Source organism: Hypanus sabinus, chromosome 2 (genome assembly GCF_030144855.1).
Source record: "Hypanus sabinus isolate sHypSab1 chromosome 2, sHypSab1.hap1, whole genome shotgun sequence".
Classification (NCBI taxonomy): domain Eukaryota; kingdom Metazoa; phylum Chordata; class Chondrichthyes; order Myliobatiformes; family Dasyatidae; genus Hypanus; species Hypanus sabinus.
The window spans coordinates 22,589,201-22,877,558 of NC_082707.1; the positions used below are offsets into that span (position 1 = coordinate 22,589,201).

The 288,358-nt window shown below is 44.1% G+C and overlaps 2 protein-coding genes, 1 long non-coding RNA gene, 1 other non-coding gene and 1 pseudogene across 5 annotated transcripts; 4 read left to right on the forward strand and 1 right to left on the reverse strand.

Moving 5' to 3' along the window:
- The first annotated feature begins 34,630 nt into the window (after positions 1-34,630).
- LOC132404428 (uncharacterized) lies at positions 34,631-51,836 on the forward strand. Its single transcript, XR_009515534.1, has 4 exons — positions 34,631-34,727; positions 36,230-36,799; positions 50,123-50,679; positions 51,581-51,836. It is a non-coding gene; the product is annotated as an uncharacterized LOC132404428 (long non-coding RNA).
- A 7,410-nt stretch (positions 51,837-59,246) lies between these two features.
- wwtr1 (WW domain containing transcription regulator 1) lies at positions 59,247-218,149 on the forward strand. Of its 2 annotated transcripts, XM_059993216.1 has the most exons (7): positions 59,247-60,013; positions 172,086-172,193; positions 174,852-174,976; positions 201,690-201,886; positions 211,856-212,001; positions 212,193-212,290; positions 214,504-218,149. In XM_059993216.1, exons 1-7 carry the CDS (start codon positions 59,604-59,606, stop codon positions 214,707-214,709), a joined length of 1,290 nt encoding a protein of 429 aa, XP_059849199.1. In that variant the 5' UTR covers positions 59,247-59,603; the 3' UTR covers positions 214,710-218,149. The 2 variants fall into 2 exon arrangements, with proteins under 2 accessions (XP_059849199.1, XP_059849210.1); XM_059993227.1 differs by lacking the exon at positions 172,086-172,193 and having other exon boundaries at positions 59,256-60,013.
- On the forward strand, positions 143,628-143,700 carry trnak-uuu (transfer RNA lysine (anticodon UUU)). The gene has a single exon. It is a non-coding gene; the product is annotated as a tRNA-Lys (tRNA).
- A 39,074-nt stretch (positions 218,150-257,223) lies between the features above and the next one.
- LOC132404436 (transmembrane 4 L6 family member 4-like) lies at positions 257,224-276,380 on the reverse strand. The gene is made up of 5 exons (XM_059988568.1): positions 276,005-276,380; positions 273,899-273,988; positions 266,191-266,333; positions 262,670-262,863; positions 257,224-258,158 (listed from the first exon to the last, which is right to left on the reverse strand). The coding sequence occupies exons 1-5, from the start codon at positions 276,179-276,181 to the stop codon at positions 258,154-258,156; spliced, it is 609 nt and encodes a 202-aa protein (XP_059844551.1). The 5' UTR covers positions 276,182-276,380; the 3' UTR covers positions 257,224-258,153.
- Positions 268,804-268,982, forward strand: LOC132390664 (U2 spliceosomal RNA; annotated as a pseudogene).
- Positions 276,381-288,358: the final 11,978 nt, after the last annotated feature.

Here is a 288,358-nt window from a genome sequence, read left to right on the forward strand (position 1 = left end):
TTCAAAGTACATTTATTATCAAAGTATGTATACCATAGGCAACCTTGTGATTCATAGCCACAGGAATAGCGAAATACAGTAGAATCCATGAAAGAGCGTACAGAACAAAGATAGAATTCCTGAGAGAGAGTCTACAGGCTGTGGAATCAGTTCAGTGCCGAGGCGAGCGAAACCATCGACGTGGGCCAGCGGGGCCACAACTGCTCCTGAATTGGGACCCAAGACTCCTGTACCTCCCGCCTGATGGCAGCGGGTCAAATGCAGGCAGAGGGGATGAGCTCTGGTGGGGGATCTTGGCTGGCACAGAGTAGCAGGTCTGAACGCTGGTTCGTTTTTACTCTCAGGCTCAATGATCCAATCTGGCTTGAAGTCCATCCCGGTGCACTCTCTTCCAGCGATCGTCCACCTTCGTTCACTTCAGGGTGCCGTACCTGCATTCCTGAGAGTCAATTTCACCGGAGAAGGTCATACAATTGCTGATTCATTTAGACAGTTCAAAAGTATGTTTCTTAAAGGGAAATGTAATGTGGATTGCAGTTCAAAGAAGTATATCTAGTACTTTTGTGAGCTGCCCGCTAGACGTCACTGTATATTGCCAGCAACATCTTGGAAACCTTCTCATCTTTGGTTGGGGGGAGAAGAAATAGGCAATGGTTTTGGTCAAAGTTGCAGGTTTTGCTTCCCCCCCCCACCACCTCACCACGGACAATGCTCAACCCACTGAATTCCTCCTGCAGATTGTTTATTGTTCTGTATTCCGGCATCTGCAGTCTCCTGTATCTGCAGCCTTTTAACAAAATCTTCACAGGATAACATGTCAGTCTGAGTAGATGGAAGCGATGATTAAGCTTGACCTGTTGAGTGAGGACTAACAGAGGGGTTAATGTCATTGGCCCGGAGCCTTTCGCAGTAGTCGGGTTCTAGTGCAAGGTACCTTATGCTATTTAGACAATTTAAACACTGGCCTGTCAGAGGCGAGAGCCGATTTCACTCACTGTCCCAAATCTTCACTCCTCTCTCCAGGGTGCTGGAGCCTTTCACTGTTCCATTGTTGGGTGAATTTACACTAAGAATTCAAGGTATTGGTTGGGATGAGAGCCGACTTTGCTCGATCTCCATGGTGTTGAGGCTAAGAAGACTGCCCCAGCTGCTCTGCTCCATGCCCGCTAATATGATGAACTCAGACATCCCACCCTGCAAAATCTCATTTCAGGGAGGTAGCACCACCACCCCTGACCCCCACAACTCCATATCCCCCCCCCCCCCCCCGGTCAACCTCCAAGGGTGTATGTATACAGGACATTTGATTATGAAAGAACACAACAATTTATTTGATTATGAAAGAACACACACACACACACACACACACACACACACACACACACACACACACACACACACACACACACACACCTATTTGTTTCTCTATTTCTTTTTCAAACTTTCCTTGTACTGTGATGTGGCTTGCTTGGCAGATTTGAGAATTTTACTGCAAGTCTCAACCTCATCGTAGTCTGTGTCAATGAATTTGTTAATTTTGCAAGACATCAGATTCACAAGTGTTTTGTGAGACAGCTGACTTCTGAATTCTGCCTTAATGTGACGCACCATGCTGAATGCCCTTTCTACATCACAATTAGTATTTGGCAGCACCAAAAGCAGCTTCATCAACTGGCAGAGTCTGCGGTGAAGAATGTTTTATATTTTCTTTATTTGGAACACTCTGCCATGGTGCAGCAGGACACTAAAACTGAACTGATGGACAATGAAAGAGAGAGAGAGGTTGACTGTAAAGTCCACCCACAGAGAAAACTGACAGGTCCACTTAGCGCAGAGAGAGCGACCAATCAGGATGCTCTCTCTCGCTACGTTTGTCACTCTCTCTCTCTCTCACTCTCTCTCTCTCTCTCTCTCTCTCTCTCTGTCTTCCCCCCCCCCCACCCCTGCTCACTCGCTCTCAAAAAAATCGATTTCTGGGATATTGTATATAATTTGCGGGCGTCAGGGAGCCGCTATCAATAGAGGGAGACTCCCAGATCTTCCAGGAGAGGTGGGATGTCTGTGAACTGATTATCGAGGCTTTGGGTCTACTCCACGCTGCTCTAGATATTGGATCTGAGGACTCAATTTTGGTTTGAAATGCTGTTGTTCACTTCAATTGTTTGCATGATTTATTATTTTTTTCTTTCTCTAGTGCATCTAGTGTTAGACTTTTGTTTTTATTTTGTTTATTTTTTTAAATTGGGTTCTTTCAGGCTTTTTGCTTTATGGCTACTCGTGAGCAAGGAAATCTGAAGGTTAGATAATTTATACATTCTTTGATAATAAATGTCCTTGAATTTTGAATCTTGAATCGTTGGACTCTGGTATCTCCTGCCTGATGGCAGCAATGAGAGGCAAACTTGGCCTGGATAATGAATGAGAGTCCTCAATGATGGATGATGCCTTTCTGAGGCGTTGCTTGTAGTAAATATCCTCAGTGGTGGAGAGAGAAGGCCTCTGATGGAACCATCGCTCTCTGTAGCCTCTTGCATTCTTGTGCTTTGGATTTTCTATACCAGGCCGTGATGCAACCAGTATTCATTGTTTATCTCAAGGCACTTGTCAGAACCTCCTTAAATTTCAAAGACAGTAGACATAAGAATCTAAGAACAGAAGAAACAGGAGCAGCAGTGGGTCGTCTGCTCTGCCAAGCCTGCTCTGCTGCTCAATCATATCACCACTGACTTGCTCGTGGACTCCTTCACCTACCTGCCTTTCCCCCAGAATACTACTATACATGAAATTATATATGTCTTAAAATATATTTATTGAGGTAGCCTCTATGCTTCCCTGAGCAGAGGTATCACAGATTCCCCTCTCCTTGGGAAAAATAATTTCTCTTTCTTTCCTTTGTAAATCTACTTCCCCAAAACTTGAGGCCAAGTCCGCTAGTTCCAGTTTTACTCACCAGAGGAAACAACTGCCTCCATCTTATCTATCCATTCCATATTTTATACATTCCTATAAGATCCCTCTGTCATTCTTCTGAATTCCAGTGAGTATAGTGTCAGGCAACTCAATCTTTCCTCATAGGCTAACCTTCTCATCTCCAGAATCAATCTGGTGACCCTCCTTTGCACAGCCTCCAATATCTTTCCTCGAGTAAGGAGATCACTGCACACAGAACTTACCACTACGCTGTACAGCTGCAGCATGATCTCCCTGCTCTTAAATTCAATCCTTCTAGCAATGAAGGCCAACATCCTATTAGCCTTCTTGACAGCCTGCAGCACCTGCAAACAACCCTTTTGTGATTCATGTAGAAGCCCTCCCAAGTCCCTCCGCACAACAGTGTGCTGCAAACTATTACCATTTAAGTAACAATCTGATCTTTTATTTTTCCTTCCAAAGCGGATGACCTTTCATTTACCAATTTTGTACTCTATCTGCCGGACCCTTGCCCACTCACTTAATCTATCAATATCTCTCTGCAGACTTTCGGCATGCTTTGCACGATTTGCTTTTCCGCTCATTTTAGTCCCATCAGAAACTTAGGTACACTGCAGCAACTTGGCACAAAGGTAGTAAATTTGCATTGTATAAATAAGTACAGCTTCTGTGGAAACAAGATGTCAAAAATTACAATGCAAATCATTGGTATAGCAGCCATTCACAATACTTTCTTTATGGCACATGGGGTCATCTGACATAGTGGATTCTGGCTAATTGAGCCCTCAATTAATCACAGCAGCCACTTATTTGGGACAAGTCTTAAAGAACTAAAAGCTAATCAAGAAAATAGCTGGGACTCCCTTCATTTATTTGGGACACTATGCTACTTAATTGGGGCAGGAGACTGTTGCCAAATATTTTCTGACCAGCGTCAGTCGCATGCATGGTGTGTGGCCGTCCATTATCTACACTAGTTGTCTCTGTTGATTCTGTTCATTGAGTACACTGGATGAATTAGGAACTAATAACAGTTTTGTAGCACTGTCATACTATAGGAAGTGTTTTAATTTAAATATATAGAAACATAGAAAACCTACAGCATAGTACAGGCCCTTCAGCCCACAAAGCTGTGCCGAACATGTCCTTACCTTTGAAATTATCTCGGGTTACCCATAGCCCTCTGTTTTACTTTTTTATAAAAAAAATTTTTCATTGAATTTTCAAATGGTTACAGAAGGAAAAAAAAATTATCAACCCTTCCCCCTTCCCTTTAACCCCTCCCCCCTAACATATCCCTGTAGAAAGAGAAAAAAAAGAGAAAAAAGAAAGAAAGAAAGAAGCTGGATATGGGAAGATTCCCACATGCTCCACGGAGTTCATAATAGCTTTAATATATATATTTATTTCATTCCCTAAATAACCAATAATTTTATCTTCGGAGCACCTATATATTTAATCCTATCTTTTGTAAATAAGGGCGCCAAATTTTCAGAAATATTTTGTATTACTCTCTTAAATTATAAGTAATTTTTTCAAATCGAATGCAGCTAAAAGCTATATCTATTTTCATTTTCTTAATGTATGTTAAAATTCTTTTTCTTTTCACCCGTCCATTAAGCCCATTAACATTAAAACTTAAAAAATTCAGTTAGTCATTATTTTTAACAAGGTTACTCCAGTCTATAGTAATACCTAACTTTTCAACTTTCGTAGTACCTTGGGAAATCTTTTTAAAATTCTCCGTGTTGCAAGGTGTCTCCCCTCCCCAATTGTCCAGGCAAAGAAAGAAAGATTAAAGAAAAATAGATTATTGTGGCGACCCATTTCCTGGCACATCTGAACCGACTCACAATTAGATAGCCTACGGGGGTTTGCGAACACAGAGCTTTGGAGCCTCTGCGCCACAGGGGGCAGGTTGAGGGAGGCTTAAAGGTGAGGCTGAGGATTTCGAATAAAGTTTTTTTCCTTCGACTGCAGTTACCGACTCCGTGTTTCAATTTTAGCGCTGCGTGTAGCACACCGCTACAATTGGTGACCCCGACGGTCCAAACGATTTTTGGACCAGAAATGACCGACGCTGCCTCTGTTCATGCGGTTTCGTTGAAACTGCCGGGTTTCTGGATACAGCGACCGAACCTATGGTTCCAGCAAGCCGAAGCCCAATTCCACGTTCGCCAGATCACCTCAGAAGACACCCGCTACTACTACGTGGTCAGCTCACTCGACCAGGACACAGCGGCCCAGGTCGCGGAGTTCGTACAGTCGCCCCTGTCAGACGGCAAGTACATGGAATTCAAAGCCCTGCTCCTCAGGACTTTCGGACTCCCACGGCGCAAGCGGGCTGCCCGTTTACTGCACCTGGATGGTTTGGGCGACAGACCTCCATCGGCTTTAATGAATGAGATGTTGTCTCTAGCCGACGGACACACACCCTGCCTCATGTTTGAGCAGGCATTCCTGGAGCAGCTGCCCGAGGACACACGCCTGCTGCTGTCTGACGCGGATTTCAGTGACCCCCGGAAGGTGGCAGCCCGGGCGGACTTGCTGTGGAACGCCAAAAAGGTGAGCGGGGCGTCCATCGCACAGATCTCCCAGCCACGCTCCCAGCAGCAAACCAGTCCAGGCCCGGCCGCAGAGCCCGCCAACCCCCGGCCCAATGAACACTGGTGCTTCTACCACCAGCGGTGGGGCGCAGAAGCCCGCTGTTGTCGCCCGCCCTGCAAGTTCCCGGGAAACGCCAGGGCCAGCCGCCGCTGATGGCTACGGCGGCTGGCCATCGGGATAGCCTCCTGTATGTGTGGGATAGAAGGTCGGGACGCCGGTTTTTGGTTGATACTGGTGCCGAGATCAGCGTTTTACCTCCGATGAGTTACGACACCCGCAGCAGGGCACCGGGTCCCCCCCTGAGGGCCATGAACACAGTAAGGACCTATGGCACCCGTCAGGTGCAGCTACAGTTCGGCTCCAGCCAGTTCACGTGGGACTTTACACTGGCCGCCGTAGCCCAACCACTTCTGGGTGCGGATTTTTTGCGGGCTCACAGCCTACTGGTCGACCTGCCCAGGAAGAGACTGGTACACGCCGAGACCTTTCAGACGTTCTCCCTGGGTGCAGCCCAGTTGCCAGCCCCTCACCTCGGCTCCATCACGCTGTCCGACAACGACTTCACCAGGGTCCTGGCGGATTTCCCATCGGTTCACATCGCAGTTCACAGCGGCCATGGCCCGACACGACGTACAGCACCACATCCTGACCCAGGGACAACCCCTCCACACCCACGCTCGGCGGCTTCCCCCGGACAAGCTCCGACTGGCGAAGGAGGAGTTCCAGAGGATGGAGGAATTGGGGATCATCCGGCAGTCCGACAGCCCATGGGCCTCCCCCCTGCACATGGTGCCCAAAGCGACGGGAGGCTGGAGACCGTGCGGCCACTACCGCAGGCTGAACGAGGCTACCACACTGGACCGCTACCCGGTGCCGCACATTCAGGACTTTGCAGCAAACCTGCACGGATCTTCTCCAAGGTAGATCTCGTCCGAGGGTACCATCAAATCCCGATACATCCTGACGACGTCCCCAAAATGGCTCTCATCACCCCATTTGGCCTTTTCGAGTTCCTCCGCATGCCGTTCGGCCTGAAGAATGCTGCACAGATGTTTCAGCGGTTAATGGACACGGTGGGACGGGACCTGGACTTCGCGTTCATCTATTTGGACGACATCCTCATAGTCAGCAGCAGTCGTCAGGAGCTTCTGTCCCACCTCCGTCAACTCTGTGCCCGACTGAGTGAGTACGGTCTTACAATCAACCCTGCCAAATGCCAGTTCGGACTCGATACCATTGACTTCCTGGGCCACAGGATTACTAAAGATGGGGCAACCCCTCTGCCCGCTAAGGTAGATGCGGTCCGCCACTTCCCCCGACCCGCCACGATCAAAGGCCTTCAGGAATTCGTAAGTATGGTCAATTTCTACCACCGCTTCCTCCCTTCAGCTGCCCGGATCATGCGCCCCCTGTTCGCCCTGATGTCGGGTCCGAGCAAGGACATTACCTGGGACGAGGAGTCCGCCGCCACTTTCGTTCAAACGAAGGAAGCTTTGGCGAACGCCGCAATGTTAGTACATCCCAGAATGGACGCCCCTACCGCCCTCACAGTGGACGCATCTAACATGGCAGTCGGTGGGGTGCTGGAGCAACTCATCGCAGGTCGCTGGCAACCCCTAGCGTTTTTCAGCAAACACCTGCGGCCACCCGAGCTCAAGTACAGTGCTTTCGACCGGGAACTGTTGGCGCTCTACCTGGCAATCCGGCATTTCAGGTATTTCCTAGAAGGTCGGCTCTTCACCACGTTCACGGACCACAAACCACTTACCTTTGTGTTTACCAAAGCGTCCGACCCCTGGTCGTCCCGCCAGCAACGCCACCTGTCCTACATCTCTGAATACACGACGGATGTCCGGCACGTCTCGGGTAAGGACAATGTCATGGCGGATACACTCTCTCGCCCTACCGTTCATGCCCTTTCCCAAGGGATAGACTTTGAGGCACTGGCAGAGGCACAGCAGGCGGATGAGGAGATTCCGAGTTACAGAACCGCAGTCTCCGGTTTGCAGCTCCAGGACCTCCCCGTAGGCCCGGGTGAGAGGACCCTACTCTGTGACGTCGTCACCGGCCAGCCCCGTCCCGTCATCCCGACAGCCTGGCGACGCTGTGTTTTCGACTCCATTCATAACTTGGCGCATCCCTCCATCCGGACAACTGTCCGGATGGTTTCCAGCAGATTCGTTTGGCACGGACTCCGCAAACAGGTCAGTGAATGGGCCAAAATGTGCATGCACTGCCAGATGGCCAAAGTGCAGCGGCACACCAAGGCCCCACCGCAGCAGTTCCATCCCGCCCACCGGCGTTTCGACCACATTCATGTGGATATCGTGGGCCCCCTGCCAGTGTCGCGCGGAACGCGGCACCTCCTGACTATCGTGGACCGGTTCACAAGATGGCCAGAGGCGGTCCCGCTCACCGACACCACCTCCGAATCTTGCGCCCGAGCCCTGATCACCACCTGGATATCTCACTTTGGTGTACCGGCCCACATTACCTCCGACAGAGGCGCCCAGTTCACCTCCAGCCTGTGGTCAGCTATGGCCAGCCTTTTGGGGACTCAGCTGCACCACACAACTGCCTACCACCCACAGTCGAATGGGCTAGTGGAGCGTTTCCACCGTCACCTGAAGTCGGCCCTCATGGCCCGCCTGTGAGGAGCCAACTGGGCGGACGAGCTTCCCTGGGTCCTACTCGGCATCCGCACAGCGCCCAAGGACAATCTGCACGCCTCGTCGGCCGAGTTGGTATACGGCGCGCCCCTGGTCGTCCCCGGGGAGTTCCTACCAGCCCCACGGGGGCAAGAGGAAGATCCCGCAGCAGTCCTGGGCAGACTATGCGAGAAGCTCGGTAACCTGGCCCCCGTACCCACTTCACAGCACGGGCGGAACCCGACCTGCGTACCCAAAGACCTGCAGAACTGTAAGTTTGTGTTTGTACGAAGGGGCGGGCATTGGCCACCGCTGCAGCGGCCATACGAGGGGCCGTTTATGGTGCTCCGGAACAACGGGTCCACGTTCGTGCTGGACGTTGGGGGGAAAGAGGAGGTTTTCACGGTGGACCGCCTCAAACCGGCCCATGTGGACCTGGCACAACCGGCCAAGTTTCCGGCACCGCGGCGCAGAGGCCGGCCTCCCAAGCAGGTTCTGGCCCAGACTGTGGACATTGGGGAGTGTATCGCCGGTTCTGGGGGGGGGGGGGGTTATGTGGCGACCCATTTCCTGGCAGATCTGAACCGGCTCACAATTAGATAGCCTACGGGGGTTTGCGAGCACAGAGCTTTGGAGCCTCTGCGCCACGGGGGGCATGTTGAGGGAGGCTTAAAAGTGAGGCTGAGGATTTCGAATAAAGTTTTTTTCCTTCGACTGCAGTTACTGACTCTGTGTCATAATATTAGCGCTGCGTGTAGCACACCGCTACATTATAAAGAAAAAAAATTAAAAAATAACAAAATACCCCCCTACTAATGTTGTGAATAAAGAAAAAACACAACATTACCCCCCTCTGTTGTACGGGTCATGGCAATCGCCATGATTACACACGTGAATCCCGTAGCAATCAATCTGAAGTTCCCCCAGCTCTCCCGTAACATAAAAAAGTATATATGAGAAGAAAAAATAATATCGCTACCCTTGATTAATATTTCTCAAATTTTTACCTTTCTCCCCCTGTATCATATAATTAAGAATATATTTAAATATTCTTCTGTCCCTAAACATCCATCAGCTCCATTCACTGTCCCTGTCTTCATCTTTAATCTGTTTCACTTTTAAATCTTTGGCTGTGGTTAGCTAACATTTGGGAGTTCTTGTGCAAATTCTTCCGCATCCCGATAATCAGTAAAAGATCTTCTTTTCCTGTCATCCAAAAAAATTATCAGGGTTGCCGGGTGGCACAATATGAATTTATAACCTCTTTTCCCATAAAACTTTTTTCACTGGGTTAAATTCCTTCTTTCTCTTCAAAAGGTTATAACTTATATCAGGGTAGAAAAGAACTGTTTTCCCTTCTATCATCAATGGCCCGTTTCTCTTTCTGGCACGTTGGGCAGCCGCCTTCAGGATCTTTTCTTTATCTTGATATTTTAAGCATTTTATCAAGATTGATCATGGGTTTTGATCAACTTAAGGTCTTGATCTTAAGGCTCTGTGAGCCCTTTCAATTTCAATTAACTGAGTTCCTTCTTCCATTTCCAAAATTTCCGGAATCCATTTTTGAAAAAAATTTATTGGATCCTCTCCCTCTATACCTTCTTTAAGTCCAACAATCTTAATATTATTTCGTCTGTTAAAATTTTCAAGTACATCCACTTTTTCCAACAACCGTTTTCTTTCTGATGTTCAGGCAGAAATAGTATCTTCCATTTTATTCACTCTGTCAATGGTGTCTCCCATTGTTTCTTCCAAGTTTTTAATTTTCTTGTCCATTTTGTCCTGTCTTTTCATCATTTTATCAAACATAATCTTCATATTTTAATATCTTTTTTATTAGTTTTAATGCTTTTAATTCATGCATTATTTGCACCAAAGATTTCTTTATGTCTCCAATATCACCTCCACCTTCTTTCTATTGCTCTTCTTTGTTTGTCTCTTCATCTTCGTCTGATTTATCCAGAAAATCTGATTCCACCTCATATTCACTTTCACTTTCAGTTCCTGTCATAGCTGGGATTTGTAGTTTGGGTTGCTCGTGTTTGCGCATACCCCTTCCTTCATGCCCCTTGGGTTGCTCTTTTGTTTGGAGATGGTTGATGTTGCCGCAGTTTCCTGTTCTGTATCGCCGGAGGTAAAATGCACTTGAGCCCGAGGGTCTTTTATGGCAGCCGGCCTTGATGCTTTTCCAACTTGTGTTGTCTTCAAAGTAGTAGTTTTCTTCTGCTTCTGTTTAGGAGACATGTCTTAAGACAATCTTGAGTAGTTTATAAGTAATTTTTAAAAAGTATTTACTAACTTTTCTTCACTTAAACATTATTTTACTGTTTTTTTACGGGAGAGCTGGATTTCCATGTCTCGATCCTACGTCATCACATGACGTCCCCCCGCCCTCTGTTTTTCTGAGCTCCATGTACCTATCCTGGAGTCTCTTAAAAGACCCTATTGTATCCACCTCCACCACTGTCGCCACACACTCATCACTCTCTGCATAAAAAACTTATCCCTGACGTCTCCTCTGTTCCTACAAGGGATGATTGATAAGTTTGTGACCTACGGTAGAAGCAGTCAATCTTTGAAAAACTGGCACATTTATTTTTCAACACCGTCCCCTCCTACATTTACACACTTAGTCCAGCAGTCGTGGAGCATACGGATCTTGGACCTCCAGGAAGTGTCCACAGCAGGGGTGATTGATAAGTTCATGGCCTAAGGTAGAAGGAGATGAGTTATACAGCTCTCGTTACATGCACACGCAGGTCAACTCTTTGAGTGATTATGCAGAAAGTTTGAAGTTAATAACTTCTGTGGTATTTCTGTTTCAGATAATTGAAAATTGCAAGTGAGCACTGTCTGAGAAACAGGACAACATCGGCCTTCGTGCAGTCATCCGCTATCTCGGTCTCAAGAGCTTATCACCCAAGGAGGTCCATGAGGACACGGTGACAACACTGGGGTGGGGGGGGGGTGAAAAATAAATGCGCTAGGTTTTCTAAAATGGACTCCTTCTACCTTAGGCCAGGAACTTATCAATCACCCCTCGTATTTCCAAGCACCTTAAAACTGTGCCCTCTTATGCTAGCCATTTCAGCCCTGGGAAAAGGCCGCTGACTAACCACATGATCAAATCCTCTCATCATCTTATACACCTCTCATCCTCTGTTCCTCCAAGGAGAAAAGGCCAAGTTCACTAATATGTTTCTCGGTTTGTCTTTTTATTCTTCTTTAGCTATTTGCATGAAACTTCGGCTAATTGGGGCAGCCACTTTTCCTGGGGCAAACGTACTGGTCCCGATGTGTCCCAATGAACCAGAATCCCCTGTATGTGTGTATGCATAATGCTCCCTCTATTTCCTGGCATCTTCTAGCCCAGGGGTCGGCAACCTGCGGCTCCAGAGCCGCATGCGTCTCTTTCATCTCTGTGCTGCGGCTTCCCGTGGTTTGTTAGTTTTTGAAATGTAATTCGAAATTTGAAGATTATGGTGATCTTGTACAATCTAAAAACGTTGTGGAGACCCCATTTCCTGGCACATCCGAACCAGCTCACAATTAGCCACCATTCCGGCTAAGGGAGATAGCGTACGGGGGTTTGTGAGTACGTGTCTTTTGGAGCATCCACGCCCACGGGGACGGGTTGAGGGAGGCTTTAAAGCAAGGCTGTTTAGTTCGAATAAAGTTACCTTGACTGCAGTGTCTTTATTTTAGCGCTGCGTTTAGCACACCGCTACGTGTTTTTTATCGCTATTAATATACATCACCACTGCCAATGCCTGACACCCGCCAGTGCGCGCTTTCTTTAAATTCTTCGATCCAAGGTAGGCTAACTATGGAGTAACCTTCAACCCAACGTCTTTTTTTCGGAGTTCAAAATGTTTTTGTTGCATGCAGAAATGTAATTTCGTTTTCTCTGCAGGAGTTCATCAATTTCATAAATGCAACACATTTAGTTTGTTTATACATAGCATAAAGGCAAAAAAAACCATTGTATGCAGTGTTATTTCATTTTAAATGTCAAACAGGTTTTGTGGCTCCCAGTGTTTTCTGTGGGAAATGGGTCCATATGGCTCTTTCAGTGGTAAACGTTGCCGACCCCTGTTCTAGCCCATGCTTGCTCATCTTTGGAGCTACATAGTCAAAGGCCTGTCTGTGTGAGTGAGTGGATGGGGGAATGGGGCTTTTGCTTTGCCATTGAAGTTGCTGCTTGTGCTGCTCCACCTAAGGTGGCGGACATATGCTACGAACGGTGACATCCCCGGCTGAGTTGGTTGCTAACGGCAATGACGTATTTCTCCGTAGGTGGGACAAATAAACCTGAACATGTGGCTGAGACTGAGCGCTTGCAACGCTGCTGAGAACGTGAAGCGGGACGAATATGTAGCCGAACTCCGGTGGCGTGCTAGCGGTAGCCGACGCAATCGCAGCGCCTCACCGCCGGAGCTGTGCTACCTGAATTGCTGGCGAAATAGTATCCAGTTCCTTCGCTTTCCCAGTGCTTGTAAATTAAGCTTTCCGCTCAAATAAATTCAAGTCATCGCAAGCCCGAGCATCCGTGAGGAAACGTGATTTGTGTCTTTGTTTCCAGCTGGCAGTCAATCACTCAGGTACTCTACCCTTCAGGTGATAATCCATATTGCAAGTGTTTGAAAAATGTCAGATTTAAAATTGATTGCAATTCTTTTGCTTACTTAGTCCTTTGAGTTTTATTTTAATCTCTCACTTTTTTGTTTCCCACTCATTCTTTATCTTGTGGTATTGGATCAGTTATTGAGTTACACCCACCCTAATTACAACTACATTTCCAGTTTGTTAACTTACAATCCTGGAAACTGGTGGTTTAGAGAAATAAATGATTGCTTTCTCCAACTGCAGAAAACGTTGCCTCCCGGCCTTTTTTTTTTACCAGCTTGAGCTTCAGTCTTCAAAGTTCAAAGTAAATTTATTATCAAAGTACGTATATGTCATCGTAAATTAGCTGAGATTCATTTTCTTGTGGGCATTTATGGTAAATATAAAGAAACAGAATAGAATCAATGAAAAACAAGACAGAGAAACACTCAACATGCAAGAGACACCAAGCCATGCAAATGCAAAAAGTAAAAACAAACAAAATAATAATGCACACATAAATAAGTAACCGATAAGGAGAACACGCGTTGAGGAATCCCTGAAAGTGGGTCTATAGGTTGTGGGGTCAGTTCAATGATGGGGTGAGTGAAGTTGAGTGAAGTTATCCCCTCTAGCTCAAGAGCCAGATATTTGAGGGATATTTGTTCCTGACCCAGGTGGAGCAAGTCCTGAGGCTGCTGTACCTCATTCCTTATGGTGGCAGTGAGAAGAGAGCATGGCCTTGATGATAGATGCTGCTTTCCTTGTAGATGTGTTCAGTGGTGGGGAGGGCTTTACCCGTGATGGACTGGGCTGTCTCCACTACTTTCTGTAGGCTTTTCTGTTCTGGGGCATTGGTGTTTCCATACCAAGCATGGTGCCACTAGTCAGTATACTCTCCATTGTGCATCGATAGAGGTTGATCAGAGTCTTTGATGACATACCACATTTTTGCAAACTGCTAAGAAAGTAGAGGCGCTGCAATACTTTCTTTGCAATGGAACTTACGGGCTGGACCCACGACAGGCCTCCTGAAATGGTAACACTGAGGAATTTAAAGTTGCTGACTCTCTCCACCTCTTCCTCCGATGAGGACAGGCTCATGGACCTCTGGTTTCCACCTCCTGAACTCTATAATCATCTTCTTGCTCTTGCTGACATTGAGTGAGGAGTTGTTGATGTGGCATCACTCGGCCAGATTTTTAACCGCCCTCCTATATGCTGGTTCATCATGACCTTTGATTTTGCCAGTGTCAGTTGTATCATCAGCAAACTTAAATATGGCTTTGGAGCTGTGCTTAGCCTCACAGTCATTAAGTATAAAGAGAGTAAAACAGGGGGGTAAGCAAAAAATAAGCCACGTCAAAAAATGCTGAAAAATTTTATGTGCCAGATAGGGTAAGAGGTCTTAATGATGAGGTCAGACAACACAGAAACAGGCCTTTCAGCCCATCAAGTCCCTGCTGACTGTCAAGCAAGCACTTACATTAATCTCATTTAATTCTTCCCACATTCTAATTAACTGCCCACTCTGGTGCACACTAGGGGAATTTGACAACGGGCAATTAAACCACCAACCAGCATGGAATCATAGAGTAACATAGCACAGTAATGTAGCGGCTATCACAATGCTATACGTTGTCGGTGATCAGGGTTCAACTCCCGCTGCTGTCTGTAAGGCGTTTGTACATTCTCCACGTGACCGCATGGGTTTCTGCCTGGCGCTCTGGTTTCCTCCCACAGTCCAGACACACGCTGGTTAATAACGGTTGGGAGGTGGTGGGCACGCTATGTTGACGCCAGAGACATGGTGACACTTGTGGGCTGCCCCCAGCACATCCTCAAACTATGTCGGTCGTTGATGCAAAATGACACATTTCACCGTATGTGTCAACGTTTCGAGCAGAATCAGGTTTACTATCACAGAATATCGTGGAATTTGTTAACTTTATGGCAGCAGTACAATGAATTACATGATAAATAAATATAAAGAAACAAAGCTGAGTTATGTCTACTAAATAATTATTTCTACTAAACAATTAAGTTAAAATAGGGTAGATGTTCGAGTAGATTCTCTGAATGGAGATTCTCTGTATGTGAGTTTGTTTAATGTGGAGAGGCTGATGCATGGGCAGCCAGCACATGGTCCTTGACTGACGGGGGTCAGGGTCCATTGGCATGGAATGCAAGATGACCCTTTGCTGCCGCACCCTTCCTCTGCCTTCACTCTTGTTGTGATGCGTCATCATCTTCTGGCAGCTCCGCCGTTGAGTTCTTGGTTGGATTGCTCTTTGTCTGGAACCTCTCCCTTCACCTTACCACCATGGGTGACAGATGGCCAAGCTTCAGACAGTATTGCTCTTGGCATCTCAGGAGGTCACAAACCTCTCCACCACAAGGTGACGACCCTCAGAGAAGATATGGTGATGATTCAAACTTCTTCAGGAGTCAACGAATGTGATATAAAAATGACATTCGATTTTGACATGCATACACTCATAAACACAACTGCACATACAACCACATCCACACAGACACACATGTACACACAAATGCACACACAGAGAAAAATATACGCACATGCTGAAAAATGTAAATGTGCACGCACACGTTAATACAGACACGTTAACATACATATGGTGAGTACATATGCACGTGCACATGCAAACATGTTCACATAAACACACACACACACACACACACACACACACACACACACACACACACACACACACACACACACACACGCGCGCGCGCGCGCACACACACACTATGATTCTTCTCCTGGAGGCTGATCTGGTCACTTGTGGGCCTTGAGATGGCTGAAGAGGCCGATCTGTGATGCACAAGTCCTGTTGCAGTGTTGGCAGGTGTGGGTCATTGATGGGATGGTGGATGTAGCTGGCTGGTCCTTTCCCAGTCTTTCCTTATGTTAAAGCCACTTAGTCTCAGCGGCACAGTGGAGGTATTCTTTGAGCTGTGCAGTCCCCTCCTAGACAGCCCTTCTCCAGCTTTTCCTATCTGGTGCTAATTTATTCCATCCATTCATGTTGATGTGGCACTTCCTCAGGTGGGTCTTGATATTGTCCATAAACTGCTTTATCTGCCCTCCAGGAGTGCACTTTGCATTCTTGAGTTGGCCGAACCATGAGTTGTTTAGGGAGACAGGAGTCAGGCATATGGCTGATATAGCTAATCCATCTCAATTGGTGTCGAGTCACCATTGGAGTTAATGTTAGCTTCCTGCAGGATGCTGGAGTTAGTATGCCTGTTCTTCCAGTTAACTCTCAGAATTTTTCAGGGGCATCTTTTCTGGGGATTTTATGTGCCTGCTGTACGTTGCCCTTGACTCCACTCCATATAGCAAGGAAGGAAGGACTACATCAACCAGAAGCTTAGTGTTGGTACCCTGATCTTCAAAAACCCTCTTTCTCAGCCTGGCAAAAGCTCCACTCGCACAGCCTATACTGAGATTTATTTCAAGATCAATGTTGGCTCTTGAAGGAAGAAGGCTGCCAAGTTATGGGAAATAATCAGTGTTTTCCCAAGGGATGTTGACAACTGGGATGGGTGGAGGTTTAGGAGCATGATCAGGAGCAGGTCAATGCAGGACTTGGGTTTTTCTGACGTTTAGATCAAGTCCCAGGAGCCTGTATGCTTGTACACACACACACACACACACACACACACACACACACACACACACACACACGCGCGCGCGCACACCCACACACACACACACACACACACACACACACGCGCACACCCACACACACACACACACACACACGCGCGCGTGCACACCCACACACACACACACACATACACACACACACACACACACACACACACACACACACGCGCACACCCACACACACACACACACACACACACACACGCGCGCGTGCACACCCACACACACACACACACACACACACACACACACACACACACACACACATATATAATATATATATTATGAGTGTTGCTATACACACACATGCACACATGCACGCACTCACAAGCAGACACACACACACACACACTCATACAGCGGCACACGTTATGCACAGCCACACACAAACACAGAAGATGGCTCATTCTCACTGGACAAACATAAACAAGTTACAACAATGTTTCTCTGGCTCAGCGATCGCATCATTAAACAAGTCATTAGGCAGGAGACAGCCATTTTAAAATCGCTTTGTCTGTTTGACATCAAAATGTCATTATGATTGTGAGACGCCAACAAAAGAAAGATCCACCCACAAGAAAGTGCAATAAAAGTCAACACCATGGTCCTAATTTATGAGCCAGTTTGGCAAGTCAAAGCTTTAACTCGCTAATGTGAGCTGTCTCCTCTTTCTAGACACTCTTTAATTGCTCTAGCTGCCTCCCTGTACTTTACTTGGTTGTCAGCATTTGGTGCCAGAACACTGCTAGTCTAAATACTCCAGGAACTCTTTCCAACCCACAGGTGGTTTCGCAGTTACAAAGAAAGTGGGTAGTAATTAAAATTATGGCGTGACTACCCTGTCCTTTCGGCAGACTGCAGGGATTTAGTTAGAAACTGAGCTTAATTACTCCTATGAGTGATGCGACCTCAGCTTAGCTTGAAGTTCCAACCTCTTTAAAATCAGTTGGTGTACATGAATTAAAATTAAATTATGATCACTCAGCCGCCTTTGGGAGTTATATCAAAAAGACCATAAGACTATGAGTCATAGAGCAGAATTAGGCCATTCAGCCCATTGAGTCTATTTCACCATTCCATCAAGCCTGATTTAATATCCCTCTCAACCCCATTCTCCTGTCTTCTCCCCATAACCTTTGATATCTTGACTAATTAAGAACCTATCAAAATCCGCTTTAAACATACCCAATGATTTGGCCTCCACAGCCATCTGTTGTAATGAATTCCAAAGATTCACACTCTCTGGCTAAAGAAATTCCTCCTCATCTCCGTTCTTAAAGGGGATCCTTCTATTCTGAGGTTGTACCCTTTGGTTCTAGACTTCCCAACTTAGGAAATGTCCTTTCCACATCCACTCTATTGAGGCCTTTCGATATTTGATAGGTATAAATGAAATACTCTCTCATTCTTCTAAACTCCAGGGTGTATAGGCCAGAGCTATCAAATGTTCCTCATACATTAACACTGTCATTCAATTCAGATAATAAACTTGTCAAATGAAAATCAGATGAATCTCTCTTGAGTTCTTTACACTCAGTTGCCTAGCAAGTCTGTAATATCTTCCAATTCTGACAACTTTCCAGATTTATTATGCTGCCCTCTCTCTATAGAGGCTACCTGGGCTGATGAGGATTTTGAGCATTTTCTGTTTTTATTTCTGATTGCCTGCATCTGAAGCATTTGGGATTTTTACTAGAGGATCAATAATGTACTGCAGCTGCTGAAGTTCTGAACCAGAAACAGAAAGCCCTGGAAACACATGGCACATCAGGTTTGGGGTCTAAGGAGATAAACGAGACCCTCTTATGGCTAATGAAAGGTCCTTGACTCAGTTTCCATCTGTGCAGACATCATCCGAGCTCCTCAGTGTCTCCAACATCTTCTCTTTTTTACTTCGAACTTCACAGTCTGCAACATTTTAGTATGGCTCTTGACCAGTTTTGAATCTGAGTGTAATGAAGAGTAGGTTTGGAGCTCTGATTTGTTATCCTGCACAGATGCTGCTGAAGGTTGTCAATGATTTCCTGAAGTTCCTTTCCTTGGTGAAAACTGACCCAGAGTAGGAGCTGAAGCTTGACGATTTGGCAATTGACTTCCACCACCTCGACAGCAGAGTGTACAGGTTAACCAGGCGAGGCTGAGGATCCGTCCCTGAGTTACATGGGACAAGACTCGGAGGCCACTTTATTAATCAGAATGAGGTTTCATATCAATGTCATATGAAATTTTTTGTTTTGTGGCAACAGTATATTGCAGTACACAATAGTAAAAACTACAAATTACAATAAGAAATATATATAAAATTAAATTAAATGTGGTGCAAAAAGAGAGCAGAAAAAAGAAAAAAAAACACTTTCAGCTCCACATAGATGGCCACACGGATCTTCAAAAGGACCACCTATATCCCTTACTATCTTTTGGTTATTAATGTATCTGTAGAAACCCTTCCTTCACCTTGTCTGCTACAGCAACCTCATATCCTCTTTTAACCCTCCTGATTTCCTCCTTCTGTGTTGTCTTGCATTTCTTATACTCCTCAAGAACCTCATTTGATCCTAACCGCCCATAGTCCCCGATGCGTGCCTCCTTCTTCTTTTTAACAGGGCCTCAATATCCTTCAATGACCAAGGTTTCCTAAATCTTTTGCCTTGTCTTTTATTCTTACAGAAACACACAAACTCTGTACTCTCAAGTTTTTACTTTTAAAGGCCTCCACTTGCCAAGCACTACTTTGCCAGAAAGCGGTCTGACCCAATCCACACCTGCCATATCCCTTCTGGTGCTGACAAAATTGCCCTTTCTCCAATTTAGAACCTTAATCCCAGGACCAGCCCTAAACTCAACCACATTTAACTATTTATTTGATTTTCAGCTTTGATTGTAAGCTTCACATCTACCTTCGCCAAAGCCACTCCACTTGATGTCAAGCCTCTATGGTTCCCACCCACACATCCTCAACAACACTAATTTAAATCCCTACTCACCCCTCAAGAAACAAACTTTCTGCAAGGATATGGGTCCCCCCTCCAGATCAAATGCAGACTGTCCTATCTGAACAGATCTCACCTGTCCTGGAAGAGAGCCCAATGATTAAAAAATCCGAAGCCCTCGTGGCAGCTTTTTCATCTAGAGAGCTGCCAGAGGAAGTGGTTGAGGCTAGTGCATTAAAAACATTTAAAACTCACTTGGACATGTACATGGATAGGAAAGGTTTAGAGCAGGAGTTCCCAGCCTTTTATATGCCATGGGCCAACACCATTACACAAGGGGTCCGTGGACACCAGATTGGGAACTCCTGCTTTAGAGAGCTATGAGTTAAAAGTGGGCAAATGGGACTGCCTTAGATGGGCATCGTAGTCAGCATGGTCCAGTTGTTTCTTTGCTGCTTCAGTGTATGACTCTAATATTCTTCGATACTTCCTACAACATCCATATTCGTTGAAAAACTAATTAACGATTCATCGCTATTTTAATGTAGAAAGTGCACCAAGTAATTTTCACACTGTAATACAACAAGACAATAATCAATGAGAAATAAATATTAGCCAGGACATCACAGAGAGCTCCATACACTTCCTTAAACTAGTTCGATTGGATCTACTATGACCAATAGTCCAACCACATAGACACCGATTTGTTTGCCACAGCAGTCTCAAGAACTTTGCAATGTCTGTATCAACACTTACCAATTCTTACTGACGGATATTCTATCTGGAAGCATCACCGCTTGGTATGGCAACTGCTCTGCCTGCGACTGCAAGAAACTGCAGCGAGTTAGGGCAATGCAGCACATCACAGAAACTAGCCCCCCCTCTGTGGACTCTGTTTACACCTCTCACTGCCTCAGTAAAGCAACCTGTATAATCAAAGACCCCACCAACTCCTCACATTTGCTCTTCTCCTCTTTCCCATCAGACAGTAGATGCGAAAACTTCATAGCATTTACCGACAGGCTCAAGGGTAGTTTGTAATGCACTGTTAGAAGACTATTGAAAAGTTCAAAATTGGAATCAGGTTTAATATCACCGGCATATGTTGTGAAACTTGTTGTTATGTGGCAGCAGTCTGTTGTAATACATAATAATGAAAACTGTGAATTACAGCAAGAAGATATACATATATTTTAATAAGTAATGCAAAAAAAGTAGTGAGGTAGTGTTCATGGGTTCAATACCCATTCGGAAATCTGATGGCAGAGAGGAAGAAGTTGTTTCTGAAACATTGAGTGTGTGCCTTCAGCCTCGTGTACCTCCTCCCTGATGGTAGCAACGAGAAGAGGGCATGTCCTGGGTGATGAGGGTTTGTAATGATGGATGCCAACTTTTTGAGGGATCGCTCCTTGAAGATGTCCAGAATGCTGGTCAAGTTAGTGTCTTTCAGTGTGACAAGAGGACGTGACCTTATTATCCACTTTGGTATAATCTTGCCCCTAATAGTCTACCTGCTCTTCATCTTACTCTGATCTCTGTTTTTGTTTTACCTTGTTCTACCTCAATGCACTGTATAATGATTTGATCTATATGAACAGGCAGGACATGTTTTTCACTGCAGCTTGGTACATGTGACATTAATAAGCTGATTACAATTCCAGGTCCAATTTCTATTCCTGAAATTGGGTATCAATCGTATGCAAAATGTCCAATTCCCAACAATAATGCACTTTGTCTTCGCTGAAGTGTCAGAAGAAAGCATATGCTCAAGTCTTTGGAGTGGGTCCAAGCTCAGACAGCCACCATTGAGCCAAGGCATTACAGCATAGTGCTGGAGAGTTCTCATTCTTCTGGTCTTGACAAGGGATATAAAGGAAAAGACTTGCTTGCTTCACTATAATGTCAGATGTAAATCTTTATTAAAGAGCTGTGTCGGCTGGTGAAACATTTCCATGGAACTTTGCTTGGTCTGAAACAGAAATGTGCATTGGCCTGTTAGGTGACAGGACAATGATATGTTAAAATTACTTCACTCTCTTTTAATCAACAGTGCAGCACCATGGTTACAGTATCCTTGTAAAACAAAAGGTAATAATGGGGAAGTCCTGTTAACATCACTGTCGTAAGGATTTTATTTGAAAACTGAAAAGCAGTCGAAGTATTATGGGCCTTAGTACAATACCCCGTGCACTAACACCATGCTGTTCTTCCTGTATTTACAAATGACCAGCTTCGTTACTATGGAAACCAACTGGAAGATAAAGGGATCGATTTCCATGCAGGTTCAATGTTACCTATCCTCTTGCCTCTTCACTGTTGGATAATTAACATTCAGTGGCCATGTTATTAGATCCTTCTCATATCAAATAAAGCGGTCACTGAGCGTGTCTTTGTGGTCTTCTGCTGTTGTAGCCCATCCACTTCAAGGTTTGATGTGTTGTACAATCAGAGATGCTCTTCTGAACACCACTGTAGTCACGCGTGGTTATTTGAATTATTGTTGCCTACCTGTCAGTTTGAACCAGTCTGGCCATTCTCCTCTGACCTCTCTCATTAACAAGACGTTTTCACCCACAGAACCATAACCCACTGGATGTTTTGGTTTCTCGCACCATTCTCTGTAAACTCTAGTTTGTTGTGCATGAAAATCCCAGCAGATCAGTAGCTTCTGAGATAATCAAACCACCCTGTCTGGCACCAACAATCAGTCTAAGTCATTTAGATCACATTTCTTCCCCATTCTGATGTTTGGTCTGAACTTTTTGTCCATGTCTGCATGCTTTCATGCATTGAGTTGCTGCCACATGATTGGCTGATTAGATATTTGCATTAACGAGCAGGTGTACAGGTGTAAAGAACTTCCAGTTTAAGATGGTGCTACTGAAGGTGTGAGACAGCTTACTGGTGGTTCGAAAGCAAAGGAATTTGATTGAAAAGTTTATTAATAACACATTTTTTGAAGTAAATTGTGGTAAACTATCACTGCAAACAATGAAGAGGTGAGTGAGGGCAAAGCAGACTTGAGAGATGTGCCCTGCTGGTGTATGGCAAAATCTGTGCACTTGGAGTTGGAGTGAAAAATTCGGAGGAGAGAAGATGGGACAGAGGAGTTCTGATGCCCATCCAACTAACTTGAGTATGAGAGTGGATTGCTCTAATTGCCGAGTTTAATTGAAGATATCGAGAACGACTTATTTGGCAGTGAAATCTAGGTCTGAAGTGAATCGCTGAGTGGCGTGTTCTAGGCCCAGAGGGATTCACCACAGTGAGGCCCGGGTTCTAATGTAAGTTACAATCCACTGTTTGGATAATCTAAATGCTGGCTGTTATAGCTTTGAAATGCAGGCTGTCGAGAGCTGGGTGAGGTAGGCTCACTCTGGGCGCCAAGTCGATTTGGAGAGGTCAAGAATGGCTTCTCCAACAGTGAACTCTAGGTCTGAAGTGAGTCGCTGGGCAGCACATTTTAGGCCCAGAGTGATGTGACAATGTGGGGCCTGGGTCCTAGTTCGAGGTTCAGACAATTGAAAAGCTGGCCCAGATAGTCTGGGGTCTCCTCTCTCAGTGACGCTGTGAGACTGCGCCCCGGCTGCAGTGCTTCGTGTCTGTGAACATTGTGGCGATTTGCCCTGCTAATATGAGGAACTGAATACCAAGGCTTTGGGCCTTCTCCGGGCTGCTCCGGGGATTTGGATCTAAGGGCTCAATTTGGTTCGGAATGCTGTTGGTGCTCATTTCTGCTGTTTGCACGATTTGTTTTGGGTTTTTTTCTCTTTCTCTGTGGGCACTGGGGGGGGGGCGGGTGGTTGGTCTTATTATTTTTTAACTGGGTTCTTTCAGGTTTCTTGCTTTGTGACTTCCTTTGAGCAAACAAATCTCAAGGTTGTGTACGTTATACATTCTTTGATAATAAATGTACTTTCAGTCATTCGAATCTTTGAAGTGGCTACTGAGTGTAGTCCAGTGGTCTTCAAACTGGACATTTAGACATACTTATCAATTCCATGTACATTGACACACATACACTGAACAACCTACACAATTTGACAATGTACCAGGAGAGCCCACAAGTATCTCTATGCATTCCAGCATCAACTTCACATGTCCACCATGTTCAGCAGAACGACAGGCGGCTAACATACAACATGCAAAAACAGCAAAACAAACCCTTGCCCCAATGCCCCCCACCCCATCCACACACACAGTCTTGCATTCAACCCCAGGATAGACCAGCCCTGGCCCTTCCACCTCCAGATCATGGACCTGGATTCACAGACATCAACCTCATGACTCATTGACCTAGTCCTAGGATTTACCTCTGAACTCTCTGACCTCAGGGCTTCGACCTCCAGTCTTCAATGCATACCTGGGTTTACCAGCCTTGAGGCTTTGACCACCAGGACTTGCTGATCACAGTCCTCCAACCTCAGGCCCTGCTGACTGACCTCAGGCCTCCAATCCAGGGACTTGCTGACTTTGGACTTCTAGTCCCAGAACCTGCCAACCTTGGGAAATACCAGCCCTCATCTCAGGTCTCCATCCTTGGGCCTTGGACCTTCATCCTTGGGGATCATTGACCCTCATGCTCAGTGCCCACAGACCTCAGGCCTCCACCTTTGAACCACCAGCCTCTGAACTTGGAGCGCTACAACCTTTACATTTACTGCCCTTGATCTCTCACGCCTTTCATTCCCGACTTCCCAAAAACTATCCCTACAAACCTGAAAAACTAAGCCTGAGCCAATAACACTATGGACATAGCTGCTCGGTAATATCTAAAAAAAAAATTGGGGTAAATTGGTAAAGTTGGTAAATTGTATGTATGACAATAAACTTGACTTTGAGGTAGTTAACTGAATTAACTCCCAGTATTAGAATGGCATGAATATTAAATCTTCCAATTTCAGGTATTTGAGAATACTTTGTATTATTTCCAATATAAATCAATATATGATTTTAAAGGAGACACATAAGTTGAAATTCCTCTTTTAATCAGGCATCAGGCACCACACCTTACAATGAGCACTGTGTTTGATAATTAACACATAAAATGCTGGAAAAGCTCAGCAGGTCAGGCAGGATCTATGAAGGGAAAAGAACCATTAACATTTTGAGCTGAGATCCTTCAGCAGGACTGGAAAGGAAGGGGGGAGAAGCCAGAATAAAGTGGTGGCGGAGGGGAAGGAGTTCAAGTTGGAAGGTGATAGGTGAAGCCAAGGAGAAGGTAAGTGGATGGGGAGGGGGAATGAAGTGAGAAGCTGGGAGGTGATACCTGGGAGGAAAAGGTGAAGGGCTGGAGAAGAAGGAATCTAATAGAGAAGAGAGTAGACCTTGGGAGAAAGGGAAGGAGGAGGAGAACCAAAGAGAGATGATGGGCAGATGAGGAGAAGAGAAGAAGTAAGAAAGGAGCCAGGATGGGGATTGGAGAAAGGGAAGGGAGAGAAATTATCAAAAGCTGGAGAAATCAATGTTCCTGCTGCCAGGATGGAGGCTCCCCAGAGAGAATGTGAAGTGTTTCTCTGCCAGCCAAAGAGCAAGGCAGTAGAGGAGACCATGGCCCGACACGTCAGAAGCCAAAAATAAGAAGATGGGGGGAATGGGCGGAATAGGAGCTGATGAATCCAAAACATAAGAGATTCTGCAGAATTTGGAGATCTTGAGCAACATAGATAAGATGCTGGAGGAATTTAGCAGGTCAAGCATCATTTAGGGAATAAACAGCTGATGTTTCAAGCCGAGACCCTTCATCAGAACTAGGAAAGGAAGGGGGCAGAGACAAGAATAAGTCAATGGAGGGAGGGGGAGGAGGATAAGCTGGTGAGTCCAGCAAAGGGGAAAGTGGGCAGGATGAAGGAAGAAGCTGGGAGATGTTAGGTGGAAGAAGTAAAGGACTGAAGAAGAAAGAATCTGATAGGACCATAGGAGGAAGGGAAGGAAGCAGGGCAAAAGAGGAAGTTGACCAGTAGGTGAGGAGAAGGGGTGAATGGGCAAACCAGAATGGAGATTGGGAAAAGAGAGAAGGAGGGAGAAATCAATGTTCATGCCATCAGGTTGGTAACTACCCAGAATGAATACTTTCAAATCTCTTACTATCTTTTCTTTCAGTTGAACATGTCATTTCACATTTCCTCCTCCCCCTTCTACTTACAGATCTCTTACTATCTTTTCTTTCAGTTAGTCCTGACGAAGGGTCTTGGCCCAAAACGTTGACAGTGCTTCTTCCTATAGATGCTGCCTAGCCTGCTGTATTCCACCAGCATTCTGTGTGTGATGCATGAATAACAGGTGTTTCTCCTCTAACCTGAGTTTGGTCTAGGTTGAAGAAATCATGGTTGACAAGAGATAAGGAACATTTAGTCAAAAGGAAGACAATCAGAACATAAGACCATAAGACCATAAGACATAGGAGCAGAATTAGATCATTAACCAATAGAGTCTGCACCAGTATTTCATCATGGCTGATCCATTTTATTTTTGATCTCATTCTCCTGTCTTCTCTCTGTAACCTTTCCCACCCTGACTAATCATAAACCTACCCACCTCTGCCTTAAATACACTCAATGACTTGGCCTCTGCGGCCACCAGTGGCGACAAATTCCACAGCTTCACCCTCTCCAACCGTAGGAAACATTCTCCAACATCCACCCTATGCAGACCTTTCAACATTTGATGGCATTCAATGAGAACTCTCTTCATTCGTCTGAATTTCAGCTGGTAAAGCTCAGAGCCATCAATCGCTCCTCATGCCTGGAAGCATTCCCTCCTCTGACCCTCCTCCAATGTCAGTGAATTCTTTCTTAAACAAGGGACCCAAAACTGTTCGCAATACTCCAAGTGACACCTCACTCACCATTACATCCAGGCAGTTATGTTTTTGTCCTGTTGAAATGGATGCTAACATTGTATTTGCCTTCCTCACCACAGACTCAGCCCGTAAATTTACCTTTAGGAAATCCTGCACAACAACTCCCAAGTCCCCTCGGACATTTAAATTTTTTCCCTATCTCCCAAAGTGCATGACCATACACTTCCTGTTCCATTTGCCACTTCTTTGCCCAGTTCCTAATCTGTACAGGTCTTCCTGCAGCCTCCTTGCTTCCTCAACACTACTTGCCCCTCCACCTATCTTCTGCAAATTTAGCCACAAAGCCATCAATACTGTCACCCATATCATTGATATACAATGTAAAAAGAAGCAGTCCCAACACCTGCGGAGTACCGCTGGTTACTGGCAACCAATCAAAAAAGGCTTCCTTTATTTCTACTCTGCCTCTTTCCAATCAGCCAATGCTCTATCCATGCTAGTATCTTTATGTAATACCATATGGTTTTAACTTGTTAAGCAGACTCATGTGTGGCACCTTGTGAGAGGCCTTCTGAAAATCCAAGTACACAACATTCACTGTTTCTCCTTTGTCTATCTTGCTTGTTGTTTCTTCAAAAAAAACCCAAATAGTCAAGCAAGTTTTTCTCTTAAGGAAACAATGCTGACTTAGGCCTATTTTAACAAATGCCTCTAAATACCCTGAAATCACTTCTTGAATAATCGACTCTGATCTTCCTAACCACTGAGGTCGGGGTAATTGGCCTATAATTCCCTACCTCCACCTTTTTGAAGAGTGGAGTGAAACTTGCAATTTTCCAATCCTCTGGAACTATTCCAGAATCTAATGATTCTTGAAAAATCATTACTAAATCTCTACAATCTTATCAACTACCTCTTTCAGAACCCTGGGGTGTAGTTCATCTAGTCCAGGTGACTTACCTACCTTCAAACTTCTCAGTTTCCCAAGTACCTTCTCCCTAGCAACAGCAACTGCATCCACTTCTGCCCCTGGTACTCTCAAACTTCCGGTATTCTTCTATTTTCTTCCACAGTGAAGACTGATGCAAAATACTTATTCAATTCATCCACCATTTCCTTATCCCCTATTACTATCTCTCCAGTGTCATTTCCTTGTGATCTAATATCTACTCTTGCCTCTCTTTTACTCTATATATCTGAAAAAAAACTTTTGGTATTATTGGCTAGTTTACCTAAGTTTCATCTTCCCCCTTATGGCTTTTGTTTATTAAAAGTTTTCCATACCTCTCCCTTCCCACTAATTTTTGCTCTATAATATGCCCTCACTTTTGCTTTTATGTTGGCTTTGAATTAAGTAGAACAGAAGATTGTTCAAGGTTTAGGAAGTGAAGATTAGACAGATCTCTAAAGGGTTCTAAGGTAGCTAGGAAGAAGTTACAGAATGACCTCAGGGCTGCTAGAAGGGGGCATGAGAATGCTTCGGTGAGTAGGATTCAGGAAAACCCCAAGGCATTCTATATGTACGTAAAGAACAGGAGGATGGCCAGAGTGAGGACTGGACTTACCAGGGTTAGTAGAGGAAACATGACTGGAGTTGAATGAGATAAGGGAGATCCTTAATGAATAAGTTGTTTCAGTATTCGTCAGTGAGAGGGATTTATAGACCAGTGAGTCTTACTTCAGTGGTGGGCAAATTATTGGAGAGATTCCTTGAGGCAGGACTTATGAGTGTTTGGAGAAGCGTCTTCTGACTGGGGGTAGTCAACGTGGCTTAGAGAGAGGAAGGTCACGCCTTACGAGCCTGATAGATTTCCTTGAGGATGTGACACAGCACATTGATGTGGTGTATGTAGATTTTAGTGAAGCATTTGATTTGGTCGGCTCATTTGGAAAGTCACGAAGCATGGGAAATCAGAAGGTATGCTCGGAAACCTGACTGTGAGGGTGCAGAATTGGCTAGTCCATAGAAAACAGAGGGTGGTAGTTGATGTAGAGTATTCTGCCTGGAATTTAGAGATCACTGGTGTTCCACAAGGACCCGCTCTGAGACCCACCGCTCTTTGTGATTTTAATAAATGTCTTGGATGAGGAAATAGGAGGGCAGGTTAGTAAGTTTGCAGGCAACATGAAGGTTGGTGGTAGTGTGAAGGGTTGTTGTACGTAGCAATGCGTCAGAATCAGGTTTTATATCACTGACATATGTTGCAACATATGTTATTTTGTGGCAGCAGACAGGAGGCACCTAATAAAGTGGCAACTGAATGCATACTGTATGTGGAGGATGTCTATTGTGCCCACATTTATTGTTAAAGTTAATGGGGCTCTCCTTAAAGCATTCTGAGGTTCTAATAACTAGAAGTAACTAATCAGCATGTGAATATGATAGCCAACATGTAGTTCAGTCTGTGAACAGAGTCTATGACTAACACTGTAATCATGGAAAAAACACTTATCCCTATATTCTTAAAAATCTGCATAATATTATTGTATAGTATGTCTATCAATCTGGAGAAGTTTAAATAGGTTTTTAATTTGCTGCTGTAGTGTTTTGTTATATGTTGTGTCTTGGAGTGATAAGGCAAGAGTTTTTGACTTCAGTACAGTTATTAATTCAAAGCAATCAACAAGCCCACTGAATGGTTTGGCCTTCGCGTCAGCAGCACTGGGGAGAACAACCGACCTTAGTGACGTGGTTGTGCCTTTACCCTGGGAGTTGCAAACATTTGGCTTTTGAATGCAAACCGAACTGCAATGTCAACCGATTAACACTGATAACCTGAGAGGGTGGCAGGAGGGAGGTGGGAGGAGGGTTTGGGAAAAGGGAAACAACAAACGGCGACTCCAATCTGAACAAATTAACCCTGTTCCAGTGCTCAGCACAAATGTTAAAGTTGTCCATGAGATGGACAGCAAGCTAAAAACTTTACGTGTGAGTAAATTTTAGTGTAAAGATATAAATGTTGTGATTTGAAAGAGGAGAGGATATTTTTGGGGCCTACGTCTAGATAGCACAACAGTGGGAGAGCAAAGGGAGTTCATAAATGGAACGGAGAGCACTTGCGCATGGCTCACGTTGGGGGAGGTTACAAACTGTGACTTCAACAGTAGGTGGGAAATTTAAACTGAGGTATGAGTAGACTGAGGTAAGGTGGATCATTATACGCACTCAGCGGCCACTTAATTAGGTATACAGTATGTGTACAACTGCTCATTAATGCAAATATCCAATAGCCAATCATGTGGCAGCAACTCAATGCAGACATAGACAAGAGGTTCAGTTGTTCTTCAGAACAAACTTCAGAATGGGGAAAAAATGTGATCTAAGTGACTTTGATTGTGGCATGATTGATGACAGGGTGGTTTGAGTATCTCAGAAACTGCTGATCTTCTGGATTTTCAAGCACAACAGTCTCTGGAGTTTACAGAGAATGGTGTGAAAAAAAACATCCAGTGAGTGGCAGCTCTTAGGGTGAAAATGTTTTGTTAATGAGAGAGGTCAGAGGAGAATGGTCAGACTGGTTCAAGCTGACTGGAAGCCAACAGTAACTCAACTAAAAACACTTTACAACAGTGGTGTGCAAAAGAGCATCAGTGAATAGACGACATACTGAACTTTGAAGTGGATGGGTTACAGCGGCAGAAGACCATGAACGTACACTCAGTGGCCACTTTATTAAGTGCAGGAGATACCCAATTCAGGAGGTCACTGATTCTACTGTGTACTGTTTCTGAGTGAATTGGGGAATGTGCATTATGATTCAGGAATCTCAGATTTATAGAGTGTGGAAGATTAGTTAGCCAGGAGTACCCAGGCTTTTATTATTTAGGGGTAGTTACTTACTTAAGCCTATCACCCCTACTGGGGCATAGTCCTCTATCCTGGACCAGTCTTTCAAGTTGTCCCCAGGTGTAGCCCATCTTCTAAGATCCTTCCTCTCCCAGGGATTAGGTTTTGAAGTTTCTGTTGGTGTTTTTGTAGCCCAGGGCTTTAACAGGATGGGGTTGCTAGCCCCTTGCTCAACCCTTACTCCTTTCACAGCTGGGCTTGGGACCATTCATGGCCGAGTTCATTTAGGGGTAAATTATACATTATCTCATGTCATCCCAAAGAGTTGTACAGAACTAGTTAAGTACACTTTAAGTGTAGTTATTTCTATGTTGGAACTGCAGCCTCTAGTTTCTGCACAGCAAGATCTCAGGAGCAACAATCTGCTTTGGAGACATTGGTCAGAGTTGGCCTTGATGACAAAAAATGGCATCAAAACAGCAAAGTGGAGTTACTGGACACCTTAAATGCCACAGCAGTTGTTCTCTCTCCTAGTTTATCTCTGTAACCTCCTCTATTTCCATCCTACTCATCTCCAATCCTGACATCTCCCATACCCCTATTTCCATCTGCTCCACCATGGGTAGTTGCAATTTCAACCCTCTAAACTTAAACTTGGAAATCTGCTCCCTAGATCACTCCTCCTCCCTATTACCCCTACCCCCCTACTAGCTAACTTTTACAACCAAGCTTCAGGTAGCTAGTCCTTACGGCTCCTTAAACAGCCAATGTTAGAGTCCGTTTGTAATTCTCCTGAGGTGTTTAACTAAAGGTTGATTTGCAGCTTGAGTCTGTGGTGAGGAAGGCAAATGCAATGTCAGCATTCATTTCAAAAGCAAAGATGTAAAGCTGAAGTTTATAAAGCACTGGTGAGACATCACTTGGAGCACTGTGAGCAGTTTTGGGCCCCTTATCTAAGAAAGGATATGCTGACATTGGACAGGGTCCAGAGGAGGTTCATGAGAATTATTCCAGGAATGGAAGGCTTATCATCTGAGGAGCATTTGGGCTCTGGGCCCTTACTCACTGGAATTTAGAAGAATGGGTGTTGGGGGAGAATCTCATTGAAACCTATTGAATGTTGAAAGGTTTAGACAGAGTGGACATGGAGAGGATGTTTCCTATGGTGGGGGGAGCCTAGGACCAAAGAGCACTGCCTCAGAATAGAGGGATGTCCATTTAGAATGGAGTTGACGAATTTCTTTAGCTAGGGATTGGTGAATCTGTGGAATTCATTGCCACAGAAGGCCAGATCATTGGGTATATTTAAATCAGAGTTGATAGGTTATTGATTAGTCAGGGTGTGAGAGGTTGTGGGGAAAACGCAGGAGAATGGGTTGGAGAGGAAAATGGATCAGCCATGAAGAAATGGCAGAGCAGACTTGATGGGCCAAATGGCCTAATTATGCTCCTATGTCTTATGTTTCTAAGGAAAGTCCATCTCCCACCCCCCCCCCCCCCACCCATCCTCACCATATTCTACAGGGGTTGTATTGAGATCATCCTGAGCAGCTGCATCACTGCCTGGTTCGGAAATTGCACCATCTCGGATCGCAAGACCCTGCAGCGGATAGTGAGGTCAGCTGAGAACATCACCGGGATCTCTCTTCCCACTATTACAGACATTTACACCACACGCTGCATCTGCAAAGCAAACAGCATTATGAAGGACCCCACGCACCCCTCATACAAACTCTTCTCCCTCCTGCCATCTGGGAAAAGGCCCCAAAGTATTTGGGCTCTCATGACCAGACTATGTAACAGTTTCTTCCCCAAAGCTATCAGACTCCTTGATACCCAGAGCCTGGATTGACACCAACTCACTGCCCTCTATTTTGCCTGTTGTCTTGTTTATTATTTATTGTAATGCCTGCACTGTTTTGTGCACTTTATGCAGTCCTGGGTAGGTCTCTAGTCTAGTGTAGTTTTTTGTGTTGTTTTACATAGTTCAGTGTAGTTTTTTAATTGTTTCATATAGTACCATGGTCCTGAAAAATGTTGTCTCGTTTTTACTGTATACTGTACCAGCAGTTATGGGTGAAATGACAATAAAAAGTGACTTGACTTGACTTGACCTGACTATATCAAAGCCACTAAATAAATGAATGTATATTTTATTATTTTTGAAAAGCTTTTGACCAGAATTCTTGCAAGCCTTGCCTAATAGCAAGAGGCCATCCAACCTAATGGTATATGCCAGGATGTGTCATTCCCAGAAACTTCTAGGAGCACTGTTTATCCCATTTTATTACATACTTTTGTATTTCTTTTCTTTTGATCACTTTTCATTTACAAGGATTGAAGCTGTTCCCCTTAGTAACCAATCTGTGTGATAATTTACATCTACTTGAGAGAGCAAAAGGGATGTAATAAACTGATTCCACAGAGAGACTCTTCCTCAGTACTTGATTATAGAATCGGTCTGTATTGTGCTTTAGTTTCTGGATTTGGACTTTTACTACAGCCATTGACTAAGCTGCACACCAGTTTGACTTGGGAGTACATCGATAGACTTTCATTGACACTAACTATAACCTCATTTGCTCCTGTTCTCTGTCCTATCACAGACATTCCCTTTATTCTATCCACCTTTCCCCTTCTCTCAGTGTTTCATTTCTAACTTTTCCTGTAAATGATGAATGATCCTCGACCTCAGTTGTTAATTCTGTTTCTCTCTCCAGAGGACCAGAATAAAAAAAGCGAGGATGTAATGCTACGCACACAAACTGCTGGAGGAATCAGCAGGCCACTTTCATGAAAAAGAGTACAGCTGACTTAAGCTAAGGCTTTATGAGACATTGGTCAGACTGCTATTACAGTATTGTGATCAATTTTGGGTCCCTTACGTTGCAAGGATGTCCTGGCATTGGAGAGGATCCAGAGGAAATTCACTAGAATGATGCCTGGAATTAAAGGGTTAATGTATGAGGAGCGTTTGATGGCTTTGGGCCTGTACTCACTGCCGCTTTGAAGAATGAGAAAGGACCTCATCGAAACCTAGTGAATATTGAAAGGCCTAGATAGAGAGGACATGGAAAGAGGGTGCAGACTCAAAATAGAAGATGTCCTTTTAGAACAGAGATGAGGAGGGGTTTCTTTAGCCACAGGGTGGTGAATCTGTGGAATTCATTGCCACAGATGGCTGAGGAGGCTAGTCATTAGGCATATTTAAAGCAGAGGTTGATAGATTAGTGATTAGAAAGGGCAAGAAAGGTTATGGGAAGAAGGCAGCAGAATGGAGTTGAGAGAGATTACAGGCTCGATGGGACAAATGGCCTAATTTTGCTGTTGTTTCTTATGGTCCAGAGCTGCTGGCTGACCCTCTGAGCATTTCTAGCACTTTTGGGATAATTGTAATGAAGAAGTCTGGCTAAGCTGGGATTAGAACAGCTCTCACTTAGCAGAGAAGATAATAACTGAGGGGTATAAATTTCAATTTATTAAAATTCAGGAAAATGCTTCTCAATCAATGAAAAGTTCCGAAGCTCTCCCATCTTCCGAGTAAAAAAAGGCAGAAAATAAACAAAATGTAATTACTTGGAGTCCAAAATGGGATTATGTCAAATAACTACTCTATTTTGCACAGCATCAACAAGATTGGCTGAATGGCCTTCTATTGTCATAAGTTTCTATGATACCTAAAACTGGAAACTTCTGGTATTGAATTACTTTCATCTGTATTTAGTGTTGTGCTTCCAACAAGACCTGGGGGGGGGGGGGGTGGGCAAGGTAGCATAGTTCTTAGGATAACTCTTTACAGCCCATGTGATCAGATGATTGGGATGTCCTTAAGTAGCTTATATGTACTTCCGAGACCGTGTGGGTTTCCTCCAGGTGCTCCACTTTCCTCCCACGTTCCAAAGACATACGGGTTAGGGGTTGTAACTTGTGTATGTGCTACGTTGCTGCTGGAAGCAAGGCGACCCTTGTGGGCTGCCCCCAGCACATCCTCAGACTGTTGGTCATCGATGCCAAATGATACATTTCGCTCTATGCTTTAAAGTAACCAATAGAGCTAATCTTTAAACTTATTTAAAGACCAAGCTCCAATCTAGTCACGATCGCTCACCATGACAAGCAGAAGAATTAAGTGAATAATTAATCAGAGCAGATAGTTTCCTTTAAGGAGACAGGAATCATGTGGGCAGATTATGGAGAATGAGTTAGTGGTCCAGGTGTGGAATACATTTTACACAATACGTGCCAAATTTACACATGTCCCTGGAGCCTTATTCAATCCATGTGGAATCAAACTGTTATTCTTAAATCAGTGAGATTTGTTTGCTGCCGGCACTATTTATAAGAACTGAGATCCAATAGCTACTGGGTATACAACTAATGTCTGATTTTTACTATATTGCTGTCTGGGATTTTTTTTTTTGCACATCCTTGCATTTCTTCACCACTCGTTACCTAATCATTTATTAAGAAACATTTCTTAACAAATAATTAGTTTGACACTATGAGCTCATGAAAGTAAATTGACATTACCGGTTGAATCAACAGAATTTTAAAAATTTGGGACAATTATTTACATCAACTATGCGAAGTTACTCAGTTTTCTGGAATTTATGTGCTTTTATCTGTACTTACTGCTGTACTTTAGACAAGTCTGAATTCCAAGAGATTTTTTTTTCATCTAAAAAAATTTGAATCCAGCCCAGAATATCTTCAGAAGATTCAGGTAGTGTCCTTGTATTTGTTTTGCTTTATTCATTTGTGGAATTTAAGTAAAACGAACAAGGCTGGCATTGATTGCCTACCCTTATCTAAGCAGCTTTGTGGCCATTTTGAGGGCAAAGTGAGAGCCAACTATTTTGCTGTGGCATAACAGCAAGCCAGATGAACTGTTTAACAGTATCCAGTGATTCCTGACAACAGCAAAGCACATGAACTTTACATGGTATCCTATGTTGGTTGTTGTGTTTAAAAATTCCAGGCTTTTACTTACAGCCAGGATAAGTTCTGACTTCTACTTTGGATAGTTCTATTTTGCTTCTGATTTCATTCTGAAGCCCATTCCGTATTTTGCAATTTATCATTGAAGATTTAAATTAAAAAAAAATCCTTCCTGCTGCATAATATTTCCAAGGACGCAGATATATAAATCTGTGGGTGGGGGTGGGGAGGGACAGTAGCCAATTGAACAATTATAATTACAATCGCATAGATTGTGTTAGAAATCTGATTCATGCTCAACAGGGGTTGGTTGATATAAACCCCATTATCAAATGGATTATTTAGCCAGTTAAAACCCAAGGCCATTTAGCAACCTTGGAGACCCTCCAAAACATTGATTATTTTTGTATATTTTTATATGATGTTGTTAGCTGAGTGTGCTTTGAAAAAAACACACTTTATTTTCCTTAAATAATCTTAAAGAGGACTAATCATTTGATCCCAGAAAGCATCAGAGCCAAACCCAACATGTACTGTATAAAATGAGATTATGAGATGTTGAATGGAAACTTTGTCTGCTCAAGGACACAATGATGAATTCTAATGTAACCCTTTTTAACCCACTCCTCTTAATTCCACATTTCTTTTCAATTTCATCCTCTGTCCGGTCACTGTTGCTCTTTCTACCTTTCTTCTGGTATCTCCCTTTATTGTCTCTTTATCCCTCTATTTCCCTATCTTTCTCTCTCATTGCTCTCTCCCCCCTTTATCTGTCATTTTCCCCTTTCTTTTTTGGACCCCTTTTCATTCATTTGATCTCCTTCTCTCTCTTCATTGTCAATAAGGCTTGAAGGCCCAAGTGGCATCAGTTGGTGATGACAATGATTCCATATTCGGTTGCATCTTCTTTGCTGACAAAGTCAGAACTTTTGCCCTTCTCTGGTACAATACAGTGATTTGCAAGCCCGCTGCAGAGGCCATTAAGAGTTGACATGAATGAGAATGAGAATCAGAGTCAGGTTTATTATCACTGACAGCTGTTGTTGTTTAGTGGCAGCATTTAAAAATTTATTTTATTCAGAGATACAATGCAGTATAGGCCTCTCTGGCCCAATGCACTGCACCACCCAGCAACCCACCTATTTAACAAAGACCAGTTAACCCAATATCTGGTATGTCTTTGAACTGTGGGAGGAAACTAAAGACAAGGGGTGCCTACTGTTCCATGCTTAGACTGCACTTCAGGAAATCTGATCACTTGGATGTCCTTCTCCTACTTGCATACAGGCAGAGGGTAAAGAACAAAGCTTCAGAGATAAGAGGTGGTCCTGGGAGGCAGTGGAGCAGCTACAGGTTTGCTTCAAGTCAATGAACTGGGCTGTGTTGAATAACTTGTCTGTGGACCTGAGTGGTTGTTATGGACTTCATAAAAACGATAGTAGACGAGCGTGCCCCCACAAAATCATTCAGCGTCTTCTCCAACCTGAAGCCTTGGATGGGTCAAGAGATCCACAATCTGCTGAGGGCCAGATCAGCACCATTCAAATCCGGCAACCAAGGAAATTCAAAGAGGTCCAGGTACGATCTTCTGAAAGCCACCCCACAGGGAAGGTGGCAGTTCTGGACTAAATCTAATGCTCAATAGTTGTGGCAGGGCTCGAAGGCAATCACTTCTAACAAAGCGAAATCAAGCAACACACTGTAAGTGACAACAGGGCTTCATTTCCAAATGAGCTCAACACCTTCTATGCTCACTCTGACTGTCAAAACGTGGAGGAACCATTATGAACTTCCATAACCCCTGATGATCCCATCATCTCAGTCTCTGAGGCTAATGAGACCGCATCCTTCAGGAAGGTGAGTGCAAGGAAATCGTTTGGTCCAGGTGGGTACCTTGCCAAGTACTAAAGACCTGTGCTGATCAACTGGCTGGAGTGTAAGGGTTAGTGAGATGTGGTCATTCCAGAAGCATGGTGCCACTTGCCCAGCAAAATCTTTGTTGATTTGATATGATGCAAATGGTGCACATTCACTGTTTTCATGTGACCAACAATTCTAATCTTCTGAAACTAGAGCTCTCCATCCCAGGCACCCTGAAAAGGGTTAGTCTAGATGCAGGGTCTGAACCTGAAATATCTACTGTCCTTTTGCCTCTACAGATGCTGCCTGGACACATTGAGATCCTCTGGCAACTTGCTATAGACTTGATGTCCTAGTGAATGCCCTCAGCATCCTCTCCAATGCTATCTCATCTTTCCTATGGCTTCGTACATTCTACAGGATTTGAAATCAGTCAATGCCTGCTATTCTGACTGCCACGCCACTGCTGAGGCAGAGTTGAAAGTATAAGGTGGAGTTAGGGTATTCCTAGTTGAGAAATCCAGAAGAAGAACATTTCTTCTTCTTTGGAAACCTGCTGTTCAGCATGGAATAGATGAGCTGAAAGACCAACTTCTGTGCTGAGGTTTTCCATATCTCTAGGGTTCTGGTTTTAACATTTTGAGGTGACTGATGAGGTCCGTGCGGGATTCTTCCAGAGGTGGCTAGTTTGCGAGGTTGTTCCCTCCTTCTGCCCTCCTATGTGGGCTTCTCTGTGCATCCAATGCACTTGCATGTGGTTCTTAATGTAGTCCTGAAAGCTGAGTGTGCGTGGGACAGAGATTCCCAGGAATCAGATCTGGAATCAGGTTAGTTTATTGTTATGTACACCGGGGTGCAATGAGCTTCCTTCCTCCTGTGAAGCTCACAGAGTGAAGAGTCTCCATAGGATTAATAGACGCTGCAATAAATGAAAAACAAAAGAATTGTGCAAAGTTGTGGACGTGTGATGAAGGACATCCGGGGATATCGGGCTGGTAGGCAGTGTGGAAGAGGGCTGGTGGCCCACCATGTCAGTCAGCTCCCCCAAGTAGGTGGGTCTCGAGACTGCAAGTCTGGGACGTGAGAGCCGGTGATTCCCTCGGCACACGAGTCATCCAGTCCAGAGCTCGAGGCCCAGGGTCCTGTCGTTGGCTGTCGATACTGAAGATCAAAGCCCGAAGTTTGACCTGATGGCTGGAGCCCTAGATCTATGAGTCTGAAGTCCACTGGGGAGGTCACAAACCTATCCTGGAGTTGCTGGACTGTCTACGTGGGTGTGTTGGGAGGGAGGCTGTTGCTTTGTTGCTGTGTTGTTCTGCTGAGTACTGTGGGCATGCTACGTTGGTGCTGGAATGTGTGGCAACATGTGTGGAACGTGTGCCCCCAGCACACCTTTAGGGGGTGCTGGTTGTTAACGTGAACGATGCATTTCAGCGCACGTGGGATAAATCAATGAATCTGAAGTAGTGCAAAAACAAATGCTGAAGTGACTTTAACAGGAAATCTGACAGAGATAGAATTCGGAGTTTGGGAATGTGGCTGCACCACTGGGAAGGGGATGTGAAAGACGTGGAAACTCAGACTTCTGAAAACAGTGGGGAAGAAACTGTACTTGATTCCAGTTGTCCAGGAGCTACTGTAGTTTCTTCCAGAAGGTAGAAGTGAGAAAGGGGGAATGAGTAGGGTAGCAGGCATACTTGATGATGTAGTGAGAAGATGGTGGAGATGTTGGATTTCTTCGGGGGGAGCTTCACGCACATCCTTGAACACTTACCTTGTGCCCACCTGCTGATCTCCTCTGCACAGAGATCAGGATAAAAGGAGAGGGAAATTCATGTTCAGGCGCAAATGAGAGGGTGTGGTGAACTATGTGCCTGTCGGGACACGCCCCTGCTGACTGCTCCTGTGGCTCCTCCCACAGGCCCCTGTATAAAGGAGACCTGCGGCCTGACGCTCGGCCTCAGTCTCCAAGACCTTGTATGATAGACACTCACTCCTGGTTCCTTCTTCCAGTCAATAAAAGCCGATATCTCGCCTACGTCTCAGTGTGAGTTATTGATGGTGCATCAGAGGGTAAATTAGGAAGCAATGATTATGGGGTCATAGATGAGTACAGCACAGAAACAGACTCTTTGCCCCACCTAGTCATGCTGAACTATTACTCTGCCTAGTCCCGTCGACTGGCACCTGGACCATAGCTCTTCATTCCCTTCCCAAATATGCACCTATCCAAATTTCTCTTACATGTTGAGATCAAGTCCACATCCGCCATTTCCACTGGCAGCTTGTTCCACACTCTCAGGTGTTTCCCCTCAGGTTCCTCTTGAATATTTATCCTTTCACCCTTAGATCATGACCCTGGGTCTAGTCTCACCCAACCTCAATGGAAAAAGCCTGCATGCATTTATCTTATTTCTGCCCTCATTACTTGTATACCTCGATCAAATCTCCCGTCATGATCTCGGGAATTAAGTCCCTGCCCATTCATCCTTTCACTACAACTCAGTCCCTGTAACATAGAACTTGTTACAAAATGTGATGATTTTAGGAGGACAGAAATTCTGAGACAGGCATGGGATTAGGCAGCTTTAGTGTTGTTTGGAAATAGGAAAGAGTGGTTGCAAAAGCGTTGTTTCAAAATATGAAGGAGGAAATGCAAAACGCTATTTACTGTTGTTGCTGTAACTTGATTGCAAATGGATTGGGATGACGTTCATTTGAAAAGCAACATACTGATAACTGGTCATATATCAGAAATTTAACTTGCTTCTCTCTCCACAGATGCTGCCTGACCTGCTAAGCGTTTCTGGCATTTTTGCTTTACTTTGGTAATGCTGATTCCTCTGATCAATCATGTTGGTTAGCTGACCATCACCCACCCCCCACCCACACTTTCTATCTCCTCATTCACTGCCCTGCAAACACTTTAAACAACTTTTTCGAATAGTTACAGACACGAAGTACTGGATGAACTCAGCAGCTTAGGCGGCATCTATAGACACTTTGGGCCAAGACCCTTCCTCTGCACTGAGAAGGAAGGGGGGAAGATGCCAAAATAAAAGGGTGGGGGAAGGGAAGGGAGACTAGCCAGAAGGTGAAAGGTGAAGCCAGGTGGGTGGGAAAGGTTAAAGGCTGGAGAAGGAGGAATCCAATAAGACAAGAGAGTGGACCATAGGAGAAAAGGAAAGAGGAAGGGATCCAGGGGGAAGTGATAGGCAGGCAAGAGACAGCAGAGTTATAATACTGTTTACATTGTAATATCAGCTGAAACTTACGTGTTTTTGCACATTGTATTCTATATCCATACTTTTAACTGCTAATTTATATTTTTATAATTGTTGAATGTTGTTATTTATTGCAGGTCATGCAAACATCCCACAGCAAATTCCTAATACATGTGAATGTATTTGGTGAATAAAACTGATCCCTGATCCTTGATCCTTGTGCATCTACCCTTCTAATAATCAGTTTGGTGCTGGTGAACCTCAGCAAGTTCTGGCTGGTGGCCGATGAGTCAAGTCAAGTTTATTGTCATTTTGACCATAAACTGCTGGTACAGTACACAGTAAAAACAAAACAACGTTCCTCCAGGACCCTGGTGCTACATGAAACAACACAAAACTACACTAGACTATTTCAGACAGGACAGGGCTACACTAGACTATGTAAAACAACATAAAAACTGCACTAGACTACAGACCTGCACAGGACTACATAAAGTGCACAAAACAGTGCAGGGCAGTACAATAATTAATAAACAAGACAGTAGGCACAGTAGAGGACAAATTACAATATAATAATAAATGATGTAGGCGTCAGTCTAGACCAGGCATGGGCAAACTACGGCCTGGGGGCCATATGCGGCCCGTTAAGCTTTTTAATCCGGCCCGCAGAACTTGATGAAATTATATTAGTAAACCTTGTTAACGTTTTTTCCCCGCAATTCTGGCGTTTTCCCAATAGATGATGCACTCTATATACATTGACCTTTGTTGAGGTGTAGCGTATTACTCCACATTTGCGCTTTACTCTTTGTTCGGCTCGACCTATTTGTGTGAACAGGCGTTCAGCATCATGAACATCAACAAAGCCAGCCAAAGATCCAAGTTAACTGACCAACACCTCAGATCCATTCTGAGAATCGCCACAACAAAACTAAATCCAGACTTTGATGCGCTGGCTAAAAAGGGAGACCAACAACACTGTTCCCACTGAAATTAAAAATAAGTTTCTTCGTTGTGTTATGTAAAAAATGCATTTGAAAATATTTTTTTCAATAAGCCTTACATGTTACATGTCATTTCTGTTAAGTGATGGACATGAGTAGTGCGCAGGTGCACGTATGTTCTCAAAATAAAAAATGCGCTCCAGATCAAATAACGCGTTCCGCATACTGGCGCGCTGTCACTGTTCTGTCCTTGTGCTGGTCGTTGTTGAGTTCTGGCACAGGGGACAATTGAATAAGAAGGAGCAGGACAAGTAGACCTGCATCTCCTACCGTTTTTGAAATAAAGACAGTCAGGAGGAGAGTGATGATGATAATATCTTGAAGGATAACAGAATTTTCAGTGCTTTAAAATAATAACTGTTACTATTAAAAAAAGCTGTATTTTATTCATTTAATTTTCAGAGTTTTAAAAGTCATTTCAATAAATAGCTAAATACCATGGGACTTCAAAGACAGATATTTTGTTGTAATGCATTTGTTCATTTTCAATTGAAATTAAAGCACATGTTTTCTACATATCCCATGATATTTTATTTTCTCTTATGAGGTGTATTACCAAAACACTCCATCCATCTGCTCCTGGTCCAGCCCCCCTGTCAAATTTTAGAACCCTTTGTGGCCCACAAGTCAAAAAGTTTGCCCACCCCTGGTCTAGACTCTGGGTATTCAGGGGTCTGATGGCTTAGGGGAAGAAACTGTTACACAGTCTGGTCGTGAGAGCCCGAATGCTTCGGTACCTTTTGCCAGATGGCAGGAGGGAGAAGAGTTTTTGCGAGTCCTTCACAATGCTGTTAGCATTGCTGAAAGAAGGAAAACAACTAAATACTTTGTAAGTCACACTTTTCCTGGTAAATGATCATTGTAAGCCATAGTCTGTAATTTCCCTTTGGACTTGGAGGCAATTCGATGTAGCAGAATTGAGGCGAGGCGAGGTCACTGCCGAGAGTGAGGAAGAGCTGAAGTTCCATTGACTTAAGCGCTGTGCCGAATTGGAAAAGCCGGGTGCTGGCTGGATCGAGGCGGTGAGGGCCAAGTCCCAAAGCCAGACTGTACCAAAGCAAGTGCACCCAATGTTTGGATGACGATTCAGGCACCATGTCATATAGAAAAGGTCAGGATGTCTGGAACTGAGGTGAGGGATGGGCCTCTTCAGCTCGCTGTTTGGCTCTGTGATGAACTAAGGGTCCGGGGATAGACTCTTTATCGGCCAGTTTAGAATGCTATTTGCTTGTACTCGTTGTTTACATGATTTGTTTTTTTTTGCACATTGGGTGTTTAATGGTCTTTTATTTAATGGGTTCTTCTGGGTTTCTTTGTTCCGTGGCTGCCAGTTAGGAGATGAATCCCAGAAGTTGTATAATGTATACACACTTTGATGATAAGTGTAACAAAACACATTGGTGAAGGTAGAGTAATGGATTTCAGTAAGGCATTTGATAAGGTTCCCCATGCAAGGCTCATTCAGAAAGTAATGAGGCATGGGATCCAAAGAGACCTTCCTTTGTGGATTCAGAATTGGCTTGCCCACAGAAGGAAAAGGGTGGTTGTAGATGGTTTGTATTCTGCATGGAGGTCGGTGACCAGTGGAGTTCCGCAGGGATCTGTTCTGGGTCCCCTCCTCTTCGTGATTTTTTTATAAATGACCTGGATGAGGAAGTAGAAGGGTGGGTTCGTAAGTTTGCTGATGACACAAAAGTTGGGGTGTTCTGGACAGTCTGCAGGGTGGTCAGAGGTTACAGCGTGACATCGATAGGATGCAGAATTGGGTTGAGAAGTGGCAGATGGAGTTCAACCCCCAGATAAGTGTGAAGTGGTTCATTTCGGTAGATCAAATTTGCAGACAGAATATAATATTAAAGGTAAGATTCTTGGCAGCGTAGAGGATCAGAGGGATCTTGGGGTTCGTGTCCATAGGACACTCAAAGCTGCTGCGCAGGTTGACAGTGTTGTTAAGAAGGCTTATGGTGCATTGGCATTCATCAATGATGGGATTGAGTTCAAGAGCTGGGAGCTAATGATAAGACTATATAAGAACTTAGTTAGACCCCACTTGGAGTACTGAGTTCAGTTCTGGTGACCTTACTGGAAGGATGTGGATACTATCGAGAGAGTGCAGAGGAGATTTACAAGGATGTTGCCTGGATTGGAGAGTGTGCCTTATGAGAATAAGTTGAGTGAATTCGGCCTTTTCTCTTTGGAGTGACGGAGGACGAGAGGTGACCTGATAGAGGTGTATAAGATGATGAGAGGCACTGATCGTGTGGATAGTCAGAGGCTTTTTCCTGGGGCTCAAATGGCCAACACAAGGGGGTATAGTTTTAAGGTGCTTAGACATAGGTACAAGGGGGATGTCAGAGTTAAGGTTTTCACACACAGAGTGGTAGGTGCGTGAAGTGGACTGCCAGTGATGGTGGTAAAGTCAGATACAGTAGAGTCTTTTAAGAGATTCTTAGATACGTGGAGCTTAGGAAAATAGAAGGCTATGCAATAGGGAAATTCTATGCAGTTCTAGAGTAGGTTACATGGTCAGCACAACATTGTGGGCCAAAGGGCCTGTAATGTGCTGTAGATTTCAATAATTCTATGATTCTATGTACTTTGAACTTTGATAAAATGTGGCAAGTTATGGACTAGGTAACATTCTATGAAGTTTGGCATCCATAATCCCAAAACAGCTGGGTTTAATTTCTACCAGAAATACCAGATTCTCATCTTTGAACACAGCAAGCATCTGATTCAACATATTCATTAGTCTGAGCTTTACCCAGTTAGCCATGGGGTAGGGTTTTGTCGGCAGGGCTAGAATCTATTGTCTGTCCCAGCTGGTGACTGGACTAAGTGGGATGCTATTTCAGAGGCTGTTAATAATCAACTACATTGGTAGGTTTGAAGTTACACGGTGGTCATACTACAAATTTCCTTCCCTCAAGCACATCCATGAAACATACAGGTTTTTATAACTGCCTAATAGTCTAGATTACAGCTGCAAACTTTTTAGTTACAAATTTATTGAAATTAAATTCTCCAGCTTCGAAGTCACATCCCGAGATCAATAACGCAGAGCTCTGGACAGTAGCCCAGAAGTCACATCTCCAGATCAATAACGCACATAACACGTTCACACGTAACCTCTCCAATATGTAACTTGCTGAGGAGCCAAGCTCAACAATAAGTAAACTTCAAATTATCCTGAGCTTTGCTACTCACCTTAAGAACTTAGAACGGTACAGCACAGTATGGGACTTTTGCCCCATGACTTTGTGACCATGTACATAAATCCACTCTACATTCCTCCACTCACTTTAAAAGGATGACCTCTGCTACTGGCCACATGCTACTTTTCTCAGCCCTGAGAAAAGGCTGCTGGCTGTTCACTGTCTATACCTCATACACTCAGTGCAGCTACCTTCTGTACCTAATGGAGTGGCCACTGAGTGTGGTAGCACATGGTTATTTGAGCCACTGTCATCTTCCTGTGAGCTTGAACCAGTCTGGCCATTTTCCTCTGACTTCTGTCATTAACAAAGCCCACAGAAGCACTGTCATTGGATCACAAACACGAGAATACTTACAGATGCTGGAATCCAAAGCAACACACACAAAATGCTGGAGGAACTCGACAGGTCTGGCAGCGTCAATGGAAAAGAGGAAACAGTTGATATTTCGGACTGAGCCCCTGATTTTTTAAAAAAATTTTCGTACTATTCTCGTAAACTCTGTGAAAATCCCAGGAAATCTGAGATACTCAAATCACCCATTGGGCACCAACAATCATTCCACGGTCAAAGTCACTTAGATCACATTTCTTCCCCATTCTGGTGTTTGGTCTGAACAACAACCAAACCTCTTGACCATGCCTGCATGCTTTTATGCATCGAGTTGCTGCCACATGATCGACTGAATAGATACTTGTGATATTTGCATTATGGAGCAGGTGTACAGATATACCTAATAAAGTAGCACTGAATGTCTATCAAGTCACCATATTACCCTCCTTCACTCCAAACATAAAAATCCTGGGTCGCTCGACCTTTCTGAATTAGCTCTCACTCACCAATCACTCTTCATCTATGGCTTCCCTCCCCTACTTGCTATGTTCACTCACATTTTCCTGTGGATTTGGAAAAACATGCACCATTGTTCCTTAATCTCACACCCCCATTAAACAGTTCTGTCACCTTGCCCCTAGATTCTGGAATTTTAACCCTAAACTCCACCATTTTGCTGCATCTATTTTCAAAAGAGCACGTGAAACTCATCCTTTAAACTCCTCTACCCACCTTCTAAATTTTGTTTGGCCTTCATCCTTTGTGCATTAAAGAAGCCGTAAATTACTGGTAGCAAACTTATCAAGAGTTGTGGTGAGGTAATCTTACAGCTCTATAAAACTCTGGTTAGACTACACTCAGTGTTGAGTTCTGGTTGCCTCAGTATAGGAAGAATGTGGAAGCTTTAGAAAGTGTGTCAAAGATGCTGCTTGGATTGGAGAGCATCTCTTCTTAAGAGGATAGGTTGAGTGAGCTGGGACTTTCTCTTTCGAATGAAGGAGGATACAAAGAGACTTTATAGAGGAGTATAAAATGATAAGAAGCATAGATGAATGAATGAATGAATGAAATTTTATTTTGGTCAGTACAGACCAAACAAAAAGCATCATTTTCAATGATGATTTCATAAGACAGAATTAAATAATTAAAATCTTTAAAACAGACCGAAAGGGTGTAGGCTGAAGCTACCCCTTATTACGCCTATCCCTCTTACTTATACAAAAACATATTTGGCATCAATCATCACATAAGATACAAAAAAAGTCATAATCTTTTAACACAAAATCCAATTCCAAGTATCATTTATTTACATTACTCCCATTCATTTAAAATCATGTATTTTAGATCCGTTCATTAAATTATTTTTAAATAATTTTTTAAACTTGTTAAATGTGGTGCATGTTTTTAAATTCTCACTACAACTGTTCCATAGATTCACCCCTCTGACTGAAATACAATGATTTTTTTACATTTGTTCTCATCCTTTGTTTTTGAAATACACATGTTCCTCTCAAATCATGTTGACTTTCTCTCATTTTAAACAATCTTTGGATATTTTGTGGTAACTGTCCATATTTTACTTTATACATAACTTGTACTATTTTAAAATCTATGAAACCTCTGAATTTTAAAGTGTTTAGTTGAATAAATAGTGGATTGGTTGGCTCACAATAACTTGTCTTATTTATAATTCGTATGGTTTTCTTTTGGAGTAGAAAAATTGAGTTTGTATTTGTTTTGTATGATTTCCCCGTACCTCAACACAGTAAGTCACGTATGGAACTATAAGTGAACAGCATCATGTATACACAGATTCCTAATTTAAGAAATCTTGCGCTTTGGACAGTATTGCAATAGATTCTGACAATTTTGCTTTGACATAATTTATATGTGGTTTCCAGCTTAATTTATTATCTATTACCACTCCTAAAAGTTTTGTTTCAAATACCTTATCAATTTCAATGTCATTTATTCTAAGTTTACTGTATGAGTTTGGTAAACAGTTTTCAAATATTATGAATTTAGTTTTACTTAGATTCAGTGATAATTTGTTAGTATCAAATCATCTCATTATAATTTTTAGTTCTTTCTCCACTGTATCCAAAAGTTGTTTCAGATGTTCCCCACTACAAAATATAGTTCTATCATCAGCAAACAATATACATTTTAATGTTTGAGGAACCATACATATATCGTTTATATACAAAATGAACAGCAATGGACCAAGCACTGAACTGTGTGGAACCCCACAAGTTACCCTCAAAAGTTTTGAATTTAAGTTGTTTATATGTACTGATACCTGTCTTCCAAATAACCAGTCATATGCCAGCCATCTAATACCATATCTTTCTAATTTTGTTAATAACAATTTACAGTGGTGTCAAATGATTTTTTTAGATCTAGGAATATTCCCACTGTGTATTCATTTCTTTCTATAGTGTTTGATATTTCTTCTACAAAATCTATTAACGCTATTGCAGTGGTTCTGTTTTTTTCTGAAACAATATTGCTGTTCACAGAGTATATTATGTTTTGTTATAAAATCATTTAACCTTCTCACAAGTATTTTTTCCAATATTTTGTAAAACTGTTGATAAACTTGACAGTCACTTCCTTTTACCCAGAGCAGCAATGGTTAGTATCAGGGTCTCCAACTGGTGCTAGGATTGCTCAGCATATTATTGGGACTCAACTGCTGGAACTGGAGACGATCTACATCTCTCGATGCCTACGGTGTGCTTGTGACATCATTAAAGACCCATCCCATCCTGGACACTGTCTGTTCAATCTCCTGTCATCTGGTAGGAGATACAAAAACAGCCAAGACAGTAAGACTGAAAAACAGATTCTTCCTAAAGGCTGTTGTACACCCTGGCTTGCCAATGGCCTTTGAGTATTATGGACTATCAAAGTCACTTGTTGCAAGTAAATCTGGGAATTTTTAAAAAAAATTAAGCCGTACCGCATGCATTGTAAATATCTGTTTTGCACGGACTGGAACAGCACTGCAAGCTCATTGTCTTGAGCAAGGTGGTTGGAGGAAAGTTCAGGGGAGATTTGTATTTATTTACTTAGGCGATTAGGCTCTTCTGACCAAATGAGTCACGTTGCCCAGCAACTACCTATTTAACCCTAGCCTAATCACGGGACAATTTACAATGACCAATTAACCTGCCAACCAGTACGTGTTTGGACTGTGGGAGGAAACCGGAGCACCCAGGGAAAACCCACACAGTCATGGGGAGCACATACAGACAGCACAGGAACTGAACTCCAAGCCCTGATGCCCCGGGCTGTATTGCGGCATCCCCATGCTAGAGATGTTAGAGGCAGGCTTTTACCCAGACAGTGGTAAGTGCCTGGAATGCACTTCTGGGGGTGGCAGACAATACTGATACTTTAGGATCATTTAAGAGACTTAAATATGCACATGGATGATGGAAGAACGGAGGGCTATGTGCAGTGCAGGAGGAGTGTTTAGATTGACCGTGGAGTAGGTTTATATAGGTCAGTACAACATTTTGGGCCAAAGGGCCTGTGCCGTGCTGAACTGTTCTATGTTTACGCTCTCTGTTCCAAATGTTCGGATTAGGACAGGTTTTCTGGAGATAAAACTTTTAATTTAATCTTCCACTCAATATTGTTACCTACATCACATCAGTGAGTACACTTCAAAAACCATTTCATTAGAACTTCGGTCATGCAGAGGTTGTGAAAGTTATTATATAAATGCAATCTTTTTTTTCTTTACTTTTGACAGCCAATGTTGAATAACATAATAAGGCTTGTGTTGTCTCCAACCATACTGCATTCTCTGGTTGAAACGGAATAGCAGTCTTATGTGTTTTAAAGTACAGTGCTTAGTGTTCATATAATTACATACCTTTTCGTAAGAGAACCTTTTACCCTTGACTGGAGCTTTCTGCTTTTGGAGTTAAGGGGCTGTTTCCTCTTGCTGAGTGAAAATTGATTTTGCATTACAGTGACTGTGAGAACATTACAATAGTATTAATCAATTGTCTTTAAAATGCTTTGTAATCTCCAATAGCTGTGAAAAGTGCCGTCTAAACCATTTATTTTTCTCCTGTGCTTGTGAGAGTCTAGGTTTACTCCTTTCCATAGATTCTGCCAGACTTGCTGACTTCCTCTAGCATTTTGTGCGTGTTGCTCTAGGATTGGAAGCTCATGGTCTTATGATAAGGGATCAGACATTTAACAGCATTGGTACAGTGACGATGGAGCTGTTAGATTACTAGGAAAAGCAACTGAGAGGTGTGGGCTAACAAGTTCAAGTTCCCCACCATGGAAACTTCGGAATTTAAATTTAGTAAATAACCTGGTTATGTAAACATATGCAATAATTTATTAAGATGATCATACAATTACCAGATTCCCTATAATCACTAACATATGTCATGAAATTTGTTGTTTCGCAGGGGTATCACAGTTCCGGGCGTAGATTTAATTACTATAAGTTACAATATAAATAAATAAATAAACAAACTGTGTGAACGAGGAATAGTGAGACAGTGTTCATGGACCGTACAGAAAGCTGATGGCAGAGGGGAAGATCATGTTCCTAAAACAAAGAGTGTGTGTCTTCAGGCTCCTGTACTTACTCCCTGATGGTAGTAATGAGAAGAGTACATGTCCCAGATGAAGAGGGTCCTTAGTGATGGATGTTGCCTTCTTGTGGAGACATTACAGTAAAGTCTATTTGTTCCCGGGTGGATGTAAAGATCTTGTTGCGCTATTCTCTAGAAGTTTTGGGTTTATGAAGCAGTATAGATTCCTCATATCAGCCATGCAGATGGTGGAAAGGCTTTAGGGTGTCAGGAGGTGAAACCCTCACTGTTGGATATTGAGTCTCTCCCTCTTCTAGCTATTGTGTTTACATGGCTGGTCCAGCAAGGTTTCAGGTCCCATCATACGTAGCTGATGGCAGGGGACCTGTTGACAGTAATGACATTGAACTTCAAGGAGTCTCGGTTATACTTTCTATTGTTGCGGATGGTCATTGTGTAGCGTTTTAACTGTTTCTTCCTGCTTACCGGTCCACGACTAACGCTGTCTAAATCTTGCTACATGCAGACATGCACTGCGACTGAAGCTGAACATTGCCCAGTGGTCTGCAACTGTTCCCATACGATGGAAGGAAAGTCACTGATGAAACAGCTGAAGATGGCTGGCTTCAGGACCCTGTGCTGAGGAATCGCTATGATCGATCCCCAATAATCACAGTCATCTCCTTACGTTTGAAGTATCGTGTGAATAATTTCCCTTTGATGTTCATTTAGAATCCTCACCACCCAGGACATTACTACCATCAGGGAGGAGGTACAGGAGCCTGAGGGCACACGCTCAATGTTTTAGGAACAGCTTCTTCCTCTCCACCATCAGATTTCTGAACAGTCCAGGAACACCACCTTGCTATTCCATATTTTTCTATTGTAAATGATAGCTTTTTAAGCCTCAAAATAACACATTTCCTGACATCTGTCAGGGTAATGAACGGGATTCTGATCCAGAGTTCATTCTCTCCAGGGCTCCTACGTGTCAAACTCAGTCGAATGCTTCCTTGATGTCAGGGAGAGGCTCTTCCACCTCTTTCAGCCCTATTTGGATCTGCCTTCTGTAAGATCGATCACCTTGTTGTGGTGGAGAGGCTTGTGAGTTCCTGAGATCCCGAGAGAGATGCCGTTCAGAGTTTAGCCATGTGGCGCTCAGCTCCTGCAAGGTCCCCCATGGCAGTAAGGTCAGCGGGGCGGCTCCAGACAGACAGCGATCAAACCAACGCCTCAGTGGTGTACCTAGCGGATGATGACGATGGGTCCCCAGTCAACTTGCGCTCCATACCATCAGATGCTGACCGCGATCCGTCGAGATGTGCTGTCGGCCCGTGCATCTGCCTCCCCGCGGTAAACAGACATTCTCCATTGAGGGAATCCATCCCAACAACCTGGTTACGTAGATCCTGGATTGGCCTTTACAGCCGGCTGAGACGCGCCAATAGGCAAACCCTTTGGAGAACATCACGGTCGACTCGCGTGATCTGGATCACGGCTGTGAGGAGCCAAAGCAGATTCACGTCTGGGATGCAGGTTATTGATCAGTTGCCACTATTGACGACAACTTCCGTCACTGAGCTGATAATTAAGAGTAGAATTAGTCAAACTGGATTTTTCCCATATATTGTGGACATACAATACCTGGGCAATTTTCCACATGGTTGGCAGACGTTGATGTTTTAATTGGCAATTAATTATTTGTTTATTCATTGAGATACAGCACTGAACAGGCCCTTCTGGCCCTTCAAGCTGCACTGTCCAGCAACCCCTAATTTAACTCTAGCCTAACCACAGGACAATTCACAATGACCAATTAATCTACCAACCGGTGCATCTTTGGATTGTGGGAGGAAACCAGAGCACCCGGAGGAAACCCACATGGTCACAGGGAGAACGAACAATCTCCTTACAGGCAGTGGCAGAGCTAAGCCCGGGTTACCTGTACTGTAAAGCTCCCGTGATGTTATTACATGTGTGGAGGTACAGTGAAGAGGTCTTGTTCATGTGCCATGCCAACTGATCATTCCATAAATAAGTATAGGGTGGCACAGCAGCATAGTGGATAGCGTAACGCCATTTAAAGCACCGGAGACTCAGGTTCAATTCCTGCCACTGTCTGTAAGGAGTTGTACGTTTTCATTGTGATTACATGGGTTTCCTTCAGGTGCACCGGTTTCCTCCCTCATTCTAAAAATGTACATGTTAGTAGGTTAAATGGTCACAAGGGCATAAATAGATGACAGGGCCTTGTTGGACCAAGGGGCCTGTTACCAAGCTGTATCTCTAAGTTAACCAAATTTTTAAAAATAGGTACATCAAGGTCATTCAAAATGAAAAGAGAAAAAACAGAATGAAATTTATGGTATTCAGAATATAATCTGAGTCCTGATGCATGTTTCTGACACAAAACATCGACCATTCCTCTCCTTCACAGATGCTGCTCGACCCGCTGAGTTCCAGCAGCAGATCTGTCTGTTGATGCAGAATGAAGTGTTACAGTCACAAGGAAAATGCTGTCTAGGTGGGCAAGCAACGTGCAAGGCCACGACAAGGAAGAGTGAGAGATCAAGAGTTCACGTTTGACACTATTCAGAGGGCACAGCCTCGGAATACAAGGAAATCTCTTTAGAACAGAGATCAGGAGGAATTTCTTCAGCCTGAGGTTAGTGAATCTGTGGAGGACGTGATTGGGTGCATTTATGCAGAATTGATAAGTTCTTGATTAGAAACGGCATTAATTATTATGGGGAGAAGGCAGGAGAATGGAATTGAGAGGGATAATGAATCAGCCATGATGGAATGGTGGAGTAAACTAGATGGGCTGGAGTCAACTTGATGGGCCAAATGGCTTAATTCCTCTCCTATGTCTCAAGGGTCTGATAGTATGGGAAGAGCTTGGCTAATGCTGGAATACAGATCTTCAGCTAGGACATTGCCTGGCTCCATAGACTCTTTGTCTCTGGTCTGTGCTGATAGTTTTTAATATCATTGACTGTAAAGGACAGGAAACAGCACTATGTGAATATAAATCCTTTCTAGGGAAACAAATAAAACTGCAGATGCTAGAATGTGAATCAGAAGTGGAAAATGGTGGAAGAACTCAGTCAAGCAGCATCTGTAGACATGGAAATCTGTTCAGTAAATGGTTCGTGAATGGATGAGACCAGAATTCCAGGTCTGGTGTTTGGGGTCTCGTCATTGGCGAGCCTAGTGTTCGGTGATCAACGCGTCCTGAGATTGGTGGCAGGGACCGAAGGCCTGGGGCCGAATCGGAAATCTGGGAGTCAGAGCTGGATGCCAGGTCCACTGGGAAGTCAAAACCTGATATCTAAAAGTTCGATGGAGGCTGGAGGCCTGTCCAGGGGCTAAAGGAGGGAGGAATGGGGCTTGTTTTCACTGTTCTGCTCTTTCTATGTTGTTCTTGCGAACGTTGTTACGTTGGCGAAGGAATATGTGAGGGCACCTGCAGTCGGCCTCCAGCACACACTCAAACATTTCACTTTATGTTTTGATGTACATGTGATAGTGGCGGTAGCATAGCAGTTAGCGCAACGCTATTAGTGTTTGGAACATTCCGGAATTCGGAGTTCAATCCCGGCACCATATGGAGGAGTTTATATGTATCTTCCCGTGATCAATTGGGTTTCCTCTGGGTGCTCCAGTTTTCTTCCACAGTCCAATTATCCTGTGATTAGGCTGGGGTTAAATAGGTGTGTTGCTGGGTGGTACAGCTCGTTGGGCTGCAAGGACCTGTCCCCTGCTGTATCTCTAAATAAATACATAAATAAATAACCTTATGTTTAGGGTTTAGGGTCTAGGGACAAGGATTCTTCCTCAGAACTATGAGATGTATGAGTGAAGAATTTGCACGCTCGAAGCAGAGCTTGGAGCAGTGTGAGATGTAAGAGACTACTAACCTGCTGGGTTCCTCCAGCATTTTGTGTGTGTTTAAATGGAGATGGAGGCGGAGACAGAGCAGGTGAGAGGAGCATTAGTACCGGCCATTAGTGAAGCCTTTTAAAGAATGAGGGTGTGAAAGCAATATAACCTGATAATGGGAAGTGATAAGAGTGCAGTTAATCTGAAACACAAGAGATTCTGCAGACACTCGAAATCTTCAGCAACACACACAAAATAATATTCAAAGTTCAAAGTAAATTTATTCACAAAAGTAGATATGTGTCACCATATACAATCTTGAGATTCATTTCCTTGTGGGCATACTCGATAAATCCAATAATGATAATAGAATCAATGAAAGATCACATTATGTTTTGTATCTCTAAAATGTTAAACTAATTGGAAGAAAAACAGGAGACCGAAATACAAGTCTAACTTAGTTTTTACTTTAAGCGAGGTGTATACCTATGATGTTGCAGTGTAATAACATATGCTATTTATGTAAGCTTACATATAACCCACAATGCATTATGTAAACAACAAAGAACACTTAATCAAACAATATATTTATAATATTACTGAAATATTAAATACATGGCTCTCCTCCCTACTTAGCTATAAACTCCAGCTCAATGTAGAATGCATCTCAACCTATATACACACTGAGACATGCTTGTGTTCACACTTTGATCTCTTCAGAACAAGTTTGCAGGACTAAAAGCTGAGACAAATTGAAGGCTCCTCAAACAAGGAGGAGGTTTGAGGTTTCACTCCTGGACAAGCAGTCCTGACAAGGGACTTCAGAAGTGATCAAAAGTAGGTACACACACACACACACACACACACACGCGCGCACGCACACCCACACACACACACACACACACACACACACACACTTTCCTGACAGTCCACAATGCTTGGAAGAGAACCTTTTGGCTGTGAAATAATCACAAGTTCTGAGGCCTTTACTGTGGTGGTTGTAGGAGTTGTCTCAGGAAGTTGTTCTGACAGCTCTCTGGACACATTTCTTCTCTAACAACTGACCCTGGTCTCCCCAACTGATCGATGTGTCATCTCCAATTGATATCAGATGCAGTCTCCACTGTGTAGGAGAGTGGTCCAGTTCTGTCCCTAATCTTTCTGAGTAACCACTTTTGATCACCTCTGTAGTTCCTTGTCAGGACTGCTCGTCCAGGAGTGAAACATTGGATCTCCTTGATTGAGGAGCCTTCAAATTTGTCTCAGCTGTTTGTCCTGCAAACTCCTTCTGAGGAGATCCAAGTGTGGACGCAAAGGGATGACCCAGGAACTGATGTTGGCTGTGGAGAGTGCTATATTACAATATTCAAGGAGGGAATTAGTGAGCCTCCGTTTCAGTGTTAGTGTAGTGTGTTCTGCTGCCATTGCTCACCACAACACTCTTTAGACTCTTGACAAACCTTCCCACCAAGCCGTTTGTAACTGGGTGATACGATGCAGATGTAATATGTCTCATTCCAGCCATTTTCAGGAATGACTGAAACTGTTGCACAACAAACTGTGGTCCATTGTCACCAATTGTGTATTCTGGAACACCAATCCTTGAGAAGAAGCTTCTCACCATTTCGACAGTGTGCAAAGCTGTAGTGGAGGCCATTGGGAACACTTCTGGCCACTTTGTAGCTGCACCCACTGCTACCAAAAACTTTTGTGCCCATGAATAGTCTGGTATAATCTACATGAACGCTCTGCCAGACAACTGTGGGCCATTCCCAGGGATGAACGGGCACTGCTATTGGCATCTTCTGGGAGCTTTGGCATTCCGCAGAGTGCATGGCAAGCTGCTCGATCTGCTGATCTATCCCAGGCCGCCAGACAAAACTCGAGCCAACACTTTCATTTTAACCATGCTTAGATGACTGGCATGTACCTCCTCCAGCAACTTACTTCTCACCTTGGATGCTATAACGGCTTTCAAGTCTCACGTAAGGCAAACTCCATTAAGGGCAATTTCATCCTGGTGCCGTCAGGGGAATTCCACCCCGTCAAATTCAAGAGAGTTTCTGATCAGTCAGGAGGCTGCTCACTGACTCCTGGACCTGCTCCAAAGGAAAGGGGCAGTGAAGGACTAAATGGAAGAGATCCACACTCTGACGGGTAAGACTGGGTGTAATGAGAGATCCCTCAGCACTGCTCTCCAGTGTGGGTTAAGTGCTGGGGTTTGGCACAGGATTGCAGTGTGTGAAGAGCAGGACAGCCTGGATAACCTGCTAAATCTGGCCATTCAAATTGACAACTGGGCAACTGAGTGGCACAGTGAAAGGAAGCCCCGAGCTTCCTACTCCTTAGATAACCATCTGTCTTCACCCTCTCCGTCATTACCCAGTACACAGTCCTCTGAGGTGTGTAGCTGCATGCACCTATCTCAGGAGGAATGAGATTGACACAGGAGAACAGCTTCCTGTCTCTACCGTGGTGATCCAGGATGCTTCTGGGAATCATGTCCCAAATGCCCAGTAAAAGAGGATATTTGTCAGCAGGAAGGGGAATTCTGATGGGTCGATTCTCCTTGCAAACATCTTCTCCCAGTGGAATAATGCTCCCAGCTTCCTTGTCCTGAGGGTCGCAGACCCATGAGCTGCAGGATTTAAGGACTCTGCAGCAGCCAGTAACCTCATGGATATCTCTCTGGCTCAGAGACAGAGAGTTGCGACTCAGCATTTGAGAGAGAATGCTGATGTCAAGGCTCTTGATGGTTGGCCTCTGGGTACTGGCAACATCCATTTTTCCTCATAATTCCTCCAATTTGTGCTAGAAGGCAACCATGGGGAATAGCTCCCCTTCTAACTTGTTGATTCAGCTGAACTACTGCTGGTGCTTGGCCTTCCCTGGGACTGGCATGCCTCTCTATCTGAGCTCAAACTCTTTTCAGTGTATCCCCTCTTGTGCCGTCCGCTAGTGTGAACATATTTGGTCTTCTGACCTTCTTAGGGTCTTCAGTTAGAAGAAGGCCACCTCCCTGCCTCCACACCAGCCACACGACTGTGCTTTGACCTCTTACCTGGTACTAGTCCTCCCAGAACCAGCTCGTTTCCCTCCCTTATCTCTTAAATGGTGGCCATGGAAGAGTACACCAAGGAATCAATGGACCTAGGATTTATCCATCCATCAACCTCGCCTGCAGGGGCAGGATTCTATTTTGAGGCCAGGAAGGATTGAAAGCTCTGTCCCTACTTTGATTATCAGCCCATCAAAAACATCACGGTGAAGAACTGCTACCCTCTTCCCTGGTTGCCTCTGCATTTGAAAATCTCCAAGGAGCGAATACCTTCTCCAAGATAGATCTATGCAATACTTATAACCTGGTTCATATCCGAGAGGGGGGTGAGTGGAAGACAGTGCCCAACACCTTCACTGGCTACTATGAGTATCTCAAGATTCCATTTGGACTGGCCAATGCCCCTGCTGGTTTTCAGGCCCTGGTCAACAATGTGGTGCAGGACAAGCTGAATCAGGTTGCCTCTTTGTATTTGGATGACATCCTTATCTATTCCCACTCTCGCGAGGAACACTTCCAGCATGTCTGGAAGATGCTCAGATGGCTCCTCAAGAACAGCCTTTAAGCCAAGCGGGGAAGTGAGAGTCCCATAAAGAGCAGGTGTTGTTTTTGGGCCGGATACGATAGTCACCGCTTCCAGCATTCAAATGGACCTGTGTAAAGTTCAGACAGTCACAGAGTGGCCCAAACCATCTACGGTCGAACAGGTGTGGTACTTCCTGGGGTTTGCAAACTTTGGTCGCCACTTCATCAGAAGCTTTAGTTCCATCGCAGCCCCTATAAATGCGTATGTTAATCAAAATGGCTTCTTCGTTTTGTTAAAAGTAGGAATGCTTCTTTGTTATGATAAGTGCTTTCTCTTGCAGTTTATTTGGGTTTAGAGTTGCTGATAACGGGGATTGTATTTATTTGTTAACCAACTGGGATTAATGTTATTCTCTCTTCTGGGTCTGTAAACTATTGTTGGCGGGCTTTTGGGGAGTTGGCGCGAGGAGTGAGAAAGAAAGGACGTGATGCTGTAAGCTGGGCGACGGAACGGACCCCGAGCAGGGGCCTGAGGCCAGGATTTTCGACGAGGAGAGGAGACGAAGACAGACGTGCCAGGGCTGATTGGTTGATCACTTTGGGTGGTCCTGAGCTACGAGTCGAGGAGGTCTGAGGGGATCGAATGGTGGCTGGAAGACTTCGTTAATTGAGCTCCAACGGTTGTGCACGAAGTGGTTTGGACTTTGATAAGTTTTGGCACCTTTTCTTTATTTTCTTTTCCTTCATATATACTGCATTGTTATTAATCACTTAGTTCTAGTAAGATCTATAAAGTGTAATCATTTAATCGCATATGGTGTACTGTCTGTTATTTGGCGAGGTGGGGACATCACACAGCATCCACACCAGCTGATTACCCAGTTTGGCGGGGCCGAAGGCTGCTCCCCCTAGACGAGAATGAGCTGAGCGAGCCAGGGGTCTACAGCCAGCGAGCCACATGGTCTAACAACAGTGGTGTCTTTAGTGACTTTATAGATCACATTGGAGCTGTGCTTAGCCACACAGTTATGAGCGCAGAGAGAGTACAGCAGTGGCCAAACATGCTTCCTTGAGCTACCGCTGAGGAGGAGATATTTTAACCTGTTGTCACTGACTGTGGTTCTATCAAGGACAAGCGCTGTCCTTGAACCTCCTTGTGAAATGCAGAAAGGGGAGGAGAGGGGAAGATGTTGCATCATTTTGGACTAGTTGGTGGAATTAGAGAAGGCTACATTCTTTTGAAGAAACTTTCTTTCTGGCTCTGTCAAGTTGTCCAAAAATTATTTCACAAGGAGTATTTACTTTTTCCCTTGTTTGGGATGCAGAACAATTAGGGGTGTTGTCACTCCCTGGTTTCATCATACATGTATTTCTGAATAAGTCCTGCCACACTTCCAAGCCCACATCAATGTAACAGCAAAATGTCCTCTTAATTCCGATTATCACTGCCTGCCCTGGGGGCTCAGGGTAAGAACTCCACCTCTTGCCAAGCCCCAAACCTAACTATGAACACAAAAGTAGCGAAGGAAGGTCATAACTTTAGTCTGAAGAAAAGTCAAAGTATAAAGAATGACCTTAAACGCAAGTGATTCTGCAGATGCTGAAAATCCAGATCAACACGCTCAACCTGCCCGAGGAACTCAGCAGGTCAAACAGTCCTGTTGACGGGTCTCGACCCGAAACGCCGACTATTTATTAATTTCCATAGATGCTGCCTGACCTTCTGAGTTCCTCCAGCGTTTTAGCGTGTTTATAATATGCCTACAGTATATGTTATACAGAGGACATAAGGTTTAAAAGAACTATATTTTTAGGAAGAAATATATTTCGACTGCTTTGAAGTTTTGCAAATGTTTCACTCGAGAGTTACAGGTACAGAGTCGGGTCCACACCTGTCGGAAAGAGTTAATACTGAAGTGACGTGAATGGGGCCGCGGTGCTTTCAAAAGACTTTTCGTAGTTATACTGGCGCTCGTGAACTTTCTGCGCTGCCATCGTCAACAGAAAAATGGCAGTATAACTGGGGTCTTAACAAAGAGTGGAAAGGAAGACAAACACCGACACGAGGAGGAAAACAGCAGTGAGGAGCAAATTGAACGCCAGAACAGTCAGATAGAGTGACAGAAAAAAATAAGTGGGGGAGGGAGGCGGGGATTAAAATTCCTCCGATTCCATATATGGCAATAACAGAAAGGCAAAGTGATTTCGTGTCCGTTCGCCGTTCTTAGGGTCACACAACTCAAAAACAAAAGGGGGAGAGTCAGCGGCCGATCAGAGGATGTGGGCGAAACTTGGATTCTGCCACTGGGATCCCACATTCCTCCAGTGCGTCTTGGCACTGAGCCGGGGCAAAGTCTCTCCCTCTCTTTGTCGATTTTCTTTTCACCACAGTCTCGCAAAAACTCATTTCCACTCACCCCGAAAGTGCAGCCCCGCTCAGAACTATTTTTCTCCCCTTCTCCCCGCGCTTGGTTTGTGACCCTCCCCTCCCACCGCCGGAGGAGGAGAAAAAAAAGAGAAAATTAAAAGTTGGGAAAGAAGGGGTGGGGGTGGGGTCAAAGTTTGTTGTGAAGTTGCTTGGGTCTTAAGTTTTGTTTACACATATATCGACGTGTGCGCGCGCGAGAGCGAAGTTGACAAAGGCTTTTTTTTCCGCGGTGAGTTTCACCGTTCTGATTTGCTCCGGTCAACTCGCCCCGGTCGGGGAGCTCATGAATAATTAAAGAGGGGGAGTTCTATCCAGCTAAAGCGACGCTGATTGAGCGCTCCTTGGAAATTGAGTTTCCTAACTTTTTTACTTAGCAAGAGTTTGGAGTGGGGCGATCATGAACGTTTTGATTCCTTTACGTCCGCACTTTTGAAGACTGGATTCCCTCGGAGGGGGGCAGGGAATTCTTTTTTTTTTAAAAAACAGAAAAAGTTTTAACTATTTAAAAAAAAGTTTTCGAAACTCTACTATTTAATTTTTTTTTTGAATTCATACACAAAGTCTGCCATGGATCCAAACCCTATCCCACCGCCAGGACAGACCATCGTTCGCGTCTTGGGGGACTCGGAGACCGACCTGGAAGCTCTATTTAACGCGGTGATGAATCCGAAACCGGGAACCGTCCCGCACCAGGTGCCCATGAGAATGAGGAAGCTGCCCGAGTCGTTCTTCAAGCAGCCCGATTCGGGCTCTCACTCGCGGCAGTCCAGTACAGACTCCAGCAATAACCTGCCCCAGTTGCAAGTGCAGCATATTCGCTCGCACTCCTCTCCTGCCTCGCTGCCCGTCAGTGCGAACCCCAACCCGCAACAGTATGGACACCTCCGGCAGCAGTCCTTCGATAACATCGACGATATCCCGTTGCCCCCCGGCTGGGAGATGGCCAAGACCCCCTCTGGCCAGAGATACTTCCTAAAGTGAGTATCAAACTTTTGTTTGCAACTTTTCACCGCCCTGAACTCATCAGCCTTTCTAATAGTATTACATATACTGTATTACAATATCAACACTGGATGTCAGATTGCTAATATTGTAGTCTGTTTCGCTGGAGACATCTCCCTGACGTTTTACCCTCCACCGTCTGTCCAACTCTTAACCCCCTCCCCCAGTTTGTGTTTATTTATTCAGAGCGACCTTAGTAACACCAACAAGATCTTGACAAGAGATTGGGTGGGCAGACACAGCTTGGGGATAAAAGTGCATTTGACCCGAGCTGTTCTTGTGAAAGGGATCGAGTTTGTTAATGGCATTAGTATTTGCTTTGTCACGGTCCGTGAGGGAATAGTGTGATCTTAGGAGGAGATAACCGTGCGAAATGCACCGGCAAGTGTCGAGAGTGCCAGTCTGGGCAAATCACGGCGTATTTTTACCCGCGGTTCATTGAGGACGCTGACTCGCATTGGTAGAGTCAAGTGAAAGGGCGGGGTGACTGTGATTGACAAACAGTTCTGTACCGTGTGCGACGCCCCAAGTGTCCAGTTTGTTTAAGAGTAATTTTTTTTCTGTTCTGAATGACATTCTGTGCTTGCCAAGGCTGGCAAAGGTGAAGTGACATTATGAGGAGGCCGGTAACGCTACTGGTCTTCTGCAGTTCCGGTTGGCACGGTGCTGTCATCGCAGACCTCTCTCAGATGGTTCCCGCAGAGATTTTGTCCGCGCCAGTGTTGCTCCACCTGTAATGGCATCGCCTTTAACAGCAGGACTGATGTGTGTGAAGTGATACAACTGGTAGAACCCCTGACGGCCAACTCCAGGAACCAAGCTTCAGTCCTACCCTCCCATTACTACCCTTGAGGAGTTTGGATGCTCCCCTGTTCCCGTGACCGTGGGTTTCTCCATTCCAAAGGTGTTAGTGCTGGTGGGTTAATTGACCATTGTAAAAAGCCCCTGGAGTATAGGTGCGTGGTATGGAGTGGATACAGGTGTGGACAGAATGGAATGGTCCAATTGGTATTGATTGGGTGGGCTGAATGGCCTACCCTTGAGCCCATGACTCCAATATCTCAATCTCTGATAACCCACTTTTGTGGCAACCTTGCTGTTGCTTTAGCATTTGTTTCTTTAGGAGGCTGTGTTGCTAGCTCACACTCAGCCCAGCGCAGGTGGAAAGACTGCAGGGAGCCAGCCGGATTTGAACCTGGAACCGCTCGCCATTGCAGATGCTACTACACCACCAGCTGGCAATGATAACCCACTTATTAATGAGATTCCAGCAGTTGTTGGAACCTCTACCCAGGTATAAATCTGCACTGAATTTGAATCCAGGGTGAAGAGTGATAATGCTCTTATCCTCCTTAGCTAAGCATCCTGACTCAGTCTTCCTTTTTTTTAGGGTACTTTGTTGTTCCTGTTTTAGGGATGAGGGAGCTAGCCTTGTGATTTTCCCTTGATCACATAACCTCTCACAGCCATTCTCATTGAGTCATACAGCATGGGAACAAGCCCTTCAGCCCAACTCGCCCATGCTGACTCCATTGTCTCGCAAACTGGCCCCTTTCATTTCGCCTTGGTTCATGTGACAGAAATAAACTAATTCCAGTTCCCATCTGCCCACCTTTGGCCTATAGCCCTCTAAACCTCTCCTATCTGTGTACCTGTCCAGTTGGCTTTTAAATGTGGCTGTTATGCCCGCCAGGAAGACGGTTCTGCAGCACTTCGTGGAGAGTGAAGGGCATGATGGGGCACGGAGGAAATCATGGTCATTCACTGTAACCAAGAAAGACCTCAGTTGTGACGACTACTCATACCACTGGACCTGGACTTCCGAGGTCGAGAGAGTGGAACTGCCCCAGGGCAATGGCTTTTCCACTTCTAAAAACTCTCCCACACTGGTTTCTTGTCATCGTCGGATATGATGGAAAACCAAGAGTGTGCCCGCCTCAACCACTATTTCTGGCAGCTCATTGCAAAGACACACCACCCTTTGTGGGAAGAAGCTGCCCTGATTTACATATTGCTGGCATATTAAGTGAATTAACCATCAAGACACTTTTTGTTCCCTTTGCAATTATGCATTGACAAAATGTACAATTTTAGCTAAGTTTATTAAATGGAATTTCTAGACCTAGCAATTTTAGTTTCTCTTGGATCTTGTACCAGGGTGTAAACTATCCTGTATCTGAAACAGCAAATAACTCTTGTAGCAAACATTACTAGAACCACAAAGTGATTCTGCCCAGTGTAAGTCAGCCTGCAGCCCACACAGTGACTTCTGATATTGGTGTAGACTACTTCTTTTGGCACACATTTTGATTTTGCCATCTGAGTTGATGGCACATAATTCATTCTTTATTAAAGATATAAAGTCATGAAAATGCTTCCAGTGCTGAGACACCAGTCTTCAATCTCTTTGCCCAATTGCAAGGGATAATCTGCAGTACTGTGCAAAAGTCTTAGGCACATACTGTATGGGTGTATATAGTAGTACTGTAGTAATTTTATGTATTGCACTATACTGCTGCCACACAGAAAAAAAGCAAAATTTCATGAGTGATGATAAACCTGATTCTGATATTGGTCTCTATTGTGGACTGAGATGGAAGGGGGCAGGGAGCGGTTGGGAAGAGGGACAGGGAGAGGGGAGGGAGCAGGAAGCACCAGAGAGACATTCTGAAACGATCAATAAGCCAATTGTTTACAATCAAATAACCTTGCCTGGTATCTCAGGGCTGGGTGTTTCTGCACCCATGCCACCCCCCTGCCCCAGCACTCCTTCTCTGCCACTTGTCCCACACACCTCCTGTAGCACTCCACCCTCGCCATTCCCAACATTCTTTGCTCCTGCCAGATTTACGTCTCACTCTCTGTTCCACGTTGACAAATACTGTACTGTACTAAAGTTCTAGGCACCCCAGTTATATATATGTACTTAAGACTTTTGCACCGTACCTTTATTTTACAGAAGACCGTGTGTTACGGGCGACTTCAGAAGTTATACACTTGTGAACTGTAGTCACTGTTGTTGGAAATACAGCAACCAGTTAGGATTCAGCATGCTTCCACAGGCAGCACTGTAGCAATGACCTGAGAATCTATTTTTAGGTGTTAGTGAAAGGCTAAATATCAGCCCTGACACTACTAATACTTCATTATTAATTCAGAGCATGCCAGTGGCAATGTCTGTCCTTAATTGTTCCTGAACTGAGGAGGCAGTGAAGAATTGACCACACTGAGTGCTCACAGAACACTCAGTGGCCACTTAATTAGGTACACATGTTTGATAATGTAAATCTAATCAGCCAATCATATGGTAGGAATTGAATGATAAGTGCATGCAGACATGGCCAAGGGGCTCAGTTGTTCAGCCCAAACATCAGAATGAGGAGGAAATGTGATCGAAGTGACTTTTACCGTGGAATGATTGTTGGTGCCAGGCGGGGAGGTTTGAGTATCTCAGAAACTGCTGATCTCCTGGGATTTTCAAACACAACGGTCTTTAGAGTTTACAGAGAATGGTGCGAGAAACCAAAAAAAAAAAAAATCCAGTGAGTGTCAGTTCTGGGGCAAAAATGCCTCGTTAATGAGAAAGGTCAGAAGAGAATGGCCGGACTGGTTCAAGCTGACAGGAAGGCGACAGTAACTCAGATAGCCACGTTACAACAGTGGCGTGCAGAAAACATCTCTGATTGTACCACATGTCAAATCTTGCAGTGGATGGGTTAGAGCAGCAGAAGATCATGAGCATACAGCCAGTGCCCACTTTATTAGTTTACAAGGTACCTAATAAAGTGCCGCTGAGAGTCCAGGTGACTCTGGAAAATTCCCTTCTCTGAAGTACAAGAGCAGTCCTGATGAAGGGTCTCGGTCCGAAACGTTGACGTTTTTTCCTCTCCATTGATGCTGCCTGACCTGCAGAGTCCCTTCTCTGTGTGTTGCGGAGAGAACCTGTTGAGTTACTACAACAATCCGTTACCTTCATGGTCACAATTGCTGTTATGAGCTGTGTTTAATTGGAGAAATTTGAATTCCACAGTGAGATTTGAACTCTACAGGTCATATTTCCAGACCTTTCCATGCAAACCCCGTCAGTAAAGAACTTTGGAGACACAAGACAGCTTGAGCGAATTAGGCCTTTTCTTTTTGGAACGAGGGTGGATGAGAGAGGACTTGATATAGGTGTACAAGGTTATAAGAGGCACAGATAGAGTTGAATGCCAAAGACTTTTTACCAGGGTGGAAATTGATAATACCAGGGAGCATTATTTTAAGGTGATCGGAGGAAAGCATAGGGAGGGTGCCAGAGGGAGTTTTTATTTTACGCAGAGTGGTGGGTGCGTGGATGTCCTGCTAGGAATGGTGGTAGAGGCAGATACATTAAGGGCATTTAAGAGTCTCTTAGGTAAAGTACCTGGATGAGAGAAAAACGGAGGGCTATGTAGGACAGAAGGTTTAGATTGATCTTAGAGTGGGTTAAAAAGTTGGCACAGCATTGTAGGCCAAAGGGCTTGTAACTGTGCTGAACTTTCTATGTTGTAAGAGATGCTGGCATCTGGAGCAGCAGGGCGAGCAGCATCTGTGGGGGGAGGGAAGTCACCGTTAACATTTTGGATGGCACATTGGGACCGAGAGTGGAAGGGGGAAATAGCAGGTATAAGGAGGAAGAGTGATAGGACAGAAGTCTGAGGTGATTGACCAGCAGGTCGAGCCAGGTAGGGGAAGGTCAGAGGTGGGTGTTGTTGTACTCCTCGCAAGGGACAATGAATGCGTGAAAATCTGAGGAGTACATGACACCGTGTTGTCCTCGATGGTGAAAAGACTGTCTGACCTTTCTCATGGTGAGTTGTTTTTCCCAAATGTCCAAGTAACTGCGGGATGCAGAAGTGCTCTGAACAAGCCCTTGGGCCCCCACAGTACCACAAACTCCCTGGGAAACTGTTGTTTCGACTGGCAGTGGATGGGAACATGCAGCTGCAAGTCTGTAAGATGACAACCCTGACAGGGACGGTAGGAGTATTATATGACATCAGACTTCTAAAACCATCAGGGCTCTTTTCTTGGCAGATTTTGTGCATTTTTTTTAATTGTTGTTGAGTCACGACACTCAATCCTCCAGCATAAGACTACCAAGTTAAGACACAGTAGCTTCTTCAGAACTATTCCCATCTGCTCCATACTGTAAATATACATCAGGAAGCAAGCAAACAGTTGTTTTGCAATGCCAGAACTTTAATTACTATTCTGAACTGTTTTGCTTGTGATTCAAACCTCAAGGGTGTGGAATAATCAAAAGAAATACAATTAACAATTGCTATAAACTCACTGAAGTGGTAATTTTTTTACTTCACAAAGTGTACGATTGGTGGGTAGTTATAGGCAGACCTTGAACTAAAACTTAAAAGTGCAAGAACAAATATGAAAGGTTGTGGGTTCATTCAGTGACAACTCTTGGGAGCCACTTTTTGCTGAGACTGAACTTAGTCATTCGTTCAATCTTTTCTGTGTTCCAGATCCAGTTTTCTGAAACACTACAGTGGTAGTTTGTTACAAGGTATTATTGAAGAAAATCAGCAATCCCATTAACAGTTCAGCTGCTTGTAAATCTAGCATCTTCCTGTTTCCTCTCAATTCCACCAGAAATAACAATTTGTCTTGTTGTCAACAGCTAGCACTTATCAAAGTAGCCACTAATCCTGTTTAATTCTGTGCGAGGTAGTGGAGTTTGGAGGCGCTGTTGTAAGGTTGTTTGAGTTAGTAATCCAAAGGATCGGTTGCTAGTCTAAATCTAGATGTTTGAATCCCACCTTTGGAGCTGGGAAGTTTTAAATATAATTTGTTCAATTCCAGAATGAAAATTTGGTGCTTCCCGTAACAAACTATTTGGCCCATTAATTCTTTTTGGGGGAGGAAATCTGCTATCCCCAGTTAGCTTAACTATTTGTCAGACTCTAGAACTCCAGCAATTGGTTTAGCGCGGTGGCTCAGTATTAGAACGGCCCTGGTTTAATCCTCATCTCTGGTGCTGACTATTTGGAGTTTGCAAGTTCTCCCTGTAACCATGTGGGTCTCCTCATGGTGATCCCATTTGCTAATTTAATTGGCCATTGGCCTCTTGTGTGTAGATGTGAGTGAATTAACAGAATATTTGATGGATTAAAATGGGATTGGCGTAGGTTTGGTGTAACCTTGTGCTTGATGGTTGACATGGTTGAAGAACTGGTGTTTTCTACACTGTTTGACTAGTATGGCTAACTTTCATCTGTCCTTTGAAAAGGGCCTCCATGTCACTGTCTCAGTTCAGTACTGCAGATCTTGAATAACTGGAAAAAAAAGCTAGAAATACTCAGTGTGACAGGCAGAATCTGTGGAGACACAGAGTTGATCACCTTCAATATGGACATTTCTTCCTGCCTTCTCCTTACCCTATAATGCAGGGGTGCCCGGCTTTTTTTTATGCCATGGACCAAAACCAATAAGCAAGGAGTCTATGGACTCCAGGTTGGGAACCCCTGCTATAAAAGGTTTAAAAAGAAGCATAGATGGGAGCGCAAAAGGTGGGACTGAACAACCAAATGACCCAACTACTAACCACAGCCACCACTCACTTTTGCTCACACTGCACCAGAATACAAGACCATAAGATATAGGAGCAGAAGTAGGCCATTTGGCCCATCAAGTCTGCTCCGCCATTCAGTCGTGGGCTGATCTGATTCTTCCGGTCACCCCCACTCCCCTGCCTTCTCCCCATACCCTTTGATGCCCTGGCTAATCAAGAACCTATCTATCTCTGCCTTAAATACACCCAGTGACTTGGCCTCCACAGCTGCTCGTGGCAACAAGGTCCACAGATTTACCACCCTCTGACTAAAGTATGAGGCTCCCAGATCAGCCTCTATGGCCACTGAAGACCCGTCAATAGACAGCCCCTTATGAGAATATTAACTGTGTTTCAAGTGATCACACTGATGGGAATATAGTCAGTTGATGTCACTTTTCTTTTCACACAGTGATGCCTGGATTTAGCTCATTGCTGTTAATGACTTCATGTCCAGGGCCAGTTGATCTTCCATTCATTATAATGCAGATGACAGTACTAATGTCAAAAGCAGATCAGTGCTGTCACAACAGATGTTAGACTTTCCTGCTGGAACCTACTGGGGTGCCAGTTAGTGACATCAAATTAGGACAGGCAAATAAAAAGCACCAGCCTCTGGTCCCACACCACCAGCTTCAGGAACAGTTATAACTCTTCAACCAACAGGCTCCTGAATCAGTGTGGTTGACTCCACTCACCTCATCACAGAACGGACTCCATATAGTCTATGAACTTGTCAAGGAGTCTACATTTTACTTTCTCAGTATTATTTATTTAGTTAAATTTGCACAGTTTGTCGTCTTTTGTACAGTTTGTCTCTGTGTTTAATTTTTCATTGATTCTGTTGTATTTCCGAGTTCTACTGTGAATGCATGTAAGAAGCTGAATCTCAAGGTAGCAGTGTATATGTACATGGATAATAAATTAACTTTGAACTTTAAATGGTTCCAACGCCTTTGTATATGTACAGTGTATATGTACATGGATAATAAATTAACTTTGAACTTTAAATGGTTCCAACGCCTTTGTATATGTACAGTGTATATGTACATGGATAATAAATTAACTTTGAACTTTAAATGGTTCCAACGCCTTTGCTCAAGATCCCTATGTCCTGATCCACTAAATGTTAGGGAAAGAAGGATGCATGAGTAATTTTATATTTGACTCTGTCGAACACTGGTACTTACGAAGTGGTAATTAAGCAATATGATTCTAATGACATCCTACCCTATGAGAACAATCAGTAGAACCCTGAGATTGAAAGGCTGCATAAAATTCTTAGCTAAATGTGTTGTGTGTGTGTGTTTGTGTTTGAGATTTTTAAGAATGGTTAACATTATTTAAATGAAGTTGATAAAAAGTTCTTATTTCACCTTGATAAACATGTGTTTGCACGTATATGCATTTGCTTTCATGTATTTAGTTTCAAGTGAGTGTAAGTGTGCATCACATGAAACTTCAGAGGCTAGTCTCTGTCCTGGGCACTAGCCTCCCCTGCATCCGGGAAACCTCCAAAAGGCGATGCCTCATAAAGTCAGCATCCATTATTAAGGACTTCCATCACTCAGGACATGCCGCCTTCTCATTGCTACCATCGATGGAGGAGGTACAGGTGACTGAAGATACATACTCAACATTTCAGGAACAGCTTCTTCCCTTCCACCATCAGATTTCTGAATGGGCAATGAACCCATGAATACTGCCTCAGTATATTTTTCTCTTCTCTCTTTGCACTATTTCTTTATTACTCTTTTTATTATTAAGTATTGCAATGTACTGCTGCCGCAAAACAGCAAATTGCATGACATATGTCAGTGTATTAATCTGGTTTCTGGTTCTGCGTGTGTTGATCCCTGTGTCTATCACACACACAGCTAGGTGTGTGTTTGACAAGTGAACAAATAGTGAGGCAATAAGAACTCAAACTCTTGTAGCTCATTGTCCATGTCCTGAAATGTTTCCCCAGGTTTCTACAAGATGTTTGACTCCCTATGAAAATTGTTAATACTGTGATTGCTTTTGATTTGATGACTTATTGCAGAGTATCTAGTGCCCACATTCAAGTCATGGGATGATTCAGCAGAACTTTGCAACTTTTAACAGACTGACTTAATACTATAATTATCCACATGACATTGCCCAGACTTTTTTCTGGTATTCTCGGGAGAGAAGTCTATCATAGGCTCTTGTTCTCTGTGGATAAAGGCAGGATGTTTTTCTGAATTGTGGACAGTTTTACCTAACAAAGTGTTATTAAAATCCTCAAAGCAATGAGTGCAGAGAACTGAGGATCAGTCACAGCTTGGTGCAATCATCTACATATGCTACTCCATCTTAACCACTGTAGTTCACTACAGCTCTCTTCCTTTTTAACTCTGGTCCCTCATCTCTATCTAGATATTCTCTAAATTCCTCTGATCTTCTCCATAAGACCCACCTCTGACTCCCATTTCCAAACATGCTTTTCTCAACACTTTCTTTTTCCATCCCAATCTGTACCCATGATTGCTGCAGCTCTACTTCATCTCTCCTCTTGGGTTTCTGCCCCTTTCATGCCTGCACGGTGGGGCAGGAAAACAAGGTCACCATTGACTCCCTCTGTGACTTGTGATCTCACTGCTCTTCCTCCTCCTCCTTGACGTCTCTTTGATATGATGTGCCACATCTCCCCACCTCAGTACCAGTCGTGTTGATGCTGTTCTTACATGGATTTACACTAAACGTCACATCGTTGGCAGAGAGATCTGTAAATGGTTTTATTTCCCTCTCCGTTCTGCGAGGAGTCCCTCAAGGATCTGTCAATGACCTTGTCATCTTCCACATGCATGCTTTGCCCTGTGGTGATTTCATTCTGAGCTTTCTAATGTTCAACGATGGCATCTCTCCACCGCTCCAGCATCGGGTGTGTTTACCAGTTACAAAATGGAGTGCAGCAACTTGTTGAGACCTCTCTGAGGACAAGGGTGTGTCACTCCCTTAAGGGGACCCTCCCTTTGAGCACCATATTGACTGGGAAATATGTTGCCTATTCATTATTGTTGTTGGATCAGAATCCTTCCTCTCCTTATTTAATATCACTGCGGACATGCCTCCAATGCAAGGACAACGGTGGTGCAAGATGTAGGAAGTTTTGAACTGAACATTTAATGATATCAGCAGTTTGTTCACAAAAGAAATGGGTAACAATCTCGTTTGGACATTTCCTGTGCCTTTGCACATTTAGATGGGCTGAATGGCCTAATTCTGCTTCAGTGTCTTGTGGTCTAGAAGGCTTTGGGTAGCATTGTAGAAAGAGGAGATGATCTCTCTATGCCCCATGAACCTGCCCCTCCATTCAGAAAATGGCTGACCTGCACCTACTTGCATTTATCTATCATAATTCTGACCCAATAAATGTCTATCAGTGTTCTCTTCATGGAAAGCCCAGACATTGCCTTTAACTTCCCTCTATAGTCTTTAGTGTGATGCAATATCTATGAGTCCACTGGAAGCCTATAGGTGGCCTGTCCTGGGTTTAGAGTTCGGTCTGTGTGTACGTTGGTAGGCAGGTGGGTGGTCGGAGGAAAGGGGCTTGTTTTGCTGTTTGTTATTCTGTTGTTGTTAGTATTGCTCTGCTGAACATTGTGGGTATGCTAATTTGGCACCACAATACCTGCCAACACTTGCGGGCTACCTTCCGAAACATCCTTCGGTTGTGTTGGCTGTTAACGCAAATGGTGCATTTCACTGTATGTTTCGGTGTGCTTGTGATCAATAAATAAGTAGATAAGTTATTCCAGTCACCAACCTTACTTGCTATCGGCTAAATTAAACTGCCCACAACGTTGGGCTCTTATGCAACACCCAAGTTGAGCTTCTGACCCTGCATCCCCTCCAGCACAAAATGTACCCATGCATCTCCACAATACTGCCTTTCCATTTTTTTTGGTGGAGACACACTTCACATGAATATTGTGTATCCTGAATAAGCCAGGACAAAGGAAAGGACGAAGAGCATTGACAGGTTTGCAATGAGCGCTTTCCATTGTGTTACTGACACCGTGGGGGTTAGATGTTGGATTTTAGAATGGATTCACGTACATATTATTGCAGTCAGTGGCTAATCTGTCTGTATTTATCTCACCAGTTTAATTTGCAGAGGATTTGGAGGGCATGGGCCAGAATTATCAGGGGTATTGTTACCTATTGGGCTCTATATTGTAAATATGTTTATGTTTATAGAAAGGCTTTGGCACAACTTGCCAAGCAGGTCTGACCTAGAGCTTGTTGGAACATGCCTATAAAGGAAGCTGAGGCAGAAGACCTGGTTGTTTGAATTGACTTTCTGTTCCCAAGTTAGCTTTAAAAAGTATACGCATCTTCAGGAATTCTTAATTTTATGAGTCTATCCAATTTTCTATTTTAAAAACATTGCAAACATTGCTACTTCGCAGCTCCAAGGACCCAGGTTGGACCTGACCTCTGGTGTGGTCTGTATGGAGTTTGCATGTTCTCTCTGTGATCTCATGGGTTTCCTTTGCGTGCTCAGGCTAAATCCCAAATCCACAGCCCTCCCCCCAAAAAAAGCGTATAGATCAAGCTGCCAACAGAAGTGGTGGATACGGGTTTGATTTCAACAAGAGAAATTTGGATCAGTACATGAATGGGAGGGGTTTGGAGGGGTATAGTCCAGGTTCAGGTCGATGGGACTAGGTAGATTAATAGTTTGGCATGGACTAGATGGGCTGAAGGGCCTGTTTCATTGCTGCAGTGTTCTATGACTTTATGAAGTTGGTTATTTAATTGGCCATTGTAAATTGCCCCTAGTGTCTAGATGATCGCAACTCACTAACCATAACTGTACATCTTCGGAATGTAGGAGGAAACCCACTCTGTTGTATTTCTTTGTGAATGCCTGCAAGACAATGAATGGTGACGTACTGCTAGTTATAAAGAGCATAATAAGAACAAGGATCAGGAGTAGACAATCTGGCCCGTTGAACCTGCTCCGCCATTCAATAAGATCATGGCTGATCTGACCATGGACTCATCTCCACCTACCTGCCTTTTCCCCAGAAGGCTAAATTCCCCAACTATTCAAAAATCTAACAGTTTCATAAATATATTTAATGAGGTAACTTCTACTGCTTTACTGGGCAGAGAATCCCACAGATTCACCACTCTCTGCAAAAAGCAGTTTCTCCTCATCTCTGTCCTAAATCTGTTCCTCCAAATCTTGAGGCTGTGTCTCCTAGTTCTAGTTTCACTTATCAGTGAAAACAACTTTCCTGCCTCTATCTTAATCTATCCCTTTCAGAATTTTATGTTTCTATAAAATCCCTTCTCATTCTTCTGAATTCCAGTTAGTATAGTCCCAGGAGACTCAATCTCCCCTCACCTGGAATCAACCTGCTGAACCAATACTGCACCACTGCCATGGAAAAGCTCTTTATCATAGAGAACTATCTCTTAACCACTGGTGATATGGACTAACTGCCCAGAAGTGAGATAAACAACAGTCAGTCAAAGCTGTGGAGGCAGATGTTTGTCTGTTATTGTCACGTCTCTTTCCCTTTATACGAAGTGGTATCAGGTCTTTCTGGCTGAACCAGCCCTCACTGTCCAATTGCACCCATGTAGCCAATTGACCTACTGCCCCGTATGTCTCTGGACTGTGGGAGGAAACTGGAGCACCCAAAGGAAAGCCACGCAGTCACAGGGAGAATGTGCAAACTCCTTAAAGGCAGCGACGGGAAATGAACAAGAATCGCTGTCTCTGTGGGATTGTAGCAGTTAGCGCAGGGCTTCACAGTGCCAGCTGTAAGATCGCGGTTTGGTTCCTGCCACTGAGACCAATGAACCTACTAACCAGTATAACCATTTTCTGTAAACTTTAGAGACAGTTGTGTATGAAAATCCCCAAGAGATCAGCAGTTTCTGAGATACTCAAATTGCCCCATCTGGCATCAACAATCATTCCATGGTCAGTCACTTAGATGATATTTCTTCCCCATTCTGAAGTTTGGTCTGAACCTCTTGACCATGTCTACATGCTTTTATGCATTGAGTTACAGCTGCATAATTCTCTGATTAGATGTTTGCATTAACGAGCAGGTGTTCAGGTGTACTTAATGAATTGGCCACTGATTGTGTTTTGTATTTCTGCAGAAAAAGAACTTCCTCATATGTAAGGAGAATTACTGTGATCGCGTAAAGCTGCTGTGGTTTGCAAAATTACTGGGATGGTCAGTCATCATACATTGTGAGATTTTTACAACATTGTCAGGTTTTTGGATTGTGGACAGTACAGAAAGGTCACAGCTATTTTGGTTTAGATCGTATGTAACCAGTTCTTGTTTTAATGCACTTGAGCCTTTGTGCGATGAAGGCTGGAGTGTGCAAACATCCCCTGTAGTCCCAAGCTTGCCCATACTGTACATGAAGCAGTTAAACTTAATGTAGAGGCGACCAGTAATGCTGGTAGAACATAGAACAGTAGAGCACAGCAACAGGCCCACTGGCTCGCAATTCCAATTTAAACTAAATCTCCCTCCACATGTTCCCTATTCCTTCATTCCCTGCATTTTTTATGTGTTTGTTTACAAACCTTTGAACTGTCACTATCATATCTGCTTCTATCACTTTCCCTAATAGCCTGCTGTAGGCACCTACCACTCTTTTTCAAAAAAAAACTTGTTCCCTACATCTCCCTTAAACTCTTCCTCTTGCGTTAAATGCATGTCATCTAGTATTTGACCCTGGGAAAAAGATTCTGACTGTCCATCCTATCTTTGCCTGTCATCATCTTATAAACTTGTGTCAGGTCTCCTCTCAGCCTCTGAATAATTCAGAGAAAACAACCAAAGTTTATCTAACCTTTCTCAATAGCACATGCCCACTATTCCAGTAGGCATCCTGGTAAATCAGTTTTGTACCCTTTCTAAGGCTTCCATACCCTTCCTGTAATGGGTAGGGGTAGGGAGGTGACCAGAAATGAATACAATACTCCCCCTGTAGCTTCACTGTGAAGATTTTGGTAGTTGCAATGTGAACAATATCATGAGATATAAGAGGTAGTGTCTTCTCATTCTGCACCCCATCCTTTAGGACATAGGTGTCAAACTCAAGGCCCGCGGGCCATATCTGGCCCGGCGTACAATTATATCTGGCCCGCAAGATCATTTTAGATAGATCTATTATTTTAATTATTAATGGCCCGGCGATATGAAGCCTATGATTGTAAGTTAATACCAATCGTAAAAATAATGCTTGCTCAGCAGTCTACTTCATAAGAAATGGAATTTGTGAAGTGAAACACTTTGTAGTTATAGCAGAGACTGAGACACATGAGAACAGGCTGAAAAAACGGAGGCAATGAAAGCTGCGTTCGCACGCGCCCGACTGATCCGGCCCGCATGAAGCTGCATTTTGCCCAATCTGGCCCATGACCTAAAATGAGTTTGACACCCCTGCTTTAGGAGAAGAAACTAGACCTATTTATGCAAAATCTTCATAGGTGGCTGATGGTTTGGAAGTTATTAAAGTCAAAGTGAAATTTATTGGTTTTATCACAAGCAGCGGAGTGGTTAGTCCTGACAAAAGCTCTTGGCCTGAAGCATCCACTGTTGACTCCTTTCCATAGATGCTGCCTGGCCTTCTGACAACATTTTGTGTGTGTTGCTTGGATTTCTAGCGTCTGCAGATTTTCTCTTGTTAGTGGTTGGCGTAATGCGTTACAGTGCCACAATCAGGGTTCATTTCCTACTACTGTCCTGCAAGCATTCTCGCTGTAACTGCGTGGTTTCCTTCAGGTTCTCCAGCTTCCCCCACGTTCCAAAGACATACGTGTTCGTGTTATTAAGTCGTGGGCATGCAATTTTGGCGGCAGAAACGTGACTACACTTGTGGGCTGCCCCCAGCGCATATTTGGACTGTGATGGTTGATGATGCAAATGACACATTGTATGTTTTGAGATATATGTGTCAAATAAGCTTACTTTTACGTGTATGCCCGGGATGGCTTGGCCAGAGGCTGTGGAACAGGTTTGCTAGGACAGTTCATCACTAGTCTGGAGGAGTTCATGCTGTTCTCATGAAAGCGAAAAAGGTTGGGAAGCGATTTGATGAGAATGTCCAAGATCATGAAACAGCTAGATTTAGCAAATGAGGTGGAAAGTGTTCCTGTTGTCAGGTTAAAGACCAGAAGGTTGTGGTGATTGGGGGGGATAAACGAAAAGCAACCAGATACAAACCACTTCTCCAAGTTGACTGGTTTCCATCTGGGATGCACGGACAGAGAGGGTGGTGGAAGGAGATTCAATTGCACTTTCAGCAAGGAACCTGATAAAGTACTAAAGAAAGAAACAGAAACAGTTCTGGGCCAAGTGGAGACCAGGAATGGGACAATCTATAGTGGTCTTACAAATGGTTATGTGGACTTCTTTCTGTGCTATCATGATCTGATCATTTCAAACATTCTCCTGGCAAAGAAGATTCTCCTGAGTTCTTCAAAGGATTTATTCATGATTATTTAAATTTATGACCTCTAGGTTTGATCTTTACCCACCTAGGTCATCAGATCTGTAATTATAAAATGTCCATCAGTACCTCCATTCTCTCCTCCCACCCGTCCTCTGTTCTTGTCTGTTCTGGAAGAAAAAGCCCAACGTCAACCCTTGCCATCAACTATGTATCTAAGACATAGAAAACCTACGGCACAATACAGGCCCTTCAGCCCACAAAGCTGTGTCGAAAATGTGCTTACCTTAGAAATGATCTAAGCTTACCCATAGCCCTCAATCTTTCTAAGCTCCATGTACCTGTCCAGGAGTCTTTTAGAAGACCCTATTGTATCCGCCTCCACCACTGCCGCCGGCAGCTCATTGCATGCACTCAACACTCTCTGTGTAAAAAAAACAACTTACTCCTGACATCTCCTCTGTATCTGCTTCCATGCACCTTAAAACTATGCCCTCTCATGCTAGCCATTTCAGCTCTGGGAAAAAGCCTCTAACTATCCACACGATCAATGCCTTTCATCATCTTGTACACCTCTATCAGGTCACCTGTCATCCTCTGTCGCTTCAAGGAGAAAAGGCTGAGTTCACTCAACCTATTCTTATGAGGCATGCTCCCCAATCCAGGCAACATCCTTGTAAATCTCCTCTGCACCCTTTCTATGGTTTCCACATTCTTCCTGTAGTGAGGCGACCAGAATTGAGCACAGTACTCCAAGTGGGGTCTGACCAGGGTCCTATATAGCTGCAATATTACCTCTCAGCTCCTAAACTCAATCCCACCATTGATGGAGGTCAATACACTGTATGCCTTCTTAACCACAGGGTCAACCTGTGTAGCAGCTTTGAGTATCCTATGGACTTGGACCCCAAGATCCCTCTGATCCTCCACACTGCCAAGAGTCTTACCGTTACTACTATATTCTGTCATCATATTTGACCTACCAAAATTAACCACCTCACACTTATCTGGGTTGAACTCCATCTGCCACTTCTCAGCCCAGTCTTGCATCCTATCAATGTCCTGCTGCAACTTCTGACAGCCCTCCACACTATCCAAAACACCCCCAAACTTTGTGTCATCCCCAAACTTACTAACCCATCCCTCCACTTCCTCATCCAGGTCATTGATAAAAATCACAAAGAGTAAGGGTCCCAGAAAAGATCCCTGAGGCACACCACTGGTCACTGACCTCCATGCAGAATATGACCCGTCTACAACCACTCTTTGCTTTCTGTTGGCAAGCCAGTTCTGGATCCACAAAGGAATGTCCCCTTGGATTCCATGCCTCCTTACTTTCTCAAAAAGCCTTGCATGGGGTACCTTATCAAATGCCTTGCTGAAATCCATATACACTACATCTACTGCTCTTCCTTCATCAACGTGTGTAGTCACATCCTCAAAAAATTCAACTGACTGTTTCCTTTTCGGGATCAAGGGGTCCAAAGTCAGAATCAGCCAATGAGCCACAACGAAGGGATAGTATTGGGTTTGCTGTCTATGAATTTCTGAACACAAACAGAGATCTTTAGCCTTACCCAATATGGATAGCTATGGGTATCCTCACTAAACTGAGTTACACTGTAGCCACCTATTCTTCAAAGGCTCGATAACTTCCCTGTTGATCCTCCATGATGAGATTAGCTGCCAATACTGTTGTTTGCCAAAGGTCCCTCCTCTCCTTACCAAGGCAGAGGTACTTCCCGCTAACAAAGTAGATTAAACATGGTCCATTCATTTCTAGTAATACAATTTATATTTATATAAAATTCTTAGAAGCACATTTAACACTCAGAACATTTCTATATTATAAACGATTTCCAAATTGCAAAGAATTTCCAACACACAGGTATAATTTTGATAAACTAGAAAGACGTATCTAAAGTTTGCAGATGAATGAGTCATCCTTTGAAGAAACCAAAGACAGAGGATTAGATTTTTGTCACCTCTTCTTTTTTGTCATTCTTCTTGTCATTCCTCGACCATTCCTAACAAGTCTGATTACTTTCTAATGCTTATACTGTTTTTTGCTACTTGGTGATGTACTTGGTGATTACTTAGAAGGATGAGAGGGTTTCTGATTGAAACATATAAGATTATTAAGGGTTTGAACACGCTGGAGTCAGGAAGCATGTTCCCGCTGATGGGTGAGTCCAGAACTAGAGGCCACAGTTTAAGAATAAGGGGTAGGCCATTTAGAACAGAGATGCGGAAAAACTTTTTCACCCAGAGAGTGGTGGTTAAGTGGAATGCTCTGCCCCAGAAGGCAGTGGAGGCCAAGTCTCTGGATGCATTCAAGAGAGAGTTAGATAGAGCTCTTACAGATAGCGGGGTCAAGGGATATGGGGAGAGGGCAGGAATGGGGTACTGATTGTGTATGATCAGCCATGATCACAGTGAATGGTGGTGCTGGCTGGAAGGGCCAAATGGCCTACTCCTGCACCTACTGTCTATTGATGTCACATGCATGCGATATTTTATAGTCTCATTCCTCCAAGTGGGTGAATGCGCCGTTTAATTAAGCCGAAGCGGATCCCCTTGTTGTCGCTTGATTAAATGATGGGCCCATGATGACCCTATTGTTTGCTTGCTTATGACAAGAGGCTGTGTAAGGAATACTGGTTGGAAGTTTAACTTACTCAGAAAGAACTCTTTGACCCCAGGAATTGTCAGCTGCTGTGTTAGAAAGCTGAGCTTGGCAAAAAGGCCCCCTGGGATCCTGGACGTTGACTATCCATCACATGGCTGGTTCTATAGCAAGGAGTTGATCAACAGAGTCAATTTGAAAGTAGAGTCTGATTCAAGAGAAACAAACTTCACAATCTCCCAATAAAAGCAGGAACATTTCCTTAGAGCAATGCTACAAGTGGGAACAGGCTTCATATAAATTTAGTAATTTACTAAATAAAATTGCTATTTTAAAATAAAATTAATCATAAAATTTCATAGCATTAATATGTGTACAGTATTGGTTTGGATCAATAATTGATCCCCAGCTAACCCCATTCTGTATTTGTGATAGAATGGGTTTAGCTGGGGTTTGTGATCCAGCCTTTGTGACATAGAAATTCTCACTCAATGTCAGCATGATCAAGATTGTAGACTTCAGGAGAAGGAAACGAGAGATCATTGGAGGACCAGAGATGGAGAGGGTCAGTAACTTTAAATTCCTGGGTGTCACTATCTCAGAGGACCTGCCCTAGACCTACCATATAAGTGCAATTGCAAAGAAAGCGTGGCACCCTCACTGCTTCCTTAAGAATTTACAGAGATTCGGCACGTCATTAAAATCCTTGACAAACTTCTGTCGGTGTGTGGGAAAGGGTGCTGACTGGCTGTGTTACAGTCTGCTATGGGAACATCAATGCCTTTGAGTGGAAAATCCTACAAAAGGCAGTGGATTTGGCCCAGTGCATCACAGATAGAGTCCTCTCAACCAGTGAGCACATCTGCATGAAAAATTATAGAAAAGTAGCCTCCATCATCAAAGATCCTCCAGGCCATGCTCTTTTCTCACTGCTGCCATCAGGTAGAAAGGTACAAGTGCCTCAGGGCTCATACTATCAGGTTCAAGAACAGTTACGGTAATACCCCACAACTATCAGGCTCTTAAATAAATGGGGATAACTACACTCATTCCATTTTTGGTGTTCCACAACCAATGATCTCACTTTAAGAGCCCTTTATCTGGTTATTTCAGGCTCTCACTATTTATTTATATTTGCATTTTCAGTTTATTGTCTTCTCTGCTCCACTTGCCCTTTCATTGATCCTGTTATAGATACAGTTCTATGAATTTGCAAAGTCTGCCCACAGAAGAAGAATCTCAGGGTTGTAAGTGGTGACATGTATATACTCTGATAATAGATTTTACTTTGAAGTTTTTGAACTTTTTTTGACTAGATTACAGTACTCTCATGTTGCAGAATACCATGTACTTGTAATGATACAGCTGGATAATATTTAAATGAACCTACAAAGCACATGATTGGAGTCTCTAATTTGTGCGCCGCATGTATTACACCACAAAGGATTAATTCCAACCATCAGGAAAGCTCTGTCTCTGGACAAAGCCATATTATCTTCTTGTATGTTATGTAGTTCCTAAACCTTTGTTCTGACATGAGAACAGCTTGAGTCATGTATCGCACTGCAATCCGGTGCTAAGTGGGGCTTATAGCTGAGGTCTGCTTTGAATCATGTTGGAAAATAATGGAGCGGCTTATGGAAACACATTTCATAGAGTTTGAGCTGTTATGCTTTCTCTTGGCATATTATTTGTGGTGAGTTCTGAAGGCAATCTTGGGGGAACTTGAATCTCAAGGTCGAGAAGAAAATATTAACGTGGATTTTATGCAAGGTTTTTCTGGTATTTTCTCCTGCTGTTAAAATGATGGTGGTGGAAGAAATGTGTGATTAAGTATAAGATGTCTGAAGCTTTATAAGGCATTGGTCGGACCACACTTGGAGTATTGCGAGCAGTTTTGGGCCCCTTATCTCTGATTTTAGATCAGAGTTGACATTGGAGAGGGTCCAGGCAAGGTTCATGGGAATGATCCCAAGAATGGAAGGGTTAACATATGAGGAGTGTTTGATGGCTCTGGGCCTGTACTTGCTAGTATTTAGAAAAATATGGGAGGGTTGAAATATCATTGAAGCCTATCGAATATTGAAAGGCCTGGTTAGAGTGGATGTGGAGAGGATGTTTGCTATAGTGGGTGAGTCTTTGATTAGAGGGCACAGCCTGAGAATAGAAGGAATTCCCTGAACAGACATTAGGAGGAACTTCTTTAGCCAGAGCACGGTGAATTTGTGAGATTCATAGCCACACGAGGTGTGGAGGTCAAGGTCATTGGGCATGTTTGAAGCAGAGGATGGTAGGTTTTTGATCAGTAAGGGCATCAAAGGTTATGGGGAATGACAGGAGAATGGGGTTGAGAAGGATAATATATCAGCCATGATGGAATGGCAGAGCAGACTCGATGGGCTGAATGGACTAATATGATCCATTCAGTCTTATGGTCTATAAGTATTCCCTAAAGTCTGAGTTCACCTTAAACTGTTAATTCTAGGGATGTAGATCCAGTTTGATCATTAAGGAATGAAAGGGGTCACTGGCTTCAGGTTTTCTAGTTGGGTAGTTGGCTAGTTGGGTAGTAATCTAGCCTTTGAATTAGGAAATTCTGGGTACAAGTTCCATGTTGGAGCTCTTACATCAGGTTAACTGCACATTGATAGGGAGTACACCTATCAAGATGCTTTTCTTCCAACTGAACATTAAACAAGTTGGCCTTTCAGTGTAGGCAAGACATCCCACAACATTATTTTGAAGAAGTATGGTGGTTTTACACATAGCATCTTCATCAAAATTTAATGCTTCATCAAGTTTTCTGGAAAAATGTTGAACTGCACACAATCGTGATCTTATTCTGCAAGTCTGGTACACTGTTGTGATCTGTTTCCTCTGTTGAGAGTATGCTGCATTGATACTTTGTTGGTTGGGAAGTGACTTGACCTGATGTGGAAGGGCAAATTTCCTTTCATCTTCCAAACAAGAAATAACTGGAAGGTCACCTTGACCCAAATCATGAGCAGGATGTTCATAGGATCCTGTAGAACGCTTGTTAATGGCCGTAGCGGTTAGTTCATCACTATTATAGCTTGGGGCACTATTATAACATTTCAGAGTTCGGAGTTCAACTCCAGTGCTATCTGTACATTCTCCCTGTGAACTGTGTGGGATTCCCCCGGGTGTTCTGGTTTCCTTCCATAGTCCAATCATGTACTGGTTTGTAAGTTAATTGGTCATTAGATATGTTAAATTGGTGGGCTGCTGGATAGTGCAGCTCATCGGGCAAAAAGGGCCTGTACCATGCTGAACGTCAAAATAAAATAAATAAAAATAATTAAGGCTGACGTTGCCCTCCAGTGTCTTATTCAAAGTTCACAGTAAATTCATTGTCAAAGTGTATACTGTATTTACCATATACTACCTTGAGATCATTTTCTTGCTCAATGTTTATTTAAAGGAAAAAGGAATTACAATAGAATTTTATGAAAATCTATAAATAAATAGAGACTGGCTGCCAATCAATGTGCAAAAGAAGACAAACTGCAAATTAAAATAATCCTGTGAGCATCAGTTGTAACAAGTCCTTAATGCTGTAGGTTGTAGAATCAATTCATGAAAGTGGTGAATGAATCTATCAGCACAGTTCAGAAGCCTGATGTCACCTGAACCCTGTGGTGTGGGATCTGAGGCTTCTGTATCTCCTGCCAGAAGGTAGCAGCAAAAATATAATGGACATTCGCTGTCCGGGGCCAGTCTGTCCTTTTTGCCAAGCTCAGCTTTCTAAGCATAGCAGCTAACACTTCTACAGATCAAAGTATTGTTTTAGAGTGAGTTAAACTTCCAGCTAATATTCTTTGTTTAGCTTCTTGTCGTAAACGGGAGTTAATCTTCAGCTCTAATGTAAATGGCAAGCAATAATCAGTCTGAAGTTAAAAGCTCAGTTTTGCAAACAAACAGCACAGAGTTGCTTGTCCGCAGCATTGACGCTAACTGCTCAAGAGTTGCAGTGTAAACCAAAGGGGTTATGTTAATTAAGTGTGTGTCAAATCAGACTGGCTAAGTTATTTAGTTCTTGTAGACCAGATTGATACTATCACTTAATACATCAAATAGGTGATCTATTAATAGTTGGAATGTCAGTGTACTCAGAGATTCAGCCTCTCAGCAGTAATAGTGGGTATCTGGATATCTGTCTCCAGAATGTTTTAGACCGTGTGTATATAAAAGTATCTGAAAAAATATCATGTGTATGAAATCACCCAAATGGCAAAAAGCAGTATAAATGTAGAGAATGGTCAGGTTTATTAGGAATGGTTAAAGAGCAATAAGAAGAATGACAGAAAGACAGGGTGACTAGAATCCATTTTCTGCCTTTGTGTAAGATTCATGCATCTGCAACTTGTTGGTACAGCTTTTTAGCTTATAGGAATTGTCCCTGTGTTTTGGAAGTCATTTGTGCTTTAGAGATTGTTTGTAATTTGGAAATATTTTATAATATAGAAATCCACTGTGAGTTTTAAATGTACTTTGGTAATTTTGTCTAAGTTTGTATGTGAATTACTGAAAATATGTGCTTAACAAATTTGTTAGCGGGAAGTATCTCCTTTTTTTGTGGCGGTGTGGGATGTCCACTGCTAAATAGTAAGTATTGGCAGCTAAGCTCGCTGTGAAAGATCAACAGGGAAGTGAACTGGACTTTGAAGAGTAAACAAGAGAGATTCTGCAGATGCTGGAAATCCAGAGCAACACACACACAGTGCTGGAGAAACTCAACAGGTCAGGCAGCATCTATACAAGGGATTAAACAGTCAATGTTTCAGGTCAAGACCCTTTGTTAGGACTGGAAAGGAAGGGAGACGATGCCAGAATAAGAAGGTGGGGGAAGGGGAAAGAGTACAAGGTAGAAAGTGATAGGTGAAGCCAGGTGGGTGGGGGAGGGTGGATGAAGTAAGAAGCTGAAAGCCGATAGGTGGAAAGGGCAAAGGGCTGGAGAGGAAGGAATCTGATAGGAGAGGAGAGTGGACCATGGGAGAAAGGGAAGGAGGGGCACTAGGGTGTGGTAATAGGCAGGTGAAGAGAAGAGGTGAGAGAGCCATGGTGGGGAAATAATGAAGAGGGAAGGAGAGGGGGAAAAAGTTACCGGAGGTTTGAAAAAATTATGTTCATGCAGTTTAGGTCCTTTATGACCTTGAACACTTCTTTCAAATTTTCTCTCAACTTTATTGTATCTCTGGAAGTCTCAAGCCATGACTTATCTCCAAATGTCTCACTTAATTCAAAGCTCAAAGTTAATTCATTATAAATATACATATACACCATCATGTACAGCCCTGAGATTCGTTTCCCTGCAGGCATTCACAGTAAATCCAAGATTCTGTAATAGAATCAATGAAAGACTGCTCCCAAAATGTGAAAGACAGCAAACTGAAAATATGAAAGAGAAAAAAATAGTTGAGGAGTACACACTGTTCCTGAACCTGCTGGTGTGCATCTTAAGGCTCCTGTACCCTCTTCCTGATGGCAGCAGCGAGAAGAGAGCGTGACCTGATGTTTTCCTGCGACAGCGCTTCATATAGGTGTGATCACTGGAAGGGAGGGCTACACCCATGATGGACTGGGCGTATCCACTACTTTTTGTAGGATTTAATTAGCAATCTCCCAACATTTTTTTAATATACTGTAACGAAATTGAAGAAAGGAAGAACAAAATTAATTTAATTTTTAAAACTCATTGTTCTCCTGTCCCAAAAAGGGATTTAAATTCACTAGCTTTATAGCTGCAGGTGTGATTAACTTCATAGAGCCAATGTGTGCACATATTATTTCCTCTCCTTATACATATCTCTTCAATGATTATCGAGTGTCTCCTGCCCATGCATGCCCCCAGAGGTACAATACTATCTGCCGATGCCGGAAAATGCTCGATTCCTGAAGGCTGCTGTTGAATAGGCAAGCCGAGGTCATTGCTGATGTTATGATATTGAACGAGTGAAATTACACCACTTGAGTGATGTGGAATTTTAGAATGAAAGCGAATAGATAGAAATTTGGACTTTGGGCAAGTTGAGGCTTATGGGGAACAGGCAGGTATGTCGTGCTGATGCCTGGTTTCAATCAACCGATGTTTTTTTGAGAGGTGCTTAGGTATCAGAGGTTCTTGAATTAACAGGATGCTGTTCTTGTGTTCTGATACAGTATATAACGTGTGTCTGTATTTTTTTTGTATGTGTGTGTTTGTGAGTGTGTATACTTGTGAGAGAGGGAGAGAGGGTTGTGTGTGTGGGGTGGGGGGGGGGGGTGTGTGAGAGGAATGTAAATAGGACTTGTAGGGGCAGGCCTGAATACAAACTGGCACCAATCCAACTAATTTTAAGTGTTTGGCAGACTGTAATAAATGAAACCTGTTTGACAGAGCCCCAAACCGCCACTGTTTCACAGTCCCACCATTTCCCTCCTCTGGATTCAGTGACTTCTGTGTAACTTTTAGTTTTTCTTTTGCCTTGAACTGTTTTATCGTGCACACCTGCCAGTGATACTCCGGTCTGGAATCAGCAGGCTCACAGGATTCAACCCACTTAAGCAGCAGTAATTCCTTGTGCTCATTTATTGGGAACCTCCACTCCATCTAGAAATGAGGTGGGAACTAAACTGGCGGTTGATCATTCTGAGTCTAGATAAGTTATCTCCTGGTTTGGTTTAGAATGCCTGAAGGGGGGCCAGAGAGTATTTTCTCTCGTTTCAGTTCTCACGTTCACATGGTGATGGTACAGTAGCTGGCGCAACACAGCACCAGCAACCCAGGTTCAATTCCTGCTGCTATCTGTGCGTTCTCCCCATGTCTGTATGTGTCTTCTCCAGGTGCTCCGGTTTCCTCCCACAATCCAAACACGTTCAGGCTAGTAGGTTAATTGGTCACGTGGGCGGTGTGGGCTCGTTGGGCCAGATGGGCCTGCTGTAACTCTAAAAGGCCAGTAACATCACAAAGGATCCTGCCCACCCGGCCGATGGACTGTTTGTCCAATTCTCATCAGGGAGAAGTCTACGTAGCATTCACGCGAGGACCACCAGACTCAAAAACAGTTACCTTCCCCACGCTGTATGCTGTTCAATACACATCCACCTATTAACCCTCCTATCCATACCCCCTACCACCATAACTTCATCATTTCCTGTCAGTCACCTTATTTATGGACACTCCTGTGCCCAGTGACACTTTATGGACAATTTATGTGTATAAGCTATCTTATATATTTATATTTAGTGTGTTTTTATTATAGTGCTCTTTATCTTATTCTGTTGCTTTTTGGGCAGTATCAGACCCGGAGTAACAATTATTTTGTTCTACTTTACTGTGTACTGGAAATGACATTAAAAAATCTTGAAATCTTGAATCTTAGATTTTAAAAAAAGTAATTTTGCTTCCCAGCAGGTGTGAGTAACTGGTGAGAGCAGACTTTAATGAGGTCTCACCCACTCTGTTCCTGCCTCTCAGGTTTATACATGTTGGAAGTGTGGTACAAGCTGAGCCCACCAATGTTGGGGGATCTTTGTGACACTGCTCATTTTTATGTTAGTATTTATGATTTCAAACTTGCATGCACCAATAAAAATGTTCATAGTGAGCACATTGTGTTTGAAGTAGGCTTCGATGTGTTTGAAAATGTTAGGATTCAAGATTCAATGTTGCGTATTGTTCTACTGGTGGGATAATCTAACATCCGACACTGCAGAATCTTCCTTCTACAATATAGGCGTAACGTCTCTAGCTAGACCTAACAGGTGTGCAAGAGGGCCTGGTTAAAGAATACTTAAACAAAATATGCTGGAGGCCCTTAGCAGCTTAGGACACACTCTTGGGAAGAGAAAGAATTAAAATTTCGGCTGAACCCTTTGTGAGAATTTGAGGTATGGTTTGCTGTACACGCTGATGAAACAGAGAATGTCGAGAATACTTATGGGGATGTTGAGGGGACTTGAGGAGCTGAGTAGCTTTCATCTCAAAATAAAATTATGACTCTGACTAATTAAGTGCATTGGTTAACCCAATTGATTCAACTAATGTTGGTTTGCTGGCATATATATATTTATCTCTCTATCTATGTATCTATCTATTTACTTATTTAGGGATACAGTGTGGAACAGGCCTTTCCGGCCTAGAAAGTGGCTCTGCCCGGTGACCCATCTTATTTAACCCTAGCCTAATCACAGAAATTTACAATGACCAGTTAACCTGCTAACCCATACACTTCAGACTGTGGGAGGAAACCGGAGCACTTGGAGGAAAGTGAAATAACAAATAAATAAATAAATAAATAAATAAATAAATTCCTCTCCCGTGAAATAAATAATTACTCAACCTGCTGCTGGGAGACTCCTTGAAGAGTCAAAAATCACAGCACAAGTTGGATGAACTGCTTTGAAGAACCCTCCTCATATTCATCTGATAGATCTTTGGTTCCTGTTGTCAGTCTGGAATTCTTGAGTTATAGGGAAAGGTTGAATAGGTTAGGACTTTATTCCCAAGAGTGTAGGAGAAGAGGGGAGATTTGATAGAGGTATCTAAAATTATGAGAGGGTAAGATGCAAACAGAGTTTTTCCACTGAGATTGGATGAGGAGATTAGAACTAGAGGTCATGGGTTAAGGGTGAAAGGTGAAATGTTTAAGGGGAACCTGAGGGGAAACTTCCCTGTCACTCAGAGGGTGGTGACAGTGTGGAACGAGCTGCCAGCGGAAATGGTGGATGCAAGTTCATTTTCAACATTCAAGAGAAGTTAGGATTAGTAGACAGATAGGAGTGTTATGGAGGGCTGTGGTTCCGGTACAGGTCCATGAGATTAGGCGACATAATAGTTCATCATGGACTAGATGAACCGAAGGGCTGTTTCTGTGCTGTGACTCTAATTCCCCAAGAAAACATTGGGCAAGGTGGCTGTGTCTCAAGCAGGGTCTCCCCGTCCTGAATCGTCAGACTTTAGAGTAATGATTTCCAGTCAGGCTCACCTCTTGCTTCATTGTCTCTTGTCGTCTATCCTCCTGTTCAGTCTGACTGGGGAATACTACCATCTCCCTCCTGGTCTCTAATATTAACCCTCACCCCCTCTCGTTTGCCAGTTTCAACCCAAGGGTCTGCTCAAAAGTCAAACCAGGACTCTGGAATGAGCTGACAGTGACACAAGCCAGTAAATCAAACTCGTTTATTGTCACGCAAGCGAGATGTATACTGCCAAATGAAACAACTTCCTGCCCGATCAAAGTGCACAGCACAGTACATGTAACTCACACACAACACGTAAAGTAATAGTACTACAAATAAATTAACAAGTAATAAATATATTCCAAAAGATTGACATCTAGCATAAGGTGCATTTATGACACAAGTTAAGAAGTAAACACTATAACACTACAGGTGCTTCTTACGAAATGACACCTGGGTGTTGGCAGGGAGTTCAATAGTCTCACGGCCTGAGGAAGCTGTCTCTCATTCTAACAGTCCTTGTCCTAAAGCTGGGGTACCTCCTGCCTTATGGTGGGTGGGGGGGGCAAAGAGATTGTGTAATGGTTGGGGGATCCTTGACAATGCTAAGGGAAAATGAGATGAGCAGAACGTGTGGGTCAAGGGAAACGGGGGAAAAGGTTTAAAAACTAACTGAATATAAGGGTCGTGAGCGTGAACTAAGTCACTGGAGAGACACTGAAGCAAGTGGATATAGAAGTGTTTATTTAGCAGAAACGTGAGGCACCCTTGGAAGAAGCGGCCTTCCCGACCCAATATTACATGACATTTTTATATGTGAAAGATCAAAGGGAACAGCAGGGCAATTCTATAGTTACAATATATCCGCGATGCTTCCTTTGAATTGCATGTCATTTTTGAACACCTCCCTCTTTGCATGCGCGCTCCAGACACCAAAATGAGTGTTAATCCCCACCGGCTGCATTCATCCATATGTAGGCATCAGAGCTCTAAGTGGAGTGTTTCTTTATTTGCAATTGACCCCAGCCTGCAGATCCAAGAAGCCCGTTGTTCTGAGTTGAGTTTTAAATTCAGTCTACCATCTATATTCAAATCTGGAGAATGGCTGCTGTTGAAATCTATATATCCTAATTCCCGAATGTGCCCTTACAAGGGCCAATGTGAGAATGACATGATTCGTCATCATTCAGACATACAGCACAGAGTCAGGCCCTTTGGCTCAACTGGTCCACTCCAACCTAACTGCCCACCAAAGCTATTTGCTAGTGTTTGGCCTTAACCCCTCCAACCAAAGGACCCGTTTTAAAGCCCTGATAAAGAGTCATACTCCAAAGCATTAACTCTTTATTCCTCTCCATAGGTGCTGCCTAACTTGCTGAGTTCATCCGTGTTGTCTTTAAAAAAATTGTTATTCACCTACATAACATTCTTTGTGAAAACCAAAAATTGTCCCTTCAAGCTCCTATTAAATTTTTTCCCTCTCACTATAAACCTGTGCCCTCAAGTTTGTGATTTCCTACCCCTGGGACAAAGTCCATGTACATTCCCCCTATCTATGATCCTCATGATTTTATATATCTCTATAAGATCACCCCCCAGTCTCCCAAAAATCCATGTGAATAAAGGACTAACCTGCACAACCTCTCTATAACTCAGCCCCTTGAGTCCTGGCAATGTTGGAGATCTAACTACCTGTGGTGGAAGTAACTGATCCCAGGGTGTGACTGCTCCACAGTACATGTTCCTGTCAGAATTTACCTTTAGTCAACAACACTAGAGCCAAAGTTCAAAGTAAATTTATTATCAAAGTACATACATGTCATCATATACTACCTTGAGTTTATTTTTTTTGCGGGCATTCACAGGAAAATAAAGAAATGTAATAATAGACTTTGTGGAGAACTATACACAAAGATTTCAAACAGACAGTGTGTAAAAGAAGACAAGTTGTGCAATTAGATAATGGTGAAAACATGAATTGTAGAGTACGTAGATTGTGAAATCAGTTTGGTGAGTGAAGTTATCCACTCTGGTTCAGGAGCCTGATGGCTGAAGGGTGTTACCTTTTCTTGGGCCTGGTGGTGTGGGACCTAAGGCTCCAGTACCTGATGTCAGCAATGAGAAAAGAGCGTGGCCTGGATTGTGGGGGGTCCCTGATGACGGGCGCTCCTAGTGAATGTACTCAGTGGTGGTGGGGACGGCTTTTCCTGTGAAGGACTGGTTCATGTCCAACACTTTCTGTAGACCTTTCCTTTCCTGACCATTGGTGTTATCACATAGAATGGGGTATTATCACAGTGGTGTTCACTGTGTGTTCCCATTTTCTCCCTCTCTGTAATACAAGTAGCTTCTTGGCACTTAACAAGTAGGATGTCCTGATGTTATGAAGGGTTTTCTTTAAATGCACTTCCTTGTTAGCGATTCTGCTGGTCGTTAACAGTGAATATGTTGGGGCTAATATGAATGACATCAACATAACCTGCCCATCAAAACTGACAGGCCTCATTTAAAACATTTGTACTCTAGCCAGATGCAGTGTAAGCTCCTATGTTACATGAATGTTATTAGGGTGGTCAGGACCTGATGAAGGGTCGGGAGCAAGGTGTTGAAAGCCTGAGGTAAATAGGTACTGACCAGCTGGATGCCGAGTTGTGATTCAAACTCAGAAAGAAGGTCACTGCTGACCTATATGGTGGAAAGGCCAGTCCGCGGCTGACCTTTACGGTGGAAAGGCCAGTCCGCGGCTGACCCATACGGTGGAAAGGCCAGTCCGCGGCTGACCTATACGGTGGAAAGGCCAGTCCGCGGCTGACCTATACGGTGGAAAGGCCAGTCCGCTGCTGACCTTTACGGTGGAAAGGCCAGTCCGCGGCTGACCTATACGGTGGAAAGGCCAGTCCGCGGTTGACCTATACGGTGGAAAGGCCAGTCCGCGGCTGACCTTTACGGTGGAAAGGCCAGTCCGCTGCTGACCTATACGGTGGAAAGGCCAGTCCGCGGTTGACCTATACGGTGGAAAGGCCAGTCCGCTGCTGACCTTTACGGTGGAAAGGCCAGTCCGCTGCTGACCTTTACGGTGGAAAGGCCAGTCCGCTGCTGACCTACACGGTGGAAAGGCCAGTCCGCGGTTGACCTCCGCAGCTGACCTATACGGTGGAAAGGCCAGTCCGCGGCTGACCTATACGGTGGAAAGGCCAGTCCGCGGTTGACCTATACGGTGGAAAGGCCAGTCCGCGGCTGACCTATACGGTGGAAAGGCCAGTCCGCGGCTGACCTCCGCAGCTGACCTATACGGTGGAAAGGCCAGTCCGCGGCTGACCTATACGGTGGAAAGGCCAGTCCGCGGTTGACCTATACGGTGGAAAGGCCAGTCCGCGGCTGACCTATACGGTGGAAAGGCCAGTCCGCGGCTGACCTATACGGTGGAAAGGCCAGTCCGCGGCTGACCTATACGGTGGAAAGGCCAGTCCGCGGTTGACCTATACGGTGGAAAGGCCAGTCCGCGGCTGACCTTTACGGTGGAAAGGCCAGTCCGCGGCTGACCTTTACGGTGGAAAGGCCAGTCCGCGGCTGACCTATACGGTGGAAAGGCCAGTCCGCGGCTGACCTCCGCAGCTGACCTATACGGTGGAAAGGCCAGTCCGCGGCTGACCTATACGGTGGAAAGGCCAGTCCGCGGCTGACCTATACGGTGGAAAGGCCAGTCCGCGGCTGACCTATACGGTGGAAAGGCCAGTCCGCGGTTGACCTATACGGTGGAAAGGCCAGTCCGCGGCTGACCTATACGGTGGAAAGGCCAGTCCGCGGCTGACCTATACGGTGGAAAGGCCAGTCCGCGGTTGACCTTTACGGTGGAAAGGCCAGTCCGCTGCTGACCTATACGGTGGAAAGGCCAGTCCGCGGCTGACCTATACGGTGGAAAGGCCAGTCCGCGGCTGACCTATACGGTGGAAAGGCCAGTCCGCTGCTGACCTATACGGTGGAAAGGCCAGTCCGCTGCTGACCTATACGGTGGAAAGGCCAGTCCGCGGTTGACCTATACGGTGGAAAGGCCAGTCCGCTGCTGACCTATACGGTGGAAAGGCCAGTCCGCGGCTGACCTATACGGTGGAAAGGCCAGTCCGCAGCACACTAACATTTCCAGCTCCCCCCAGTATCAGAACCAGGTATGTTTTCAAGTTGTAAAATTTGTTATTTTGTGGCAGAAGTTCAGTGAATTAGACTGTTTGGCTAAGCAGAGCTCCAGTGCCATATTTAAGTTTGTTGACAACACCTCTGTCGGAGGCTGAATCGAAGGTGGTGATGAACCAGCATTTGGCAGGAAGATTGAAGATCTGGCTGAGCGGTGCCATAACAACAACCAATGTCAGCAAGACCAAGGAGCTGATTATTGACTTGAGGAGGAGGAACTGGAGATTCTTGAGCCAGTCCTCATCAGGGGACAGAGATGGAGAAGGTCAGCAACTTGGTGTTATCTATGGTACATGTTGTTACCTTTTCAAAAGACCTGTCCTTAGAAGTTTGTAGAAATTCGGCACAACATCTCAAACTTTGTCAAGCTTCTATAGATGTGGTGGAGAGTATATGATTGGCTATATCACAGCCTGGTATAGAAACACCATTGTCCTTGAATGAAGAATCTTACAAGATGTACTGGATATGGCCTAGTTCATCACAGGTAAAGCCCTCCCCACTATTGAGCACATCTAGAAGGAGTGGTGTCACAGGAAAGCAGCATCAATCATCAGGGACCCTTCACCACCCAGGTTATGCTCCTCTTCTCACTGTTCCATCAGGGAAAATGGTATAGGAGGTTCAGGACTCACAGTACCAGGCTCAGGAGCAGTTATTACCCCTCAGCCATCAGGCTCTTGAACCAGAGGGGATAACTTTAGTCAACTTCACTTGCCTCATCACTGAACTGACTTAGTTATTATTATTATTGTTTCTTTTCTCCCCCTTTATTTTTGTATTCGCACAGTTTGTCTTTTGCACACTGGTTGCACGGTCTTTCATTCATTATTATGGTTATTATTTTACTGAGTATGCCCACAAGAAAATGAATCTCGGAGTAGTATATAGTGACATATATGGACTTTGATAATAAATTTACTTTGAACTTTGAAATATACTGTAAGTTACAAAAAGAAATATAAAAGTCAAGAAGTAGTGAAAAAACGAGAACAAAATGGTGATTCATGGGTTCATGGCCATTCAGAATTCTGATGGCAGAGGGGAAGAAGCTGTTCCTAAAATGTTGGATGTGTTCTCTTGTACCTCCTCCCTGATTAATAAGAAGAGGGCATGTCTGGGTTTTGGGGATGCTGCCTTCTTGAGACATTGCCTTTTGAAGTTGTTCTCAATGCTGGGGAGTCTAGTGCCCATGATTGGCCCCTCCCCATCTCTCCAAATCTCATACTGATCTCCCTGACGCGTTAGGAAACTCTGTCAAATCAATCTGCTCAATTTCTGTTGTCTTTAATATCCTCCCTTGCCCTGAGATTAAACCCATGCGCTCTGCCCAACTGGATGTTGGGAGTACAGGGAAAGCGAAAGAGAGTCCGGAATTTAGATACATCTTTTGAACTTTGGAGTCAACAGGAAGGACAAAACTACAAAAATAGCAGCCCTTCTGGATCTCTGACCCTCTGAGAGATGACGGAAGTGTGTCTATATTTTGAGACAAAGGCCTCCTGGGCTCCTATTAACTTTAATCTGTTTATTTCATCAGTTGCTGTGCCCCTGAGATGGGGGAGCCTACATGGTGCCTGAGCAGGGTGTTCGATTCACATCTGGAATCCATTGGAATTTTTTTTTCAGAAGATCATTGATGTAATATTTGGCTGATATCTATGGTGACCCAGCCGTTCAAACTAAATGGGCTGCAACTATAAATTATTATTTTTTTTAAAGATGCGTGCTATTGAGATGCAAAGATGTGTTTTATGTAAGTGTTGTTTATGGGAAGTCTTAGACCGTAGGACACAGAAGCAGAAGTAGGCCATTTTGAAGTCTATTGCTAACGCACCATGAGGTAAACAAACCTTTTAGAATCATCATCAAATTGCAGAATTGTTTGCCTGCAGCCTTTTATTTGGTAGAGTTTGGGGGAGGAATCTCTATCCGATGCCAATAGCTAAGCTTATGGGTCAGAGGGAGGCATGTAAAGAGAAAAGAAATCTTGGGAGAGGGTCTTGAATAAAACAACCTGCCACCTTGATGTATTTAGACTTTTTTCCTAGTATCTACACTCAGGGGCCACTTTATTAGGTACACCTCTACACCTGCTCATTTAATGTAAATATCTAATCAGCCAGTCATGTGGCAGCAGCTCAAACCACAAAAAGCATACAGACATGGTCAAGAGGTTCAGTTGTAGTTTAGATCAAGCTTTAGAATGTGAAATAAATGTGACCTGAGTGATTTTGACTGCAGAATGATTGTTAGCATCAGACGGAGTTATCTGAGTATCTCAGAAACTGCTGATATCCTGGAATCTTCATGTACAACAGTCTCTAGAGTGCAAAAAACCAAAAACAAAAAATCTTTCAGTGAGTAGCAGTTTTATGGGTAAAAACGCCTTGTTAATGAGAGGGGTCAGAGGAGAATGGTCAGGCTGGTTCAAGCTGACAGGAAGGCGACAGTGAATAAAATAATGACAGTGGTGTGCAGAAGAGCATCTCTGAATGCACTACACGTTGAACCTTGAAGTGGATGGACTACAGCAGCAGAACACCACAAACATATCTTCAGTGGCCATTTTATTTGGTACAGGAGGTAAATAATAACATAGTCACTGAGTGCATATCTTTTACCACCTTTACACTCCCACTCTAGGACTTCCCAAGTTGAGGAAAGTGAGTGACTTTTGATGTAACTGTTAATAACAAAGTAGGAAGAACTTTGACTGATATATCGGCGGAACAGTGAATAGAGGCACTGCTTCACAAAGCCAGAGACCCTAGGTTCAATCCTGACATCGGGTGTGGTCTGTGTAGAGGCTGCACATTCTCACTGAGACTGCGTTCATTTCCTCTGGATACTCTGGTTTCGCACATCCAGAAAATATGTGGGTTGGTGGGTCAATTGGACACTGTAAGTTGTTTCTAGTATAGGTGAGGGATAGAATCTGGTGCGATGCAAAGGGAATAAAATATCAGGGGCATAAATGGCTGCTTGCCGTTTGGTAAGGATTGGAAGGGCTGAGGATCTGTTTCTTTGCTGCAGCTCCCTATGTAACCCTCTTCCAGGCTTCCTTTAACCTTGTCCGTTGTGTTCCCTGTGATTCTGATGAAGGCTGAATTAACAGGAGGAACCTTTCTCTCGGCAAACAGGATTAGAAGGAAGCTGAGGAGGATGACTTTCACCCTGTGTGGGTCTTAAACCCAGTGCCCAATAGTGGGCATTGAACCCCTCATTAAGTGTACAGTGCTTCTGGATACGTCTCTTCAGCTACAGGACTGGAGGCTTAAGCTGAGAAATGGGAGTGTGAAACTAGCTCAACTTGGGCAAAGACCATTGGCCAGATGGCCTCTCGATTCTATGATTTCTGTGATCTCAATATACTCTGTAAACGCTTCAGAACCAATAAAGCTCACTTAAACTGTTGTCAATGGCAGCAATTTGGGAAAGACAGCAACCATTTTATGTACAGCAGTCTCCCATGCCTTTGTGTAAAAGGCCAAATAATCATTTTTTAAAGTAAGTGATTATTGAGGCATGGGAACATCCCTCTCATTCTTTGAAGTCATTCCACTGAGAAGCAAATCTCATTCTAACACTTGACCCCAAAAACCTTGCACTTCCATCCATGGCGGAGTCTCCCAGTGGGAATGGAGCAGAGGGACCATAGGACATAACCTCTGACTGGCTGGTGAATGTACACCACACCAGCTGTAGTTTGGCATTGATAATCACTAAAGATCTACGTGCCACTACTCAACTCAGTTCACTTAAGTAAATTGTTTCCAACCAGGCTCTGCGTTGATATCTAATCCTTCATACTGAATGAAACAGGCCCCGAAGCTCCTAGTCTTGTTTGAACAAACTATGTGTAACTTTGGTTACTCTTTAGTGGTGACTCTGAAATACACAGCCTAAACCTAGGGACTGCGGAGTAGATTTTTCTTTTTGAGCACACTGATGAATTCTGGTTCGGTAACTCTACACGAGGTTACTCCTGTCCTAGTTTTATTTTTGCAGTAGATTCAAGGACCATTCTTTCTGTTCTTGACTTGTAACAACTTCCTGGATTAGCCTGTTGACTTCCGATATGGTCTTTGTCCCAGTGCGCTTGCTGTCAGAACGCTGGCATTAAGGAGAATTAACCATCTGTCTTTCTCATGCAGTAATTTCCTCCCAAGTTTTATTGAGAACAAGGCGGCCCAATGAGTTTCTGCTTCATGACCTAACTTTATTCCAAGTTTTTTTTGGCCTCTCAAGCCTCCATTCCCAGAAGATGTTAACTCTTCCTGGACGAGGGACAGATAAGGTGCTGGATCTTCCATGATCTCACCCAGCGACCATTTACAAGACTGTTTTGTCTGCATGGGGGATGGATTTTCAATGAAGCTAATTTTTCACGTCCTAATGTGAAGATGTACTCGGTCACAGAAATTGAGATTAGACTGGAAACCCACAGTGTAGTAAAGACAGGAAGTACTGGAAACACTCAGTATGTCAGGTAGCATCTGTGGGAAGAGAAACAGTTAATGCTTCAGTTCTTAGACACAACAGTTCTTTGTCAGACAGTGCATTAGAGCACTGGCCTTAATGGAAGGCATTAGGTTAATCCAGGAATTTGTCAGAAAGTGAGGACAGAAGAACTCATGTATGGTTATTGAATCAGTTCTGACAAAGGGCCTTGGACTTGCCACACTTCACATCCAGAAGTTCCAGGACCGGGAAGAGGAGGTCCAACAAGATGGTGCCAACGACCAACAGCGACATCCTGCAGACAGCTCAAAAAACCTCTTCTTCTTTTTAACTTGCTTCTGCTCCTGAACCGTGATTGGTTGCAGGCTGTAAGGTCCAATTTGATGATGTATTTTTGAGCCGACTGAGTGATCTGATGCTTCTGCTATCTCCTGGGGAATACAGCGAGGTTGAGAGCATGGAATGCAGCTATCGTTTCACAATGGCGAAATGGCTGGCTCTATTACTCCTCGCTGATTAAATCAACGAGGGTGAGAATAGAAGGTGAGCGGGTGTTCAATGCCTTCGGCCTGTGTTTGACTGGTCTCCCCCTCACTACTGCCAGGGGAAGGAGCAAGTGTCTTGGGTGCTATCATCTGAGCAGGTGCGGCTTGCGGCCGTGGGGCCCTTTCTCAGGGGGATTCTGCAGTTTGATGTTTAATGTCCTCAGAGCTGGACGTACTCTGTGGACTTGCTTTTGGAGGACTCATTGGTTCGTGGTCCATGTGTATCTGGTTCCTCTTTTTTGCTTTTTGCATGATTCATGATTTGCTTTGGTGTGGAACTGGCTCTGTGGCTGAGGCCTGTAGTCACTGACACAGCACTAAACTGAATGATGGTTGTTTTCAGAACTCTCTGGTTTGATGTTCAATATTCTGCTTGTTATTTGCTTATCCTTTGTAGATTGCGCAACTTGGTTTTCTTTCGAATGGTGGGTGTTTGATGATGTTTTCTTTAAATGAGTTCCATGGTGTTTCTTTGTTTCACTGCTGCTTGTGGGAGGATGAATCTCGGGGTTGTGTATTGTACACGTCATAATCGTCATCATTATGTGCCGTGCTGTATGATGTGGACGATCGTGCTCTTTTGAACGTGATTCTTCTTGGCAAATTTTCCTGCAGGAGTGGTGTTGCCATCACCTTCTCCCGGGCAGTGTCATTACGAGATTAGTGACCCCAGCCATTATCAATACTCTTATCGTATCTGCTTCCACCATTTCTCCCGGCAGGCCATGCCAGACACAAACTGTTTGGAACATAGAACAGCACAACACAGTATAGATCCCCTGGCCCATGATGTTGTGCCAATCTTTTGACCCCCTCCATCAATCTACCACATTCCTACTACATGACCGTCTATTTTTCTTTCATCCATGTTCCTGTCTAAATGTCCCTAATGTATCTGCCTCTACCACCTTCCCTGGCAGTTCATTCCATGCACTCACCATTCTCTGTAAAAAAAAACACACATTATTCCCTGATGTCCTTCCTGTACTTCCCTCCATCATGATCATCATTACGTGCTGCATCGTTTTGATGTGAGTGATCATGGTTTTATCCATGACCATGATTGTTCTTGGCAATTTTTTCTACAGAACTGGTTTGCCGTTGCCTTCTGGGCAGTGTCTTTACAAGACGAGTGACCCCAGCCATTATCAATACTCTTCAGATATTGTCTGCCTGGCGTCAGTGGTCGCATAACCAGGACTTGTGATCTGCACCGGCTGCTCCTACGACCGTCCACCACCTGCTCCCATGGCTTCACGTGACCCTGATTGGGCTAAGTGGGTGCTACACCCTGCCCATGGGTGACCTGCAGGCTAGTGGAGAGAAGGAGCACCTTACACCTCTTTATGGTAGAGACTTATCTCCATCCCACCACCCAACTCTATATGTACTTTGATACTAAATTTACTTTGAACCTTTGTTGAACACCATTTCCTTCCAAGTCTTCCATGACCAGTGGCACCCTAGAGACTGAACGCATGGTCAACATGGCTTAATTTGCCCGCACTGATGTCAGCTTGTTGCTCTGAGATACTAACTGTGTCCTCTCTCCACCCATGCTGCCTGATCTGCTGTGCATGTTCACCATTTTCTGTTTTCTTTCATATTTCACTTTCTACTGATAATCTAGCTTCTACTTTGTACCCTCGAGAAAAGGAGGTATTTGTTAATTCATTTATGACAACTAAAATACAAAGTTCAAAGTAAATTTATTATCAAGGTACGTATATACCACCCTAAGATTCATTTTCTTGCAGGCATTCACAGTGGATTCAAAGATAGACAATAGAATCAATGGGAAAACTATCCTGAAACCAAGAGTAGCAAAAATCCGATGTGCAAAAGAAGACAAACTGCCCAAATACAAACAGAAACCTACAATAAGTAAATAAATAATGTGAAGACGTGAGTTGTAGCGTCCTTAAAAGTGAGTCCGTAGGTTGTAATTGGTAATCATTTCAGTACTGTGGTGAGTGAAGATCTTCAATCCGATTGATAATTTAGATTAACGTTTGAAATTTCCTTCTCCATTAACTCAGGAAGTAGTTGCTTACTGTTTGAACCTAGATGTTAAAGGCAGCAAATTTCCCTGATAGGTCAAATTCACAGTGGGTGGAAGAAAGAAGCACTTGTTTGATTCATTTGCTGTTCCCAATTAGCGGAAGCTTTAAGACCCAGAAGGCACAGGTTCAAAACTTGGGGTGAAAGATACAAGAGGAGCTTTCTTCTCAGAGGTGAGGATACCGATCCTCCCCAATTTACAATACGGTTCCGCTCTGGAAAACTGTTAGTAACCTAGTCAGTTCATGAGTCTAGAAATGAGGCCGCAAAATCGAGTTCCCACTTGGCTGAAGATGCCTGCAGCTATGCTGCAGCCAGCAAATCCATCCTACTGTTCTCCCAAGCATTTGTTCACTGATTGTACGTAAGTTGGGCTCTTGTAAAAGCATCGACTATTTTCTAAATTGGAACTAATTGATAAATTGGACTCGGGAGTCAGTGCAGGATTCCCTAAAGATTCACTTGCACGTTGAGTCAGTGATAAAGAAGGCAAATGCAATGTTAGCACTCATTTCAAGATGATTAGAGTATAAAAGCAAAGATGTAATGCTGAGGTTTAATAAGGCATTGGTCAGACCGCACTTGAAGTATTGTGAGCAGTTTTGGGCCCCTTATCTAAGAAAGTACATGCTGGTATTGGAGATTGTTGAGAGGAGGTTCATGAGAATGATCCTGGATATGAAAGGGTTAATGTATGATGGCACTAGTCCTGTATGCACTGGAGTTTAGAAGACTGAGGAGGGATTTCACTGAAACCTATTGAACATTGATAGAGTGGATGTGGAGAAGATGCTTCCATAGTGGAGAATGTTAAGATCAGAGGGCCGAGCCTCAGAATAGAAGAATGTCCCCTTAGAACAGAGATAAGGAGGAATAAGGTGTTGGAGATGGTGAAACTGGAGTACTGTGTGCAGTTTGTGGCAGATCTACAGGAAAGATATTAATGAGCTTGAAAGAGAGCAGAGAAAATATACAAAGATGTTGTCAGAACTTGAGTAGCTGAATCATAGGAAAAGGTAGGACCTTATTCCCTGGAATGTAGGAGACTGACTGCCTGTTATGCCTTCGATGTTTTGGGCCGAGACCCTTCGTCAGGACTAACGACTAATGAGTTAGTCCTGACAAAGGATCTCGGCCCGAAACGTCGACAGTGCTTCTCCCTATAGATGCTGCCTGGCCTGCTGTGTTCCACCAGCATTTTGTGTGTGTTGTTTGAATTTCCAGCATCTGCAGATTTCCCCGTTGTTTGATCAAGGTTGTGGTCCTCTTAGAGAGTAGGAGAATGGCGGGGGGGGGGGACTCAAAATTATGAGGGGTATAGATAGGATGAATGCTTACTGACCTTTTCACCTCTGGCTGGTTGAGACTCGAATTAGAGATCATGGGTGAATGATGAAACATTTATGGGGAATCTGAGCGGGAAGCTTCTTCACCCCGAGGGTGATGTGCGTGTGGAACAAGCTACCAGTGGAAGTGGTAGATGCAGGTTCAACAGTAACAATTATGAGAAATTTGGTTAGGTACATGGATAAGAGGAGTACAGTTGGCTATGATCTGGGTGTAGGTAGATGGGATTAGGGAGGAGATGAGGCCAACACAGACTAAATGGGCTGAAGGGCCTGTTTCTGTGCATATATAAAATGCTTTATGACCCTAAATGGCAAGAGTTGGGTGTGCTGTGGTTCTGCTGGCTTGTAACTTGCTCTGGACTTGCCTGAGTGGATTGCTTTGTGTGGAAGTTGTACGGGGGAAGCTGCTGTCCCGAGTCTTCAGAAATGTACAGATAAAGCCTGCTAGTTCCTCCTCCTCCACCACAGGGGCACTGGCTACAATTTCCCAATACGACTGCAGGGCTATTTAGGGACTGGCTGAGAGACTTTAAGAATGGGGCGGTTGGGGTGGGGGGGGGGGGGGGGTTGATTATTTTTTCAGCCTTCCTGTCACTGACAGCAGAGTTATTTGAAATCTGAATCTCTAGTGCGGTTACTGCCCTGGTGGAGGGTCAAGTTTTCTCGATGCAGAATCACGGTTTTGGAGCATGCAGTTCTGAGAGACACTTACCGAGTCTGTACTAAAGCATTGCAGTTTTCTGAATTCCATATTTCCTTGTGAAGGGGAAGGACGTTCACCCATCAGGTCTATGCTGGCTCTCAGAGCAACCACACCTCACCACCCCTACACCTAGCTTTGATTCTGCACTCCTGGGCTTCATTGCGTACAACGGTTTCTTCAAAAAACCCAAAGTTGTGTTAGGCTAATTGAGCGAGGTCGAGTTTAGAGGATTGTTTGCAGTTCTGGTCACCTACCTTCAGGAAAGATATCAATAAGCTTGAAAAAGTGCAGAGAGAATTTACACGGCTGTTGCTGGGACTTGAGGATCTGAACTATAGGGAAAGTTTGAATCGGTTGGGACTGGTGGACAGAAGAGTGACCTTGTAAAGATATACAGAATTATGAGGAGATACAGACAGGGTGAATAGGTCAAAGTCAAAGTGCATTTATTATCAAAGTGTGTATACTATATATAACCTTGAGATTTGTCTCCTTACAACGGCCACAGAACAGAGAAACCTGAAGTAACCTATTTAAAAAAACCGTCACACACCCAACGTGCAGAGAAAAATACAAATCGTGCAAACAAGTAGCATTCAGAAGTGAAGCTCACAGAAGGGAGTTCACAGCCACAAAGCCAGTCATCGCTGCAGCCTATCGGAGAACCCATTAGTTGCAGGCCACAGCCTCAGTTCAGCACAGAGACGAGTACAATTCAATAGTCGAATAGTTCAATAGTTCCATTTAATATCAAAGAATGAATACAACATACATCCTGAAATTCTTGTTCTTTGCAGACATCCACAAAAACAGAAGAGTGCCCCAAAGAATGAGTGACAGTCAAAACATTAGGACCCCAAAGCCCCCTACTCCCCCCTTCCACGTACAAGGGCAGCAAAGCAACAAACCACCCCTCCCCCCAGCACCAAGCAAGCACAAGCAAAGCCCCCAAAAAAGACCATTGTCTGCAGTCCAACAAAAACTAATCAATCCCTGACAATTTGATATACCACAAGCTCTCTCACCCTCCCTAACAAAGGGACACACAGCAAGAGGGGAGTCTACCAAGACAAAAAATAAACATTCACTGATTCAAAGTGTTAAAGTCTGCTGTGTTGCTCCCCCCCACCCCTAAGTTTTCCAACTCAAGAATCGGCAACAAACTCTCCCCCACCAATGAGAGAAAGAGGGAGGGCGATAGCGATTTGCTGAGTAAAGACCTCCAATGGCCAATCCTCTGCTCCTGATATTCTGTTTTCGCCCGTGACGCTCCAGCCGGTGGCACCAGCATAGAATCAGCTCATCCCCAGGGCGGCAAAGCCTTGGACACCCGAAGGCATCGTCTCCTCGGGAGGTTGGTGAGCCTGGGAGCGGGTCCTATCACAGCAGAGAACCGAAGTTTGAGTGTAGCTCTCGGTCAGGGTCTTCGACAGAACCCCATCCACCTTGAAAAGGGAAAAGAGAGACGTTAAAGGTAGAAATTCGTGAGCAGTGACCTGAACACTGGCCTGTCCTTCTCCTCCAGCCTCAATACCCTTGATCTTTTCAATCTGACCTGGCCTGGTGATAGGGCTGTTAAACATGGAAAGGGACAATATAGGAGCAGACCCTTTGGCCCACAATGTCAGCACAATTAAACTAAAACTTTTCTGACTGTACACGATCCATATGCCTCCATCCACTACATGTTCATGTGTCCATCTAACAGCCTCTTAAACACCTCAATCGTACCTGCTTCCACCACTTCTCCTGGCAGGCCATGCCAAACACAAACCATTTAGAACTAGAACAGCACAACACAGTATAGGTCCTCCGGCCCACAATGTTGTGCCAATCTTTTGACCCCCTCCAACATCAATCTAACACATTCCTCCCATATAGACATCTATTTTTCTTTCAGTCATGTTCCTATCTAAGTCTCTTAAATGTCCCTAATGTATCTGTCTCTACCACCACCCTTAGCAGCTCATTCCATGCACCGGCCATTAAAAAAAACATATCTCTGAAGTCCTTCCTGAACTTTCCTCTGTCATGATGCGCTGTGGCGTATTGAAGTGGGTGATCATGCTCTTATCCACGACCATGATGGTTCTTAACTAATTTTACAGAACTGGTTTGCCATTGCCTTCTTCTGTGCAGTGTCTTTACAAGATGCTGTAGGTGACCCCAGCCACTACGCTCAACAACAAATAGTTTTGAAAGTGTTACTTCCTCAAAATTTATTTTTCAAGAGTCTAGACTGCTTGAAGTTGAACACAAATATAATTTCAGACGACTTGTACCATGTATGAATTTAGAGAAACAAGAAAGTAACTTTTATTGAATGTAATGTTTAATTGCATAATGGTGCTGACACTTTACAATAGTTCAACTAAGCTAAAAATGTTTTGTTGACAATTTCCATTTGTACTCAGTGTCTGAGGCTTCTGGCTTAAATGTCCAACAATAATCAGCCAGCATTGATGGATTCCAGTTGCCCTGATATTGTTTCTCCATGACTGCAATGTCCTGGGGCAAACTTTCACCATGCCCATCATTGACAGTGCCAAGATTTGCAGGGAAGAAGTCTAAATGGGAATGCAGGAAATGAGTCTGTAGGGACATGCTGCACTTTCTGGTTTCATATGTTGTCAACCAGTGCCCTGCAGTTGCCAAGAAAATTTTCAACAACATCTCTAAATGCCTTCCATGCGATTTTCTCCAGTCCCACTAGAAGTTCTTCAACTTGCCTGTCTTTGATAACCTGTTTGATTTGTGACTCAACAAAAACGCCTTCCTTTATCTTGGCATCAGTTATTCTGACATGAATTATGAATTGAAATAACAAATATAGATGAGTTCAAAAATAACGGTGTGTGATAGGGAAATTTCAAGGCGATTTTCATGATCAGTGGCCCAAAATCCACAAGATACACCCAAAAGTATTCAGGAAGAAAAATCTTTCTTGTCCAGTGTTATCAATACTCTGCAGAGATTGTCTGCCTGGCGTCAGCGATAGCATAACTAGGGCTCGTGATATGCAGCAGTTGCTCATACGACCATCTACCACCTGCTCTTGTGGCTTCAAGAGATCCTGATCGTGGGGGCAGGGTGCAAAGCTGGTGCTACACCTTGCCCAAGGGTGACCTGCAAGCCAGCTGAGGGAAAGAGCACCTTACACTTCCTTTGGTAGAGACGTATCTCCACTTCCCTCAAGTCACCTTAAAATTGTCCCCTCTTATGTTAGCCATTGCTACCCTTGGAAAAAGTCTCTTGCTGTCCACTCTATTTATGCCTCTTACCATCTTGTACATCTCTCATCCTCCTTCATTCTAAAGAGAAAAGCCCCAGCTCGCTCATCCTACCCTCATAAGACATGCTCTCTAATTCAGGCAACGTCGTGATAAATCTTTTCTGCACCCTCTCTAAATCTTCCACATCATTAGGAAGAGGGAATGGGATTGATAGGATTGTTCTGATGGCTTCGAGTATGGCATGCAGTGATGAATGGTCTTCTTTTGTGCCGTAATAAGAATAGCCCCTCCAATATATTCCCAGTGTATCTGACTAGCCTTAGAAAAGTGCTGGCAGTCCACACAGGAGGGAGTGGGGAGAACTCATTAAGAGTGTCATTGAGGGGTTTGCAGAAACTCTGGGGAGGGGTGGGATGGGTGTGCTCGAAAGGAGAAGACTGGCAGAGCTCGTCGAGAGGTTCTGTGAGATTGCAGGGGTAGACTGGCACCTCTGTGGGGAACAGTGGGAACATTTAAAATAAAAGTCCCAGCAATATAATGGTCTCAATCTGCTGAATACACCCGGTAATAAGATGCAGGCTCGATGAATTCCAGGTTTGTGGGCCAGAGGTCATGTTTGTTGGAAGGCGGATTTATTTTATGTGAATGCTTTGCTACCTACCAGAACTGCAGAGGAAAATTTCAGAGTAACAGGATGCGGTTCTAAAAATACAGAGGGATAAACCTTTTCAGCTGTGTGAGTGTGCCTGTAAGAGACTCTGTGTGTGTGTGTGTGTGTGTGTGTGTGTGTGTGTGTGTGTGTGTGTGTGTGTGTTTGTTAGGGGTGTGTGGGGTGGACTTGCGCATATGTGTGAGAGTTAATGTGCAGTGTGTGAGCAAATCTGTGTGTGAAGAGGAAATGTGGTATCTTTTGTGCAATAAAGTAACGTGTGTGTGTGTGTGTGTGTGTGTGTGTGTGTGTGTGTGTGTGTGTGTGTGTGTGTGTGTGGGAGTGTGTGTATGCGTGAGTATTTATGTGTGTGAAGTCTGTGTTGAAGTGTTCAGGTCTTTGCGTAAATGCAGGTTATATTTAAGTCCAGTGTATGTCTGTAAGGGATGTGGGAGTGTTCGGCCATTGTTTCAATTACTTTAGCTATCTTCTATAACAAGCCTCCTTATATAAAAATCTGTGTGATGATGTAAGCAGTCCCATTAACTTTTATTGCTGCAATCCCTCCAGCAATTTCTGTCCAAGTATAAACCTCTGAGTGTGCAGTGAGAAGGCCCTGCCCACGAGAGAAGTCAATAATAAGTTTCCAGTGGCCCTTTTTCATCCTTACCTCGCTACTATTGAACTGGGGGCATCGCTTACCTACTTTTGCAGGGTGGAGCAGTGGGGAGAGTGTCGGGACTTGGACTATCTGGGTCACTCCTGTTTGGAGTGGGCCCAATGGCCTTCACCTTTCTGTCAATCTGTGCCACAGGTCAGAATGTCTGTACTTCATTGTTGATTGAGGGACAGATGTTGTCTAGGGCAATGAGGTGAATTTCCCTGTCTTTTTCCTCCTGTCATCCTCAAAACATTCTAGATCCCAGACACTCCCCTCAGGGAGCCTGATGACGTACACTTAACATTTTAGGAACGGCTTCTACTCCTCCGCTGTCAGGTTTATGTACAATCCATGAACCCGTGACCATTACCTCCCTTTTTCTTCTTTTGCACTATTTATTTATCTTATTTTTAGTTGTAGCCTACAGTAAATTTTGTGACTTGGACCGTCCTGCTGCCTCAAAACCAGCAACTTTCACGACATACTCAGTGCTAAGAAACTTGATTCTGATTGTGAATGAGTGCTCAAGTATCTCCTGAAATGAATTTCCCTTAACAATGTGGCTCTCCGAGTACTTTACTCCAGAGGTATGCATAGAAGTCCCAGGTGGGACGTCTTGGAACACTATAGCACGGAGACAGGCTGTTCAGCCCATCATGTCTGTGCCTGATCCTATCAACCTGCATTCAGACCATTGCCCTACATACGGTCCCATCCATCTACTACCTATCTAAATTTCTTTTAAATGTTGAGATCGACTCACCATCCATCACTTTTGCTGGCAGTTTGTTCCACACTCCCATTAAAATCTGATTGAAGAAGTTCTTCCTCATGTTCCCCTTAAAAAATTTACCTTTCACCTATGGTCCATGACTTCAAATTCTCGTCTCACCCAGCCTCAGTTGAAGAAGCCTGCTTGCATTTACCCTGTCTATACCCCTCATAAATTTATATGTCTCCATCAAATCTCATTCTCCTACACTCCAGGGAATAAAGTCCTAAACTATTTACCACTTTCCTGTAACTGAGGTCCACAAGTTCTGGTAATATCCTTGTAAATTTTCTCTGCATTCTTTCAATCCTTTCATGTAGGTAGATGATCAGAACTGCACACAATGCTCAAAGTTAGGTCTCACCAATGTCTTGTACTACTTCAATATGGCCCCCCAACTCCTGTACTCAATACTCTGAATTATGAAGGCTAATGGGCAATAAGCTCTCTTTATGACCCTATCTATCTAGATGCCATTTTCAAGGAATTATGGATCTGTATTCCCAGATCCCTCTTCTTCTGCATTCCTCCATGCCCTACCGCTCATCGTGTAAGCCCTATCTTGGTTTGTCCACCCAAAGATCTCACACTTGCCTGCATTAAATTCCATCTGCCATTTGTCAGCCCCTTTTCCAGCTGGTCCAGATTCCGCTGCAGGTTTTTGATAGCCTTCTTCACTTTCCGCTATGTCTCCAATCTTGGTGTCATCTGCAAATTTGCTGATCCACTTTATCACATTACCTTCCAGATCATTGATATAGCTGACAAACGGCGTACCCAGCACTGACCCCTGCTGCACAGTCACGGGCCTACAGTCAGAGAGGCAACCATCTCCTACCATTCTCCATGGAACCAATATCTAATTCTGAATACCCAGCAAACGTAACCTCACAAGTAGGACTTTGTCAATGTAGAAAACATCCACTGCCTTTCTTTCATCAACTTTGATGGTAACTTCTTTGACAAAAATTTATACATTTGGTTGGTTATGATCTACCGTGCCCAAAGCCATATTGACTATCCATAATCAGTCTCTGTCCATCCAAATAATTATATATCTGGCCCATTAGAATATCTTCCAATAACCTTCCCACTATTGATGCCAGACTCACTGGCTTATAATGTCTTGTCTTATTCTTAGAACTTTTCTTAAACAACGGATCAACATTAGCTGTTTTCCAGTCCTCTGGCACCTCACCCATGACTTGAGCTAGCAATACTTGTTACTCACAAAGCCAGTGTGTTGTCCCCTGAGAATGAGGCAGAGATTACACGTCCCACATGTTGACCAGCAGCGATGAGTGTGTCTCCAGTGGTGCATATTAGGCCAGGGCTCTGACTGACGTGTCCTATTCTTTTGTACCATTCATTTTCTTTTCTCCCACCCGGTCTCAATTCCACCCCCCCCCCCCCCACCCCCCCAGCCCGAATCCTTTTCCTTCGGGAAGAGCTAATGACAAGTGCTGACTCATTTCCTGCTTCCAGTGTGACTTGGGCAGAACTGAAAACCTGTTTGTTTCACTCGGTCAAGCTCTCCCCACAATGCTTTTGTTTTAAGATATCCTTGCAGAGGTTATTATAGGACAACAGTTTCTTTGTAACAGGACATTCTGTATTCAGAAGGCTGGCGTGACTTGTATATATAAATTTTATGGAAGCAATTTAAGCTGAAGGCAATGTCATGTGGACTCTATTTCAACCTACCAACTTTCTGCAGAATTACTTTGCTTTTTCCCTTGAACTAAAAGATGGCTATATATTACAAAGAGTTTTTCTTTGGCTGAACTTGTCGGTTTTGCAGCAGCTATTCCAATGCACATGTCTTGCAGGCTTAGGAACACTATATGCTCTCCTCACACAGTCCTGCACCCAGGGTGGGGCTAGCTATCATATTTAATGATAAAGATTAGCTTGATCTGTCACATGTACAGAACATTGAAGTGTACAATGAAATGTGTCATTTGCATCAATGGCCAGCGCAGTCTAAGGAGATGCTGGGGGCTGTGTGCTTCCAGTGCCAACGTAGCATGCCCACAAATTACTAACCCTAACCTGGACATCTTTGGACTGTGGGAGGAAACCAGAGCACCCAGAGGAAACCCATGCAGCCATGCGGAGAATGTACAAACTCGTTATAGGCTGCGGTGGAAATTGAACCCTCATCTTTCAATCACTGTACTGTAAAGCATTATGCTAACCACTGTGCTACAGTAATGCCCTGATCATCCCGATACAGAGTTGCGATCTGACATGTCGACAATTCCATTCTCCCCGCAGATGGTGCTTGATTCGCTGAGTTCCTCCAGCAGGTTGTTTGTTACTCTGGGTTCTGTCACCTGCAGTCCTTTGTGTGTCTATCGTCGATCTTTCACTTGAGTAGCAAAGCTACTTTCTTTGGATTAGAGCAGTTGTTGGGAATGGCTAAGCTCTCGACAGGTCTGGAGAGGTTAAGAAAAGGAGTGGTTCTCATCAAGAGCTGGGTCACAGATTCAAGGTGATGCCAACTTTGAGACATTGGAGACGGCAGGTGCAGAATCTGAACCATCGTTTTTGCCTCTACAGACGTTGCTTGACTCACTGAGGTCCTTCAATTTGTTTCATTCCGACACAAAGCAAAATATCCTTTGCAAAGAAGTTGATAACGATATGGAATGAACTACCTGAAAAAGCAGTGTAAAAAAGACATGACTCCATCGGTTTCAAGGGGAAACTGGATTACTACAGCATCTCCCTGAGTTCCTGACCATTAGTTACTTATTTATCCTACACTGTCCAGGAGCCCACCTATTTAGCCCAAGCCCAATCACAGGACAATTACAATAACCAATGAACCTACTAAACTTTGGACTGTTGGAGGAAACAGACACTTTCACAGAGAGACAGAGAGACAAAGGCACATACAGTACAAGCGTCTTACAGATGACACTAGAAGTGAATTCCAAACTCCAGAATACCCTGAGCTGTAATAATGTTGTGCTAACCACAATGCTACTGTGGTGATCTAGTGCTCAGTTTTCCTGGGAAGCGTTTTGTGTAGTGAAACATCATGAATTGAAAATGATTTACGGGTATTTTATTCCCGTACATGGAGAGTTGTGCTGTTCAATGTGAGACTCAGCTTCATAAATGAATGGCGCAAGTCTGTAACTAGGGGAGTTAGGATGGTGGTGAATATTGGTAGCTCAGGTTGAAGCGTTTGATGTTGTAGTGTTCACAGAGCTTAGTGATTAGCTTGCAGACGTTTCATCACCAGTCGAGGTGACATCCTCAGTGTGCAGTTGTTAGTGTTTCCCTCTGGGAGTGCTCACGTTTATATAGGCCCCCGTTCACTTGTCCCTGTCCTGATTGGCTACCCCTTCAGTTGTCCTTTGAGTGCTATTGTCTTGCATTTCTTTGCTCTTAGGGGTTCAGAGATGGCGTTAATTTCGATACATTTGTTTACGGGGTTATCAGAAGAGAACGACGCTTCTAAGAATTCTGATGCCTGCTTTGTGTTTACCTGCGTTGGTACCTCTGTGGTGTCCCAGTTAAAGCGGTATCCTCCTCGGTCACCATATACCGAGATCAATGACAATGGATCACGTCTCTGCACCGTCAGTTTGTGTTCCCGTAAACGAGTTGAGAGTTTATGTCTTGTCTGGCTGCCATGGTTCTTGTTGCAGTCTCCACAGGTGACCCTGTACAACACATTGCTTTTGTCCGTTGTCTTTACTTGTACCTTGGTTCTTGAGACAAGCTTCCTTAAAGTCACCGTTGGTTTGTGAGTGATTGTGATGCCATGAGGTTCGAGCAGTCGAGCTGTCATTTCTGAGATATTCTTGGTGTAGGAAATTATTGCACTAGAAGGAGAAATAACTCTTTTTGGTGGGGTGTGGGGAAAGTGGACCAACTAATCCATTGGGACCATCTGGTTTGTTTTTACAAATGTCGCAGTAGTTCCCTGAACTGGTGTGTCAAGCCGTGAAGATTGAAACACTGCCTGACTATGACATCTTTCAAGTAAGAGAAAGAAAGATGGGTGGTGCCGTGTTGCAGCTGATGCTGTCTCATATCTCCAGGTGACCCAAGGTTCAATCCCAACCTCGGGCACTGCTTGTGTGGGGTTTCCACATTTCCCCCGGTGAGGTTCCTCCCTCATTGTTAAGATGTGTGGGCTGGGAGATTACCATAAGTTGCCCCGGTGTGTGGGTGAGTGGTAGAAGCTGGGGGAGCTGATGGGAATGTGGGGAGAGGAACAACGGGATTAGTGTAAGTTCAGTGAGGATGGTGTCTGGACGGTCTGGGTGGACTCAGTGGGTTGAGGTGTTTGTGGGTCTGTGAGGTTCAGACAGCGTCTTCATGGATAAAGAATTGGCTATGACTGCAAGGTGCGCTCCAGTTCAGACAGCCTTGAGAAGGAATCGTGTGCGTGACAAATGACAAAGGATATTTCTGTTTATACTGCAAAATGTGAGTGGCAGGATGGAGTCTGTGTTGAATAGATGATGCTGATATTGATGTTTTCTGTGGGGTGGGTAGGGGGGAGTAGGTTTTCTCCTTTTTTCAGAAAAAAAAGACAAGGGTAAATGTAAATGCTGGTTTTATTTTCCATGGTGATTTACGATTGAATCCCGAGAACATGTGGCATTTGCAATGAGACGTTCTGGGAACGCAGAGCTAGGAGTGGAAAATAACAATTAATTGAAAGCCTAATAAAAATTAATCTTGCGGAGCTGGATTCCTGGTACAAAAGTCAGGTGGATGTTTAAAAAAAACATCCCAGTTCAGAGAAGAACAGTGGAGTTCTGGCAACCATCTTTCTGCTGTCAAACACCTGTATCCAGGCTGAGTGAATGATTCAGTACTAACTGACAGGAGAAACTGGATGGGACATTAGATGGGCAGAAAAGATCCAATGACTGAACTTCAAAGAGGCCCTTGTCCTCTTTGGCTACTAGCTGTACAGAGAGGCTGGACAGTTTGGGATATTCTTTTCTGGAGTCTCAGAAGCTGAGGAGAGACCTGAACAGTTTATAAAATTATGGGAGGCATAGATAAAGTAGTAAGTCAGAATCTTTATCCCAGGGTAGAAATGTCAAATACTGGGGAATCAGAGTCAGGTTTATTATCACTGACATACAGTACAGTGCAAAAAGCTTAGGCACATATATATAGCTGGGGTGCCTAAGACTTTTGCACAGCACTACTGCCAGGGGGAAAAAAATAAATTTCATGAAATGTGAATGATGATAAACCTGATTCTGATATGGGTCTATTGTGTCTGAGAGTGGGAAGGGGGCAGGGAGAAGGGGAGTCATGGCTGGGAAAAGGAGAAGGGAGAGGGGAGGGAGCAGGGTGCACCAGAGAAACATTCTGCAATGATCAATAAACCAATTGTTTGGAATCCAATGACCTTGCCTGGTATCTCAGTGTTGTGTGTGTCTGCACCTGTCCCACCTCCCCCCTCCCCACCCTGGCACTCCTTCTCTGACACCCCTCCCACAGTGTTCCACCCTTGCCATTCCCAGCGTCCTTTGCTCCCACCAAATTTACAAACTCGTTCTCCGCTCCACACTGACAAATACATTGCTGTGCAAAAGTCTTAGGCCTAAGATTTTTGCACAATACTGTATGTCATGAAATTTATTGCAGCAATACAGTGCAATACATAAAAATACTATAAGTTACAATAAGAAATATATAAAAATATGTCATGCAAAATAGTGGGCTGTTGTCCCGAAACGTTGATGGTATTCTTTTCCGTAGATGCTGCCTGGCCTGTTGAATTCCTTCAGCATTGTGTGTGTTTAAAAATAGTGAGGTAGTGTTCACGGGTACATGGACTATTCAAAATCTGATGTCTGAGGGGAAGAGGCTGTTCCTAAAATGTTGAGTGTGTGCCTTCACACTCTTGTGCCTCCTCTCTGATGGCAGTAATGAGAAGAGGGCATGTCTGTGACAGTGGGGGTCCTTAATGATGGACGCCACGTTCTTGAGGCATTGCCTTTTGAAGGTGTTCTCGATGATGGGGAGGCTTGTGCCCGCGATGGAGCTGGTTGAGTTTACAACTTCCTGCCGATCCGGTGCAGTGGCCCCACCGTACCAGGCGGTGATGCAGCCAGTCGGAATGGTCTGTTGAAACTTGTGAGCCTTTGGTGACATATCAAGAATCCTCAGCCTCCTAATGAAGTATAGTCGCTGCTTTCCTTAGACCATAAGACATAGGAATAGAATTTGGCCACTTGGTGCATCGGATCTGAACCACTTTCCCATATTCCTCCCTTAGTAATTGCATCAATATGTCAGGCATAGCTTTCAGATGGGGGGAGGGGTTTAGAGGGGACATGTGGGGAAAGTTTATTTAGACAGGGGGAGTTGGATGCCTGGAACAGCCTATCAGAGGTAATGATGGAAATGGGTATGAATGTGGCATTCAAGAGGTTTTTAGACAGACTCATGAAAGGATGGATATGGAGGAACTACTGTAATTTGATGTCAGGCCTAGCACTGACATTGTAGGCTGAAGGGTCTACTCCCTGTGATACTATTCCATATTCTGTGTTCCTGGCCAATATTTACTCCTCTGGCTCTCACCATCCGTGGAGCTTATTGTGCACAAGTTCCTGCATGGAAAGTGATTTCAGAAGAGGAGCCTGAAACAGTGAGGTGTGCTCACAAAGGCAAGCCTTTCACTGCCGCTGCCTGTGACCTGTGCCGTTTCTCAGCTCATTGCTCCTGCCACTCACCAGTTAACTCAAGTGTCCCTAGTTGGTTTTGATGTGGCCGTTCCAGATTAATCAGGCTGGGGAGGGGGTATAGATTCAAGATAAAGAACACCATAGTTTTTAAAAAACACAATCGATACAAGTACATTAGACAGCTTATATACATTGATTGGGTGTCCATAAAGTGACACCAGGCACAGGAGTGCCTGTACATAAGGTGACTGACAGGAAATGATAAAGCAGTGCTGGTGAATGGAGGGGTGAAGAGATGGAGGGAGGTTGGCTGCAAGGTCTTCATATGAGACGGGGACAGATGGCCTGACCTGAGGAGCAGCTGGTGATTTAGTATGCCCAAGGGAGTGGTGATATCTTTGAGTGTTTCCTGGCCAAGACCTTACTGACGTAGAACGATGCATCAAGCTCTAAAATCCCTTTCCCCTCCTCCGACTGCCATTAAGACTTTGTTAATACAAGAATAAAAACAGAGAGGCTGAGTAATAGATGGAGCCAAGTGCCAATAAACATACTGAGAAGCATTACCCAGTGGTGGACGTATACACATTGTACATCCAAGATGAATAAAGACTATTTTGTAATAAGATCTTTCAACCTAAATTCCACTGATGGATTTCTGTTGTCTTAAGGGGAAACAGGATAGATACTAGAGAGATCCCAACCAGATTCTAATCAATCCATTAAAAGAAAACTCCACAAGTCATCTGAAGGCAGTCTTTGTTTTAGTTTGGCTTTAATTTTTAATTGGTTTCAACCCTTGAGAAAGCTATGCCAAGGAAATGTACTGCCTGTCCAACTGATGAGGTTAGGGTTAAGTACGCAGGTTGTTGTGTGGTGTAGCTCGTTGGGCTGGGAAGGCCTGGTCTGTTCCATATCACTAAATCAATAATCAGTGCAGGATTCAGAACCCTTGGGTCATAATGGTTTTGATGACTGGGTACAATCTGTGGACACTCATCTTGCTACTTGAACAAATGGCCACTCAACCACATGGAAAAGATTCTACCAAACTGCAGAGGCATTTTCTGTCTTGGTCTACAAATTACAGGAAGGCAAGGGAAGGAACAACCCCTTGCAGGCTGCCCCAGCACATCCTTGGACTGTGTTGATCATTGACGCAAAATGACGCAGTTCACTGTATGTTTCAATGTACGTGTGACAAATCACGATAATCCTTAATCTTTAAATCCTTTAAAAAAACATCTAACAAGTGGTTGGTTTCAGCGTAAGCTACAAGGCAAAGATCTTGCAATGTGGATTTTTATTAATAAATTTCCTGACTTTGCAAATTTGATCTGCATTGTTAGTAGAGGTAGAAATTCTTGATGGCAAGTTGAATTATTCAATGGTTTGCTATCTTAACAAGTGTACCATTCAAGTTTGATTAATGGATTGCCCCATGACTCTATTAAGTGTTCACTTTTACCAGCAGTGGTTTACTCACCAGTTATCCCTACTTGGGCATAATCCTGCAATGCAACTATTACGTTGTAGTTCTTGGACTGGGTGCATCTTGGAAACCTCCAACAGCATTAACCTACAGATCAAGTGGTTATTTTCATTTCACTTTTGCCTTTAAGGTATCTAGTTAATGCTTGTTTCAATAAAGGGCAGATACGTACAGCATTGCAGTCACACAAATACTGGTCTGAAAGGCCACAGGAAGTTACCGACACAATGAAGGGAGCCATGCACGCTGCCGGAGATGGAGCACCTTCATTGCTGCCCTAAACACCAGTGGCATAATGGACAGAAAGAAAGAAGAGAGAGTGGCTTCTCTGCTCACCTTTGAATCAGAGGCTGTGGGTTCAGATCTTGCACCAGAAGTGTCAACACAAAGACCCACATTGATCCTTCCAGTCCCAGGTTCTACTCAGTTGGATAGATTGTGAAGACAATATTACCGGATTTCGGGACTCCAAGTTCCTGAAACAGACACTTTTCCAAGTTTCATCACGAGAAAGTATTACCAGGCAGACAGAAGAAATAACTCAAGAATGTTCAATAATTCAAAGTGTTCCTGGAAGAAATGCAACATCTCCCCTGGCTCCTGGCCTATTGACTACTCAGGATGGAGGACGAGTCTGCAGGATAGTATTGAGAACCTGGAGGCCATGCTTGGGAAGCATATAAATGTCCTGTGTACGTGGGCAGCAGAAGGTGTGTGCCAGCTCATACCGTATTCACCCATCAGCCTGTTGGCCATGACCTGTCTAATTTGCTATGTCCATGGAAGTATGTACCATTCCTGTAGAGGTCTCGTAGGCCACATTAGTGGGCGTGGGAGTAAAAGTACGGTAAGTCATCCTTGATCTCATAAAACAGCCCAAGATGAATACTGAGGCCGAGTAGCAGTTGTGGTGGTGCTATCTTTTGGTTTAAACATTAAATGGAGGTGATAAAACATGGAGATATAAAGTATCACATTCTGAAGAAGAAAAAGTGATTGATGATAAAGGGCAAAGACAAAGCAGACAACCAGTGACTTTTTCCCAGGCAGAAATGGGCATAAATTTAAGGCAATTGGAGGAAAGTATAGGTGCGATGTCAAGATAGGTTTTCTTACACAGAAAGTGAAGGGTGCGTGGACTGCCAGGGTGGTGGTAGAAGCAGATTAAGGATATTTAATAGGCTCTAAGATGGGCACAAGGAGGAAAAAGAAAAGGAGGGCTATGTGGGAAGGAATGGTTGAAGTGGGTCAAAAGATTGGGTCAATGTCTTCAGCCGAAGTGCCTATACTGTGCTGTACTGTTCTATGTTTTCCTTGTGTACTGGTCAGCACTATATCAGACATCTGATTATCTTGTTCTTTTTGTGCTACTGTTTCTAAGAGCATGCTTTGCACAAATTGGTCTTTATAACAACAACATTGTAAAGTGGATTCATGAGTTGTGAAGGGCTCAAGGGTGTCTTGAATGGATGAAAGATGCGAAATAATCATGCAAAAGTTCAAAGTTCAAAACAAATTTATTATGAAAGTACATATACGCCACCATATACTACCCTGAGATTAGTATATGCGGATATGCTCAGTAATTCCAAGAAACGTAATAGAATCAGTAGACCACACCCAACAGGGTGGACAACCAGTGAGCCAAAGACAACAAACTGTGCAAGTGAAAAAGAAGGAAAAAAGAAGTAGTAGTAATAATAAAAAATAAACAGATGAGAAATAAATTTTGAGAACATGAGATGAAGAGTCTTTGAAAGGGAGTCCATTGGTTGTGGGAACAGTTCTGTGATAGGGCCAATGAAGCTGAGTGAAGTTAGCCCCTCTGGTTCAAGAGCCTGATGATTGAGAGGTTGTAACTGTTCCTGAATCTGGTGGTGTGGGCCCTGAGGATTCTGTACCTTCTTCCTGATGGCAGCAGCGAAAAGAGAGCATGGCCTAGGTGTGGGGGTCCCTGGTGGTGGGTGCTACTTTACTGTGACAGCACTCAGTATAGATGTGCTCAGTGGAGGGGAGGGCTTTACCTGTGATGGACTGGTGCCATATTTATAACTTTTGTAGGATTTTCCATTCAAGGGCAGTGGTGTTTCTGTACCAGGCTGCGCTGCAACCAGTCATTATAATCAAGTCTTTATTTTTCTTTAGTTTGGCTCAGTTTAAACTCCCCCTCCCCCATCAGGACCTGGCAAAAGGCAGACCACAGCCTTTAAACACTGCTCCGTAACATCTGGTCCCCACTAGTAACTATATTATACAATGGTCTTAAGTGCTGACTACAGCTGAATCACTTCACTTCCTGTTTAGGCTGGTTGGCTCTGCATATGTGAGTTGGAAGTGAATTTAACTTCACGCAGCACTGTCTGCCAAGAACTTTTAAATTGAATATAATTTTTGTTTTTCAATTCTGAATCTCGGCCGACCGCTTTCCTTATACCAGCAGGCATTGGACTTGCTCTTGTGATGTGCACAGACCTAATATGGTGACACACTAGCCAGGCAGCTTTCACCAGCGTTTAACACTGACACGCTCACTTTATATGTAATCTGCAGCTGTGATACTCTTTATCGGGCGATCTGGTCTCAGTGGGGGAGTGGAAAAAGAGTGGAGTGATTGTTAAAAGGAGCATGGCTATAACAGAATAGGGAGTGAATACTTTTGTTCTTTTTTCTCAAGAGAACTTCCTACCTTCTTCTAGCTGAGAACACAAGAAGCAAGCCTGCCCTGTCAATCAGTATGATCATGGCTCATCTATGCTGACCTTACCTCCTCCTCTGTGCCAGGGCCCCATAATCCTCAATTATCGATCTTTTGGAAACTTATCTACTTCCACTTTAAATACTGCTAACGAGCAGGTTCTACAATTCCCTGGACAGAGAGTTCCAGAGATTTGTCACCATCTGTAATAAGAAATTTCTCTGTCCCTCCATCTTGTAATTATGTCCCCTTGTTTGAGGTTGTCCAACCAATGAAAACTCCTTAATATCCATCCTTGGATATGTCTTAATAAGGTCATCCCTCGTTCTTCTGAACTCCAAAGAATACACATCCAAGCTCTCAAGGACAACACTCTCATTCTAGAAACTAGACTGGGGAACCTCCTATGGACAATCTTCTTTGATTTGCTTAGATCAGACCATGAATATCAGATCAAGACAGATAATATCAGTTCAGGAACTTAGTGTTCTGCTTTCTTAAGGATGGCTTGGAATGAGCAATTGATGCAAGCCAGGCCAACTTCTTGAGATTGAAGATTTAAACATTCTTCATTCCATTGACTTCAGTAGTGAAAATGCACTCAGAATATTTGTCTGATATTACTTCTCATTAAGTACTGGAAAAGGGTTTTTGGATGGAGGATGTGAGTGTTTTTCATTGTTGACACCCAACACTCACATATGGTTAGATGCAGAATGAGGTCGACTTACTCTCACCCGCAGAATAAAGACTGGCAGGATCTTGGACGTTTTTTGCAAGGTTGAACTGAAGGATCTCTCATGCTTTCAGAAGATGAACGCAGATTGATATTAATGGCAGTTGTGTTTATTTTTACATCTGGTGTTTATGGCTGGTTTTCTTACATGCCACTAATCAATACATTTGAAACAAACTCTATGACATAACTCTTCACCTTCCCCCAGCCCATTTCCCCCCAACCTATCACTTCCCAGCTCTCTACTTCATCCCTCCCCCCACTTCTTATCCCCCCTCGACCATCCCATGTTACTTCACTCCTGATGAAGGGTTTCGGCCTGAGACATTGTCACTACCTCCTCCCGTAGATGCTGTCTGGCCTGCTGAGTTCTGCCAGCATTTTGTGTTTTTATTTATTTCCAGCATCTGCAGACTCACTCGTGTTGTCTATGACTGAGAGGTAGGGAACTGTTTTTTTATCAATTCAAGCCTTCCTTTTAATTCTGTTTGCTTGAGTTTATACAGAGATTCTGCTGGAAGTGCAGAGTAACACATACCATCTATCACTCCCCCCCCCCCCACCCCAGCTTTTCACTTCATTTCCCCTCCTTATTTAGCTGGCTTCACCTATCAACATTCCCTCCTCCCACCTTCTCATTCTGGCTTTTTTCTCCTTTCTTTCCATGAAGGGGCTCTGCCTGAAACAACAACTGTTTATTCCTCTCCATAGATGCTGCCCGACCCGAGTTCCTGCAGCATTCAGTGTGCATTGCTTGTTGTTTATAACGTGTTTGAGGCCTGATGGTGTGTGGTTTTCAGCTATCTCAGAATGGGACAAACTTGAACCGGAGACACACTGGAGTTCCTTTGGAGTTGCTGGATTTCTGGCCCTGGGAGTTTCTTCACCTCATGGAATGTAGTAATCGGGCACCACTCTTTAGGAACAGGAAATAATCACTGACTTTGCCAAAGACACTTCCAGAAGTTGGTATAACACAGATGGAGGTCATATTGGTACAATACCACCAAAGAGTCTTACGAAAGATTTTGAGTGTCATCTAGAAGGACAGATACACTAACACCAGTGTACTGGAGGGGGCCAACGCGAACAGCATCTCCACCATGATAAAACAATACCAATACTGATGGGTAGGTTGTGTCATCCGTATGCCAAACTCACCACTCCTCAAACAGATCCTTCACTCCCAGTTGAAAGCAGGACAGTGAGCCCTTGGTGGTGACAGTGAGCCAAATATAACATCAAAATCAGCCTGAGGAAATCCAACATTCCATCTAAAAACTGGGAAGACGTTGCACTCAATAGAGATACCTGGAGGGAATGTGTTCAAGAGGGAGCTGCGTTACATGAGAAGAACCTCTGTTGTGCTGCAGAGAACAAGCAGCACCTAGGAAAGGAGACACTAAGCAACCAAAAGACCCAACCGCTAACTCCAGACACCACTTATCGTTGCCCCCACTGCTCCTGGACATGTGAATCCAGGATGTAGAAGGAGCATCATAGTTTGGAGCTGCTTTGCTGCTCGAGGGCCAGGACAGCTTGCAATTGTTGAGGGAACAATGAATTCAAAATCCTGTCAAGGTATTTTACAGGAGAACGTCAGGAAGCAGTCTGTCACCTGCTGCTTAATAGAAGTTGAATGACAACGATCTGAAAGACCAGAGTAAATCAAGAACAGAATGGTTTAAATAGAAGAGAACCCACTGATAGACAACCCCTTAGGGAATCATACTCAACTGATCACGTGAAACTGCATTTGGCCCATTGACAGCATGGAAGTCGTTATTAAAGTGGCACAATTTCCCATAACCCTGCAAATGTGTTGTAAGTATCTAACCAATTTCTTTAAGAAGCCTTGGTAGGCTCTGTTCATTTCACATCCATGGACTGAGTTCCAGGTTATCTCTGTTTTTTTGGAGAAAGACCCAGTTGGTAACAGTGGCAGGAGAATTCTCTAAGCCACTCTTTACCCAGCTTGCTGCCTTATAACGTCCTGCTCTCTTGTTTATCCCAATCTTTTGCTTCTACTATTTATCCTGCAGTACTGGGTTGTTACTGTGTCAAGTGTGATACAAGAAACATCTGTGTGGCAGAGTTTTACTGTTTGGACCCAATCCCAGACAATTCACAGAGATCAGTTTAAAACTAGAAGTTGAAAAAACACGAGTATTTAAAAAAAAGCCTTTGGCAGTGCAATTCAAAGCAGTCTTTTTATTAGTGTCCGATTTATATTGAATACTGATTTCTTTTAAAACGTGAAGGCAGTGGAGTGGGATGCCATTTTGCCCATGTTTGTTGGCTGTATTTACACAGCTGGGGGAAGCTTGATTTATGTCTGCTCATCTGCTGAATGCAGAGTGCGCACAAGCCCGCAGTGTACCTGGGTCTAAGGGGTGGGAGTGGGGGGTGTATGGAAGGCAAGATTGCTGATGTGGCCTTGCTGGTGAGGTATTGCTGGCTGCTTTGCACGCAGAAGGGGGCCTGACCCATGTGTCAGGATTCAGCCTGGTCTGAGCTGCTGTGCCTCTGACCATTGCATTACGTTGACATTCTGAAAGAGCTGATTGTGGACTTCCAGAAGGATAAGACGAAGGAACACATACCAATCCTCACAGAGGGATTAGAAGTGGAGAGAGTGAACAGTTTCAAGTTCCTGGGTGTCAAGATCTCTGAGGATCTAACCTGGTCCCAACATATCGATGTAGATATAAAGAAGACAAAATGGCGACTATACTTCATTAGGAGTTTGAAGGGATGTCAACTCAAACACTCAAACACCCCTCTATAGATGTACAGTGGAGAGCATTCTGACGGGCTGCATCACTGTCTGGTATGGAGGGGCTACTGCACAGGACCAAAAGAACCACAGAGGCTTGTAAATTTAGTCGGCTCCATCTTGGGTACTAGCCTACAAAGTACTGAGGATGTCTCAGAAAGGCAGCATCCATTATTATGGACCCCCAGAACCCAGGGCATGTCCTTTTCTCACTGTTACCATCGGGTTGGAGGTACAGAAGCCTGAAGGCACACACTCAGCAATTCAAGAACTACTTTGTTCACTCTGCCATCCAATTTCTAAATGGACATTGAACCCGTAAACACTACCTCCTTCCAGTCCTTCCAGATGAGGCGACACTTCACCTGTGAGTCGGCCGGTGTAGTTTACTGCATCCGGTGCTCCCAGTGTGGCCTTTTATATATTGATGAGACCCGATGTAGACTGGGAGACTGTTTTGCTGAACACCTACGCTCGGTCCTCCAGAGTAAGCAGGATCTCCCAGTGGCCACACATTTTAATTCCACGTCCCATTCCCATTCCTATAAGTCCATGGCCTCCTCTACTGTCAAAGTGAATCCAAACTCAGGTTGGAGGAACAACACCTTATATACCGGCTGGATAGCCTCCAACCTGATGGCATGAACATTGACTTCTCTAACTTCTGTTAATGCCCCTCCTCCCCTTCTTACCCCATCCCTGACATATTTAGTTGTTTGTTTTTTTTCTCTCTCTGCCCATCACCCTGTCTGTTCTCCATCTCCCTCTGGTGCTTCCCCTCCTTTCTTTCTCCCAAGGCCTCCTGCCCCATGATCCTTTCCCTTCTCCAGCTCTGTATCACTTTCGCCAATCACCTTTCCAGCTCTTAGCTTCATCTCACCCCCTCTACTTTCAAATCTCTTACTATCTTTCCTTTCAGTTAGTCCTGACGAAGGGTCTCGGCCTGCAACGTTGACAGTGCTTCTCCCTATAGACGCTGCCTGGCCTGCTGTGTTCCACCAGCATTTTGTGTGTGTTGTTTGAATTTCCGGCATCTGCAGATCTCCTTGTGTTTGCTCACTTTTTTAATATACATTATCTCTTGTTTTTGCACAATTTTTAATCGATTCAGTATATGTATACTGTCATTAATTTATTTATTTTTCTCCTATATTATATATTGTATTGAACTGTTGCTGCTAAATTAACAAATTTCACGACACATGCTGGTGATAATAAACCTGATTCTGATTTAGTGCACTGAATGCAATAAAAGCACAGAGCTGGACTAGACTGATGACTTACATACTGTTACACTAGTTGCCATGTCAAGAAACTCTCTGCTGTTCAATAAGTTCAGCTCTGCAGAAGGAGTAAACTTAATACAGGGAAAGGTTGAATAGGTCAGGAATTTATTCCCTGGAACATAGGAGAATGAGGTGAGATCTTCTGGAGTTTATAAAATTATGAGGGGTATGGATAGAGTAAATACATGGAGGCTTTGTCTCGTGAGATTGGATGAGACTAGAACTAGAAGTTATAGGTCGAAGCCATTTATGGGGATCCTGAGGGGAAACTTCTTCACTCAGAGGGTGGTGTGAGTGTAGAATGAGCTGCCAGCAGAGGTTGTGGATGCAGGTTCGATTTCAACGCTTACGAGAAGTTTGGGCAGGTACTACACAACTCTGTCAAGCAACCTCTCACTCTCCTTTGGCCCAAAGAGAACTAGTTTTTTCTCTTCGGAGTGAAAGAGGATGGGAGGTTGCTTGATGGAGATGTTCGAGAGGCACAGATCAAGTGGACAGCCATAGAGGAAGCCTTGGGGAGGTCTCCAACCCTTTGGGCTGAAGCAGAGTGAGAGATTGCTTGGTTGTTCTCTTTTCCCAAGGTGTGTGGCTTGGAGGACAACTTCCTGGTCATGGTACTTTTGCTGCCCTTTTCCATTGGAGCTCAGGCCTTACTGTGTGGACGTAAGTGTGGATGTGACCTCCTCCACATCCAAACATTGCCTGGTAACAGACCCTGAGATGCGTCTTCCTTCTCTAGAGCAAACACCCACAGCCACCAGTTCAAAAGACAGCAGCAACTCTTGTGAAAACCACTTGTTACTAGTTTTTGCTTTTAGGCCGGGAGGGGTCAGGAGTGTTTAGTCAACAACAAAAAAAAAATCCTTGTGATCTTCTTCAAACCAAGGTTGCAGATTGATAATTCCACTGGCATGCTAGCACTGGTTTGATGATTCAGTAGCAGGAACTTCAAAATAACAGCAGAGTTTTAATTAGTAGATTAAATTGGATCCCATTTCCAGCTTGTTTAACAAGGTTAAGTGATGTTGTAACACTAAATGTTGAGCCACTAGGTGTCAAGCTTCTGGAATATATTTTATTTGTTAATTTATTAGTGGTAATATTATTTTATATGTTGTGTGTAAGTTTTATGTACTGTGTTGTGCTCCTTGGCCTGGAGGAATGTTGTTTCATTTGGTGGTATACAAGTATACAGTTGAATCAGAATCATGGAAAGCTATAGCACAGAAACAGACCCTTCAGCCCATCCAGTCCATGCTGAACCATGACAGTGAACTTGAACTTGAACTGTTTAAAAGCTTGATGTGTTGGGATGCTTGACCTTTACTGAAGTGGAGAGTATTGACAAACTGTGTGACGTGACAAATAATACTCATCTAAATCAGGAACACACCTCAAATGTTGAAGGAACTCAGCAGGTCAGGTAGCATCTTTGGAAAAGAGTAAACAGTCGACATTTCTTCAGGATCACAAGGAATAGGCATCTTCATTTGCTGGATTACAGAGGGATTAGAGCTGCTGGTTAACTCTTGAGATGGTCTGGTCAGGAGGAGAAATGTAATACTCTGAACATTCTGCTGCTCCTTTTGTCTCCAGAGGTTTGGACCATAAATATATTCAAAACAGAGTTTCAAAGATTCTGTTTAGGCATCAGCCCAGCTCAGTGGTGCGGTTAATTGAGCTGCTACCTCACAGATCCCAAGTTCAATCCTGAATTATGTTTGCTCGTTCCTCATTGCTGTGTCGTATGATGTGGGCGATCATGGTCTTTCTGTGACCATGATTGTACTTGGCAAATTTTTCTACTGAAGTGATTTGCCACTGCCTTCTTCTGGGCAGTGTCTTTACAGGATAGGTAACCCCAGCCTTTATCAATACTCTTCAGAGATTGTCTGTCTGAGATTGAGATATAGCACAGAATAGGCCACTCCAGCCCTTTGAGCTGTGCTACCCCACAATCCTGAGATTTTAATCCAAGCCTAATCATAGAACAATTTACAATGACCAATTAACCTACCAACTGGTACATCTTTGGACTGAGGGAGAGGAAGCTGATTACACAGATCGGAAGGAGTGAGGCAATGTAAACATTTGAATTCTCGGGTGGTAATTTTACAGTTGGGCATAGGGAATGTCCAGCGTAGCTGTTTCTATGGATTTGCCTTTAGATTGTCAGGCAACGTGTGAACTTGCAAGATGGGTTGCAGTCATGCTTATCGAACTATTTTTGCTGATGTATGATTGATTGCAAGGAAGTTCCGTTGATAAAGGGACACAGTGTCCCTGTGTGCGATGAAGAGGCTAATCTGCAGGGACTTGTATCTGTCTCCCAGAGTCTCGCCAGCACGAAGAACCAATGCCAACTATTGTTATTGTTAGGCAATGATTTGGTTGGCTGTTCCTCTAATGAGTGACTCACATTCTACTGGATAAACTGGCTTTCTGATTCTCTGTTCTTGTTTTCTCTTCCCTGAGTCACACAATAGGCGGTAGTAGCTGTAAGTCGTCTTGAATCGCAGGTACAAAGGGAATAGCTACAAGAGGAAATGGATGATCCATTCAGTGAAACGTTCCCAGAAGGTGCAAGGCAAGCCCTTTAAGCGACACATGTTTCTAGCTTGTCTCTACAAGTAAATTACGAACATCATGAGGAAATAGCTTATACTAGTGAGACCATTCAGCCCAAAAGAGCTCTGCTAGCTGCAGGAGCCTCTCCTCACCCCTCTTTATTTTGGCATATACACTCAGTGGCCATTTAATTAGCTATTACCCAGACCTAATAAAGTGGCTTTGAGTGTATGTTTTTGCTGCTGTAGCCCATCCACTTCAAGGATCAGTGTGTTGTGCCTTCAGAGATTCTCTTCTGCACAACACCGTTGTAACTATGGTTGAGGCATTGTTGCCTTCCTGTCAGCTTGAACCAGTTTAGCCACTCTCCTCTGAACTCTAGTATTTACCCGCAGAACTAGTGCTCACTGGATTCTTCTGTTTGTTTCTTGAATCATTCTCTGTAGGCTCTAGATAGTGTTGTGCATGAAAATTCCAGAAGATCAGCAGTTTCTGAGATACTCAAATTACCCCGATCGGCACCAGCAATCATTCCACAGTTAAAGTCACTTAGATCACTTAATCATTTCTTACCCATTTTGATGTTGTCTGAACAGCAATTGAACCTCTTGACCGTGGTAACATGTTTTTATGCTCTGAGCTGCTGCCACATGATTGGCTGATTTAATACTTATAAGGTGTATGACTACTTAATAATGGGGCCACTGAGGTTGAGCACACCCTTATCCGAAAACCTCTGAAATCCAGAGTTCGTCTGAGCTCTGAGACGGCGCCACAAATGGAAAATTCCACAAGGCGCGGGAGAGGTTTCTCTGCGCACCACAGACAGTTCTGAGAAGTGACCTCACATTTCAAAGTTCAAGATTCAAAGTAAATTTAATATCAAAGTCACCATATACAGCCCCGAGATTCACTTTCCAAGATCCATCAGAGAATCGATAAAAGCCTGCGCTCAACAGGAGGAGCAAACAACCAACGTGCAAAACACACAAAATTGTGCAAATACAAAAGAAAAATTAGAACTAATGATAATAAAAAAAAATTGGGAATATGAGATGAAGAGTTCTGAAAAGTGAGGCTGTAGATTGTGGGAACGGTTCAGTGATGGGGTGAGTGAAGTTGCCTGCTTTGGCTTGGGAGTTGATGGTTGAGGGGTAATTGTTTCTGACCCTGGTGGCATGATTCCTGAGGCTCCTGTACTTTCTTCCTGATGGCAGTAGTGAGAAGGGAGCATGGGCTGGTTGGTTGAGGTCCCTGATGATGTGCGTCGCTTTCCTGCGACAGCACTCTGTGTTAATATGCTCAGTGTTGGGCAGAGCTTTACCCATGGTGGACTGGAACGTATTCTCTGTTTTAGGGCATCGGTGTTTCCATACCAGGCTGTGATGCAGCCAGTCAACGTAGTCTGCACCATATATCTATAGAAGTTTGTCACAGCAAGCCTGTAAGGAAGGTGGTGCCGTGCTTTCTTCGCATGTGCTGGGTCCAGGATAGGTTCTGTAAAATTATAACACCTCTCCCCTTCAGATCCCTGATGAGGACTGGCTCATGGACCTCCAGTTTACTCATCCTGAAGCCAATAATCAGCTCCTTGGTCTTGCCGTCATTGAGTGAGAGGTTGTTGTTGTGGCATCACTCAGCCAGATTTTCAGTCTCCCTCCTATATGCTGATTCATCACCACCTTTGAGTCGGCCGACGGCAGTGCTGTTGTCAGCAAACTTAAATATGGGATTGGCTTAGCCACACAGTTATAACTGTTGTGGTGAACTATGTGCCTGTCTGGACACGCCCCCTGCTGAATGCTCCTGTGGCTCCTCCCACAGGCCCCTGTATAAAGGCGATCTGAGGCCTGACGCTCGGCCTCAGTCTCCAGGACATAGTATGATGGACACTCACTCCTGGTTCCTTCTTCCAGTCAATAAAAGCCGATATCTCGCCTTACGTCTCAGTGTGAGTTATTGATGGTGCATCAACTGTGCAGCAAGCAGAGCAGGGGGCTAAGCACACAGCCTTGTGGTGGTACATATGTAATGAGCAGAAGTTAATGGATATTAGAAAAACACTGCATAAAGTGAAAAATGAAGATCTCAATTGTGCATTGAAAGAGTAGATTCATTAGTGTTGGAGTGAATATGTGGTGCTTAATGGTGTACTGATCATGCTATCTTAGTTTTCGCTGCAGCTCTTCTTCTCCTGGAATGTCAGAGGTACGTTTTTACACAGCGTTCAGAGCAGGGGACGCACTGCCAGGGCTGGCAGTCGACGCTGATACAGTAGGGATTTTTACGAGACTGTTGGGCACATGGATGATAGAAACATGGAGGGTTATGTGGGAGAGAAGCCTACATAGGAGGGACTGACCATGGAGTAGGTTGAAATGTTGGCACAACATCATGGGCCGGAGAGCTGTACCGTGCTGGCAACTATATTCTGTGTTACTTCCTGACAGTGTCACGGAGCAGCTTTAGATGCACAGAATGGCAATGCTTCTGTTAAAGCCTTTTTTTTCTGAAGCAGTATTAAACATGAGGAACTTCTGAAGGCATAGAGCAAATCCTGTCTTTGCCAAAATGTTGCTCCTCCCCTTGTACTGAAAAGTGTAGTGCAACGCCTGTATTTATTCTGTGGGTAGTGGGGGAGGATTTTATTGAGTCAGTATGGAACAGCACAATATCGATAATAAACCCCAGTTGTGGAATCAGCAAGTTCTGTGTACTCTGATCATTCCTAGACCACAAAAATGTGAAGCGCACCTTTTAAGTTAATAAGTTTGCTTGCAAGTGTCTGCGACCCAACAGCAAGGTTGCAGTTGCCAGAGGGACTAATCCCAAATCTGAGCCAGCCAGAAATGATACAAGGTGTAGCCAACTAAAGGGAATTAATGGGAAACTAATGGTAATTTAGATTCGAATTGAGTTGTGCTGAGTAACGCATGTCGGAACAATCCTGAGTCAAAATGGTAGAAAACCCAAGTACTTGATGGAGACTTTGTAGAGGTGTACAAGATGATAAAGTGGACAGCCAGAGCCTTTTTCCCAGGGCAGGGCAATGTGGGGAGACTTAGGGTTTAATATGATTGGAGTAAAGGGGGTGGGAATGTCAGAAGTAAATTCTTTTACATAGAGAGTGGTAGGTGTGTGGAACAGGCTGCCAGGTGTGGTGGTAGGGGCAGACATATTAGGGACATTTAAGAAACTCTTAGATAGGCACGTGGAAAATAGAAAAACAGAGGGTCATGGAACATATATATAGAATAGTACCCCAGAGGAATAGGCCCTTTAGACCATGGTGTTGTGCCAAACCAATAAAATTAAATGGCCAACTAAACTAACCCCTTCTGCCTACACAATCTCCATATCCTTCCATTTCCCTCACATTCATGTGTCTATCTAAATGTCTCTTAAAAGTCTCTAATGTTTCTGCCTCTTCCAGCACATTTCAGGCACCCACCACTCTCTGTGGTTTTTAAAAAATAATTGTCCCTCACATCTTCTTTGAAATTACCACCCTCACCTTAAAATACATGTCCTCTGGTGTTACACGTTTCAACCCTTGGAGAAAGCTACTGTCTGTCTACTCTATCAATGCCTCTCATAATCTAATAAACCTCTCTCCTCAGCCTCTGTCATTCCAGAGAGAACAACCCAAGTTTGTCCAATGTCTTGTTAGAGCACATGTCCGCTAATCCAGGCAACATAGAGGCTGCCTTAACCTCTATCAATCTGTGTCGAAGCTTGAGCTATGAACTTGGACACTAAAATCCCTCTGCTCATCAATACTGTTAAGGGTCTTTCCCCTACTGGGGTACTGCCTCTCTACATTTGACCTACCAAGGTGTATCACTTGAGGGAAGGGCTAGATTGTTTTTAGAGGAGGTTGAGAGGTTGGCACAACTTTGTGGGCTGAAGGACCTGTACTATTATTTTCACTCAGTTGGTCAAGCAGCATCTGTGGAGGGAGAAATAAGTAACATTTCAGATTTCCTGCAAGTTCAGTCTTTTTGATCTCCATTGAAGTGCTGAGGAAGGGCTATGCTGTTCTTCAGACCGAGTAAAGTATAGAGGTTTTCACTGGAACCCTGGCGAACATTTACTCCTTAATTATTAGTAAGATAATCAGACATGTGGTCTCTATCATCTTGTTTGTGGAAGTTTTACTTTGCACATATTTCTTCTTGCTCTTCCTATATTACAAGTGTATCAAAATCTTCATTCATTGCAAAGCACTCTAGCTTACTCTGAAAATCTGTTTAAATGCAAGTCTTGCCTTTAACGCCTTTGGTGAATTTCAGAATCAAATCTTAGTGTGCTGTTGCTGTTTTAAATTCCTACATCTTATAAAGATCAGTAATGTTTTCGGGATTCTGAGTTCAGAGGCTGCCCGCAGTGGAACAGAAGCTTCTTTGTTTATCTGTGGGGATGAAGTGTATCATCTTTCTCAAACTGATTGATTAAAAGCAAGTTTTAAACCTTGCAAGCTTCAGCATCTTATGCTTTAATCCTCTTGGCTAACAGATCAGAAGAAGTGGTCAGGAATACCAGACGTAAGAGGAGACGTACAGTAAGAGACTGCAGACGCTGGCATACTGAGCAATACGCAATCTGCTGGAAGACCGTAACAGGTTGAGCAGCATCTGTGGGAGGAAGGGAATTGTCAGCATTTCGTACAGTCTTCCAGCTCTACCCCTTCTCACTGCCCCTACCTTCCTGCCATATCATACCCCTCCTCAGTCCACCATACACCTCGGAGTTCGTTTCTGCTACTCAACTTTTCTCTGTTCTGGCTAATCTGTCTCTCCGCTCTCAGTCCTGAAGCAGGGCTTTGGCCCGAAACTTTGACAGTTTCTTTCCTCCCACTGACGCTGCTGAATTTTTCTAGCTGACTATGCGTTGACACCAGACATCAGTCCCTTTATGTTAAAGAAATATTTAAATATCTTTTGCCCAACCACAAACGGCTGGCCAAACCTGGTGCACAAACAAATCAAAAGCAACATTGAGGTTATTTTCTTGAGGAGGCAGTCCATGTTTGGGCTGGCTGTACATTTGGTGTTTCCTTTGAGAGGGATTCCTTGTGTTTGGACCTGAGTTAAGGAGAGAGGCACGTATTATAGACTGTCTCTTTGTGAAAGAGTTAAAGTGAGTGCAGATTTGGGCCAGAAGGCTTGTGGTGATCTGTTTTTCATGGCAAAGGACCATTTTTTTCCAGCCATATGCAAACAGCAAGAGTCTGACAGGATTTCCTGAGTATTCTAACATTCTAAACTGGAAAAAAGCAAGTTGTGGAATATTTTGCAGATCTGTCTGAGCAATCTTGCTTCATTGTGAAGATCTGTAGAATAGGCAAGCAGTTCAAACCCTGTCAAGACCCCTGGTGCCCTCATCAACTTCTTCCCCACCCCCTTTAAAGCCTCATTTTTTTTGCAAGGTCGCACTTTGACAGATGCCCACTGAAGACACCAGTTTGCTTATCGCAAACAAAGTGTATTCTTCCTGTCATTGTCTGTGGGGCCAGTTTTTTTCCTACACAAGGTCAATTTAAGGGTCATACCTCCAGTTGGGTGACCAGATTCCAGCAGAGTGGGCTGAATTTGACCAGAGTGAAGTTCTTTCCACATTGGAGCGTGTTGGGATCATCCTGCCTTTATTGAATAGGTTTGCATCTTCGTTGTTATGGATGTCCAATTGCTACCCTCCAATCCAAATGAGAGAATGTCCTTAGAGTTTAAGGGATACCAGGTAAGAGGAGAAAGGTGGAACAGGATGCTGAGAAGGAATGAATCAGTACACAATACGCTGGAGCAAGGGCTCCCGACCTCTTTCATTGCCGTGGACCCCTACCATTAACTGAGTGGTCTGCGGACCCCAGTTGGGAACCCAGCAGGTCAAGCAGCTTCTGTGGAGGGAAATGGTCAGCATTTCGGATCAAGTCTCTTCATCTGTCCAAGTGAAGGGTCTCGTCTCAAAATGTCAGCTGTCCATTTACCTCCATAGATGCTGCCTGACTTGCTGAGTCCCTCCAGCATTTTGTTCGCGTTTCTTTTGGATTCCCAGCAACTACAGGCTTTCTCGTGTTCTGTGGGGGGAAAATAGTCGACATTTTGGATCAAGAATCTTCACCCGACCCTCTGTCCAGATGAAGTGTCTCAACCGGAAATGTCAACTGTCCTCGAGAGGCGCTGCTAGACCAGCTGAGTCTCTCCAGCATTTTGTGAGCTTGCTCTAGATTCCAGTGTCTGCGGGCTCTTGTGTCTCCATTAAGGAATGAATGTTCTGATCTTGCTTCCAAGTCCCAGATAAATCCACCTTGATATTTTTTATGTGAGATACAGAGCACTGCGTGAATAGCAGTTTATTCCTTCCTGCATTTCCGGTAGTTTTTAGATTTTCTCAAACACCGTGCCAGTGGATGCATAGATTTACGTTGTTGGCCGTCATTAAGTTCAGAGGCTGCTACTGTTTGGAAGCTTTGATGTGAAAGTTATAATGAGGGGAAAATACTCGTACTAGAGTACAGTCCAAGGAGTTTTCTGTCTGGTGAAGTGCTTTCTAAAATGCAGTTGCTGTGTGATCCAGGAGCATCCTATCTGTACAGTGAAGGGAAGTAAGCGATCTGACCCTCATTGAAGGCTGGGTGAGGAGTGAGTGCCAACTACTGCTCTGCTGTAACCTCTAAGTCAAAGTGTTGTACGTTCAAGTCCCACTAGAGGCCCAAGCACAAAACTTTGGCTGATGCGGTCGCCCAGATGAGACACTAAATTAGTGCCCTTTCTGCCTTTTTAGATGGTGAAGAGCAGGTGCTCGTGGCAATGCTTGCACCGTACTGAACATGACAAGTTACTGCTCGCAGGGGCTGCCATGATAGAGTCATTGGAGGTCTTCTTCTCATAAATACTGATTGACATGCAACACTTTTCTTCCAGTGTCAGTGATCCATCTCATCCACCTGAGAAGGCGAGCATGGTTTCAGTTTAGCTCTTTGTCAAAACCCAGCTCTTCTGACAGTGTCGCACCCCCTCAATACTGTATTGGGTTGGCATCGCGTACATAGTGCCGAGTGCAAGGATTAAACTCTTGGTCTTCCAAACCTTTGGGAAGCTGGATGAACCCTTTCAGTGAAGTATTCAATTTTGTTGCATTGCATTCCTGCTGGAAAACCAAGCAGGGACACAGATTAGATTTATGTCAAATACCGTGAGAAGTGTTGTTTGTGTCAAGGATGTACTGGGGGCAGCCTGTGGGTGTCACCACGTTTCCTTCTCCAACTCAGCATGTCCTCAACTCACCCATGCCCATATGCCTTTGGAGCGAGGGAGGAAACTGGAGCACCCGGAGGAAATACACACAATCTCGGGGAGAATGTACGAACTCCTCACAGATAGTGGCAGGAATAAAACTCCAATCCTACCGTTGCCACTGTAAAGTGTTACATTAACACTTCCATCCTTGCTTTATAAATTTAATTTATTCTCATTTTCTTTAAACTCTCTTGATTTCTAATCCTTTCATAACTCCTCACTAAGTCTGAACACCTTGCTGTCTTTTTTTTTACGATGCTCTTACATTCTTTGACTTCTTTATGAAGTGTCTGTCAGGTCCTGTGCAGATGGGTTTGCTGATCATTTTTGCCTACAGCAGACTTTCCTGGTGCTAAAGTTGTTCGTGTAGTGAAGCTAGGTTGACGTTAGGTTACTGGTGCGATAGTGTTAACTGTGCTGTGATCAGTTACCATGATCATTTCCATCAGGTATGTCAGTATCATTGTCTTTAGTAGATTAGTTGCCCTTAACGTACAGAAGATCTGTAACAAGCCAACTTCTACAGACTGGAAGAGGTGTCCTGTCTAACTAGTGCAGGGGACATAATTCCTCTACTGTACCCTCCCTGTCATTTGGCATCATACATTGCCAATAGTATATTTACTTGTTCACGGAAGCTATCCAGAAAGAGGAGCAGGGATAGTATCTGCAGAATTTCTAGGCATAATAGTTAGGGCCCAGTAGTGCCCTGGCTTGTGCCTTTGGATGAAAGTACAAGGCTTAGAAATGGGCAAAATTGAGGTGAGTTTGCATGTTGTCCGTTACTGCCTAGGTTACCTCCCTCGTCTAAAAGGACATGCAAGTTGGTAGGCTCACTGGGGCACTGCAAATTGCCCCTATTGTAGGTGAGCGGTAGGAGAATCAGGAGCTTTTGTGAGCAGGTACAGAACATCGTACACATCCACTGGTCTTCCTTGATAGATTTTATCCAAGCCCTTAAAATGTCAAAGTTAATTTATTATCATATACTACCTTGAGATTCATTTTTCTTGCAGGCATTTTCAGGAAAAGAAGAAATGCAGTTGAATTTTATGAAAATCAATACAAAACCAGACTAATACTGAATAATACCAATGTGTAAAAGAAGTCAAACATATTTTATTTAGAGATACAGTGTGGCTCAGCAACCCACCTACTTAACACTAGCGTAATCATAAGACAATTTACAGTGACTGATTAACCTACTAACCTTTGGACTGTGGGAGGAAACCAGAGCACCCAGCGGAAACCCAGGTGGTCATGGGGAAAACATACAGCTCCCTCAGGCAGCTATAATATGAACCTAAGACTTTTGCACAGTACTATATGTAATAAATAAATATCTGCCCCAATTAACCAAAGTTGCACAGAAATAATTAAAAAATATAAGGAAGATAAACTACTGTTTAATTGAGTAACAACTTGTGTATTTAATTGAAATACAGAACAAACTAGAACACTACCAATACTTCTGCAGTACTATAAAGCTGTGTATTCGTTCCAAATAATTATTAATGGAGGAACTCATCTGCTATATTCTCTCAATTGACTGTAAGTGTACAAAATCAGTTCAGACACCCAGTGCAGATAATTGACTTCCTTCATGAAATGTGTTGGGCCAAGAGTTCTCAACCTGGAGTCCATGGACTCCTCGGTTAGGGGTCTGTTGGCATATAAAAAACATTAGGAACTCCGAGGAAATCTGCAGATGCTGGAAATTCAAATAACAACACACACAAAATGCTGGTAGAACACAGCAGGCTAGGCAGCATCTATAGGGAGAAGCGATGTCGACGTTTCGGGCCGAGACCCTTCATCAGGACTAACCGAAAGGAAAGGTAGTAAGAGATTTGAAAGTAGAGGGGGGAGGGGGAAATACGAAATGATAGGAGTAGACCGGAGGGGGTGGGATGAAGCTAAGAGCTGGAAAGGTGATTGGCAAAAGTGATACAGAGCTGGAGAAGGGAAAGGATCATGGGACGGGAGGCCTCAGGAGAAAGAAAGGGGGGGGGAAGCACCAGAGGGAGATGGAGAACAGGCAAACAACTAAATATGTCAGGGATGGGGTAAGAAGGGGAGGAGGGGCATTAATGGAAGTTAGAGAAGTCAATGTTCATGCCATCAGTTTGGAGGTTACCCAGCCGGTATATAAGGTGTTGTTCCTCCAACCTGAGTTTGGATTCATTTTGACAATGGAGGAGGCCATGGATAGACATATCAGAATGGCATGAACATTGACTTCTCTAACTTCCATTAATGCCCCTCCTCCCCTTCTTACCCCATCCCTGACATATTTAGTTGTTTGCCTGTTCTCCATCTTCCTCTGGTGCTCTCCTCCTCCTTTCTTTCTCCTGAGGCCTCCCGTCCCATGATCCTTTCCCTTCTCCAGCTCTGTATCACTTTCGCCAATCACCTTTCCAGCTCTTAGCTTCATCCCACCCCCTCCGGTCTTCTCCTATCATTTCGCATTTCCCTCTCCCCCCTCTACTTTCAAATCTCTTACTACCTTTCCTTTCGGTTAGTCCTGACGAAGGGTCTCGGCCCGAAACGTCAACATCGCTTCTCCCTATAGATGCTGCCTGGCCTGCTGTGTTCCACCAGCATTTTGTGTGTGTTGTTATTAGGAACTCCTGCTTTATGTGATTGCATCCTCCAAATTTTCATTTTCATTGTAACATTCAAGATGATTGTCGATACCTTCAAATTCTTCGTAGTTTCTAACTTGTTGAAGTAGTGAAATTGTTTCAATGTCATGCCTGGCCGTTTCTGGCATCTCCAAGCTTGCATGCCTGAAACTGCGTTGAGCAAAATAGTTCCAAATTGTCTTACTGCTTATTTCTCACCAGCTATCAGTCACAAAAATGTGTTTGTGCTTTTTTGAACACAAACACATGCTACTGTCACTATTTAAAAACTGATGGCTCAAAGTGTGGTCTGGTGTCTAACAGCTATGAACACAGCTGATGCTAGTTAGAAACTGTTCAGCAACAATCTTCTGCCCTAATTAAGCATCGCGTTGTCCCAAATAAACAAAGGGAATCCTGGCGACTTTCTCACTGTAATTTACAGTTTTAAAAATTTATTGCACTGTTCTGCTGTCACAAAACAATAAATTTCATGACATATGTTAGTGATATTAAAACTCTGTTCTGATTCAGTTGGCGCCAGCACTTTAACTATGAATGAACTCATTTGTTGAACATTGTGTATAAGTGGGCAGCAGTCCGCTGATGGAAGGACACAAGCCCTTTTCAGTTCCACTCAAGCTCTTTCCTACTTCCATTCCATGAATATTGACTCTTGTTCCTGCATTATGCAATGTGATCTCTGACCCACAGAGGCCAGCCCTGTTTACAGAGTCTGATCGAAGCAAACCCGGTGAGTGGTCCCTCTTTAAAATGGGCTCGGTGCCTCAGTGCACATCATGTGAACAACACTAGCCTCTTCATTCAGACAGGAACCCACAAGCACAAATGTGAGTCTTTTCCTATAATTTTATTTTGCTTCCTCGCAGAACCCTTTTGGTAGTTCCTTGGTGTCTCTGAAAAGGATCAAATTTTAGTAACAGACTTTGGCATTTCTTTACACATTGAGAATATCTAGCCAAAACTAGAAATTGGGTAGTTGGCTTGTATAAGTTCACAAACTTTCAAAACTCACAAGGAGTCTGAAGCTGTTTTGTTTTTGACTTTGAGTCGTAGAGTCAAACAGCCCTTTGGCCAACCAGATCATGCTGAATAAGATGCCCTATTCATGCTTGTCAAACTTGCCCATATCCCACTAATCTTTCCTATCCATGTACCTGTCCACCTGTCTTTAAAAAGTTGTTATTGTACCTGCTTCAAGCACTTGTTCTGGCAGCTCATTCCACATACATGCCACCCTCTGTGTAAAAATATTTCTCCTCGAGTTCCTGTCATCTTTCCCCTCTCACCTTAAGCCTAGGCCCTCTCATTCTTGATTTCCGTACCCTGGAAAGAAGACTGAGTGCATTCTCCCAGTCTCTGCCCCTCATGATTTTATATACTTCTGTGGGATCACTCCTCATTCTTGTACATTCCAATGAAAGAAGTTCCAATCTGCACAACCTCTCTCCGTAAGTCCCTCAAGTCCCAGTAACGTCCTCATAAATCTCCTCCACACTTTTGTTCAATTTAATCACACCTTTCTCATAGCCGGGGAACTAGAACTGAACACAATATTCTAAATGTGGCCTCATCAACACCCTGTACAACTCAGAAACAGAAGCAGAAATGGGTGTATTATTACTGACATTTCAAGTTCAAGTTTATTGTCATCTGACTATGCATATATACAAGCAAATGAAACAACGTCCCTCTGGACCACAGTGTATCCACTATGCTTATATCACACACAGCAAATAAAACAAAATATTACCGCAAATAAGTTAATAAAATCTGATGCAAAGTGTATGTAGTGCACAGAACAGATAAGCAGTAAAACAACTTGCTCCACTAGTGATGAGACCTCAGTGGTGGCAGGGTTTTGTGGGAGATCATATCCGCTCACTTAGACGAATCTAAAAGATACTATGGCACTATATTGTCAGTGAGTAGTGAGGTTCACTCCTGGATGCTTGCTGACATTAATCCCTCAGATGAAATCAGGAAAGATGGGATCTTATGAATTACTCTCAGAATTGAAACCTACCAAATATTGAAAGGCTTAGCTAGAGAGGATCTTCTTATTAGTGGAAGAGTTTAGGACCAGAGGACGTTGCCTCAGAATAGAAGGATGCCCCTTTAGAACAGAGATGAGGAATAATTTCTCTAGCTGGGAGAGGTAAATCTGCAGAATTCATTGCTATAGACAGAAGTGGAGGTCAAGTAATTGGGTATATTTAACTCAGAGGTGGATAGGTTTTTGATTAGTAAGGGTGTCAAAGGTTATGGGAGAAGGCAGGAGAATGAGGTTGAGAGAGATAATAAATCAGCCATGATGGAATATGGAACTGACTCGACGGGCCGAATGGTCTAATTCCGTTCATATGTCTTATGGTCTTATAGAAAATGCCAGTGTTTGTTGCCTCTCCCTAATTGCTTCTTGCTAGGCCATTTCATTTAACTATTTTTATTTGGGACTAGATATAGGTTAGATCTGCTGAGGAAACGGCTTCAGAGCTTTCTGCAGCAAAATGGCTTCTCATAAGAATTCAATTAATTCATGGCCATATTACTGATACCAGACTTTGAGGCCAGATTAATTTGAACTGGAATTCACCAAAATCTGTTTTGGAGCTTGAATTCGCACCTCTGGATCGGTCAACATCCAGACCCAAAAGGTGATGATCCCATGATCAAATTCACTGCACAGTGTGGGATCCAACAATGCAGAAATTCCTCCTTTCCCCAAGTTGCCAAGGGGGGCCATACTAGGAAACAATAGCAATAAAGAGTTCAAAGTACAAAGTAAATCTATTTTTAAAGCACATATACGTCACTGTAGCGGTGTGCTACACGCAGCGCTAAAATCACGACACGGAGTCGGTAACTGCAGTCGAAGGAAAAAACTTTATTCGAAAACTTCAGCCTCACTTTTAAGCCTCTGTCAACCGGCCCCCCATGGCGAAGAGGCTCCAAAGCTCTGTGCTCGCAAACCCCCGTAGGCTATCTATTTGTGAGTCGGTTCGGATACGCTAGGAAATGAGTCGCCACATAACCCCCCCCCAGAACCGGCGATACACCCCCCAATGTCCACAGTCTGGGCCAGAACCTGCTTGGGAGGTCGGCCTCTGCGCCGAGGCACCGGAAACTCGGCTGGTTGCGCCAGGTCCACATGGGCCGGCTTGAGGTGGTCCACCGTGAAAACCTCCTCCTTCCCCCCAATGTCCAGCACGAACGTGGACCCGTTGTTCCGGAGCACCATAAACGGCCCCTCGTATGGCTGCTGCAGCGGTGGCCGATGCCCGCCCCTTCGTACAAACACAAACTTACAGTTCTGTAGGTCTTTGGGTACGCAGGTCGGGTGCCGCCCATGCTGTGAAGTGGGTATGGGGGCCAGGTTACCGAGCTTCTCGCGAAGTCTGCCCAGGACTGCTGCGGGTTCTTCCTCTTGCCCCCTTGGGGCTGGTAGGAACTCCCCGGGGACGGCCAGGGGCGCGCCGTATACCAACTCGGCCGACGAGGCGTGCAGGTCGTCCTTGGGCGCAGTGCGGATGCCGAGTAGGACCCAGGGAAGCTCGTCCGCCCAGTTGGCTCCTCGCAGGCGGGCCATGAGGGCCGACTTCAGGTGACGGTGGAAACGCTCCACTAGCCCGTTCGACTGTGGGTGGTAGGCAGTTGTGTGGTGCAGCTGAGTCCCCAAAAGGCTGGCCATAGCTGACCACAGGCTGGAGGTGAACTGGGCGCCTCTGTCGGAGGTAATGTGGGCCGGTACACCAAAGCGAGATATCCAGGTGGCGATCAGGGCTCGGGCGCAAGATTCGGAGGTGGTGTCAGTGAGCGGGACCGCCTCTGGCCATCTTGTGAACCGGTCCACGATAGTCAGGAGGTAACGCGCTCTGCGCGACACTGGCAGGGGGCCCACGATATCCACATGAATGTGGTCGAAACGCCGGTGGGCGGGATGGAACTGCTGCGGTGGGGCTTTGGTGTGCCGCTGCACCTTGGCCGTCTGGCAGTGCATGCACGTTCTGGCCCATTCACTGACCTGTTTGCGGAGTCCGTGCCAAACGAACCTGCTGGAAACCATCCGGACAGTTGTCCGGATGGAGGGATGCGCCAAGTTATGAATGGAGTCGAAAACGCGGCGCTGCCAGGCTGTTGGGACGACCGGACGGGGCTGGCCGGTGGCGACGTCACAGAGTAGGGTCCTCTCACCTGGGCCTACGGGGAGGTCCTGGAGCTGCAGACCGGAGACTGCGGTTCTGTAACTCGGAATCTCCTCATCCGCCTGCTGCGCCTCTGCCAGTGTCTCAAAGTCTACCCCTTGGGAAAGGGCATGAATGGTAGGGCGAGAGAGCGCATCCGCCATGACATTGTCCTTACCCGAGACGTGCTGGACATCCGTCGTGTATTCAGAGATGTAGGACAGGTGGCGTTGCTGGCGGGATGACCAGGGGTCGGATGCTTTTGTAAACGCAAAGGTAAGCGGTTTGTGGTCTGTGAACGCGGTGAAGTGCCGACCTTCTAGGAAGTACCTGAAATGCCGGATTGCCAGGTAGAGCGCCAACAGTTCCCGGTCGAAAGCACTGTACTTGAGCTCGGGTGGCCGCAGGTGTTTGCTGAAAAACGCCAGGGGTTGCCAGCGACCTGCGATGAGCTGCTCCAGCACCCCACCGACTGCCGTGTTTGATGCGTCCACTGTGAGGGCGGTAGGGGTGTCCATTCTGGGATGTACTAGCATTGCGGCGTCCGCCAAAGCTTCCTTCGTTTGAACGAAAGCGGCGGCGGACTCCTCGTCCCAGGTAATGTCCTTGCTCGGACCTGACATCAGGGCGAACAGGGGGCGCATGATCCGGGCAGCTGAAGGGAGGAAGCGGCGGTAGAAATTGACCATACCTATGAATTCCTGAAGGCCTTTGATCGTGGTGGGTCGGGGGAAGTGGCGGACCGCATCTACCTTAGCGGGCAGAGGGGTTGCCCCGTCTTTAGTAATTCTGTGGCCCAGGAAGTCAATGGTATCGAGTCCGAACTGGCATTTGGCAGGGTTGATTGTAAGACCGTACTCACTCAGTCGGGCGCAGAGTTGACGGAGGTGGGACAGATGCTCCTGACGACTGCCGCTGGCTATGAGGATGTCATCCAAATAGATGAACGCGAAGTCCAGGTCCCGTCCCACCGCGTCCATTAACCGCTGGAACGTCTGTGCGGCATTCTTCAGGCCGAACGGCATGCGGAGGAACTCGAAAAGGCCGAATGGGGTGATGAGAGCCGTTTTGGGGACGTCGTCAGGATGCATCGGGATTTGATGGTACCCTCGGACGAGGTCTACCTTGGAGAAGATCCGTGCGCCGTGCAGGTTTGCCGCAAAGTCTTGAATGTGCGGCACAGGGTAGCGGTCCGGTGTGGTAGCCTCGTTCAGCCTGCGGTAGTCGCCGCATGGTCTCCAGCCCCCCGTCGCTTTGGGCACCATGTGCAGGGGGGAAGCCCAGGGGCTGTCGGACCGCCGGATGATCCCCAATTCCTCCATCCTCTGGAACTCCTCCTTCGCCAGTCGGAGCTTGTCCGGGGGAAGCCGCCGAGCACGGGCATGGAGGGGTGGTCCCTGGGTCGGGATGTGGTGCTGTACGCCGTGCCTGGGCATGGCCGCTGTGAACTGCGGTGCCAGAACCGATGGGAACTCCGCCAGGACCCTGGTGAAGTCGTTGTCGGACAGCGTGATGGAGCCGAGGTGAGGGGCTGGCAACTGGGCTGCACCCAGGGAGAACGTCTGAAAGGTCTCAGCGTGTACCAGTCTCTTCCTGGGCAGGTCGACCAGCAGGCTGTGAGCCTGCAAAAAATCCGCACCCAGAAGCGGTTGGGCTACGGCGGCCAGTGTGAAGTCCCACGTGAACTGGCTGGAGCCGAACAGTAGCTGCACCTGGCGGGTGCCATAGGTCCTTACGGTGCTGCCATTCACGGCCTTCAGGGGGGGACCCGGTGCCCTGCTGCGGGTGTCGTAACCCGTCGGAGGTAAAACGCTGATCTCAGCCCCAGTATCGACCAAAAACCGGCATCCCGACCTTCTATCCCACACATACAGGAGGCTATCCCGATGGCCAGCCACCGTAGCCATCAGCGGCGGCTGGCCCTGGCGTTTCCCGGGAACTTGCAGGGCGGGCGACAACGGCGGGCTTCTGCGCCCCACCGCTGGTGGTAGAAGCACCAGTGTTCATTGGGCCGGGGGTTGGCAGGCTCTGCGGCCGGGCCTGGACTGGTTTGCTGCCGGGAGCGTGGCTGGGAGATCCGTGCGATGGACGCCCCACTCACCTTTTTGGCGTTCCACAGCAAGTCCGCCCGGGCTGCCACCTTCCGGGGGTCACTGAAATCCGCGTCGGACAGCAGCAGGCGTATGTCCTCGGGCAGCTGCTCCAGGAATGCCTGCTCAAACATGAGGCAGGGTGTGTGTCGGTCGGCCAGAGACAACATCTCATTCATTAAAGCCGATGGAGGTCTGTTGCCCAAGCCATCCAGGTGCAGTAAACGGGCAGCCCGCTCGCGCCGTGAGAGTCCGAAAGTCCTGAGGAGCAGGGCTTTGAATTCCGTGTACTTGCCGTCTGCCGGGGGCGACTGTACGAACTCCGCGACCTGGGCCGCTGTGTCCTGGTCGAGGGAGCTCACCACGTAGTAGTAGCGGGTGTCATCTGAGGTGATCTGGCGAACGTGGAATTGGGCTTCGGCTTGCTGGAACCATAGGTCCGGGCGCTGTGTCCAGAAACCTGGCAGTTTCAACGAAACCGCATGAACAGAGGCGGCGTCGGTCATTTCTGGTCCAAAAATCGTTTGGACCGTCGGGGTCACCAATTGTAGCGGTGTGCTACACGCAGCGCTAAAATTACGACACAGAGTCGGTAACTGCAGTCGAAGGAAAAAACTTTATTCGAAAACTTCAGCCTCACTTTTAAGCCTCTGTCAACCGGCCCCCCATGGCGAAGAGGCTCCAAAGCTCTGTGCTCGCAAACCCCCGTAGGCTATCTAATTGTGAGTCGGTTCGGATACGCCAGGAAATGAGTCGCCACATCACCATATTTAACCCTGAGTTTTGTTTTCTTGTGAGCATCCATAGAATAATAACCATAGCAGAATCAATGAATGGCCAGCTCAACCTGGGTGTTCAACCAGTCTGCCAAAGACAACAAGCTGGGCAAATACAAAATGAAAGAAATAATAATAATAATAATAATAATAATAATAATAATAATAATAATAATAATAAATAATTAAGAAATAAATATTGAGAACATGAGATGAAGGAACTTTGGAAGTGAGTCCATAGGTTTTGGGAGCATTTCAGTGACGGGCCAAGTGAAGTTATTCCATTTGGTTCAAGAGTCTGATGGTTGGTGGTGGGGTGGGGGGGGGGGGGGGAAGCTGTTCCTGAACCTGGTGGTGTGAGTCTTGAGGCTTCTGTACCTTCTTCCTGATGGCAGCTGCGAGAAGAGAGCATGTCCTGGGGGGGGGGGTGGGGTCCCTGATGATTGATGCTGCTTTCCTGCGACAACTCTTCATGTCAATGTGCTCTGTGGTGGGGAGGGTTTTACCCGTGATGGACTGGGCCGAATCCACCACTTTTTGTAGGATCTTCCGTTCAAGGACATTGGTGTTTCTATACCAGGCCATGATGCAGACAATATACCCCCCCCCCCCCCCACTACATATCTATAGAAGACTGAGTATGGGTAAGAATATGCATAAATCAAAATCTTCCTTTCCTTTCCCAGGCATCTGCTGCTAAGAATTAATTTGAGGCTGTGTTTAGGATTAATCTCTCTCGCCCTGTTAGTGACAATTAAGGCATGAAGGAGGTTGCTTTGATGGTTTCAGTGCTGTGATCGAAGGACCTACTTCCTTTGGAAGAGCTCTTTCATTAATAATGCTTTGAAACTGATAATTATCTGCTGTGGGCTATGTTAGAAACTGGAAGTAGTATTTAATGTATAGAAGAAATTTAGATGAATCTAAACTTTGAACTGCAGTGGAGGTAAGGGAGGGTGTGGAAAGTTCCCTCTAATTTACCAACTCAAGCCCTTGAGGTATTTGTCTGCCAATGATCTTGCATGTAGCTGCATTAGTTCAAACATTGTTACCTTTTATTCAAGAGGATCAGGGATTTACTTTAGATTACTCTGATTAAACACAGGCGAGAACTTCATCTCCAACGAACCAACTATGTGAAAGGTGAATACGACATTGGGCCAAACTTCTTGCAAGGGACCAAAGACAAATATTTCCCTTTAAGTGATCCATGGGACCTGAGGATAGATCTATTCCCATATGTTGTTAGTCCTTAACTGCCCTCTGAAATTCCCCAAGTAAGTATTTGTCTCCACAGGCAATTGACAAGGTACAAAAAGAGCCACTCCATTCAAAGACATTGGCTTCCTGTGGAAGAATTCCAACAGGCTGGGCTAAAATCCCTTTTCACATACTTGTGAAGGAGGATAACCAGGACATTTATTTTTTAAATCTATTATCTTTTGCCCTCCTGAAACAGCATTATTGAAGCAGATGTATGAGGTTGAACAGGCCTATTTACCCTTTATTCCTCAGGAGATACGTGGGTTAATTCTTCAAGCTCAGTTTTACTGTCATTCAGCCATACCCATGTATACAGCTGAATGAAACGACGTTCCTCAGGGACCAAGATGAAAAACACAGTATATATTATCACATACAGCACATAAACTAATATTAACAAGTATTCTGTAGATATTCACGTTGAGAAAGTGGATATACGATATATAGCTAAATATGGAACTGTCTAATGCTATTGGCACTGTCATTAATGGTGTGTGCTGGGTGGTATTAAGGTGTTCAGAAGTCTCACAGCCTGTGGGGAGAAGCTGTTACCCAGCCTACCAATCCTTGTTCTTATACTGTGGTACCTTTCTGCCTGACGGTAGGAGTCAATGAGGATGTCGGATGGATTGGAGGAGTCCTTGACAACACTCAGGGTCCTGGGGACGCAGTGCGACTGGTACATGTCCTGTATTGGGGTGTGGGGGACTGAGGTATATTTTCATCTCTCTCACCTGCCTGGATGGGATCGGTGGTTGTTAATGAGTGAAGGGGTATTTATTATTTAGAGATACCGTATGGAACAGGCCCCTCTGGCCCAAGGAGCTGCACCACCTATTTAACTCCAGCCCAATCGTAGGACCATTTACAGTCACCTGACCAGTACGTCTTTGGACTGTGAGAGGAAACCAGAGCGTCCGGAGAAACCCATCTGTCCACGGGTAGGACGTACAATTTCTTACAGATGTCGTCGGGATTAGACTCCGAACTCCGACACCCCTAGCTGTACTGGCATCGTGTTAGCTGCTACTCTACTGCGTCATCAGCCTAAAACACAAATTCTCCTCTCTTCACAGACCCTGACTGACTGAACAGGGTGACCCAAGAGTCATCGGGTCAGTCAACATGGAAACAGCCTTTTGCTTGTAAGTCTGTCCTTGGCTAGAAGTGTAACATTAAAAATTAACTGGCCATTTCACAGCCATGTTGTTGGGTTAAACAGAGGACAAGTTTAGATTGTGGAAGGTTGGAGTGAGGGTCATGTGTCATGCAGTCATAGAACACTAAAGTACAGAAACAGGCCCTTCGACCCATCTAATCTGTGCTGAATAGGCCCTTCTGTCTGATACAATTAACCTGCACCCAGTCAGATATCTCCACACCCTTCCCAACTCTGTAGTTATCCAATTTTCTTTTTAAGTGTCGAAATCAAACCCACATCCACCACTTCTGCTGTTAGTTCATTCCACACACTCTCATCACCCTCTGAGTGAAGAAGTTCCCTCTCAGGTTCTCCTTAACCCATGACCTCTTGTTCTAGTCCCCACCACCACCACCTCAGTGGAAAAAGCCTGCATGCGTTTACCCTTTCTCATAATTTTGTATAATTTTAGTTGAGAAAAAAGATATTGCACAGGCTTCTGGGTAAGAAGACCTTAGAATGTGTCTCCAAAGCTGGGATAAACTTGAATGGTGGTACCTGTGAGGAAATGAAGAGCAAATATTGGTTTTGTGTTTACAAAAAAGAAAACGTAACCTGTAGGTGTAAACTTGGAGCTCCATGTGGTTCCATGGGATTCCCACATTAATCTCTCTGGCCCTGGCATCTGCCTTTCTAGAGCCTGGATAGCTCAGTTGGTAGAGCATCAGACTTTTAATCTGAGGGTCCAGGGTTCAAGTCCCTGTTCAGGCGTTCTGTTGCAAACGCACAATGTTTTGACCTGAAGGTCTCTTTTCTGAGCTATACAACTCTTTGAGAACTGCGTTGCCAGATTGCCAGTTTTTGTGGTCACCTCCATTTCAGTTGGTGTCAGGACGCATTGGTTGACAGGCGGCTCTGAGGAGCTGCTCTGAAGGGGCAGTGCTACAGCAGGCAGCTGCTCATTCCTCCATTCTGGCTGCCTTTATTCCTGCTCTCTGTTCTCGCCCACCCCCAGCCTCTTCACTCAGTGCTGGAGCATTTTAAAGGAGTGACCTTTGCGAGACCTCCTTATCAATTGGAAACTATGACAAGGAGGAGAGAATTGCTCACCCTGGAAAGAAATTCCGAGACAGCAAGTAATTGCTTGCTTCTAAATTGTGCCAGAGTGCAGCGATAATCTTGGGTAGCCTTTATTTAAGAAATAAATTTAGCAGGGTCTTGTCAGAGTTGAAACCGTACTGATGAAGATGGATTGCATGTCGCCTTGTGTTAAATTCACTTACAAGGTTCTTCGGATTTTAGCAAAACGATCAGAATGGCGTAAATTCAGAAAAGAAAATAGAAGGAAGATGAGACTGCACAAAGTATTTTCTCCAGCGTTAGCCCTGCTTTTTTGTAGGATAGACCTTATTAAACTGGAGAGAGTGGAGAGAAGATTTGCAACAATGCTGCTAGGGCTTAAAGGCTTGAGTTAACCGGAGAGGCTGGCCAAGCAAGAACGTTATTCCTTGGAGCATAGGAATTTGAGGGGTGATCTTAGAGGTATTGTGAGGAATAGAGAGGGTGAACACATACAGTTTTTCCCAAGTGAGAGTGAACTAAAAACTAGAGGCAGATATTTAAAGTGAGAAGTGAGGGATATAAAAGAACCTTGTGGGGCAACTTCTTCATGGAAAAGGTGGTGCCTATATGGAGATAGCTGCCAGAGGAAGTGCTACAATAACAGCATTTAAAGATCTTTGGAGAAGTACAAGGATAGGAGGGCTTAAATAGATATGGGCCAAATGAAGACAAGTGGGATTAGCTTGGTGGGCACCTTGGTCATTACGGCCCAGTTAGGCTGGAGGGCCTGTTTCCATCCTGTGTTACTTTATGACTCTATCAGCAAGCTACCTAGCAGAGAGATAATGTGAATTTGTTGTTAGCAGTTTTTAAAAAAGATATCCTCTTGCCTTGTGGATGTACAGTTAAGCAAGTGTCTTAAGTACAGCCACTGCATCTCCTTGGCTGTGAAATCTTTGGGAGTAAAACACAAGTTATTTCCCTGCTTTGTATAATGAAGAAATATGAGGAGGAATGGACCATTTTGTCTCTCAAGTCTGATCCACCATTTGATTATTCATCTGCACTGAACTGAGACTAAAGCTATGGCCTGCAACTTATGGACTCCTGGACTGGCTGCAGTTCTGAATGTCAGTTGTTAACTTTTATTGTTTGCATGATTTGAGTTTTTTTCCTGCACAATGAGTGTTTGACCATGTTCTAAAATGGGTTCTAATGGGCTTCTTTGTTTTGTGGTTACTGTAAGGAGATGAATCTCTGTAAGGATATAATGTACGTTCTTCGAACTTTGATAAGATCATGGGTGGTCAGATCTAGGTCCCCATTCTCTTCCCTGTACTCTATAACCTTTGACTCATTTTAAACCTGAGCAAAAGGTTGGAAATTTATGCAAGGTCACAAATTAAATCCTACAGTAGCTTTAACTTGGGTAAAATAGTGCAGAAGGAATGGTGCCAGATCTCATGTAACTCCTTGGGCAAGAAACCAACAGCTTGGCAAAACAGGTGGAGTTTAAGGGAGCGTGGCTTCAAAGTAGAGATGCTGGGAGGTGTAGGGAGAGGTTTTGAGAGATGAGGGATTTACCCGTGCAGGCAGTGCTGGAGAGATGAAGAAGCCAGGATTCGAGGCGTGTGGAGACGGAACACATTGGCCCTTGGGCCTGAGGTGGTAGGCCAAACTAATTAGACAAGTGATTAATGCCTAACTAAATGAATGCAATCGACCCACACAAGGTCCATAGCCCTCCATTCTCTGCACATTCATGAGCTTATCTGAGAGCCTCTTAAAGGCCTCTTTAATACTTGTTTCTATTACCACCCTTGGCAGCACATTTCATACACCCATTGCTCGCTGTGTAAGAAGAATTGCCCCCTCATCTCCTTTAAAGTTAACTCTCTCACTTTAACTTCTTGAGCGGAAGGACCTGTTCCTATTTTGTACTGTTCTGTTTTTACACGTTATAGTAAGGAGGATCTTTACTGAAACGTGGAAGATCTTGGGGATCTTGATAAGGTGGATTTGGAGAGGATGATTCTGCATGAAGGAGAATCTATATCTGGGAGTTAATGTTTGGTAACAAGGGTCATCCTCTTCAGGAAGAGATGAGGTAACCTTTTCCTTCCAGAGGGTCACGGGTCTTTGGAATGCACTTATCTCAAGGGCGGTGAAAGAAGACGCGGAAGGCAGTTGTAGATAGATTCATGTTAAGTGAAGGGATGAAGGGTTACTGGGGTAGGTGGGAATGCAGAAGGCAAGGAGTTAATTACATCAGCGAATAGCAGAGCAATCAACTGTCCACCCCTGCTCTGAATTTACACTTGAATCATTGGCTATAAATATCTTGGGATGACCTGAGGTGCTAGGTAAAGGGAAGCATTGAATAATGTAGCTATTACACTCATCTTTACACCCATCTATAATGGGGCTGAGATTAATGGTTTTAGGCACACTCTTAATCCTGGCTATTACAAAACTTTCCTAAATGAAGTCATTTATATGGCGCATTTCCCAATTACAGGATGCCCCGAGGTACATTAGAATGTAGAACAGTACAAAGCAGAGTAGGTCCTGTGGTCCATGATGTTGTTCTGATCTTTTAACCTATTCTGAGATCAATCTAATCCTTCCTTCCCACATAACCTTTCACTTTTCTTTAATCCATGTGCCTGTCTAAATATATCTAATGTATCTGCCTCTTCTAGCAACCCTGTCAGCATGTTCCACATACCCACCACTCTCTGTGTAAGGAAAAAAAACTCTCTGGCATCCCCTCTATACTTTTCTCCAATCTCCTTAAAATGATGCTCCCTTGTACTAGCCACATCTGCCCTGAGAAAAAGTCTCTGGCTGTTCACTCTGTCTTTACCTCCTACCAACGTGTACATCTCTATCAAGTCGCCTCTCATCCAAAGAGAAAGCCCTGGCTTGCTCAACCTGGGGTAGTGGTCAGCACAATTGCTTTTCTGTGTCAGTGATCAATGATTGGGTTTCAATTCCCACTGGTGTCCGTATGTTCTCCGCATGACCATGTGGGTTTCCTCCAGGTGCTCCGGTTTCCTTCCACATTCCAAAGACGTATGGTTAGGATTAGGGTTAATAAGCTGTGGACATGCTGTGTTGGCGCTGAAGTGTGGTGACACTTGTGGGCTGCCCAGCACAATCGACTCCAATTTGATTTGACATAAATCATGCATTTCACTGTATGCCAAGTCATTGGGTATATTTAAAGTGTCGGTTGATAGGTTCTTGATTAGTAAGGGCATCAAAGGCAGGGGTTTGAGAGGGATGATAAATCAGCCATGATAGAATGCAGGAGCAGACTTGATGGGCCAAATGGCCTAATTCTGCTCCTTTGTCGTACGATCTTATAGTCTTATGGTATGTTTTGATCTTTTGATGTACATGTGACAAATAAAGCTAATCTTCATCTTTTTCCTTGCTTAGCTAAGTACATTGCAGTCAGTAGCATGCTATTATCAAATGCAGTCACTGCAACGGTGCAGAAAGTAACTGCCCCTTTAAACAAATGATTTACCCTCCACTTGCCACTGGCAGGTTTCTCATTATAGATTTGCGATTGGAAGGATTTTGGCCCCCGTCACTGTACGGCAACAAAGGAGATCTTGTCTCTCTTTAACTGGAATGTACGTGTGTTGCTGCAGTTCAGCCTGAGTTTCTTATTTGAGAAAATTATTTGCAGAAATGGTTATGTGAATCTGTCGTCATATGAATGGTTGTTTTGTATTGTCTGCATACTTGTATTCTTGTATTCTACAATCTGGTCCTGTTCAAAAGCACTCTGTATTCAGAACAAAGGTTGTAAATGTGTCCTTTTAAAAAAAATAATTAGAGGTGGGTGGATGATTGGTCCTAAATTTACCAGAGGTGGTCAGAATGAGGTGCCCCTCAAGAAAGAAAGGATTTGCCTTTCAGAACACCGGCCAATCTGTGCTCAGCAATCTAAACAGCAATGAAAGGATAACTAATTCATTTTATTGATGTTGATAAAGATTAAATATTGGCTCCCATGCAGGGAAGAAGTGCCCTCTTTAGAATAGTATCATGGGATATTACTACCTGGACAGATCTTGCATGAATGTGCCATTTGAAAGATTACAGCAGCATTCCAACGGTATCCCTTTAGAAGTATCACTGTTGTCATGAGCTCAGAGAGGCCATAGATTTATTTCAGCCAACTTACACAGGAAAATATAGCTTTATGTCCTTATTCATAGCATTCACATCATTAAAGCTAAACCCTCGAATATTCACACAAGAGATTCTGTAGCTGCTGGAAATCGAGAGTAACACACACGCAAAATCTGGAGGCAATGAGCAGATCAGGCACCATGCATGGCAAGGAATAAACAGTCGATGTCTTGGGCCAAGGCCTTTCACCATGACTGGAGAGGAAGGGGGAAGAAGTCAGAATAAGGAGGTGGGGAGAGGAAGGAGTACCAGCTAGAAGGTGATTAGTGAGGCCAGGTGAGGGGAAGGTAGGTGGGTGGGGGAGGGGTGACAAAGGTGGGAGGTGAGAGATGGAGAAAGTAAAGGGCTGAAGAGAAGGAATGGGGGCACGAGGGGGAGGTGATAGGCAGTTAGGAGAAGAGGTGAAGTAAGAGATGAGTCTGAGTGGGGAATGGAAAAGTGGGGAAATTACTCTAAGTTAGAGAAATATATGAGATTCAGATTCATTTACAAATCCATAACAACTGGGGTTTCTGAGTAATCCGACAGCAGTTATTGAAGTTTTAAACATTGAAATCTATTTCAGTGACATGAGGAACTATATGGCCTCAGCCCTGTGCTGAATAATCCCATCATTTTTGTTTGGTGACAGGTCAGCTGAAAGTCCGATAGAGTGTTGAATAAACAGAGCACTGAACTAAATGGAAAGTGTATCGTCAGGTTTGAGGTCTGTTTCAATTTGGGAAAGGTGGGGTGGTGGGGGGGGGGCAGTCTTGGCAGCTTCCATGGAAACAGGTCCGAAAGTAGCAGCTTAGTGGCAGACAGTGATTTATACAGGGGCAGATAAAGTGGCAAACAGCAGCTGTGCTGAGCGCTCGGTGCAAGGTTGGGGGGGGGGAGAATATAGGGGAGGGCACTGGGATGCGAGTGGGGGAGATGGATTGGAGCCACCCATGGTGCTTTGCAACAGCTGTCAATGCCAGCGAGAGCTGGACGGAGTTCATGACAGGCCAGAAGTATTTTAGGAGTGCTCTAATAATATACTCGTAAAAAAGTGCTTTGAATGTGGCAAACCCTTCGCATTTGCTAGTAAGGCTGAAGACTGCACTGAAAGTTTTGTATCTGCTTCAGACTGATGCTTGCATCCAATTTAGTATAATTAGTTTCAACAACAAATTAGCCTGGTTTCTCAGGAAATTTCCTGAGTGTTATTATATATACACACACACACAGAACGGGTTCATTTTATGAGGCACTGAGTGATGAAGGGCACATTTGCATTTATGACATTGTTGACTTGGGCGGACTGTCAGCCACACTGCATGATTGGAACACGCCCCTTGCGACTACATCTCCTTTGACCTGCCCCACAACCCCCGCATGAGTCACTCCACATGAACCTATTTATGGTGCACCTCCCATAGCCTGTCAGATAGCACACTATTTCTTTGTAACCTGTTGAATGATTCAGCCCCTTTTCCCATTTTCTCTGGCTTGGTTAATAACTGATCAAGGGAACTGTTTAAAGAAAATTAACATGGCAAGCCATTTTCCAGCGGCTCGCTGGCAGGACTGTCCCTGGGATTAGCACTTCATTCCCAGAAACTGCTGGGCAATTCTAGAAAGTCGACAATCTTCACTGAGCCATGAAGTATGGTTGCAGCTCTATAAAACCCTGGTTAGACCACTCTGGGGGAATTAAGTTCAGTTCTGGTGCCTCATTATAGGAAAGATGCGCAGGCTTTAGAGAGGGTGCAGAGGAGATTTGCCAGGATGCTGCCTGGATTAGAGAGCATGTCTTACAAGGATAGGTTCAGCGAGCTACAACTTTTCTCTTTAGAGTGAAAGGAGGATGCAAGGTGACTTAAAAGAGGTGTACAAGAGGCATAGATCAAGTGGATAGCCAGAGACTTTTTCCCAGGGTGGAAATGGCTAATACAAGGGGGCATAGATATAAGGTGACCGGAGTAAAGAACGGGGAGGGTGTTGTCAGAGATAAGTTCTTTTCACAGAGACTGTGAGTGCATGGATTGTCCTGCCGGGGGTGACGATAGAGGCAGATAAATTTGGAATGTTTAAGACAGGATGAAAGAGAAGTGGAGGGCCATGTAGGATGGAAATGTTAAATCACAACATCGTGAAAGGCTTGTATTGTGCTGTACTCTTCTATGTTCTTTGTTAATGTATAGATGAACCATACTTTTATGCTGCTTGAAGTCAGTGCATTTCACTGCTGCATGTTACTTGGTTGTATTTTTTTGAAGTTTGAGGGAAAACCGGAGTACCCATAGGAAATCGGAGCACCAAATTTCTTGGTGTTCACCTGACGGAGAATCTCACCTGGTCCCTCAACACCAGCTCCTTAACAAAGAAAGTCCAGCAGCGTCTCTACTTTTTACGAAGGCTGAGGAAAGTCCTTCTTCCCCCACCCCCACCCCCCCCCCCCCAATCCTCATCACATTCTACAGGGGTTGTATTGAGAGCATCCTGAGCAGTTGCATCACTGTCTGGTTCGGAAATTGCAACATCTCGGATCACAAGACCCTGCAGCGGATAGTGAGGTCAGCTGAGGAGATCATCGGGGTCTCTCTTCCCGCCATCACGGACATTTACACTACATGCTGCATCTGCAAAGGAAACAGCATTATGAAAGACCCCACGCACCCCTCATACAATCTCTTCTCCCTCCTGCCGTCTGGGAAAAGGCTCCGAAGCATTCGGGCTCTCACGACCAGATTATGTAACAGTTTCTTCCCCCAAGCTATCAGACTCCTCAATACCCGAAGCCTGGACTGACACCTTGCCCTACTGTCCTGTTTATTATTTATTGAAATGCCTGCACTGTTTTGTGCACTTTATGCAGTTCTGTGTAGGTCTGTAGTCTAGTGTAGCTTTCTCTGTGTTGTTTTTTATTACGTAGTTCAGTCTATTTTTTTGTACTGTGTCATGTAACACCATGGTCCTGAAAAATGTTGTCTCATTTTTACTGTGTACTGTACCAGCAGTTATGGTCAAAATGACAATAAAAGTTGACTTGACTTGACTTGAAATCCACATGTTTATGGGGAAAACGTAAAACTCCTTACAGATAGCGGTAGGAATTAAACCCCGATCTGGATCTCAGGTGCTGTAAGACGTTGTGCTCAGTGGAACTGGCCACCAAGATTCTGCAAAGCCTGTGACTGACACCAAAAATGTTCAGATTAATTAGCTTATGTGACTGATAGATATATCTTAAATAAAAAGCAACCCTTCTTTGGAAGCACATTGGATATGGTGGAGGAACATGAGGCTAACCATTGAGTTCCTTTAGGTTCTAGTGAAAGGGGTCCTGTGGTCAAGAGAGAGTGATGGAAGCTGTTAGCCCCCAGTACATGGGCAGGCGCTGGGTGTAAGGGGACTCATCCAGAACTGCAGAGTGAAGAGAATTGACCACGTGCCTGATATCACCCATTAGTCCCCACCCACTCATGACCTCAGTGGGCAAGGAAGACAGAAGGGAAAAATACATGTCCCACCAGCTCCTGACAGCTGCATATGACACTGATCTCCATTTCTTTCCATGACTGCCTTATCCATTCTCTGGGGCTTTTTACAGTCTTCCTTTGAAGCTCAATTAACATGCTTCTGTTCAAAGGCACGTCCTTCTCAAACCGAGTCTGATGCATCCTTGCCAATTGAAGCAGCTGTTCTAGGAGGAGTTGCCTCAGCTTCTCGCTGATTCAGTCAGCGGCCATGTGGACAGGATTACTGAAGTATACTCACTATCTATCAGGTTTACACAGGAAGTGGGGCAGTGCGTTCAGTCCTGGACACCCCATTATATGAACATTGCGGAGACTTTGGAAATGGTGCAGGAGAGGTTTACCAGGATGTTGCTTTGCTTCCTTCTTTGTCAGCCCTTTTACCTCTTCCAGTAGATCTCCCAGTTGCTTACGCCCACCCACCTTCCTCCTCACCTGGTCTCACCTCTCACCTGCAAGCTTGTATTCCTTCCCTTCCCTCCACCTTCTTATTTTGATTTCTCCTCTTTTCCTGTCTGGTCCCAGTAAAGGATCTCAACCTGACGCATGGACTGCTTATTCCCCTCCATGGATCCTGAGCTCTTCTGGAATTTTGTGCGTGGCGTGAAAGGGCACGTGCCAGGAGGAGAGGGCGGACAGACTTGGGTTGCTTTCTCTGGGGTGCTAGTGGCTGAGAGCAGACACGATGGAAGTTTATAACGTTGGAGGCATGGATGGTGTAGACAGCCAACATTTTTTGCTGGGGTCAAAGTGTCAAGTAGAGGACATGCATTTACAGTGAGAGAAAGTAATTTCACAGGAGATGTGTGAGTCAAGTTTTTTTACACTGTTGGTTGCATGGAATGTGTTGCCAGCCATGGTGGTGGAGGGGAGAAGCTCATGGACAGGTGCACGAAAGAGGGATATGAATCATGTGTGGGCAGAAGGGATTAGATTAATCAGGCAACATTATCTTAATTAGCTTGGCATAACATTGTAGGCAAAGGGCTTGTTCCTGTGCTGACTCATTCTATGTTCAATGTTCTAAGCCCCTTGAACCGGTTCCTTCATTAACTTAGATGGTGGCTTCAACTAGTTAACACCGATTCATTGACCTTCGTTTCTGAAAATTACCCAAAGTTGTCCACAATGCCAAAGGGAAAAGGAGCAGAATGAAATTCCTCACTGACCGCTGGACTGCAACACACTTGTTCTCGTTGTCGATGGAAGTTCAGTGGGAAATGTGTTGAGCAATTTGTAATGGAACACTTCTTGGGGCTGTAAGTATGGAAGTCTGAACCTATCACTGTTCAGACTGTGCACAGTTTCAGTTCTGTCTGTAGGTTTGCTCCAAGTCTTTGGAGACAGTGGGACCAATTGTACCTGAGGGAAAAGTTGCAGGAACATTTGACCCGCATTTCCACTGCCTTCGTGAACTAACCTTTGTTTCTTTAGTGGGCTGGGGAGACTCTGATCATTACCAATGGGTGTCTCCTGTTAGACGTGTGCCAGATAAAGCAAAATGATTTTAATCTAATGTGTGTCAAGAACATTGGACACTCCTTGACGTTGTTGCTTTATCAGTCGGTATCTTTTGTTTTGTTGTGCTCTGTTTTCTGCCGAGCATTGTCAGCATGCTATTGTTGGCGTCGGAACATGTGGCACATCCTTAGGTTAGCAATGCATTTCTCTGTATGTCTCAACGTACATGGGACAGATCGGAATCTGAATCAGTTTCCTGTTCTGTGCACTGGTCCATAGTCAGTTATCAAATTACATATTGGCATGTCACGTTGAGTCGTAGAACACTACAGCATAAAAACAGGTCCTTCAGCCTATCTAGACTGTGCTGAACAAGTAATCTGCCTAGTCCCATTTAATCTGAATCCAGACCATAGCCGTGCATAGACCTCTCATCCATGTACCTATCCAAATTTCTCTTAAATGTTGAAACCAACCCCACATTTACCACTTGCGCTGGCAGCTCATTCCAAGCTCTCATCACTCTCTGAGTGAAGAAGCTCCCCCTCATGTTTGCCTTAGACTTTCACCTTTTTCCTTAACCCATGACTTCTTGTAGTCTCACCCAACATCAGTGGAAAAAATCCTGCTTGTATTTACCCTATCTATACTCCTCATAATTTTGTATACTTCTATCAAATCTCCTCTCGGTCTTCTACATTCTAGGGAATAAAGTCTTAACCTATTCAAGCTTTCCCTATAACTCAGGTCCTCAAGCCTCAGCAATATCCTTGTAAATTTTCTCTGTTTTCTTTCAATCTTATTTACATCTCTCTTGTAGGTAGGTGACCAAAACTGCACACAATACTCCAAATTAGGCCTCACTGATGTCTTATACAACTTCAACATTACACCCCATCTCATGTACTTGATACATTGATTTATGAAGGCCAATCTGTCAAAAGCTTTCTTTATGACTCTATCTACCTGTGACACCACTTTTAAGGAATTATGGATTTGTATTCCCAGATCTCTTTGTTCTACTGCAATCCTCAATGCCCTACCGCTCACCATGTTTAGACCTAACCTGGCAGGTCCTTACAAAGTGCAAAACCTCTCACTTGTCTGCATTAAATTCCATCTGCCAATTTTTCCCATTGGTTCAGATTGCACTGCAAGCTTTGATTGTCTTCCTCACTTTTCACTACATCCCCAATCTTGGTGTCATGCGTACAGTTGCTGATCTGGTTTACCACATTGTCACTCAGATCGTTGATATAGATGAGCAAATAACAAAGGACTCAGCACCAATACCTGTAGCTCACCACTAGTCACAGGCCTCCAGTCAGAGAGGCAACCACCTATTATCACCCTCTGACTACTTCTGTGAAGACAATGTCTAATCCAATTTACTGCCTCATCTTGACTGCCTAGCACCGGAACCTTCTTGACCAACCTCCCATGCGGGACCTTATCAAAGGCCTTGCTAAAGTTCCTTAGACAATATCCACTAGGTTGCCTTCATCCATTTTCCTGGTAGCTTCCTCGAAGCAAGCTCTATAAGATTGATTAGACATGATTTACCACTCACAAATCCATGTTGACTATCCCTAATCAGTGTCTAACCAAATACTCATATATCCGATCCCTTGGAATGCCTTCCAATAACTTATGTGCTACTGATGTCAAGCTCACCGGACTATAATCTCCTGGCTTATTTTTAGAGCTTTTCTTTAACAACAAAACAACATTAGCTATCTCCCAATACTTTGGTAACTCACCTGTGGCTAACGCTTTATAAAATATCTCTGCTAGAGCCCCTGCACTTGCCTCACACGGGGTCCAAGGGAACACGCTGTCAGGCCCTGGGGATTTATCAACCCTAACTTGCATCAGGACAGCAAACTCCTCCTCCTCAGGTAGCAAACGGAATTCCTTCTGCTTTTTGTGCTTCCCTGTTGAAGTGATATCCCCTGCTTGATAGAATTTGGAAACTGTGGTGACCTGATTATATCTCCTTCCTGACACCTTCAGTTCTGCCTCTTTGGCAGGAACATGATTGCACTACCTCCTGACAAATCTGTATGATCGTTCCCTCATATCCCCCCCAACCCCCCGCACTGCCAGTGTTCACTAGTCAGGACTGAAGTCTGCTCCATGTTATCACTATAAAGCTACCTTGAGATCAGAGCCAGGCAGACAAGGAAGTAGTCTTTCACTTAACCTGGCATGGAGGTTTAACGCTTCTTCAAGGGGATGATTTAACTGGCACTTTCAAGTAGATTTCTGTTAAGGAATGGATCTGAAGATAAAGTGGGTAAAGGGAGAATGAGGCACTGATTGGTCATGAGCTAACTGAGGGGCGGCCCAAGCTTGAGGAACTGATTTGCCCACCCCTGTGGAAGGGGGCCTTTTCTGAGTGTGGTGGTGGAGGTTACTGAGGCACAGTGCTGGTTTCCTGAGCTCACCCCTCACTCCTCAGTAAACTCGGCCTTTATGGGAGGGAGAGGACTTGCATGACCTCTGCTCTGCTTCAGACCTGGTTTCACACTGTGCCGGGTTCACATTTCTTTGTCATGGGTTTACGTGTGCAGGGTACAAATGCCATGAAAGTGAGGTCTTCACTGCAGCAGCAGCACAGTATATTACAAACATGACAAACACAACCGATGTAAACCTAACATAAATTCCACATAACTTGCACAACAAAGTTAACACATTCAAGTGTGCTGAGGGATCACATCAGATCAGGCAGCATCTATGGAGGGGAATAAACATTTGCCGTTTCGGGCTGAGACCCTTCAGCAGGACTGGAAAGGAAGGGGGAAGAAGCCAGATCAAGAAGGTAGGGAGGAGAGGAAGGATTACGAATAGAAGGTGACGGGTGAAACCAGGTTGGTGGGGGAGCGGGGGGGGGGGGAATGAAGTAAGAAGTTGGGAGGTGTTAGGTGGAAAATGTAAAGGGCTGGAGAAGACAGAGTCTGATAGGAGAGGAGAGTGGATTATAGGAGAATAAAAAGAATAAAGAGGAAAATAAAACGAAAGAGGCTTGTGACTACATATTAAGCACAATGAACCTTGTTATTCCTCAGCATTTTCCACAAATTGACACATTTTATTCAAACATAGAATAGTTTATTAGGCATTCACCCCTTATGCCTCGTAACTGTGTCTCACACTCAATAGTTCATTCTCACTTTGTGTAGGCTTGGTTCTTGGCTCCTGAGTCCTACTGCATCCAGGAAGTGGCTTCCTAGATGTTGAAAGGCCAAGATGTAGACCTGGAGAGGATGTTCCCAATAGTGGGAAGGCCTGGAACCAAAGGGCACAGCCTCAAAATACAAGGACATCTCTTGAAAGCAGAGATGGGGAAGAATTTCTTTAGCCAGAGGGTGGTGAATCTGTGGAATTATTTTCACTGATGGTTGTGCAGGGTGTTATTGGGTATATTTAAAGTGGAGGTTGAGAGGCTCCTGATTTGTAAGGGTGTCAAAGGTTCTGGGGAGATGGTGTGAGAATGGGTTGAGAGGTAAAATAATTCAGCCGTGATTGAATGGTAGAGCAGACTCAATGGGCTGGATGGCCTGTTTCTGCTCCTCTCTGTAATAGTCTTATTACCTTATATTCCAAAATCTATTTTTGTTCCATCTTTAGGCTTGGTACAATTTAGAACTGAGATCCTCCCATCCCTGAAAGCCACAGCTCAATTCCAGCTCCCGGATAAATCCTGAGCCCTTGCACAGGCCTCCTCTAAGATGGGGGCTGGTGAACTCTGCTGACCCCACCGTCGGCAAACCCCCCTCTCCCCGAGGGGACGGGCTGGTGACTCCTCAGCTTATAGACATTCTTGCCGTGCCCTGAGTTGCAGGCAGGCAGCTGTGGAACACCTGTTGGAGGGGAATGTGCTGTGACTTGCTGCTACTCGAGAGAGATGGAGGTGTGGGGGGTTGGTCTTTGGTTAGTGCTGCAGGTCCAGTTGCTGTGGTGACTGAGCCTTGTTTTCCCTTTGCATAAGTAATGGTGCTGATACACAGTTGACAGAGTGGTTTAAACTCTGGGTATAGTGAAGAAACTACACATCCTCTTTGGCATAAAGCAGCCAACGGGCTAATACAAGAACGAACATTCGAGTCATTGTGGAAAACTTGTCTCAACCATTTGTGTCATGTTATTAAAATAGGTGGTGGAACAGGTGTTAGCTCTTTGCTTACATACCACAAGCATCCATGGTAAAATATTCCCTTAACTTGATCTATATACTTTGTGTAATCTGATCCTGCAATACTTCTATACCAGTGGCTTCCATTCTTCCTCTCTGTTCAGGTCAATGCAACCAGGTGGCCAGTAGTTATGTGTTTATTGACATGAAGGTCTTGGATAGAATTGATGAGAAAATGTGTCCTCTTGTAGGAGATTGAGAAGGAGGTAATGCTGGTGCAGAGACCAGTGGAATTTGAGGGGAATATTTCTGTAACAGCATGTTCTTATGATCTGGAATGCGCTGGCAGAGAGACTGTAAAAATCAGAATCAGGTTTATTACCACTGATGTACAGTACTGTTCAAAAGTCTTAGGCATCCTAGATTTTGTAATATGGTTTCAGATAGTATGGCTTCCACAGAGCCCTGATCTCAACATCTTCGAGGCTGTCTGGAATTACTTGGAAAGACAGAAGCAATTGAGACAGCCAAAGTCTGCAGAAGTGTGGCAAGTTCTCCAAGATGCCTGGAACAACATACCAGCCAATTTTCTTATTAAACAGTACGACAGTGTACCCAAGAGAAATGATGTAGTGTTAAAGGCAAAGGGTGGTCACAACAAGTACTGATTTGATTTCTTTTTTCAGTTTACTGCTCTTTATAGCAATGTTTTTATGTTTAGAAACTGTTCAGTTCATTACTTTTGAAAATATCTTAGCTTTACAGAATTTTCTTTACATGTGCTAAGATTTTTGCACAGTAATGTATGTCATGCAATTTGTCGTTTTGTGGCAGCAGTAGAGTGCAAGACAAAAATTTCTATAAGTTATTATAAAAATAAATGAATAGTAAGGCAGTGTTCATGGGTTTGTGGGTGATTTAGAAATCTGATGGTGGAGGGGAAGGAGCTGTTCCTTAAACGGTATAGTCCAACTGGAATTTTACGGAGCTGCAACCTTACCTCATGGCTCTTGAACTCAATGCCATGAAGAATGAAGGCCAATACACCATATGCCTTCTTCACAACCCTATGAAAAGGAAGCTTTAAAGAAGGAAGTTGATAGGTACAAAAGAAAGGCAAGGGCTAGAAGACCTTTAAGAAACGATTAAGGAAATTGGAATGATTGCACAGCAACTTCATAGTGTTGGCACAGGAAAAATGGGACAAGTAGCCTACAGGCTGTAAAGTGGTATTGATCACAAGGACTTGATGCCGGCTATCCATTTCATTAGTTGACCTCACAAGTCTACGTTACCCCCTTCGTCATCGGCACTGTCACAATTGAATCGTAGAATATTTCTCACAAAAGCAGAACTTTGGCTCAGTGTGTCAATCACAAAAGAAGTCACCCTGCCAAACCCTGCCTCCCAGGACTCATTCTCCAGCATTGTGGACAATGCTTCCTCAAGTATGCATTCAACTGCTATCTCTGTATGAAAAGTGATGCTAGGTCTACCAATGTTCAAGGCATTGAGTCCGAGACACTTCGCCATCCTCCGCGTGGAAAACACCTTCCCCCCCCCCCATCTCTTCTCTCATCTTCTCTCTTGATTACTTTAAAATTTGAATTTAAACCCTTACTTATCTGTGGGAGGCGGGGTGGAAATATGTCTTTACCAAAGGAAGTGTAAGGAGCTCCTTCCCTCTGCAAGTCTGTAGGTCACCCCTGGGTAAGGTGTAGCACCTGCTTAGGCATCCCACCCCCCCCCCAACCCCCACCGATCAGGGTCACGTGAAGCCACGGGAACGGGAGCAGGTGATGGATGGTCGTATGAGCAGCCGGTGCAGATCACAGATCCTGCTTATGTGACCACTGACGCCAGGCAGACATTCTCTGAAGAGTATTGATAAAGGCTGGGGTCACCTGTCCTGTAAAGACACTGCCCAGAAGGCAGCAATGGCAAACCACTTCAGCAGAAAATTTTGCCAAGTATAATCATGATCTTGGAAACCTACCTATTCTGTACAGAACTCTCATAATGTTACATATCTCTCCCCTACACTCAACTATGTTCCAGTATAAACAAGTTTAGCTTAACCAATCAGTTTCCCCTTCATAGCAGCAACTGTAACTCTCCTCTGGGGCCTCTTCAGCTTAATTTGAAGACTCGTCAGTCTGCCCTGTTCTGACTTGGGCTTTTGCAACACTCAGGCATTTTCCTTATGCTTCCAGTTGCTTTCTGGAGGCAGACCAGTGGTCTACATTTGATGAAAGGAGAGATTGGAGAGTAGTCACAGAAAAGTTGTTCAAAAATGTGAAATTTTGTTAAAGGTGGAGAGAGTTTGAGAGCCATTCTCCAATAGACACCTGGCTTTGGGACCTTCAGGTACCGACTCAAATTATATAGAACTTCTCAGGCTATTTTGAATCAGCCAGCACGGTTCAATATGGCCCTCCTCCCACCAACCTCAATCTCACTTTGTTGGCATAAACTTTGCTGAACTTCTTCAGCTGTGTATTGGAGAGTATATTGTACAGTCTGGTATGAGAACACCAGTGCCCTTGAATGGAAAATCCTACAAAAAATAGTGGATACAGCCCAGTCCATCACAGTTGAAACCCTCCCCCACCATTGAGCATACTGATAGGACACGGTGTTGCAGGAAAGCAGCATCTATTATCAGAGACCCCACCACCCAAGACATGCTCACTTCTCGCTGCTGCCATCAGGAGGGAGGTACAGGAACCGGTGGACTCTCACCACCTGGTTCAGGAACAGTTATCACCCCTCAACCATCAGGCTCTTGAATGAAAGGGGATAACTTCACTCAGCTTCAGTTGCCCCATCATTGAAATGTTCCCAGAACCTATGGTCACAATCTTAAGGACTCTTCATCTGATGTTCTCGATATTTATTGTTCATTTATTTATTTTAGTATTTCTTACATTTTGTACTTGTAGTTTGCTGTCTTTTGCACACTGGTTAAACGCCCAAGTTAGTGCAGTCTTTCATTGATTCTTTGAACCTTTAAATGGGTTTGAGCCCGCTGGCAGTCACTCAGTGTAAGAGATGGTGCTGGAAGATTGGAGATAAAACAGAAAATGGTGGAAATACTCAGCATGCTGGGTAGCATCTGTGGAGAAAGAAATGGAGTTAACATTTTGGGCCTGCCTTCAGAAGGATCAGTGAACCAAAACTTTAACTCTTTTTCTCTCCATTCAGATAGTAGAGCATCTGCCTCACAGGCCCAAAGGTCTGCCTTCAATCCTGACTTCAGGAGCTGTCTGTGTGGAGTTCGCACGTGCTCTCCGTGGCCGTGTGGCATTCCCCCAACTGCTCCAGTTTCCTCTAGCGTCCCAAAGATGTGTGGCTGGGTAGGTTAATTACCAATTGCGAACTTCCCTGGTGAGTGGTAGAATTCAGCAATGTTCCAGCAATTTTAGTATTTTCTTTTGCAGTGAAATGTATGTATGTAGTTGTTCAGAGATGCAGTATGGAGCAGATCATTCTGACCCAATGAACCACATTGCCCAGAAACCCACCTATTTAGCCCTAGCCTAATTACTGGACCATTTACAGTGACCAATTAACCTACTGACTGGCATGTCTTTGGACGGTGGGAGGAAACCAGAGCACTTGGAGGAAACCTACACGATCATGGAGGGAATGTACAAACTCCTTACAGAGTTGAACTCTAAACTCTGGAACACCCTGATTTGTAGTAGCACTCTGCCGTGGCCTCACCAGTCCCGACGAAGGGTCTTGGCCTGAAATGTGGACTGTTTATTCCTCTCCATAGAGGCTGCCTGACCTGCTGAACCTTGTGTACTCCCGATTGTGAAATCCTCCAGCATTTTGTGTGTGTGTTGCTCTGGATTTCCTGCATCTGCAGAGTCTCTTGTGTCATTGTGTTAACCAATTATATTTCCCCCTTCATTTCCCCCTCCATGGTCTGGAGTTCTCAAACTGAAAGGCTGATTGAGACAAAACTCTCAAGAGCCTGGCCATGCACTTGCAACTTGGAAAATAACACTGGAAAGTGGGTCTACTCTTTATTTTAATTGAGTTTTTTCTTGTGAAGTCTGTGTATCATTTATGGTTTTCATGTGCTCGGTGGATGTGATGCTGCTGCAAAGTCATTGCACCTGTGCACATGTGTAGTTGTGCATGTGACAGTAAACTTGACTTTGACTTTGGGACAGCTCTTCTGGAGCTGGCATGGATTCACAGGTCCAATGATCCATGATGCAAACCTTGATGATTCAGGAACCTTAAATTAAACTACTGGGAAGTTTACATCAGCAGTTTTTATTTTGCTTGTTTGGGATGAAGCCCATAGTTTTCCCAAGAGGCCCACTCCACTTGCCTCAGTCTCAAAAAGCCTGGCCTACCAAGTGTGGGCAGGGGCACTGCTGAAAGTTAACTTGCTTAAATGCGTGTGGCTTACCAGCTAGGAAGACTATCCATCCAGTGAAAGGCAAAACAGAAGTTGAGAGGGCTATGTGGATCTGTGGAGAGGGAGTTTCCTATAGTGGGCGAGTCGAGGCTCAGAGGTACAGCCTCAGAATACAAGGATGCCCCTTTAGAACAGAACAGATGAGGGATTCAGCCAGAGGGTGGCTAACCTGTGGAAGGCATTGTCACAAGATGGCCGTGGAGGCCGAGTTACTGGATATATTTAAAGCGAGAGGTGTCAAAAGTTATGGGGAGAAGGCAGGAGTATGGGGTTGAGAGGGTTAATAAATCAGCCATGATGGAATGGCAGAGCTGACACGATGGGCTAAGTGGCCTATTCTGTTCCTGTACCTTATGGTCTAATTGGCACAGAAGGGTTTAGGCCTAGATAATAACAGCTATGATCATACTTGGCTTGAGCGGCCAAGTGGCCTATTCTTCCTCTTGTTTTACGTCTTATGGTCTTCTGTTTTTCTGTGAAGTACGTCCTGGCAGAAACTGAGTGTTCTGCTCTGCGTGAGCAAAGGAGCTACCTGATTGACAAGCAGCCTCTGCTCAGTTGGAAGTTCAGACACTCTGCCGGCAGTTTGACCCTGAGGAGACACTGTGCATTTTGGGCTGTTTATTTCTCTGCGTCAGTCTCTGACTGATTTAAGGACTTCTGAGTCAGCGAGTATGGGCAGCAGCCACTGCCAAGTGACTCACAACTTCCATAAGGCCTTAAGGAACAGGAGTAGAATTAGGCCACTTGGCCCATTGATTCTGCTCCTCAATATAATCATGGATGATTTTCTTTCCCTCTCAACCCATTCTCCCTTCTCCCTGTTACCTTTGAATAATAAGAACTTAATCAATCTCTGCTTTAAATATACCCAATGTGTTGGCCACCACAGCCATCTGTGGCAATGAATTCCACAGATTCACTACCCTCTGGTGAAAGAACTTCCTCCTCATCTCTGTTCTAAAGGGACGTCTTTCTATTCTGAGGTCCTTGACTATCCCCCTATTAAAAACATTCTCTCCACGTCCACTTGCCTTTCAATATTTGATGGGCTTCAATGAGATACCCCCCCCCCCCACTCATTTTTCTAGTCCAGCAAGTACAAGTCCAGAGCTATCGAATGTTCCCCATATTTTAACTCTTTCATGCCCAGGATCACTCTCATATTCGACGGACTCAGAGTCCTTTCGATGGACTCGGGTCACTTTCAGTGTGTGCTGCGTCTGCGAGGCTGAGTCGGGCGGCGCCTCGGAAGTCCATAGCAGGGGTACTCCCTTCTGCCGCTGGTGTGGGATGGCGAGTCTGTAGGGACCCTGGGGACTTGTGGAAATTGTGGTGATTTCTTTTGAACTTACAGTCCTTTAACATCTTGGACTATTTTTACTGTGCCCATAGTCTGTTTTTTTTTAAATCAATTATGCTATTGTTTGCACCGTTGTAACTATATGTTGTAATTATGTGGTTTTGTGCAGGTCTTGTAGCTTTAATTTTTGGTCTTGTTTGTCTAGTGGATGTGGAGCTCCTTTTCGGGGAACGCACTAGACAGTAGCGCGATATTAATACGCAGCAGCCTCTCTGGACTCTGGATTGGGGATTGCCAAACGTTAGGTGGATTTTCTAGTGTAGTCTGTTTTGTCATATGCTTTTGTGATATCATTCTGGGGGAACGTTGTCTCATTTTATAACTGCATTGCATTTGTGGTTTCTAAATGACAGTAAACTGAATCTGAATCTACCCTCTCCAATGCCAGCCCATTCTGGGACTCAACAACGCTCACAATACTCCAAACGTGCTCTGAACAATGCCTTATAAAGCCTCAGTATTACATTTTTTGCTTTCCTTCCCACTCGCTGCAGCCCAGGCGCACCTCTGTTGCATGTGCATGGGAGTACACGTGCATGTACTCTGTGGGTACGAGTATGAAGGAGGCAAGGGTGCTAGGTGGGGGGCAGGACTAGTTAGAAAAATGTTTCAGAATAGACCACAAGCCTTCCCTTGGTGGAAAAACCCACACCAAAATGCAACAGATGGCCCGTGTAAAAGATGAAAAACTTTATTTTGGACAGCCTAATTCTACACAGGTGTTGGTACTATGGCTTTGAGGGATTTTGTTTCAAGAGGCAGCACAGGGCTTTGACAATTTGCAGGGAAGACCTCTTACATTCTTACTCCACTCCTGCCTTTGATGAGACAAGAGGCCGAGCAGGTTTGTCGGGCTTGGCATTACAAGCACACACAGCTGAGTCATTTGGTAGATTTTTAAATGCCCTTGCCTTCTGCTGAGGCGCTGGAGAGAAATGGACGATCTCTTTCGGATAGAAGGACGTCCCTTTAGAACAGAGATTTTAAGAGATGTTAACTCTTTTGGAGCTGGATTTCAACAGGTACCGCCTGCAAAAAGACTTTGAGCCTCCTCCTTTCTTGTTTTATAATTGCCCTAATCAAACCTCTCAAGCTTTACAAGAGTAGAACATGGAATAGGTCAGCACAGGAACAGGCCCTTCGGACCACAATGTTGTAACAAAATAATTAATGCCTTCCGTCTGCACATTGTCCCTGTCCCACCATTCCCTGCACATACAACTGTCTACCTTGGAGCCTCTCAACTGCCCCTATCATATCTGCCTTCACCATCACCCCTGGCAGCACATTCCAGACACCCACCTGTTCAAAAAAAATTTGCCCGCACATCTCCTTTGAACTTGCCCCTCCCCTAACCTTAAGTGAATGCCCTTTAATTTTGGACATTTTGACGCAAGGGAAAAGATACCACTGACCACTCGATACATGTCTCTCATAATTTTAGGAACGTCTATCTGCCCTTCAAGATCCAGAGAAAACAACTCTAGTTTGTTCAACCACTGCTCAGAGCGAATCAGAATCAGGTTTAATTTGTAACTGACATGTCATGAAATTTGTTGTTATACGACAGCAGCATAGTGCAGGGATAACAACTTAATATAACTTAGAGTAAAAATAGATAAAATGAACAATGCAAAAGAGGAATAGCAAGCTAGAGTCTGGGGTTTCATGGAATGTTCAGAAATCTGATGACAGAAAGGAAGAAAGTGTTCCTGAATCTTTGAATGTGAGTTTACAGGCTCCTGTATCTCCTCCCTGATGCTAGCAATGAGGAGAGGGCATGTCCCGGGTGATGTGGGTCCTTAATGATGGATGCATCTTCCTGAGGCTCTGTCTTTGGAAGATGCCCTCTAATCCAGGCCACATTCCGGTACCTTTTCTATTGCTATTCCTCGGCAAGGCAGTGAGCTGGGTAGGGGGACATTTCACCTGGGCAGGATAGCCCTTGCCTTCTTCCCATGGATGTCAATCTTTAGCTGGGCAAGAGAAACCTCAAGGCTGCCTGATCTGCAGAGTGGTTCCAGCATCTCCTGTTTGTTATTTCATACCTCCACTATCTTAATTGGAAAATCATCAAGTGCTTCCTGTCCTATAGACCATGTTCAAGTTTCCAGTAATGTGAGTTCAAATCCCAGCAGTGCAGCTGGGGAGTTTCATTCAAATTGTTCAGTAACTTTTGGAAATTTAAGGAAACATGTCAGTGTTGGTTCAAAGTTCAAAGTATATATATTATCAAAGTATGTGTATATTATACAACCTTGAGATTTCTCTCCTTATGGGCAGCCACAAAACAAAGAAACCTAAAGGAACCCATAAAAAGGAAGACCATTCCACATCAAGTTAGCAGGGGGAGAGGGGGAAAAAAATACAAACTGTGCAATTAACGAGAGTAAGCAAATGGTGCCAGTAAGCCAGGTAGTTTGAGGAAAGGCACTAACCCTTTGTGACTCTGGATTTACATCACTCACTCTCACTCACCTTCTGAGTGGCCTGAAAACAACTTGTAATGAATAGCAAATTCACGAGGCTGTTGCTAGGAACAGGCGTCATGAGCTAAAGGGAGAGGTTGGGCGGGTGAGTGTAGGAGACTGAAAGGTGCTTACGGTTGCGGTCAATATTCATAGCTTGAATTGAGGCATTTGATGTTGATGTCGCCGAGCTTGGCGGTTAGCTTGCAGATGTTTCATCACCGGCCGGGTTGACATTCTCAGTGCGCAGTTTGTAGACTGAGATGACGCTGAGTCCCTCCAGCATTTGGTGTGCATTGCCCTGGACTTCCAGCATCTGCAGAATCTCCGGTGGTTTCTATAGTGGTCGCTTCTTATTCCTCATGTAATGCCCTCCAGGCTAACAAATTTCTCCGCCATATCTTCCTGTGTATCATCCGATTTTAGTGTGACCTCTGGAAGTTCCTTCCCAGCTTCTCTCCTGCACCTGTCTCTCAACTTCTCCTGCTTTGAGATCCAGACTAAAAGCCCCTTTGCAGACCGAGGAGTACGCCAACCAGAAACGCTCTAGCGCAGTCAGAAATGTTTATTGCTTCTCTCCTCAGAGCGGAGGAACGCTGAGATGGTCTGGCTGCGTAGCCTAGCACCATGCAGTTGCCATGACAAGTTTGCTGAGCTCCTACAGGGCCCTGCTGTGTGCGTCACAGTGATGGTGAGACTTCCACGATGGCAAAAAAAAAAAGCCCCCAGTCTCATCGGCCCCGAGATTGGATCTAGTCTCCCATTCAAGGGGCAAAAGGGCAGTGTTCAGACAACATACGTCACACCATTGCCAAGAGCTTTCACTGAAGGCAGCTGCCTAACCATGGTTACACATCTGGAGACCATGGCAACAGCTCCTCCGGGGCTGGCCTTCAAAGTTCAAGGTAAATTTATTATCAAAAGACAAATATGTTCCCATGCACTACCTTAAAATTCATTTTCCTGCAGGCATTTACAGCAAAATAAGAGAAATACAACAAAATTTACAAAAAAACTATATAAGCAAAAAATGGCAAACAACCAATGTGCAGAAGATGACAAACCGTGCAAATAAAAATAAAACTGAGAACAAGAATTGTAAAGAATCATTGAAAGTAGTCTGGAGATCATAGAATCAGTTCAGAGTAATGGTGAATGAAGTTATCCATGCCAGTTCAGGAGCCTGATGATTGCAAGGCAGTAAATGTTTCTGAACCTGGTGGTGTGGGCCTAAGATGTCTGTACTCCTGCCCAGGGTTAGTAGCAAGACCTGCATGGTGGAGGCCTTTGGTGATGGGAGCTGCTTTCTCGAGGCAGTGCTCGATGTGAATGTGTTCAATGGTGGGGAGGACCAGGTCTACGATGGACTCAGCTGTTTCCATCACTTTCTTTTCTGCCCTTTTCTGTTCCTGAGTATGGATGCTTTCATACCAAGCTGTGATGCAACCGGTTAGGATATGGAAGTTTGTTAAAGTTTTTGGAGACTTGACGAATCTACGCAAAGCTCTCGGAGAGAAGATGCGAGGCCGTGCCTTCTTTATAATATATCCCATTTCTTAACAAAATAAACTGATTTCAAATTGAGCCAGAAACCCTGAAGTTAATCATACACACAAGCCTGGGCTCACCTGAATGGATGTATTTTGATTATGCTATATCCACACATTAAAGCCTCCCAAAACAGTAATTACCTGAAAACACACGCACACACGCAGTCACATCACAGACCAGTTGTACCGGCTCATCCGAGAACCCTTTGTTTGTTAACTACACAATACCTCTCTGGTTTGTCCTCTCTGAATTGAAGTGCTTATGCAACAATATCAAGTCATTTCTCTGACACTTCGCATTTCCTTGTCTATTATGTTAATATTGACAGATTGATGTGGGCATAATAATACAAACTGTTCACCATCTACCTGCCAGCCTTTCTTTTTATTTATTTACAAGATGAGGGCGTTGCCAGCAAAGTCAACATTTAAAACCCATCCCTCCTCGAGGTGGTGAGCCAACTTCCTGAACGGCGGCCGTCGCTGTGATGGAGCTGCTCCCAGAGGAGGTAGTTCCAAGATATTGACACAGCAATAATGAGGGAATGGTGATACACACGCAGCAGCCACTGTATTAGGTACACCCGCCCTTCTGTTCCTTAATGCAACTATCTAATCAGCCAATCATGAGGCGGCAACACAGTACATAAAAGCACGCAGACATGGTCAAGAGGTTCAGTTGATGTTCAGACCAAACATCAGAATGGGGAAGGAACGTGATTCTCCCCGAGATGGCGTGGGTTTCTTTTGGGTGGTCCTGCTTCCTCCCGTACTGCAAAGACATACGATTATGATTAGTGTATTGTGTGGATGCTATATAGCAACACGTGCCCAGTACATCCTCGTACTGTGTAGCCCGTTGATACAAATGATGCATTTCACTGTATAATTTGAAACTTTGGGACACGCACAAAATCAAAGGGTAAACATTGTGCAGTTAAAAAAAAACCCTCTACAATAGCCCTCAACGTTGGAAAATTCTTTAAAGCATTACAAGCAGACAAATATGTTTTGGGCATGTGAAGTACAGGCAGCAAATGAAGCTAATTTTGAAAAATAAAGCTATTCTTTTCAGAAGAGGGATAGCATGGTAAAGATCTGTAATGCTGTATTTGGTGAATTCCTCTCTTAATATCATTTCACATGAGGGATTATGCTCTTGTCCATATTTGGCCTAAGGCTGTGTGTGGTCTAGAGGTGAGTATTCCCCATGAGTCTGAAGAGGGACATTGGTGAATATGCCACTTGAGAGTAAGTGGCATTGGAAAGTACAATTGATGACACTTTCCATTGCTTTGTTAATAATAAAAAGGGTGCTAACTAAATGCTTTTACGCTGACATTAGCAGAATGTTTTCTCTTAGACTTTGGCTCTTGGTTTTAATTTTCAATGAAGTCAGTTGGAAGCAAAAATGATAGAAGTTCAGAAGCCGTATATGATTGATACAGCCCCACAAGTGGCTGCAGGTTAGCTGATGGGTTGACTGGTTTTAATGGTAGATAAATACTGGCCAAGAAATCTGTTGAGTCGGCAGCACTGAATGTGAATTAGTTGCATTGCTCGAGCAGGCACACTTTTGTCCAATGGGATTGCAATATCATCACACACATAATCATAAGGAGAAAAGCAAATTTCATGCTTGAAGATACCTTACAAAAAATCTTCCTGAAACTGATCTTGGCAGGAGATTGTCTTTGTACAGTAAGACTAAACAGTAATTTTTTTGGGGGGTTAAAAATCTTTAGTATTACATACTCAGTGGAGGGTGGGAAAGAAGATGAATGAATGATTAGGAGATGCTTAGTGTCTCAGAGGTACAGTGAAAGATTGGGTTTGTGCTCCTCCCAACAAAAGTGATCAATCTAAAACTCAAGGCATTGTCTTTGTCTCTTCAGACCCTCCAAAATGGACCACCCCACTTTGACAAAACAAAACAGCAGAGATATCCCAGCATAAAAATCTGCTGACGTTCCTGAAACGTTCACAATGTTGCCAAAGACAGTGGTCGAACTTCGCACGCTCCTCTGCATATATGTCTTCTTGCAGTGCTTTGAGGAATTTTCCAATGGGGAGGGTGACTGTACATGGGATTTTTTTAACTGTGCAATATTTCCCCTTTGGTTTCATGCGTGCACAGTGCTGCTTTTAGCAGGGCCACAGCACAAATGTCTCTTGGTGCTTGCAAATTGCTAGTTGTTTTCAGCAGATCCTCTGTCCCTCTTTTCCCACTCTGAAGTTAAAAGCCCCCATCCCGAAGTCTGTAGCTTCTGTCGACACACTGTTTTGTCAATGCTAGTGGTGCCCCTGTGTACTGTGTACTATGTCTTCCTGTCAGCCTGACCCAGCCTGGTCATTCTGCTCAGACCTCTCCGAAGCACAGAATTGCCGCTCCGAATATGACAACGGAACCTCTTGACCATATCTGCGTGCTGCCTTGAGATGCTGGCACACGATTGGCTAACTCGGTATCTGTATTAAAGAGAAGATGTATAAAGTGGGTGTACCTAATAAAGTAGTTACTGAGTGTATACGCCTGTTAATCCCGTCCCAATATTAGATCATAACTGAGCTTCCAACTCACTTTCCTGTTCAAAGCCTAATCCTTTGATACACATAATCCCCCAAAATCCTTCCATATCTTTGGCTCTTCTGGGCGAAGAGAATTCCAAAGATGCACAGTCTGTTAGGTGAGGACTGTCCCAAATAAGCCTCTTATTCTGAGTCCAAGGAATAGAAGGCTTGAGCACCTCATGAGTTCCTCATCGCCTCTTTCCATTGTGGCCTTCCATTGGTCTGCTAGGAAACACGACAGCGCATTTGCACATGGCAAGATCCCACAAAGACCAATGGAACGACGACCGGATATCAATTTTCTTTTGTACCGATAACCAAATACAGTTTAGCACGGCTAGAAAAAGCTTTGAAGTGACGAGATACTTAACATCCACCTGAAAGGGTGGATGGGGACTGGATTCAGCATCATACCAACATTGAAGCTTTCAATGGGGGGGGGGGCAGTTTGATTCCAGTAGAGTGCAGCAGAATCCAGGCAGATTTCTGAATGGACAAAGAACTAACCCATGAGCACCGCTCACTGTTTTCACTCTCCATTTGCACTAGTTCAATTTATACTGTATATCAATTTCTTATTGTAATTTATAGGTTTTTTATGTATTTCACTGTACTGCTACAGCAACACCACAAACTTCACGACATACGTCAGATATTAAAGCTGCTTCCGATTCTGACTCCTGTTCCCAGCCATAACGATAGAAGAAATGCATTAGGGTCTCGGGAGTGAGCAGAAAAGTGGAGCTGAGGATGAGGTCAGATCTGAAGTCATCTTATTAAATGGTAGACCAAGTTCAAGGCCCCACATGACCTGCTCCTGCTTCTGTTTCTTTCATTCTTTATTTTTAGACCATGGGACACAGCAGCAGAATCGGGGCATTCAGTCCACTGAGTTTGCTCCACCATTCCATCATTACTGATTTATCATCCCTCTCAACCCCAATCTCCGCCTTCTCCCCGTAACCTTTGATGCTCTTACTAATCAAGAACATATCAGTCTCTGTTTTAAGCATACCCAATGACTTGGCCTCCACAGCCATCTGTAGCAATAAATTCCACAGATTCACCACCCTCTGGCTAATGGAATTCCTCCCCATCTCTGTTCTAAATGGTCGTCTCTGTGCCCTCTGGTCCTAGACCCCGTCCCTCTAGGAAACATTCTCTCCACTTCCAGAGTTTACTTTGTACCTGCCTTCCTTATGATCATCTAATGGAAATGCCCGTCTGAGTAATAAGTTTCAGTTGAATGTTTAAAAGGGAATTGGGTGTAACCACAGCAGTTGTTTTCACGGCATGAGTGAGTGTGGTCTCAGCTCAAAGATGAAGGTGCAAACATGTCCAGACAAGTTCTCTGGGCTGCACAGTGGTAACACAGCATTGTTCTCTTCTGGTGGGTGGAGGTAGTTTTACACTGAGATCACAGACTGTTACAATGGACTGATTTCTTCATTAAAGTGAGAGGGTTGGGGTGGGTGTGACAGCAAAGAAACACCCTGTGAGCTGTGGGTTCTCAGTTTTCATAGGAAGGTTTCTTCTGAAGTAACAAAAGATTTTGCCAATTAGACTGTCTGTTAACAAAATCTGCAGATGCTGGAAATCCAAAGCAACATTCACAAAATGCTGGAGGAACTCAGCAGGTCAGGGAGCATCGATGGGAAAGAGTGAACAGGTTTTGTTTTGGGCCAAGACTCCTCATCAGGACTGGAAAGGAAGGGGGAAGGAGTCAGACGAAGAAGGTGGAGGGAGGGGAGAAAGAAGTACAAGGTGGTAGGTGATAAGTGAAACTGGGAGAGAGCGAAGAAGGGGTGAGGTAAAGAGCTGGGAGGTTGATTGGTGAAAGAGATAAAGGGCTGAAGAATGTGGAATCTGATAGGAGAGGACAGATGACCATGGAAGACAGGGAAAGGGGAGGAGCACCAGAGGGAGGTGATGGGCAGGTAAGGAGATAAGGTGAGAGAGGGAAATGGGAATGGGGAATGGTGAAGGAGTGAAGGGGCAATTACCGAAGTTTGAGGAATCGATGTTCATGCCATCAGGTTGGAGGCCACCCGGATGGAATATTAGGTGTTGCTCCTCCAATCTGATTGTGGCAAGTCTGTTGCCTTAGTTTGCTGAGGTGTTAATATTCAGCTTAGCAAACCATACTGGCTCTCCGCACCATAATTTTTGGGTGTCGTCATGATCTGATTGAGTGTGAAACTAATCGAGTGAAATTTTGCTGCAAAAGGCTGGGTCCAAAAGCATGGGAGCCACTGCAGTGCAGTAGGGAATGGCTGGAGAGGCTCTCTTGGACAAATAAGTACTCACGAACAACACACCCAAAATGCTGAAGGAACACAGCAGGTCAGGCAGCACCAGTGCAGGTGAATAAATACTTTATGTTTTGGTCTCAGACCCTTCATCGGTACTGGAAAGGAACAGGGCAGAAGAATTGCAGAAAGGACCAGTGAGAGAGAGTCTCACGGAGCTGCCGTGGAAGAGAGGAGGAAAGCTTTTTCAGGGTAGGCATACCTCGAAGTCCTCGCACTGGAGTAGCAAATCAGGGCAGATGCTGGAAATCTTGAATATGAGATCAAACTCCATTTATCCCCTTGAGTACCTGTAAATTGTCCCACTTAATCATTTTAAAGGAAATGTCGCTATCGTTGCTGATGTAACCCTAATGTACACCTCATTAGAACATCTACATTGTCACCTTGCTGATTCTGAAATTTACCATGTTGCATCAGAACCATAGATAGTTCACAAATCCCCAATATAAAGCATAAATCTGGAAAAGATTCCGCAACCTTGGTGAGAGAAAAGGAGTTGGGAGTTTAGGATAATGAGCTTTAATTGGTGGTAAAATGCTATGGGATGTCCTAACACTATGAAAGATGTCGGTTCCAGTATGGCAGTTAGTTGAATAGGGTAAGAAGTGAAGTGTGGGGAGGTCTACGTGTGATGGGCCATTATGAAGCTGTTGCATGTCTGGCTCAGTGACTGGGCTCCTAGTGAACTTCTAAATTTGTAGACCAGTCTGGTGAACCTTTCCTGTCCTTTCTGTATGCTAAGGAGGCCAAGGCTGTTGTCACTTCCCCAGATGTCACTCGCCTAGGTGATACACAATTGAAGTATGCTTTCCTTACTCTTATATTTTCAGAAAGATTTGATTCCGGGAGTAAACAAGTTGCAGTCGTATGGGACCTGGGTCAGATTTCACCCTGAACATGTTTGGTTGCAAACCTAAGAATGGATGTACTTTCCATATATTTTGTGCTACTTAGTGAAGACAGATGGTATAACAAAACTCACAGCCCCCCCATCCTGGACAATTTCTCCCCTCTCCCCCCCCCCACCCTATATCCATCAGGTAGAAGTTACAAAAGCAGGCACCACCAGACTCAAGGGTAGTTTCCACCCCAACTGAGCAGACCTCATGTACATTTAAGGTGAACGCTTAACCTAACAATTTACCTTACCGTGGCCCTTGCTCCTTATTGACTGTCTGTACTGCACTTTCTCTGTAACTGCAGCAATGTATTCTGCATTCTGTTATTATTTTCCCTTGTATTACCTCGAGGTACTCATGTTTTAGCAATGATCTGTATGGATGGATTACAAAACAAAGTTTTTCACTGTCAGTACACGAGTCAACAGTAAACCAATACCAGTTCCAATAATTCCTGTCATGCTTTTGGTCTGATCACCAGGGCGTGCCAGAGTTCTCCATACTCTGACACTTCTCCCCGATTATTAGTTGATTATTTTCAAATGTGCCTCATTTTAGTTAGCAGAGCACCTGTGCCATGTTTAGTTTCTCTGTTTATGTTCCCTGTTTTGTTTGTCTTTGGTCAGTCTTGAGTTTATCTTAAGTAGTGATTCTTGAGTCCTAGCCAATGTTCTCTTCTAAACAGTCCACAAGTAAAGATTCTGCATTCAAATCCATCCTTGTCTCTGGTCTCCTCTGCACTTGTGTCCACCTGGTCTGCATCTCTCCTCCAAGTCCACTAGTTAAAGATATGGAACTTTATAAATGAGGAGACGAGTCCATGATCGTATTAAATGGGAGAGCGGGCTCAACAGGCCAGATGACCTACTTCTGTTCTCATGGTTCAGACCCAGCCTGGCCAACTCTCCTGTTAATATCCCAAAATTTTGGCTGTGGCACGTACAGTGTCAAAGAGTGCAGATTTGAAATCTCAGTAGAGATCAATACAGTGTGACAGAAACAATTCTTTCTTTATCAATCTTTTTAATTGAGTTTTGAGTAAATAAGCATAACAATGATAATGTTACAAAGAGATCAGGATTACATTATTAACGGTTAACGTATACAGAAACAGACTCCGAGTAACGTGTGTAATCTAAGCCTCCCAATCTCTTAGTGACTAAACATGAAAAAGATTCAAAAAAAAGTTTTTTACAAGAGAAAAAAAAATTCCCCCTAAACTCAAAAAAAACAAAATAAAAACAAAACAAAACAAAACAAAAGCTGGGCTGCCATGTTTCATTGGTTAAAATCATTACTTGTCATTAACTCTGCTCCTCTGTACATGAACAAAAAGTTATTGAGAAGGATTCAGAAAAGGCCTGCTTACATCATATGAAAATGGTGAATAAGTGGCCTCCAAGTTTCTTCATATTTAACTGAAGGGCCGATAGCGCCACTCCTAGTTTTTTCCCAAGTTTAAACATGTTATAGTTTGGGAAAACCATTGAAATATAGTAGGGGGATTAGAATCTTTCCATTTAAATAAAATGGATCTTCTGGCTATTAATGTAATAAATGCAATCAAATGGCAAGCTGAAGGGGATAATTGACTAGAGTCACTGGTAATCCAAATATTGCAGTAATAGGATGAGGTTGTAAATCAATATGCAAAACTGCTGAAATAATATCAAAAATATCTTTCCAATATTTTTCCAAAAGAGGGCAAGACTAGAACATATGTGTCAAGGAAGCTGCCTCAGACTTGCATCTGTCACAGACAGGATTTATATGGCAATAAAAATGAGCTAACTTAACCTTGGACATATGTGACAGAAACAATTGACCAAAACAATTGCACGGAAGTGGATAGTGGATCGTGGACTGGATGAATGTGCTGTGTTTATTTGGCAACAGAAAGGGATCAGAAGGCATTGAATCTAACGTCCAGCTTTTATTTTTGTTACAGCCATGTAGACAGGATAACAACATGGCACGATCCCCGGAAGACCATGAGCCAGATGAATCTGAACACAGCCGGCACATCAAACCAGTTGCAGCAGAGATCCATGGGCTTGCCTCATCCAAACCCTGGTGAGTTGCTACAAACCGCGGAGCTAATGTCTTAAGCAGCTCTCAGATATTGTTGCAGAAATTTAACTCCTAACAGTCTCAGTGGGGTAATCAGCCCATTCCATATAACTTGGACTGAGCTGCCTTCATCCCATCCCTTCTACTTCCTGTGTATCTGACCACGTTTTATCTGGACCTCTGGTTGATGCATGACAGTGGAGCCTGAAGCTATGGTTTTCTCACAAAAATACCCCTTTTGACACACACTTTGACTATCTTGAGAAAGATGGTGCAAGTATAATGATACACCATGATTAATACATTTGTGGAAAACAGAAAAATTAGTGGCGTTTTGAACAGTGATGAAGCTTATCTAAGGCTATGGCAAGATGTACACTCAGTGATCACTTTGTTAGATATCTACTGTACCTAATAAAATGGCCACTCTGTGTGTGTGTGGTCTTTTGCAGGGGTAGTCCCCCCCCCCCCCCCCGCACTTGCATGTTTAATATGGTGTGCGTTCGCTGGTACTCTTCTGCACACTACTCTTGTATTGCCTGCCTATTTGAGTTACTGTCAGCTTGAACCAGTCTGGCCGTTCTCCTCTGATTTCTCTCATTAACAAGGCGTTTTTGCCCACAGAACTGCCACTGACTGGATGCTTTTTGTTTATCACACCATTCACTATAAACTTTAGACTGCTGTGTGTGGAACTCCCTGGAGACCTGCAATTTCCGAGATACTCAAACCATCCCATCTGGCACCAACAATCATTCCACGGTCAAAGCCAATTTGATCACACTTCTTCCACATCTGATGTTTGGTCTGAACCTCTCGACCATGTCTGCATGCTTTTATGTATTGAGTTGCTGCCACGTAATTGGCTGATTACATACTTGCATGAATGAGCGGGTGTACCTAATAAAGTGGCCTCTGAGTGTAGACCAGATGGGAAGTTGGACAGAATGTGAGCAGGTGGAACGTAATCCTGGTCGGTGTGAATTGATGCATTCTGTATACAGATGTGCTATCTACTGCAATGAACGAAGAATCGTTGGTAAACAGAGGGATCTTAGTGTTCAAGTCCATGGTTCCCTGAAAATAGTAACACAGGACCATAGAGTGGTAAAGAAGGAAAGTGATATGCTTGTTTCTGTAGAATGGAATATAAAAATGGAGATGTTGTTGTATAACTTTAAAAGTTGAACTGCATTTGGAGTATTGTGTGCGGTTCCAGTTGCCATATGATCGGGGAAGATGTGATTGCAATGGAAGCAGAGCAGATTCACCAGGACTTGCCTGGACTGTGGGACTTCAGTTATGGGGAGTGAATGCATAAGCGGGATTTGTCTACCCTGGAGCGAAGATGGGAGCACTCTTAACTGGTTGCATCACTGTGTGGATCAGAAAAAGCTGCAGAAAGCTCAGGCCTCTTCAGGAGCACTAACCTCCCTGCATCAAGGCAATACCTCAAAAAGGTGGCATCCATCATTAAGGACCCTCATCATCCAGGACACCAGGACATGCCCTCTTCTCACTGCCACATTTCAGGAACAACTTCTTCCCCTCTGCCATCAGATTTCTGAATGGACAATGAACCCACGAACACTACCTCACTTTTTTTTTTGCTCTCTTTTTGCAATATTACTTTATGTTTCTTACAGTAATTTATAGTTTTTTAAAAATGCTATATATATTGCATTGTACTTCTACCAAACAACAACAAATTGCTTGACACAAGCAAGTGATATTAAACCTGATTCTGAGATTGAGATAAAATAATAAAGATTAGGTCGGGTAAATGGTCAGAGTAATTTTCCCATGGTAAGGGTATCTAAAACAGGAAGGCATAGGTTTACGCAAGGGGAAAGACTTTTAAAGGGGATCTGAGGAAAACATACTTACATAAAAAGTGGTTAAATATCTGGAACTCGCTGTTAAGGTCGTATTTAGTCAGATACAATTAAGCTTAGACACGCTCTTGGTGGTGGACATATGGACTCAGTGTTGCCAAATGACAAAGGACAAGTGTTTCCTCACTACCTGTGACTTAGCAAGGTGTCATTTTAGAGCAGTGGAACGTGAGGAAGGTGCTCTTTGCCAGCAGGACTGCCACACATTGATCCATTGTGAAGTGTATTGCTGGGATTAGAAATTAATAATACCACTACTAGCATTTGCGTTCGTCCTACACTGACCTGAAGATTCCAGGAAACGAACGCTAATCTTCTGTACTTCAGAGCAACCTGAAAGAAAAACATCAGGGCAGTAAAAACTAATGTTCTTCACTTTATTTAAATTATTTATTACAAAGAGTATTTGTGGAGGTAAAATGTGTTGATTGACTGAGAGTCCAGTTGAGTAGGGATGTGGTCCGTTTCCCAGTCAGCATTGCATCATGAGGATGGATCAATGACAGGAGTCATGGGGCAGAATCATTGGATGTTGGGATCATGTGATAAATCCTCAGCAGTACATCCTATCAGAGACAGCACAAAAGCCAACAAGCAAAACGATGGCTTCACTGAGCCTCTTTCAAAATATCCCCGATAAGAGAAAAGAAGCATAATATTGAGCTTTGAATACCTAAATAATTCCAGAATTGGATGATACCTGATGAAAATGATTGGACATCTGGTAAATGGCCAGAATTGATTGTGATTCTTCGGAGCAACCTGACCTTTCTAGATTGTCACATAAAGACATCAAGTATCTTTGCTGCTGGCCTCTACTCCAGTGGTTGGAGTTTCATATAGGCTGATTCTTGGAGGCCCATCATTCTATCTTAAAGACACTACTTGAAGTCATAGGTCCACCTTTCTCCAACTGCATCTTCAGGACATTCTTTCCAACATAAGGTCAGAAGTGGAAATGTTCAGATCAAAGATTAGCTTTATCTGTCGCTTGTATATTGAAACTTCAAAAAATACTTTGCTTGTCTCAACATCCATCTGAGTCTGGAATGTGCTGGGGGCAGGCTGTAAGAGTCACCACGCTTCCGGCGCCAACCAGCAATTTACTAACCCTAATCTGTACATCTTTGGAATGTGGGAGGGAACCGAAGCAACACAAGGAAACACAGATGGTCATGGGAAGAATGTACAAAGGCCTCGCAGTCAGCGGTGGGAATTGAACCCTGACCTGGTGCTGTAAAGTGTTAAGCTACCATACCTCCCCAGTCATTGATGACTACCCGTTATTTAATTCCATTTCCAATTCTGCGGCCCATGTCCAGAAGCAGCAAGACCTGGACAACATTCAGGCAAGGGATGATGAGTGACAAGTAACACTTATGGCACAGAAGTGCCGGGCAATGGCCATATCCTCCTGAAAGTGGTACCTCAATTACTTAACCCTTGGCATTCACTGATATTACCACCCCAGAGTTCCCTTCCATCAACATCCTCGGGTGACCATTCACCGGAAGCTCACTTAATTAGGTCAGAGATGGTACATCTTGAGATGAATGTCTCACTGCAGAACCTCTCAGCTTCTATAAGACAGGAATTCGATAAAAACTAGCTCCACTTGCCTGAATGAACGCAGCTCCCAACACTGTTAAGAAGCACACCATCTGGCACAAAAAGATCAACTGATTGGCACCATCTAAACTTTCAGTCATTGGTGCCCAGTATGGCAGTATGACCCATCTACAAAATATAGTACTTCCAAACACCACAGCTTCTCTGAGGAAGGACTCGGGCAAAAGGTACATGGTAACACCAGTGCCCCTATTTTCCTCCTTAAGTTACACTGATTTGCTTGATGCAATGAAGGTTGAACTGCTCCCTGTTACTTCTGTCAATTGGTTTCCCTCTAGTGAGGGAGATTGCGGTGTTGCATTGACGCAAAGAGAATTGGGAAGGAGCAATGGCACAGCCTTGTTTGACCTTAGTCTCTGGTGGACCCCAGTAGTTGGAAGCATGGTTTTCATATCCTCATACATAATGGTAACAATTCTGTGCAGAAAGCAAGATTGGGAAGGATGTTCCATTTTCCTCATGGTGATGAAGTCATTGTATTTTGTATGGTTGAAGAAGGCCATGTACAAAAGCCAGCTGCTTCCTCTGCTTCACTTTCATTTATAACAGCTCAGTACATCACTGTACAGCGCACAATGTTCTGCCAACCCTTTAACCTACTCCAAGATCAAACTAACACTCCCCTCCCACTCTCATTCTCTTTCGTCCACGTGCCTATATATAAGAGTCCGTTAAATGTCCCTAATGTATCTGCCTCCACCAACATTGCTGCTTGTGCGTTCCACACACTGACCACACCGTTTAAAATAAAAAAACTTCTTTTGACATCCTCCAATCACTTTAAAACTATGCTCTCTCATATCAGCCATCTATCAATACCTCTTAACATCTTATACACAACTTTGCTTGCATTCGTGGAATGATAGGGTAGTGTTTCTTGTAGCTCTTAATAGACTGAGATTTCCTTTAAGACTTTTGGAGGAGCATTTCAGCCACCAGGAGAAGATGGCTGTGGAGGGACACTGGCAGTTACAGAGTGCCCAAGTAACACAACACAGAAACAGGCCATTCAGCCCACTTGTTCATGCTGATCAAACTAGTCCCATTTGCTTACGTTTCTCCCATATCCCTCTAAACCTGCCTATTCATGCAATTATCCAAATATGTTTTTTAAAAATGTACCTCTTTCAACCACATCTTATGACAGCTCGTTCCACATAAACACCAGAGTTAGCAGCGAGGCCTCTCTTAGTGCCTCCTTTTTTGAAGACAGTGGATTAAGTACACTTCTTGTATCTCCTCTTCACAGATGAGGGAAATAATTCAAAGTACTTGCATCTGATGTATTTCCTTGCCATATTTTAGTAGCTCAGGAGGGATCCTGATTTGCCTCTTACTGTCTTCTGTATTATCTTTGTAGTACTCTATTCTGACATTCTGTTATTGTTTTACTTTGTTCTACCTCAATGCACTATGTAAAGATTTGACCTGTATGAACAATATGAGGTTTTATTTGTACCTCAGTACATTGTGTCAATAATAAACCAATTCCAACTCAGTTCTGAGTGCTGTAGGAGCCCTGTTTCTACTCTGCTATTTCTAACTTCTTGTCAGACTATGGTGATGCCAAGATTGTGCTGGATGTTGATATTGTGTTGATGGATGGAAACTGGCTCACTTGTGTCAAAAGCAGGGCTTTGATTCTATTCTTGATTGAGATTCAAGTCCCTACCAGAAACAATCATATAATCTGATCTAGGAACCCAGTGAGAGGGTGCGGTACTATTGGGAGTGCTGTGGTTTGCATTTGTCATTACTCCGAAGTACCCTTTACATTCTCAAGTAGAAGTTAAAATAGCCAACGACACTGCTTTAAGAATGATTAGATTTGCCTTGGGCCCAGACCAGGATTTATGCTTTAACCAAAATCTCTGATGTCAGATGATCATTGGTCATAGAGCACTTGGGGCGTCCAGGAAGTGATCTGAATTTCACTAGTACTCTCTTTCATTACTGGTTTTGGGAGCTTGCTGTGTGCAAAGCGGCTTCCCCATATCCTCTTTTACAACATAGAAGCACGATAGATTCCGCAGACGCTGGAAATCGGAATTAACATGCACAAAATTCTGGAGGAACTCAGCGACTCTGGCAGTGTTTGATGCCTGACCAGCTGAGTTTCTCCTGCGTTTTGTCAAGATGCTGCCTGACCTGTCGAGCTCCTCCAGCAGTTTGTGTGCACCACCCTGTATTACAGCCGTGCTCTGGGGCCTGAGGACACTATCTAAATGTGATGCATTCTTTATGGGAATAGGTCAAACAAATTGTCTCTGTTCAGCCTGTCAGCCTGTATTCCCGTAAGTGCTGTGATGGTCTGCCAAGAGAGCTGGAAACCAGAGTAAATATTAACAAAGGTTTGTAACTTGAGTACTGTTCCCTCCCTGGGGCTGAAGTCCTTACACTGCCAATCTCTCCGCCTGTCTGTCCGACAAGTGCTTAAAGCTGCCTGTTGCATAAAGAACTCCATCTGTAAAGAGTTTCCAAATGCAACTCTGAATCTAAAACCATGCAGGTTCAGTTTTGGGGCTGCTGTGATGAAACAGAAAATGTGTTAGCTAAACTTTTTGTTTTGTTTTTCAGACATGTTACTTTTCCCCTCAAAGCAATGAATGTTCAGTATAGATGCCCAGAAGAAAACTTGGAAAGGCTTTCTGAAGTTTATTGTTTGAACCCATAGTTATTATGATCTGGAATGGATTACTTGAACAGAATCTTTAATCCCCGAGTTTACTCCACTTTATGGTGATACAATGTCTTCTCTGCAACCAACTCAGTCCATTACAGGCAGAGCCCTCCCACACCACTGAGCACATTTACAAAGAGCGCTGCCACAAGAAAGCAGCATCCATCATTAAGGACTGTCATCATCCAGGCATTCCTCCCTCCTCATTGGGAAGGAGACAGAAAAGCCTTAGACCCCACATCACCAGGTTCAGGAACAATTATCACCCTTCAACCATCAAAAGCCAAAGTAAAATTTAATATCAGAGTACGTACAGTACATGTCACCACACACACAACCCTGAGTTTCCTTTTCCTGTGCGCATTCTTAACAAATCTAGAGAACAGTAACTTTAAACAGGATGGATGAACAGAAAACTGTACAAGTGCAAATATAAATAAATAGCAATAAACGACGAGAGCATAAAATAACAATATAAAGAGTCCTTAAAGTGAGACCATCAGGACTAGAATGAGTCTAGTTACCCTCTTTTGGTCAAGAGCCTGATGGTTGGGGGGTAGTAACTGTTCAACCTCATGATGTGAGCCTTGAAGCATTGTACTTTCTACCATGGCAGCAGCAAGAGAAGAGCATGACCTGGGTGGTGAGGATCTTCGATGATGGATGCTGCTTTTCTACGGCAATATTTCATGTAGATGTGGTCAATGGTTAGGAGGGCTTTTACCCATGATGCACTGGGCTGAATCCACGACCTTCTGTAGGATTTTCCACTCAAAGGCATTAGTGTTCGCAAACCAGGCCGCACTGCAGCCAGTCAGAACACTTTCCATCACACATCTATAGAAGTTTGCCAAGGTTTTCGATGATGATCTCTGCAGTCTCCTGAGGAAGCAGGGGCACTGTCATACTCTCTTTGCAATTATATTTATCTGATGGGTCCAGGCTCTTATACCAGTATAGATAACCACTCCCTTCAACAGTGAACCGATTCCACAAACTGGATTCACCTTCAAGGACTCTACAACTCGTGTTCTCAGTACTATTTATTTACTTGTTTATTTGCACAATTTGACTCCTTTGCTCATTAGCTGTTGTCAGTCTTTCTTTACCCATAGTCTTTTATAAATTCTAGTGTATTTCTTTATTTTCCTCTAAATGCCTCTAAGAAGATGAACACGAAGGTAGTTTATGGTGACATACAGTATATATACTTTGATAATAAATTGACTTTGACTAACTCCAACTGCTCACCTCTTCCCCTTTCACTTGAACAACTGTGTCAATGCTATTGGAATTCCTGTTCAGTGTCAGATTTCACAGACAGAAGCTCGCCATCCTGAGGATTGATCAGAAACCCTTTTCACACTGGGCTTGCATAGGGTGGATTCTGGAATTTGGTCTTGTTGAAACCTATACCTTAATTCCCAATAAGACCTTGAATCTAGCACTAGGTGAAATTCTATAAACCCAGAGTTATCTGGTTGGATATCAGAACCCTCCAGAATCAGCCTTGGGTAAGCATAAAAATTAAAACAGAAGAGCTAAAAAGAATCGGCATGTCCATGATCGGTTTTCCTCCATTTCTGGAAGTGAGCAGAGTGGAGGAAGCTGACCTACAATGTGCTGGATCTGGACTGATCTCATGTCGGCGCTCTCTACCAGCAACAGAGTTTCCCGTTCCAGAAATGTGAAGACCTACGCTCTCCGGAGGAAGAGTCTCACTGGCTGACAGGCTGTGTTTTGTTTAAGAATTTAAGCCTGCTCTGTTAAGTAGGGCATCCCATGGCACCATGGCAAAAGAGGGCAGCAGAATTCTCTCTTAAATCATGGGCGGTGCCTCCTCTCTCTTGTTAGTCATCTGCTGTTTCTGGGAGCGTGCAGTGCTTGATTTGGACTGCTGCATCCCAAAATATATTTGTTGGCTGTAAGGTGCTTTGCAATCCTGAGGTTCAGTTTAATGCAAATATAATTGTCGTACTTGATTACCCATGAATACAGGTGCTTGAGACAGCGTTACTCTTGGGCCAAGGTGCAGAACACAGTACCAACAGTCACACACAGCACAAAGCACACATAGCACATGAAAGATGTCAGTAAAATACAGCCACGCGGAAAAAAATGTGTAGACGGAGTCCGCGAATGCTGCAGAAGTCTGCAGTCGCCCACAGCTTGTCTTTTGCAGAGTGAACACTAAGGGGCACTGCTGACTCCAGACTGGACGCTGGCTCCGAAGCCTCTGTGAACATGTGACTGCGGCTTGAGGCCTCGAGTTCATGAATGCCACAGAAATCTGTTAGGAGGAGTCTGGCATAAGTGCGAGCTATTTTCTTCATTGTCGATGTGTGCTCCTTCTATTTGTCAATGCAGATTGTGTTTTGTTTTTCGCACATGTCTACACATACCCTCTATTTCACGAGTATGGCATGAGAGCATGCAGTGAGTACTGGAGCCCTGGAGGTAGTCCAGAGGGCCAGTAGCATGGAAAATCTATTGGTATCTTCAGTAGATCGAGATGTAAGTTAACTCACGTGCTCTTTCAGTTTTAAGGAATTGGTTATTTGGGACTTTTTTGTCTCACTTTGAAATGCAAGGAGCTCTGTTGACTTTGCAAAGCATCGATTGGGCTAGGTGTGTTTCTCCCTTGCATCATCAAACCCAACACCAATTCCTTCCTCTCTCACTCCTATCATCACTCCCAGCTTTTGGTAACTATATCCTGCTGTTCCTAGTTACGAACACAGTAACTGGGAACAGCATAGTAGCATAGCAGTTGAAGTACTGGTTTACAGTAGTGGTCACCAATCTTTTTAAGCCCAAGATCCCCTACCTCGGCCTGAGTGAAAGGCAAGATCGACCTACTAAATCAGTTAGTCACATGCATGTGCACCAGGCAGAAAAGACCGGAAGTAAAACCCCGCAACCTGGAAATAGAAACAATGTATGTACACCAGGGGTCACCACCCTTCTTTGCACCGTGGACCGGCTGACGGGGTAGGGGGGGAGGTGTTGATATCAATCACGACCGGAATACAGCAATACTCGAAGGGGGTTCCTTATGTCCAGTCTATTCCACAATTTAGTTTTCGTGGCTCTCAGCACTTCTGTCCCACTTGCTCGCATTTTTTCCGCTGAAAAAACTCAACAGGTTTGTCTTTATGTGCAGGGTGCTTGGACTCAGGGTACCGAAGCAGTTATGAGTGCTTTGTTGCCTCATTAGACAGCCTCCTCTCTGGGCCCGAACTCCAGCCTCCCGCCCGCCCGCCGCCAGACGCCTTGCCCAGGTGAGGCAGGTCGTGGGTGGGGTGAGAGGGCAAGGTAAGGGCCGGAGGTCCCCGTACCGGGGCCACGGCGGTCGCAGTCCAGAGAGAGTGACCAACCGAGCGAGGAATGCGACAGGGTGCGTGCCCACCCCCTTGTAGGATCTATCAGCTGACAAAGGTTTGTCTCGAGGGGTGACTTTCAGTAGATCGCAGCGAGGTAGCTGCTCTGCTACTTAGGAAACCCTGAGACCGAATTAGGTCATCTGCGAATATTTAGCACCGGGTTCCCCACGAACATTCGGTCTGGTAAACAGATTTAGAGACGGTGCCCATCTGTCCGCGCTCCAGGCCAGACCCAGCGGCACTTCCTGCCGGCCACACGAGGCAGCCGGTTACCTGAAGCCAACCAGTGATCCCTGGCGCGAGGGTATCACTGCGTTTAGGCGACTGATGACCTCGTGTGTGTTCAAGTTCAACAGTGGGCGTGACAGGGAATGAGGAAAGGTGCAGCTGACTCATATCGCCAAATCGTATCATTTCCTTGTGGCCCAGTGGTTGGGGACCGCTGAAATACACTGTGTAGTGCGAGGTGGGGGAGCTACACGCATGCGCACTAGGCCGAAAGAACGGAACTAAAACCCCGCAACCTGGAAACAATCTCTCAACAGTATTTGTGTATTTATTTTTCATTCTTTTTTCGGGATCTACTGGGGAAGTCTCAAAGATCGACCAGTCGATCGCGATCGACGGGTTGGTGACCACTAGTTTACAGTGTCAGCAATTAGAAGATGAAGGATCAATTCCCAGCACTGTCTATGAGGAATCTGTACATTCTCCCATGCCTGCATGGAGTTCCTTCGGATGCACTGGCTTCCCCCTACATTCCAAAGATGTATGGAAGGAGTTGATGGAGACATTTGCGGGCTGTCCCAGCATTTACGTGGACTGTGTTGGACATTGACGCAAATGACACATTTCACTGTTCGATCTACACGTGACAAATAGAGCTAAACTTTAATTTTTATCCCCCTTCAGATGCTGGAAATATGAAGGAAACAGAAAATGTTTGAAATACTCAGCAGGTGAGGCAGCATCTATGGTTAATGTTTTAGCTCTGGGCTAAAAAGTGGGTTAGTTTTCAGTAGTAGAGAAGGATTAAGGATAGGGTGAGACCAAACGTGGCAGTTAAAAGCACGTTAAGTTTCAGATTTCCAGCATTTGCAGAATTTCACGTTTGTAAAAAGCTTCTTTGTGCTTTGTGTTGTTTTTAGTAGGTCAGTAGAACATGTCCAACAGGCCAAACTATACCACTGATTTCCTTCTGGTATCACAGTTGGCAGAGTTCCATCAACAGACATCATTTAAAGAGAAAGATCTTAGTGATTAATTTATTTGTCACATGTGCATCGAACATAGAGTGAATAATTTTTATTGTGTTAATATTAATGTTATTTTTTATACACAGTATGTAATATATGTGCTGTGTTTTGCACGTTGCTCCAAGAGGAACGTTGTTTCGTTCAGCTGTATACATGTGCACGGTCGAATGACAATAAACTTGAACTTGAAGTGTGTTGCTTGCTTCAAAGTCCAACATACTCTGAGGGGCAGCTCACAATTATTGCCATGCTTGCGACACCAACATGGCACGACTACAACTTGCTAAACTGAATGTCTTTGGGATGTGGGAGGAAACCAGAGCACCCAGAGGAAGTGCACGTGGTCACAGAGATAAGACACGAACACCTCACAGAGGATGGTGGGAATTGAACCCCGATCGCTGGCACTGTGAGGTGTTATGCCAAACATTATACCACAGAACTGCCCCTTGGACTGCTGTGCCATTCCAACAGATCAACTGGTTTATTGGAATCAAGAACGTCACAAGGAGATGAAATCTGTTTTATTGTCAATGCTTCAGGTTTTTGGGAAATTTCTAATGATAATTAACTCACAATCTCAATATTTATCGTTCCTTTCCAACTTCTTCAGCCTTCACTGACTTTGAACAAACAACACTGGAGCTAATTTACAACAGGATTCCAAGTTAAACCAGCATTGGGTACAGTGTAGGCATGGGAAAATGATTGCCACCAGATGACAGGCTCGAAGGGCCAAATGGCCTACTTCTGCACCTATTGTCTGTTGTCTATTGACACTGATTGGATTACGATGTCAGAATAACAGACGTTAAGAGAAGCTTACACCATTAAACTTAGTTTTTATTTTCTGGGACACCAGAGAAATTCTGCAAAGCCAGAGTTGCTGCAGCATGCAATAATATCTGGACTATTTGTAATGATAATGGTGTGTGGGGTAAACTTGTGGAGATATCTCCTTGCACCCACTATTTTTTTTAGTGACCTTGTCAGGACACTTGCTGGTGGTAACCCACCAGATCAAACGTTTGCCCCATCTTCCAACCAATGGATAAACTAGTTCTAAAACAAACACACAAAATAGTTCTTAAATTTCCACCTGAAGTTTCTCCTACTGTGACGACTGAGGCATTGCCTTTGAGGTTGCACTTCTGCTCCATGAAACCCTAGAGCAATATGGAATACTAGCAACCCTAACTCTGGCTGAGCTCGCGGTGTGTAGGAAGTAGGGCCAGGCATAGAGCCGTGTAGAGCACAGAGGAGTCGGTGGTCACGGCAGCAGTTGTGTTACTTTGCCCATTTCAGATAAGCAGCAGAGGAATAGGTCCTGAACCCTCAGGATGGTCTGGATGTTCAAGACAACCGTCATCGTCCTTGTGCCGTTCTTTGCTCCTCATCATACCCGAGGGGCACATACCGTGTGTGGGGCACTGGAGGACCAGCTAGAGTTCCAGACCATTGATCTGGATACAAGCATTAGAATTACAAGATGGCTAGGAATTGAAATTAAATTGATTAATAAACCTGGAATATAAAAAAAAAGTTAGTCCTAGTACTGGTGACATTGAAACCAATAAACTTGCTGTAAAAGCTCATGTAGTTTACTGATGAATGTCAGAGAATGAAATCTATCTTCCTTACTCATTCAGCCTCACTGACACTTCAGGCTCACCAACGTGGCTGAACTGTATCTTCGGTTCATGGAATTTGGGCTACAAGTATCTGCAATACAAGCAAACATAGATATTTAGGAGAAAGCTGACAACAGCTAGAATTCTTAGACTGCTTTTTATGGCATTGAAACATACAAAAGTACTTAGGTGCAGGGGCCAATGTTGCACAAGGCATGAAGTGAATGGACAGTTGTGTGTTAGAAGGAGGAGATGTTAGAGCGAGACACAGAGTGGACAAATCAAGGCACGGAAGATCAAGAGAGGGAAAAAGGGCCCGAAACGGTTGTCCAAGAGGAAGGGGATTATTGAAGATGTGAAGAGAAAGGTGGCGGTGAGGACTCCTTGCCGAAGAAACTAGCATGGAGGTGACGGATGAAGATCTCAACATCACGATATCCCAGAGTCCAGAATCGTACTTTGCAGGAGTTTAGTCCAACGTTGGCCACGCGATGAGACATCAGGGTGGGTAACCAGATCCTTGGTCCAAGAGGTAGATCTGAAGGGGAGAAGAGGCCCAGGGATCTCAGGGAGGGAATTCTAGAACAATATTTTGGCAGCTGAAAACATAGATGTTGCATTTATGGGCATGCTATGTTGGCAATGGAATTATGGCAGCTCTTGGGGCTGCCCCTGCATATCCCAAGAGTGTGTTGGTTGTTAACACAAACAACACATTTCACAGTGTGTTTCAATGTACATGGGATAAGTAAATCTGCATCTGTAAATAATGAAGCAAATTATAGATCAGAACTAAAGGAAGACAAGTGGCGTCAAAGATATGTGGGGTTAGAGGAGGTTAAATATGTTAAAATCAAATTTGTTGTCAAATGCACACAAACGTGTGTGCTAAGTGCAAGGAAAGACTTCTAGCAGCATCACAAGTACATGGCATCTGGTGTACAACATTCACAAGAAATACTTTATTTATTGAGATACAGTTCAAAATAGTCCTTGCAGCCCTTTGGGTTGTGCCGCCAGCAACCCCCGGATTTAATCCTAGTCACAGGACAATTTACAATCACCAATTAGCCTATCAACCGGTAGGTCTTTGGATTGTGGGAGGAAACCAGAGCACCATGCGGTCATGGGGAGAGTGTGCAAACTCACTACAGGCACCAGTGGGATTTGAACCCTCGTCGCTGGTGCTGTAAAGCGTTGTGCTAACCGCTACGCTACTGTACCGGCCATATTTAACATTCTCAGTTAACTACAGAGATTAGCTTTATTTGTCACATGCACGTTGAATTGTTAGTTAGCAACTTGATTGCTAATTTAATTGGTTCAGCAATGTGGCCTGATTAGCCTGTTCCTGTGCTGGACGGCTCTGTATTCTAAAACTCAAACGTAATTTTGCGGAATGGGGGCAGCTTGCAAGTATTGCCATGCCTCTGGTGCCAACATAGCATGTGAGTAGCTCTCTAATCCTAGCCCGTACATCCTGGTAATGTGGTAGGAAACCGTCTTGCCCCAAAGAAACTCACACAGTGCTGCCAAAGATGCCAGTTTAAAAATTGTCATCTAGTTTCCAAGACTTACACAAATCCTTTGAGTATTTTGTGTTGTCTCTGTAGGTAGGATCAGTCACGTGGACACATGATCCATTCCACCCTTGTATGATCAGTGGTGTGTAACGAGTTAAAGTGCATGATTTGTTTGGGCAAGTTTGAAGAACAAGAGATTCCTGTTCAACCTGCCCTTCAAGGAAGGGGGAAGCTCAGTACAGGTGAACGGCAGAGATGACAGAATGAAATTCTGTTCTTGTTTCGGAAGTTTAGTTTCAGGTTCACGACCTGGTAAAGGCAGCTAAAAGTCAGCGCAGTAGGTTTTAACAGAGCTGCTTCAGCAAGAGGCAAAGGAAGGTTTGTAGTGGGAATTGTGTGGAGCTTCTGGACCTAGAACAGTCGGAGAATCAGATTCAGCTTTCCGCTGTTTGTGGCTGCTCGATGCTGGTTTTGCTAAACTCCTTGGTAATTTTTGAGGTGTTTCTGTTTGAGGATTTAAGAACGTAAAGGATTGAAACAAGATACCTAGTGAGTCATGCACAAATGCAAGAAGGTGCAGGTACTGAAATCTGGGGTAATACACAGAGTGCCATGGAACTCAGCTGGATAGGCAGTTGCTGTTTTGTATCAAGGTTCTTTATCTGCACTTGAGTCGTACAGCACTGAGGCAGGCCCTTTGGACCAGTAAGTCATGCGGATCTATAAGCAACCATTCATACCAATCCTGCAATGACCTTATTTTAGTCTTTTTGCATTCCATCTACCAGTCAATCCAGATGAAAGCTAATTTTCTGGGGTTCATGAGCCTACCAGCCTTTGGGATATTGGACAAAACTGGAGCACCTGGATAAAATCCCCGTGGTCACAGGGAAGACGTGCAATCTCCACACATCCATGACCAGAGATCAGGATTGGACTTGGGTCTCTGCGCCTGTGAGGCAGCAACTCCACTGTGCTGCCCCGAAATGAGATATTTCACTCACCAACCACTTGGCACATCACCAAATTATCCCTGGTGATGAGTGTTGGGAGGGTGTTGTCCTGGGAATGTGGGCAGGATAAAATGGGTCAGGGCAGGAATCCGGGAAAAATGGGGGGCTTAATACCATCCATCCTCAAGGACCCTCACTATCTAGGACATGATCTCGTCTCACCACTGCCATCAGCAGGGAGGTATAGAACCTTTAGGTCCAATACCACCAAGTTCAGGAACAGTTATTAGTCTTCAATCATCAGTCTCCTGAACCTGTGTGGATAACTCCATCTACATCAACTCTGAACTGATTCCACAACCTATAGACTCACTTTTGAGGATGCTACAATTCACATTCTCAGCTTTATTATCTACTTATATATTTACTGTAATTGTTACTGGTATTTCTTTGTATTTCCACAATTTGTTTTCTTTTGCACTAACTGTTTATCGGTTTTTGTGTCGTTCTTCACTGGTTCTATTGTTCTGCTGTGAATGATTACAAGAAAATGAACCTCAAAGTAGTACATACAGTACTCATAGTGCTCCCGGTGTCGAGTTTGCACGTTCTCCCTGTAACTCCCTGATTTCCCCCAGGTTCTCCCAAAGATGGTAAATTACAAAAGCAAACACGAGGAAATCTGCAGATGCTGGAAATTCAAGCAACACACACAAAATGCTGGTGGAACGCAGCAGGCCAGGCAGCGTCTATAAGGAGAAGCACTGTTGCCGTTTCAGGCCGAGCCCCTTCATCAGGACTAACTGAAAGGAGAGATAGTAAGAGGTTTGAAAGTAGTTGGGGGGGGGGGGGGGAAATGCGAAATGATAGGAGAAGACCGGAGGGGGTGGGGTGAAGCTGAGAGCCGGAAAGGTGATTGGTAAGAGAGATTCAGAGCGGGAGAAGGGAAAGGATCATTGGACAGGAGGCCTCAGGAGAAAGAAAGAAAAGGGGACGGGAGCACCAGAGGGAGATGGAGAACAGGCAGAGAGAGAAAAAAAGGGGGGCAAAACTAAATAAATCAGGGATGGGGTAAGAAGGGGAGGAGGGGCATTAATGGAAGTTAGAGAAGACAATGTTCATGCCATCAGTTTGCCTTCTTACCCCATCCCTGATATATTTAGTTTTTTCCCCCTCCTTTTTTTCTCTCTTTCTGCCCATCACTCTGTCTGTTCTCCATCTCCCTCTGGTGCTCTCCTCCCCCCTTCTTTCTCCTCCCGTCCCATGATCCTTTCCCTTCTCCAGCTCCGTATCCCTTTTGTCAATCACCTTTCCGGCTCTCAGCTTCACCCCACCCCCTCCGGTCTTCTCCTATCATTTCACATTTTCCCCTCCCCCTCTACTTTCAAATCTCTTACTATCTTTCCTTTCAGTTAGTCCTGAAGAAGGGTCTCGGCCCGAAACGTCGACAGCGCTTCGCCTTATAGATGCTGCCTGGCCTGCTGTCTTCCACCGGCATTTTGCGTGTGACTGGTAAATTAGTTGTCTTCTCTAAACTATCCCTGGTAGAGGTGGATTTCGGAGGTTAGGAAGGGAATTAGTAGATGAGAAAGCATTCTGTAGGGTATGGGGAATCAGATTCATGAGGTTGCTCTGGGAACCAGCATTGATTGAGTGGGCTAAATGGTCTCTTTCTACATGCTCAAACAATACTGAAACTTGCTTATTCAGAATATTTATCGCCATTACAATGAACTGGATATGAGGATATGCTCAGAGCAGACAGATCATTGTTAGCAAACAATATCTGTTTACAGAATCTATTTAAAGAGAAGAGGAAACAAAACTGTAATAAATTCTCTCAAAAAGCAGGCTACTTTTCCCAGAAGAATGCAGGTAGTGGAGGATAGTGACATATAAGTGAAGAGCTTAAATTAACCTCATTTACTTATGTGAGCTTAATTACAAGGAGACTAACATATTCATTAACACTATAGCTAGCCCTTGCAACTTCCCCGGCTAAGACCCTACCAATGGGACAACATCCCCTCTTGTAAGGAATGAAGTTTAACTATTTGCCAACCTCTGGTGCGTTTGATCTTTGTCAATCAATTACAAGGTGTCTCCATACCTGGAAGACCTTTTCAGCCTCCTGGTGCAGCCCCAAAGTACAAGGGCCTCTCTGTGCAGCTCAGGTGACGCTAGAAATGATAAGTGGGTTAAGAACTTTTAATTGGCTTTGCCAGAAGAAATTGCTTGGATGACAGAGCGGTAGAGCCACTGTCTCACTGTGTCAGATACCTGGTTCAATCGTGACCTCTGGTTCTATGGAGTTTGCATGCCCTTCCTGTGGGTTGCTTCCTGGTGCTCTGTTTTCCCTAAGACATGTATGTTGGTAGGTTAATTGATCGCTGTAATTTACCTCAGTGTAGCTGGAGGGGATCTGATGGGACTGTGGGGAGAATAAGGTGGTCAGTATAGACTCAAAGGGCTGAAGGGCCTGCAACTGTGCCGTCTGACAGTATGACTATTTTTCCTGAGGAGCCAGTCACAAGGAAACGGAGTTTGGAATCATGATTGAAAGAATGACAAAACAGTTTTCAGAAAAAAAAACATCTGTACACAGAAGTTTGTTTGAACCTCCGGCACTCCTGCGCAGGGAAAGTTTGAAAGACAAAATTGTTTTCAGAGAAACATCTGTACACAGAGCTGTGTGAGCACATCATGCGGTCCTGCACGGGGAAAGGTTAAACTGGAAGCTTTTGCATCTCCTGCAGTGCAAACAATTGTGCAAGCAATTGAAGGAGAGGAACAGGGCAGTGTGGAGAAACACGGTAGGCCTAGGCTTCAATGCTGGAACTAGGCCTGGCTTCCTTTAGCAAAGATCTGACAACTCTTGCTCAGTTTGTTCCGATTTTATAACTGAGCATGATCTGCAAGATCTGATTTTTTAAAGTTCCATGCTGATTACAATCCGAAAGCAATTTAACCCTGGATTAAATATTTGTTATAGAGACAGACCAAATATTTAGCCTACAGTCACTAGGTTTTGACTTGCGGTGGTAGTGAGAGAAGGAGTGTGTACACACTGGAGTTTGCAGGCAAGAAACGTCAGAGGGCCTCGACCTGCTTCACGTTCGGCTCTGTTTAGAGATCAACTGGCTTATTTTAAACACGACACAGCATTAATACTGTTAAAGTCAAGGATCTTGTGAATTGTTTAGAACTTTTTTCCAGTCTTTGAAATATGAAGTTGTCTGCCAGCTGAGTTGGACCACCAGCTCCTGGATGTCGTGACTAACTCAGAAAGGCATTGGCAGATGGAGCCAGGCATGTGTTTTTGATCAGACATCCCATGCATTGCACCTGATATTACCTCTGCATCACAGTCTGCGGAGCAGTGATCTACCAGGCGACAGAGAAACCCCAGGAATGTCAGTTTGGCCAATCGTGGATAAGTCACTCAGCCCTCATTAAAACTTAAATGTTTCTATGTTTCTGCAGGATTTGTGCAGTCATTCATAGAGGGATGGATTAATGCTGAGAAAAGCCAACGCAAAATCACTATTATACAGTCACGCTTTTTTTTCCCCTTCTGAACCATACTCACTATGACATGGCCCATTGGATCCATGTCAGCTCTCAGAGCCGACCCTACTATCTCAATACCCCTCTCTTCTCCCTGTAAGCCGTTCGCTCTCACACTGCTGATGTTCCTGCCACACACCTACGATGGGCGGGGGCTGTTGGTGATGTACAAGAGTTTGGGGGTAAAGGAATTCAGTTTGCATCACTCTGGACGGTGCTGGATGGGTTAATCTCACATCCCAGTGGAGTGATTGCATTGAGCAGCAGGCAGTGATGTCACTGAGTTCAATGCTCCTTTTAGAGTTCTGGAGGGAATTTGGATCATGTTGCATTTGGGATGCTTGCCAAAGGGCATTCCCAGGACAACACGGTCTTCCCGGCTCAGGGCTGGGCTGGGATACTTGCCATAAAAAATGACTGAATTACCTTAATCTTCCAAGTCCATCCCATAGCATCACCTCTTCCCCCCCCCCCCCAACCCCACTGCTTCCCACTCCTCAGAACACCCCCGTTGGCCCTCTTGCCCTGTTCTCCCTGGCCTTATGACTTTACTCCACCCATCCCACTGAAAATGATGGCCTCCCCATCCCTTTCCTGCTTGTTTCCCATAACCCGTGGCTCCTTATGGACCACAAATCTGTTTGTCTTGGCCTCGAAAGTATTCAGTGACTCTGTTTCCACAGTTCATCCTGGTGGAGTCATCCAAGAAATCAGTAGCCTTTTGAGAAGTTCCTCTTCAACCCTCTCTTAAAAGGGAAACCCCCTATTCTGAAACTCTAGCCCTCATTTCCAGGTTCCTCTCCTTACCCTTTTAAACTCCATCTGAATCTTTTTTCTCCAGTCCTGATGAACCGTCTCCATCCAAAATGGTGACTGTTTACGCTTTTCCATAGATGCTGCCTGGCTTGCTGAGTTCCTCCAACATTTTGTGTGTGTTGCTTGGATTTCCATCATCTGCAGATTTTCTCCTGCTTCCATCTGACCCCTCTATGTTTTAATAAGACCACCTCCAAGTTTTCTAAACTTCGATTAGTACTGGCCGACGTGTCCTCATTCGTAAACCCTTCATCCCACAAATCGATCCAGTAAACCTTTTCTGAACGATCTCCAGTGCAAGGACGATCCTCCTTATAGAAAACTCTGAGAGTACATAGCACCAGCTGAAGGACAGCTTCAGTCGCCCTGTTACCAGGCTCTTGAACGGGCCTCTCACACACTAAAGATGAACTCTTGATCTCTCAGTCTACCTGCACTGCACTTTCTCTGTAATGGTAACACTACATTCTTTATTCTGTTTTCTTCCTTCACTCCCACAATGTACACTTATATGGAATCAGCCTCCTGGGGGGCAAACAAAGGCTTTCCACTGAATCACAGTACGTGAAGATAACAAACCAAATTCAATTCCAAAACTGTACGCGGGTGTGATCTCACTATTGCCATGTGCAGCTGCAGCACGATATTCCCCTTTTTATAATCCATCTCCCTTGCAACCATCCCACTTGACTTCTACCAACAAAGTTTCTGGGGGAACCTAGGCAGCACCAGCAGGGAATGGACAGTCGATGTTTTGACAGACATACTTTACTGATCCTGAGGAAAATTTGGTTTTGTTACAGTTACACAAACCAAGAATAGAATAGAAATATAGCAAAATAAAACCATAAATAATTATATGATAATAAGTAAATTATGCCAAGTGGAAATGTCCAGGACCAGCCTATTGGCTCAGGGTGTCTGACTCTTCAAGGGAGGAGTTGTAAAGTTTGATGGCCACAGACAGGAATGACTTCCTATGATGCTCAGTGTTACATCTCGGTGGAATGAGTCTCTGGCTGAATGTACTCCTGTGCCTAACATTATGGAGTGGATGGGAGTCATTGTCCAAGATGGCATGCAAATTGGACAACATCCTCTTTTCAGACACCACCATCAGAGAGTCCAGTTCCACCCCCACAACATCACTGGATTTACGAATAAGTTTGTTGATTCTGTTGGTGTCTGCTACCCTGAGCCTGCTGCCCCAGCACACAACAGCAAATGTGATAGCACTGGCCACCACAGCCTTGTAGAACATCCTCAGCATTGTCCGGCAGATGTTAAAGGACCTCAGTCTCCTCAGGAAGTAGAGACAGCTCTGACCCTTCTTGTAGACAGCCTCAGTGTTCTTTGACCAGTCCAGTTTATTGTCCATTCATTTCCCCAGGTATTTGTAATCCTCCACCGTGTCCACACTGACCCCTTGGATGGAAACAGAGGTCACCGGTACCTTAGCCCTCCTCAGGTCCACCACCAGCTCCTTAGTCTTTTTCACATTAAGCTACAGATGATTCTGCTCACACCATGTGACAAAGTTTCCCACTGTAGCCCTGTACTCAGCCTCATCTCCCTTGCTGATGCATCCAACTATGGCAGAGTCATCAGAAAACTTCTGGAAAACTTTGGAGCAAGTCTCTTTATTTAGATTGTACACATTATCAATCATATGAGGGGTCTTGATCTGAAGTATCAACTCTTCATTTCCCTTTACAGAATCAGCACTGGAATCTGCTTCATTATCTTTGACTTCAGTTAAGTTGTGAAATTTGTTGGTCTGGTGCAGCAGTACAGTGCAAGCATAAGTAATTACTGTAAGTTCCAATAGAAAATAAACAGGGAATAGCGAGATATTTTTCACGAGTTCATGGCCCATTTATAAATCTAATGGCAGAGGAGAAGAAGCAGTTCTGAGAAGGTTGAATGTGGATCCTCAGGCTCCTGTGCCTCCTTTCTGATGGTAGTAATGAGTTAGATAGAGCTCTTAAAGATAGTGGAGTCAAGGGATATGGGGAGAAGGCAGGAACGGGGTACTGATGGTGGATGATCAGCCATGATCACAGTGAATGGTGGTGCTGGCCTACTTCTGCACCTATTGTCTATTGAAATGAGGATTCCTTGTGAGTCTGTAGGCTGTGGGAACAGTCTGCTGATGGGGTGAATGAAGTTATCCCCACTGCTTCATGAGCCTGATGGTTGAGGGGTCCTAAACCTGCTGGAGTGAGTCCTGAGGCTTCTGTATCTTCTTTCCGATGGCAGTAGTGAGAAGAGAGCATGGCCTGGCTGGTGAGGGTCCTCAATGATGGCTACTGCTTCCCTGTGATAGCACTCGTGTAGATGTGCTCAATGGTAGGGAGGGCTTTACCTGTGATGGACTGGGCCATATCCATTACTGTTTGTAGTATTCTGTTCAAGAGCATTGTTGTTTCCATACCAGGCTGTGATGCATGCAGTCAATATATTCTCCACTACGCACTTACAGAAGTCTGTCGGTTCGAGATGTCATGGCAAATCTTGGCAGACACTTATATGCTGATTCTGTGACAGATCCTCAGAAATGATTACAGAGGAATTTAAAGTTGCCGACCCTCTCCACTTCTGATCCCCAATGAGAACTAGCTCATGAACCTCTGGTCACCTGATCAGCGATCGCGAGCACTGTAAAGTTATGGTACCACAAGCTGTGATCTGTGATCTGGGCAAGCATCAGTTTCTGTGCAGCCCAGGATATTCCTGGACTGTCAGCAAACCTGTTCTCTCTGGTATAACATTCACGCAGTAAGATTGTGAGGTGCCGTTGTGATAGGGCACTCACACAGAGGCCCTCTGCTGTTCAAATAGCAATAGACAGGTTCACTGCTGACCAGGAGATTTAAGATGTCGTTCTCGCACTTTGGAATGAACAATTATGGACCGTTCTTTGCTGACCTTTTTTTATGTTGAAATTGTTTCTCACACAGAATGATAGACACAACACAAAGCTAGGCCCTTTGGCCCACTGTGTCAAACCTATCATCAAGCTACCAATTTTACACTAATCCCACCCTAATCCGTTCCTTTATCCGCTGTCCAGATGAAGGGTCTCGGCCCGAAGTGGAGACTGTTAGCTCTTTTACGTAGATGCCGCCTGGCCTGCTGAGCTCCTCCAGCATTTTGCGTGTGTGCTTATTATCCACCCCATCCCCCCTCCCCCTCAATTTGCAGCAAAACCCTACGACGGCGGGGGCTGATTTACAGTGGCCAGTTGCTCACGGGGGGGTGGGGGGTGGGAGGGAGTTGCAAATTCCACACTGAGATCGGGGTCGATGGAGGAACAAGCTGTAACTGTGTCACGGTGCTGTCCTCCCTTGGCGTCTGTCTCCAGTACAAAGGGAAATCGGCTGCTGTTCAGGATTGTGAACGGTGGAGAAGCCAAAGGGATGGATGTCCAAGTTTATGTGACTCATGTATCTACTTTCTGTCTGTCTGTATTGTATTTTATGTTGTATGTCACGGTAATTGGTCATGTGGGTTTGGGCTCAGGAGAAGTGAATGAGATTACTCACGTATTCACCCTTTATGTTAGCTTAGTTAGAGAGGGGGTGGATGTTTTTTGTTGATTGCTAATTTCACTATTACTATGTTAATTTTGTTACTTTTTATCGGTTTTTGATCGTCTGTCTTTGTTGCTCACCTTTGCTGGTTTTGTGGTAAAGGAACTGTTCGACTTGGAAGCTTGTCACACGTCGTTAATTCCTTCATTCAGTCTCTCAGCGGCTTTACTGTCTCAAATTGCCATCACAAGATGGATGGCCGAGTTTATGTGCTCTAATTTAAAGAGATCCCCCAAAAGTGGTCAGGTCGATCGATACTCCTCCACGTAGCCAGGATGCAGTCTGAAGTTAAGTTGTTACATGTACACTCTTTTCAGGAGATGTTAAACTGTGGGACAATGTGCACGTCAAACTTCGCAGGTTTCTTTCTCTAGGAAAAGGAACACTGAGATGTGAACAAGCAGAGGCCTTTAAGATTACAAAATATTCAATGAAGTACATCTTGAGGCACAGTCGCAGCAGTGTGTACTATCTACAGGATGCACTGCAACAACACATCGAAGTTCCAAAGGCAGCACCTTCCAGATCCACGACCACTACCATCTCGAAGGATGAGAACAGCAGATACCTGGGAACACCACCACTTGGAAATCCCCCTCAAGTCACTCACCATCCCAACTTGGAAACCTGTCACTGTTCCTTCATTGTCACTGGTTGAAGATCATGGAATTCCCTCCCCAACAGCACCGTGGGTGTATCTGCACCTCAGGGACTGCAGCAGTTCAAGAAGGCAGCTCATCACCACTTTCTTAAGGGCAACTAGGGATGGGCAATAAATGCTGGCTTTGCTGGCGACGCCCACATCCCGTAAATGGATGAATTTGAAAAAACTTGATTGCACGATGGGCTGATAGTATGTAGAATGGATAGGATTGATACAGGATTAGTGCAAGTGAGTGACACCCTTGTTTGTGCCGTTTACCAGGAGCATTGTATACGGAAGGCGCAGAGCATTTTTGAGGATCCCTGGCACCCATCCCACGGTCTCTTTGACCCACTTCCATCAGGTAGGAGGTACAGGAGTGTCAGGACCAGGAGTGCCAGTCTGGCTGTGAGCCCAGTGAACCAGAATCAAAAGTTCATTTAATATCAAAGTACGTATACCGTACATAACTCTGAGATTCATCTTCTCCAGGTAGCCACGAAACAAAGAAACCCATGGAAGTCATTCAAAGAAAGACATCAACCCCCCCCCCCAAAAAAAAACCAAATCTCGCAAACCCCAACCCCCAACACCCTCCCTCGCACATGAAAAACCTAACAGATCACTCCACACAGAAAATCCAGAATCAGAATCAGAATCAATTTTGATATCACTGGCACATGATGTGAAATTTGTTAACTTTGCGGCAGCTGTACAATACAGTAGTACATGATAATATAGAAATAACTGAATTACAATAAATACATATATAATATGTTCCTAAAGGTTGTTATAATGGGGGGTGGTAATCAGGACAAGTTCCCACTTCCTATTAAATGCTCCCAATGGTGTGCATCTCAAATAGCCTCTGACAACCAAGTCCAGCTCCTGGCCTTCACGTGTGGCTTAGCTACTTAGCCCGGCAAAACAATTTCTACTGACAGGAGAAGGGGCGAAGGCAGGTTACTGACGCCTTAAAACCACTTTGGGCAGATGGGGCTCATCTGTTGTGGTTGGCAGCTCATCTAGGAGAAGGAAAACTCTGATCTCAAATCTCTGCTGCCTTACGGTTTACCGACTCATGGGGAAGGCTTCAGGAGTAAACCCCGAGGGAAAGTTCTGGAGCTGGAGTCCCTGAGGCAGTCCTACATCGAGTTCAATGCTGACTGGCAACTCCTGCGATGCTGCTGGTTCCAAACTGTATCGGTCCCTGCTGTTCCTTTGGGCTCATCAGGTTGTGGAGAGGGGGAGCTTGCTCTCCATATCGTACTTCCCAGGCCTGTGTATCTAGACAACTAGGATGCAATATTCATGGACAGAGGCCTCGGACAGATACGTATATATAAAAAATTTAAATTAATAGGTAGTGCAAAACCAGAAATAAGGAAGTAGTGAGGTGGTGTTCGTGGGTTCAATGTCCATTCAGAACTTGGATGGCAGAGAGGAAGAAGCTGTTCCTGAATTAATGCGTGTGTACCTTCAGGTGTCTGTACCTCCTTCCTGGTGGTAGCATAAGAAGAGGGCATGTCCTGGGTGGTGGGCATTCTTAATAATGGCCTTAGCCTTTTTGAGACATTGCTCCTTGAAGATGTCCTGGATTTACAGAGGCTAGTGCTCATGATAGAGCTGTCTAATTTTACAACTCTCTGCTGCTTACTTCGATTTTGCAGTGCCCCCCCCAGAAAAATGAATACCTTGCCACCACTAAGGTCTCATCATAAGGACAGCGAGCTGTTTACTGTTTATTTGTACCATACACTGCACGAATTTGTAATTATATTTTATCAAACTATTTGTGGAAATATTTTGTTTTGTATGCTCTGTGTGATGTGGCTGCACTGTGGTCCAGAGGAATGTTGTTTCGTGTAGTTGGATATACGTACAATTGGATGACAGTAAACTTGAACTTGAACTTGTTTGGTGCTTACCATGGAGTTGGTGGTCAGAAGGGTCTGCTTTCATGCTCTGTTCCATTATCAGACCAGATGAATGAGAAAAAACATCAGGTCTCAGTGAATATACACATAGGGAATTCACAGGAAACTCCTTTGCCTAGAAGATGTGGAGTTACACATAACACATGCAGATGTACTTTCGAGAACTTGATAAACATGCACAGAGAAGGGAATTAGGCAACGCATATGGCAGGAGGGAGAAGATGCACACAAGCACTGCCTGGATCAGATGGGCTGAATGGTCTGTAGTGATACTGTGTACATTGAATCTGTTTCTATGAAGTGCTTCTGGGAAATGTGAAAATGTATCACGTAAATTATACTGCTATTTTTATCAGGGTGATCTTAGCTCAGACAACTTATCAGAGGATCTATCCTGGGACCAACCCGTAAGTGTCAAAGCAATGCCTCTACTTTCTTGGAAATTTGTGTTAAGTTTGGCACATCATCAAAAACTTTGACAAACTTCTATATATGCATAGTGGAGAGTATCTTAACTGGTTGCATCACTGCCTGGTATGGAAACGCCAATGCCCAGCAACTGAAAATGCTACATTAAGTGATAGATACAGCCCAGTCCATCACAGGCAAAACCCTCCCCACCGAAGATCACATTTGCCGGGGGTGCTGCCACAAAAAAGCAGCACCCATCATCAAGAACCCCCACATCCAGGCCATGCCCTTGTCTTGCTACTACCACTGGGCAGGAGATACAGGAGCGCCACCAGGTTCAGGAACAGTTATCACCCTACGAATTCTGAATTCACTCTCCACAACTCTGAATTGATTCTATGACATACAGACCCACTTTCGAGGTCTCTTTACAACTCATGACTTAAGTATTTTTTAAAACTTACGTAATTTGTTTGTCAGTCCTTGTTTATGTATAGTTTTTCATAAAATCTATTGCTTTTTAAAATTTTGCTTGTAAATGCCTGTGAAAGAATGAATGGCAAGGTAGTATATGGCAACTTAAGTACTTTGATGATGAATTTCTTCTGAACTTTAAACTTTGAATAGATTAATTCTGAGAATTTGCCTGGAGCAGAGTGTGGAGCATTGAGGAGAAGGGGTCCATATTCTGTCATTCCCATGGCATGGTCCAAAGTAATGAGCACTTGGGAACTGAAAATAATATTTTTACCGCAGCTGATTATTACCATCGGTTTTAACCACTTCCCTTTCTCCCCAGTGATGAGCCAACAGCAGATGACTCCAAACACCACTGTGACTCCGTCTGGAATGCCCTCCCAAAACCCTCGGATGGCCATGATGAGCCTCTCCAGCGCCATGACGGTGCAGCAGAAACACCAGCAAAAGATGCGCCTGCAGCAGATCCAGATGGAGAAGGAGAGAATCAAACACCTGCAGCAAGAGCTCATGAGACAGGTAGCTAGCTATCCCTCCCGCTGGCTGGACCACTCCAACGACAGCCGGTTGTTCTGCGGATATTAATGAGCTGTGCTGCCTTTAGAGAGATAGGGGTGTGCAGGGATATTAGTATTGGTTCATTACCGTCAAGTGAGGAGGACCATCTTTAGCCAGAGGGTGATGAATCTGTGGAATTCATTGCCATAGCTGGCTGCTGAGGCCAAGCCATAGGGTATATTTCAAGTGGATATCAGACAGATAGACAGACGGACAGACAGACATACTTTATTGATCCCGAGGGAAATTATGGGAAATTGGGTTTCATTACAGTCGCACCAACCAAGAATAATGTAGAAATATAGCAATATAAAACCATAAATAATTAAATAATAATAGTCAAAGGTTACAGGAAGAAGACAAGAGAATGGGGTTGAGGAATAATAACCACAAACAAGAGAAAATCTGCAGATGCAGGAAATCCGAGCAACACACGCAAAATGGGAAAAAGTACAGGAGTTGGAGAGCAGCAGGGGTCGCAGTGGGGGGGGGGGGGGGGAGCAGAGAGAGGGAGTGTTTCACTGAACTCCCATTGAAAAGGAGATTTAAACTTTTTCAGGTAGGCATTCCTGGAAGACCTGCTGAAGGGTTTCGGCCCGAAATGTCAACTGTACTTTTTTTCCATAGATGCTGCCTGGCCTGCTGAGTTCCTCTAGCATTTAGTGTGTGTGTGTTGAGGGATAATAAATCAGCCATGATCAAGTGGCCGAACGGTGTAATTCTGCTCATACACAGGATAGACAAAGGAGAGTCATTGGACTCTGCTTACTTGGATTTTGAGAAGGCCTTTGACAAAGTACCGCACATGAGGCTGCTAACCAAGATAATAGATATTACAGGAAAAAAAATACTAGTATGAATAGAAGATTGGTGGACTGGCAGGAGGGAAAGAGTGGGAACAAAGGGGGCCTGTTCGGGTTGTCTGCTGGTGACCAGGGGTGTTCTGCAGGGGTCTGTATTTGCATATGTCAATTATTTGGATGATGGAATTGATGGCTTTGAGGTGATGTCTGCAGACAGTACAAAGGTAGGCGGAGGGGCAGGTAGTGTAGAGGGAGCAACGAGTCAGCTGAAGGACTTGGGCAGATTGGGAGAGTGGGCAAAGAAGTGGCAGGTGGAATCTAATGTCATATACTTTGGTAGAAGGAATAAAGGTGTAGACTATTTTCTAAATGGGGAGAAATATCAGAGGTGTAAGGGGATTTGGGAGTCCTTGTGCAGGATTCCATGAAGTTTGGCTTGCAGATTGTGTCAGTGGTAAAGGGTGTAAATGACAATGTAAGCATTCATTTCGAGAGGACTGAAGTATGAGAGCAAGGATGTGATGTCAGGCTTTATTGAACTTGGAGTATCATGAGCAGTTTTGGGCTCCTTATCTAAGAAAAGATGTGCTGGCGTTGGAGAGGATTCAGCGGATGTTCATGAGAATGATTCTGGGAAGAAAAGGGTTAACGTATGAGGCGTGTTTAATGCCTCTGCACCTGTACTCACTTGGAGTTTACAAGAATGAGGTGGGGCGTCTAAATGAAACCTATCAAATATTGAAAGGCCTAGACAGAGTGGATGTGGAGAGGATGTCTCCTGTAGTGAGTGAGTCTAAGACTAGAGGGCACAGCTTCAGAACAGAGAGATCACCATATGGACAGAGATTAGGAAAAGTCTTTAGTCAGAGTGTAGTGTTTCTGTGGAATTCATTCCCACAGATGGCTGTGGAGGTCAAGTTAATGAAAATACTTAAAGCAGAGTTTGATAGATTCTTGATTTGTCAGGGCATCAAACGTTATGGGGAGAAGGTAGGAGAATGGGGGAGAGCGGGATAATAAATCAGCCATGATGGAATGGCAAAGCAGACTCAATGGGCTGAATGGCCTAATTTTGCTTCTATCTCTTATGGTCTTAACACTCTAGATGGCCCCTCAAATTCCCATGACATTTCTTCCCCATCTATGTCCTCTGGTCCTAGATTCCCCAATCCTGGGAAAAGACTGTGTGCACTCACCTATCTATGCCCCTCATGATCTTAAATACCTTGACAAGATCACCCTTTGTTCTCCTGTCCTCTAATGGATAAAGTCCTAGACTGCTCAATCTCTCTCTGTATGTCCGGGTACCATCTTTGTAAACCTCATCTACGCTCCTTCCGGTGTATTGCCCTTTTTGTTTTTCTTTCTCTCTCATGTTCCCTCCATTTTCCCACCGTACACCCGACATCCCCTCCCTTTTTCCCGTTTTCTTCTTTCGCCACAACATAGGGGAGAATTACAAGTTTACGGTACTGTGAAAAACCCTTAGGTACATAGATATATGGTTAGGGAGTCCAAGACTTTTGCATAGTACTGTAATAACCGCACTCTACCGTTGGCACAAGAAAACAAATTTCATGACATGTGAGTGATGATAAATCTGATTCTGATATGAATCTCTATTGTGAGAATGGGAAGGGGGCAGGGAGGGTTCAATCATAGTTGGCAAAAGGGGAAGGGAGAGGGGAGGGAGTGGAAAGCACCAGAGAGACATTCTGTAATGATTAATAAACTAATTGTCTGGAATTGAATGACCTTGCCTAGTGTCTCAAGGCTAGGTGTGTCTGCATCTTCGTCACCCACCGCTCCTGGCACTCATTCTCTGCCACCTGTCCCATACCCCTCCCATGGTGCTGCACCCTCACCATTCCTAAAATTCTTGGCTCCCGCCAGATTTACAAACTCGCTGTCTGTGCAATGTTGTCAAATACAGCACTGTGCTTGGGCACTCTAGTTATATATACGAGCCTAAGACTTTTGCACAGTACTGCTCACAACCAATTTTGTCAGCATGTCTTTGGAATGCAGAAGGAAACCAGAGCCCTCAGAAAAAGACAGAGCACGTAGTCACACATGCTGTCCACACTGACAGCACCTGAGGTCAGGATTGAACCTGTGTTGGTGGAGATGTATATTTATTTACATTTTTCTTATTGACATACAGCACAGAATAGGCCCTTCCATCCCTTTGAGCCCCACTGTCCTGCAATACTCCAACTTAATCCTAGCCTAATCACGGACACCTTTCAATGACCAGTTAACCTACCAACCTCCTATTATATCTTTGGACTGTGGGAGGAAACCGGAGCACAGAGGAAACCAACACAGTCACGGGGAGAACATGCAAACTCCTTACAGGCAGCGGCAGGAATTAAACCTGGGTCACTAGTACTGTAAAGCACCACGCTACTACGCCCCAGTACTCAGTACTCAATGTGTTGTATATCACTGTCTGATGCCTGCCAGCTACGTGACAACAATGCCAGTGGAGATCCTTTTTTCCTTATCCCTGTGTCACTTCTCACACAACAGGAAACCAGAGGAAGAACAACAGAGACAATCAGAGTAAACAAAAAACACACTTGCTGTGATCGATCACAGCCATACTGTCTCCAAGGCAAATCCTGTCAGGAATATTCCTGTTTTTTTCAGGAGGAGTTCTCCTTGGCCTCCGTCACAGAAGTGGAATAATGGGGAGAGTGCAGCTTCACAGGGGCTTTAAGCAGAGCAACACACACAAAATGCTCGAGGAACTCTGCAGATCAGTCAGCGTCTACGAAAAGGAATAAAGAGTCGAGGTTTTAGGCTGAGGCCCTTCAATGGGGCTGGAAAGGAAGGGGAAGAGGCCAGAATATGAAGGTGGGCGGAGGGGAAGGAGAATGAGCTAGAAGGTGATAGGTGAATCCCGTTAAGGGGGGGAAGATGGATGGAGGAGGGGAGGAGGAAGTGAACAGCTGGGAGGTGATAGGTGGAAAAGATAACGGGCTGAATTAGAAGGATTCTGATAAGCAAGGAAAGTGAACTATGGAGAAAAAGGAAAGGAGGAGGGGCACCAGAGGGAGATGGTAGGCAGGTGAGGTGAAGAGAAGAGGTAAGAGGAGGGTCAGAATGGAGAATGCAAAAAGAGAGAAGGAAGAGGGATGAGAAATTACAAGGGGCTAGAGAAATTGATATTCATGTCGTCAGGTTGGAGGCTTCCAAAATAGACCATGTGTTGCTCCTTCAACCTTAGAGTGAGCTGATCATCTCCCGCGGAGGCCACTCTCTCAGCTTTGGGCAGAGATACTGAACGTGTCATTCTCTGATAATTTGACAGGAAATTATTTGGCAGAAATGATCAGTGATTCTTTACATATGCATTACAGTCCTCTCTCCCTTTGCCAATCTCACACTCTTGTTCAGCTCCCTCTGTACTCATAACTTGTCCAGAGCTTCTGTGGGAGAGATCAACTATTTTGTGTTTTATATTTGCAATTAACTTGGATCACTTTGTAGAGATCCGTTCTTACCTTAACACAAGAGTCTTTTTCTGTTAACCAGTGTCAAAAAAAAGCCAAATTAAATTCACTGTGATTCAATGTTGTAAAACATTGAAACTTGAAAACTTCCAAGGGTGGTGAATAACGTTTATAGGTACCGTATGTCTCAGTTAAGATATTGGCCATTTGGAACAGGCTTTGAAGCTTTGGACTTCTCTGAGGACTGTGGACACTCAGGAAGAGCAGCTTTGACTTGGAATCCCCATGAATTACATGGCTATTTTGCCGTGAATTTGCATCTGTGTCTATGTGCACAACATGGGCTGAATAGACTTAGCATCAATTGATGTATACAAGGCCAGTGTCGGACGACACAAATGCAAGCAGAAGTCTATAGTCTGGAGTCTAGACGATCTGCAGATGAACCCATTGTGAAATTCTCAAAGGGGCACAGTGTGCTGTAGATTGCCATATTTAAGGAACTGAGGGAACTGTAATGCCAGGGATGAGGGAAAGCAGGCTTGAGGTACAAGACCAGCCACCATTCTCTGTAATATCAAATGCTAGGGGGCTTGTATTTAAAGTGAGAGGGGGAATGTTTAACAGAGATGTACTGGACAGTTTTTTGACACAGAAGACAGGTCTCAGGGGTGGTGGTGGAAGCAGATACAACAGTGGCTTTTCGGAGGCTTTTGGATAGGTAATGGAGGGATGTGGATCATGTGAAGACAGAAGAGGTTTAGTTCAATTTGGTACCGGGCCCTGCACAGACATTGTGGGCCGAAAGGCCATTTCCTGAGTTGCACTGTTCTATGTTCTAGTGCTTTTATATGCTTATGAAGCAAAGGAGCAGGTTCAAGAAGCTGGGACAGCATATTTCATGAGTAACGTATAAACTGTTTTCCAGGAGAGAAATTTGTAAACTTCCTCATTGAGGGTGCTGAGAGCACTCAGCTGAATTGGTGCATGCGAGCTCAATTTCAACGTTTAAGAGAGGTTTGGATAGGTACTTGGGTGTGTAGGGCTGTGGTGCTGGTGCAGGTCAATGGGAGTAAAGCAGTTTAAATGGTTCGGCACATGTTAGATGGGCTGAAGGGCCTGTTTCTGTACTCCTACTGTTCTATGACTCTGTGACCCATAATGGTCAATATTTCAGCCAGTCAAAATACTTCCAATCGGTGATGTGCAGGTTGCAATGGAAAGGGTTTCAATTTTGCCTGCCAGTGGAACATGCAACACATCAGCCGCCAGCTTCTGTTGTATTGTTTTTTTAAGAGAGGAAAGCAATTTGTGTAGTGAAGTAAAGTGAGCTGCTGACTGTGTGATCCCTGTTTCAAAACAGTACACAAAGCAATGGTCCACCCAGATCTTAATCCCATTTCTGAAGAGTTCAGATTACAGGATTGATCACACACCCCCCCCCCGCCCCACAGTCATATCCATTTCATTCCTAGCCAGGAATGTAGGTCCTTTTGCTTCAAGAGAAAAAAGGACCTACATTTACTTAGCCCTTGTCACATTCATTTCAAGACCTCCCAGGGTGCCTGAAAGACAATGAAGTGCATCTGGAGTGGAGTCACGTGATACTGTGGTGGTCATTCGGTGCTTAGCAACTTCCCGCTGAAAGAAGCACGTTTTGATATCAAGGTAATACATCAGGTTTCAGTGATTGATCAGGTACCAGGAAGTGCTCGCCTCTTCTGTAAATTAGGGCCAAGTGATATTTCATACCAGCTGAGAGGGCAAATAGGGCTTCACTTCAATTTCATAGAACATAGAGCATTAAACATTATAGCACCGTACCGGACCTTTGGCCCACGATGTTGTGATGACCTTTTAACCAACCCTAAGATCAATCTAACCTTTTCCTCCTATATAGTCCTTCCATTTTTATGTCATCAATGTGCCTATCTAAGAGTTTTTAAATACCCCTAATATATCTGCCTCTCCCCATGGCTGGGTGTTCCATGTGCTTACCCTTATATTAGCCGTTTCTTGGGAAAAAGTCCCAGGCTATCCACTTGATCTATACCTCTTATCTCATATTCCTTTATCAAGTCTCCTCACATCCTGTACTCCAAAGAGAAAATCCCTAGCTCACTCAACCTCTCCTGATAAGACATACTGTCTAATCCAGGCAATATTCCTGCTAGATCTCCTTTGCACCCTCTCTAAAGCTTCCACCTCCTTCCTATAATGAGGCACCCATAACGGAACACAATATTCCAAGTGTGATCTACAACATTACCTAGTGCCCATGATGCAGCTGCCTGGGTTTACAACTTTCTGCAGCCTTTTCTGATCCCGTGTGGTAGCCTGTCCTTACCAAACGGTGACTCAACCAGTTAGAATATAGTCCACATCTGTAGAAATTTGCACGCCTTTAGTGACATACCAACTCTCCTCAAACTCCTAATGAGATATAGCCGCTGTCGTGCTTTCTTTGTAATTGCATCAATATGTTGGGCCCAGGATAGATCTTCAGAGATGTTGACACCCAGAAACTTGAAACTGTTTACCCTTCCTACTGTTGATTCCTCAATCAGGTCTCATTTGTGTTCCCTCAACTTCTCCTTCCTGAAGACCACATTCACCTCCTCGGTCTTACTGAAATTTATAGATTTATAGATGATGTTTAAGCTGTGCTAAGCCACACAGTCATGATTGTAGACTAAGAGCGGTGGGCTAAGAATGCATCTTGGTGTATTGCAGTGTTGATTGTCAGCGAGGAGATGAGATGCTATTTCTGATTCACACTGACTGTGTTCTCATGATGAGGAAGTCAAGGATCCAGTTGCAGAGAGAGGTACAGAGACCCGGGTTCTGGAGGTTGTTGATTAGTACTGAGGGTAGGATGGTGTTGAATGCTAAGCTACAGTCTATAAACAGCAGCCTGACAGAAATCCCATTTTCTTCAGTAAGCGTCTTCTTGTTTGGCGAAAGATAAAAGGGACATGAATGTAGAGACTAATTTTACGGCACCTTGTTGTTGGATGCAACTAGCATATCATCCAAAACAAACCGAAGACTGTGCCAATGGATCATAAGGGCCAGTTGTGTCCACTGGGCCTGTTCCTTCGGTGAGGTAATTAATGTCCTTACTCAAAACAGTCGTGGGTTTCTCTTAGCTGTGAGACAGCAATGGTGATTGAATGGAAGGCATGTTTGAGAAGCTGTCTGGTGCAGAAAGTGAAGACGGTAACTGTCTACGCTCTCCGCAGTGATGGATGCACTGCTAATTGTCACATGGCTGTGATTTCAAACTGGAGGTACTGAGTTGTTTGTTATGGCCAGCTGGTTCTCTTGCTTGTATCAGAATCAGGTTTATTGTTGCTGATATACAATGGAAAATGTGTTGTTTTGTAGCAGCAGTACAGTGCAAGACGTAAGAATTACTACCAGTTATAAAAAATGTGGTGAAGAAGAATATTGAGGTGATGCTCATTGGGGTGATGGAGCATTCAGAAATCTGATGATGCAGGGGAGGAAGCTGTTCCTAACATGTTGAGTGTGGCTCCTACATTTCCTCCCTGATGGTGCTAATGAGAAGAGGGCATGTCCCAGATAGTGAGGGTCCTTAGTGATGGATGCCACCTTCTTGAGGCTTGGCCTTTTGAAGATGTCTTTGATCATGGGGAGGCTTGTGTCTGTGATGGAACTGGATGAGTTTATAGCCCTCTGCAGATTTTTCCGATGCTGTGCATTGACGCCTCGACACCAGATGGTGATGCCACGCGGAACATCTGTAGAAGTTTGCGAGAGTCTTTGGTGGCAAACAAAATCTCCTTAAGCCCTGATGCTGGGATGCCTCCTTGCTAGATGTGAGTGAGTTGTCGAGGTACTGTGGGAAGAACTCTGAACTGATCCTGCCTCAGGAGCACTGGATGCCCCCACTGGTACAAAGGGTGGGTGAATGAGACTGGCACTATGACTCAGCAGTTAATGCCACGGCCTCCTGGCTCCAGGAGGTGGGTTCAAACCCGACCTTGGCTGCTGCCTGCGTGGAGTTTGTCTATGTTCCCCGTGGCAGTGTGCGTCCACCCCCCCCCCCCACCAGTACTCCGACTTTCTCCCAAATCTCAAAGACACATTGTGTGGTTCAGAATCAGAATCAGGTTTAATAATACCAGTATATGTCGTTGTCTCTGTGGCAGCAGTACAATGCAATACATGATAGCAGAAAAAATGTGAATTGCAGTGTGTATGTGTGTATATATAAAATAGTTAAGTTAAATATTTAGTGCAAAAATAAAAATAGAAAAGCAGTGAGGTAGTGTTCATCCGTTCAATGTCTGTTCAGAAATATGACGGCAGAGGGGAAGAAGATGTTCCTGAATCATTGACTGTGTGTCTTCAGTCTTCTGTACCTCCTTCCTAATGGTAGCAATGAAAACAAGGCGTGTCCTCTGTAATTAACTAACCTCTGCAATTATTAGGAAATTGTTAGAATTGGAATTGGTTTATTATTGGCACATGTTCCAAGATGTACGTATTGAAAAGCTTGTCCTTTCAGAATGAGGTAGATTGTGAGGGAAGAGTCCATTGTATTGTATTAGGGAACCATGTCATAGGGAACCCTTTACCTTTCCTACCCACCTGGCTTCCTATCACCTTCTAGCCATCCTCCTTCCCTCCCCCGCCACCTTTTTATTCTGTCATCTTTCCTCTTCCTTTCCAGTCCTAAGGAAGGGTCTTGGCCCAAAATGTCAACTGTTTATTCATTTCCACAGATGCTGCCTGACCTATTGAGTTCCTCCAGCATTTTGTGTGTTTCCATTATTCTTTGCAGTTTCCTGTGGTCATGTGAAAAGCAGTTACCATTGCTGGGGTACAGGGGAACAACAGGGGAAGGGCAATGGGAACAGGTCCCTGAGAACCAGAATGCATTTGATGAGTGAATTGACCACCTTCGGTGTCTTTACAAGCTCTAACTACACATGCTGTTGCTAATGTCAGGGAGTGATGGATATTATATACCACATTGAACTTAGAGCACAGAATCAGACCATTCAGCCCAACAGATCTTTTCTGGTGCATCCAAGCCTGTACCTGCGGGAGTTTAGAAGAATAAGGTGGATCAAATATTGAAAGGCCTAGATAGTGTGGACATGCAGAGGATGTTTCCATTAGTGGCTAAGACCAGATGGCACAATAGACGGGCACCCTTTGAGGACAAAGATGAGGAGGAAAGTCTTTAGCTAGATGGTGGGGAATCTGTGGAACTCATTGCCACAGGTGGCTGTGAAGGCCAAGTCATTGAGCAGATTTAAAGTGGAGATTGATAAATTCTTGGTTAGTAAGGATGCCAAAGGTTAAGGGGAGAAGGTAGAAGAATGGGGTTGAAATAAAAATCATCCACTGGAAGGAATGCAGCACAAGATCAAGGATACAACATTGTGTGTGTGTGTGTGTGCGTGTGCATGTGCGTGTGTGCGTGTGCGTATGCGTGTGTGTGCGCGCGCGTGTGTGTGCGTGTGCATGTGCATGCATGCATGCGTGAGTGCGCACAGGCGCTTTTCTGTTCGTGCCTTTTGAGATTCCATTCCTTAACGGAGTCAGACGTTCTCAAGATTTAGGAGCTAATTGTTTCTAGTTACTATTGTCTCTTTAGGGTTGACACTTGGTTACAGCTTCTATGTTTCTTTCAGGAGAAGGCCTTGTATAATCAGATTCCCAGTCAGATTCCCATTGAATCGGAAAACATCCCCACAGCCCAGAATGCTGTCTCTACACCAACTATGACACAGGAGATGCACGTCATCACAAACAATGGCTCTGACCCCTTCCTCAGCAGGCAAGTTGTATTTCGGTTTACAAGAGACAGATTCTAATGACCTTCGCTATTAGTTTCAGAAAATGTTATACATTCATGTGCATATAGTAAACTGGACTTGTTAATAAGTGACTTCCATTTCTCCTCCACTCCTCCATCCCTTTTCTTTTCCATCTCCGGTGTTGCAATTCGCTCTGGTCTTCCATACACAGTGGACCATACCATTCACGCCAGGCAAGTGCAGACAGTGGTTTAGGATTGGGAAGAACACCTGAAGACTTCCTGGGTCATGTGGAGGAGATGGATACAGGTGAGTTCAGATTCGTTGGGCAAGTCTTCTTGAAAAAAAGTACTTTGAGAGTACTTATCCTTAATTATGGAACTAGTTTATGGAGGATTTGTCTTTGGTACAGCTGGCATTCTCAAATTGCACTATTTATAAATGAAAGCAAAACAGTCAATTAAAACACACTTTTAACTCCAAATGAAATCTAACAATTTTTAGACATGTCCATTTGAAATGCATGCACTCTACTTGGTTACTGTGTTAGGTCGTTGTGCTCTGGATCAGGAATTTTCATTCCAATGGGAACAGATAAGCTGGTCTGTTGGACCTCTCTACAATGTTAGTGAGCAAAAATGATTGGAAGTTTATGCATTGTGTTGAAATGTATTAGAATTCCATTCAATGCGACTGAAAAGGAAATGGTTTGGTGCATCGGAATTCCATACAGTGTGAGTAACGACAAGCAGTGTAGACCATTGGAATTCTATCAAGTCCTGAATTTTGGGAAATGAAATTTGTTCAGTAATGTATCATTTTGCTCTGTCTTTTCATGTCTTCTGTTGTGGCACAGCCCCAGATTCCTTCCAGAGTTCAGAAAATAAATGGAAAAATGGTTTGGCTCTTTGGAATTCAGTGTAGTTGTTGGGTTTCCGTACAATTCAATTGGCCAGCAATGAAAGTACAATCCACCAGCTGTTGGAGATCTGAAACAAAAAGTACTGAGGCTGCATCTGACCAGGGAAGGATGAAAGGTTGCAAAATGCAAACAGACTTACAAAAGAGACTGACCATCAAGACTTTTGTTTATTTATTCAATTATGGGATTGCTGCCAAGGCCAGTGTTTATTGCCCATCCTAAGTGGCCTTGAGAAGGTAGTGCTGAGATGCCTGCTTCAAGTTGAGGTTTGTTATTCAGCCATGCACTTGAATATAGCCAGATGAAACAGTGTTTCTCCAGGGCCAAGGTGCCTACACAGTACCAATAGTCACGCACAGAGCAAGGCATGTACAGCACGTAAGATTATGATAGCGGAAAAGCATGCACTTACTATAAACATATAGCCCAAGTCCTTGAGTGTCATGGCATGTAGATTGGTGGTGCATGGGATGTTGTCCATGTTCCCTCAAGAACAAGTAGAAACAATTGCAGAGGTTAAGTGAAAGATTATTTCAACCAAGAAAAATGCTAACATTTCAGGTATATTCCAGTTCCTGTAGCATTCAGAATTTTTTTTTCTCTCTCATACAGAAATTGATTTTTTTTTTTGTTTTTGTTTTTTTCTTGCATGCTCTGACCTTATTGTAGGTGCAAGGGGATTGAGTAACCTGGAACCCACTTTGGGCATGGACAGTAAATAGATTGCGCTAGATTCTCGAAACAACAGACATTCTGAGCAGGTTGAACTGGTCAGGCAGTATCTGTTGGGAGAGAAACAAGGGTCATTGATCTGTTATTCTGTGTGTGTGTGTGTGTCCCTTATCTGATGAGTGTCTCCAGTGGTTTCTGCTTTACACAAGAACATAACAAATAGGAGCAGGAGTAGGCCATCTGGCTCATCGAGCCTGCCCCGCCATGCAATAAGATCATGGCTGATCTGTCCGTAAACTCAGCTCCAGTTTAATTCAGACTTCCTTCATCTACAAATTTTTGGTCTTCATTGGACCTGATTCCTTCTACACAGTGGAAATGATCAAACATCAGCACAAAATACTGGAGGAACTCAGCAGATCAGGCATCATCTACAGAGGCTAGTAAACAGATAAAGTTTTGGGCCGAGACCCTTCATCAGGACAGTTGCTGTTTTACTGCCCTCTGTAAATGCTGCCTGGCCTGCTGAATTCTGCCGGAGTTTTGTGCGTGTTGCTCAAGAGTTCCACCTTCTGTTGTGTTTATGATCAAACATTAGTTCCTGGATGATTTAGCTAGTTTAACTTACCAGTGGTCCTCCAGTACTTTGGGAGATATCAGAGATCTGCTGATGTATAGAGCTCAGATACAAACTAGGCAGTCCACTCCCAGCCGAGTCTGCAAGAGCTTGAGATATGAAACGAATTGCTTGTATTATGAAATAAATAAAATTGTTTAAGACTGCTCCTTGGTCAAAGTTACAGCATAAATAAAAAATGTTCGTAATGCCTTTTTTAAGGAAGAATCTAAGACTTGTTGGCTTTGGGCTTGTGCGGGGCTTGTGCCTCTTAGTGGAGCTCCATGTAAACCTGATTTGTTCTACTCACAGGAGAAATGGGGCAGACTGCCATGACCACAACTCAGCCCAGCCGCTTCCCCGACTTCCTGGACTCTCTGCCGGCAAGTAACGTGGATCTCGGGACCCTGGAAGGTGAGGACCTGATGCCAAGCCTGCAGGAGCCCTTTGGGTCGGACATCTTGCCTGACGTGGAGTCCAGCCTCAACCCGAAGGAGACTTTTCTCACTTGGTTGTAATCACTGTGGGAAGCAAGAGAAGAGAAGTGAAATAGGAAGTGAGATGGAGTTACCCTTTCTGCTTGGATCAGAGGCAAAGTGTCTCAAGTAGTGCTTTTTGTTTGCCTGAAAACTTTTATGTTCGTTCCTTCACCCCAAAGTGGTATATGCTTGTCTCATTTAACTAAAGGCGGCTAGCAGTATTTTATATGAACTATATCCTAGAACTATCTCAATGTCTTTGAGCTTCCAAGTAATCATGGGATTAACCTCTAGTAGAAGATCAAAGATTCCACTGCTTGTCCTGTCTTGCATGGCCAAATGGATAATTCTTTTTCTCCTTTTAAAACATTATTATATTATTAGTAACTAAAGGAGGAAAAAAATTGAACCTAAGAGATTAACTGTTTGTTTTGCAACTGGAAGTCTTTTTGGTTCAAGACTGAAAGAAAGGTTGGGTGGGAGAGGGGGAAGGTGGGGTGGGGGGGGGGGGGAGGTGGGAGGGAGCATTCATACCCAAATTGTTTTGGTGACCTTTTTATCAGGAGATTGAAGTGATACCAAACACTTCTCATCTATTTAATATGAACAGAGCTTTAAAATCGTTTGTATTGTTCAATATATAAAATAATGTACAAAAAGGTGGGCAAATTTGGAGTCCAAGTCATGACGATAGTAGCCATTTGCACGTGAGGCATCTCTGCAAATTTGGCTGTTCATGTGGCAGCCATATGTTACTCTGTTATCTGCTGTTACTTCTCATGACCTAGACACCACTGTTAATAGGTTTCTCACAATCACACATCCTGCCTTTGCCTACATATTTAGTGGAGGTGTTAAGAAGCACTTACTGTAAAGCAGTATTTAATACCTCTGTAAAAAGAGTGGACAGGGCAACATGGTGTAAGCATGCTGTAACCCTTAATTTCACCATTACCTTTTTGGCATCTCAATTTTCAAAGCTTTGATATTACAATGTAGCTAAATGTAATGGTATACCCTTATAGTTTGTTGTCATAATGCTATATGCTGTAAAAATAGACTTTTGCAAAAAAAAGCTACCACATTTTTATCAAGTGACAACTTAAATCATTTTTTAAGAAAACTTTTTTTTAATTATTATTGTAAGGAAACTTGGATTTTGGATTTTTATCACATTGAATACTCGAATTGTTATACTTTTTTAAAAAAAGTTGGGATTTTCATCGGCTCTTAAGTAAAAACCTGGAACGATAGAGAGGGAAAAGCCGCAATGGATTGGGAAAGTCCATGGAGGAACAGGACGGATGACACAGTTTGGAAGTGGTAAGGTAATTGGAATTGCACCTTTGTTGTGATGCATTGTGGGTCAGAGTCCATCTTTGTTGTAATACATTGTGAGTCAAAGTCCTTATGAAGATGCCCTCGATACAAAATAAAGCTTGGTACGCTGTTCTAAATAGTCCGTTCCAATCTGACTTGACCAAGATGACCTTCTTCAGGAAATTGGACAAGAAAATCAGTGGGGGTGGAGGGAAGGGTGGGAGAAAGTGGTTGATATAAAATGAATTGGCAGTGAATGGTAATCATTCATTTTAACTACAAGCAAGGAGGTTGGGCCTGCTGAGTGTAACTTGTACCCTTCACTGAAGGCAGTGCCTGATGTATGGGGCTTTACTAAAAACTCTGCGACCCATATTGTAGCTGCTCTTTGTCTGTTTATGCAATTGTCCAACACCCATACTTAGTAGAAGTATAAAGTTTGGGCACTGGATTTGCAAGATCTCCTTACCCACCTGGTATCCCCCCCCCCCCCCCCCCCCCCCCCGACCTCCTTTGAGGAGCAGCTACAGGAAGGTCGCTAAATGAAAAAGAGAGGAACAGAAAACAATGTAGAATTGTACAGAGAAAGTTGATGAGCTTGTTTTATGCATTGTGCCCAGTTAACTCTGTGCTTGATACTTGGGACCTCTGTAAGTGAAATATCCCTGGAACAGGCAGTGCAATGGAAGTCAGGCTTTGATTAAAGTTGTTTGAAGGCAAGATGAGGCCTTGGAGTCATTATCCCATCACCACAACCTTGGCTCGACACTCCCATTCCCTTGCCTTTATTGCATGTGTTTCTGGAGGTGTGTGGAGTTTTGGGTGGGTGGGACTGTGCGTGTTAGGGTAGACTTTGTGTTAGTGAGGATTTGCATTTGAGGGAAGTAATCTCTTCATGCTTACTCTGGCCAGTGTTGGGAGGGAAGCTGAGGAGTGTGGGGTGTCGGGGGAAGACTTCAAACCCGGGTCTTCTCCTGAACTCTGTTCCTCGCACCAAGAGGTGAAAGGACAGAAAATGCTGAGCGGCCAGAAACAAATGGGGTTAAGGAAACTGTCCTCACCTCTCTAATATAATCCTGAATTTTTGACTTCTTTCATACATGGGAGGCTCTTTCCTTACAGAATTGGCACTGTGTCTGATATTTTTTAAAGAAGTTTGGAATCTTAATGTGAGTTGAGTGAATTGCACTTTTAGACGTCATAGTTAACTAGTCTCAATTATTATTGTAAATTTGTGTTAATCAACTTACCTTTTAATATCTCTTACTGAACTCCGCTGATGCTTCTGCGTTATCATTGTATACTCAGATGTGGGCAATGAGGAGGATCTTTGAATCAAACAGTCAGAGTTTAAGCTGCCAAGGCAGTGATATCACTTTGGGAAGATCACCCCTTCAAAAGCGGGTGTGAGCTCCTTTGTGATAGACTTTGGCCGATAGATCTAGAACTGATCCAGAAGAAGTCTGTACAGTCACTATTGCTGGTCATCCCCTCTTCTTCTGGGGGAGGGGGTGGCGTGATATTTATCTCAGCTGATAGGGTAGGGGCAAAAATCATTGGGTGCAGAAATTGGTCTTTGGGATGTACAAGTGTTGGCTGCCGATTGTATTCGCCTCCATGCTCCCTGTTGCCGCAATGGAAAAGGCAACTGGTAGCCAATACTCGCGTCTAGCTCCAGCCACTAAAGAAAAATTTCTCCACTCGGCAGTGTTGAGAAACTGCACTGAAGGTACAACACAGGATTTGTGAAATGGAAATGCAGTGGGGAACAGATGGGAAAGTCAGGATAACAACAATATTTTTTAATTACAGTTTTTGATAATCTAGAAAAGGAGCACAAATGCAAATTGGACAGTTTGCTTGTAAGCACATCTGTCTGAGCTTCTGAGAACTGTTTCAGTAATCGAGATTATCAGTTTAAGATATATTACTTCTGTTGCACTGCAAGCATTTTTGTCACTCGATTTATTCATAAGGTATGGAAGTGTATCGTGTTTGTGACCTTATTTTTTGAACTCGGGTTATTTTATACTGAGATGTGTGAACATTGCTGTAGCATGGTAAACATATGTGTTGTATGTAAACACAGTTCAGTTCTGGTTTAAATCCTTGCAGTCCTGTACTACAAGCTTTAAAAAAATAAATATAATTGGATTGTATCTTCTGAGTGCTTGTTTTCATTTTACCATCTATAAGGATGAAGACATTGTTCTTAAAATCTTACCATGGGATTTACCTTGGCCTATCAGCTCAATACCCACTCAAAGCTCATGGTCGAAGTAAATTTATTACCATTGTACATACATGTCAACATATACAAACCTGAGATTCATTTTCGTGCAGGCATCCTCAATAAATTCAGTAACCATGGTAGATTTCCTGCCGCTGTTTGTAAGGATTTTCTATGTTCTCCCTGTGACCGTGTGGGTTTCCTCCCACAGTCCAAATATGTACCGGTTGGTAGGTTAATTGGTCATTGTAAATTGTCCCGTGATTAAACTGGGGGCTGCTGGGTGGTGCAGCTCAAAGGACCAGAACAGCCTACACCGCACTGTATCTCAATAAAAGAATCCATGAAAGACCACACCAACAAGGTGGACAACAAACTGCAACTACAAAAAGAAAAAAAATAATAATAAATAAATGAGCAAAAATCATCAAGAACATGAGATAAAGAGCCCTTGAAAGTGGGTCCAACAGTGCAGGAATGGGGCAAGTGAAGATCTCCCCTGTGGTTCAAGAGCCTGATGGTTGAGAGACAATAACTGTTCTTGAACCTGGCAGGGTGAGTCCTGAGGCTCCTGTCCCTCCTTCTTGATGGCAGCAGTAAGAAGAGGGCCTAACTTTGGTGGTAGGAGTCTCTAATGATGGATGGTGCTTTCCTGTGACAATGTTCCATGTAGATGTGCTCAGTGGTGGGGAGGGCTTAACCCCTGATGGACTGGGCAGTATCCACTACTTTTTGCTGGATTTTCCATTCAAGAGCATTAGCATCCTTAGCAGGCTGTGGTGAGCCAATCGATATACTCTCCACCACACACCTATAGAAGTTGTTAAAGTTTTAGATGTCATGCCGAATCTTCTCAAACTCTTAAGGAAGTAGAGGCACTGCCGTGCTTTCTTTGTAATTGCACTTACATGCTGGGCCCAGGATAGATCCTCTGTAATGATAAAACTGAAGAATTTAAAATTGCTGATTCTCTCCATGCCTGATCTCCCTATGAGGACTATTTCCTCCTCCCGAGGTCAATAATCAGCTCCTTGGTCTTGTTGACAATGAGTAAGAGGTTGAAATGGTACCACTGCCAGGTTTTTAATCTCCCTTCAATATGATTTGTCACCACCTTTGATTCAGCCTACGTCAGAGATGTTGTCAGCTATGCTTAGCCTCACAGACACAAGTGTAAAGAATACTCTACAAGAGAAGGCACTCAATTTAAAACAGCTCCAGAGATGTGGTGCTTAGAGCTGCTCTGTATTCCAGGTGTGTGCCCTTGTTTCAAGCCTCCAGATATACACTCAATGGCCTCTTTTGTTAACAACCTCCTGTACTTAATAACTTGGCCACTTAGTGTACGTTCATGGTCTTATGCTGCTGTAGCCCATCCACTTCAAGGTTCAACGTCTTGTGCATGCTCTTCTACACACCACTGTTGTAACATGTGGTTACAGGTATAACGTCCACGATATGTTCTGTGAAATTGGACGTTATGTGATTTGAACGTTGCGTGAACGCCATATTATATACTTTGCCTCTTGCTGCTGCTATCACTAGGAGCGGTTTTGCTGCGTTTGGAAGCCATGATGCACTTTATGGTAATATTTTCAAAAGAAAATTAAACAGAGAGATAACGCTACTACACTCAAGAAACGCACCATACATGAGATTGGTTACGTCCACTACGTTACATTCTTCGACCGGGACTACAGACGTATATGCAATCGGATACTTGAGTTACTGTCACCTTCCTGTCAGCTTGAACCAGTCTGCCCATTCTCCTCTGACCTCTCTCATTGACAAGGCACTTTCACCCACAGAACGGCCACTCACTGGATGTTGTTTCGGGGTTCTTCGTACCATTATCTGTAAATTCTAGAGACTTGTGCACGAAGGTGCAAGGAGATCAGCAGTTTATAAAATATTCAAACCACCTCATCTGGCAGCAAAAATCATATCACACTCAGAAGTCACTTAGATCACATTTCTTCCCCATTCCCTCACTTAGATCACATTGGTGATCTAAACAACTGAACTTCTTGACCATGCATAGTTTATATATTGATGAGGACATCTGCAGATGCTGGAAATTCAAGCAACACACACAAAATGCTGGTGGAACACAGCAGGCCAGGCAGCATCTATAAAGAGAAGCACTGTCGACGTTTCTTCCTATAGATGCTGCCTGGCCTGCTGCATTCCACCAGCATTTTGTGTGTGTTGTTAGTTTATGCATTGATTTGTTACCACATAATTAGGTATCTGCAATAACAAGTAGGTGTACAGATGTACCTTATACAGTGATCACTGAGTGTAAATGTTAATTCTAAACGTAAATACAGTATGAGAGGGAGGAAACATTCAGCTCTTTAATCTCTTCATTATTAAAAGCTCATCTGTATTCTGCAGCAGAATAGGCTTATTATCACTGATGTGTTGAAAAATATGTTGTTTTGCATGAAAAATATTACTATAGATTACCATAAGAAAGGAAGGAAGACAGAAAGAATAAAGAGAGGACAGAACAAAAGAAAAAGTGATAGATACATAGATAGATAAACAACCTGTCCTCATACAAAATGCTCTCTAATCCAGGCATCCTGGTAAATCTCCTCTGCGCCTTCTCTGAAGTTTCCACATCCTTCCTATAATGAGGCGACCAGAAATGGACACAAATTTCCAAGCTGTAATGCTACTTCGTGGCCTGTGAACTCAGTCCCCTGACTATTATAGACGAAGCTGGCATCTATATACAAGTTGTAGAAAGTTAATGTTTGAGCACCAAGTCCTAATGGGACATCACTGCCTACATCTTACTGCCCACAAAACAACTCAATTTTCCAATAGCTAATCTTCTATCCACACTAACATACAGTATTACCTCCTCCACCATGAGCCCTTTTTTGTAATCATTTTATTAAAACTCTTATGTAGAATATTCCCACTAGTTCCCTTTTATCCACAGTGCACAGTCGTATTTTTGCCACCTGATTATCCTTCCGAGATTATATGTGGTGCCTAATGTAATCTACTCTCACTGTATTGGGGACGGCTTGTAATTGAGTTTTGTGATTTTGAATACCTGATTTTTTTTAATGCACCCCGTTTGGAATGTGGGTGAAAATTGCTCTGAAAGGTTTAGAAGGAAACAAGTAGGAGTTGGGATGGTTATGCCACCCACATATCCTCAAACTGCTCCATTGTTCAAAAAGATCATGATTGATTTGACTTCTTTTTTTCACTGGGTAACTTCTTTATTCTACAAATGCCCAGCTTTCTCGGATTGAATAGACAATGGCCCTATTTGCACCACCCCTTGGAATAGAAAATTACAAATCTTCATGACGCTTGGATGCAATAAGTTCTTTATCCTGTCTGACAATTTGAATCCATTGTTCCTTGATGTAACTTTATCTATGAAGGGAAACAGTATTGAAATCCCTCAGAGCTTTATATCCTTAATGTGACGCAGGAGAGCGTTGTGCCCATAGAATCCATGCTGCCTTCCAGCAAAGCAATCCCATCCGATCCATTCCCCCTCGTCTTATTCCCCTGTGGAGCTGTAACTTATTCTCTCTCACTCCACTCTGATTTTTCTACCAGTTACCCACACCGAGAGACAACGTACAGCGTCCAGTTGACCTGCCAGCACATCACTAGGACATGGAAGGGTACTAGAGCACCCAAAGGACACCCAAGCAGTCACAGTGAGGACATGCAAACTGTGCAGACAGTACTCAGGATTAGGATTGAATCTGGGTCCCTGAAAGTGAGGCGGCAGCACTACCTATAGCACCATTGTACTGTCCTGTGTATCAATATTGCACTCTTCCAAATTCCAAATGAGAATGGGTCCAATCTGATCAAACATTCATCACTCCATAACTCCTTTACTCTGGGAAATGACCTAATCAAACTTCGGCATTATGCATAGAAGGTCTGTGAATAAGTAGAGCAAAACTCTATGTCTAACTCTAGGCATGGTCCCACCAGCTCCCCGTACAGAGCCATGTAGCACTAGAACACAAAAACAGGCCTTTCAGTCCCTCTATTCCATGCTGCCTGACTCATCTACCTACACCCAGACTGTATCCCTCCAAACCCCTCTCATCACTGTACCCATACAAACTTCTTTTAAATGTTACCATTGTATATGGATTTCAGCAAGGCATTTGATATGGTTCCCCATGCAAGGCTTATTGAGAAAGTAAGGAGGCATGGGATCCAAGGGAAAATAGCTTTGTGGATCCAGAACTGGCTTGCCCACAGAATGCAAAGAGTGGTTGTTGATGGGTCATATTCTGCATGGAGGTCGGTGACCAGTGGTGTGCCTCAGGAATCTGTTCTAGAACCCTTACTGTTTGTGAATTTTATAAATGACCTGGATGAGGAAGTGGAGGGATGGGTTAGTAATTTGCTGATGACACAAAGGCTGGAGGTGTTGTGGATAGTGTGGAGGGCTGTCAGAGGTTATAGTGGGACATTGATAGGATGCAAAACTGGGCTGAGAAGTGGCAGATGGAGTTCAACCCAGATAAGTGTGAAGTGGTGCATATGATGGCAGAATATAGTATTAATGGTAAGACTCTGCAGTGTGGAGGATCAGAGGGATCTTGGGGTCCGAGTCCATAGGATGCTCAAAACAGCTGCACAGGTTGACTCTGTGGTTAAGAAGGCATATGGTGTATTGGCCTTCATCAATCATGGAATTGAATTTAGGAGCTGAGAGGTAATGTTGCAGCTATATAGGACCCTGGTCAGACCCCACTTGGAGTACTGTGTTCATTTTTGGTCATCTCACTACAGGAAGGATGTGGAAGCCATAGAAAGGGTGCAGAGGAGATTTACAAGGATGTGGCCTGGATTGGGGAGCATGCCTTATGAGAATAGGTTGAGCAAATTTGGCCTGTTCTCCTTGAAGTGAGAGAGGATGAGAGGTGACCTGATAGAGGTGTACAAGATTATGAGGCATTGATCGTGTGGATAGTCAGGGGTGTTTTCCCAGGGCTGAAATGGTTGTCACAAGAGGACACAGGTTTAAGGAGCTGGGGAGTAGGTACAGAGGAGATGTCAGGGGTAAGATTTTTACTCAGAGAGTGGGATGGGTTGCCGGCAACAGTGGTGGAGACGGATACAATAGGGTCTTTTAAGAGGCTTTTAGATAGGTACATGGAGCTTAGTAAAACAGAGGGCAATAGGTAAGCCTAGTAATTTCTAAGGTAGGGATGTGTTCAGCACAACTTTGTGGGCCAAGGGGCCTGTATTTTGCTGTACGTTTTCTATGTTTCTATAAAAACACATCAACCACTTCCATTGGCAGCATGCTCCACTCTTGCACCACCCTCTGAGTGAAAGGGCTTCCCCTCAGATTCCTCTTAAATATTTCATCTTGCTCTTAAACCTATGACCTCTAGATCTATTCTCATCCAACTTGAAGGCAAAAAGCCTACATGCATTCACCCTTCATAATTCTGTATACCACTATAAGATTTCCCATCAATCTCTTGTGTTCCAGAGAAAAAAGTCCTACTCTATTCAGTCTTTACTTATAACTTGGTCCTCAAGACCCAGCAGCAAGCTTGTGTATTTACTTAGCACTCTTTCAAGCCTATTGACATTTTTCTGTCATTGAGGTCATAATGGAAACTTAAAAACATTACCCTACCTTTTAAGAAGGGAGGGAGGAAGAAGAAGGGAAATTATAGGCCAGTTAGGCTGAATTCAGTGGTTGGGAACATCTTGGAGTAAAATATTAAGAATGAATTTTTGGGCTACTTGGAGGCATATAATTAACTAAGCCAAAGTTGGCATGATTTCCTTAAAGAGAAATTTTGGCTGAGAAATTTGTTGGAATTGTTTGAGGAAATAACAAGCAGGATAGACAAAGGAGAGTTAGTGGATGTTGTATGCTTGGATTTTCAGAAGGCCTTTTACAGGGTGCTGCTCATGAGGCTGCTTAACAAACTAAGAGCCTATGGTATTACAGGAAACATATTGGTATGGGTTGAAGATTGGCTGACTGGCAGAAGGCAAAGAGTGGGAATAAAGGGGGCCTTTTCTGGTTGGCTGCCAGTGACCAGTGATGTTCTCCAGGGATTGGTGTTGGGACTGCTTCTTTTCATGTTATATGTCAATGACGGAATTGATGGTTTAGTTGCCAAGGCTGTGGAGGATACAAAGGTAAGTGAAGGGCAAGCAGTAAGAGTGTGGAAGAACTTAAATAGATTGGGAGAAGGGGCAAATAAGTGGCAGATGAAATATATGTTGTGAATTGTATAGTTACACACTTTGGTAGAAGGAATAAAGGCATTTTCTAAATGGGGAGAAAATTCAGAAATCCAAGATGTAAAGGGAATTGGGAGTCCTCCAGTAGGATTCCCTGAAGGTTAGTATGCAGGTTGAGTCGATGGTATGAAAAGGAAATGCAATGTTAGCATTCACTTCAAGAGGACGAGAATATAAAAGTATGGATGTAATGCCAAGGCTTTACAAGACATTGGTCAGACCACACTTGGAGTATTGTGTGGTCGTATCTAAGAAAAGATCTTCTGGCATTGGCATGGGTCCAGAGAAAGTTCATGAGAATGAAGCTGGGATTGAAAGAGTTAATGTATGAAGAGCACTTGATGGCTCAGGGTCTGTACTCACTGGAGTTTAGAAGAATGGAGGGGGATCTCACTGAAAACAATCAAATATTGAAAGGCCTAGACAGAGTGGATGTGAAGAGGATGTTTCCAATGTTTCTGGGAGTCTAGCACCAGAGGGCAAAGTTCAAAGCATGCATACTATATACAAACTTGAGATTCATCTCGTTACAGGCAGCCACAAAACAAAGAAACCCAAGGTAACTCATTAAAAAAGAAGAACGTTAAACGCCCAACGTGCAGAAAAATTATGCATCATGCAAGCAAGGAAGTAACATTTAGAATTGAAGTTCATGAAAGTGAGTCCATAGCTGCAAAGCCAGTCATGACTGCAGCCGATTCAGGAGCCCATTAGTTGCAGGTCACACCCTTACTTCAACACAGAGATGAGTTCATGGAGCAGTGAGCTGAACCATCCCATCCCTCACCTCTGGCCCCAACACCCTGGGGCCCAGGCCCCACTGCCTCAACTTGGCCTGTACCCAACCTTTCCATTCAGGCTCGGCACTCGGATCTTTACTCACTCTCGGGCCCAGGCCGCACCGCCATGACTCTGCTTCACCTCTGCTCACCTTGGTTCTACCGAATCGAATTGCCTCCAAGCCCGCTCCAGCAATGGCCACACTCTCATACCCAGGCCAAGCTGTCCATACGCACCACACATCAACCATCCTACACCTTTGAGGCTTCAGTTCACACTGCAAAAATGCCAGATTGCACAGCCGGTTCAACAGCTCAACTCTAAAAAGGAAGTTACAGGCGATTGATTGTAGTGATTGTATCCGAGAAAAAGCATGAGTAATACAGTAATTTATCATTTTGCTTGCTACCCACAGGTTGTTGCTGTGCTTCAGCAGCACTATCTTAAACTGGAAGCCTCAGACTAGAGGGATGACCGTTTATAACAGAGATGAGGAGGAATATCTTTAGCCAGAGGGTTGTGAATCTGCAAAGTTCATTGCCTTGGATGGCTGTGGAGGCCAAGTCATTTGGTATACTTAAAGCAGAGACTGATAGGTCCTTGAGTAGTCATTGCATCAAAGGTTATGGGAAGGAGAAGGCAGGAGAATAAGGTTGAGAGGGATAATAAGTCAGCCATGATGGAATGCCAGAACAGACTTAGTGGGCTGAATGGCCTAATTCTGTTCCTATGTCTTATGGTCTTTTGGTTTTCTTCTCTATTTTAATATTTCAGATAAAATGAAATAAAGATAAGCTTTATTTGTCATACCTACAGTACATCACAACATTGAAGCATACAGTAAAATCTGTCATCTGTGTCAATGGCCAACACAGTTTAGATGTGCAGGGGCAGTCCGCACTCTTCATCTTGCTTCTGGCATCAGTGTAGCTTGCCCACTGCTTACTAACCCTGACCTGTGTGTGGGAGGAAAGCAGAGCACAGAGGAAATCCACGCAGTTACAGGGAGAACGTAGAAACTCCTTACAGACAGAGGCAGAATTGAACCCGGGCCACTGGTGCTGTAATAGCATTATGCTGACCACTGTGCAACCATACTAATCTGTAGCCTTTTGTGAAAAATGCCCAATCTTCCATTCCCTTCTTAAGTTCTTTCTGTAATTGCAAGCTTAAAATGACATAGAGACTCAAGAAAACCTGCAGATGCTGGAAATCCAAAGCAAGGCAGACAAGATTCTGGAGGAACAGTAGGCCAGGCGTGGTGCATGGCCAGGCATCCCTTGACACTGTGGGTTTCTGTCATCCTTGCCCACTTAAGCAATTGTTTGGTTTACTGTCTATTCTTCCTGCTACACTGGAAACCTCACATTTCGCATCCTCTCTGTGAGAGGGGTGTAACTTTGAAGGAATATAGCAAACCCACACAACATACTTGCCAAACAAGCTTTTCTTGTTTTCTGATTTTGGCAAAGCCCTTTCTGATGAATTCTCAATGGCGCCACTTACAAGGGACTCACAGGGAACGTCAAGTACAGGATATACTTTGCTGAACGTGGCTGGTTTACTTCCTGATGTTAGACCTTGATAAACATCAAATAATTTTGTGGTATTGTCAGTTATCATCATTGTTTTATTATTAACAAATAGCCCAGACAGTCATTCACAAAATAGCTGACACCAAAAAGATAAACAGATAAAACATTATTGTCATCTTTCAGATTTAAAATTAGATTAGAGCAAGATTGTGCAATGATTATTGAGGATAATCCTTGGAGATTATTAATGGAGATTACTAATTCATAGAGCCAGTTGGCAGAACAGGCACTGGGGCATACATTGTATTTGGAGATTGTGTATCGATTGCACTGATCAGCAGGATTTGGAATTTCTTAGCAAAGTGGGAAGTGTATCCATTAGCAACACACACAAAATGTTGGAGGAACTCAGGGAGTCAAATCAAAATCTAATCAAGTTTAATTATCATCGAACCATGCATGAATACAGCCAAACGAAACAGTGTTCTTCTGGGGCCAAGGTACAAAACATACACAGCACATTCAAATTAGTGAGCAAAAAACATAGTCACTCAAAGAAAAACACATACGTAGCCCAAGTTCCTGAGCGGCCTGTCCCATAAATTGATGGTACAGTTGCTGGCAGGGCGCAGGTGCACACAATCTAGCCTGTCAGGTAGCATCTAAGGAGAGGAATAAACAGCCCTGAGAGAACTGCGAGCATTTTGCAGTGGGATCCAGGCTATTGACTGAGAGCTTTGCCTGCAAATATTAACACACTCCCAGGATTAACACACTCTTTGTAAACCCTGCCTGTTTAAATGAAAGCTGGGTCACATACACAAGTATCTCCATCTGTACCTTGGAGTCAAATCTTGTCTGATTCCGTCCAGATAAATTACTTCAGAATATTTTTGACAAATAAATTAAATACTAGCATTTGTTCTTGATCTGGTAAAATTATTCTATAAATTCTTGCTAAATATTGAGATTGCCATTTGTTTAAAATAATTCTTTGAGTAAGGGCCAGCTAAACTTAAATCCTTTTTAACAATAGCCAGCACCTATGGGTCATAAGTGTTATTTAAAGTTTTTAGTACCAGTGTAATAACTTTAAAATACTTTTAACAGCTACCATATGTGTCTACTGGAGATGGCAAGGATTTATAGTGTGGGAATGTGTGCATTGCTATTTTTAACTAACTGTTGTTGCCAAATGCAGTCCAGCTGTTCAATCCAAATTCTTGCCTGTCTACTTAAAACTGCCTCTCTCATACCTAATCTTCCATCATCTGCTCGCAAGACACAAAACGCTGGAGGAACTCAACGGATCAGGTAGCATCTATGGAGGGAAAAACACAGTCGACGTTTCAGTCTGAGACCCTTCATCAGGAATGGAATGAAGGAGGGGAGACAGCCAGTATAAAGAGGTAGAGAAAACAGATGGAGCTAGAGCTGACAGGTGATAGGTGGATCCAGGTGGGGAGGGGTGACTTGCAGGTGAGAGATGAGGAGAGTGGGAATGATGTAACAAGCTGGGCGATAATAGGTGGAAGTACAAAGGGCTGAAGAAGACAGAATCTGATTGCAGAAGACAGTAGACCATGGAATAAAGGGAAGGAGGTGACAAGGGGAACTGGAGGGAGAAATCTGTGGGTGATGAGCAGAACAAGGGGCAGGGGAGGGGAAGAAGATGGAGTAATGGGGACTGGAAGGATAAGTAAAATAGAACAGGGAGCAGAGGGGACTGGTTACGGCTCTGGGCCTGTACTCACTAGAGTTTAGAAAAATGAAGGGGGATCTTATTGAAACCTATTGACTATTGAAAGGCCTAGATAGATTGGATGTGGAGAGGATGTTTCCTACAGTGGGGGAGTCTAGGACCAGAGGACTCAAAATACAAGGATGTCCCTTAGAAGAGTGATGAAGAATAATTTCTTTAGCCATGGAGTGGTGACTCTGTGGAATTCAATGCCACTTTCGGCTGTAGAGATCAAGTCATTGGGTATATTTAAAGGGGAAGCTGAAGAAGACAGAATCTGATTGGGGAAAACAGTAGACCATGGGATAAAGGGAAAGAGGGTGTAAATGGTTATGGAGAGAAGGCAGGAGAATGGGGTTGAGGGAGATGGGCTGAATGGCTTAATTCTGCTCCTGTGTATTGTGGTTTCTGGTCTATGGTTATTGGAAGCTAGAGAGGTCGTTTTCCAGCATCTGAAGTTACTTGTGTCTGCAACATGCACTTGCCACTCCCTGAGAGAAGACTAACTGTCTCACAACTTGACAATAATTGCCTGGAGTTTAGATATAATAAATTTCATTTATCTATAAACCTGCTGCAGTTTCCTGCTCCATGTAAACTTGAAGTGATGGCAAACAGGCACCGAAGACCCCCTCTAGCAGGGCCAAGCATGGTCCTGGTCTGATACCTCAGTGCAGTAGATAGGGAGTGCCATACCGTTGGGAAGCGACATCGGCTGTGTGAGATTCTAACTCAAGCCCCCACCTATCCTCTGTGGATCCTACAATACTACCTCCATCAGACATAGGAGCAGAGTTAGGCCAATCAGCCCATCGAGTCTGCTCTGCCGTTCCATCATAGCTCATTTATTATCCCTCTCAGCCCCAGTCTCCTGCCTCCTCTGCAATACCTTTGACACCCTTACTAATCAAGAACCTATCAACCTCGGCTTTAAATATACCCAATGACCTGGCCTCCACAGTTACCTATGGCACAGATTCACCACCCTCTGGCTAAAGAAATTCCTTCTCATCTCTGCTGTAAAGGGACCACCTTGTAATCTGAAGCCCTTTGATTTTAGACTCCCACACTATAGGAAGCATCCTCTCCACATCCACTCTATCCAGGCCTTTCAATATTCCATGGATTTCAAAGAGACCCCCCTCCTCATTCTTCTAATCTCCTTATACGTTAACCCTCTCATCCCTGGGATCATTCTTGAGAAGCTCCTTTGGAACTTCTCCAATGCCTACATATCCTTTCTTAGATGCCTTATAAAGCCTCACCATGACATGCTTGCTTTTATATTCTAGTCCTCTTGAAATGGATGCGAACATCGCATTCATTCGAAGATGGGCAGGGATGCAGGGGTTTATGTCCTTTATGCTCTCAATCAACCTCGCAAAAAAATAAATTTATCTGACCATCGTCGCATTGTTAGTTGTGGAATTTCAGTGCTGCGTTTCCTATTGGGACCACATTCAGTCACATTCGTAAGCACAAGAAATTCTTAATCGAGAATAATACAAAAAAAATACTGGAGGACCTCTGCAGGTCAGGCAGTGTCTCCAGCGGGGGATGAACAGTCAGTGTTTTGTGCCGTTGGGACTGGAAAGAAAGGGGAAAGAAGTCAGAAGGTGTGGGAGGGGAAGGTGAACAAGTTGGCCCATGGTCAAAGAGGCAGAGAGCAGCAGACGTGACAGAGAAGGAGCAGTGAGAGGGTCTCACTGAACTTCTCTGGAAGAGAAGATTTAAGGTTCTTCAGAGTAGGCATACCTCAAAGAGACTTCGCCGCAGAGTAAACTATCTGTAAAGCACGCTGATGTGACTCAAGACAATGAATTTATTCATTTGTTTTCACGTTATTTATTTATTTTGTAATTTCTAGTAATTTTCATGCCTTTGCATTGTACCGGTGGAGCAAAACAACAAATTTCATGTCATGCTGTGCCATTGTGGGAATGCCATGTTGGCACTGGGTCGTGTGGTGACTCTTGGTGGCTGCCTCAAACATGGCCTCAGATTGTGCTGCTTGTTAGTACAAACGATGCAGTTCACTACATGTTTCGATGTACATTTGATTAATAAAACTAAGACTGACCCTAAATATAAGACAGCAATAATAAATCTGATTCTGAGCTGCATATAATTCAAGTCTTTAGTTTCTTTGTCCAGCTCTGACAGAGTCAGCTCATTGTTCCTTTCATCCTCGCGTGGGTCTCCCCGTTCCAGGGACCTAACCTGCTCTTCCAAGAAAGGCAAAGGTGCATATGCACTTTTCCTAAGGTGATCTACTGCATTTGGTGCTCCTCTGCATCAGTGAGACCAAGCAAAGACTAGGTGATAGGTTCACAGGGCATCTGCGCTCCATTCACAATGGTCATCCAGAGCTCCAGAGCTCCAGCTGGCAGCTCCCCTTCCCATTGTTTGTCCTCAGCCTTCCCCACTGCCAATGCACGTGAGAGGAGCAACCCCTCATATTGTGCCTGGGAGGCTTGCGACCCTATGATGTAAACCCTTCTTTCCTGTGATTCCTCCTCATAATCCACCTCCAATCCTGATGAAGGCTCTTGACCTGAAACGTTGACTGTTTTTTCCCCTCCATAGATGTTGCCTGACTTGCTGAGTTCCTCCAGAATTTTGTTGGCATTGCTCAATATTTCTAGCATCTGCAGAATCACTGGTGTCTCTGGCCCTCCCGTTTCTGTTCCCTTTCCTATGCACTGCCGCAGCTCCCCATCTCTCATTGCCATCTCCCTGTCCCTCCTGGTTCCATCTACCTCCTATCCACACACTTGATTCACTAGATCCCCTCCATCATCTGATTCCATCTCCCCCCTAATGGTTCCCAATGTCACCTTCTTTACTTACCAGGTTCCATCACTGGTAGCATTAGAGTACACACTTACCACCCTCTGACCTTTATCTTCACTCTCCCCATGTTCCACCTGACTCCATCTCTACTTCCTTCCTTTGCTCTCTTTCACCTTCCACCCAACTACCTCTCCCTTCCAGCTCACCTGGGCCTCTCTGCCTTCACCCCTCCTTTGTCCACCAGCCACCGTTATATCACTTCCGTTCTCCTCTTCACACTGGCTATCTTCCCTCTCCTCTCTCAGTCCTGATTGTAAGATCTTGACCTGAAATATCAATGTCTCTCTTCTCCTTTTACTGTTGCTGCTCAACCCAGGGAATTTCTACACCAGGTTGACTCTTGGTGCTCCAGAATCCAGCACCAGCAGTCTCCTCTGCTTCCTTAAGTATATCTGGCCCAGTGACTCCAACCATTCCTGGCAGGAGCGAGCTCCACTTTCTCACAAGTCTCTGCCGAAAAACGTTTCTGCTGAGTAACCCGCTAGCTTTCCAAGGGTACAACACAGAGCCTCTGATTTTTGTCACTTTGCAGGAGTCTTCTGGAAGCGGTATGTTAACATACCAGATAGTGCAATGCCAGAGTCCAGAGTCCATAAGACATAGGAGCAGAATTAGAGCATTCAGCCCATTGAGTCTGCTCCGTCATTCCATCATGGCTGATTCCGGATCCTACTCAACCCCATATACCCTCTTGTTAAATCCACTGATGCCCTGGCCGATCAGGAAATGATCAACTTCCAGTTTAAATATACCCGCGGACTTGACCTGCACTGCAGTCTGTGGCAGAGCATTCCACAGACCCACTACTCTGTGGCTAAAAAATTTCTCCATACCGTGTTCTAAAAGGTCACCCCTCAATTTTGAGGTTGTGCCCTCTAGGTCTGGATACCTCCACCACAGGAAACATCCTCTCCACATCTACCCCATCTAGTCCTGGGTACAATTCCTGCCGCTGCCTGTAAGCAGTTTGTATGTCCTCCCTGTGACGGCGTGGTTTCCTCCAGCTGCTCCGGGTACCTGCACATTCTGAAGAAGTAAGGTTTAGTAGATTACTTGGTCACACGGGTGTAACTGGGTGACATGAGCTCGTTGGGCTGGGAGAGCCTGTTACTGTGCTGTATCTCTAAAAAAATAAGAAGCACTCTGTTTCTTTGTGTTTATTTGTCTTTGTTTCTATCTGACCAAACTGATCACCATGGAAGGTGCACTGTTGAAATTTAGTGAAGGATATTGTTTTAAAGGAGACATGGAAACATAGAAACATAGAAAATAGGTGCAGGAGTAGGCCATTCAGCCCTTCGAGCCTGCACCACCATTCAGTATGATCAAGGCTGATCATCCAACTCAAAACCCTGTACCTGCTTTCTGTCCATACCCCCGATCCCTTTAGCCACAAGGGCCATATCTAACTTCCTCTTAAATATAGCCAATGAACCGGCCTCAACTGTTTCCTGGGGCAGAGAATTCCACAGATTCACCACTCTCTGTGTGAAGGAGATTTTCCTCATCTCAGTCCTAAAAGGCTTCCCCTTTATCCTTAAACTGTGACCCCTCGTTCTGGACTTTCCCAACATCGGAAACAATCTTCCTGCATCTAGCTTGTCCAATCCCTTTAGAATTTTATACGTTTCAATAAGATCCCCCCTAAATCTTCTAAATTCTAGTGAGTATAAGCCTAGTCGATCCAGTCTTTCTTCATATGAAAGTCCTGCCATCCCAGAAATCAATCTGGTGAACCTTCTCTGTACTCCCTCTATGGCAAGAATGTCTTTCCTCAGATTAGGGGACCAAAACTGCACACAATACTCCAGGTGCGATCTCACCAAGGCCTTGTACAACTGCAGTAGACCCTCCCTGCTCCTGTACTCAAATCCTTTTGTTATGAATGCCAACATACCATTTGCCTTTTTCACCGCCTGCTGTACCTGCATGTCCACCTTCAATGACTGGTGTACAATGACATCCAGGTCTCGTTGCACCTCCCCTTTTCCTAATTGGCCACCATTCAGGTAATAATCTGGGTCTGCAGGATGGTCTGCACCTGGGCTGGACTGGAACCAATATCCTAGGGGGAGCGTTTGCTACTGCTGTTCAGGAGGCTTTAAACTAATAATAAGGCTTTTAACTAATAACAGATAATAATCTATTTTCCTGTTCTAACCTCACATTTATCCACATTAAATTGCACCTGCCATGAATTTGCCCACTCACCTAACCTATCCAAGTCACCCTGCATCCTCTTAGCATCCTCCTCACAGCTAACACCGCCACCCAGCTTCATGTCATCCGCAAACTTGGCGATGCTGCATTTAATTCCCTCGTCTAAATCATTAATATATATTGTAAACAACTGGGGTCCCAGCACTGAGCCTTGCGGTACCCCACTAGTCACTGCCTGCCATTCTGAAAAGGTCCCGTTATTCCCACTCTTTGCTTCCTGTCTGCTAACCAATTCTCTATCCACATCAATACCATACCCCCAATACCATGTGCTTTAAGTTTGCACACTAATCTCCTGTGTGGGACCTTGTCAAAAGCCTTTTGAAAATCTAAATATACCACATCCACTGGCTCTCCCCTATCCACTCTACTAGTTACATCTTCAAAAAATTCTATAAGTTTCGTCAGACATGATTTTCCTTTCACAAATCCATGCAGACTTTGTCCGATGATTTCACCTCTTTCCAACTGTGCTGTTATCACATCTTTGATAACCGACTCTAGCATTTTCCCCACCACCAATGTCAGACTAACCGGTCTATAATTCCCCGGTTTCTCTTTCCCTCCTTTTTTAAAAAATGGGATTACATTAGCCACCCTCCAATCCTCAGGAACTAATCCAGAATCTAAGGAGTTTTGAAAAATTATCACTAATGCATCCATTATTTCTTGGGCTACTTCCTTAAGCACTCTGGGATGCAGACCATCTGGCCCTGGGGATTTATCTGCCTTTAATCCCTTCAATTTACCTAACACCACTTTCCTACTAACATGTATTTCCCTCAGTTCCTCCATCTCACTAGACCCTCGGTCCCTTACTATTTCCAGAAGATTATTTATGTCCTCCTTAGTGAAGACAGAACCAAAGTAGTTATTCAATTGGTCTGCCATGTCTTTGTTCCCTATGATCAATTCACCTGTTTCTGACTGTAAAGGACCTACATTTGTCTTGACTGATCTTTTTCTTTTCACGTATCTATAAAAGCTTTTATAGCCAGTTTTTATGTTCCCTGCCAGCTTTCTCTCATAATCTTTTTTCCCTTTCCTAATTAAGCCCTTTATCCTCCTCTGCTGGTCTCTGAATTTCTCCCAGTCCTCAGGTGTGCCACTTTTTTTTGCTAATTTATATGTTTCTTCTTTGGACTTGATACTATCCCTAATTTCCCTTGTCAGCCACGGGTGCACTACCTTCCCTGGTTTATTCTTTTGCCAGACTGGGATGAACAATTGTTGTAGTTCATCCATGCGATCTTTAAATGCTTGCCATTGCATATCCACCGTCAACCCTTTAAGTATCATTTGCCAGTCTATCTTAGCTAATTCACATCTCATACCTTCAAAGTTACCCTTCTTTAAGTTCAGAACCTTTGTTTCTGAATTAACTATGTCACTCTCCATCTTAATGAAGAATTCCACCATATTATTGTCACTCTTACCCAAGGGGCCTCACACGACAAGATTGCTAACTAACCCTTCCTCATTGCTCAATACCCAATCTAGAATGGCCTGCTCTCTAGTTGGTTCCTCGACATGAAGGTTCAGAAAACCATACAGCATACATTCCAAGAAATCCTCTTCCTCAGCACCCTTACCAATTTGGTTCATCCAATCTATATATAGATTGAAGTCACCCATTATAACTACTGTTCCTTTATTGCACGCATTTCTAATTTCCTGTTTACTGTCATCCCCAACCTCACTACTACTGTTAGGTGGCCTATACACAACTCCCACCAGCGTTTTCTGCCCCTTAGTGTTATTCAGCTCTACCCATATCAATTCCACATCCTCCAGGCTAATGTCCTTCCTTTCTATTGCGTTAATCTCCTCTCTAACCAGCAATGCTACCCCACCTCCTTTTCTTTCCTGTCTATCCCTCCTGAATATTGAATATCCCTGGATGTTGAGCTCCCATCCTTGGTCACCCTGGAGCCATGTCTCTGTGATCCCAACTATATCATATTCATTAATAACTATCTGCACATTCAATTCATCCACCTTGTTACGAATGCTCCTTGCATTGACACACAAAGCCTTCAGGTTTGTTTTTACAACAATCTTAGCCCTTATACAATTATGTTGAAAAGTGGCTCTTTTTGCTTTTTGCCCTGGATTTGCCTGCCTGCCACTTTTACTTTTCACCTTACTACTTTTTGCTTCTACCCTCATTTTACACCCCTCTGTCTCTCTGCACTTGTTCCCATCCCCTGCCACATTAGTTTAAAGCCTCCTGAACAGCAGTAGCAAACGCTCCCCCTAGGACATTGGTTCCAGTCCAGCCCAGGCGCAGACCGTCCTGCAGACCCAAGTGTGAATAAAGGGCCTGAGAGATCACTGGGGACCAAAGTCACCCCAACCACGAACTGTTCCAGCTAACCATCCTGGAAATGGTATCACAGCATAAAAGCCAGAACCAAAAGGCTCCGGGACAGCTTCTTCCGCCAGGCTATCAGACTGATTAATTCATGCTGATACAATTGCATTTCTATGTTATAGTGACTGTCCTGTTGTACATACTATTTATTATAAATTGCACATTACACATTTAGATGGAGATATAATGTAAAGATTCTTACTTCTCATGTATATGAAGGACTCAAGTAATAAAGTCATTTCAATTCAATTCAATTCAAGTTAACCGGTGACACTTCAAATGGAAGAAACTGTTTCCCATGCTGACTCTTCTTGTCTTTATGCATTGGAGTCTCCTGGCTGATGGTGGAAAGTCAAAGAGGATGTTGGACGGATGGTTGGGATCCTTAATAATACTGAGGGCCTTGTGTATGCAGCGCTCCTGATAAATGTTGCCGATGGATGGTTGGGAGACTCCTCTCAGCCGCTCTCACAGTCCTTTGTAGGGACTCCCGGTCCAATGCTCAGCTGCTCCCGTACCAGCTGGAGATGCGACCTGCCAGGATGCCCTCAGTAGTGCTCCTATAAAATTCAGTTAAGACGGGGAGAACCTTGCTTACCTCAGTCTGCTTTGGAAGTGGAAGTACTGTTGCATCTTCTTATTCAGGGAGGTGATACTGATGGACCAGGTGAAGTCATCTGTGATGTGAATTTCCAGGAATTTGGTGCATTTAGCTCTTTCTATGGAGGAACCATGGATTCGTTTAGGGGGATGGTTCATCTGCACCTTCCTGAAGTCCACAGCATTTCCTCGGTCTTCTGCATGTTCAGACTTCGGTTGTTCTTCTCACACCACTTCACCAGCCACTCCAGTTCTTCTCTGTCCTCTGACTCATCATTGTTGTTGAGGTGGCCAACTATCGTTTTGTCGTCTGCAAACTTGATGACGCGGTTTGAGCTGAATCCTGCAACGCAGTCATGCGTCAGCAGTGTGAACAGCAGTGAGGAGTGCCTGTGCTCAGCATAATGGGACTAGAGACATTGCTATCCACACTGACTGTCTCTGGTCTTTTTGTTTAGAAGTCCAGGATCCAGTTACAGAGGGAGTTGTTGACCCAGCAATGGCAGTTTTCCTCGCCAGTTTCTGCAGTATGATGGTGTTAAATGTTGACATGAGAAAATCTGCAGATGTTGGAAATCCAAAGCCACACACACAAAATGCTGGGGGAGCCCAGCAGGGCAGGCAGCATCTATAGAAAAGAGTAAACAGTCGATGCTTTGGGACGAGACCTTTCTTCCATAGATGCTACCTGGCCTGCTGAGCTCCTCCAGCATTTTGTGTGAGTTGTGTTAAATGCCGGACTGAAGTCTATAAACAGCAGTCTGACATATGAGACCCCATTTTCCAGGTGGGACAAGACAGAGGCTACAGCCCTGTCAGTGGACCAATTTGAGTGAAAAGTAAACTGGAAAGGGTCCACCGTAGCCAGGAGAAAGGCTTTGATGTGGTCCATGACCAGCCACTCCAAGCATTTCAAAATGGTTGATGTTAATGCCACAGGACGAGAGTCATTTAAACAGTTTACTGTCATCTTCTTTGGCCCTCAAATGATGATTGCCATGTTGTAAACCGAAGGGACAATGGGTTGATCCAGAGAGATGTTGCATATATCCATCAGCACCTGAGTTAGCAGGGCTGTGCAGTCTTTCAGAACCCGACCTTGTATGAAGTCAGACCCCGCAGCTTTGCGTGGGTTGACTCAGGTCAGGGTCCTTCTCACTTCAGATAGAGCGTCCGCTCCCCTGAGGAGAGGGGTGCTTCCTCACCAGCACTTTGTTCTGTGCATCAAAATGGGTTTAAAAGGCATTCAGCCACTTCTTCTCCCAATCCCCCAAGGCCTAAGTCCTTCTGTAACCTTCATATTTCCTCAAAACTACCAGCCCCTCCACCTATATTCAAATCACCTGCAAACTTTGCAACAAAACCATCAGTTTGAAGTCATTGACATATAACGTAAAAAGAATTGGTCCCAACACAGACCCCTGTTGAAATCTACTAGTCACTGGCAGCCAAGCAGTGAAGGCTCCATTTATTCCCATTCTTTGCCTCTGGCCAATCAGCCACAGATTTATCCATGCTAGAATCTTTCCTGGGTCTGTAGCTTGTTAAGCAGCCTCATGTGTGGCACCTTGTTCAAGGTCTTCTGAAAATTCAAGTACACAACATCAACTGATCCTCCTTTGTCTATCCAGCTTGTTATTTCTTCAAAGAATTCTAACAGATTCGTCTGGCAAAAATGTCCCTCGAGGAAACCGTGCTGACTCTGGTCTATTTTATCAGGTGTCTCCAAGTACCCTCAGATCTCATCCTTACTAATCATCTCTAACATCTTCCCAACCACAGAGGCCAGACTAACTGGCCTATAATTTCCTTTCTTCTGACTCTCTATTTTCTTCAAGAGTGAAATGATGGCAATTTTCCAATTTTCTGGAACCATTCCAGAATCTAGTGATTCTTGGAAGATCATTACTAATGCCTCCATAATCTCTTCAGCTCCCTCTTTCAGAACCTTGCTGTGTACACCAAGTTGTCCAGCTGACTTAACTACCTTCAGACCTTTCAGTTTCCCTAGAACTTTCTCTCTAGCAATGATAATTTCACACACTTCATGACCCCCAGTTCCTCGAATTCGCACCATACTGCTTGTGTCTTCCATAGCGAAGACTGATGCAAAGTGCTTATTCAGTTCGTCCACCATTTCTTTGGCCCCCTTACTACCCCCCCCCCGCATCATTTTCCAGTGGTCCGATCCCACCCTCACCTCTTTTTTACACTTCATGTATCTGAAGAAACTTTTGGTATCCTCTTTAATATTATTGTCTAGCTTACTATTGTATTCTATCTTTACCTTCTTAATGACTTTTTAGTTGCCTTTTGTTGGCATTTGAAAGCTTCCCAACCCTCTGACTTCCCACTAAGTTTTGCCCTATTATATGCCCTGTCTTTGGCTTTTATGTTGGCTTTGACTTCTCTTGTTAGTCATGGTTATGTCATCTTGCCTTTAGAATAATTCTTCCCCTTTGGGTTGTATATATCCTGTGCCTTCTGAATGACTGGCAGAAATTGCAGCCATTGCTACTGCCATCATCCCTGCCAGTGTTCTTTTCCAATCAATTCTGGCCAACTCCTCTCTCATGCCTCTGTAATTCCCTTTACTCCACTGTAATACATTTGACTTTAGCTTCTCCTTCTCAAATTTCAGCTGAATTTGATCATATTATGATCACTGGACCCTAAGAGTTCTTTTACTGAAAGCTCTCTAATCAATTCCAGTTTATTGCACAACACCCAATCCAGATTAGTTGATCTTCTCGTGGGCTCAATCACAAGTTGCTCTAAAAAGCAATCTTGCAGGCATTCTAGAAATTCCCCCTCCTAGAATCCAGCACCAACCTGATTTTTCCAATCTACCTGCATATGGAAATCCCCCATGACTTTTGTAACATTGCCCTGTAAGCAGGCATTTTCTATCTCCCATTGTAATTTGTAGACCGCATCCTTACTACTGTTTGGGGGTCTGTATACAATTCTCATCAGGGTCTTTTTACCCCTGCAGTTCCTTAGCTCTATCCACAATGATTCAACACTTTCCAACCCCTTGTCACTTCTGTCTAATGATTTGATTTCATTGTTTACCGACAGAGCAATGCTGCCTCCTCTGCCTTCCTGCCTGTCCTTTTGATACAACGTGTACTCTTGGTCATTAAGCTATAATCTCTTTCAGCCATGATTCAGTGATGCCTACAACATCATATATGCCAGTCTGCAACTGCACTACAAGTTCATCTACTTTATTCCATTTACTGCACACATTCAAATATAACACCTTCAATCCTGTATTCACCCTTTTCAATTTTGTCCACCTTTTACGTTGCAGCTCATCCTGTTGACTGCAATTTTGCCCTATCAACAGCCTCTTTTCACTACACCTTGCCTCTGTTTGTGAACCAGCTACCTCATCTTCAGCACTATCATCCACCTTTCCAACGGTACTTCTTGCAGTGAAGTACAGGCAGCTCAGGACACCGGTCACACCATGCTCAAAATTTTGATTCCTAACTTTATCTGAGCTCTTACCAACATCTGCCTCTATTCTTCCTCGGCTGTCCATCGATTTCGATGTTGACTGTGCTGAGAGTTTTATCTTCTCCAACACGCCTTGCACAGTAATAAGACAGATGGTGTCGTGCCCCCACCACACAGTCTCTCTGGGCTTCCAAATCTGATGCTAAGTGGCTCACAGGAGTGTAACAGACTGAGCGGATAAGGAAGCTGCTCCTCAGTGACAATTAACTAGTCTGGTGATGCTGTCCGCTGACCGGCACTCCGGTTCCTCCGCACGCCACCACGGTGGCTGTACCATCGACCCTTTTGGATTCATCTGCCACAGACACCATCAGACGCCCTGCTGCCGGCATCTCGTTGGGCGCAGCCTTTGCCTGAAGAGGCAGAACCTACAAAGTAGCAAAGGCATGCTTACCTCCTTGACTTAGCTAGCCACGATCCGACTACTAGATCTAGTCTGGTAGTATACCGATGGAACATCACCTTCACGGCTAGGTTAGAACTGCCAGAGAACGAATCTCCCCTGCACTTCGCTGATGTCCGGCCAGTGCCACTCCTACACCACGATGGGGTCTCTATAACCCCTCTACTAACTGCTCTGGCACTCTGGTTCCCATCCCCTTGCAATGCTCATTTAAACCCCACCATGCAGCATTAGCAAACCTTCAGGTCCAAGAAGGCATATGGTGTGTCGGCCTTCATTATTGGGGGATGAAGTTCACGAGCCACAAGGTAATGTTGTAGCTCTATAAAATTCTGATTAGACCACACTTGGAATATTATGTTTAAATCTGGTCCCCTCGTCACAGAAAACATATGGAAGCTTTGAAGAGAGTGCAGAGGAGAATAACTAGGATGCTGTCTGGATTAGAGAGCATGTCTTGTAAGTGACCTAAGACTTTTCTCTTTGGAACAAAGGAGGATGAGGGATGATGATAGAGGAATATAAGTTGAGAAGAGTCATAGATAGAGTGGGCAGCCAGTGTTTTTACCTCAGAATGGCAATGAGGGTCATAATTTTAATGTGATTGGGTGGTGTTGGAGGTAGGTATTTTACACAGAGATTGGTATATGCATGGAATGCACTGCCGGGGTGGTGGTAGAGGCAGATACATTAGAGACATTTAGGAGTCTCTTACATAAGCACATGACGATAGAAAAAAAGAGGGCTATGTGGGAGTGAAGAGTTAGATTGAGTTTGAAGTATGTTAAAAGGTCAGCTCAACATCATGGACCTGTACTGTGCTGTACTGTTCAATGTTAATATTCCTTTGGTGACCAGAATCGTGCACAATATTCCAAGTGCATCCTCACCAACATTTTATACAACTGCAACATAATTCCCCAACTACTACAGCATATTTCAAGTTCTCCCACTCCTATACTCAATGGCCTGAAACTGGATCAAAAGGGAATAGCTGCGGAGAGGGGGGGGGGGAAATCAGAGTTCAATTCTGACATCATCTGTAGGAGTCTGTACGTCCTCCCCTTGCAATGCATGGATTTTCTCCAGGTGTTCTGGTTTTCTCCAGCAGTCCAATGAAGTACCGGTTATTTGGTCAATTGGTCGTTGTGATTAGGTTAGGGTTCATCGGGGGTTGTCGATCGCTAGGCGATGTGGTTCGAAGAGCAGGAAAGGCCTGTTATGATCCGCACCGTAACTCTGAAATAAAATGAACGCTCCGACAAAAAATTATGGTGGGCCTTCTTTATTCCACTAGATGGCAGCATTTTCCATCCTGTACAAAGGTGTTTTGCTCTGCCACAGTTTGAGAGCGAAGAAGCAGCTGAGAGAAGTTGAGTGATGTAAGGCTCTGGAAAAATAAAGCATGTATCATCAGGTCCTCACTTGAGAGATCTTGCTGGTTTTTGTCTTTTGCATAGATGCTAAAGATCCAGGGTTGCGTAGCAGTTAGTGAGATGCTATTTCAGCGCCAGAGACCCGGGTTCATTTCTGTTGCTGTCTGTAGGAGTTTGTGTGTTCACCCCATTACTGTGTGGGGTTTCTCTAGGTGCTCCGGTTTCCTCCCATATCCCACAGATATTTGGATTAGGTGAGGAAAAGTAGGAGACCACATAGACCACAAAGACATTGCACTCTAAATCCAATGTAATACACAAGCAATAGACAATAGACAATAGGTGCAGAAGTAGACCATTTGGCCCCTCGAGTCTGCACCGCCATTCTGAGATCATGGCTGATCATTCACTATCAATACCCAGTCCCTGCCTTGTCCCCATATCCCTTGATTCCCCTATCCATCAGATATCTATCCAGCTCCTTCTTGAAAGCATCCAGAGAATTGGCCTCCACCGTCTTCCGAGGCAGTGCATTCCACACCTCCACAACTCTCTGGGAGAAGAAGCTCTTCCTCAACTCTGTTTTAAATAACTGACCTCTTATTCTCAATCCATGCCCTTAGTCCAAGCACTTAGCAAGTATTACAGAACAAGTCTAAGAACAAAGTAAAGTAATCGATGCATTACTTGCAGCACACATATCTCATGAATGAATAAAAAAATGTTCTTGCCGTAAGGTCATTCATCTGAAATTTTAAATTGGTTTCTCTCCCCACAGCTGCTGCCTGATCTCCTGCGTACTTCTAACATGTTTCACTTTGATTGCCAGTTTCTTCAGGATAACTTTGCTCATGATTAATATGGACTGAGATAACTTTACCTTTCCACTTTGTAATCTCGTTTTACAAAGTGTGGGTGATTTCCATTCCTTTTTGAAGTGGTTTTTGTAATACATCATTAATTGCGTCTTTCACATACTCATTGTTTGGTATTGCTCACCCAAGTCTTATTTTCCATTAAACATTAACAATTGTGCATGGAGTCCAAATTAATTTGGCTGCTTACTGTTGTTATGAAGGATGAACAACTCTGATGGGCAGAAGGGTGCAGAGTCACCCATGACCCCCCTTTTGGAGAATCGCAAATCGCTACTATTTCGATGTTGTTATCAAGGAAGTAAGAGAGACAAAGGAAATCTGCCAGGGCAGTTGTAATTGATAACAGCTCATGAAAGTTAATGAGAGAGAGAGAGACACACAACTAAGAGTTACCCAGGGTGGATCGTCTCCTAGTGACAAAAGCGGAGATTTACTGCTAGTGTCTTTTGGAGAAGGATTGTTTACTTGGTACTGTTCTATTCATTGAAAACCCCTCAGGGGACAACCAGAGTGGGCTGGTTTGATGGGTTACATCATCCCAACCTGACTGACACCTGAGACCCCGTGAGTGGGGATAAAAGTGAGGTCTGGGGTAACACCCCTCAGAAGCACCAGGAGAAATGTTAGTGAGCATCAGAACCCCCATGAGACGGGGTGGGAGATCAGAGACCGAACGATGGTTCGGTAAATTTTAACTCACAGTGTTTTGTAGCGAGACCGGTGGGGGCTTGTGTGTGTGTCCACCCTTGCCTGAGTGACGAGTTCACCATGGAAGAACGGTCTAGCTAAAGGACGGAGGGGTCATACGTGATTGGCCACAACAACGCATCGACGGATCAAAATCGTAAAGGAAGGTTGGCAAGACAATAGCTGTTACTGCTTACACATTCTCTCTCTCTCTCTCTCTCTCTCTCTCTCTTCTCTCTCTCTCTCTCTCTCTCTCTCTCTCTCTCTCTCTCTCTCTCTCTCTCTCTCTCTCTCTCTTTCTCTCTCCAACAATTGAAACACAGTGACCAACAGCTACCGCAGCCTGCATGAACAGAACTGAACTTTATATTTCCATCTGACAATTCATTATCCCCTAGACAATGATAGAGCTTGTTTCTTATTGATTATTATTACACTCGCACTTTCAGGTTTAGTATTGTTGGTGTATATTATCTGTATATTTGCATTGATATTATTTTTGTATATTTTTACTAATAAATATTATTGAAAATAGTATCACCGGACTCCAATGGACACTTCTATCTTTGCTGGTAAGACACCCAGTTACGGGATACGTAACACCGTCCACACTAATTTCCTATGCAACAAAGGCCTTTTGTTCATGACCTTTGAGACATAGAGAGATACATTGAGAAAACATGCCCTTTAGTCCAAAGACCTTGAACCAGATGTCAAGCACCTATTTTAACTCTAACCCTTATTATTCTCATTTTCTTATCAATTCCTCCTCTACCACTCATCTACCCACTAGGGACAGCCTACATTGACCAATTAATGTACCAACACATAATTTTGGAGATGTGGAGGAAACCATGGGGTTAGAAGGAGAACGTCCAAACTCCACACAGCTTCTCGTGGTCCAGCATCCTAAGCCATGGGCAAATGCTTTGTCTTGAATCCCATTCAGGACAAATCAGAGTAAGCATGGTCTTATGAAACAAGCACTTGCCCTACAGAGGGAGACAGAGGACACAGTGTCAGAATAGAGGAAAATCGTTTTAGAATGAAGATGAAGAGGTATTTCTTTACCAGAGAAGTGGTGAATTGTTGGAATCCGTTGCCACAGGTGGCTGTGGAGGCCAAGTCATGGGGTATATTTAAGGCAGAGGTTGATAGATACTTTATTAGTCAGGACTTGAAGGGATACAAGGAGAAGGCAAGAGATTGGTGCTGAGAGGGAAAATAGATCAGTCATGATGAAATGGCAGAGCAGACTCAATGGATCGAGTCGTCTAGTTCTGCTGTATCGTACGGTCTTATTGATGAGGAACTGCCATGAACTCATTGTGACATATGCAAGATATTAAGATCAACTGGTACTAATGATGTTGAGGGATTGCTTCTATTGAAAGAGAGTGTAGTGCAGAGCATTTTAAATAGACCAAAGCAGAATAAAGAATAATGATGACTCAGTTGTTGGTAGAATTTCAGATGGTAATGAGCAGGCATACAGGAGTGATCCTCAAAGTCCACTGAAACAAGTCAATTAACTTATAGTATCTTTTAGGTGTTGCACTGTACTGCTGCTACAAAACAACAAATTTTATGACTCATGGGTCAGTGATAATAAATCTGATTTTTTTTTGAGTTGATAACTTTTGTAATGTAGTGACGAATGTGATGAAGATAACAGATAAAGGCAGGGCAACGGATGTTGCATACATGGATTTTCGTAAAACTTCCAACAAAGTTCTTATTGGCAGGCTGATCTAGGAGAATAAGAATATGGGATCCTAGGACTCTTGGTAGACTGGATTCAAAGCTGGTTTGATGTAGAAGATGGAGAATGGTGGTGAAATGGTGTTGAATGGAGGTCTGTGACCAGTGGTGTTCCCCAGGGATCACTACTGGGTCATCAGCTGCTTGTCATATGTTTGAATGATTTAGGCAAAACCTAGGTGGGCTGGTTAATATGATACAAAAGTTGGTGGAATTGTGAATTGTAAGGAAGTTTGTTAAAGGATACAGCAGGATATTGACCAACTGAAAATATGAGCAGAGAAAGGTTGGATGTGAAGTCCAGTCAAGTGTGAGCTATTGCGCTTTGGGAGGTTAAGTGTAAGAGAAAAGTATGCCATAAGTGGCAGAACTCTTTGGAGTATTTTACAAGGGAACTTGGGCTCCATGTCCATAATTTCCTCAAAGCAACAACTCAAGTGGATAACATGGTAAAGAAGGTATATACCATGCTGCTTTCTTTGGCCAGGGTGTTGGTTGTAAATGTTGAGAAGACAAGTTGCAGCTGTATAAAACTTTGGTCAGGCCACATTTGGAGTATTGTTTGCAGTTCATAGAAAGATCTGGAGGCTTTGGAGAGGGTATAGATGAGGCTCACTAGCAGGCTGCAGGGATTGCAGGATACTCAGTGTTATTATTTCCAAGGACATGTCTTGGGCCCAGCATGTAAGCACAATTACAAATAAAGCATGGCAGCACCTGTACTTCCTTAGGAGTCTGAAAAGCTTTAGCATGCCATCTAAAACTTTGACAAACTTCTATAGATGCACAGTGGAGAGAGTATTGACTGGCTTCATCACAGCCTGGAATGGAAACACCAATGCCTTTGAATGGAAAATCCTGCAAAAAGTAGTGGATACTGCCCAGTCCATCAGGCGTAGAGCCCTCCCCACCACTGAGCACATCTACTTGGAACATTGTCACAGGAAAGCACCATCCATTATCAGGGACTCCCACCATCCATGTCATGCTCTCTTCTCACTGCTACCATCAGGAAGAAGGTACGGGAGCCTCAGGACTCACACCACCAGATTCAGGAACTGTTATTACCCCTCACCTATCAGGATCTTGAACTTCACTCAACTTTACCTATCTTATCACTAAAATGTTCTCATAATCAATAAACTCACTTTAAAGGACTTAGGTTCTCAACATTTATTGCATACTTGTTTATTATTTTTATTTATTTCTTCTTGTATTTGCACAGTTTGTTGTCTTCTACACACTGGTTGGGCAGTCTTTCATTGATTCTGATATAGTTATTATTCTTTTATGGATTTATTGAGTGTGCTTGCAAGGAAATGAACGTCAGGGTTGTAAATGATGACATATATGTACTTTGATAATAAATTTACTTCAAACTTTGAATTTTGAACTTTAGTTAAAGGAGAGATTGGCAAAACTTGGATTGTTTTCTCTGAAGTCTTGGAGGCTAAGGGAATTACCTGATTGAAGTATATAAAATTCTGAGTTACAGGGAGGATAGATCGTCAGCACATTTTTCCCCAGAGCACAAATGTCAGATACTGTCAGATAATGTCAGAGAGCATAGGTTCAGAGTAAGATGGGAGAAAGTTTAAAGGAAGTTTACATAGCAAATTTATTTTACACAGAATGTGATAGGAACCTGGAACAGGCTGTCAAGGGAGGTGGGTAGAAGCAGATACTGGGTCTATTACTGGGCAATGAATATAATCAGCTGAGAGACCTCTCAGTGAGTAAGCATGTCGAAGAAAGTGGCCACAACTCCCAATCCTTAGCATAGCCACAGAGAAAGCCAGGAGCTGACAATATGGGAATGTATTTAATTATGGAAGGACTAATTATGACAGCATTAGGCAGGAATTTGAGAGTGTAAATTGGGAACAGATGTTCTCAGGGAATTGCACAGTGAAATGTTGAATTTGTTTAGCGAGCTCTTCCATGGGGTTATGGATAGGGTTATCCCACTGAGACTGGGAAAAGATAAGAGGATAAAGGATCCTTAGTTGACAAGAGAGATGGAACATTTAGTCAAGAGGTAGATGGAAGCATACTTAGGAATTGGGCAGGGCTTTTGAGAGTTGTAAGGTAGCCAAGAATGAACAAAAGAAAGGACTTTGGAGAAGGGACATGACAAGGCCTTTGGAAGCAGGATTAAGGAAAACCTCAAGGTATTCTACATATATGTGAAGAACAAGAGGATGACTAGAGTGAGGGTAGAACTGATCAGGGATAAAAGAGTCTGCTTTTAGAGGAGGTAGGGGAAGTCTTTACTGAATACTTTGCTTCAGTATTCATTGGTGAGAGGGATCTAGATGAATGTGGATTCAGTACAAAACAGGTTAATAAGCTCGAGCATGTCAAGATTAAGAAAGAGGTAGCATTGGGGGATCTGAAAAACATCAAGGTAGGTAAGTCGCCAGTGCCAGATGCCATACTAGGAGAAGTGAGGGAAGAGATTGCTGGGGCTTTGACAATAAATTTTGAGTCCTCACTAGCTATGGGAGTAGTACCAGAGGATTGCAGGGTGGCAGATGTCTGTTCCATTGTTCAAGAAAGATAATACTGAAAATCCTGGGAATTATAGACCGGTGAGTCTTACATTGTGTGAACTAGAGCTTTTCTCTTTGGAGCACCAAAGGTTGAGAGGTGACTTGATCAAGGTGTATACAATTATAAGAGATACAGATAGAGTGGTCAAAATGTTAGCACCTTTTTCCCAGGGCAGCAATGGCCACATCCATTTAAAGGTGGTTGTTCAAAATTCAACAAATTCAAAGTTCAAGGTAAATTTATTATCAAAGTACATGTATGTCACCATATACAACCCTGAGATTCATTTTCTTGCAGGCATACTCAATAAATCCATAATAGAATCAACGAAAGACTTCACCACCTTGGGTGTTCAACCAGTGTGCAAAATAAACAGACTGAGCAGGTACAAAAATAAAAGGAATAATAAGAGTAATAAATAAGCAATAAATATTGAGAACATGAGATGAAGAGTTCTTGAAAGTGGGTCCATAGGTTATGAGAACAGTTCAGTGCTGGGGCAAGTGAAGCTGAGTGGAGTTATCCCCTCTGGTTCAAGAGGGGTAATAACTGTTCTGGAACCTGGTGGTGTGAGTCCTGAGGCTAATGGCAGCAGCAAGGAGAGAGCATTTGCAGCTTGGTGGCAGTCCATGATGATGGATGCTGTTTTCCTGTGTTGACCCTAGATATAGATGTGCTTATTGTTGGGGAGGGCTTTACCCGTGATGGGACAGGTCCTCACTAATAATAATAGCAAGAAATTTTAAGTTGCTTACCCTCTCCACCTCTGGTCCCCTGATGAGGACTGGCTCAGGGACCTCTAGTTCCCTATCCTGAAGACAATAATCAGCCCCTTGTTCTTGCTGACATTGAGTGATAGATTATTGTTCGGCACCATTCAACCCAATTTCATAATCTCCCGCGCACGCACGCACACACACACACACACACACACACACACACACGCACACGCGCACACGCGCGCACACGCGCACACACGCACACACACGCACACACACACACACACGCACACACACACACACACACACACACACACACACACACACACACACACACACACACACACACACACACACACACACCAGAATCAAAATACATGATAAATTGTGAATCAATGATAATTAATCCCTGGAGCATCCCATTGTGCTAATCTCATAACATGAAAATAACTGATATATTCTAACATCAAAAAGCAAAACAAATACCGATGCTAGAGAACGGAAATTAGAATAGAAGATTCCAGAAATACACGACAAGTGACCCATCCATAAAGGTAACATTTCAGGTTGGCAAACTTTCATCAGAGAATTTCAATTAATAGTTAGCAATATTTCTCCCTCCACTAATGCTACCTGTTCTGCCAAGTATTTCCAGCATTTTCTATTTTTATTCACACTCTATTATTTTATCTTCAAGAACAAAACCCTTTAGCCACCCAAATATATTAGTAACCCCCACCCCGTGAGCTAGCTTGCTCACAGAATGCAAAGAGTGGTTGTAGACGGGTCATATTCTGCATGGAGGTCAGTGACCAGTGGCGTGCCTCAGGGATCTATTCTGGGACCCCTACTCTTCATGGTTTTTATCAATGACCTGGATGAGGAAGTGGAGGGATAGGTTAGTAAATTTGCTGATGACACAAAGGTTGGGGGTGTTGTGGATAGTGAGGAGGGCTGTCAGAGGTTACAGCAGGACATTGACAGGATACAAATCTGGGCTGAGAAGTGGCATATGGAGTTCAACCTAGATAAGAGTGAGGTGGTTCATTTTGGTAGGTCAAATATGATGGTAGAATATAGCATTGATGATAAGACTCCTGGCATTGTGGGGGATCAGAGGGATCTTGGGTTCTAGTCTATAGGACACTCAAAGCTGCTGTGCAGGTTGACTCTGTGGTTAAGAAGGCATATGGTGCATTGGCCTTCATCAATCATGGGATTGAGTTTAAGAGCTGAGACGTATGTTGCAGCTATATAGGACCTGATCAGACCCCACTTGGAGTACTGTGCTCAATTCTGGTTGCCTCACTACAGGAAGGACATGGAAACCATAGAAAGGGTGGAGAGGAGATTTACATGGATGTTTTTACTTACTTACTTACTTACCCCATCCCTGATATATTTGGATATTTTCCCCCCTCCTTTTTTTTCTCTCTTTCTGCCCATCGCTCTGCCTGTTCTCCATCTCCCTCCGGTGCTCCCCTCCCTCTTTCTTTCTCCTTAGGCCTCCTGTCCCATGATCCTTTCCCTTCTCCAGCTCTGTATCCCTTTTGCCAATCACCTTTCTGGCTCTCAGCTTCACCCCACCTCCTCTGGTCTTCTCCTATCATATCACATTTTCCCCTCTCCCTCCTACTTTCAAATCTCTTACTATCTTTCCTTTCAGTTAGTCCTGACGAAGGGTCTTGGCCTAAAACGTCAACAGTGCTTTTCCCTATAGATGCTGCCTGGCCTGCTGCGTTAAACCAGCATTTTGTGTGTGTTGCTTGAATTTTCAGCATCTGCAGATTTGCTCATGTTTGCTTTAAAAGGATGTTGCCTGGATTGGGGAGCACGCCTTATGAGAACAGGTTGAGTGAACTCGGCCTTTTCTCCTTGGAGCGACGGAGGATGAGAGGTGACCTGATTGAAGTGTACAAGAATATGAGTGGCATTGATTGTGTGGATAGTCAGGGGCTTTTTCCCAGGGCTGAAATGGCTAGCATGAGATGACAAAGTTTTAAGGTGGTTGGAAGTAGGTACAGAGGAGATGTCAGGGGTAAGGTTTTTACGCAGAGAGTGGTGAGTGCGTGGAATGGGCTGCTGGCAGCGGTGGTGGAGGCGGATACGATAGGGTCTTTTAAGAGACTCCTGAATAAGTACATGCAGCTTAGAAAAGTAGAGTTCTATGGCTAAGCCTCGGTAGTTCTTAGGTAAGGCCATTTTGGCTCAGCTTTGTGGGCCTGTATTTTGCTGTAGGTTTTCTATGTTACTGAGAAATAATGTCAATTCAATTATCTAATACCTTTTCCCAAACCAGATATACTATATCCACTGGTTCCCCTTAGTCCACCTTGCCAGTTACCTACATAACAGTGCTTTCCCTTCATAATTATAATTTTATAAGTGCCATGTTCTCAGTGATCTATTCCATGTAATTGGCTGACTAATTATGCTAACTGAATAATTCTTCCTATTTTTCTTTACTTCCTTAAATAGTAACATTATGTTTACTTCTTCTAATCTGTAGAGATATTTTAGAATATAGGGAATTTAGTAAGTTCAGTACTTATGCATTCACTATCTCTGCAGCCACCTCTTTATGAACTTACAAGTATAAAGCGACTAGGTCCAGGGAGGTTATTTGACTTACAGTACTGTGCAAAAGTCTTAGTCACACATATATAGTCAGAAAGCCTAAGGTTTTTGCACAGTAATGTAGTGATTTTATGTGTTGCTCTCTACTGCTGCCACAAGAAAAGAACAATTTTTCTGACGTAGAACATTACAGCACAGAAACAGGCCTTTTGGCCCTTCTTGGCTGTGCTGAACCATTTTTCTGCCTAGTCCCACTGACCTGCACCTGGCCCATATCCCTTCATGCACCTTTCATCCATGTACCTGTCCAAGCTTTTCTTAAGTGTTAAAAGTGAGCCCGCATTTACCACTTCATCTGGCAGCTCATTCCACACTCCCACCACTCTCTGTGTGAAGAAGCCCCCCCAATGTTCCCTTTAAACTTTTCCCCTTTCACCCTTAACCCATGTCCTCTGTTTTTTTTCTCCCCTAGCCTCAGTGGAAAAAGCCTGCTTGCATTCACCCTATCTATACCCATCATAATTTTATATACCTCCATCAAGTCTCCCCTCATTATTCTATGCTCCAGGGAATAAAGTCCTTTCTCTGTAACTCAAGTTTCTCAAGTCCCAGCAATATCCTTGTAAACCTTCTCTGCACTCTTTCAACCTTATTAATATCCTTCCTGTAATTAGGTGATCAAAACTTCACACAATACTCCAAATTCGGCCTCACCAATGCCTTATACAACCTCACCATAACATTCCAACTCTTATACTCAATACTTCGATTTATAAAGGCCAATGTACCAAAAGCTCTCTTTACTACTCTATCTACCCATGACGCCACTTTTAGGGAATTTTGTATCTGTATTCCTAGGTCCCTCTGTTTTACTGCACTCCTCAGTGCCCTGCCATTTACCTTGTATTTTATACCTTGGTTTGTCCTTCCAAAGTGCAATACCTCACACTTGTCTGTATTAAACTCCAACTGCCATTTTTCAGCCCATTTTTCCAGCTGGTCCAGATCCCTCTGCAAGCTTTGAAAACTTTCCTCACTGTCCACTACACCTCCAATCTTTGTATCATCAGCAAATTTGCTGATCCAATTTACCACAATATCATCCAGATCATTGATATAGATGGCAAATAACAATGGACCCAGCACTGATCCCTGTAGCACTCCACTAGTCACAGACCTCCACTCAGAGAAGCAATCCTCCACTGCCACTCTCTGACTTCTCCCATTGAGCCAATATCTAATCCCATTTACTACCTCACCCTGTATACCTAGTGACTTAACTGACCTCCCATGCGGGACCTTGTCAAAGGCCTTACTGAAGTCCATGTAGACAACATCCACTTCCTTCCCTTCATCCACTTTCTTGGTAACCTCCTCGAAAAACTCTAATAGATTTGTTAAACATGACCTACCATGTACAAAGCCATGTTGACTCTCCCTAATAAGCCCTTTTCCATCCAAATACTTGTAGATCCTATTTCTTAGTACTCTTTCCAATAATCTACCTACTAGAGATGTCAAATTTACTAACCTATAATTTCCTGGATTACTTTTTGAGCCCTTTTTAAACATTGGAACAACATGAGCTATCCTCCAATCCCCCAGCACCTCACCCGTGGATGCCGACATTTTGAATGTTGGAGTTTTTTGAGGAGTGTAGATGAGGGTAAGCCAGTGGATGTAGTGTACCTAGATTTTCAGAAGGCATTCGATAAGGTGCCACATAGGAGATTGGTGAGTAAAATCAGAGCTCATGGCATTGGGGGCAGGGTTTCAACATGGATAGAAAACTGGTTGGCAGATAGAAAGCAAAGGGTAGCAGTGAATGGGTGTTTCTTGGACTGGCTGGAGGTGACTAGTGGGGTACCACAGGGCTCTGTATTGGGACCACAGCTCTTTACGATTTATGTCAACGATTTAGATGAGGGCATTGAAAACTATATCAGCAAGTTTGCTGACGATACTAAACTGGGTGGCAGTGTGACATGCGAAGAGGATGTTAGGAGAATACAGGGAGACTTGGATAGGCTGGGTGAGTGGGCAGATACTTGGCAGATGTCATTCAATGTGAATAAATGTGAAGTTATCCATTTTGGAATTAGGAACAAGAGGGCAGAATATTGTCTGAACGGTGTAGAGTTAGGTAAGGGAGAAATGCAAAGAGACCTAGGAGTCCTAGTTCATCAGTCAGTGAAGGTGAATGAGCAAGTGCAACAGGCAGTGAAGAGGGCAAATGGAATGTTGGCTTTTATTACAAGGGGAATTGAGTACAAGAGCAAGGATGTCCTTTTGCATTTGTACAGGGCCCTGGTGAGACCACACCTGGAATATTGTGTACAGTTTTGGTTTCCAGGTTTGAGGAAGGACATTCTGGCAATTGAGGAAGTGCAGCGTAGATTCACTAGGTTGATTCTTGGGATGGCAGGGCTGTCTTACGCAGAGAGATTGGAGAGATTGGGCTTGTACACACTGGAATTGAGGAGATTGAGAGGGGATCTGATTGAAACGTTTAAGATAATTAAAGGATTTGATAGGATTGAGGCAGGAAATATGTTCCAGATGTTGGGAGAGTCCAGTACCAGAGGGCATGGATTGAGAATAAGAGGTCAGTTATTTAAAACAGAGTTGAGGAAGAACTTCTTCTCCCAGAGAGTTGTGAAGGTTTGGAATGCACTGCCTCGGAAGACGGTGGAGGCCAATTCTCTGGATGCTTTCAAGAAGGAGCTAGATAGATATCTGAAGGATAGGGGAATCAAGGGATATGGGGACAAGGCAGGGACTGGGTATTGATAGTGAATGATCAGCCATGATCTCAGAATGGCGGTGCAGACTCGAGGGGCCGAATGGTCTACTTCTGCACCTTTTGTCTATTGTCTATTGCCAGGGCCCCTGCAATTTCAACACTGGTCTCCTTCAAGGTCTGAGGGAATAATCTATCAGGTCCTGGGGATTTATCTACTCTGATTTGCCTCAAGATAGAAAGCACCTCCTCCTCTTCAATCTATATAGGTTCCATGACCTCATTACTTGTTTGCCTTATTTCCATTGACTCCACGCCAGTTTCCATAGTAAATACAGCTGCAAAAAACCCATTTAAGATCTCCTCCATTTCTTTTGGTTCCATACTTAGCCGACCACTCTGATCTTCAAGAGGACCAATATTATCCCTTACTATCCTTTTGCTTTTAATATACCTGTAGAAGCTCTTTGGATTATCCTTCACCTTGACTGCCAAAGCTACCTCATGTCTTCTTTTAGCCCTCCTGATTTCTTTAAGTGTTTCTTGCACTTTTTATACTCCTCAAGTACCTTATTTGCTTCCTGTTTCCTATACATGTCATACATCTCTCTCTTCTTCTTTATCAGAGTTCCAATATCCTGAGAGAACCAAGGTTCCTTATTCTTATTCACTTTGCCTTTAACCCTGACAGGAACATACAAACTCTGCACTCTCAAAATTTCTCCTTTGAAGGCCTCCCACTTACCAATCACATCTTTGCCAGAGAACAACCTGTCCCAATCCACGCTTTTTAGATCCTGTCTCATTTCTTCAAATTACGCCTTTTTCCAGTTTAGAACCTCAACCCATGACATCTGCTGCTCCCCCTCCCATTTCAGAATGCTGTGCATGTGATCAGAGACATCCCTGACTCTGGCACCCGGGAGTAACAAACCATCCGGGAGTCTCTGTCGCGACCACAGAACCTCCTGTCTGTACCTCTAACTCTCAAGTCCCTTATCACTACTGCTCTCCTCTTCTTCTCCCCTCCCTTTTGCACTGCAGAACCAGATCTATCTTTATTGATGATCAAGTGGAAACTAATGGTGTTATGATCACTGAAACCAAAGTGTTCCCTACACACATTTCCGTCACCTGTCCGAACTGGTTTCCTTCTATTATTGCATCCTCTAATTATCTAATATATCTCTAGTCGGTACCTCTATATATTGATTTAGAAAACTTTCCTGAACACATTTTACAAACTCTAACCCATCTAGACCTTTAACAGTATGAAAGTCCCAGTCAATATGTGGAAAATTAAAATCCCCTATGATCACAACATTCTGTCTCCTGCAGTTGTCTGCTATCTCTCTGCAGATTTGCTCCTCCAATTCTTGCTGACTATTGGGTGGTCTATAATACAACCCTATTAATGTGGTTATACCTTTCCTGTTTCTCAGCTCCACCCATATGGCCTTGGTAGACAAGCCCTCTAATCTGTCCTGCTTGAGCACTGCTGTAATATTTTCCCTTACTAGCAATGCCAGCCTCCCCACCCTTCATCCCTCTGCCTCCAGCACGTCTGAAACATCGGAACCCTGGAACATTAAGCTGCCAGTCCTGCCCCTCCTGTAGCCAAGTTTCACTAATGGCTACAATGTCATAATTCCACGTGTCAATCCACGCCCTCAGCTCATCAGCCTTCCCCACAATACTCCTCGCATTGAAATAGACACACCTCAGAAGATTATTACCACCACACACAACCCTTCTATTTGTGACTCTGCATGAAACTTTAACATAATTTATTTTCAGCCCCGCTTCACTATCTACTCTGTCACTCGGGTTCCCATCCCCCTGCAAATCTAGTTTAACCCCCCCCCCCCCATAGTACTAACAAACTTCCCTGCAAGGATATTGGTCCCCCTGTAGTTCAGGTGTAACCCATCTCTCTTGTACAGGTCCCACCTGCCCCAGAAGAGGTCCCAATGATCCTGAAATCTGAAACCCTGCCCCCTACACCAGTTCCTCAGCCACATGTTCATCAACCAGACCATCCTATTCTTACCCTCACTGACACGTGGCACAGGTAGCAATCCTGAGATTACCACCCTCGAGGTCCTGCTTTTTAACTTCCTACCAAGCTCTCTATGCTCACTCTTCAGGGCCTCCTCACTCTTTCTTCCTACGTCATTGTTATCGAGGTGTACCATGACATCTGGCTGATCACCCTCCCACTTCACAATGTTGTGCACATTATCAGAGACATCCCTGACCCTGGCACCCGGGAGGTAACAAACCATCCGGGAGTCTCTGTCGTGACCACAAAACCTCCTGTCTGTACCTCTAACTCACAAGTCCCTTATCACTACCGCTCTCCTCTTCTTCCCCCCTCCCTTCTGCACTGCAGAACCAGACTCAGTGCCAGAGATCTGGCTTCCACAGCTTGTTCCAGGTAAGTCATTCCCCCCCCAACAGTATCCAAATCGGTATACTCGTTGTTGAGAGGAATGGCCACAGGGGAGCCCTGCTCTGCCTGCCCTTTCCTTTCCCTCGCCTGATGGTAACCCAATTACCTGTGTGCTGCTCCTTTGGCGTAACTGCCTCCCCGTAGCTACTATCTATAAACTCATTCTCCCGAATGATCTGGAGGTCATCCAGCTCCTGTTCCAGTTCCCTAACGCGGTTTGTTAGGAGCTGCAGCTGGATGCACATCTTGCAGGTGTCATTGTCAGAGACACTGGAGGTCTCCCTGACTTCCACATCCTGCAAGAGGAGCATTCCAACATCCTACCTGGCATATTCTCTACTCTACATACGGGAGTGATGATAAACCTGATTCTGATGTGGGTCTCTATTGTGGACTGAGAGTGGGAAGGGGTAGGGAGAGGAGAATCACGGTTAGGAAAGGGGGAAGGGAGAGGGGACAGAGCAGGATGCACCACAGAGACATTCTGTTATGATCAACAAACCAATTATTTGGAATCAAATGGCCTTGCCTGGCATCTCAGAGCTGGATGCGTCTACTCCCGTGCCACACCCACCCCTGGCACTCCTTCTCTGCCACCTGTCCCACACCCCTCCCATGGCACTTCCTCACCATTCCCAACATCCTTTGTACCCTCCAGGTTTACAAATTCTCCACTCTACTTTGATAAATACAGGACTATGCAAAAGGCTTGGGCACTTTGGCTATATATATGTGCCTAAGACTGTTGCACAGTAGTGTACTTTAACCTTGTATAGACTGGAATTGATTTTTTCTGATATTACTCTTCATGATATGCAGGGAATTTCTTGCATGGCTTGCTCTTAAAGACAAATGTAAAATCCATTTAGCCTGCACTAATGGTCACTGTGAAGATATAGCAGGACTCTAAGTCAAAGGAAGTGAACAATTATGCCAAAGAGAAGCAAAGACTCTGGCATGTGTTTAATAATTCACAGAAAAAGATACAGAACATGATTTGCGCATGTTTGTTTATTACAGCAAGCTCCCATTTTTCATAAGACATAGGTCTTCCAAACAAGAGCCTGGAGAATGGGCCAAAGTCTTGAACCAACTGGATTAAGCACAGCACAGATAAAGGTTCTCTGGAGATTGGTCTTCTCGTGGTTCAGAATGTAAACTGGAGAATTCTTCCCTAAATGAGAAGAAGAATTCAGGTGGGATAAGACTCAGCAGAAGCATTGTAGATGACCGGACATTTCCCCGAATTAAGTATTTTTTCTGTTAGCTTCGATAGGCAGCAGTTCAAGTGGAATGGCAAACTGTGACAGCCGACCACAAATAAATAGATTTATCCCACAGTGGGAATGAACTTTCCCATGGCATTATGGCTGAAGGGGGGGATTTGTAGGTTCATCACGAGTCATAGAAATTGCCTGAGTTTCTGATTTTCTGGAACCAATAGAATTGAAATTCAAGCAATTTCTTCAACATCAGAGCCAATGCAATACCCCAGACCTTCAGCTGAAGAGCTGATTCCAGAGACCTATATTAGCGAGACAACTTGAGTCAGAGAAAAAAAAATTACTCATCTTAAAAAATACATTTTCCTTTTAAAACAGAAGTTTTCTTGAGTGAAACTAGTATCTTCCCTGACCTAGAAATTACTGATTGAAATATTACAGTGATTCTACTGTTTACAGATGTGATTCATACAGGAGCCTCTAGCAGTCTAGTGGTGAGGTTAAAATCACTGCCCTAGGAATGTGACTTTGCTTCAGTGGCTTCTGCCACCTTTTCTCCTGGGAACAAAAGAAAGGGTGCTTTTTTGGAAGTCCATTTGTCAAACTCTGCTTTAGCAACACAAACTTGATTACGGAGCAGTTTGATTCCGTCTGTTTCAGCTTCTAGGCTATAGAGGGAGTGGGAGAGAAACAAAAGGCTTATATTAACTCAAAAATTCAAAGTTCAAGGTAAATTTATTATCAAAGCACATATATGTAATCATATCTACTATCTTGAGACTCATTTTCTTGAAGGTATTTGTGGGGGGGAAAAGAAATAGAATACAATTAATGAAAAAGTACTAAAATATATAAATATACTAAAAAAGTAACAACATACAAACAAAGACCATAAGACTATAAGATATAGGAACAGTTTTAGGCCACTTAGCCATTGAGTTTTCTCTGCCATTCCATCATGGCTGATTTATTATCTTTCTCAATCCCAATCTCCTGATTTCTCTCTATATCCTTTGATGTCCTGACTAATCAAGAAACTATCAACCCCTGTATTAAATACACTCAATGCCTTGGCCTCCACAGCCGCTTGTGGCAATGAATTCCGCACATTCACCAGCCTCTGGCTAAAGAAATTCCTCCTCATCACTGTTCTAAATGGACATCCTGATGCACCATCAATAACTCTCTCTGAGACGTGAAGGCAAGATATCGGTTTTTATTGACAGGAAGAAGGAACAAGCAGTGAGTGACCACCATACTACATCCTGGAGACTGAGGGCCGGCTCAGGCCTCAATCACCTTTATACCGGGGTCTGTGGGAGGAGCCACAGGAGCAGTCAGCAGGGGGCGTGTGCAGACAGGTATATGTAGTTCACCACACATCCCTCTAATCTGAGGCTGTACACTCAGGTCCTAGACTCATTCACTATAGGAAACACACTGTCCACGATCACTCTAGCCAGGCCAATACTCAATACTCAATAAGTTTCATTGAGATCCTCCCACATTCTTCTAAATACCAGCAAGTACAGGTCCATGACCATAAAACATTCCTCACACGTTAACCCTTTTCATTCCCAGAATCATTCTCATGAACCTCCTCTGGATCCTTTCCAACACCCTTCCTCAGATAAGTGTCCCAAAACTGCTCACAATACTGCAAGTGCGGCCTGATCCTTGTCTTATAGCTCCTCAGCATTACATCCTTGCTCTTGTATTCTAGTCCACTCAAAATGAATGCTAACATTGTATTTGCCTTCCTTATCACTGACTCAACCTGCAAGTTAACCCGTAAGAATCCTGCACAAGGACCACCAAGTCCCTTTTGCCCTATCATCAGCTTGTTCTTCTTCACAGTCTCACTATATACACTGCATTTATTTGTATACCAACTGCCCCACATTTAGCCCTGCCAATCTGGTTCCCGGCCTCCTGCAAAATTAGTTTAAACCCTCCCCAGCAGCTCTATCAATTGTGCCCCCAAGAATATTGGTCCCCTGTGGGTCCGGTGTAACCTGTCCTCTTTGTACAGGAATTACTTTCCCTAAAGAGATCCCAGTGATCCAGATATATGAAACCCTGCCCCCCCCCACACCATTTCCTCAGCCACTCATGCATCTGTACTATCATCCTGTTCCTGCCCTGACTAGCATCTGGTACTCTTCAGCCTCGTCCTTAACTGCCTATACTCACTGCACAGGACCCCTTCCCCTTTTCTACCTGTGATTGGTGCCAATTTGCACCACAACCTCCTGTTGCTCACCCTTGAGAGTACTCTGCAGCCACTCTGAGATGCCCTTGACCCTAGCACCTCGGAGTGTTTCTTGCAGCCACAGAATCTCCTGACAATCCCCCTAATTTTCGTGTCTCCTATTGCTATCCCACCACCTGCCTTTACCCTTCCCTACTGAGCCTCAGATTTGACCACAGGGCCGTTGGTTGGCTGATGCTGCTGAGTCCTGATAGGACATCCCCTCACAGCAGTAGCCACCAGTACACATATTGCAGAAGGGAATGGCCACAGAGGAACCCTAGACTTACTGTTCACTCCCCTTACTTCTCCCAATGGTCAACCACCTACTATCTGAAGCCTCCCCTCACAGTGTGACCACCTCAGTAAAGGTCTCATCTATGAGGTTTTCAGCCTCCTGGATGACCTTGAGTCCATCCAGTTCCAGCTCCAGTTCCTTGACCTTAGAATACGTACACAACGCTGCTCTGCAGTTGTATTTTTTGTGCCTTGACCTTGTCAGTCAGGAGCTGAAGTTGGGTGCACTTCTTGCAAATGTAGTCATGATGGAGACTATTAGGTAACCTGCATTTCACTGCCTTAACTCCCTACAGTGCTTATAACTTCGGGTCCAATTTCTCAAGCTCAAGTTCTATAATGAACTGAATGACTCCAAAAGACTCCACCTCTGCCTGTTCTTGCCAAAGCCTGACCACTTAAACACTGAAGAAGACAAACTATGCAATATAAAAATATTGAGAATACTGGTTGTATAAAAAATATAGATTGCTGTTTATAAAATGTGCAGTTACTCTTATTATTTGCATTCTGGATTTTTTAATTGTGAGGTATATTGGGAGAAAGGTGTGTGAGGACAGGGAACTTCTCTGGTAGATCAGAACTCTGAGGCCTTAACATAGATCCTTTCTTATCAAGCGTATGCCTCCTGTATTGAGGTTAAGGCAGAGCTCTAGGAAAGGACATTGCAATGGACATTTGGACAAACCAGGCAGCAGCATTTCAACCATCAATTTCATTCCAGGCTCGACCTTTAGTCACAATGGATTCAATATCAAAGATTATAAGAAGCATAATGGCATTGTAGTATATTATTCTTGTTGAAAATAACAGGCTAAGATGTATTCAATGTTCACTCAAGAGGATCCACTACCATCTTGAGAATTACATTTGTATTCCAGTGCAAACAATGAGCTGATTTGTTTTAAGTATCAGGGTTCATCCACTTGGGGATGCAACTGGGGCAACGAAGAACAAGTTTGCAACTTTCACTCACTTCCAGTGTGCCAGGGAAACCGGCAGGCCTGTCTTTCCCCTTACATTTAGTTTGGGAATTGCAGAAGTTAAACTTGGCCCTATTAAGTTGTTCGCCACCAGTAGCAAACACGATGTGTTTCTTGTTGAGTTCAGCGCTTTGTGAAGAAAAGCAGCACGCATTATTGGTAATGCAACCTGCAAGGTTAATGGAATCACACACCAAACACGAAGACTGTTTGACCAATTGCAGCAATGCTAGTCCTTTGAATGTACTATCCAAATTGGTTGCTCTATTTGTCTGCATTTTCAAAAATTCTTTTCCCATTCTCTTCTGTCATTTTCCATTGAACACACTTCCATCCCCCATTTTAGACAGAACTTCACTCGTGCTTTATCAAAATCATCAGCAACATCAGCATTTATTCTCCAACCGAATCACTTCTGAATTGAAGCCATGGTTGACAGTCAATCACATTAGCAGCTCTGCAAGGTCTTTAGTGAATGAGGTGTGCCTTTATAACAAGTCAGTGGCTTCATTGTTGCTGTATTGTTTATTTTTCCTTCATAAAGACTGCCCAAGTTTTAGATTTTTAAAAATTTAACTGCTTGTAAATTTCAAGTTCATTGTAACTGGCGTGCATACGCTCAGTGACCACCTTGTTAGATACCTCCTGTACCTAATAAAGTGGTCACTGAGTGTATGTTCATGGTTTTCTGCTGCTGTAGCCCATCCAATTCAAGGTTTGTTGTGTTGTGCGCTTGGAGATGCTCTTCTGCACACCACTGTTGTAATGCATAGTTATTTGAATTAATGTTACCTTCCTGTCAGCTTGAACCTTTCTCCACTGACCTTTCTCTTTAACAAGGGATTTTCACACACTCAATTGCCATTGCCTGGGATTTAGTTTTGTTTGTTGCACCATTCTTGTAAACTCTACAGACTGGTGTGCATGAAAATCCTAGGAGATCAGCAGTTTCCAAGATACTGGAACCACCCTGTCTGACACCAGCAATCATTCCACAGACAAAGTCACTGAGATCACATTTCTTCCCCATTCTGAAGTTTGCTGTGAACAACTGAACCTTCTGACCAGGTCTGCACGTGCTCATGCATTGAGTTGCTGCCACGTGATTGGCTGATTAGATATTTACAATAACAGGCAGAGATGCAGGTGTACCTAATAAAGTGGCTATTGAGTGCAAATACTGTGCAAATCAGCTTTTGCTCAGCTTCAGAAGTGGGATTTGAACTCAATATTTACTCTGAATGAGCATAGCAACCATTATATCCATGGTATAAGGGGGAAAAAAACAAAGCACCTATCAACAGTATGCGAGTTGTCATCAAAGCCTTATGGTTCACCGTCAATGGCTTGAACTCAGTGTTGTTTCCAATCACTTCAGGATGATAGTCAATATTTCATTGAAGGTCTCAACTGTTTGCCTTTAATCCTATAAAGATAATGTACTGCAGATAATGGAAATCAGGAATAAAAGCTAATAAATAATGCTGGAAATCTTGAGCAACACAGATAAAATGCTGGAGCAACTCAACCAGTTAGGATGAGATGCTGAGTTCCTCCAGCATTTTGTGTGTGTGTTGCTCAAGGTTTCCAGCATCTGTTGAGTTTATGAACAGTTGCCATCATCTTTAAGAGTAATAAAGTGGATCACCTGAATTGCAGCAGGAACAACAGCTGCACTCGCCACAGATAAAACCAATCAGCCCGTTGATCACTTGAATGGCACAGAGGGCGAGCTGGACTCCACTCATTACCAGCAGGAGAGCGAACAACGTTACGTGCCAGGGGACAATACTGGGAGGCTCTATGCATTCATCCCACATCGTGTGATTCTGCAGGTAATCACTGGTAAGACAAGCAGACAAAACATAAACCCATGAAACTATTGGCGGACATTTCACAGTAGGAATGGAGGCCATTTGGTCCATCAAATCATCCTGTCCCATTAGTCCAGCATTTCTTCACTTTTCCAACAGTTCTGGAACATCTTCCATACCAACACATCCAGCTGACTCTTTTCATTTCTGCTTTTTGTGTTATGGAAATGAGCCCTTACAGAATTCATAAGTTACTACCTAGAAGAATTGAGGAATGGAGTAAAATTCATTCTCATGGAACTAATGTGAAAATAAAGTAAATTAATAAATGCAGTATTAATTTTCTTTCAAGTTTGTTTTTTTTTACCCTTACACAGATGATGGGCTTCACATTACAGACAACTGTGGTACAGACTGACTTCCTTCACTGTGATTCTGAGGTTGCCTGAATAATAAAAATTACACCCGAATCTTTTCTCATTGCTCATTCAAGCTCTGTATTTCAGATAAGGACAACTCTCAATTTATTAGACTCAGATTGGAAGCCATTTGGCCTATCGTGCCCATGGCAACTCTCTGTCCCGGCCATTCAAAATGGTCATGGCTATTCTGCCAGAGGCCTCAATTCTTCTTCTTTGCTAGTTGCCCTCAGCCTCAACTCCCCAGAACTAGGTCTATTTCTAGGACCTCACCTTCACAATGCTCTATCGGGAGACAAAACCCAAAGATTCACCATCTTTCGTGAGAGTGCTTTACAGAGCTAAGTGTAATATGAGAGGCAGATTTAACTGATCCATGAGAGAGGACTTAAGCTGGTGGAAACAAAATTCTGGTCAGTGTAAAATGGCTCAGTGTCAAAATGGCTGAATGAAAACATTAATTCTGTAGTAAAGGTTGACTAGGAGTTGAGAGCAGGGAGGTTGTCATGGTTTATGATAATGTTGGCTATCTCTTTGTAGATTATACTTGAGTGATTAGTCTCAGCTGCCATGTCCAATTGTTTGGAGCAGACGGGAAGTAGTCAGTTATCTTTACTTCAGGGCTTATCAGACCTAACTAAAGAGACAACACTAATGTTTATTTTGTTTTATTGTTTCTCCTTAATTGTACCTGGACTTGAGTGCAGCTGGTATGTTTGGGTTTATATGGCTAGGTGTATAGTGAGTTTAATTCAACCATACATGAATATAGTCAAACAGAACAGTGTTCTTCTGGCATCAAGGTGCAAAGCATATCACCAACAGCACACTGCACATTGCATGTAGCACAAATAGCATATATGGTTACTATCTCAGAGGAATATACAGTCACAAAGAGACAAAAAAATTTATATAGACCAAGTCTCTGTGTTTTCCTGGTGCAGCTTCCACCAGGTGAGCACCAGAGGGCAGCACCAAGCAAAGAGATGTATACGGACAGATATGGAAAAGTTCTGCTGTTTTGTCAGTGTTGTATCCAAATCCAGTAAGAAATCCTCCCCTTTGTTGGAATGGCACACTGCAGACAAAGGGGAATTTTTAACCAAATTAGGGACCATTTCTGTATGGGATTGGCAGGGGAGGTTTGCTGCATTGTTGTACTAGGCTGGGATGTCTACCCTTAAGTTGCTGATCTATAGACAGAGGCCTGGACAATGGGTCCAGGAATATGATTAGAAATCCTACCACAGTAATGCTGGATTCCATAACACACGGGCAGATTTAGGCCATTTGGCCCATTTATAGGGTGGCATGGTAGCATCGGGGTTAACACAACGCTATTACAGCTTTGGACATCGGAGTTCGGAGTTCAGTCCTTGCATCCTCCGTAAGAAGATTGTACATTCTTCCTCACACAGGAAGAGTCTGTGTGGGTTTACTCTAGTCTTCTGCCACAGTCCAAAGACCGATCGGTTAGTAGGTTAAATGGTCATTGTAAAGTGTCCTTTAACTAGGCTAGGGTTAAATAGATGGGTTGTCTGGGTGACATGGCTCATTAAGACGAAAGGATCAGTTAAGCGCTGCATCTCTAAATAAATGAAAAATTAAATAAAAGATTCTGTTCCACGATGGCTGATTTATTTTCCTTATCAATACCATTCTCCTGCCTTCTCGCCCTTACTAATTAAGTAGAATTTGTGGAAGTGGGTGGTTGATGGTCAGCATCGACTCAATGGGCCAAAGGACCTTTTTCTGTGCTCTATCTACTCTTTGATGCAATGAACCTTTGAGAACTATTCCAACACCAAAGGTGGTGATTTGGCCCTTCGATAATACGAGGGCCCCTAGAAGGTGGTCTCATTGGTTGCCTTCCGCCATATTTTCCTCGTGGCCCTGTAAATTATTTTAGTGAGTACTTGGTCCATAATGACAGATGAGGAAGCTTGTTAACTCAACAACCATTTTACTGTGATAAATACAAAACAGACCAGGCACCATGACCCAGAGAGTGAACCCTACCAGACCCATACAGACAGGGGAGGTGACCATCACACAACCCGGTTACAGTTAGGGTGACCCACAAATACACAAGCAAATAACTGCATAAACCAAGCTAAATTGTAACAATAAATGAACTGGAACTTGCCACCGTAATCCCACAAAAGCATTTTAACACAAGGACAATAAGTGGTGCTGGTCACTAGACATGCAAGGACAGGCTGTCGATACACCCCCTGGAGCGTCACATTATATTCCCATAAATGGCTAACCAGTTGCATTTTGAAAAGGCCAATTGAAACTGCTTCACCATCCTAACAGACAGTTAACCCCAGATCATCTCAATAAAGCAAGGGGAAAGTACATTGAAGCATGCTAAATTTCATAAAGTTGGAACACAGAACATTACAGCGCAGAATGTTTGTGTCAATGACTCTCAATGTGTATAAAGTGATATTAAGGTCACCACTTTAAAATAGTCACATTCACTTAATCCCAGAGTAGCTGCAATAAAGGATGCCAGCTCACATGAGTAACAGTTGTTAATTCCCCTTGGCTGAATTTATGTCGCTAAGATTCACATTATGTTTTGAATCTCACAAGGATATACCTTCAGTCAGTTCTGTATGACACTACACCATCATTGCCATGGATGGCTGTGGAGGCCAAGTCATTGGGTATATTTAAAGCGGAGGTTAATAGGTTCTTGATTAGTAAGGATGTCAAAGGTTACAGGGAGAAGGCAGGAGAATGGGGTTAAGAGGGATAACAAATCAGCCTTGATGGAATGGAAGAACAGACTTGACAGGCCGAATGGCCTTATTCCGCTCCTATGTCTTATAGTCTCATGCTCTTATGAACTAAAAGAATATCCTTGGGTGAAGCTCCTATTTCTCCAGACTGGTATAATGAGGTCATCAAACAGTGAGGTCTCTTACCCGTTAATGAAGGGGTAGATATAGCTACTGTTGCTCTCTGTGGTGGTACATTTTGGTCCAGTGTTGAGACCCACCGCGGAAACAATGAAGCAATAAGCAGCTCCTGCCACTCCGATCCCGGCAAAGATCACAGAAGAAAAATTCTAGATGAAGACAGGAAGTTGATTAAAAGATGATGTTAGTAAATGGAACGGTTCAAGGAGTTTCTTAACTTTTGGCATTCAAAATTTATCACTGTCTCATAAGCAGTTGACATAATCAACGACCCCACTCACCCAGGACTTCCTCCCTTCTCCCCCCCCCCCACTCATTGGGAACTTTCTCTGTTACTGCAACAGTTAATTCTGCATTGTGTTATTGTCTTCACTTGTCCTACTTCAATGCAGAGATGTAGTTAAATGAACTGTATACAGTAGGCTGACATGCAAAACGAAGATTTTCAACTGTACCTTGGTATACGTGACAACAAAAAAAAAATTAATCATTTACCAAATGATCTTTCCTGTTAGAACAAGTCTTTTTAAACTGTTTTGTTAAAAATGCCTGCTAATGTGACCTTGTTGTGGTGGAGCAGCTTGCGAATTCCTGAGAGCTGAAGATTCGAAGATTCCAAGCACGTTTGTTATCAAAGAATGTATGAATTATACACCTTGAGATTTGTCTGCTTACAGGCAGCCACAAGGCAAGAAACCTGAACCCAATTCAAAAAAAGAGACCAGAAACCCCTGCGCAGAGAAAGGGAGAATAAAAAACGCAAATCATACAAGCAATAGAAGCGAGCCAACAGCATTCCAAACCAGATTGAGTCCTGGACTCACTCCTGGAATACCCAGAGTAGACCGGTCCCAGTTCATCATACAGTGGGGCAAACGCAGAACAGCCAGATCAGTTCACAGCTTCAGCGCTGCAGAGAAAGGAATGAACGTTCGCGGGAGAGTGAGCGAAATCATCCCAACCTTCCCCCCCAGTCCCGACACTTGGGCTTCCAGTCTATTTGGGCTGGTGCTCAAATTGTCCAAGCACCGGGTAGTGCCTCATCCTAGGGCCCGGATCCTGGCGCCACGTTTCGCTTGGGTCACCCAGCCCAAAGCCATTCTTGATCTCACCAAATAAGCTTAGCGCTTGGTGCAATCCAACCTTGCAGCTGGGTTAGGTGGACAGGCGTCGAAACTCCTTTGCATTGACTCTTCTCCAAATTGCTCACATCATCTCCGGCAGTGATGCCAACACCGACTGGCGACCTCGACGCGAACACATTGAGCCTCACAGTACCCCAGCATGGCTCATCCCCCGATGGAGCCTCGTCTCGCTCTCTGCGGCCATAGTTCAGCACAATTTACTTCAGTGAAGATGTTTTTGGTCAAATCTCTTGGCTTTCAATCTGTCGGTAAGCTGTTGCGTGCCTTTGGTAGCGCCATCTTAAACCGGAAAGTCGACGGCATCTGGGGTTTAGCCTATTGGTAAGGCCAAGATGGAGATTCCAGACAAAGAACAATCCAACCAAGACTTCAGCAGTGGCAGTGGCTCATCACAATGGCAGTGGAGGTGGAGGAAGGCAGCAGTAGTGAAGGGTCCTCAGTTGTCTTACATTCCATGCCGCTGGGCTCTGAACCCGACTTGTCAAGGACTGTGTGATGGCCATTGCATATCACGTTAAACAATGTCACGCACTGACATTCTTCATTGAGGGAATCCATTCTAACATCTTAGATTATGTCCCATGGTAAACAGCAAGTGGCGAAGAGGACAGGATTGTGAGGTTCAGAAGCCCCTCATCAGAATACGTGGATTTTGGTTTGGTCTCTACAGCCACCCGAAGACCCACCAATAGACAACCCTTAAGGAGAACATCATACTTGACTTGAGTGATCGCCTTACTATTACTTACACATAAATTTGGTTTCTTCAGAAGTTCACTGGGGAGAGCCACATTCCTGAATTTCTGCAATGCACCTTGTGCAAAAATAATTGAACCTATGCTTCAAATGTTTAAGTGAAATTAGTTCAACCTGATTACATTATATCTGATGACATCCAGCTTGCCTTGAGAAAAATTATTTGTTTCCAAACCTCAGTCACATCCTCTTCCATAATCCCACAAACTATTCTCCTCATTTGTATCAAAGTGCCTTTGAGTTCATATGAGATGTCTTTGATATGACTCTGTTTCTCTGTTCATAGATCAGGGGTTCCCAGTCTGAGTTCCACAGACTCCATGGTTAATGGTAGTGGCATAAAAAAAGGTTGGGAACCCCTACTGTAGAAGCTGCCTGACCCACCAGGTGTTCCCAGCATCTTCTGTTCTTCTTTATATATCAGAAACCACATGACCAAAATTTTGATGGAATGCAGCAGGAACTCAGAAGGTCAGGCAGCAGCTATGGAAAAGAATGAAGAGTCAATGTTTCTGGCCAAGATCTTTCATCAGGACTGGAATGAAAGGGGAAAAAGTGAAAATAAGAAGGTGGGAGGTGTAGAGTTTCCAACTGAAATGTTAACTTTATCTTTCCTCTTTTAGATGTTCCTTGACCCACTGACTTCCTCCAGCAGATTGTTTGCTATTCTTCAAATCTTTGATCTTTATTGGCCTTTTGAATGTTTCCTTAGCAGTTGATTCCTTCTGGGTCTTATGGCTCAGTGTAGTTTCTATCCTTACTGGTTTAATACTGGGTATGTCCCTTCTTTAGGGACCATACAGTATATTAAACTGATTTTTGGAATAGAGAGTTGGGATAGGAATTTCTAGAGTCACTCTCAAGGACTCTACAACTCATGTTCTCAGTTTACTTATTTACTTTTTAATTATTTGCACAAATTGTCTTTTATGTACACTGATAATAAATTTACTTTGAACTTTGAACCTTGATTCCCTTGCACTACCAGGCACTCTCCTAATCATAAACAGAACTTCTATTGTTCTGTGTAATAAATTCTGAGAAACTTCCAAAAGTTTTTTTACTGAAAACAAAGTAATAAAAGCACCATTAGCTCAAGGATATATCTTGAATTTATCAAATTCTGGATACTACATATTAATTCATAAATTAATTGAAGATTTTATGCTTTCTAATTGGGCGTGCACCTCCTGGTGAGATACAGAGTGATCTGAACAAGAGAGGCCAGGATTTAATCAATTTGTGCATTGTGCAGTTGTTGATCATCCCCACACCAGCAGTTGGGGAACAAGAATGGTGGTCTCAAAACCAAAATAAATTTATTACCAAAGACACAACATATCACCACATACTACACTGAGATTTATTTTCTTGCTGGCCTCCTATCCACGCACCTGCCCAACTGTAACTCTGTTTAAATGTTGCTTATCTTCTGCCTCCCCTGAGTGTGTTTCATGTACATATCACCCTTGATTTAAAGAAACTTGCTTCATAAATCCCCTTTAAACTTTAAAGCCTAGTCGTGTAATAGTTGACGTTTGCAACCAGGGAGAAAGACTTTACCCTATATGCCTCTCACAATCTTATATACTTCTATCAGGTTGCCCCTCAGTCTCTGACACTGAGGCAAGTCTGATGTGTTATGCAAATATGCCAGACATATTTCTATCAGAAATTTGCATGGGGTACAGGTCCTAAGTATCAGGAGCTGTGATAACAACTTTTTCAACTGGTACAAGGATAACAAAGATTTAGAAGGTTGTGGCCAAATGCTGGCACATGGAACTAGCTTGGATGGGCACTGTGGATGTCAAGTACCAGTTGGGCTGAAGTGCCTGTGTCTGTCCTGTGTGGCACTATGGTTGGGATTAACAGTTGGTGAAGCTCTCCACCAGTTGGGAAATGTTTGCGGATTAATTGATGGAGACGGGTTGCTAGAGTTAGCTATTAAGTTGTATTCTGTAACTGCATGCAAATCAGCTGATCGTCATCTGTCAATGTTAGCAACAAAAAGAAACAGAGAAAATCTTCCCCCCCCCCCAGAATGAATTGGCCTCCTTGACAAGAGCCCGTGCCAGTAATATGGATCCCAGTGCACTGTAGTTGGTTTAGAATCATAGAAGCCCAGCAGCACAAAGAAGACCATTCAGCCCTTTGAGACTCTGCCAGCAGTCTGGTCAATCTTGTTCTTCTTCTCTTTCCCCTATACCCACAAGAAAAGGGAAAAGAGGAGGCAACCACCTAACCGCTCAAGCCTGTCCCACCACCCAATGTGATTGTGGCTAATCAACCTCAAGCCTTAAATCTCCCTCATTGTCAGATCTTCAAAGCCTTCAATCTCTGATCTTACAAAAATTTGTCTACTTCCACAATTTGGGGGAATTCCATCTGCAAGAAAGAAAATGCCTACCTTTACTTTAAATGACTGGCTCTTCATCTGGCCCTTCATTCTAAACTCTCCCCTTAGTGAAAATATCTCAATAACTACCCTATAATCCCCCCTTATGTGTCACATGTTTCAAAAAGAGAACATTTTATGAACAGCTTTTTCCCTTCTACCATCAGATTTCTGAATGATCCACGTGCCACAATGTGCACTGGCAATATCGGAACCCAAGAGCAGAAGAAAGACACTCCAACATAGAGAACCGTCAGAGTTTATTCATAAGAATTCCAACAGAACATCAATGGCTCGGCTGAGCGACACCATGAGATGCAACATTCTCAAAACCAGGTTCCCACAACTAGTGCCAATCAGACATCCGCTTAAATAATATAAGTACCACAGAATTCCTGAGCCTGTCAAAATAACCTTAACAAGCTGAAACAGAAAACACCAGGAGACCGCGTTACTAAGAGCAAGTCGCTCAAGAAAAACACAAGGAAATCTAAATGAATAACGACTCTTGTTAAAGAACAATTATCAATTTCAGGTGCTCTAAAAGCATTGGAACCCAACATTCTCTGAAACTCCGTACGGCTCCTTATACCATGAATTCATGAACACTTCCTCATTATTTTGCTCTCTTTTTTACACTATTTATTTTTCTGCTTTTTTATTTTTAATGTATTTCTTATTGTGACATACAGTTTTTTTTATGTCTTGCACTGAACTGCTGCCACAAAACAACAAATGTCACAACTTATGTCAGTGATGATAAATCTCATTCTGTTTCCTTCTTCTGGCCTCTATTCTTGGACAGGCTCCTCTTGATGTTTTTCACATATTGAACTGATTTCCTTTTGAAATCCACAACTGAATCTGGATCCACCATCCTTCCATTCCTTGAAGGGCAAGGTTGTTTTCACTCATCTGTAGTCTTGGTCATCAGCTCACACAAGAACAGTTTCTCTGCACTTGCCCGCTCAAAATTCATTAAAACTTGGCACGCCATGACTAAATCTCACTTCAGTCATCCCTGGCTGAACCTAAGATCCCTCAACCCTGAAACACTTCTAATCTTAAGCAACTCACACAAAATACTGGAGGAACTCGGCAGGTCAGGCAGCATGTACGGGAATGAATAAACAGTCGACTTTTCGTGCCGAGACCCTTCTTTGGGACTGAGAAGACGTTCAAATGAAAAGGTGGGGAGGAAGGGAAGGAGGCTAGCTGGAAGGAACAATTCTGCTGCTAACGCTTCCAGAAACCCAGCTTTGATTCTTTCCTCAGGGTGATTCGTGTGGAGTTTCTACATCCTCCCTGTGACTGTGTGAATTTTCTCCAGGTGCTCCAGTTTCACCCCACATCCCCAAAACAAGTAAATTGGTTCATTATTGTGACATCTACCAAAGTTCAATGAAAAGCTTTGTTTTGCCTGCCATTCAGGCAGATCCATAGAACCATAGAACACTACAGCACAGTACAGGCCCTTCAGCCCTCCATGTTGTGCTGACCCATATAATCCTTTAAAAAACTATTAAACCCACACTACTCGATAACCTTCCATTTTTCTTTCATCCATGTGCCTGTCCAAGAGGCTCTTAAATACCCTTAATGTTTTAGCCTCCACCACCATCGCTGGCAAGTCATTCCAGGCACTCACAACCCTCTGTGTAAAAAAACTTACCCCTGATGTCTCCCCTAAACTTCCCTCCCTTAATTTTGTACATATGCCCTCTGGTGTTTGCTATTGGCGCCCTGGGAAACAGGTACTGACTATCCACCCTATCTATGCCTCTCATAATCTTGTAGACCTCTATCAAGTCCCCTCTTGTTCTTCTACGCTCCAAAGAGAAAAGCCCCAGCTCTGCTAACCTTGCTTCAAATGACTTGTTCTCCAAACCAGGAAACATCCTGGTAAATCTCCTCTGCACCCTCTCCATAGCTTCCACATCCTTCCTATAATGAGGTGATCAGAACTGAACACAATACTCTAAGTGCGGTCTCACCAGAGATTTGTAGAGTTGCAACATGACCTCTCTACTCTTGAACTCGATCCCCCTGTTAATGAAGTCTAGCATCCCATAGGCCTTCTTAACTACCCTATCAACTTGCACAGCAACCTTGAGGGATGTATAAATTTGAACCCCAAGGTCCCTTTGTTCATCCACACCCTTAAGTAACTGACCATTAATCCTGTACTCAGTCTTCTGGTTTGTCCTTCCAAAATGCATCACCTCACACTTCTCCGGATTGAACTCCATCTGTCATTTTTCTGCCCAACTCTGTCTATATCCTCTTGCAACATTCGACCACCTACAGCTCCATCCACAACTCCTCCAATCTTCATGCCATCTGCAAACTTACTCACCCATCCTTCCGCCTCTACATCCAGGTCATTTATAAAAATCACAAATAGCAGGGGTCCCAGGACAGATCCCTGCAGCACTCCACTAGTCACCGACTTCCAGGCAGAATACTTTCCTTCCACAACTACCCTCTGCTTTCTTTCTTTAAGCCAATTTTTTATCCAAACAGCCAAGGTTCCACTTATCCCATGCCTCATGACTTTCCGGATGAGTCTCTAATGAGGGACCTTGTCAAATGCTTTGCTAAAGTCCATGTAGACCACATTCACTGCCCTACCCTCAACAATTTCTTTTGTTACCTCTTCAAAAAACTCAATCAGGCTTGTGAGGCACGATCTTCCCTTCACAAAGCCATGTTGACTATCCGTGAGTAGACTGTACTTCTCCAAATGCTTGTAAATACTATCCTTAAGAATCCTTTCCAGTAGTTTGTAGACCATCGATGTATGACTCACCGGTCTATAGTTCCCAGGTTTCTCCCTATTACCTTTTTTAAACAAGGGAACTACATTTGCCATTTCATTACAACTGTGTTTTGAGGCAGTACAAAGGGAAACAGTAACAGAATGCAGAAAAGAGTGTTACAGTACAGAGATTGTGCAGTGCAGCCAGACAACAGGGTGCAGGATGATAGTGAGGTCTTACCGTACTAGTCTTATAAAATGTAGATTGTTGATTTAATGTTCATTGTAAATTGCCCCTAGTGTAGGTCTGTTGTTGGATAATTAGACTGGAACTGAAGTGAGAGAGAATAGGTACGGGATATTAAAGGGGTCAATGGGAATCTAAGGAAGGCTAGTATAGACTTGAAGGGCTGAATTGCCATTTTGTATATCTTACAATACTTAAATATAACAATAAACTTCCTCTATACCCTCATTTTCAATTTTGTATTTTGTACCCTTCATTGTCCATGTATTAACAGCATGAAATATTCACACAATTTGATAGTAAGTCAAACAGTAATCAGGCAGGGAGGGAAGAAGTTTGGGGGGTGGGGAGGGAGGTGATAAAGGAGGTTTTTTTGTCCTGAAAATGCCAGTGTTCCCTGCAATTCTCACCGCAAATCTTTTACCGCAGTCTTCATTTCCACAACACCCACAGCAGTCGTTGTTTTCCATTCCCATGAACACCAGGATTGGGAACACCATCTGTGAAAAGTTTCCAAAGGCAACATTAGACAGGCCAACAAAAGGTCTCAATAAAAGCTGAAGTCGACATTGAGAGAGTGCTATCAGAAATGTTCTGCGTGATCAAATAATTTAATTGCACTGACATTATCTCAATATATTTCCCTTAAAACTAAATGCTAATCTGAGTTATAGCATCTGTTAAAACAATACGTAGAAAAATGTGTGATGTAGAAAACGTTGACAGGTTTCCTCTGAAAGTATTGAGACCACATTCTATGGAATTCCATTTAAAAATATATATATATATTTATTCACAGAATGTAGATGAAACTGGCAATGCTACTCTTATGGTCTATCTCTGGACTGGATAGTGAAGAAGCTATTTGGCATTCTTGCCTTCATTGGTCAGGACATTAAGTACAGAAATTGGGATGCCATATTTCAGCTGTACTAGTGGTTGGTCCAATTCATCATAGGTAAAATCCTTCTCACCATTAGAGCATGTCTACACGAAGCGTTGTTGCAGGAAAACGGAATCCATCATCAGGGACCCCCACCATCCAGGTCATGCTCTCTTCTCACTGCTGCCATCAGCAAGAAGGTACAGGAGCCTCAGGACCCGCATCACCAGACTCAGGAACAATTATTACCCCTCAGCCAGCAGACTTTTAAACCAAAGGGAATAACTTCATTCAGTTTCACTTGCCCCATAACTGAACTGTTCCCACAATGTATGGACACATTTTCAAGGACGCTTCATTTCATTTCTCTATAGTTATTGCTTATTATTTGTTTATTTTAGTATTTGCACAGCTTTTTTAACTTTTGCACACAGGCTGGTGCAGTCTTTTGTTGAATCTATTATGGTAATTATTCTAAAATGGATTTATTGTGAATGTCTGCAAGAAAATGAATCTTAGGGTTGTATATGGTCACATATGTGTACTTTGATAATAAATTTACTTTGAACTTTGGTGAGACCCACTTGGAGTATTGTGCGTGGTTCTCATTGCCCAGCCATAGGAACGATGTCATTAAACTGGGAAAAGGGCAGAAAAGATACCAGGACTGGACAGTTTAAGTTTTAGGGAGAGGCCAAATAGGCTGAGGGTCTTTACCCTAGAGTGTAGAGGCTGAGGAATAATCTTATCGAGTTGTAAGAAGGGCAGAGATAAGGGGAATGATCGGAAACGTTTTCCCAGGTGCGGATGGACACAGATTAAGGGTGAGATGGGAAAGATTTTACAGGGATTTAAGGGTATATTTATTACACAGAGGGCAGTGAATGTATGGAATGAGCTGCCAGAGGCGGAGATACTTAATACATTGAAAGACTAGACAAGTACATCGATAGAAAAGATTCAGAAAGATATGAGACAAGCTCAGATAAATGTTTTGGTCAGCATAAGAGGAGATGGACTGAAGAATTTGCTTCCATGTTGTATTACTCCATGACATCATTGTGACCATACTGAGGAGGTGGTTAAGACGTTGGTGGGTTTGGAATTACATATGGACCAACCTAGGTAAGGATGATAGGCCACCCACACAAACTGCTGGAGGAACTCAGCAGGCCAGGCAGCATCTGCGGAAAAGTGTACAGTCGATGTTTCAGGTTGAGACCCTTCAGCAAGACAACAGGCTTTCCTCTCTAAAGAATATTAATGGGACCAGATGTCTTTATTTTGAGCATTAGCCTTTTGCCTTCTTTTAAAGAAAAGGTTTGCTTAGTTACTTTAAGCTGCCAGCTACCACAATAGGGTTCAAACTCAAACAGGTTGAGAACTGTGACTCTATTTAGCCAATAACTTACTGCGACCCCTGCTAACATTGAATAAATCCAATCCATTATTAGTGATTTGCACGTATTATCACTGGGATTAGTTTCATAGCAAATTATTTGTTTCAATTTTAAATAATTAATTATTGGACATAGTTAATTCGAATATTGTTCAATACTTACGTCTAATCTTTAAAATAGCCAGCCCTGCACCTGCTCTACAAACTTTAAAAGATTTCCAAAAAGTGGCTTACCAACAATCCCGAGCCCAAAATCCCACTGAAGCACCAGACACTGTCCGCCAGTTTCTCCGGGGTGTTATACCCCGTTTCTCCATTCGGGAAGAAAAGCAAGGTGTTTGCAATAATGCACAGAAGAGACAGAGGGACCAGGGTGATGCCAAGGCATCGTGCACACTTATTGTAACACATGCTGCCTGCTGCAGAGTCTGGTTTCCCCCACTGGCGTCAGTTCTGTCCTCGCTCGCGCTCCGACCAGGACACGGGCAAAGCTGCGGAAGGGTGTGTTTCGTCCCGCTTGGGCTGAGCCTGGATAAAAATGAGGCAGTCGCTTTTGCTTGGTGGTCCTTTTATAGGGCAGTTGCAGATAAGATATTGATGGCATTACGTTAGGCCAGACATTGCCCTGGTTACGTGGGGAGGAGGGCACGGTGCTGGAGAGGAGGTTGGCGGGGGAACCAAAAGGTCCTCATTTGCCATGGTAACTATCTGTTATAGTTAATAATTCACTGGTGACCACTGGTACATTCAGAGTTCATATGGCCATCTGTGTAAGATTTATTAACTAACCCGCAAAACTGAACTACTAGGGGCTCAGTTCATAGCTCCACCCAGGGCAGTCATTTTAAGGAATTAGTCATTTTCTGAAAACAATATCATTATTTACTCTTTCAGTGTCATCTTCTTCCCCGCCCGATCTTGGCGCCCAGTCTTTTCAAAGGTTGCCCATATACTGCGGGGGTTGATGGAGGGACTGAGATCGAAACGGTAGGATTGCGCCTTCAGAGTGACGAATCGATACTGTGTTAACACTGCAGGGGTAACAGGTAGAATAAGGAAACAAGTTCACAAAGTGCCGGCTGTTCTTTCCTCACTCAGCGTTATCTCCAGCTTTGAATAGATGCAATATTTCCATGAAACAGGCTGCTGATATGATTTATCTCCCCAAGATTCCCCCCCCCCCCGGGGAACTTTGAAGACTGCAGAATTTCACTTCAAGAAAGGAGTAGATAGAAAATAAACATAGGACATATCATCGCATCACAGAGACAAGCCCTTCTGCCCACAAATTCAGTGCTGAACATGATGCCAATGAAACTATTAAACAATTAAACCAGCTCATGATCTCTATCCGTCTACCCTGAATATCCATGAGTCTATCTGACGAGCACCACTGTCGTATCTGCTTCCAGCACCCACCCACCCCCCCTGCGCCAGCACGTTCCTGCCACCTACCACTCTCCGCGTACGCGAATACTTGTCCTTTAAACTTTCCCCCTTTTGCCTTAGGTGCAAGTCCTCTGCAGCTAGACATTTCTAACCTGGGGAAAAGATCCTGGCTGCCTTATCAACAATTGTCATGATTTTTAAACCTTGCCTCTGGTGTGGGCCCACAGTTATGGATGTCAGAAGGAACCTGACTGCACTCACGCTTCCTCTAGCGACCAAGAAAAAGGCCACTCGGCCCACTGAGTCTATGATATTGAGTCAGATCTATCCTGTTAATCCCAGCTCTCCATTTCTTCCTCTGCAATCTATTCTCTCTCACAAAGTCATTAACTCACAGCCTGATTTCCCAAGCAGGCATCCACACAGGAGGGGTAACTTACAGAAGCTGGTTTACCATTTCCTTGGGAATTGGGAGGAAATCCAGGGAGGACGTGCAACTTCCACCGGAGGTCGGATTGAGCTGTCAGGCAGCAGTGATGGAGCCGGGCTGGTGGGCAGCTCGGATCAGGAGCTGGAGACCATAGGCGGGGAGGAGAGTTGGGTTGGTGAGGGGGTGGGGGAATTGGTGAGAGATGAGAAGGGAGGGGTCAAGTGCTCATCTGCCTGAGAAGATGTGTATGTGTTTGTCAGTGTTTGTATGGTGTGACACACAGAGGCATGGGTATGTAGATAACTCATAAGTAATTTCATATATTGCAATACATAGCTGCCGCAAAAAAACCATGATGTATGTGAGTGATGATAAACCTGATTCTGATATGGGTCTCTATTGTGGACTGAGAGTGGGAAGGGGACAGGGAGAGGGGAATCATGGTTGGGAAAAGGGGAAGGGAGAGGAGAGTGAGCGTGAAGCACCAGAGAGACATTCTGTAAAGATCAATAAACCAATTATTAGCAATCAAATGACCTTGCCTGGTGTCTCAGAGCTGGGTGTGTCTGTACCTGTGCTACCCCCTTCCCTGGCACTTGTTCTCTGGCTCCTGTCCCAAACCCCTCCCACTGTGCTGCACCCTGGCCATCCCCAATGTCCTTTGCTCCAGCAGATTAACAAATTTGCTCTCCGTTCCACACTGACAAATGCAGTCTGGTGCAAAAGTCTTAGGCACCCCAGCCATATTATATATATACCTTAATTAGTAAAGGTGACTGGGAGAAGGCAGGAAAATGGAATTGAGAGAGAAAATAAATCAGCTATGTTTGAATGGCAGAACAGAATCAATGGGCTTAATGGCATAACTCTACTCTTATGTCTTATGGCTTTTGTGTGTGTGTGTGCGCGCACGCGCGTGCATGAACCAATGCACTTGTAGGTATATGTATGCATGCATGTATATGTGTGTGAGAGTAGTTACTTTATATCCTCCTATGTACTTTATGTACTGAGTCTGAGATGTCCCCGTCCCTGGCACCTAGGCCTCAGGCCATCTGGGAATCTCATTCTTGTCCACAGAATTTCCTGCCTGTTCCCCTAACCCATGTATCATGTCTCTCTACTGCACTCCTCTTCTTCCCCTTTTCCCTTCAGAGTCACAGACCGACATAGTGCCAGAGACCTGACCACTGCGGTTTTCCCCTCCTAGGAAGTCCCCTCAGCAGTATCCAAAACAGTATCACCTGCCATTGAGGGGAATGGCCACAGGGGTACTCTGCACCGATTTCCTGCTGTGATTCCCCTCCTGGTGGTCATCCAGTTGCCCGTATCCTGCACCTTGGGTGTAGCTACTTCCTAGTATGTCCTGTTGATCAGCCCCTCAGCCTCCTGAATGATCCGGAATTCATCCAGCTCCAGCCTCCAATTCCTTAATGTGGTCTGAAAGAAGCTGCAACCGGACGTACTTCTTGAATGTGCACTGGCGGTCTCCCTGTCTTTCCACATCCTGCAAGAGGGGCATTGCATTGACTACCTGACTGCTCCAGATGTGCATAAATAAATAAATGAAAACATCTACCTACGGCCTCCACCGCTCCCCGCTGAAGCCGCGATGAGCCAAAGCCTGAACTCCCCACTCTGCTGAAAGGGCACCTCTTTCCTCTCATCGACCAGTACCCAGTATGACAGTTGGCACGATGAAGCCATGTACAGTTTCCATTTCTCCAACTGTACGCAGAGTTGGGAAAGAGAAACAAACAAAAGACGACTGGGCGAGAGAAACGTACAAAATGCTGGAGGAGCTCCACAGATCAGGGAACACCTCTGGAAGGGGATAAAGAGTTGCCACTTCACCTGCATCGGGCAACTCACTCGTTCTTTCTACAGATGCTGCCCACCCTGTTGAGTTGCTCCAGCATGTTGTACGAGTTACTCTGGATTTCCAGCATCTGCAGAATCTCTTGTGTTTAGACTTGCCAGCAGGGAGGAAGAGAATATGAGACAACACACTTTTCTGAATTAACATTAATAGAAGAATCTCAAGGATAGAGGAATAAACTACAAAAATGGTAAGAAAGGTGAAGAATATACAAAATGACCAGCATTTATCCTCTAACTAAACTTACACAAACATTTAGAAGGGAGCCTTCCATAATACTCAAATATTTGGCAACTTGAATGTAATTTTTCTGATTATTTAGCTGGTGTTTTTCTTTTTCAATGATGGTGGAAGCATTACCAGGGCGTTCTTCCATCTGCCTCCACACAATTTCACTTCCCACTTTAGAAGCTGTGGTACTGGTATTGGTATTGGTTGCAGCAAACACAAAAAGCTGGAGGAATTCAGCAGTCCAGGCGGCACCTATGGAAGTGAACAAACAGTCGACATTTCATGCCGAGACCCTACTGCGGGACTCAATTGGTATTGGTTCATCATTTTGATATGTTCCAAGATATAGCGAGAAGTTTGTCTTGTTTACTGTTTATATCCATCAAATTATTACACTGAGCAAGAATAAGGCATAACAACAACAATACAGATTAAAGTGTAAAGCTACTGGAAATAAAGAGTCAACATTTTAGGCTGAGATCCTCCATCAGAATTGGAGAGGAAGAGCACAGAAGCCAGAATAAGAAGTTGGGGGAATGAGTATAGGACAAACAGGCAGATGATAGGTGAGACCAGATGAGCAGGAAGGTAGGTGAGTGGGGTAAAATTGAGAAGCTGAGAGGTGAAAGTTAGAAGAGGTAAAGGGTTGTAGAAGAAGGAATCTGATAGGAGAGTACAGTAGATTAAGGGAAGGAGGTAAGGAACCAAGGCAGGTGATGGGCTTGTAGTTAACCCCCTCTTTTCACCTTCTTATTCTGGTTTCTGCCTCCTTTCTTTGCAGGCCTGAAACGTAGACTATTTTAACCCATAGATGTTTCCTGATCTGCTGAGTTCTTCCACCATTCTGTGTGTTGCTTTGATTAGTGCCTTCCATTCCAAGTAACCATTAATCTTGTGCCTCAGCATTTGTATGTTACCCTCCCTACTACAGTAGTCTCACAGATCCATAATTGACAGGGTCCATTTTTGTGCATAATCATTGACTTTAGAAAGAAGAAGTTGGGTGGCCAAAACATACTTTTAAAATGTCTTAGGATTTATTTCAGCCTGACTATCAGTGATATTTTATGATCATTCCTTGTCTTCCCAATTTACTTTTTTATCTCTCACACATTTTATACTTTTGATGGACTTCCCCAATCTTTAGTTCTCTCTACCTGCTTTATGCTTAATTTCTTCTTTCTGTCCAACCTTCAATGTCTGCCAAGGATTGGGATTTGGGTAAGTGTTCTCAAGCTAATTAAATCTAAGGAGCAAGCAGTTTCTGGAAATAGTTCAGAAGGTGCAGGATAGATAAGTACCATAGAGGAAGAAGTTCTCAAATGGCAGGGCTAACAAAAGAAGTTAAGGACTGCATAAAAGCCAAGGAAAGGGTATATAGGTAGCACGAGTGACTGGGAAGTTGGATGATTGGGAAACTTTTAAAATCCAACAAAAGGCAACTGAAAAAAGCTATAAGAAGGGAAAAGATGAAATATGGGGGCAGACTGGCTGATAATGTAATGAAGGATACCAGAAGTTTTTCCAGTTATATAAAGAGTAAAGGAAGGTGAGAGCTGATATGGGACCACTGGAAAATGATGACTGTGAAGTAGTAATGGGGGATAAAGAAATGGCAGATGAACTTAATGAGTACTTTGCATCTGTCCTCACTGTGGAAGACACGAGCAGTGTGTGAGTGGTCTGTGAGTGTCAGAGAGCAGCAGTGAGTGCCACTGCTAATACAAAGGAAAAAGTGCTAAACAAACTCAAAGGTCTTAAGGTGGACTACATCCTAGAGTCCTGAGAGAGGTTGCTGAAGAGCTAATGGATGCATTGGTCATGATCTTTCAAAATTCACTTGATTCTGGCATGGTCCCGGAGGACTCAAAGATTGCAAATGTCACTCCACTCTTTAGAAAGGGAGAAAAGCAAAATAAAATAAATTATAGGCCAGTTAGCCTAACCTCAGTGGTTGGGAAAGTGTTGGTCTATTATGAAGGATGAGGTTTCGAGGTACTTGGAGACTAATGATAAAATCAGTCAAAGTCAGCATGGTTCTCGTAAGATGAAATCTTACCTGACAAATCTGTTAGAGTTCTTCGAGGAAGTAACAAGCAGGGAGTGGCAGGTGATGTCATTTACTTGGATTTTCCGAAGGCGTTTGATAAGATGCCACACATGAGGCTGCTTAACAGGATAAAATCCTACGGTGTTACAGGAAAGATACTGGCATGGACAGAGGAATGGTTAACAGGCAGGAGGCAGTGAGTGGGAATAAAAGGAGCCTTTTCTGGTTGGCTGCCGGTGACCAGTGGACTTCCTCAGGGGTCAGTATTGGGAGCGTTACTTTTCACATTGTCGATGATTTTGGTAATTTAATTGACAGCTCTGTGGCAAAGTTTGCAGATGATAAGAAAATATAGAGGGGCAGATAGTGCTGTGGGAGCAATGTGATGTTGCAGGACTTACACAGATTGGGCGAATGGGCTAAAAGTGGCATACGGAATACAATGTTGGGAAATGTATGACAATGCATTCTGGTAAAATGAACAATAGTGCAGACTATTATCTAGATGAAGAGAAGGTTCAAACATTAGAGGTGCAGAGGGACTTAGGAATCCTTGTGCAAGACTCCCAGAAGGCTAAATCACAGGTTGAATCTGTGGTAAAGAAGGCAAATGTAACGTTGACACTTATTTAGGGGGGAATAGAATATAAAAGCAAGGAGAAAATGCTGAGCCTTTATAAGACACTAGTCATGCTTCACTATGAGTATTGTCAACAGTTTTGGGCCTCATATTTCAGAAAGGAAGAATTGTCATTGGAAAGAGTCCAGAGGAGGTTCATGACGATGATTCTGGGAATGAAGTGGTTAACATATGAAGAGCGTTTGACAGCTTTGTTTTGAACTCATTGGAATTTAAAAGAATGCAGGGGGATCTCATTGAAACTTACCAAATGTTGGAAGGACTGGATAGGATGGATGTGGAGAGGATGTTTCCTATGATGGGGGTATCCAGAATAAGAGGACACAGCCTGAAAATTGAGAGGTTGTGGCGACCCACTTTCTGCGCAGGCGAACCGACTCACAAATAGCCAGCGTGCGGGGGGAGACTTCAGTAATGCACCTCTGACATCATTTCTGCCCGGAGAGGGTGGGCGCTAGGGATTTAGATGCCAGCGCTGCGAAGTTTGAATAAACTAGTCTCCAAACGACTTACCGACTGCGTGTCATTGTCCCTAGCTCTGTGTGTAGTACATCGCTACATTGGTGACCCTGACAGTCCAAACGGGATTTGGACCAAAGATGACCGACTCTTCATCTGTTCACGCAGTTTCGCTAAAACTGCCGACTTTCTGGACGCTGCGACCACACGTCTGGTTTAGCCAAGCAGAAGCCCAGTTCCAGATTTGGCAGATATCCTCTGATTCCACGCGTTACTACCACGTGGTGAGCGCCCTTGACCAGGAGACGGCCGCCCAGGTTGCGGATTTCATACAGTCTCCCCCGGAAGAAGGCAAATATGAGGCATTCGAAATGCTGCTCATTGGGACCTTTGGCCTCTCATGGCGTGAGCGAGGTGCCCGCCTGCTTCACCTGGACGGTTTGGGAGACAGGCTGCTGTCAGCATTGATGAACGAGATGCTGTCCCTGGCTGACAGACACAAGCCCTGCCTCATGTTTGAGCAAGCGTTCCTAGAGCGACTGCCCGAGGACATACATCTGCTGCTGGCTGACGCAGATTTCAGCGACCCCCGGAAGGTGGCGGCCCGGGCAGACGTGCTGTGGAAAGCCAAGAGGGAGAGCGTCCGTTGGTCAGATTATCAGGCCACGCGCCCAACAGCAGACCAGTCCAGGCCCAGCAGGGGGGCACACACAACACAGAGGCAGGAGTGAGGAGGCCAGTGAACAGTGGTGTTTCTACCACCAGCGGTGGGGCACAAAAGCCCGCCGTTGTCACCCGCCTTGCAAGGGCCAGGGCCAGCTGCTGCTAATGACTATGGCGGCTGGCCACCAGGACAGCCTCTTGTACGTCTGGGACAAACAGTCGGGACGCCGCTTCTTGGTCGACAACGGAGCGGAGATCAGCGTTTTGCCCCCGACGGGGTACGACACCCGCAACAGGAAGCCAGGATCCACCCTGAGGGCCGCAAATGGCAGCACGATAGGGACCTATGGCACCCACACAGTACAGCTGCAGTTCGGCGCCAGCCGGTTCACATGGGACTTCACACTGGCCGCGGTGGCCCAACCACTCCTGGGGGCGGACTTCTTGCGAGCTCACAGCCTGCTGGTCGACTTGCAAGGGAAAAGACTGGTACATGCCGAGACTTTCCAGACATTCTCCCTGGGTGACGTCAAGTTGCCAGCCCCACACCCGGACTCCATCATGCTGTCGGACAACGAATTCACCAGGATCCTGGCAGACTTTCCATCGATTCTGGCACTGCAGTTCATGGCAACCATGCCCAGACACTGGGTACAGCACCACATTCCAACCCAGGGACACCCCTCCACGCCCGCGCATGAAGGCTCCCCCCGGAAAAGCTCCACCTGGCGAAGGAGGAGTTCAAGAGGATGCCAAAGCAGCCGGTGGTTGGAGACCATGCGGTGACTACCGCAGGCTGAACGAGGCTACCACTCCAGACCACTACCCCATGCTGCACATACAAGACTTTGCAGCAAACCTGCACGGGACAAGAATCATTTCCAAAGTAGACCTCGTCCGAGGATACCATCAAATCTCGGTGCACCCTGAAGACATCCCCAAAACAGCACTCATCACCCCGTTCGGCCGTTCGAGTTCCTCCGAATGCCGTTCGGCCTGAAGAATGCCGCACAGATTTCCAGCGGCTAATGCACGCGGTGGGACGCCACCTGGACTTTGCATTCATCTATTTGGACGACATCCTTATAGCCAGCAGTTGTTGTCAGGAGCATCTGTCCCACCTCTACCAGCTCTACTCCCACCTCAGTGATTTTGGCCTCACGATCAACCCGGCCAAATGTCAGTTCGGTCTCGATACCATCGACTTCCCGGGCCACAGGATTACCAAAGATGGGGCAACACCTCTGCCTGTCAAGGTAGACACGATCTGCCACTTTGCCAGGCCCAACACGGTCAAAGGCCTACAGGAGTTCATTGGTATGGTGAACTTCTACCACCATTTCCTCCCCTCAGCAGCCCGTATCATGTGCCCTTTGTACACCTTGATGTCGGGTAAAGGCAAGGACATTACTTGGGACGATGAGGCCGCGGCCGCTTTCCATATAACCATATAACCATATAACAATCACAGCACAGAAACAGGCCATCTTGGCCCTCCTAGTCCGTGCCGAACTCTTAATCTCACCTAGTCCCATCTACCTGCATTCAGCCCATAACCCTCCACTCCTTTCCTATCCATATACCTATCCAATTTTACCTTAAATGATACAACTGAACTGGCCTCTACTACTTCTACAGGAAGCTCATTCCACACAGCTATCACTCTCTGAGTAAAGAAATACCCCCTCGTGTTTCCCTTAAACTTCTGCCCCCTAACTCTCAAATCATGTCCTCTCGTTTGAATCTCCCCTACTCTCAATGGAAACAGCCTATTCACGTCAACTCTATCTATCCCTCTCAAAATTTTAAATACCTCGATCAAATCCCCCCTCAACTTTCTACGCTCCAATGAATAGAGACCTAACTTGTTCAACCTTTCTCTGTAACTTAAGTGCTGAAACCCAGGTAACATCCCAGTAAATCGTCTCTGCACTCTCTCTAATTTATTGATATCTTTCCTATAATTCGGTGACCAGAACTGTACACAATATTTCAAATTTGGCCTTACCAATGCCTTGTACAATTTTAACATTACATCCCAACTTCTGTACTCAATGCTTTGATTTATAAAGGCCAGCATTCCAAAAGCCTTCTTCAACACCCTATCTACATGAGACTCCACCTTCAGGGAACTATGCACTGTTATTCCTAGATCTCTCTGTTCCTCTGCATTCCTCAATGCCCTACCATTTACCCTGTATGTTCTGTTTGGATTATTCCTGCCAAAATCTAGAACCTCACACTTCTCAGCATTAAACTCCATCTGCCAACGTTCAGCCCATTCTTCTAACCGGCATAAATCTCCCTGCAAGCTTTGAAAACCCACCTCATTATCCACAACACCTCCTACCTTAGTCTCATCGGCATACTTACTAATCCAATTTACCACCTCATCATCCAGATCATTTATGTATATTACAAACAACATTGGGCCCAAAACAGATCCCTGAGGCACCCCGCTAGTCACCGGCCTCCATCCCAATAAACAATTATCCACCACTACTCTCTGGCATCTCCCATCTAGCCACTGTTGAATCCTTTTTATTACTCCAGCATTAATACCTAACGACTGAACCTTCTTAACTAACCTTCCATGTGGAAATTTGTCAAAGGCTTTGCTGAAGTCCATATAGACTACATCCACTGCCTTACCCTTGTCAACATTCCTCGTAACTTCTTCAAAAAATTCAATAAGGTTTGTCAAACCTGACCTTCCACGCACAAATCCATGCTGGCTACTCCTAATCAGATCCTGTCTATCCAGATAATTATTAATACTATCTCTAAGAATACTTTCCATTAATTTACCCACCACAGGCTTACTTCTAGAACCCTTTTTAAACAATGGAACCACATGAGCAATACGCCAATCCTCCGGCACAATCCCCATTTCTAATGACATCTTACAGAGCTCCGTCAGAGCTCCTGCTATTTCTACACAAACTTCCCTCAAGGTCCTGGGGAAAATCCTGTCAGGATCCGGAGATTTATCCACTTTTAAATTTCTTAAAAGCGCTAGTACTTCCACCTCTTTAATTGTCATAGGTTCCATAACTTCCTTACTTGTTTCCCACTCCTTACACAATTCAATATCCTTCTCCTTAGTGAATACCGAAGAGAAGAAATCGTTCAAAATCTCTCCCATCTCCCTCGGCTCCACACATAGCTGACCACCCTGATTCTTTAAGGGGCCAATTTTATCCCTCACTATCCTTTTGCTTTTAATATAACTGTAGAAACCTTTCGGATTCACTTTCACCTTATTTGCCAAACCAACCTCGTATCTTCTTTTAGCTTTTCTAATCTCTTTCTTAAGATTCCTTTTACATTCTTTATATTCCTCGAGCAATTCCTTTACTCCATGCTGCCTATATCTATTATGGACATCCCTCTTTTTCCGAACCAAATTTCTAATATCCCTTGAAAACCATGGTGCTTTCAAACCTTTAACCTTTCCTTTCAACCTAACAGGAACATAAAGATTCTGTACCCTCATAATTTCACCCTTAAATGACCTCCATTTCTCTATTACATCCTTCCCATAAAACAACTTGACCCAATCCACTCTCTCTAAATCCCTTCGCATCTCCTCAAAGTTAGCCTTTCTCCAATCAAAAATCTCAACTCTAGGTCCTGTCCTGTACTTCTCCATAATTATATTGAAGCTAATGCTATTGTGATCACCAGACCCGAAGTGCTCCCCAACACATACATCTGTCAGCTGACCTATTGCATTCCCTAACAGGAGATCCAACACTGCCCCATCTCTAGTCGGTACTTCTATGTATTGTTGCAAAAAACTATCCTGCACACATTTCACAAACTCTAAACCATCCAGCTCTTTTACAGAATGAACTTCCCAGTCTACGTGTGGAAAATTAAAATCTCCCACAATCACCACCTTGTGTTTACTACAAATATCTGCTATCTCCTTACACATTTGCTCTTCCAACTCACGCTCCCCAATAGGTGGCCTATAATACACTCCTATCAGTGTTACTACACCTTTCCCATTCTTCAATTCCACCCAAATGGCCTCCCTAGAGGAGCTCTCTAATCTATCCTTCCAAAGCACCGCCATAAGATTTTCTTGGACAAGCAATGCAACACCTCCTCCTCTGGCCCCTCCTACTCTATCACACCTGAAGCAACTAAATCCAAGAATATTTAGTTGCCAATCACACCCTTCCTGCAACCATGTTTCACTAATAGCTACAACATCATAATTCCATGTATCAATCCATGCTTTAAGCTCATCCACCTTTCTTACAATGCTCCTAGCATTAAAATAGATACATTTAAGATACTCTCCACCTCCTCCTCTCTTTTCATCCCTAAGAATGCATTCAAATTTATTATCCTTTTCTTTCTTCTCCCCTACATCTTTGGGCTGAGCGCATCCCTTCTCCATCACTGCCTTTCCTCCCTCACACACTGTCTATTTACTTGCTCTACTGGTGAACTAACCTCCTCTCTCATAGTTTCCTCAAATTGATTCCCACCCCCCCACCCCCATCTTACTAGTTTAAAGTCTGCCCTGTAGCCCTAGCAAACCTCCCCTCTAGGATATTGGTCCCCCCAGGATTCAAGTGTAACCCGTCCTTCCTGAACAGGTCACGCCTGCCCCAGAAGAGGTCCCAATGATCCAGAAACTTGAATCCCTACCCCTGCTCCAATCCCTCAGCCATTCATTCATCCTCTACCTAATTCTATTCCTACTCTCACTGTCGCGTGGCACAGGCAGTAATCCTGAGATTACTACCTTTGCGGTCCTTCTTCTTAACTGCCTTCCTAACTCCCTATACTCTCGTTTCAGGACCTCTTCCCCTTTCCTACCTATGTCATTG

Bases quoted from the DNA above. Each gene is read 5' to 3' on its own strand.
- LOC132404436 (XM_059988568.1), bottom strand. From the start codon at position 276,181: ATGTGTTACAATAAGTGTGCACGATGCCTTGGCATCACCCTGGTCCCT. The intron at 266,334-273,898 runs GTGAGAATTGCA...GTCTTCATCTAG, and splicing joins ACTGCGGTAAAAGATTTGCG to AATTTTTCTTCTGTGATCTT. The intron at 262,864-266,190 runs GTAAGAGACCTC...TTGTCTTACCAG, and splicing joins ATCTACCCCTTCATTAACGG to TGATTACCTGCAGAATCACA.
- wwtr1 (XM_059993216.1), top strand. From the start codon at position 59,604: ATGGATCCAAACCCTATCCCACCGCCAGGACAGACCATCGTTCGCGTC. The intron at 174,977-201,689 runs GTGAGTTGCTAC...CTTTCTCCCCAG, and splicing joins CTTGCCTCATCCAAACCCTG to TGATGAGCCAACAGCAGATG. The intron at 201,887-211,855 runs GTAGCTAGCTAT...TGTTTCTTTCAG, and splicing joins AGCAAGAGCTCATGAGACAG to GAGAAGGCCTTGTATAATCA.